This window comes from Chroicocephalus ridibundus, chromosome 2 (assembly GCF_963924245.1).
Source record: "Chroicocephalus ridibundus chromosome 2, bChrRid1.1, whole genome shotgun sequence".
In the NCBI taxonomy this organism is placed as follows: Eukaryota; Metazoa; Chordata; class Aves; order Charadriiformes; family Laridae; genus Chroicocephalus; species Chroicocephalus ridibundus.
The window spans coordinates 88,680,693-88,948,299 of record NC_086285.1 but is presented as its reverse complement, the minus strand read 5'-3'; the positions used below and the strand labels follow the sequence as shown (position 1 = coordinate 88,948,299).

Sequence of the window (267,607 nt, the reverse complement as noted above, 5' to 3'; positions counted from 1 at the left end):
CACCAAGACAGAGACACCACCTATGGGCCACCCATCACGGTTTGAAAATCTCCCTGCGATCTCCAGCACCCAAACAACTTGGGAGACGGGGAGGGAGGTGGCAATGTGACCTTTATAAATAGCTGAGTTATGCTCGGGGTTGGGGTTTTTTGGGTTGTTTTGTTGGTCTTTTTTTTTTTGTGGCTTGGATATGGAGAAGCACACACAGCCTGTGTGACTTTGAAAACTTTAACGGAAATGAAACAGGAAGCCAGATCCTCTCACAGCTTGTTGATCTATGAAGACGAGCTGAGGCTGTAGAGACTCATTTTCTGCCCCCAGCGAAAGAAGCCCGGGGAGAGAAATCCAGCTGGGAAGATCCTCTGGAGAGGAGATGCAGAGGCGGCACGACGGAAAGGCAAGTAAGATCAGAGACCACTTCACCGAGCAAGAAAAACGGAGCAGAATTAACCACTCCAAGAGAAGCGTTGGTAAGTTCGCAGAGCTGTGCTCTAAATTTTGGCATCTGACCAAGCCGGTGATCGGCTATGGGAAGCTCCTGTTCTGCAGATCACAGTGCATGGGCACGATTTTCCCCTGTGCGTTGGGACTACACCTGACCTTGGTAGTCGTAATAAATGGGGATAAAAGGGGAAATGTTTCCTGACTGTTAAGAACGGACCTAGGTTTCCTACTTTTACCGGGTTGGATGCTGTTGCCTTTGTCTCAGCAGACCCTTTTCGCGCTCTTTTCGAATTGTTCATGTTCTTCGGGCTGTGGTTATAATCCTGCTGCTCACCTGCAGATAGAGGCAAGAACACAGCACTTGCTTCTGCTGCTGACTTGTGGGTTTGAACAGAGACGGTTAAAACGTCTTCACACTTGCTCAGTGCGGCTTTCAGGATAAGCTTTTGCTGTAATTGCTGTGCAGTCTCGTCTGGGTACAAGTGGAGGGAGGCAGTCACAGTCAACGCCTGCAGCGTGGAGATGCAGAAAAACCTGGCGGCTCATGTTATGGGCAAGTTCATAATGCTCCCCTAAAGGCAGGAGATACCATAAGTATCTCTAAGTGGTGGAAGTTTGCTATCAGCACATAGCCTTGTCAGAGCATCATAAACACGTGCAAAATGCCAGGAAGTCTGGAGGAACAGCATCAACCTGAGGCTGCTTCCAGTGGGAGCTCCCCGCAGCTCTCCCCTCGTGCCCACGGAGCCGCTGCCTCATCAGAGGCAGCGAAGCAGGGGAGGCATGAGTTCTGTGGAAAAATGTTGAATGCATAATTTAAGTAAGGCCTTCTCTAGCTCCCAATGTTGTTTCCCAAGGTATTTAGGGGAAGTTCACCCTTTCTGAAGCTTTCTGAACCCTTGTAGCAGCGTGTTTCCCCTTCTGTAACAGAAACTGCCTTCCACTTAGCGGCTATTCCCCTTTTTGCAGTCAATCCCGGCTCAGACCTAGTTTGCTCTCCTTAGGATTACCCTAACCCTTCCTCTTCAGCTAACGGGAATGGCACGAGCCTGCCCCAACCAGTCCAAGACAGAGCACAGGAGGCCTCTGTGTTCCTTGGCTTGGTCTCACCAGGGCTGTCTGCACCGAGGAGGAGGGGGGCTCGCAGGGGAGGGAGGTGGGTAGAGGCTGTCCCCTTGCAGCGACTTGCAAGGAGGAGAGACAACGTTCTCCTGCCACAGCCCACAAATGGGAAAAGGTAGTGGAGAGCTCTCCATGAGTGGCTCAGGGAAGAGGTCCAGGAGGAGCTTAAGAGGAAGAAAAGGCATACGGACAGTATTGGTTAAAAAAGTACTTCAAGAGGTTTCAAGTGAGTGATCTCCGATGGATGGATGGATGGATGGATGGATGCATGGATGCATGGATGGATGGATGGATTGCCCCAGGGCTTATTCCCAGCAAGAGCAGGTGCAGAGGGGCATAGGCTGTTCTCTAGATTGCACTGAAGTGCTGAATAAATGCCCCGAGAAGAGAGCCAAGAGCAGAGAAGGGGGAAGGACTCACTGCTACGGGGCTTGACCTGCAGCATTTGTACTTCGCGTGTTTCATCTCTCTTCCCTAATGAGTCAGCAACCAGATAAACATTAATTTTCAGGCCTGTCTGCACAAAGAAACCACGTATTAAATCCCAAGATCTTAACGTAGGTTGGGGAGGGCAGAAAGAGGCAAATGTGGATTTGCCTGGAACGCTAAACCCCCAAGTGGCACCGACACTGGCCTGGTCAAGGCAAGAAGAAAGCTGGAAAGGGAAGCTGAAGGATGCGATCACCATAGCCAAGACGTGGCTCAGAAACAAATCCCAGGTACCTTGGAGCCTTTGCAGGAGGATGCCTCACGAGCTATATCCTAACGGCATCTGTCCCAGCGGTGTCTCCTGAGACGCAGCTATGGTAAATCACAGACTGCGCCTCCAAACGGAACGCACCAGCTCACTGATGCTGCAGAGGAGCAATGAGCTGGCACTTCCAACATTATTTTTTGTTTCCGAAATAGATTTTTTTGATGGAGCAGCACACAGCGCTGCACAGCTGACAGCTTTAGGCCTCTTAAGTCAACGATTTACTTTTGCTATTCTTAGCTGGTTTTTAAGCCTAGATTTTCTTTTACTTGGATAAGGGTGTTGGTGGCTTTCTGCGAGCGCACCTAAGTGAGCACTTGGCACACCGATACTTAGCAGGTTTTGTCTGTTTTGTTCCTTGCCCGGATTAACTGAGGCGGATGGAGAAACAACCTGATAGTCATGCCAGACGGTACAAATCTCTTCGCTGTTTCATGAAAAGTGTTGACTTTCTATCTCCAACCATTTTAATGTCATGCTATTTTAGAAAAAAAAAGCAACCACCAACCCACAGAGCTAAGTTTGTCCTAGCTGTGCATTGGAGCAAACTGCTTATAACGCTGTAAAAGATTTAAGTCTGCGTCACTTGTTCAGACCATTACAATTCCCTTCTGTTTTCCCTGCAAAGTCCTTAGGGAGATGGAAGAAAACTGCTCTTTAATGTGTAACCAGGAAATGAATTACACGGGTCTATGCAAATTCTCTACATACAGCTGGGACAAATTACACCTGAAAGACTGCTATAAGGGAAGGTACCTGGCAAGGGGGAATTTCTTTTTTGCATGAATGTACCTCATCTTGTTAATGAGTGAATTAATGAGGAACATTTAACAATAGGAAAAAAAATAGGAAAAACATCCAGCAACTCTGAAGTCACTAAGTTGCGTTTAGGTGTCATGGCTAGGTTTCAGACAGATGCTGATGACGTTGCTCTCTGTGAAGGGAACTGCTGATAGAAAAGTTAAAATCGTGTAGCGTGACACCAATGGCCAGATTCTCTCTAACCGCCGTCGGAGCTGCAGCCACCGCTGGCAGACGCAGCTCTCCGCTCCTTTCTCCAGCTGCCGACACCCTGAGGGATGGGTGACAGGCGTTCACCCTCCTCTTCCTCGAAACGGGGGATGCCACCACCTCGCTGCCTGCGTTACCCCTCGCTTTCGGGACGAAAGGAAGAGGCTTCGGGCCTTCTCACTGAAGAAGCCCCCCCCCACCACCACCACCACCTTCGCCCCGGTGCCGGGGCGGCCCGGCGGTGTCCCCGCCCCGGGGGACGGCGTTCGGCGGGTGGCCGGGCTTTGGTCGCCGGGGGAGGCGCAGGCGGAGAGCGGCGGAGGAGCGGGTGAGGCGCGGCGGGACGGATGGGGCGGCGCTGGGGGTCCCCGCGGTCGCGGCGAGGGTTTGGGTTTATGTGTCACTTCTTTACATCTTTATTTATTTATTTATTTATTTTATTTTCCGCTTGACTCTTTCGGGGCTGTTTATCCCCCAGCGGCAATACTCGGAAAGCTGCTTCAAAGGTCTCCGCGGCGGCGCCGCCGGCGGTGTCGTGTCCCGTCCCCGCTTCCCCCCCACAAGATGATGCCCAGGGCCGGGGGGGGTTTGGGGGCGTGTTTGTGGGGAGAGGCTGGCAGGCTGGCAGGTCTCCTGGCAGGAGCTGTGTGCGTTTGAGATGGGTTTGGGTTGGGTCTGGGGACCGGGGCGCTCTCAGAGCGCTGCGCGGCTGGTTCCGGCGCAGGAGGGGGGGTCGTCCTAGCTGTAAATCAGCAACGCCGGGCATTTTCACGGCAGGTGGGTATTTAGGGTTTTGTTATTTGATTGTTTTGGTTTTCTGGGGGGAGTGTGCTTTGTTTGGTTGGGTTTTTCTTCTTTTTTCTTTTTCTCTCTCTCTTTTTCTCTCTCTCTTTTTCTCTCTCTCTTTTTCTCTCTCTCTTTCTCTCTCTCTCTTTCTCTCTCTCTCTTTCTCTCTCTCTCTTTTTCTCTCTTTTTCTCTCTCTTTTTCTCTCTCTTTTTCTCTCTTTTTCTTTCCTTTTTTATTTTATTCAGGTTTTTTCTTTTTTCCCTTTTTTCCTTTTTCTTTTCTGTTTTTCTTTTCTCTTTTTCTTTTTCTCTTTTTCTCTTTTTTCTTTCCTTTTTCCTTCGTTTTTTCTTTTCCCCCCTTTTCCCCCCTTTTCCCCCCTTTTCCCCCCTTTTCCCCCCTTTTCCCCCCTTTTCCCCCCTTTTCCCCCCTTTTCCCCCCTTTTTTCCCTTTTCTTTTTCCCTACATGTGGAATCAGAATTTATATGTTGCAGACTGGCTTCTGTTCCCATCAGAAAGGTGAAGGTTTAGGAAAAAAGGGATCAGAAACAAGCACATGATTCAGGAAGACTTGTGAAGATGGACGTGCAGACTGGTCTGCTTGCCAGTTGCTCGTAGCTCTCAGTATTATACATCTCATAACTCACTGTCAAGTGGTCTTTTAGACAGAAGGTACCATGCCCTACCAGCTTGCTTTTCTGCTGTACGTTTTAGGATACGTTTCTGCTTTGATGGTTACCGGTCCAGCTCTCATTTTGCACTGCCTTTCATACCAACCAACTGGTTTGCTTTTTGGAGGAGCTGTACAACTTGTATTCAACTTGTACTTTCATTTTCTACAGTGGAGACGGAATCAGATTTCTGTGGTATTTAGCAAGTGAGTTTTAAGCTAGTGTGCTTAATATGTGCAAATACAGTTATTCCCACTTCCGTCCTTTGGCCCACTCCAGTTTCTGCAAGTGATGAAACAAAGAGGTAAAGTGCGTGAAACAGGAAGAAACGACCTCTTTTGGTTTTAAATCTCAGAAAACTCCTTTCTAGTCTCTGAAGTTTGCTGCTTTGAGAATTTTATTTCGTTACTGCTGGACAAATAATTTAATTAGAACTTGAAGTGGGCACCATACAGTAAGAGGAAAAGCTGCAATTTTGCATATCTATACAATATACTACCGGGGTTGTTTAAGCACCAGGTGAAGGGTGTTAGAATTGATTCTCAAGGACAAAAGCAGCATTAAAATGCTGGTCAGCATATTGAATGTAAGTGCTTTTGTGGATAAATATCTGCCTTCAGATTTGGACTGCTGAAACAGTTGTTTAATTTTCACAGTTCTGAGTTTCTTTTTGTCATTGGGATATAAGTTTTTTCATTTCATTTAACTTTTTGGACCAGGTTCCCTGACTTGATGGTGTGGATTTCCCATTCAGCATCAGGACTTTCTGTCCGCCTTGTTTCTTAGATACGGCTTCCAGGTTAAATCCTCACATCCTATCTACCAAGGATATAACAACAAATATTAGAGGGTTTTTCAGTAACGTTGGCAGTTTTTCTTGAACTTAATGTCTGAAAATGATTGTCTTTGCATGATTAGCCAGGCAAATGAGTTTGAGATTTCACAAATACCTCTGTCTTGTACCTCCTGACCCCGAGCAGCTGAACCGTGGGAGTCACGGTGCCAGACTGTGCTAGGGGAGACGAGTACGGTTATAATTTAGTTGTTTTGAAAACACGAGGGATAACCAGTGTTCAGGAGTCAAAAGGTTGTATAATTACACTGCTTTCATTACACTTGCATAACGCAAATCAGGACACTAAATTGGTGGGTGTGATGAGAATTGCATAAAGTTTATCTTAAGGAGCTTCTTCATTTCCTCTTGGTTTAGGCTGGGAATTTTTTTTTTTTTTTAAATTACCATTGGGCCACATTAGTGCTATTCTAATGACTTTTTTGTTCAGGTATTACGACTTCTAAAGGAGCTACATTACTCTTAAACTCAAATGCTACTCAGAGTTGCTGTCTGGCGTACGACCCTGAATCACTTCAGGATCAATCTTGTGCTTTGAGGGAATTTGGGAAAGCATGGTGGACACATGGCATCCTTTCTACACTCCTGGGCTGGTAAACGTGCTCTGTTGCTGAGATTCCTGGTGTGGCAAATGCTGGTTCCTCTCTGCATGGTTGCAGCACCAGGGATCAGGTATGACAATGTCGTGCCTCCCAGAAAGACAGAGAAGTAGTTATTTTTTAACAAAAATGTTGGTGTTTCATGATAGTAAACTGTCAGGACTGGTGTACTCCAGCCGCAGCAATGTAAAAATGGTCAATGATAGTGTTAAGAGGAGAGTGTGTAGCTAGGGATCTTCTATCAGGTCTGAGGTGCTAGAGAGCATTTAGATTGTGTATTACAAAATTTGGTATGATGGAAAGATTTTTGCCTTTTTTTTCCCCCATGAACAGTATAACTCATGGTTGGGCTATCTGTTGCCTGATCGTGAAAAATCGTGTCAAAGTTTCGCCCCAGCCTAAGTGAGGAAAAAAAGGAGATAAGGGTGTTACTGCCCACTTGTTGAGAAGGCTCCAGTGAAGGCAAACATGTTGTAAAATTCTCCAAAACTGCTGCAGGCTACTTCATGAATTTTTTAAGATTTTTTTTTTTTTTTACATCAGCAGCTTTTAGTTTTAGTTTCTTCACGGCTTTATTCTGTCTTTGTAGTTTCTTCCCATTTTTTCACTGCTGAGGAGCAACACCGTCCAGTTTTGGCATGCTCAGGATCCAGACCCCAGTGCTTGGGATTGCTGTGTAGCCTGTGTTGAGGTGCTGGAGGCTCCTGACAGAGACAGGAGGTGTGTCTCTAGCTCCTGTCCCCCTGCCACTGTTGGGGACAGATGCCACTTACACCACGTACCCATTCAGAGGGATGTGGCTAGCAAGGTGACTTGTGCTGCCCAAACATTCCTTACAACAAGCATTTCTCTGAGGAGAAGGCTGTGGGCTGAGCAGAAGAGTTGTTTGGTCTTGAGCTACATTGTGTTAAGGTGGAGGGCTGAAAATATGGGATGGTGTGGCTGTACGTGCTCGGTCTCTAGTGCTGTTGCTAGCTGTGCCTGTGCTCTTGGGCAAACCCTTCCCAGATTCCGTGTCCATAATAAACTGCGGAAATTTTCTAGACTTTTTGTGTTTAGCATTTATGTTGCCAGGGTGGAGTGGTCATTGTGGGTGAATGGTGCAATGGAAGTGGGAAATGTGTACCTTAGCATCACAGAATAGTTTAGGTTGGCAGCGCCCTTAAAGCTCATCTGGTTCCAACCCCCCTGCCCTGGGCAGGGACACCTCCCACTAGACCAGGCTGCTCAAAGCCCCATCCAGCCTGGCCTTGAACACCTCCAGGGATGGGGCATCCACAGCTTCCCTGGGCAACCTGTGCCAGTGCCTCACCACCCTCACAGTAAAGAATTTCTTCCTGATATCCAGTCTAAATCTACCGTCTTCGAACTAGTGCCCTGACATGGTGTGGTAGGTGTCATCAAGCCTGCCCTGGCATCTCTGTGGCGAAGAAGCATCATGGCAAGGTGCTTGGCACTGCCTGTGGGTCAGCTGCCACCAGGGAAATGCTGGCAAATTTTTAATTGCTGAGTTTGTGCAAAATCAGTCTTTCTGCAGACTTAAATACTGGTTTCAGGTCTGTCTGTGTGACAAAGAAGTGTCCTACCGGTCTCCCCCAGGTTTGCTCCAAGCACAGCTCCATGCCGTGCACCTGCCGGCCGCGCTTGGCCGTGAGCGACGTGCGGACATGTCCACTGTTCCTCAGTTCTGGTTTTGTTTCGTGTCCCTTCCTGCGCACCACTGTCAGCTGTGACATGCTTGCTGAAGGCTGAGGTCTTAAAAATAGGTGATTTCATGTCGTTGTAGATCTTGAAAAATGATACTGCTGGGTTCCAGTGTTAGAAACTGTCCAGTTCTCTGTATTTTGTTTTCTTTGTTTACAAGTGAAAATAAGTTGTGCCTCTGCCAAGTGCCAGCCCCTTGAGAAGAGCTCAATATGCACTTCATTTTACAGGGCTGCATAATTTCTATTTTATGTAGACCTTGACACCTAACTGTCCAGTTTTTAGGCAGTTTGTGCAAATGCAGAGGTGTCAGGGAACCATGGTCTCTTGGTCCCTGTGACCAATGTCCGGAGCGCTTTGCTTGAAGCTTCTCTTGGCATCCAAGTGTCTGTAACAATATCAAAAGTGCATTATCAACAATAATAATGTGGCTTTTACAAGCAAAGAACTTCTACCTGGAATATTCTGGGTTCTTGAATCACATTTTTATGAAATGTTTGTACTAGCTGTGACTTTAGTATTACACTGAGTATTAAAACTGAAATTTAAGTTATTTTGATGCAGTCAGTTTTACCTTTCAACATGCTGGTTTTGCTTCAGATTTTAGGCAAGAAGTGCCTGGTAATGGCGCTCTCAAAAAATGGCAAGGGACTCGTTTGCATGTGAGCTAATTAAGAAATGCCGGTTTGAAACTGTTGCCCTTTAAAAGATGAAGATAGAGCAGGGTTTAAAAACCCCAGCTGCTGCCATCCTAATAGCGTTAGCTCTGCAGAATAAAGCTGAAGTTTTGACTTTCATCAGGCTGGACACTGAGCGGCAGGGGGAGAGAGGGGCAAGACCAATTCCTGTCGTTTGCGTTCAGAGTGATGGCTTCGATATTTTGCTTTCTGTTGCCTTTCCTTTCTGCTTCTAATCTGTCTCGGAAAGAGGGAGAGAGAGAAGTAAAACTCCCAAGCAAACAAATAATGCAGCTGGAATAACCTCTGCGCGTACCTAGTGGGAAGGCATGGGCTGTGTGATCTGACGCGCCACCGGGAGATGTGAATTATTTGTTAATTATAAATTATATGAGATTATGAATCCATATGAAAAATGCACAGCTCTGCGTGGTGTGCTTGCAGGGTCTGGTACACCTTTGGAGGGGGCTGTGCTCTGAAGACAGAGATAAAATCTGTGTGGTTGAGGGTCCAGCAGCCAGACCTTGTACGGAGATGGGAATGCCGAGCGACATGGATGCAGCCTGATCGAAGGGGGGTGGCTTTCAGAGCGGGGTCTTTACCTGATGGCAGTTGTATGCACTGCCTGTAAGAATTAACAGCTGTGACTGACACTGCTTAGACAGTAAACAAGCTCAGATGAGGTTATTTTTGTTTGTCATGGGTTACTTGAGGCTACTGTTGTCCAGGCTATCACTTGGGATAACTGTTTATTGACAGGTAGAAACTTAAAATTCCTCAGACTGTCCTGCAGTGTGTGCCAGCCAAGTTCACTGGCATTTCTTGCTGCTCTCTCCTCTGGGCTACAGCACTTCAGCAAGGGGTGCCTCGAGGCGTCAAACCTCTGCTTAGGAATGAGCCAGCTGGTGACCACCAAGGGGCTGGGGAGTCACCCGGGGCCATCCGTGGGGTGTTTTGTCCCAGGAGCGCTGCCGGTGGAGTCAGATATGCAGCTTGTTTTCCTCTATGCTGCTTGCACGGATATCTTTCCCAGGCGGGTTTCTGTTGACATTCCTTCTTCCTCAATCCAGGTGTCTTCCCACCTCCTCATGTGCAGTTGGAGGGCTTCTCTGCTCTGTCACTTGCCATCCCTCCTCCGGTGCCGACACGGCGGCCGCTGCGGCAGGTCTTGCAGGAGTTGCAGACCCCACCAGTCCCTTTCTCTGGGGCGATGGGCAGTGGGCTCGAGGAGGTCCTGCTCCTCCATGGTGGCAGTGACCCTGGTGCCCTGCGCTGCCGGGGGGGTCGGGCGTGTGTCCAGGCAGGGTCCCGCGGCGGGGAGCCCTGGGGAGGGGACAGCCACCGCCGCAGCCTGAGGGCCCTCTGCCTGCAGAGACCTGGAGGGATGCTGCCTGGGGTACCACCCAGCCTGCTTAGCACCTAATGACTGCACATCCTTGGAGCGTTGGGCTGTAGCTGTCTAGCAAACAAGATTTTTAAAAAATAGGAGGAAAATAATTCTTATTGCTAAGTAAGACTTCATTATTTTTTTTCCCCCATAAGCAAAGCTTCGGTTATCTAGACGAATCAACAGAAAAACCCATGGTGGGTATTCACACCACTTAGCCTATCAGCTAAACTTAAGTGTAAGAAGGTGTTCAGGAGGGAGATATTTCCTTTACTCTGTCAGTTTGGATTCAGCACGGCAAAAAGAAAAAAAAAATTACAAAAGGCATTTTGAGAGTTGCGTTTGCAAATAGATAAACCAGAAACAAACATGAGTGGCTTTAGGGATGACTCAACATACAGCTCAGCAGCAGGCATAAAAAGAATCCTTAGAGTGGGCTTCCTTCAAATAATAGATTTAGTGCTTTTACGTAAGTTCTGTTTGGAGTGTACAGGCATTAAATACCAATGCTGAATGAGGACGTATTTTTTTCCACATTAAAAAAAAATAAATCATTGCAGTAGCAGAAATTTCAGAGGCTCCTTCTTTAAAAGGAGGTTATTTTATTTTTTCATTATTTTTTACTCATACTTAGGAATAAGAGCTTTAAAGAAATGTTTGGTTTTTGTGGCATGAAAAGCTTTTCATGTATTGCTCTGGACTGTAAATTCTCTGAAGTCTTCTCTCATGTTTTTTCTTACATAAATGGAAGTGTAGCTGAGCTTTATTCATCTAAAGGTCCTGGATGAAGCACCCTGTGCCTTAAAAAGGAAGCTCAATTATACAGGAGATCAAGAACTGAACTTTCCTTTTGTTCTTTTAAGCATCAAGAGAGAGGAGAATGGTATGTGCAGGCTAGGGCGTGTGTTAATATCTTGATTATATAGATGAAATCGATTTTGTAAAGGTAACTCTAATAGGGTATTTTGTAGATACTCATGCAGTAAGTAAGAACCCGTTATGCTTCCTGCTACAGAGTAGGAATACGTAAGTGTCACAACGGGATAGATACATTAACAGCAGCAATTTGGGTCCTGTTGATGATCAGTGCAAAGGAGGCTGCCAGCCTTCCTGCTCTTATTTTCCCTGAAAGACCTTTGAAGAAAGAGGACAAGGGCTGAGAGAGCACTTGGGACGCCCACGCAGGACAGCTGTATAAATAAGGCCTCAGAGCTACCAAAACTATCCATTTTCTAGGTAATTGCGTGATTCTAGTTATGGTTTGGGGCTGGGATTCTGTTTTGTTATTGTTTGGAGTAGAAGTGGAGATCTGATCAGCAGACATGGTTGAACTTTTCATAAGTCACTGATGATTACCATCTTTGCCTGTAAATGATTATCTTTTTCTTCTTATATCAAGTACAGATTCTCATCTTTAGTTGTTACGTTAGAACAGATGAATATTTTCTTAACAGGTTGGCTTTGCTTTGCTCTGTAAAGGAAGGGGTTTGTAATGAAATAATAGTTACTGAATTAAGCAGTGCTTCCCACATACCGTGATTTGTGCTTGATCTGTTCTGTTTTCTGTAGTTTTTCATTTTTTTGGCATGGCGCTGCTAATAAAACGGGAAATCAAAGACTTTGTAATCACTTGGCACTACTTAAAACGGCATGTTTCTCTCGTCTAAACTGTTACGGGGTGTAATCTCTTGTAGGTATTGAATTTTTATAATTAATAGCTCTTTGCTCTGTCTCCCTCTTGGCTCAATCAGTTGAGGTGTACATGCTCATGTGTGCATCCAGGCATCACGCTGATGAATGCTCCGTAAGGATGTTTGCTTGTTTTCCCTTAAAAGATGGAGTTAGCCAATTTTATAGCATACCTCGGTACTGATACTATGTAGTCTGGAAAAAAAGTGATGTGCCGCTGCGCAGAGAGCTCTGCAGGCACACACTGAATGCAGGAGGCAGACTTGGACCTCCATGCCAAGCCTTGCGTCTCTCAGTGGAGGGGTCTCTCTTCCTACCTCTGGGTCCAAGAGAGGAGGGAAGAAGGAGGGATACGGGCGGGCAGCAGAAGGGTTGGAAGAGGGGGATCCCAAAGGCTGCCTCCCTCTTTGAAGGAGGGGATACCTGTTTTTTGGGAACTAGGAACATAGTGTCGTGTGATGGGAGTATGAAACTTGGCCACTTTATGGTAACAAGTAAGATGTCCTGCTTTCAGTACCAAAAAGGCTGTGAAGAGGAACGTCCTGAAAAGAAGTCACGTGGTCAGCTTTTAATTTTGGAAGACACTCTGTTATCTTTCTGATGGCCTTGTTACAGGGAGGGAGGAAAAAAGTAAAAAGGTGAATGAGCCATCAGACAAGCTGGAATATTAGATTGTGCTTTGGCTCTGCGTGCAGTGCTGCCTGCTAGTTCCCAAGCTGATCCTTTACATTCTGCGTTTCATCAGTTACACATTTTTTTAAAGTGGCAACCTCCAAAAAAGTTGTGAGGGTGTCAGATGTGGAGCTAATCCTTTAGAGACTCTTCTTGGGTTACTTGTGAAAGAAGCAGATGTTGCAGATGTCTCTTACTCATCTTTTTTCTGGCCTTTTTTGTTGTTTTTTTTTTTCCTTTTTTTTCTTTTTTTTTTTCCCCCCGCTTTGTGTCTCTGCTGCTGGCTTGACTTTGTGTAGGGGTAAAAGTTTAAAGTTTGGCCCTGGCAGGAAGCTGATGATGTGGTATGAAAAGAAAACACGGTGTACCTCTTGCAATGTAAGATAAACGCTGCTATCGGCTCCTGCTTCAACTCCGTTCAAACCTCTGCTCATGCAAGTTTCTGCTTGGAGCTGTCTTAGAAGTCCCAGGGCTTTATGCTCTGGTGTGGGAGATGAGTTGGTCCTCCCTGTCCCCGCGGTGATGCTCACGGTCAGTCTTCAAAGAGACGTGAGCCCCAGCCGCCAGTCGCAGCACCGACGGGCTGTCGCTGTCTCCTGAGCAACAGGACGAATTGTGCCCGTATCTCAGGGAATGCGTTGGGTTTAAAAATCCGTGGGTTTATTTTACTCCCCCCTGCCAGTGCATTATTAATTTAATTGCTCTTTGGTTTCTGAAGAATTTTGGAGGGGGCAGGGAGGGGGTGGAAAGACCTATTTTAAGCTGCCCTCTTCTTTAATTCACGTCTCATTTGTGATGTATTTTTACCAGCGGCACTTCGTGATCCAGCTGCCACTTCTAAATGTCATTTACTTGAATAAAAAATGTAATTACATTTCTAAGTGTGACATGAGCACTGAAAGTAGTAACTGAATCACTAAGTGCTGTTTGAACAGCAACTTTCCCATGACAGGAGGCAAGGTTTATGAAGTCCAGGGAATGCTGTAATACAAGTGCAGCAAAAATACTCAAAATCACTTGTTTGCAGGCTTTCCCACCTCCCATTAGGCTTTTTATTAGGGAAATACCTACTTATAAATCTCCCGTGCTAATTAAAAATGGATAAACAATATTCAGTTATATCTCCTGTTCTCTGACACCAATTTGTGTTTTTGTTTGAAATCAGTAAGCCAGCGCTTCCCAGAGCTCCTTGAGGAATAGTTACTCATGTGCCTTAAAGGGAGGCTTGTGGGCCTCCAGTAGGTTTTTTTGCAGGACTAATACCGTCAAAAGCTTTTTCAAAAGATGGTTTGATTCAACTTAAAACCTTGTGCTGATGCAAACCTCTCATCCTTTTGGCAGTAAAAGGGGTAAAGGAAGAAATTTTGCGCTCACATGTGTTTCTGGTACTCAATAAAGCAAAGTATGGCATTTGAACAGATGGGCCAGCTCCCGCTTTTTATAGTCCCAGTTTGTTCCAAATCAAAAGAGGGACCATACAGTCATTTTAAGTAATGAAAGGAAAATTTGCTGGATCTCCCTTTTGATACTGTATATTTAAATTGCTGATAACAAATTCCATTTGAATCATCATTGGCTTTCATACGACAGCGTGACAATATAAATCCAGAATACCCATCGATCCATGAGCCGAACCACATTTATAAGCCTTCAGGTTCCATTCTAGTTAGCAGAAGGCTCGGTTATTTACAGTTTGCTGAGGTTTTTCCAACACTGATGCCTTTATCCTAAAGAAGAGAGAGAAAAAATCGTGGTGGATTGATTCTGACATGACTGTTGTCTGTTAGTAATCCTCAGTTCTTGTCCTCTAGGTAGCAATTTGCGTGCTTATTAAGATTGTGTCTGTTGGTGTCCATCAGCAGTAAGTGTGTTTGGGTGCTGGAAGTGGGAATGTCCTGGTGTTTCCACGACTATGCCATTTTCGAACCTTACAGCTGATGTTTTGCTGTCTGTTACTTGGCATCAGTAGTAAATGCTTCCTGCAGCTTCAGATTTTTCATCTTGCTTTTTCATACTCAGTGTGTGCAGGCATAACCCTTGGTCATGGTTTGGGCTGGGCTGGCCACTAAAACAAACGACAGATGCTCTCTTTTACCTCTCTCCCCTTCAGAGAGGAGAGAAAATGACAGAAAAAGATTTAGGAGTTGAAAAGAAATGAAACTACTTTAATGAAATATTAATAATAACATAGAGTAAGAGAAAGATAATAATATTAATAAAACAATGAAATATACACAAATCCAGTGTCAAGCTCCCAGGATGATGATCACATCACTGGCAGGCACTGGGAAAGTCCCAGACTGGACTCAGTGGCAGATGGGAACTGGATTCCAGATCTGGATTCAGGAACTCATGGATCAGGATCAAAGGCAGACAAACAGACAGGGTCCTCCTCGGACACTGGCCATTGAGGAAAGAAAGCTGACCCTTTGATCCCTCGGCTTTTATACTGAGCGTGATGCGGATGGGATGGAATACCCTGTTGGCCAGTTTTGGGTCACCTGTCCTGTCCACTCCTCTGCTTTTCTTTTCCTTTTCTGCTTCCGACCCTCCAACGGGGCAAATAACAAAATTATCTGACCTTGGTTGTTATAGCAATAAGTATAAGCAGGAGCCTCTCTGCGTACCATTCCCTGGTATTCACTATGAACATCAGACCTTATCTGCTAGAAGTGGATACTGTCTGAAAAATACACCATTAATTTCAGAGCATTAGAAGAGGCTTAACTGAAAAGTAAAATTACTGAAAAGAAACTTGGTTCTGTTTTACCTCACAGCAGGACACCCGCAGTGGTGCCAGGAACACAGAGGTCAGTGCAGCACACGAGTAGAAGCTGACAGAGGACCTGTCTGTTGTCTTGTATTAAAAGTGTTCACAGCAGTACGAGTTTTGTGTAAATGGCAACTAGCACCCCAAAAGCTTGTCCGATCACTTGTTTTTAAAGTTCATTAACACCTTTTCCTTTACAGCTCCTAACCTGCTTTGTGTTCATGGGAGAGACGAGGTCTGGGTCTTGCCTCTGGACATCTTGCATATGACATCCTGTAATAAAACTTCTTCAAACAACAGAATATTGGAAAAGGCCAAATACCAGCACTGCTCTGTATATATGCAACGGTGCTTGTAAAAATGTATGTGTAACTGTTTATCTTGTTGCCAAGGCGGGGATTCATATGTAACTCTATGACTTGGTAGTTGTCCACAGTGCATGGGCTTAACTTCCTTGGAAAACTTAAGCCCCTCTTAAATTTCCTGTTAAAGCCAGGAGGGGCAGAAGTTTAACTGCCATAAAACTATGCTGAATGAGTAATCCCTTTGTGGACTTTTCAGCCTTCTCTGGGGATGCCTTTATAAAAAGTTGAGTTCTCTTCAAGTTTTGTACTGAATCAATAAATAAGTTAATAACAGAGCAGCTGCTGATCATAAACTCTGGGAATTTCCTATACTCAAATTTCAGCCAGAGGATAAATTTCTCACTTAGGGAGCAGACACTGCCTTTGTCAACTGTTCAGTCTGCAGGCTTTCTCTAAGTTCTAGGGTTTCTTATCAACAAAAGACGGCTACAGCCTTCCCTAACCCTGCCTGTAATGCCAACAGAAACGTGCCTGGTTTGTCTGTGAAGAACAGTTTGAGCACCCCCCGCTTTGTGATGATCTCCTGAGCTTTCTACCAAATCCCCAGGGAGGAGCCTTCTTTGGCGTTTTAAACTGACCCTCAACTTGCCCAAATCGAGGCAGGAACATTCCTTTAGTTCCCCTGGCAGTCGTATGACGCTTAGTCAGCTAATATTGCCTTATATGGCCTGTTTGGAGACTACAACTCCCAGGAACCTCTGGTCTTTAAAACCTTGACTTCATGGCACAGTACAGGTCTCTGGATCAGCACATCCCAAAGCAAGTTCGTTTGGTTTTTTTTGTTCTTGAACAATTGCTTTGATATCAAGTCTTCCTGTGGCTCCATGGTAACTATATATCTAGCCTTCGCTGTGTGGAGGAAGGCTTGGAAATGTGAACCACGTGCACCCAAAGCCCTAGAAACTCGAAAAACTAAGTAGATAAAATACAGATATATTAAGTATACAAAAATATACTCGCCTTTTACATTTTGTGTTTTGTGTTTCATTTGGAGTGGTATCCTACTTGGATGATTTTTCTTTTTGTAAGGAAACAACGAGAAGCAAGTATTGCAAAACAGTGGTAAGATTGTTTTTCCTCTCTCTTTTTATCCCTGTTTTAGGAAGGCATGAGGTGCGGTCCTGGACAGCAGCTGCCAAGGAATCCTTGTGTCTCATGTGGCAAAAAGTGAAAGTGCAGCTAATGCTAAGCATGTCTTTCCTGGTGGCTGTTTGTTGGTATTGCAGGAGGCTATACAGCTTTTTAGCGCAGTTACTGAAACGGTAGGTTTTTATTATGCAGACTTTAATCTTCCACGCTGTTTCTTATTTCAGTAAATATTGAACTTTGGCAACTTCTCTTTGACACCTGTTTTATCATTTGGTTTTCAGGTGGAGCAACTACCTTCAGAGAAAACTCATAAGTAATCTTTTTGTTGTCATTCTGTGTTCCTTAATCCCCTCCACCACCGCTACCCTTTAAATGCAGAACAGCAGCAGGGAACTAATCTATGAATTAATTTTGATTTAGGGAATCTCAGTGTGCTGACAGAAGTTGATCTGCTTGGTTATAGTGCCAGAGAATGGAAAGGAGAGACAAAGCAGGCCAAACACATGAGGGAGGTAAGACTTAAATCTTAGTTTCTTCAAGAGGATGGGGGAGAAGTTGTTTGTGGGAAAGGAATAGCAATCCCAGTGCAAGCAGCTGCCACGGCTACCAGAACCTGCTACTCCGGCTGGCTGAAAGAAAAGCAAAAGGGACGCCATGAGCATGGGTCTAGATGAAGACTGCGGTAGAGCAGGTCAAAACGTGGATCAGATTTTAGCCATGCGTCTTCTGCAAATTCCCCCCATAGGACCGATGACCCACGTGGTGGCTTTAACGGGAAAAATCATCCCCAATGCTACAGCCCAAATAACTTGGTCTTAGGCGCTTGCCTCTCAGCCAGCCTTTGACTTAAGGCAAAGGCTCTCATTCCAGGGAGGAAAGAAACACCACACCCATTTCTCTTCCAAGCTCTGAAGCTCCCTGTGGCAGCAGCCAGTGCTTGGCACCCTCCCCAGCTGCCACCAAGGCCCCTGGCCGGCTGCATCGGCCGCAGCTGGGCGCAGGAGCTCACACCTGGCCTGTGCCAAGCTGGGGCAGACCTCAGCGGGCGAGGACCAGCCTGATGGATGGCGGCCACCCCCTGCCTTCACGCAGCCCCCGTCTGCTCCATCTCTGCATCCCAGGATGCGTGATGCTGCCGTGGTGCTCCTTGGCTGAGGCACTTCGGCATCGGCATCTCCCCCTGCGCCGGCATCTTCCCCCGCATGAGATAAGTCTAGCTACACCCGGCAACTCCTGCTGCCTCCTATCACACATAGCTAGGAGAAACAAGCTACTCGTCTCACAGTTAATGTCCTCCTCATCCTCAGCACTCTGATCGGCTGCGGAGGGGCGGCTGCAGACAGCCCTGGGATGCACAGGGAGGTGGAGGCTCTGTGCTTGTGGGCATCAGCTAATCCTTGGTGCTGCTCTTTTCCCATCTCTCTCTCTCTTTTTTTTTTTTAAGCTATGTTTTTTATTCCTTTCCATGTAAAGGTTTTTCCTGGGTTTTTTTTGTGTTGTTCTTTTATTTTATGTAATTTTTTCCCCATCTTGTATCTTTGAGCTGCTAGCTGTCACCATCTTAATTATTATACTTCTCCCTGGATTTTTATTTCTTATACTTTGCATTGTTTTAGCTGAAATAGTTTCTTGCAGCTTAGCAAGTTTTCTTCATACCTGTGAGTCAAGGTGACAGAGTTGTGCTGCACTGAACCGGGCTTTGGGTCATGGATAGCTGAACTCCTGAGCCAAGGACCTACTAAATTCATGGTTCACCAGTGCTAGCTACACTGTCTTCTGTCACCTCACCAACGTGTTTTTCAGTTGCGTATGGTGTGTGTACGTGCTTACACCCAATAAGCAGGAATGGCAGCTGCACTTCCCACAAAAGGTGTACATGAATGCACACGCAGTGGGCTGTTGGCAGCTCCAGCTTGGTGGTCGTTATTGGAGGCAGTGTGGCAGGGGACATGGTGAGAGCAGCAGTGCCCTCTGAAGCGCCCTGACCAGTGCCTGGAGTTGGAGCCGCACTGCGTTACCCTAACTTGGGCCTCCAGGAGCAACACATGTTTAATGGCTCTCTGTTTCAGCTGTAAGGTAGGCTCAAAGACTGTGGGCTGGATTTTTGCTTTTCCCATAAAACATATAGCTAAAGTAGCTATACCGCTGGTAGAGTAGTAGTATCTGTTAAAACAAGCTTAGAGTCCAGTCCAGTGAATCAGCTAACAGTGACATTATATCCTCGTATCTTCATGGTGTAGCATTTCAGACTAGCACAGGACAAATGTAGCACCAGGTCCATATTTCTGATTATCTGATGATGGTGGGGAACGCTGACCATGAGATGCTGAGTGAGATCTAAGAGGCAGAGGGAGCAGGAGATGCAGTAGTAATGAGAGACACCGACTAGCCATCTGCACTGGTAACAGCCGTGGGGTTGAAATTTAAGGTGCTGCCAATGACTGTTTGGTAGATCAGCTTTTCAGGGAGCCTTCAGAAAAGGAAGCAACCCTTGCCTTGGTCCTGAGTAGTGCACGGGATCTGCCTTAAAATGTTGCTTTCTAATGTCTATTGCTGTTCTCTGGAATAGGAAACGGCACGTATTCAACATCCATGTAAGAACAAGAAAGCAAAAAAATTATTACAATTGCATCCAACTATGGAAAGGTCAACTTTATAAAAACAAGGAAGTATGTTAAAAAGAACCTAAAAGATGGCTAAGAAACTGGAATATTTATAGTCGGTGTATTTGACATATATATTGCTTTAGTTCATGGTAGTGGAATCACAGAGCAAATGCCTACCATGGACAACTTAGGAAAGGGCAAAACAAAGCTAATTAGGCTAAATGGCAGCATAAGAGACTTAGGAGAAAAAAGAAGGTATTGTTCAAAAAACTGGAGTCATGTCCAAATGATGAACAGAGAAAGGATCCAACTTTGCCAGATGAAATGAGGGAACACAGCAATGCCAAAAGTGCCCAGAACAACACGCAACAAGGACAAAAGTGATTTCGAAGAACAAGTAACAAAAGACAGCAAAACTTTTGATAAATTTGCAAACTCATACTGGGCAACAAGCCTTTCAGAAAATCCATGAGCCTGCTAGATGATCAGAGCTGAAAAGGAGACTCGGGGGAGTATAGTGGGTGGCTGGTTATATCAGGTAGAGGTTATCACAGTAAAGAGCACATTTTAGGATGAGGTCTCGTGAGATCCTGAACCAGCTTAACGTGCTTGCTGTCCCCAAAAGCGGCAGTCCCTTGCTTGTCTTGTCTCTCCCTTTTCCTCACCTCATTCTAGCTAAACTGTCCCTCTGCCTTTTTTGTGCTGGCTCTTACGTCTTCTGTTGGATGTGGTTCACCAAGATGGTGAGCTGATGGAGACACCTGAGCTCACTGAAGCAGCAGGAAGGTTCCCCAGCAGGAAAGCTTCAGCAGGCTTATGATTGTCACAGCAAATGCAAAGTAAGGGTAGGGGAGACTGTGCGGCCAAGTGGGATGGGGTGAGAAAGCAACTGAGGTGAAAGAGGACCTGGAATTGAGACCGTCTTCCTGCCCCCTCCAGGAAGCAAACTGAGACTGATGCAGTGGCCTGTTTAACTGTAGAGTCCTCTTGCTAAGGTAATTGTCTGCCAGTTTATTCATTTGAATTGTCTCGCCAAGGGCCCAGATGAGAGCCAGAGGTAATGCAGATGAGATACAGGGAGTGTGTAGCTGGAAGAAGGGCCACCCACTTCAGCACAGAGCTGCCAGATCTGCACAGCCTCAGGCCACCATTGCACGATGGGTTCAGGTCAGTGTAAGGAGATGTTTCTGCCAAAAGGAGTTTTCTCCAGGCGCCCCTTCCTGCCCTCTTGCTGCTCCATCCCACGTGTCAGCATGAGTTGTGAAGTGGTCAGGGTTAAAGCTGTTATGGCAAAGAAGTCTTCGCTGACTGTTCTGCTTTGGTTGACCTTCTGAATGTTTACACGAGCAACAGCGCAGAGACTGGAGCGAGTTGCTGGGTTTGGAGAGAGTGCAGGATCACTCTTTAGGGGCAGTGCCAGTGTAAGGTGTTTACAAAACCTATGAAGTTAGAACATTTTTGTGTATATAAAACTTATAAATGTACTCGCCCTTTCCCCTAGCCCCATCTTATGAGTAGTTTGGAACTGGACTCCAATTCAACATGGGTTTGGTCCAAGATTTAAAATGTTTATTACTAAATTTTTTTGATCTTTTTCTAGGCATATGAAGAATTGTTTTGGAGCTATCATATCAAATATCTGCGGCAAGTCAGGAAGGACAGCTATTGTGTACTAAGAGCAGTGCTTTTTCAGATATTCAGCCAAGGCATTCCTTTTCCATCATGGATGAAGGAGAGAGATATATTAAAGGTAAAATTCAGTTCCTAAATGAACACGATTCAGGTGACTTTGCATTGCAGAAGGAAGCTTTTATCAATGTGAAAACTTATGTGTCTGATAGGGAAGTAGAGGAGAATCGTTATCAGAAGTTAAAGAGAAGTTTTTCAAACTCTTCGAACTACAACTAATTGAAAAAAATGTCCCTGATCTAAATGTATTGAAGTGAATGTGAGTCTAAATATTAAAAAAAAAATAAAAAAAAAAAAGTGGATGGATAAGGATTACCGCCACCCTGCTAGATGTCACTCCCTCAACACGAAAGGATATTCAAATCCACCTCTTCCACGTCTGTGCAAAGTCTAGCGGCTCGCTTGGGAGCTGCTGAGCCTGTTACTGGAGCGGCAGGAATCCTGCCCTGGGCTCCAGGAGCTCTGGCAGGAGGCAGCAGCGAGGAGGCAGGGAGCTGTAGCTGCTGCCTGTGGGCACACGTGTGCTAACTGGAAGGTGTCTGTAATCCTGAAAACCTCACTGAGTTTGCATATATCCAGCTTCTCCACAGGATGGGCTATATACTTTGCTGGAGCATATTTTCTTCTTTTTTTGTCTGGCCCTGTTTTAAAAGTTTCTTAAGGACTTGGCAGTCAAATGGAGCTTCCTTGTTAATGTTTGAGTTGTTCTGAAGCCCGTTTATATTTTTTGTTTGAATTGTACAACCAGAGGATACAACCACATCATAAATTAAAATGCATGTCGACAAGTTTATATAACTTTATATTCTACTTCTTGTTATGGTTATGATCTCTACTTAATTAGGTTTTGGTTTTTTCTTCCCCAGCTCCCTGAAAAGCTTTTGTATTCTCAAGGTTGCAACTGGATTCAGCAATACGGTTTTGGGCCAGAAAGATACACGGGTCCCAATGTCTTTGGTAAATTGCGCAAATGTATGGAGACACTGAAGACCAATGTGAGTATTTGTGAGATGGGTGAGGGGGAATAAAAGCACCGAGAAGTGGGCTGAGAGCGAGTTAGGGAACTGCTCTGTGTTGCATATGTCTGTGGCAGTCAGCCCCACTCCCAGGTTCAGGGAGCTGAGCTGGGCAGGCCGTCGCCTCTCCTGGGGGGGAATCCCCTCTGTGGGCTTCTACTAGGTTATATCCTCGGGGCCCCCCGAAAGTTATGGAGGCCGTTCTCCCCACAGCTGTTGGTTGCTGCGTGGTTACCTGCCCTTGCCATCAAGGCTCCTGCAGTACCTCATCATTTTGATTAAAAACAAGAACATGCTATATGAGGTCTTCCTGATTCCCTGCCCATATGGGAGGGAACAAACGAACAGTGCACCTTCTTCTCAGACTATTGTCTTTCCTTTGCTCCCCTCTCCATGAAATGTTGTATTTATCCAGTTTTACTACAATTTCTCTCTGTAACCTGAAGCACTTGATTACAGAGACCTGTTGAGCCTCACTGCCCCCTCTACTCAGCATATCCCCCCCTCTACTCAGCGTATCCAGATTGCCTACATTCCCACCCAGGAGTATAACAGTTATTTACATATTTAAAACTTGGGGAGTTTTACTAGCCCCAAAGCCTTCTGAAACAGAGCTAAAAAATCGTCCTGACAAGACCTTGCACCTTCCTTGAGCTCCTCGGGGGTTTGTGCGTGTCTGCAGTTGCGTGAGCTCTGGACTGTTCCTATTTGCTTTGCCACAAGCTGTCCCCAGCACACCACCACCTCCTCCCCATCTTCCTCCTGCTGGGCATTTGCCTTGTATCCTCTCCTTGGTCACAGTCATCAGGTGGATACTGGCATTTGCTGGACTCTCCAGGGTCTTGGCCAAGATTAGGTTGAAACCCTTCTCTGAAGGCATCCATTATCCAGTATACCTGATCTTAAACCGACTTTTTTAATTCTACAGTGCACCTTACGGCTCTGGAATGTCTTACCACAGCCACAACAGCTTATTTTACTGGTGCGCACTTATGTGTCCCTCTGTATGCAAGCCACAACTCTGTGGTTTTAAACCCTATTATCAGCGATAGTAGTTGTTAAAGAAAAACAACAAACCACAGACTTATTTAGCCCTAGAAACAAAGCAAATAAAATATTTTATTTATAAATAAATACATAAGTAAATGATACAGTAATAAAAAGAGGGAATTAAAATATCTGGTCCTCGTCCCTTGCCTGCAACCTTGCTGTGCCACGGTGACAACTGCCTGTCAGCTTGAGACGTGCCTGGTGGTTCTTTGTGCAGTTATCATTCTGGTTGCTCTTTGCATTTGCCGGTGTTGGGTTGCTCGGCTTTTATTTTTAACTCGTTGTCATTCTTGTAAGTTGATGTTAGTCCCTTAGCACAAAGCATTTAAACTGCATGTTTGTACAGAAAAAAGTTTCAAGTTGGTTAATAGTGCTTGACGCTTAGGACAGGCTTTTCACTTAGGTAGATGATGTCCTCTAGCAAAGGGACATCAGTGGTTCAGCCACTTGGTCTCATTTTTAACCTGTAAAGAAAAGCCTTCAGGAATGCATGAGGAGACTGGAGGATCTGTTTCTCGATTTAGTATTCATGGGAAGTTAGATTTTTTTTTTTTTTAATTGTAATTCACAGTTTATGGCCACGTCAACATATAAATGATACAAGCACAGAATTAACTGAAATTCATTTGAATCCCAGTCATTAAGCATCATCTCTTATGGTGGTCCCAAAAAACCTCTCAGTTCCTGATGACTCTTTTTATCCACTGTGTTCATGACTGGGTGCTTTAAGCTTTGTGATTTGGCACCCAGTCCAACGTTGTCTCCTGGATGGCCCATTTTCTGGGTGTGAGCGCTGGTTTTTGACCCCTCTAGAGCAACAGAGAGCTCAGGAGCTCCAGTTATCAGCCATGAGCAGAACGAGAAATTCCTATCCCATTTGTGTCCCATGCCTGTCATTGTGTTGTCCCTTCTTGTGCAGCCAACTTGACAACTTGCACCTCATGAGGCAGAACACACTAAAGACATAAAAATGTGTACAGTTCGTAATACCATTCTGGCTTGTCCAGTTTCATAGGTTCCTTATAATTGACACGCTTCTGAACTGGACTCAGCATCTAAAGAATTCAAGCTAGGACAACTTTAATGTAAAGGGTACTATAGAGAAAAATCACTGACTTTTGGAAGCTGTAAGCTATAAACAGGTCAGGCCATCACTTAATCTAACCTTTGCTTATGGCTTAGTGTGTATGTCTGATGCACCCACACAGATTTCCGGTAACTTTCTGAGGACCTTTGGTGGTTACGCTCTTTCAGGCTTTTTACTGACAATGACAGCTGGATCTACTGCAGCGGTAGTGGGTGGCTTTCGTATGGGGCAATTACGTTTGCTTTCTCATAGCCATTAGCATCCAGATGCTTGGAGCTGTCTGTAGCAAATAGGTTCAGCTGGATAAATGGAAATCAAAATGTGTAAGGCTTCAAATTTTATTGCGGATGCAAAAGAGCCACCTGCTTATTTGCACCACCATTTGGCCACAATAATGGTATAGTACAGACTGGCAATTGTTCCTCTTTTGGAATCTTTTGTATTAAATAGGATTCTTAATAATTTGATTAGTATTCTTCTGTGTGCTTTCCAGTGGACTGAAGTAAGTGCTACTAAAGATCAGGAAGAAAGAGGAAACATGTGTAATACCCTCTTTTCTGATGAGAGCAAGGAGCACAAACTGTATGAGGCCATAAAATTCATCATGCTCTACGAAGTTGTCGAAGCCTATGAGCAGATAAAGAACAGGGAAGAACGCATACCCAATCTTTTTAACCTTCTTCTTGCTCGTGATTCTTCGTCTGACCCTTTGAGTTTCATGATGAATCATCTGAATGCCATAGGTGACTCTATGTGCCTAGACCAGGTAACGATATAAATGAAAAATAAATCACAAAACTTATTCCATCTCTGACGCGATTAGGTGAATATATCATACGTCATCTGTGATAGCTGGCCCATTTTTTTTCTTTGGGATGTGGGGAAGTAGAGTGAGGATAGTCATTTATGTTCCAGGAAAAAACCTGTAGTAGAGTAAAATGGGGTGGACGGTTTTCTTGCTGTGCCATAAATAAATGCTGCAAGCTATCAATGAGACATAGTTTACAACAAGGATATCTTTGATGTGTAAAATAATTTTAGATGGTGCAGCTTTGACCTGTTGTTTCGCTTTTCCTATCTGTTCCACCATGCCAAACCCTCTATCATCACTCTACTTTCCCCCCTCTCTTTGGTTCCCATTAGATCTAATGTCTGTTAAGATTAGGTAATGATAACTCTATTAACTGTTCACCTTTATATGTTAAGATTTTTTTTTTTTTAGTTTTATATTTAGTGAGGAGTTAAGTACTGACATCTAAGCTCCACACTGCCACTCTGCAAACAGTTTCATTTTCAGATGAGTGAAAAATATTTTTATAATCAATTTCAGTTACCAAGTCAACTGTTAGATGTTGCAGTCACCTTCAGCAGCCGTTTGATTATAATTGGACAAGTTCTGCTCTGTCTGGCTATGCCCAAGGATATGACCTTTTTCCAAAGCATTTTTCCAGATTAAGCAATCCTTTGCAAGAAGCGTCAATGAAGATGCCAGTTCTCAAGTTTCACGTACATGGAAGTACAAGGAAATTTTTTCCCTTTTACTATTATATTTCCCTCATGTAGCAAGTGATCACAAGGTGGCAGGCTTCCCATTTTTCAAGGTGTAATAATAGCTCTTAATAATAGCTCGTCCCTTCTTGCTTCCCACTAAGCTGTGTGAGCTGGCTTTGGGAGCAATTTAAGTATTATGTCAGGTGGAAGAGAGATGTTTCCAAAGTGCCAAGCATTAACCTGAGTATCCTCTACGTGCAAAAGAGCAGTGGAAGGACTGTTGTGACTTTGAAAATGCCCTCAGACATTTAATTTTCTTACTTCACTTACAAAAGGTGCCCTTTTATTCCTTGTCTACTGTTTTGAAGCTAGGTGACTTGCCTTAACTTGGATTATCTTTGGTTTAGTTTTCTAAGTCTAGAAATAAATGTCTTACAGACTTCCTTCATCTTTAGGTTGAACTGTTTCTTCTTGCCTACTTACTTGAAGTAAAGATAAGAGTTTACAGACTGCATAAGTTTAATACTGAGGAATTTCAAGTAAACTATCCAGACGAATACCGAAGGGAATGGAATGAGATTTCTCTCCTGACCGAGGATGACCGCTACTATCACATTCCCCTTTTCAGGACGTGAAGGACCAGTGACTTTTTTCCTTTGTGTAATATAGTCAGTGACCAGTTCCAGTGAATTACGTTTCTAATTGGCAGCAGTAAGATTTTGAGAATGCTCGTTAATGATTACAAAATGATTTATGGTTTATTGTGTAAACATTTTGCTTTCCCATGCAGCTTAATTCACCATCAGTCGGCCAGAAAAAAAACCCATAAAATATATCGCTGTACTGTCTGGTAGAAAAAATAGCATATTTGAGGGTTATCAGACAAAAAAGATTGGACTGCACTGACAGAGAAGGCAAAGGTAATGCTGGGTTTTCCATTGCTAGCCTAAGGGTTTACTCTGACATCTCTGGATGGGTTAAACTCAAGTTCCTAAAGCAATTCCTGCCTTTCCCTTGCCTGTCTCTAGCTAGGGAGGATGAATCGCAGAGGAAGCAGCTCCTGGGGTCCCGCAGCTTATACTCCAGGCTATTTAACTTGCAGTGACCTGGGGCTACCTCGGATGGGAGGATGTAAACTGGGCCCTCTGCGTAACTGCCTCAAGTCCCATTTGGCTTCCCCCCATTGCTGGAACGCTTCCCTCCAGGGACAGGAAGGCTGCACTCCTTCACACACCTGAAATTAAACTGTCTGCGCTCAGCGCTGATAGCCGAAGGTGAAGAAGTGTTACACGGGGGGAGGGCGGGAAACCCCAACCCCCACACATGGATACCATGCCAGATGAACGGAAGATCTGCGTTATAACTGAGGAAAGGAGACAAGTTTTTTCAAAGCTAAAAAGGATAGTATTAATTAATAAGTAACATGCAATAGAGTTAGACTATGGGTTTTGTCAACTTGTAATCCTGTTAAGGGCTTATTTCAACATTACCTGCCAAGATGTCCTTTGCAATTCATACGAGAAAGCTGTGCACAGAATACATTCACAAACACTGCATTTTCAGAAAATACTAATTTTCTATGCGTTATTTGAATTCAGCAGTGTGTATACATGTTTTATCCTCTGAGCGTGTATTAATCTCCTTGCATAAGATTGCTATCTTTAGTTTAGACCTCAGTGTTTGAAGAAGTCTGTCCAGGACAACTAAATGACATTTACCTTATTACGTGCAACATTTTGCCTGGTTCTATTTTCTAAAAGAATCAGTTGTGTTTTGATTATTTCAAAAATTAGGCACCTTAATTTGAAGAAATATTAAAATGATACAGCAGATCTAGCAAAATATTTGTGGAAAGCTTAAAATCCCGTAGGCATATGGTTGTATTGAAGAAAGTGGGATTTATTAAAAAACAAAGCCTTTCCTTTTCTTATCCGAGAGACAGGGGGACAGGCAGGTTTAGTTTTTAATTCCTGCAGGAGAAAATACAAGTAACAAAACCATGAACAGGGCCTGCAGGAGCTACAGCAGTTGCATGAGGCAGCGAAATGGTAACGCTTGGAGTGCACAGACAGTGCCCGGTTCCTTTGTGTAAAGGAAGGCAATTTTATCCCTTACAGTCCTTTTGTTTGTATTGTATATGTATATATATTTATAAACACAAACACCTGAGTTCTGTGTTGCAACAGTTTTGTTTCCTGAAAGTTTTTCTGAGTTCAGTTTTGTTCAGTAACTTGTAGAGCTTTTAATTAAGAAGGCTTGCTACCAATAATAATTTCATCTCATCAAAACCTGCATATCAAGTACTTTATTTATTAAAATAAACTTTTTTTCACTGAATGAAATAATTTGCCTACTTGAGATTTGGTTCTGCTCTGCATGGGTAAATGTTATAATGCCTGAGAGTAGGGTATTGCTATCTATTTTGCATCAACAGTAATACTTAGAGCTATCAATACTTGTCTATTATTTTATTCTTGGTTTTGGTACAAGCAGACAAACTAAAAAAGATGTATTTTTATAGTCATCTTTTAAATGGTTTGCGTATTATTTATGACTAGGAGAATACAAAAGCATTAGAGCTGAAAGTGTTAAATTGTCAAAATGTACGTTTTTGTAATCTGGAGCTTATTAATAGTGGGGGGATCTAACGCAGACAGTGGAATTTATCTTGACAATTTGGATGTTTGCATCTGAATTTGGTCACCTTGGGGCTGTCTGCCTTGTCAGCGGAAGGCAGTGGCGTGCCGTCAGTCAGAGGAGTGGGGTCTCTACAAGCGTCTGGTTCTCCTCACTGACTGTAGTGGGAGCTGGCAGGGATGAGCATAAATCTCTCTGCTCGAGATGTCTGAAGTTAGGCAAGATTAATTGTGTGCCAAGAATCCAGAAAGAACATGTTGAAAGAGATCTGCTGGCTTATCAGCTGTCAGAGATGCTAGCCGGATTGTGGCAGGAACAGAAATGGGATGTGAAGAAAGAGGACCTTCAGGTGAGCACGATCACAAGTCTTAAGAGATAAATGCAGAGCGCATTCTACACAGGGTCTGAAGGAACACTGAGACGTGTTTGGGGCTGCACTGAGTTTTAATCAGGTTCTCTGATAATATATTTTACATATGTATAAAGTAAAAATATATGCTTTTTTACATATAAAGAAATTATGTGTATATATATATATATAAAAAAGAAAAATACAGAAAAAAGAGAATCATCCTGAATAAAGTGCATCTGGGACTAACTGGTACTACAGAAGTGATGGGTCCTGCAGCATCTTTTCCAACTGGTGGCACAGACAAGCTTGCTGTACAATTCCAGAAGTGTACAGTCATTACCAATTTTTTTTTAAATGCAGTGCTGTAGGCAGCTAATGTTTCCAGTCAGGATGTGTTTATTATTTATTGCTGCTAGTTTAGCAAGAAAAAGAAAACATGCTGAAACCTCAGCAGGGGGTTTGTATTTTTCCCCAAACTTGAATATGTAACAGAGCAGCTGAAGAAATTTGTATCTTTTCTTATAAAGGAGAAAATAGATATTGATTTTGAATGTCATCTTTTTTTAAAAAATTGTGTCTCAAAAAATGTATGAACCATGATCCATTTTTCATTTTTAACTCCAAAGAAAAATACTGGCAATCTCGATTCTTCAGCTGAAATTGCTTCTTGTATCGACTGTGGCTACTAAGTTGAAGCAAATTAAATATCGCCCAGTGTAGTTGTTGCTGGTAAGTCTACCTGCTTAGTCTCAGGGTATTGAGTTTAATATCTAGGAAATAGTTCTCAAGTGCAGTTTGTAATTTGCCTGAAGATTTAAGGAATAGGTATGATTTCAAATTAGTCTAGTTATCCAGAAAAATAAAGATATGTCCATTCCTTCAAAGCACAGAAAAGACCTACGTATGTTTTTTTGGCGGTAGTGGGATTTCCCTGTCCCGTTATGCTTCAGCAATATTACAGCAGTCCCACCCATCACCCTGTTACATTACTGCCGTTACAGCACTAATGTTTTTTTAGAGTCTTCATTTTTCTGAAAAGCTCACGATCCTGAAGAAAAGGTAAAGTTCGGAGTTTGGTGCCACAGAAGCCCTGGTCCTTCCCTTGGGGTTTCGGGGTGCTTGAAGGCCTCCCTGGGCAGGAGAGAAACTTTTATTTTGGGCCTGGTTTTTGTGAGAGGGCAGAATTCAGGTCTTTGAGGATCCCTTGAAATCATGTGGCAGAGGAGCCTGGCGTGGCAGCTGGGCAGGAGCGGAGCTGCTGCCTCACTAAGTGGTGTTTGTTCCTGTTCACAGCATCCTTCACGGTGTTAGTCCAACGCTGATCTTGGCCAGGGATGAAGGAGGCAGCCTTGCAGAGGCTTTTTTAGAGATTGGTCAGAAAATTTCCAAGGAAACCTACGCGCCCCAGAGGCAGGAGGTGATGTACCTAGACAGGAGATAAATGCAGAGAACTTATCTCCCTGGGTTTGGCTGATTTGCATCTCTCTTCATGGGCCTTCATGTCAGCTTTGTGTCAGCCAGGGCTAGTGCGTGAGGAGGATGGTTGGGGCATTGCTGGGACCTGTGGCATGGGGTTGTGCATGCTGGTCCAGTGCTGGTGGGAGGGAAAAATAGAAAACGTGAAAGAAATAGGGTGAGTCCTGGATGCTTTCAACTTCCAGCGTATCCCAGTTTTGCATAACTCAAAGGTTAATGCCTTGGGAGAGTATTTAACCAAAACATCTTCCTCTTTAGTGAAGTGTTTGGCCATAGATCAACTCTTTATTGAAATGTGGAGGCAACTAATTTGAATGCAGTTGTGCGAGGTTGTGTGCAGGAACTGCTGAAGTCTGTCGCACACAGAGCACCTACTAACTCCCTGTGTCCTGTAAGCCAGGGAGTGAGCCGTGTTCAGCTGAATGTTTTCTCCACGGTCGTAATTTTCAGATGCACTGTGATCCACTGCATCTTACAAATGTTGAAAATGATCAGTCTTTGAGTTTCAGATGACAAATTTAGCATTTAGCTATGAAAGATCTTATGTTCTTTTTAGCTATCCAGTAGATGGCTTCCAAGCATCAGAAAATGCAGATCAATAAGCTCATTTCTCCTGGCAATTCTTTGATTGTCCCGGTTGCCCAGATGATAGTGGTAGGTTGGCCCTAGCCAACAGCCAAGCACCCACACAGCTGCTCACTCATTCCGCTCCACTCCAGCGGGATGGGGGAGAAAATGGGAAGAACAGGAGCAAGAAAGCTTTTAGGCGAAGATAAAGACAGGGAAATCACTTATCATGCACTGTCATGGGCAAAACAGTCTCAACTTGGGGAATTTAACTTAGTTTGTTGCCAATTTGTTGCAAATAAATATGTAATTACTGATTTGGGTATTGGGAAACAAATAGGGAAAAAACACCCCTCCTCTTTTTCCAGGCTCAGCTTCACGCCAGACGACTCCTCCGCCACAGGTCACACTCAGTCCCTTCAGTGAGGCAACAAGCAGCCCTAGGGCGTGCAGTCAGGATGTAGTGATTTCCCTCTGCCCCTCCTTGTTTCTCACTCCTTGCCTATGCCTCAGTCTCTCCCTTCAAGGGTGTACCCGCTCCAATGCTGGCTTGGGATAAGTAAGTTCTAAAAGTCTTGGTAAGTCACATTAGTTACCAATTTTATAAAAGTTTATTCAACTTAATATAGCTTCTATCCATGCTACTGGAAAGAAAAAAAAAAGGAAAAAGTAAGTCCATGTTTTTGGTGTCTTCCTTCTTTGCTTCTTTAATGTCCTATCACATGCACATATATTTCTACAGGACATGGATTAGAATGGAGCAAAGCAGTCTGGAGGAAGGGGCTCAGAAGGTAAGGGTTTAGAATCAATCCTGCATGTGAAAAATGGTATTAGAAAGGTTTGTCTCACTCTCCTTAATAACATCTTTAGGACTATGGTAGCCCAGAGGAGCAATAGTGATTTCTTCAGTTCTTGCAGACTGTAACAGGAGATAATGAGTGTTAGATGGAATGATTCTGGACCTAACACAGGAGATACATGGGAACTCAAGCGAAGACCTAAAGGTGAAGAAAAAACAGGTTGGTAGCAGTGTGAGGAAGAAGGTATGGAAGAGACATGGCTAGGAAAAGTGAACAAGTTCATGGGGGAAAACTTAGCAAGTCCATGGACACTTCCTAACTGTGTGCAAACTGCTAGTCTATGACTGGAGATAGGAAAATTTTCCAGTGTAATATCCACAGAAGGTGTACTTGCAGCTCTTCTTGTCCTGCTGCCTAAAACATGGCACATGAAGACATCATGCCTACCATAATTTAAGCTTCTCTCAGCCACCCTTTCAAAGCAGAGGACTTCACTGCTGACAGCGTTCTCCAGAAATGTACACGTGTTTCCCGTCTTTCCTGTATGAATGACTTCATTTAAGGTCTCCTGTTTGTGGGTTATGTCCCCACATCTGGCTGGCATCTACAGTGTTTCTGTTGCTGCAGCATCAAACATGATACAGCCAAGAAACACTTCAGCCACCTTTTGTTAAAGTTTTGAATGAGACATGAGTGAAACCACATGCTCTTGTTTAACAGTCTGTGAAAAGCCCATCTAATCAGGGAGTCTGGCTGATCAAATTGGACCATGTATACTTCTTCAGGGTCACCAAAGGTATATTCAGGGAAATATCACTGAACTCCCTCACTAGCCTTCTCAGGTTAGTTTTCAGCATGGGAGCTTTTGAGTCCTCAGTGGTGGGCAACTAGACTACAATATATTACCTAAGTAAGGAGGAAAGCGGGAGTCAAACTTTAGACCCTCAGCATACTCAATGAGATGAATTTCTTCACATCTTAGAGATGCCATTGTGTTCAGTTTGAGCATAACTCCAGAAAGCTGCAGATACAAATATGTGGAACTGAGACACAGAGCTTACAGCAAAATCACCTGGAGAGAAGCAAAACTCTGCAGCGACCACCATGGGATGCTCTACCTGGTTAAAAGTAGCACAAGGTGTCCATGGATGCTGGACAAAAGATGTGAGCAGTTCATGTTGGATTTTTTTTTTTAAAGAACCCATGCAAACTGAGCAAGGTTGTGGTTGTCTTCTGGGCAGCTCCAGAAGTGGTTCTACATAGAAGTGCTCTTTGAATTACTCAAAGGCAGGGGAAAAAAAAAAAAGGTGTGACAGTTCAAACAGTAAAAATGTTACTACAGCGGTATTTGAAAAAGGGATCAAAGACATTTTTTCAGACTGTAAGAATGGCTTTTAATTAAAGGATTTAACAGCAGTGTTAGTCAGGAAAGCTGGTTCTAACGTTTGGTCCACCATGTGTAATTCATCTAGGGATACAGAATACTGCACGGAATAAATACGATACATTCAGGAATCAAATTAGAGCTGTTTGAGTTACAGCTGCTGATAGCCCAGTACTGTAGAAATGCAAGAAGGAGAGGTGAAGAAAGTAAGGGACATGATTTTAATAAAGAGAGAAGAGAACACCCCTGTGTGGAAAGCCACCAGCCTATTTATTAGTAGATATTTTATTGCCCTTTTCAAAAAAAGACATAATTGAATATCTAAAGGAATGTAATTCCAGTACAATTAAGTGCATAAAATACTGGGTTTAATGAAGAGTATTCTCAGTTCCTTTCTCTTCCACCTACATAATATCAAGTGGATCAAGAGACCTCACATAGTAAACAAAATTTGCTTCTTTTTTGATTTTGCTTAAAGGAGGATAGCTGAAATTCTACGGGAGAAGGTATGACTAAAATCTCTTCATATCCTAATCCTGAAATTCCTACCAACTCCATACACGTGGCAGCTCTGCTCTGGAAATTTGCTGGGAAGAGGGAGGGATGCTACTGGTTGTGAGGGGATGTAAAGGAAAGACAAAGTCTGTTCTACTTCATCTCTCTCTGGAAACACGGTGACTAGGAGAACAAAGAAGCCCAGCAAAGCTGGGGAGTATAGAGTGGAACCAGGCTTGGGTCATGCAAAGCAAGGCATAAGGTAAGCAGCACAAACGCCATCATATAGTGGAAAGGTAGCTGCCTAATATTGTTCAGTAAATACGAAAATACTGGATATTTGACCCTGCATGCCCAGTCTTCCGTATGGCTTTCCTCAATGAAGAGTGCTGGTGGCTGAAAGATCACCATTTTTTCCTCAGCTGACTGACGATCATCCTTTCCTGTCCTCTTAACTTGTAGTTGCAATGCCCTCTGCTGCCTGACATTTCTCAGTGAGCTGTAAGCTCAGGAAAACAGTGTGATCAAATTCCATGTACACGAGCACTTACACAAATTTACAGACTACTTATTGGCATCCTGATATCTTTAAAATCGCTCCCTTTACGCTCTACCTTCATTGTTACCTCCCAGGGCCCTTCCAAATGTCAGCACGTAGGGAGTGGCTCCATCTGTCAGCTGCGAGGCTGTGCTCTGAGCAGCACCTTTTCCAACAGGCTACGAGCACTCCGGTGTGCTGGAAAGTCCAACTAGCTGCCAGGCTGGTATTTATCTGCATAAATTGAAGATTATTCTGGTCAACTTGGGCAAAACTCAGTGGTAATCCATACATACTCATGTGGCAGAGCATCACTCTGCAACACCTGATGTCTGCAGTGGGAAAAGGGAAGAAGCAATCTGAGCTACGACTTCTCACCTTTCTGAAAACGGAGCCGTTCTGTTCTGTTACTAATCATTCCTGTTTGGCTGGAAGTGTCTGCTGTTCTTCCTCCCTGTGCTTTGTTACTGACTTAAATTGAGGTTCAGACACTTCTGAATGTCTTAGTTCAGGTTATCCCATCTGTGTATTTCTGCCTAAATAAGGCAGTGCAGCAGCTTCATCTGTGGTATGCTCTTAAACATAATGAATATTTTGTCAGCCTGGACTGTATGTTCTAATTTGCTTTCACTCTTCTCTCCTCTGACAAACTGAGCTGCTGACAGCAATCAGAGCTAGGTAGGAATATTGTGGCTTGATTACATAAATGAGTATTGGTATGCTAACTGTACCTTTGGGATCCCCAAATGTGAAATACCTATAGAAAAATACACGCATGTTAACAGAGAAGTTCACACTAACTATATTTCTGAAGCTGTTGAAAATAAAAGATAGTTGTAGGTAATTTTAGTGCCCCGAATGCACGTAATTTAGTAACATAGCAAATGATTCCTCTGAGATGCTGCCAGCAATTAGAAATTCCCAGTTTCTTGCGAAGCAGTAAAAATTTGCAGCCTTCAAGTGAAGCTACTTGTCCTCCTGCTTTTCTAAATTCAGTTAAGACTGTAGAGTCGAACTCTTTTAGTTTCAGTTTTGGGGAGGCTGAGTGGAAAGGGGAATACTGTGACTACCGTCTGGGCTCAACTTAAGAACACGAACAGGAGGAGGAAGAACTCTAAATATTTTTTTAACGTCTGTCTATGAGACACAAAATTCCAGAGACTTAATCCTACTGTTACAAACCCCCAAAGGATCTCTGTTCTAGTTCAGCATCTTATGGATCAGTTCAGCCCTCCTATGGAGAGATTATTTTTTAACTGAAGTTTTTCTGTGTGTATTGAGAAGCTTTAAGAACAGTATCACAGTAAAGAGTTTATGCTGTAGCTGAGAGTTATGGTCTACTTCTTGGTAGAAGCCAGTGTATGTTGCCAGCTGCACCCTGAGAAGAAACAGGCTTACACCATTCACGAAGCCAATTCCAGTAGCACAGTTGGCAGAGGGGTAATGAACAAGGGCTTCAGTAGCCCTGATCTTCCTCGTTGTGGAAGGCTGATACAAGGTCAAGCCAGAAATAGAAAGCTGCATCTTGTCAGGGGACAAGAACCAAAGGCAGAAGACAGGAGCTAGCATCAACAAGCATGAGCCGAAGGAGCTGGTCGGCTGGAGAGCAGCTGCAGAGCAGGCGCATATATATTCCTTGTTTCAAGCAGGTATTTGCAAGGGCAGCCACATCTGAGCAACTCCAAAGGCTTGTTCATTAGGGAGACTTATGAACATCAGCTGAGAGGGATTTGTTCCAAATGAATGGATCTAGTTCATTTGATTAATGAACTGGAAAAGATCTTGAGGCCAATCTGTTGACTCATTAGAGTAAAATGCCACTTTTTTTTCTTTTGGAAAACAGCAAAGGGGACTCACAATTTGAGCGCTGTAATAAAAGACACTTAGTTTCTTGATTTTTGATACTAAAATACAATTTTTATAGTGGAGCTTGCATACTCTGTGAGTTCTTTGGGATTTTTTATTATTTCAGTAACTCAACTGAAGGCTGCTTCTCTTGATGTCTTGACCTTAACCTCTCATTAGATCTGAAGCCAGGCTTACAGGTTTGCCATCTGTACAGCTCATGAGAGTGGTCTCTCTGCGCTTCTTGGTGGCTGCACAGATGAGCTTTTATCACATAACCTAGCAAATGTGGTGCATACAGACATGTCGGACTCTCTAGGTAGAACATTACAACTCATCGCTTGACTTCATCTTGATCACTTCTCCTGGCAACTCCTTATGGTGGTTTTACGTCTCACTGTTGGTCTTTCATCTACCTTATTACTTTCAGGTGGTCAGGCAGATTCATGATCTTCCTCACTGAAGAGGAGGTCACAGCATTTCCAAGGAGAAGCTGGTGGCCCTGCCACCAAACTGCATGCTTCTCAACTGAGACCTGTATCAACAAACCCTACTAGTAGAAATTTTTCCCTGAAAAAAATAGCCTGATGTTGCAGGCCAGAAGTTGTTACATAGCTCATAGACCAAGTACTTCCCTTCATCACGTAATCCAGCTCATGTGTTGTTTCCCAGCTGGGTTCAGGTAACTTCAGAAGTTTACTGATAGCAATTAATTCATTCACACTAACAGAGAGTCAGTTTTAGCAGCAGCAGCAGCAGCAATCATGCTGTTTTACATGAGCAAAATCATACTTTTTTTTTTTCTGCTATCTTATCAAAACAAGACCCAGTTGTTTTCTTCTTTACAGTATAATAAAAATGCATACATCTTTTGCAGATTTAACATAAGATCTGGAGCAGTAACTCGAATTGTAAACTTTCTCTGTAAGCTGAAAGAGAACTGAATATTCAAGCAATCAATAAAGGAAATACATATTTGGTACTATGGGTGGAAAAGATGAGGCAACCCGCGTGTGTGTGGTTCTTAAATTTCTGTGTCATAAAACTGCTGGAGTTTTGCATTTACTATCATTATTTGGTTTCTGCAGACCTCTATTTCCCGTCTCTATTTTTTTTTTGATGTGGAAACTGGAAAGGCAAAAAGGCATGAAACACACAAATTGCTCAGGGAGGTTTAGTTAACTAATTGAGCCACTAAGAGTGTTCTTGGTCTGGGCAACAGTCAACAGGAAGTATTGCTGGCTTGGACGTACTAATCAACGAGAATGTTGATTTATCGAGAGCACTCTAAAAAAATTAATTATATATTTTCCAATTAGGGGACATGAGGTACTTTTTGTTTAATGATGAAAAAAATGATCTACATCATACTGTAACTTCTTTTAATAAATATTTTTATCAAGTGCACAGACTACATTTACTCATTTTAATCTTCATGTATTTTCAAATGTGCAAACTAAGCTTGTTCAGAAAAACCGTGAAGCAGGATTTTCAAGGTGTCTTTGTTTTTTCTTTTTGTGAAGACTTGTTATTTTAATTGCTTAGAATGGCGCACCATGAAAAATAGTGACTTTTTTTAAATTTGCAAACAGCCATAATTTTTACCAATGATGTATAGGTTATATTGGTATGATTCACACATGCTCCATTTTCTGTTCAGGGGACTGAAAAAAACCACCCACTGCATCAAAGCCACAACCTACATATTTTTCTTAGTCATTTAAAAAAGGAACAGAGCATGCTGGAACCGCCTTTTTGCATGACAGCAGCACGCCAATTTAGAGCTGACTTAGTAAAATATAAAACTGAAAACTGCAAAAAGTGGAAAGCAGCATGTATACGTACCTGCCTTTACGTACAAGGTAGGAGATACATCTTTCTAAGAATACATCTCCAAAAACTGTAACAAATTCAGGGATGCTAGAGGAAAAAAAAACCAACAGACACAAGTAATATGTAATTATAGAAGTATATAACTGATATTGTATTGGCCATTTGTTTTTTACTGGTGGGTTTTCCCCATCTATTTTCTTCTGAATGGTATTCCCCTATAATCACAAGCAGAACTGATCACCCAAAGGTTTCTAATCGTACTCAGGAAAACCTTGGAGCAAATTTCAAGGAGTGCACGGTAACTAGCAAAGAAGATAAGAACGGCTGGCAAGCACCAAAATGCATTAAATCAGGTAAAAACAATAAAAATATTTTATCTTGGTGTTTGATGAGTTCTTTTTCTTTATCAAAATCTCAGTTGCTAGCGTCCTTCACCAGAAAGTACCAATTACAGAAATATTTGAGACCTACACCAAAGTGTTAGTGCACTTTCATTATACCTGTTTCTTTTCCCTTTAACATTAAATTATTTAGTGTTGTTGCAGGCTCTTTGACAGCTACTGCTTTCAGTTCCCAAGACACTGTTTTTTATTTGCAAGCTATAATTATTATTTAGATTTCTGCAACCTGAAAGTCAATGACTAATACACAACTCTTTTCCCACACTTGATCTTGTGAAATGTGTCATGGAATTTTTTCAATTATTTCCTGATACTATATACCAACACTAAACCCAAAATTTCTCTTTGCTAAGAAAACAGATTTCACTTATGCTTGCAATATATTGTTTACAAGAGGCAGAGAGAAACCTCAGTTTTAGAAGTACTTTACATAAACGCTGAACTGACGAATATTCTGTTACATTATATTTATCAATTTAACTACTGAATAGATCTGATTTGAAGATTCTGAACTTTTCCCAGTTGTTCTTATGGGGGGAACATTGGGCAGAGAGTGGACTTTTCCATCGAATTTATTTATTCAGCCAATGACATTTGGAATACTTTTTTTCCAGTAATGCAAACACAAAATTTTATCAGGAACATCACTACTCTGGGTATTTGGTTCTGGTCTTTTTGTCACGAAAAGAGAAAATTGACATAAGCATCTGTAAGCAGAAAAATATAAATGGATAAGACTGCACCCGTTTTTTCAAGTTCACATGGCAAGCATTACTGTAATGCAGCCTGACATATGACATCATAGCCATGTTTTCATTTAGTAACTCTTGAGAAGGGAAACATAATTTGCTGTTTAGGAACTTTCTGTTACGAGGAAATAGTTCCAAATACAGCAGGCATAGAATTTGCAAATATCATTTCACAATTCAGATTCAGTTCATGTATTTTGCACTGTCAATTTTGCAATACACCGTTTTCCTCATGATAAAGAATTAGGTCTAGGTTGCAACTTTGCCTACGTTACAAAGCTCTATGGAATTACTCCACTCTGTCATTCTCTGAAGGGTTGTGAAATGGTCAGCCAACATGCCTCTCCCGTAAAGTTGCTGCGGGAATGGCAAATGTGCGTAACTAAGAAACTAAAAAAGAAGAAATGAAACTTAAAAAAGCAGGCAAGCGTAGTGATTCTTAAATGCTACTGAGTCTAAATTATTTTAATTATAGGAACGTATGAAAAAGTTGTATCTGAAGTGGACTCACTGTTTCAACAGGAGTAAGTCTGAAACAGCCAATGTGAAACAAGAATGCATTTTGAGACAAACCTGTTGGTCAAACTTTTGTTCAAACAAACAGATTTTTCAAATGAAACGTCAGTGTCAAGACCAGTTGAGCACAGATTTATTCCACAAGAAGGGCAGTGATTCAAAAAAATTTAAGGTAATGCTTTTTTTTTCTTTTTCAAACGTTCTTGATGATGCTTCCTTGTGTCTCAAGGATAAAAGAAACGGAAAAAAGTTGTTTACAAAAACGTCAATCAGTTTTATGTGACTTAAAAGTTTCATGATGCGAATTAAATATTATTGCTATTTTAACCTTTTCCAGGCTTTACTACCTAACCTCCACCTTAAAAATGTCCTCCCTGTACTGTTTGATAAATGAAGGGGATTTTTAAAAAAACACTCATGTTTCAAATTCCTTCACTATCAGCATGTTTATAGTTACCTTCCCCCAGTCTTAGAATCACTTATATTACTCAGAGAAAGTGCATTCTTATGAGGGAAATTCCAGAAAGAAGGCACGTTTCTATTTTGAAACCCAACTTCAACGTGAACACCCTCCAGAATGTTGACTTCAGTGGCCTTTTTTCTACCACAATACCGCTTTCCTACTTTTTACTGTTCTCAGTAGTAGGTTTTTAATAGCACCGGGTATGCTTAACTCTTGAGTAACACGTAATTTTGAAAGGTTTATCATTTAATCTCTACGAAGGTTTCCTTCCTGTCTAGAGTTTAATAAAGGTACATCAGAATTTGTGGTTTTTTGTTCCTGGAAGGCCCTTCCAGCCTCTGACAAGCTCCACACGGCGGCTGTTACGTATGCGTGTATCCTCACAGCGCTGGGCCTCCTCACATGTATTTTTATACGGAGCATCTCACGACTGCAAAGCAACTCGACTTCCGCTCCCCCTCCCTCCCTGCTCCTATATTTAAAGCTCGCTGTTGTCCCCGAGCTTGGGGATTTTCACCGGTAAGCCCCGGCACGCAGTCACCAGCGGGGACGAGAGAACCAACACCTCCCTTCCGCCTCCCCAGCCACCGCCCACCCTACCCCGCCTGACTGCAGCCGGCCGGAAGGAAGGGAGGGAAGCGCACCCACGTATACACGCTGTTTCCGGCGTGATGACATCGGCGCGGAGGCTGCCGGCAGCCGGTGAGGAGGAAGCGGCTGCGGAGCCGCGCAAGGGCTGGGCGGGTACTCGCTCGCTCGCGCGCCTGTTGCTGTGGCCATGCGGGTACCGGCGCCCGTTGTAACCGGCGCCCGTTGTAACCGGCGCCCGTTGTAACCGGCGCCCGTTGTAACCGGCGCCCGTTGTAACCGGCGCCCGTTGTAACCGGCGCCCGTTGTAACCGGCGCCCGTTGTAACCGGCGCCCGTTGTAACCGGCGCCCGTTGTAACCGGCGCCCGTTGTAACCGGCGCCCGTTGTAACCGGCAACGCGGCCCCGGCGGCATGAGCGGCCAGCGGCGGGCCGGGAGGGGCGCGGCGGGAGGCGGCTCGCTGTGCGACCCCCACGGCCCCGGGCAGGGGGCAGCCGTAGCGGGGGCAACCTCCAGCGCCCGGTCGGGCGGCGCTGAGCTGTGTGGGGCCCGTGGTCCCGCGGGACAGGACGTGCCGGAAAGGTGAGGGCTCGGCCGGCCGGTGTGGGTGCGGTGGGTCGCGGTGTGGGTACGGTGGGTCGTGTGCTGTACCGAGCCTGTCTCGTCCTTCCCTGGGGAACGGGGCTGGGAGCAATGGGAACAAGGCGTGCAGGTCTTCTCCTGAGCTTGGTTCTGCAGAACAGCTCGGTATATAGCAGGGCTCGAGCGCGAAAGGACAGTGACATCTGGGGTAGAAGGGTGTGTGGCAGTCTTCTATCCGAAGATAGAAACGAGTTGTGCAGTTTTAAGGTGTATATTTAAGGTATGTAGTGGCTATTAAAACTCTAATTTCTGAAGTGATCAGCCTGTGTAACAATGGTAAGAATTGTCTAGAACACGAATGTGGCAACCGCGAAGCAACCTGTAATTTTTGGGGGGAGGGTTATGTATCAATTTAAGGTAAACATTCCTGAAAATTTGCTATATGAGCACAATCTAAACCTTTGGAGAACTTGGTAGAATGGATTGTAGACAGTCCTGTCGTAATAACTTGGAAATTGTATTGGAAGAAACAAAGATCAGAAGTTTTTGTATTGAGCAATAATCCCGGTGCAATGAGAAGTTTCATGAAGCACCAGGTGAGTCTGTGAAAATCTTCCTCTTGCAGGACTGAAACTTGTTTCCTTGGGGTTTCTGTTAATCCTCAGGTTTTTAGGTGATAATACCTGATTCTAGTGTGGGTTGTGTTTGAGGAACTGGCACGGATTAGCCTCGGTGAGAAATGAAATTGGCTTGCCAAGGAGACGAGTTTGAAAATAGCTTGGGTGCTGTGTTATCTTACCACACTATTCTGCCTCTTGTTCCTGCTTTTGAATAATTTAAGTACCCTCTGAATCCTCAGAATATAAGTATCAAAATACTGTAATTTTCTTCAAACGTGTGCTTTTTTCCTTCTGTGAGAGATGCTCTTCATACATTTCTCCATTCTTCAAAGCCAGGATAATTTTCAAGGGTGGATGACGGAACCAACCAGCCTTTCTGCAGGTGCAGAACAGACACAGAAAAAAGAAAGTGCTGCCACCGTACAGTTGATGCAGCATGAAGAGGAAGTTGGTGTTCCTTCTAATGAACTTGGTTCAGCACACGCAACTACTGACCAGAAAGAGCAATATACATCAGAAATAAGCAAAGACCACAGAAGTACCAGGAGACCTGAGGAGACAGATCAGGATGCATTTAGTGACTGTGAACTGTACCTATCCATGTCTGGTAATTGTTCAGCAGTGGAATCATCTGAGGACAAGTGAGGATTTTTTTCTTTATATATGAACAGTTTTTCTATAGAAAGGGAGGGGTACTTCCAGTTTGTGAAAGTTAATTTCTTGGCAAAATTTCATCTGCAGTAATGTCTTAGTGAAATAGGTCCAAACGTCAAATCTTAAACTTTGAAGGCTACCTTCACCCATTAGATAAATTGCTTATTTTTACAGTTTATTAGTGGCCTTCTTTCCCCATCCAAGGGAATAACTGATGCGACATTAAGCTCTTAAGAGTAGCATGCAGAGAATGGGAGACTCAGAATTGAAGGCAGCTACTCTGGTAGCTTGCTTTTAGCCTTCCAAACAGTTTGTTAGGTGCAGTGCTGAAAATCATATAAGGCTTTTCTAAATCCTAACACTTCAGCTTTGTGTGTGTTTGGTTTTTTGTAAATGTCCTGCTATAGGCTGAAGTAAAAAATTTATTTGTGTGATTCAGATTTGATAGTAGAAGTCTTTACAAGAATATTTGGTATCTGGAGGAAAAAAATAAATTGGAAGGTTTTAGAAAAAGATATTCCAAACTTCTGGAAACAAAATTAATGTACATTCAGAGCGGCTTTATGTTGTTGAAGAATACATTAATATACTAGGAGAAGAAAGTGATTTCTAATTAACCCCCTCTCTATAGGTAGCCAGTGGACTAGTTTAGAGAATGTCCAAAATCTACAATAAGTGCTGACTTAGTGAAAAGTCACTAAAAATAAGTACATGTTTTCAAGTATGCTTTTAAAATCTTACTTCATGCTTAAATTACTCTGTAATTTAAGTACAGTCTAATATGTTAATGTGAGTGGTTTAATATTAATTCTCATTTAACATTAATACACAGATTCATGTAAATATTCAAACATGTGGTACATAAGGTTCTCTGTCCTTCTGAATTTTTAAAGTAGCTGTTATTTGGCATACTAATATTAATAGCAATGAGTTTGATCTGACATAAAAAAATTAAATATTCCTCCCTTCATGATAACAAGCGGAAGACTTCAAGCATTGTTTTTGTTTTCTATGGCATCTTCAGTACTGGGAGTTCTAGTCCTGCAAATCTGTTAGTATAAAACTGTTTGTTTATATTTTGCCCATAATCCTTTCCCTTCTCTCCAGCTTAGTTTTACTTGCTGTTGGGGTTTAGGGTTTTTTGGTGGTGTGGGAGCTTTTTTGTTGTTTGTTTTTAAAATGCAAAGCCCAGGATACTCTGAGTAAAATCTGACATCCTGTTTTTTTTCCTTGGTATCTTTGATTCAGCAGGATCTGATTTACTAGTTCAGCAATGTAAGTGTTTACACACAACACTGTGCACTTTTTTATTTTGTGCATGCGTGTTTTCATGTCATTCTTTTCCGTTATTTTATTTTCACTCCATTGTTAGATATTAATGTGAAGATTAATAGGAAAAGGCTTTAGTTTCCACATTCTCGTTTCCACAGATTTCCTTAACAGTTACTATGCTAGAATGATGTTAAGATGCACTTTCAACTCTGAAATGAGAGTGCCTGTGCAGATGGATTACACCTCTTAGCTGCCTTGATTTCAAACCAACTCAGTTAAATTGCAGTACTTTGTTTACGTTGAGTGTTAATCTGTCAGGTTCTGAATCTGTGGGTTATATTTTGTCAACTCCCAGAAAGAAAATGAGGTGATATCTGTAGAAGAGTGCCACTGCTTACTCTGCACCAAACTTCTTTGAGTAACCTCACTAGTTTTCTAAATTAAGCACTTTTTCTCTTTGTGCATTATAGCCTAAATGTATTCCAGGAGGTGTCCCAAAGTAATGCTTCCCCCCTGCTCCACCACCTCCCATGAGAGCCCTTGTAGAAGCAGATTTGTTCATGCTCAGCGGGGAAAGTTGTTGTTTCATATTTTAAATACTTAGCTTATAGATGAGGTAGGCTAGAGATCACTGCTGTTGGATACCAAGTTGTTTGGGTTTTTTTCGTAGTATTTTCAAGGTGGTTAATTTTTTTGAAATTCTTCACAAACCTTAATGGACCTTAATCTCTGCTGAGAAATAGGATTATGCATGGAAATTCGGGTTTGTCCAGTGCCACACTGTAATGAGGATAAAGACTTGGGATACATATTTCTGTGACTTTTCTTCTCAGAAAGTAGTACTCTTTTTATGGAGTACTATGTTTAATATCAACTGCATCTGTTGTTTCTCTTAATTATTATGTAGCATTGTTAAAAACTGGATTTCAAGCAGCTACTTGAGAACCCAGGAAACCTAGTTTGAAAGTTAAAGGTTTGAAATTTGAGTAAAAACTAAACTGTAGTTTCATATGACTGCACAGTAGATGACAGTTTCCTGGTATTAGCTATATTTGTCTTTATACTACACATTTTCTTGCTCTCAAGGGAAATACATGCAAATGGGTTAGAAATGCTACCTTTAAGTAAGCTGGTTTGGATATAAAGAAAAAGAAATAGAGCGCCATAATTTACCAGTGTATCCTAATTACCAGCTGGCTACATTAAACCCTTTCTTGCAGTCTTCCTAACTGCTTGTCTTCTCTTAGTAGTGTAAGATGGGGCAGGGTCATTGCCTTAATTTCTTGCTGGTCTTTTGCAAGCACACTGTGGTTTGAGTTTTTTTAGTAGTAGATTAGAAGCTACTAATAGTAGTGGGCGACAAATAATACTTACAGGTTTTTTTTCTGTATGTGTATTTTCTTCAAAATATAAACTTTCAGTGTAACCTTCTTTTAGTAATAAGCCTAAACAATTTACTAGTATGTTCGGTGGTGTATAATTTTTTTTGAAGTATTTTAGCTGTGAAACTGTGTGATGTTTTTAAAGTTTATTTGCTAGGTGCAATTATATGACAAATGCCACTCATAATCATGTTTAAAGGAATGTGCAATTTATTGTCTGGTTTTTGAGCACTGTGTGGACCTGCATTCTCAACAATAATGTTCACACCCTAGCTTCGAGAGCTATTCTTGATAATTCTAGGCTATGCATGGAAACAAAATCTTTTAGGCCCTCATGTCTTTCCTCGTGGTCATAACTTGACTTCAGAATGTCTGTATATAGGCTCATATGGAGACATTTGACTCTTAAGACAGTGTATCTTGACCAAAAAAGCAATATTATTTGAGGAAGAAGCGTTTGTCTGGATTTCAGTTAGCCTGTAGGCTGCACTTTGAATCACACTTAGAATTTTGTTTTCTTTGAGTTCATAGCATTCAAACCAGCTGCAGATAGCTAGTTACTTTTCATCGTGGTATTCTGTTGCATATTCTGCTTGTAGTTAAGCACGTTGCTCAGCCCCAGTGGAGCGCAGATACAAAGCACCGGTGAGTAATGCATTCCTAGTTGCGTGCATAGGTTGTAGTATTCATATACTCAGCAAGTAGGCATTTTGGTTCTATATTTTGCAAATTTATCCTTTAAAACTTACAAATACAAAGGGACGTTAGTACTGTGTAGTCTCCATACAACCAGAAAGAGCGAATTCAGGCAGTGATTCATTACCAACGGTGGTGTCATAAATAGGGAGGGGAATCGTTGAGAGGTGTTTTAAACTTTTTTTTGATAACTCATGTTTTTATGAAAGTGTGTAAAATGGAAAGCACGTCACGTTGAATTTATAGTTGGAGAAAGACTTAAGTACTTGTGTGTAGCTGTAAATGGGGGGAAAGATAAATGACTAAGATTTGTGCTGTTACATTAAGTATGTGTTGGTTTTTATTGCAGTGAGGAGGACATGTATCGTGACGCAGAAGAAATAGAGAGAGAGAAAATACTACTTTGTGAGACAAGTTCTTCAGGTACATTCTAACTTTGTGTGGTGTTTCAAAGACGGTATTACAATTTATCACAGTAATTCATTATAGATCATCACACCAATATGTCATGATTTAACACCCTCATTTCCAAGGATTTTTGTGCACAGATGTCTCTGTATGCAATAGAAGTTATTTATCATGACTGAGTACATTGTACAGTCTAATTGACAAAAAGATAAATTTTATCTAAAACTAGTTGCTCTTAGTATGTTTTTTCCCATGTTTCTATAGTTACTTTACAAGAGGATGTGAATCCTTTGGAAAGCAGTCATATAGCCTACGAGCGTTGCGATTGAAAATTGCTGATTTATAGTCATTACAGCAGCATCTGTTACTGGGATCCCTTGATAACCATAGTGTTATGTGTTTTGGAATGAAGGCTGTTGGGATTACAAGAGAAAACTGTATTTCTTCTTTCTGCCCTTTTTTTCTGGTTTATTCAGAAAGATCTATTATCTTTCTCTTTTATAGTCTGGCTGCTGAAAGGAGAAGCTTTTGTCAAATATTTTTCTGCTTGCTATGAAAATGAAGCATACTTTATTAATTTCTAGTTTTTGCCAATTAATATTTTGCAGAAGAGAAGAACAGTGTGTTCTCTGTTTTCTTGGACTACCTTATTATTTTTGTTCAGTTGTTATTTTGAGAGACAGCTGTTCCCCTGCCCCATACTAATAATTACTTAGTAGCTACAGGTTGTGCTGCCTGTCTCATTTTGATACCAATGTTACTTTAAAGTGATACAGTGTATTTAGAAATTCAGTGCTTTTTCTATGTTGCGCTGTTTCACAGTTCTCAGTACAATGTTACATGTTCTATTTTGACAGAATATAAACTAAGTGTTGCACCCGAAATGGACATCATGGAATACTGCAGAAAAGAATGGAGAGGAAATACACCAGTAGCAAAAAGGATGAGAAAGGTACCATTTCTCTTTTTGTTGAATTTTGTTGGGCTTTTTGTTTTCCTTTGTACATTTAGTAGGTGACTTCCTATGGGAACAATCCTTAAAATGGGAAACACAATAGCAGTGTTTTACAGTGTCTGCTCTTACAAGTGGCAGGCACCTGGAAGATGGTTTTGTTTGTACTCATTCAAAATGTGCTTTTTAGCAAGGCTACTTGTTGATAGTTTAGGGTTTTAATTAATATTGTTCTTCATTACTGTTTTCAAATGAATTTTAAAATTTGTGGTAATTAAAATTACCATTAAAAATGGTAATTTTCTGGGCTGTTGAAATGGCAGAGCAGATAACCAAACTTTTTCGCAGAAGGCAAATAACTGAAGTTGATGAATTGCATGACTTTTAAGATGGAAAGCTTTAATGAATAGACTCAGTTTTTCTTAAATTTTTCCAGAATTCTTATTTTTTTGTAGGTTCTGGACTAGTTTTCTCATATTAATCTTGAGCTAGAGTGGTAGAAAACAAAGCATAAGGTTGGTTGGATTTTTTTTGTTTTTCAATGCAATTTGAAAATTCAGTGGTGTGTCTGAGTAAACCTAAAAAATACTTTCCATAAATCAAAAGATTCAAGTGTGACCTTCAGGAGATTAGTATGAGAAATACTGATGGATTGGGCATTGGCTTTTGCTAGGTTAGCCGAAGAGACATGCTGATCTTCAAAAGTTACATTTCAACGTTGATGCTTCTGCTAAAAGTGTTCATATGGGAACAGCAGGAAGGGGACAAACATGCTGAGGCATGTGTCAAGATATTTCAGTGTAAACACAAATTTTCCCTGAGGCAAAACCAAGCTACGTGTGACACGTATTGCATAAATGGAATAAATTATAGCTGAAACTTCTTGTAAGCATGATATAGAGCATGATACATTTTTTACATTTATAGTCTCGTGTGTGTATGTTTGTATGTTTGGATTTTTTTTTTGAAACTTAATTAGGTCAGCCACCCACATTTCTATGATATTTCTGCACTGTTCTCACGTAAATGCAACAACCAACCAATTATCTACTTCAATTTCTTTGGTTTCTTGTTTGTTATTCAGCACAACTAAGGAAGTTTTTGTTGGTTTTTTTTTTTTTCAAAGAATAATTTGTGACAAAGCGTTTGAACTTCCAGAATGAGTAGCGGATCAACCCCTGTTTTTTAAATAGCATTAGCATTTGGATGTTAATATTCGAATATCTTTTATGGTACCAATGCATGACCTTAACAGGTTTTATTGATGCTTTCATGATATTTGCATTTTGTGTCTTTTTTTTTCTTCTAGGGATATGAAGCAGTTGCTCAGAAGTTTGCATCTATAAGGAGAGTGCGAGGTGATAACTACTGTGCTCTCAGAGCAACTCTTTTCCAGGCACTAAGCCAAGCTACTCAGTTACCAAGCTGGCTGCAGAGTGAGGATTTTACCATGGTATGTGTCAAACTCTCATCTTCTGGCAGTAGAGGAATGTTGGTTCTAACCTATTTGATAATTTTATGATATCATTTCTCTGTTTTGCTATATATGCTCAATTCTTAATATCCTTGAATTAATAAGTGGTAGCATTCAGTTTTGTTGTACGTTTACAGTGATCCTTTCAACTTGGAACTGAGTCCAGGTCCCCTTAGTTTCCAGTTTACAATGTATAAATGTTACTATAGTGCTGGCTGTAGTGTAACTTGTCTATGTTCATCTTGCCCTCTTGGTTTCTTCTTACTGCATGTAATACAACAGTAAGAGGTCTCCCACAAGACAGCTGGTAATAACAAAAAATATAAACTTATTCTAAGCACATTTGAAAAAAAAAAAAAAAAAAAAAAAAAACAAAAAAAAAAAACATAAACCACTCCAGCTTTTCAAAATTATCATATGTGTTCTTGTGTATCATATGTGGTTTCTTTAGAAAGTAGATTTCTGTATAACTTTAGAGGCCATCTTAAAATTTCTCATTGTGGTCACTATCGTTATTAAGTAAGCATCTGCTGATATGTTTTTGTAATTACTGGTAAAAAATATTTCTATGAAATGTTTCTAACTGCAGCAGTGCATTGGAAAAAGATTTCCTTTTTATAAAAAAAAATTTCCCAGCTGATAGCCCTCTTCACATTATCAAACTATAGAAGATAGTTTCCCAGTACTCCTTTAAAGAACATGCAAACTATTTAAAATGGTGTACTGTGCAGTTTGTAATGATGTTCACTTATTTTTCTTCTACTGATTTATAGAAGAAAGCATGTCATATGGTAATTAACACTTTTTTGAAAAAGGTTTGAAAAAACTATAAAACAAACAGATTGAAATGATAAACTGTTAATGCATCAAAGCAGAAGGCACATAAGAGAAATGTGTGTTGTGACAGCTAGCAGTTGTCTGTTTTTTGTTTTTAATTTAAAACTACGCGTACATGCCCATTTCTAGTTGTTTTCTTTTTTATAAGAAAACCAGTCCCGTAGTGTTTTAATTATGTATCCTGAAAAGAAAACATAGCTTGTGTGTTCTGGACTAAGTCGTTTGCACTCCACCGAGACTTTTGGATTATCTGGTGGATGTCATCACGTCTTTAACCTTCTCTTCTGTTGGTTTGGGGACACTTTCAAACACAGTCACTGTCACCTGGTGCTGGAGGAGTTTTTTCAAATAAAAAAAACCAGCCATGTGTAACTTAGAGAGATTAATTTTTCCAGTGCTTATGTATTGGTTAGATCTGGAAATAGTTATAGACCCGTATTCTGGCTGTTATCCAGCAAGTATTATAAAGAGCCAATTGTGTTCAGTTATGGTCATCTTAGTATGACATATGTTCAGAAGAACATACGAGGGATCGTTTTAAGGTGCAAAATCTTTGGGGGGAGTGAGGGGAGTCAGTAAAATAATAACATGTGAGTTGGTGGCTTTTTCTTTCAAGATTTCTGACTTAATTTGCCTTTTCTTCTCTCAACGTACAGCTTTCTGAAAATTTGCTGAGCAAATATGACTGGATCAAGCAGTGGCAGCTAAAACAGAAACTGGGCAGGAAGATGGGAGAAATAAATGAAGAAATTAAAGAATATTTAATACTTCTAAGGAAAAAGGTTGGAAAAGTATTTGTTTATTCTTGGTCACTTGCAAATAAAAAAATTACAATGATTTTTGAGTGTGGTCAATTTAGCATAAAGATGCTTTCACTAAAGAAAGAAGTCACTTTTTTGTATGTACACTGCAAAAAAAAAATAAAGAAAAGAATTGGATCTGTGGGAGTTTTCTGGTCTTCCACTGCTTGCGTTAGCCTGATACTCGAATTAATTTGTAAGCTCTGCAGAAAGCTATTAGACAGGTTTCAATGAAGAAATTAATGTAACAAAGTAATATTTCGCCTCTGTTATTTTTTTGTATTAATTTCAAGGAATGATGTATCCTATGGATAAATGCTGTTGCTACCTTGAACAGGTCATGGAAAGAAAAAAAAAGTACAGAATAATGCTGAAGTAATTTCAAAGGAGTAATTTTTGTTCTGTGTTTATACCTTTTTATTCTAGGTTAATGTAACAGGAAAATGGTTACACTCTTTTGATGTTTGTAATATATTACCTATATTACCAATAGTATATTGCCTAGGTAATATACTGTCTTTCACCCCCTTGAAACTCTGCAACCTATTTAAAAACTCTGCGTACCCTCTTTTTTTTTTTTGAAGGCTTTTAAGCACTTTTTAAAGGCTGCATTCCAGCAGTTTCTGATCGTGTGAATGAAATACGCATTATCAGTAACTGAAATGTAAAAAATATGAAGGAAGTAGGATTTATAATATAGGAAACAGGCAGGTTGTTATTGCCTATTGCACCATGACAACATTTGTTTTGCCACCTTGGAACCATTTTGAATATTCCCTTCTTTTGCTTTGTTGAAGGACTAATTTAAGCAAAATCAGATTAACTCAACTTGATCTTGACAGGACTACAGCTGTGGAAATACTCTCAAGTGGTTTTTAAAAAGGCACAAAGCCTATAATAAGTTAAATTTTGAGTGCCTATTCTGTGCATATGACGATTCACAAGTGTCTTTTTGCAGGTCTTGCATGGTGATGGCTATTGATACATGTTGTGTGTGTTATTTTTTTTCATAGTGGAAGAACATAAGTGAAATCAAGGGTCCTATTGAGAAACAACAAGCTTGTGATAAATTGTTTAAAAATGAAGAGGAGGAGTATAGTCTCTATGAAGCACTGAAGTTTTTGATGCTTAACACTGCCATTGAATTGTACAACGATGATAAAAATGGAAGGAGAGTTCCTGTCTTCTCATGGTTACTGTTTGCACGGGATACCTCTAGCAACCCTTGCCAGTTAATGCATAATCACTTGAATCATATAGGTCACAGTGGAGGCCTTGAACAAGTAAGGAGAGATTGTTTTTACATTGTTATTTTCCTGTTTTGGAGGTTTTCGTTTAAAGTGGTTTAAGAAATACAGCTTTTGTCAGGTCTTTTATTGGGGAAAAATATAGTAGAACTGCATGGCTGTAGTAAGGGTCTGTAAAGACCTTCCTTTTAAATGTTGATTTAATGACAATTACTGCCTTGTATGTTGCAGAAATCATATACATATCACGAAAAGCCCCAAACCAAAGTGTGTAGTGGTTAATGAGCTGAGTAGTCTGAGAGATTTTAGAACTTCCATTTTAAAAAAATCCCATTGAATATGTTACAAGTGTGGTACTGCAGTTAAATTCGCTACTTGATTATAGACACTGGAAACATGGAAGTATTTGTTTTGTTTATTAGCTTAAAAATCTGACAACTAATAGATGAGACAGGTTGCTGGTGCTGTTAAATTAGCTGATTAGTGGGTGTCTGCTTAGTTTGCTGCTTAGTTTAGGAAATAAGTAATGTTGCGTATTTTTTTACTAGATTTTCTTTTATTTCAGTGCTATTTGTAAACTGTTACTTAGAACAGGATATGCTTGCCACTGTAGCAGACAAGAGAGAAGACTTGCCATTTTTTTTTTTTTCCTCTGAATTTCTTTTGATATCAACAAGTTTTGTAGAGGCTTTCCGTTTGCTTTTTATTTGGCTGGAGAGTTCAGAGTACCCTCTAAGAGAGAAGGGATCAGTGCCTGAAACCCATTCTTGACTGGTTTAGTGACTTAATGGGATGAATACTGATGTGAGAGAATGTCTTTCCTACCTGTTCATGGCAGCAGGGAGGTGGGATTCTCTGTATAAAGTAGCTTTTCTTTAGTACTATTGTTGGGTCTGAAGAGCTCCATGTTAAAGGCATAGTGTCTTAGAGGTATTCATGCAGCAAGTTAAGAATGGCTTGAATGATTGAGATGCTGAACAAGAGATGCTCATGTATATATTCTCATTTACTTTTCTTCCTGTTTTTTTCTTTGAAAAATTACATCTGATAGGTAGTAGTTTAGTACTTTTATGAGAAATATCTTGTAAAAGGTATGTTTAATTTTACACGTCATATTTCTGCTTTTTTCCAATGTAGGTGGAAATGTTTCTCCTTGCTTATGCTCTGCAGTATACCATCCAAGTGTACAGATTATATAAATACAGTACTGATGAATTCATCACGCTTTATCCCAACGACCCAGAGGAGGACTGGCCTGTGGTGACTCTCATAACTGAAGATGACAGACATTATAATATTCCAGTCAGAATGTGCCAAGAGACTATGCTGTAAACAAGCGATTTTTTTTTTTTTTTTTGGCAGACAAACCTGTGCTGCTTATTGGGGTTTCCAGTGCTGTTTTGAAACAGGGTGATGATGAAATCTGAGTTATTAAATCTACAACTTGAAATCCATGTTTTAGAAGTTTACATCTGAACTAAGGTATCAAATAGGTACTACCTTAAAAGGCAAAAATTTTGCAAGTATAGCTTTTGTTGCCCATAAAAAAAAAAAAAAGGAAACTTCTGCAGTCCTCTTTTTTTTGTTTTTGAAGGCCTTATTCTGAATAGGAATGCAAAAACTATAGATTTACTTCTTTTAAGATAGGTGAGGCTCTGTAATGAGCTGACCTTCTGCTCCCTGAAATAATGAGATAATGATGAATTGAAATTTTTGGAAAAGTAAGGTGGCAGTGTCCTGACTGATGTTTCTAATGCTGCTTAGAAGCAATTTGTACACATCTTGGGTCTCGGGAAGCAATATAATTCTTTTGCAGTTGGAATTTAATGCCTGACATGTTTTATGCTACAAAAGATGTTTTTTAAAGTTTTCTAATGCTTTGGGGTTTTTCCAACATGAATATCTCTTATTTAGAAGCCAGTTGTCTGTTACACAGAAAATAAAGAGCTCTTCCCCTTTCAACTCCTTGGGAGGATCGTGGCAAAGAGACTTCATAGTAAGGGAGTATAGAAGTTGTTTATTAGTGAGTCAGAAATTCAAGACCTACACAAAATTCCCGCGCCAATTGTGATAGCTGGTATGAGATAACCACGTGCCCACTAACTTCCATGTCTCTTCATATTAGTGTTCCTGTAATGTTAATCCTCGCTGGCAGCTGCTGTGGAGAACATCAGGATTTTAATTTGTCCAGGGAGTGCAGTAGATGGAAGTAAACTTGTGGTGCAACTTCTCCACTCTTGGGAGGGGTATCTGGGGAGGTTCTGTTTCCGCTTAGAATTATTCATTATGCTTTAAATTGAAGGAATACAGAATATATCAGATGCTGGGAGAGCTGACATACTTAAAAATTAAGGTAATAATAAAAGCTTCACCTTTAGCTTAAAGTGGAAGTGTGCCCTACAGGTGATTCTTGGAACAAGAGAGTGAATGTTGATTTAAATGAAACGCTGGTCATACACAGATCACTTAGCTTCCCTTGGAAGGCCGCCTTCTATACAAGGGATAAGATTATAAGAACTACTTTTCTTTCAGATATTCTGGAGGAAATGACATGCAAAACTTCCAATTCTGTTTTGTTCTACTTAAAATTCATTTGTTTGTTAACCTTTATTACGAAAGGTAGTTAGACAATGAGAATGTGTATTCACCATGTTCTAAAATGTTTTAGACGTATCTTAAGGAAGTCGATCATGTCCTCAGTGTTATATTTATCATGTTGTCTTTGCCTTTTAAAACAACTGGTTTGATCTGTTACTGAAAACTTCTGGGAGCTACAAGGGAATACAAATAAAGCAATTCACCTGGCAGTATATTTTTTTCTTGTTTTATGCCCTATTTTCTCCCTAGCTTTGTATTTTTGAGTTTTTAATTTTGAAATCCTTGAACAAGTTAGTTATTTCTTGAAAGCTGCGAGGTGTGGCAACGTATGTAAAACAAGTAACGATTGGCTTGCTGCTTCCACAGGGACAGCAAAAAAAATTTCCCTGAATTGCTGTTACCCAAGTAATGCTGAAAGGGAAAGAGAAATAAACTAACCTTTGCGACTCACTGAGCTATGGGAGAAAAGTTGTAGTTTTGATTTAAATAAATGAAATTATTTAAATCTTGATGACTTCTAATTGTGATATATTCTTGAGATTAAAACTTAACACCTCTTTGAAAAAGGCGTCTTTGTCATACCTTTAGAGCAGTGGCTCTGAATGTAGGACAAAAGCCTCTAAAGCAGAGGCTTTTTAAGGGCTGAGTTTGCAGCCGTTGGTTGGGTGTGTAACAATTCACATAATTGGCTTGTACAGGGCTGAGCACAAGGCACGGGTACACCTTAAGTCACGTATTGTTCCTGCAGAAGTTGAGTAACAAACAGTAGAAAAACTGAGGTTGGCTTGTATTTTCCATCCCTGTTTTGGAGATGAGTCTGTACTGTGGTGTGCAGTATATTGATTTAGCTTAAATTTTAAATATAAAATTGGCAGCTGACAATTTTTAGTTTAGACTTATGCAATGGATAAATACTGCTTTTCTGTTGGGTCCCCTCCCCATGTCAATATTGAAAGAGTCAATAAAATAAATGAAATGGAAGAGAGGGGTGGGAAAGGAAGAGGAATAGAGGTCAAATCAATTCTGCCCCCTGCCCCCATGTCTGAGTCTTACATGTGAATAAGTGTATAATATCTGCTGTACTTCAACATACTAAAGGAAGCAGATGCTTAACACGTGGCCTACTTTGTTAGGTATGGTCCAGATTTTTAATACTGTAATAGGTGAGCTCCTAGGAATTTATCAGGGATGAAGAAAGTTCACTCTGGCTGTTGTAGTTAGTGTGCTTTTTGTGCAAGTAATACTTCATCCACTTTAGGTCCCTCTTTTATCCCTGCTTTAACATTATTGTTAAGTTCAACTTCTGCCCTTTATGCTTCTTGGAGAGGGAGGCGCATGTTCCTTGTGTTCTTCAGAACTATTTTAGCATACTTTCGGGTGTTAAATGGAAACATCCTCCTTTCTGTCATAGTGTTTTGACTTGAGCTATCTGATTGCTTTTTAAAAAGTGTCTAAGTATGTATTTTTCACTAAACACAGGTGTGGTCTGCACAAAGTTTTTATTTTGCCTTTCTTCAGTCTCCTAGTAAGAAAGATGTTATGAAGTTAAGGGATGCTTATCCTCTAGCCTCCTTTTTGTTGGTGGAAGCGTACAGCAGAAGTTCTTTGTGTGAAGGAAAAAGGTTCAGGGAAGAGAAGAAACTGGGATTGTACCATGTGGGAATGGCTGGCTGTGGGTCAAGAGAGGGGCTGAGCTGCAGCGGGGAAGGTATCAAAGCTTAGGCTGGGTACGGCTCGGAGAGGCTTGTGGGAGCTCACCCCAAACCCGGCTGCCCCAGGGAGGAGCAGGTGTGTTTGCTTCAGGACTGTAACTTTATTCAGATAGACGAGTCAAAGCTCAACCCAGTCTTGGTCAAGTTTATGTTAGTGTGACAGCGACAGCCCTGTCATCAAAAAAATTAGTGAAGGAGGGTGAAGAGCAAGGTAGGAACTCGTATCTCACTGGAGTGGTGGACGTGGGTCACATATCCCATTTTAGGTGTTAAAGGAAGTGAGGAGATGGAGCTCTTGCGTTGTGTATTGAGAGCAGGGCTCGATTCCTGATCTCATATCCCTAATATTTAATAGTGCAGCCCCTGCATTTTGTTGTCTTCTGGACATAATTGCCATTTGTTGCCCCAGGCTGCTAGCTGGCAGGGCAGCACTGAGACTCTTTGAGGATGGACAAATGTACTTTATGAATGCTCCCTTTTTTGGTAAGGGTGGAAGATGACAGGCAGCGTGTTCTGGAAGCTTGCTGCTAGAGGAATAATTGTGCTACGGCATCGATTAACCTGCTTGAAGCCAGACATTCAAAGAATATTTCCATTTATAAATTTCTCAAGGAGGGGAACCTCAACCTCTGAGAAATGGGAAGGAAATGGTATTAATTCAACAGAGTTAAAAGTGAAACAGGGAAGGCTTAGCATGGTAAAGGCCTCTCCAGTCTCTTTTCCTCAGGGCTCTCATTTTCTGCGTGGGTGCTGGAGAGTTGCTCTTATTTCTGCCCGCAACTTCTATTCAAGTTGGTGGGATGCCAAAAAACCACCCCGAGATGTAATGAGCCATTGAAGGACTTGTCAGTACTGACTAAAAGTTGAGGGCCATTGGGTGAGTACTGTGGCATGCTGAGGAAGCAGCAGCACATCGAATGTCATCACCAGCTGCCTCTTCCAGGGGATTGTTTCCCCAGTTTGCCCCTTTTTGGAATTGTGGGGTTTGGGTTTTTCCCCCCAGGTCTTTGATGCGTTGTATTTCCTTTGGGCTATGGCAGCACACGGCTGCTGCAGGGACTGTAGCAGGTGGCCTCTGCACATGCTCTTCAGCATCAAGCTTTCAGTTTGACAGTCGAGACCAGTCAGCCCAGACTTTTTTCATTTTTTTTAATGGGGGGGGGGGGGGGAGATGACTTGCTTTATACAGTGTTATTATTTAGGCTGAATGTGGTAGGTACAATTACTTTTTTTTTCTCTTTTCTAGAGTCTAGATAATCCTGCAACTGTTTGTGCGCTGCTGGGATGGGACAGAATTTAGACACCTCCCTCGTCCAATCTGTTGTGCACCCACCCATCTTTTATTTAAAAAAAAAAAAAAAGAAAAAAAAAGCTGCTGTAATAATCACAAAAGTAGTATCATCCTTCTCCGACAGTCTTGCTGTGTTTCACAGAACGTTCACTGTAAATATTCACTTTATAGTCTATAGGTGACCCCTGGTACGTGCGTTTGGTATTTAGGTGGCTCTGCAGAGGAGCCCAGGGGCTGATCCTCACCGGGGGGTTGTGTGTGTGTGTGCCGGCAGGTGTCACTGCAGGCCCGGGGGAGCACGGAGGGACAACCGCTGGTGGCACTCGGAGACCTTCCTTCCCGAGTCACAGCCAGGCGCTCTCCCGACCTGTCACTTCACCTTGGTCCTCCAGCAAACGCAGCGCGCATTTACGATCCATAGATGCCCATCATGGCTAGTAAATACAGCGTCACCAAAACGCTTTTCCTTCTGCTGTGGTGATGTCAAAAGGCCATGGCTTAGCAGCATCCGCTTACCTTTATAGACTCGTGTGAAGGGACATATTTAGCTACCCGTAACAGTGCACAGGGAGATGAAGGTGTATGGAACGCTGTGAAATGAAGTGGTAAGGGACTTGACATTTTTATTTCTTTAATTTTTTTTTATCTTTTTGAATACCAAATAGTTCATCTGTTTGTATGTTGAATAAGAATCTGCTAAGTAGGGGTTGAAATTTGTAGCAAGCCCTCTCTTTGGTTTCCGAAGTAGCTGGTTTTGTTTATGCGTTGATCCAAACCTTCAGCTGGTGTATTGACACATTTGAGTCTCCGCAGCCAGGCTAACTTCTTTAAGAAGCTCTTTAAGAATTTAAGGTTTAGCTGAGACATGCTGTGTGATTCTGAGTGGTGTTTCTGGGATAGCGTACTCTCTTTACGCAAACACAAGGCTATATAAAGCGTCGAGAATAATGTTATGTTGAAAAACGGTGAGGTTGGATCCTCAAGTTGTTCAAAAGCAAATCAAATAACTTTAAAAATGTATAAATCTATTAGTTTCCAACCACATTTGCAGGTGTGCAGAGCGTATTTTAATTTTACTGCCTTTATTATATAGGGCAACAAAATAGTTCTAGCCATAGATGTATTATGAAGATGTGAAGTGCTTAGAAAAACAGAATATACATGATAAGAATCCTCTGTTACTGCCCATACTGTTGCTTCTGAATTTCTGAGATGACAAAAATGATTTCTGAGGGGAATGTATTCAGTGTAAAACACTGCATCCATAGATTAATGGATGTAACTGTAACAGGTGTAGCTTTAGAGGTGGAGCACTTGCTGGACTGCTGCTCTCTTCGTGTTTCTGAATGTTTTCTGCATTGTAAGATTTCTTTTTTTTAGCATGAAAGGTTAAGAGAAATAATAAATTATATTAAGCAAGGAAGATATACAGTGTGGGTTTATGGGCCATGAGAAAACAGCAGCTGTTTCACTCAAACTCTTTCTAGAGCCCCCTTGGAGTGGATTTTTTTTTTTTTTTTAAGTATTGTGTAACATTTTGGCCTTTGTTTTAAGCAGAAGATCTGGGTATTTTGCTCAAAGAGTGGTTCGGTAGAACTGAAAGTAACCGCTTGCGTGAGAGCCTGCTTCTTGCCACTTCTACAGCAGGTTCATCTCTTCTTGCCAAGGTTCATTTTCTGTGCCAGGGCGTCACGAACTGCGTCGAGGGAGCGCTTGCGTTTTGGAGGACTGCATTTCTTTCAGCGAGCCGGCAAGCAGGAGTTAACAGCAGCTTCTGTTCCCTCACCTGAGCTTGTCTTTGGAATTTATACTCTAGAGGGGGGCAGAAGAACCAAAAATAAAATTTCTTCTCTCGAGCTGCTTGGCTAATAGGGTTGAAAAGAAAGAGGGAAGGGTATTTTTACAACTAAAATGACAAGAAACCCCCCAGACTTCAGGGAGTTAACGGTTTATTTCCCTTGCATTAAACAGCCCTTGCAGAGCGGCAGGCCGTGCTGTCTCCTGCTGTGTGTCTCAAGACTCTTGCCTTCCATCCAGGCCCCCGAAGAAAGTCCCCAGAAAACACCCAGCTGGAGCATCACTGGCCTCCTGCACCTCCCGCAGGTATTACCACAGGGGGCTGGCACGTGCTGCTAGGTACTAGCTTTTAGACTCTAATATTAAGGTTACTTTTAGACCATCAAGTGGTTCCATGGTGCTCATTTACTGATAAGCCCTCTGTAGCGCGTTCTCCTCGCTCAGACTGGGTTTTGTCTCATCAAACCATGCTAAAAAAAAACCCAACCTCTTTTAATTAACCAAAATAACTGAGGGCTTTTTTAAAGGTAGTAGATGATTGGAAACATTATTAAAAAAAAAAAAAAAAAGTTAAGTTGGAGCAACGCTTAGGGCTGTTTAGAACAAATCTGTGATGGCTTCCACAAGCGCCTGGTTTGTAAGACACCCAGATGAAAAGTCCAGGTGTTACTACATCCCCCTGCCCATCATCCCACCCCATGGATGCTCCTTTCTGACGTGACTGCCTTCCCAGCGAGAAGATGGAAAACAGCAACAGAGGTCTACGCTCACGGAAAATTCAAAGAAAATAATGGTGTGAAATTTCCTTTGCGGAATGAAGATAAAAGCTGCAGTTGTGAAGGTGGTCCTGTGGCACCATGGGGGCTATGGTGTCACCATCCATGGGGCTTGACACCGAAACACCTGGTTCTTCAAAGAAATGCTGCACTGGACGGATGGTGTGTGAATTAACGACCTGCTTGTGACAGGCGGGCTCAGCACAGAGCGATCCGTTTTGGCTGTAGGTTTGGGAGCGCTGGCTCCATCTGCTGGGAAAATGCTCCTCTGCTCATGAGACAAGGGAAGGTGCAACATCTTTTAAGTCACCTAGAGGAAGGCGGCTCACTTCTTCACAGCTACAGAACGGCCCGTGTAGAGAGTTAATTACTGCTTGACTTCCTTCTGGGCAGCACCTTCCTCAGCAGGCACTCCTAGGCGTCGGTTTTCCTCCCTGCAGCTGTCTCTGCCCTGTGGCAGGGGACAGGGAGAGCGGTCGCTGTGGTCGCCTGACGCCTGGCTCCCAAGTGCCGTTTCAGACAAGCCCAGCCAAAAGATGACGGCGGTGCTTTTGCCCGCTTTCTGCCGTACCTCTGGTAGTTTCGGGATTCTTCGCCTCTCTGTGGTGACGAGCCCTTTTCATTCACTTCCTCGGCACAGAGCAGACCTTCCTTCAGCAGCGCTTACGCTGTAGACCTCCAGCAGAGCTGTGCTCTCCCACCCCTTCCTCCGTCCCTCCCTTCGTTATTGATTATTAGACACAAAATATTGCCCAGGGAGGTGGTGGATTCACCATCCCTGGAGGTGTTTAAAAAAAGGGTAGATGGGGCACTGAGGGACATGGTTTAGAAGCGGCTTTTGTCAGGGTAGGCTAAAGGTCGGACTCGATGATCTTAAAGGTCCCTTCCAAACTCAGCAATTCTATGATTCTATGAAAAGCAAGTGCTGTGCAGCTCCGGCTGCGAGCGGGAGGGCTTCTGCCTGTGGCCGGGGACTCTCTTGTCTGAGGTCTGTGAGTGCCCTTTGGGGAAATAAACTGGATTGTATTTCAGCATACCTCATGGAGGGAAGAACTAATTGTCCTCATTACTGATGGAGGGACAGTCAGAGGAGGGTCTGCTGATGGGAGAGGAGGAGGGAGGGGGACTTTCAAGACTGCAAGCAAAGACGGTTAATTAATAATGCATCATGCTGCATATCTTACTTTTTATCTCCTTACAATCTGACCCTTTCTTGATTAGGGAGAGAGAAATAAAGCCGATGTGGTCCCTGAAAGAGAAAGCTGGGTTTGAGAAAGTCAAACTCACAGCATGTGACCCTGTTTACACCTTTTGGCTGTGCTCAACCTGTTGAAAATGAAGCACTGTGGCAGGAATCCTCATGCCTGTGTTCAAACAGGCTCCAGCTTCCCAATCCATGGGGATGTTGGCTCGCTTGCCCTTGCCCTCCCGAGCGGGTGTGGATGACTGGCAGGCAGAAAGGCCGTATCTTTTTCTGAGCCCTATCAGAGCCCTTATTTTTCTTTTCTTTCCCATTTTTTTTTTCCTGGCTTCCTGCCAGGCCAGCGCTCCGGGCGGGGAGAGCTGGGCAAGGTCAGGCCATGGGAAGGCAGCGGCGGGTGCCGGCAGCTAACGAGTGTGCACCTGCGAGTGGCTAAGGGAGCTATTGTTTGCTCATTTAGATGCCCTAATTATATTCTAGGCCTCTCTCAGTGTTCCTGGTCTCGGGCAGGAATGTGACCAGACATGAGGGGATCCTTTCTCCAGCCATGGGGACAGCAGTTGGGGGCTGGAGAGCGGGGAAGGGGGAGTTGAACATGGCGAAAGCCGTGGCCGGTTCAGGGGTCCCCAAAGGGCCCCTGCACCATCCCGTGCCAAGGGCAAGGATAAACAGAGCTGCTGCTCCCAGCCCTGTCACAGGGATGGCAGGGAACACCCCACAGAGGTGGGGGACCACCGACCCCTGCACTGCAGGGGGGAAATGGCCACAGGTGCTGGGGGGATGAGAGGGTGGCTGGGGAGCCGCAGGGAGAGGAGACAAGACGAAGCAGGCTGAGGAGGTGTGGGGGACCCTAAGGCAGGCCAGGCTTTAGGGATACGGGACACTGGAGATAGCCGGCTGCCTAAAATTGAAAATAGAAAACAGTATGTGAGGTGGTCATTTTGCGGGCTGGAGAAGCTGGACTGGTCTCCGAGAGCATCGTCTGGATCTCTGCTGTGGGCCAGCATGAGGAGAGCTGAGGCAGCAAGACTCCTGGGGGGGGTTGGTCACAGGTATGAGCAAAGCCCTAACATTGTACCTCTCCAAGACCTTTCTAAAAACAGTGGCTGCTCAAGTGTCGCATCAGGAGAGCCATTTAAGGCTGTGGTCCCATAGCCAGCCTTCTCACTGCCTCTGGGCAGCTCAGGTTCAGTCATCTGGGAGTACCCAGGGGACGTGTTGTTCAAAATCAAACACTAAACATTTTTGGTTAAGGAATGTTTTCACAGCGTCATAAGAACAGCTTTGGTGGCTTGCCGGATGGATGGATGGATGAAGCATCTTCTCATGACATTTGAGTTTGCCCTGGCCTGATGAGAATAATGTTCTCCTTTTAAGTACTAAGTGTCTATTTAACAGGAATGATGAACATTTTAGATTCAGTGTGGAAAAAGTATTCTGACCATGGTATTTCCATATCAAGACCACTTGGAGGTTTTGTAGAAATACAGAGCTTGCCTTGCGTCATTGTACACATACCCTTGGATTTCATTAACTTCAAGTTAAGACCTTGCAGTTGGCAGCATCATGCTCATAATTCAAAAACAATTTGCTTGTTGGAATTATTTCTCTCCAGGAGGTACATTTTGCTTGTTCCAAATGAGAAGAGCACTTTAGACCATGTCAGATTATCAGAATTAATAAAACAGAAGCAATCAGAATCATGAATCGTATGCAAACTGTTAGAACTTTACTTAAAGTAATTAGAATATGAAAGCTATCAGACAACATTGGAGCACAGATTCCCCCCCCACCAAGAAAGCATAGATCATTCTTTTTAACAATGCAAAACCATACATCTCTGTTAAATACATAAACAGCACTCAATTTTAATGCAACAGATACTTTTATACTTTTGACCTTAGCAGTCGTTTAAAAATGTACAAAGTTTTTACCATCATTGGTTTCTTTAGAGTTTAAAGAAAACCCACGTTTAAAGCAGAACAAAATGGTCACCAAAAAACCAAACCGGTAGCTTTAGCACATGTACAAACTACAGAAAGCAATGTTTATTTTGAGAGAAATCAACTGGAATTCTACAAGTATGACAGAAAATGATGCATGAGGTAACATTTCATTTAAGATCTAGGATCCCTGTACTGTAGTCCCAAACGGTGCTCTGGCTTGACACCTACAGTCCTTGCAAAATTGACTTGTTTAAGTAGTCGAGGATGGCTATTAGGCACACTGCTTTGCATAAAGACAGCTTTATCCTGAAGGAAAGAATCTGAATATGATACTGAAAAATATTCTGAAAGAAATGAAAACCAAGCGATACCTCTCAGGTGAAATACGCCTTTGCCTAGTCCTCAGGTTTACCTTCAAATTACAGAAATGAACTGAAAAAATGGTGCTTTTTCTCTACAGAAAGGTGTTAGAGAATTGACCTTAATCCCAATGCAACTGCAGCAGGCCCTAAAGGGTGGCCAGCTACTGCTCTTGACTCTTTCAGTGTCGGAAACCTGCTGAGAACAGAACAAGCCGTCCTGCAGAACGCTCCATGGTCTGAGGGTCAGGTGGGGAAAAGACAAGGCCCCCAAGCATCCTTTCCCCTCTTTCCCAAGCAAGAGTCTTCAGACTTTGTGCTGCCCATTTTTTAGGATGCTGCTTCCAGACACTACTCCCCACTCCCGATTTTTAAAAGTATTTCCATGAAACTAAAAACAAGTCAATTTTAGAGAACCTAAAGGCACATTTAAAACACGCAAATATGAATTCAGTTTTTTTAGGCATTTCTGTGGTGGTGTTCCCTGTAGTATCCAAGCATCTTTCACCAGCATTAGTAAATTTTATCCTTATAGCACCTCTCTGAGATTGGAGAACCTGCTAGTCTTGTAATACTACTCTACAAACGGCGCAGTCTGACCGCACATGATGTGGTCAAAGTTGTCTTGAACCTTGTTCAGAAACTGCATCTCCTTTGAGAGACTTTCTGGGGGTTACCTCTACACAATTTGGTTCTCCTCCACAATGATTTCCTGCTGTGAAGACAAAATAGCCCTCGTCTTCTGCTCTGCCCTTTAGGTTTTGCTCAACCTTTGTAGCTTCTGTCTAGAGTCACTTTGTGGCTGGCCCTGCTCAAGTACGCAAAGATGGAGGGAGCAGGACATGTGGGTGTTCTCATGGCGAAGTTTGCTGTCTTTTGTGCTCCTAGCACTATAAAGTTTGGTACTCCCTAGTCACCAGTATCTAGTAATGCTGCCCGATAACCTTTAAAGGTCAGCAAACCTTTCACTAAACATGATAAATGGCTACAGCTCACTCTGGCCACCAGTGTGGTCCTTGCAGGGTAACGCAGTGTGGGGTGCTCGCGAAAGACACTTCAACTCATTCATTTGTGCCCAGCACTCCCTCTGGCTCCACATACACACAGTCGCTCCTCCACACCCCCTCGCTCGCGTGTGCTCCTCCAGAGCATGCCCCGAAGCTTTCTGGCTGACACAGATGAAGCAAGACTTTCTCCAAGCTTGGGACCGCTGCTGGGCTGGGCTGCCCGCGCACCACGAAACACATTCACCCGCGCCACCTCGCAGAGTCGGGTCCTCAGTCTCCAAGTTTGGATTTCTGTGGCCTGTGGCAGTAACGTGCTCCGACAGTGCCGCAGAACAAATCATACAAGCTGCACGGGGGGGCTCTGATACTCCCAACCTCGAGTCCACCAGCAACAGGCAACATCTATTTTTTTCCTCGTCTTCCGAACAGCCAGCCCCGGGGAGGATCCCTGCCGCCAGCTCACACCCAACGGTGGAGTGACAAGCCATCGAACCACATCTTGCTAAAGGAGCTCCGAGGTTCCGGCCTCAAGCCACCCTCCCTCTCAGCAGACGAGCTGGGGGGGGGTCCTCCAGCCATCCCAGTGCCTCTCACCACAAACCCTCCCCTGGCTCCTGGCTTCCAGAAACAAAAGGGGAGGCAGCAACACCGAAAGCTGAGCTAAAATAACGGAGCAGTGAGAACAACGTTCTGAAAAATCATAAACCTGACGGGAGCTAAGCCTGATTGATTGCCTTGATGACGGTGGTGGGGGTTTCTGCCCAGTATAAACACGCAGGCTGAATTTCACATCTTGTGCATTTGCGTTTTAAAAATATACAGGATATCGCAGGCAGATTTTTATTAAGCCTAAACTAAGTGAAGTGCACTTTGAAATACGTTATTTAAAGATTGATTAGATTTATTTTAAAAAGCTTGCTGATGGCAGTAAGTAAGGATGTGCCATCCACAAAAACGCATACGCACCTTCAACGTCTTTGGAGGTTTTGCCTTCACAATTTTGTGGCGCTTGAAAACTCTGCGGCTGAAATCAGTTGAGCTAAGTAAACTTATTGCTGGTAGCCTTTCAATTATTTAACTATCACTTAGGAAGAATTTTTTGTTTATCATAACAAGACACAAAACCAGAGTTACATTAGTGCTGCTTTGGAGAGCAAACTACAAAGTTGAGCAGTGGATGTTAGTTCCAGGCCCTGCTGTTTTCTGCTTGTGTACATACACTTTACTTTCCACCCAGGCAGAATCTCATTAAAAGTTAACACAATTAAAATGATTTATTTTTAAGTTCTGCACTTTTTTCCTTGCTTTTCTGTTGTGTTTTTGCTGAATTATGGATCAAGCTGTTGTTCCAATTTTAAAATTCATCCTTTCCTAAGAGGGGATTTATATGCTCTCATTTGTAGATAGGCCAAGCTGTTTTATTACAAAAATGTAAGTATTTACTTTGCATTACCTTGATTACAAAGAGCAGGTTTTTTTGTTTTGTTTTGCTTTGTTTTTTTTTTGTGCTGAATGATGAGCATGAAGAGAGACGGGAGGAAGCAGGCAGCAGATGCAATTGCTTGCTGGTTTCAGGCAGTTTTGCTTAGAGAGTTAATTGGAAAAGTGCAGCACAGTACTCAAATATTTCATCTGCAGATACAATAGCTTATTTTTGCTTTGCCCTCCTTGTGGGCTCCCAGAGGGTGGGAGGTGCTTTACAGCTGGCTCTGCAATATGAAAATTTCGTCATCAGCAAAAGAATCTCTGCAGCCCAGATTTTTGCTCTCATGAGCCCTAGTAGGCACTGTCTCTCAACTCTGAACCAAAAGCCTAAAAAAGTCAAGTCCCTTAAGATGAAGGGACCTCTTTAGGTCCCTGACTGAATCAGAGAACAATTTATGTCAGAAGGGGACCGCAGGCCATCGTCTTATCTATCTCCCACCCCGGCTCAAAGCAGGGTGACCTTAGACATTGTATCAGGCTGCTCATGCCCAGCTGAATTTTAAACTTAATTGATTGTCCCTGCTAAGGGGGCTCTCCAACTCATTAAGTTACCCATTTAGTTGTGAAATATACGAAGTCTTGTGTTTCCCAGGGCTTCAAACTATTCTGCGCCGCTCTGGGGATGCGGTGCTAACTTTGCTGGAAAAGTTTGGGTTGCGGCCTTATGGATCATTAGAAACTCACCAAGTGGCTGAGTTAAGTAGTGAACTTCAATTAATTCTTTTAATTCTCGATTTTAAATAAAGACACCCCCTCATTCCTTCTACTTCTGGACTCTCCTTTTCAGCTTAGCAAATGAAAATTGAAAAAACAGTCTGTCAAAGAAGAGTTTTGTTGTAAGCTACTGTTTAATCATGGCATTACTTGACATTCAGTCAACATGACGATTGCGGTTTCCTTCTCAAACTGCCAACAGACAAAATAAGCCTAGCAGGAGCCTTCAGAAGAAAATAAGGAAACGCCTGAAGAACATGACAGAAAATAACGATGAGATAAAACTAGTAAATTGATTTGAGCAGTGACAAGGCTTGGTAGTACTAAGGAAAACTTCCTCCTCAGGGCTGCAAAGACAAGAGCACCTAAAAATCTACCAAAATTCCCCTGTTTTACTGAAATAGAGTGGGTATCTTGATTATGAAATGCTGAGGCTGAAGCCTCACGCTCTAACTGTACAATTAATTTGCACAAGCTTGCAGCCAAAACGCCCTTCTGTGTGAGTACGCGCTCCTAGCTGGGCTTAAGGCTCGGTCTCTCTGCCCCTCTCCTATTTTGTCTTTGGCCTTTTTCTTCAGAAGGTGCCAATTACTGAGGGGTCTGGCGGTGGTGTTGCTGAGGAGCACATCTACCCACCGACAACAGAACTTGGCTCTCTGAAGCAAACCCAGGCGAGGTGTCGCAGCCGGAGCCCAGAGCCAGGGCTCCCCCGCTCCCTCCCGCAGTGCTGCTGCCGGTCGGCACCCACGCTCGGACCCGGTTTGCTGCTAAGCTGATAATTCTGCCTCGTTTCATGATGCTGTCGGGCTGCGATTGAATACAGCGTGTTGCAGGGCGTGGAAGGAATCTGGAGCTCCTCTTCCCACCGGGGCTCTGCCACGAGCCCCCACAGCCTCCCCGGGAGCTTGTGCCCCTCAAAAAATACGGTATTCTGCACTTGAATTTGAGTAAAAAAGCAAACGTGAACAAGGGAAGGGAATCCTAACGTTTTATGGTTAAGTTGGTCTTTGGGAAATGCCAATTGGATACCAAAATTTTGATAATTTTCTTTTTTATTGAGGTAATGTTACGTGACATTTCCCCAAGGCAGCCCTGCCAGTTACTCAGAAACAGCCAGCTTTGTACTGCCTCCTCTACGCACCTTCCAAAACCTGCATGCTGGTTCATTTCTGCTTGAATACTCTTCTAAAACGTTTCATGCTCCTCCCTCGGACACTTAAGAGCGGTGTCTAGCGGACGCCTTGCTCCTCACCCTCCAGCCCCTCTCTGGGGCAGCCGAAAGGGAAACAGCGGCAGCCGCCGCTCTGCTGTTTTCTGCTCCGTTTCGCTCATCTCCAGGCCCTGCTGCTGTCTTTAGGCTGGATATGCAACACCCACAAGCTTTTCAACATTTCCCCTTTCTCCCTCATCCCACCTTACTGATCTAAATCATGCTTTAGCTTACTGGTATAAGGTCTGCTCAAATGGCGTTTTATTTACTCTTTCATGTAGCTTTAAATCGCAATTTTTTAAAAATGGCTTATTACTAGTCCCACATTAGGGTCATGTTTAGGCTTAAATCCTCGTTCCAATGAACTATGCTCGTGCCAAAATAAAAATGTCCGCAAAACGCTCTCATACACATACACCTGTGCGTGGCTTTCCAACACACTAATGGCTACTCCAACCACGCCCAGGTAACACCCAGCGCCACTCGACCCTGTGCCGATCACGCCGCAACCACAAAATCTCAGCGAGAGACAGAGCCGACCCTGCCACCTTGCCATCCCCTGCACCGTCCTGCGCGTTGCCGAGGATGCCGGCGGCGGGATGCGGGCCGGGATGCGGGAGCCGCAAGGATGCCCCGTCCCCGTTGCCACCTTGCAGCCCCACGCACAGCTATGCCTGGCGACTCTGGGCACCCGGGGCCTGAAAGCATCCTTTCTCCCTTCTTTTTAAGCGCGAGGCGCCATCCCACAAAAGAAGGCGCCCTCGCCTTCAAAAGGTTTCTGTTCGCATGTCGTGGCCTGCCCTGAATCGGCTGCATTCATCAGCTCGCCCTCCGTCTCGGGCTGCTCCCTCTCTGGCTGCAGATTCGGCAAAAAGCCGAGCAAGGGCCAGATATAAATCTCTCCCCCCTCAAAGGAAATATTTAGCAGCAAAATGAGCGTAAAACAAAAGACTTCTCTGTTACTCACCCAGTCCTCTCCGCTCGGGGTGGCTCTATCTAAGAAGGGGGCAGCCCAGCGCTCCTGCCTGGCCCGGCTGTGCCGGGGGGGGGACGGGGAGCGGGGACGCCCCACGCCTGGGAACCCGCTGCTGCGCCCGAATGGCATCAAGCACTGGCTGGGAAACATGGAGCCTTTTCCACCAGGTCCACTGCTTGCTAAGCGTGAGAGGGCTGCTTAGGGCAAAAAAAACCCACCCCCAATGTTTCCTGGGAATTCTGCAAAAGGAAAACTCAAGATGTTAACGCAATTTTACGTACAATTAAAAACCGAGGAACATTAATCCACAGCTTATTGGTGTTCTGCTCTTATTTCCCACCATGTGAGCTGTTCTGAAATTTAAGATGTAGGATGCAGATCTCTTTTTATTGTAACTCTTGATGGTATAATTCAGTAATTCTCAAGGAAGTCTGGAAAGCCTCCACGTGGATTCATTGAGTTGACTGTGCTCCGGTTCTCCTAACTGGAAACCAAACAGGTTTCTCTTGGAAAATACCTCTCACAGAGACAGGCAGTGATTTCCTAAGCAATTAACACAAGAGGAGACGGCTAAGCCGTTTTACCAGAAGTCAGGAAAGTCCTTTTGGGAAGGAAGAGGTGCTGCACGGTGTGCGCGCACCAGCGTCTGCCTGACAGAGACACTGGGACCAGTAACGCTCTGACTGGGGCTCCAGCCAAGGAGGAGGGCTGCCTGCTCCCAACCCGTAGCCCACCAGGCTGGCTGCCTCGCCAGCCCAGCTCAACTTGCCACCCACGGGGAGCGGGAGCAGGGAGGTTTTGGAATGAGAGGCTGTGGGAGACATGGAGCTCCTTGAGCACGCATCTCCCGGCTCCGCACCCTGACGCGAGGGGCTGGTTTGGAACCCCTCCTTCCAGAAATGTCAGCGTGTTTTTGTTCATCCAGCAGAGCAATGTTAAGAAATGCGTTGCCCACAAGAATTGGGAAGAGACGCAATGCGTGCTGCCCTTAGGTGACTGCGCCAGTTCTTGCCCAAATCCCACCACTCCCGCCCTCATTTGGTACCTTGCCAAGTAAAGGACTATTAAGTCTTACCCACACAACTGAAAATTTATGTTTTGCAACACCCTTAGTTTAATTCTGTATGATCAATAATTCAGTTCTCATAATTATTCATCTTCTGTCTAAAGCAAAAAGTTTCCGTGTTTCACTTAATTCGCTTTCAAATTTATACTTTTTGGTGCAACTATTACCTCAAAACCTACATCAGCAATACTCAAAATTCTTAAAAAAAAAAAAAAAAGCCATTAGAATTTTAGTCGTGTATCAAAAGAAATATTACACAAAAATATTTTCTTGCTTTATCTCTACAGTTCCTGAAAAACTGTGTCTTGTGGACTTGGATATAAATGTACTGGAGAAACCAAAACTACGTGAACGGAAAAGACCTCAAATGGCCACCATCATCTGTAACAGTCTATATATGTGTTATATACATGTGACTGTTTGAGAGCCTGTATTCATGAATATGTACAGTCTACATACTGCACAAAGTTCATTTGTTTGAGGTTTGGGTTTTTTTAAACTTTTTTTTTTTAAAACTACTGTCAGAAACAAGGAGAAAAACCTTGTGGTGGCACAGAAAGCGTGTGGTTAATGGATTTAGTCTCACCCTCCCAGTGCCACTGCTCATTAGCCATGAACTCATTTTGCACATCTGGTGTCCAACACAATAATTTCTACGCTTTTTCTTATTGCATTTGTACAGGTAACAAATTGGTACAAATGTTTACAAGAAAATGTAAAGTTCATTGATACAATGCCTTTCCTGATGGCCATAACTGGTTACTAGCCAACTCTGTAGTTATTTAGAGAAATTTTTAGCTGAACTTGGAAAAATAGGAGATGTATTGTAGCTTAAAATAAATGTACATAATATACAATATATATATTTATACACGTGTATGTCTACATACACATATATTGATATAACATTTAAAGTAATGTTTAGTTTTGATCAGTTCTCTGAGTGCTGGGACTACCTGGCAAATAAATCTAGAAATGGAATCTGTCCACAATTAAATAATCATCTCCACAACTTAGAAAAATATACTTTTACTAAATAAGGTTTAAATTAACTGATCTACGGATATAGCACGGAGGAAAACCGTTTCCAGACTCCGTCACGATTAAATCTGAAAGAACCCAAGCTACGACAAACCGGTAACGAATGCTGCCCCGCAGCCAAGCGCAGAAGAGCACAGAAATACAAAGCTGCTGCTGCTGCAGCCCTCACGGGCGGCACCCAAACCCTCTCCGGTTCGGTCACCTCTTACATAGGCTGAGTTTGAATCTGATACACGTCACCCACCCGACCTCACGCTCTGTCATTTACGGCCCACCCCAGCCACGCAGCGCCTGCCGCCTTCGCGAAGCACGGCCCGCGCTGACTGATGCGAGCAGCTCCTCACCGCCACGCCACTCCTGCCTTGAGAGCTAACACACGATCACGGTCCCTAATTAGCGACTGGGAGGACCATCAGTACTTGAGCTTCACCATATGGATTTTGATCTACTGCATAGGTAAATATAGTATAGCGAAACATACATATATGTATGTGTGTGTGTGTGTGTATAAATATATTTATATATCCATACACACACACACGTGTGCGTGCGAGTATGTGTACGTCTCTATATAAAAAATTTCATGGAGCTACGTGTAGTAATGCGATATACCATGGTATCCTGCATACCTTATCTGATTTCTTTTTTTAAAATATATAGGCACCAGAAATAAGTATATAGAGCAACCTTCAAAAATTAAAGTCAAATCAGTGGACAAGAACTTTGGTAAAGCTTGTCAATATTTATTTTTTTTTAAATTCAAATACAGTCAAAGTCTATCAGTTGCCATCACCCTCTTCACAAGAGGAAAGTGCATGTTTGTTTTTTTTTCTAAAGAAAATTATAGGTAAGGTGGGGTTTAACGAGTCAAGAAAACTCTGAATTGAGTGTTAACATTTTTCAAAAGATTACTATCTTTCTGATGGAATGAAAGCTACATAGAGTTCTTGTCCCGTGTGTATTTTTTTTATCGTATGCATATATATATAGAGATATATATATGTATGTCTCTCTTTATGTACCTGTGTGTGTATATAGACATCCACACACTTTTAACATGAGAGAGGAACCTGTTTTTCTCCACTTTGCATGCGGAGACTTACACGTTCCTCCCTGTCTTGTACCCTGTGCAGTATAAGCTCTAGTGATGAGGCCAAACAAAAAGATATAGTTCACCATAGTATATTAGTTTATGTAGCAAAGTCATATTCAAGCAAGTAAAATAAAGCTCTGTATTCCAAACTTCTTTTCCTTTACATTTCTCATAAAGAAAAGGAAGGAAAAGGAAAGAGGGAAGGGAGTGGGATTATGGCAGTAGCATTGAGCCAGTGGCACGCCTGTGTGTGCGTGTGCGGGGGCGCACACACACACACACGCGCGCACACACACACAAGTGCACAGAGAGCAGGGCTTTGGTTGACAAATGCAGATTGTCCAGAGAAGGTGGATGCATAAGTAAGGAAGACTCTACAGTGATGCAATTGTATCTTTTGTGTTTGCATGGAGTGAGAAAACAAATTCAATTGGGGGAAAAAAAAAAAGAAAAAAGAAGCAAAGACCTCTTTTTAGGTCCCTCATCAGTGAGAGCATACTCAGTATGCTAGAGAATTTATCTGAAACCTTTTAAATCAAGGCCTCTTTATTACAAAAATAAAAACGAACAAACAAAAAAGTATGAGAGACGACAAGATGCTGAAGTGTCACTCCAATCGTCCCTGCAGAGAACAATTGCATCCCATTTATTATTCATTCTCTTCTCTCATTTCTACGATGTCTGTCATTTCCTCTGTGTGAGGCATGTCGGTCATTGCAGAGTCTTCACCTTCTGTAGCTGCTTCGTTCTCGTTCCGCTTCTTTTTCTAGATCGAAACAAGCATTCAGAAACCTATCAGGAAGCTGTGCATGAACACAGTCCTAAAACCTTTGGGCACTGGAAGAAGTGAGGTGCAAATAATGAGGTGGGTTTTTTTAGTATGTTATTAAGACATAGAATATTTGTGTCATATTCATGGCTCATCACTAATAAGATGCCTTAACTTAGAAGGTTTCCATAACTTTCCTGGGGCTCAGCTTTCTCCTTTCTAACATAAATGCAACAATAGAGGCATTTCTTATGCTAGGTAACATCCAAAACAGGGTTCAGCATGACTAGAGGGAAGAGAGCATCTGGAACCTTTTACATCACAGACTTTTTATTAAAAAAAGGTCAACAGAAAAGCAAAGAAAATATGAGAGAAGATAAGCTGCTCTAGGGGGAGAGAGAGAGAGGTGGCAATCCAGTTTCTCAAACGTCAAACTTCAGGAATTTTACAAGATGTGAGCGTTCTGGCTTTTCTTGGTAATGCTGATCCACTGTGATCCCCCACCCCACCAGGGCCAAGTAACATTAGAGTATTTTTGGCTAGCAGGAGCAGGAGGGCATTCAAGAGTCCTATGATTCATCCAGGATGTCCTGGATTAGTAAAGCTAAGAAGCATTCAGCCCCACTACAAAACAAGTAGAAGCATCTGTTCCTTATTATCCATTTCTCAGCAGGCTGACTAGTTTTACAGAAAACCCTTGTACAGCTGACAAAAAGTCCCCCACAGGTATTATTGATTCAGCTGAGTTGGGCATATCAGAGTTTCAACACTGCAAAGGTGTCTACACAATGTTTGATTTGCAGCTCTCAAACGCTGCTCTTTTATTACCACTGTAGATGAAAACAAGTTGGTGTATACAGCTACCGGTTGGCTCTGCCATCGTCACATTGGTTGTTGAGAGGATGCCGTCAGCTACACACTAATTCCGGTAAGGGAATAAATTATGTTGGCACAGTTATTACTACTACTACCTGCACTCATCACTGCAGAAAATTAAGTACCATGTCCCTGGCCAGAAATGCTCTATGAGCTACTACTGTAACAAACAAGCAATGAGAAAGTTTGTCCAAACAGATACATGTTGTGAAACCACAGGCCAAGAAAAGCCATTTCAGAGCCTACAGGTTTCACTCATCGGTGCTCAAGAAAAACATGACAGACTAATTGTGACTGAGATCAAGGTCAACCTTGTACATTTTGGTCTGTTGCTGTAGCCTGTGCTGTTAACACATATCAAAACTGGTTTTAGTTGGTTCCAACACAAGGCTTTTAGATATTCCATCTTCCATACCTTTTTGCTAAAAACAGAAGTGGTAGGCATCTTCACTTGGCCTTTAGTAAGAAATATAATTGTAAAAAAAGAAGCAAATGCATAGATTATATTTTCTGCTCCCATCCACAGAGTCCTTCTGCACCATGGAACGATGCACACACCACGCTGTTTCTGCTTGGAGTTGGGCCTGCTGCCCTACACAGAAACTTGAACTTGTAACTGGAAGGGCACCACACACGGGTACTGCGATGCACCCAGTCACCAAGCCAATATTTATCCTACGTTTGACTTCAGTTAGTGAAATATTCTTTGAAATCCTGCTACTACTCCGTACATGCAGGATTGTAGTGTGTGAAATGTGTACAAGCATGTCTATGAGAAATCATTGCCTGTTTAAGTACGTTACGTTTGTAAGCTCTTATCCTCTACAGCTGCAGAAGTATGTCTTGTTTTAAGCCACTTCTTCATATGGCAAAAAAATAAGCAGCTGTACTTTTTGTCCATTTCCAGCAGAGCTGGTTTTATAAAGAAATAAAAGTATACATATACATATACATGTATTACTCATCCAAGCTTATTACCTGTATATATACATATACATACATATGTATATATATACATACAGGTAATAAGCTCGGATGGGTAATTCCTATGTCTACGTAAAGAAGCTATGTTGTACTGTAGTAGCAGATCTACAGTGCAAAACAGGTGGTGGTAAGGAGATGAGATCCATGTTTTGAGTCCCACGGCCTGAATGCCTGCTAGCAGTTGGAGGGCACCTTTTGGTTTTATTTCAACCCAGAGAATTCCCCAGTTGCACACTCTCGAGACTGCATGGGGAAGCAAACCAAATTCAGTAAGTGGGGATGCTGGGGAGTTGCATTTCAAAAGTATACTCTCCATCTGAACTAAAATCTGCTTTCACCAGATCCCGCAGAGCCTAATGCTTACCTGTTTCCGATAGACGTAGCAGGCTGCTATTGCAACCATGGTGGACTCTCCTACAAAACCAGCTAGAAGGGATCCTACTCCAAGAGTGGCTCCATGAACTCTGTGGGCAGCATAAAAAGAAAGCAGTCATGGTTGTGTGAGAAAGCATGGTTCATAATTGTATTTTCACTGGCATATAGAATCAATCTGTTGTTAGAAATATTTCCTTCAAAGGCATAATGCACTGGCAAAGGGAATAGCTGGCATTGTAAAGGACTTTTCTTGTTTCTTAATGGCTCCACTGTTTAGTAAAAGAAACACATTCTGAATCAAATTATGGACTAAGAATGTAAAGTCTTGTACAGAGCGTTGTAGAATTATTTAACTTAGAAACAAGATAGTCTTCCATTAGCTTTCTTAACAGTGCATTTAATAAATTAAATAAATTACCCTTAGGGCACATTTTTGCCTCTGGCATTTGCATATTTTTTCAAAAGGGTCATCATTATCATGCTTGCCTAGAGCAAAGTCACACTTGTAAATTTGTACATGTTTCCTTTCCAGATATTGACACTATTTAGGCTTTACACTACAGTTAGTATTGGGGGAAAATGTTCTGAGATATGCAAATTCAGTTATCAAGTGACAGGAAACAGGAATGAAGAGGAAAGCAAACCCATCGGCTCTGTGGAGAGGAGAATGGTTTACCCCAAGTAAGGCAGCACAATGAGACTAGCGATGAGGACGATAATCCGCAGCACTGAGCTGGGTGCCAACACAAATGTCTTCTTTAGAGTCATCAGCCAACCGGTCAAGTGCGCTCTGACAGTCACTGTTCATAAACAGGGGAAGGGGAGGGGATGGGAAGAAAGGGAGGCAAGAGTAGTAAAAACAGCATCAGTCATTTTTCCTGCAGAGAGCACTGTTCAGAAACAACCATGGTGAAACTTGTTTCTGGTAACTTTGCATACTGAGAAACCCTACTAGAAACAAAGCAGATCTTGTGTCCAAATTGCTTTAACATACTGATTTTTTTCTTTTTTTTTGGGGGGGAAGCCAGTTATGGACAGCAATCCTGCCTAAGAGCTGTTCTTTTACAACCAATTTATTAGACGGCCCATTCTGTTTTCTTCATTAAAAAACAATCTGTCCCCTTCCCTAAAGAGAAATCATACCAAGGAAAATTTTCTGTCTATCTGCTGTGTGGCATATGGCGTAACAGCTAGGCACAAAAAAAGGTACCTACATGTACCTATTCTTATATTTGTAGTTTACCTTTATTACAAAACTGTCTTGTCATCTAAGCAGAAAACACTACATGATGTAGCATTTGATTACGGAAGTTTGAAATTTTTTGAGGGGAAACATTTTGATTATTGCTGTCAGGCTTGTCTCTCTCTTGATTAGGGCATTAACTTTTATTCCATATTGTTTATGCTCTGATGAAACCTGAAAGTGCCACTGAGTCTGGCAGCAGAAGGGGAGACTAATGGAGGTGATGTTACTGTGGAACTGGTCCTAGATGCTATTCCAAACAGTCCATTTCAGTCTTGGCACACGTGTATTGCTACTGCCATTCATGTGTGTGTTCTTGGTCAGCTAGAGTAGACTGAATTCAAACTTTTGACAATTAGAAATCTGCCTAATGACACACTGCTCGCTGCTCTTACTGCAGTATTTGTCTTGACTACTGAGGTAAATAGTCTTGGTCTACACCAGCTTCAATAAAAACCATATTACTTATGCTAAGCATGCATTTAGCCACTCTTGTATATTCAGCCATGTCAGGCTCTATGACCATGCCTCAAGGTTAGTTTGGTTTTAAGGTTATAGATTGTTATTTTCTTATTTTTTACCTGGAACTGGAAAGAAGGAGAAGATGCGCAAAGGAACAACACACAGCTCTGCAAAAGCGAAGTCTACTCCAATTATGTCAACTAATATCTTCTCTGACACGTTTGGCGTCCAAAACATCACAAAACAGAGCTAGAAAGAATAAAATTAAGAGATGTTTAAATTTTAGAAGGGAAGCACAACAAAAGATAGAACCTCCTGGTCTAGAAGATTTGTTTACTCTACTGATGGGTATTTTTGGTATTAAATGAAGGAAGAAGATGAATACAAAGTCATAAAAATAAGTTTGCTTTTCTACAGTGTTCAGGGATCTATAGCATGCAATGATTAAAGTTTTAATCATCACTAAGACAAATGTATTTTATGATTAACTTCAATCACTTTATTTAACTGTTCTTCTATATTTCTGCCTCTTTGCACAAAGACTGAGGAAAGAAAATAACAAAACTTACATGTTAAGCAATAGTCCTGACTCAACAGTTTATGAAGCAGTCGTAAATAAAAATGACACGTATGCAAATCTAACAGAATATTTGCTGGACTTGGGTTCTACCAATTCAAATATTACGGTGACTGTGTACATCCAAGAAGCATGTCAACTTCAGAAGCAATTCTTACTCTTCAGGCTCCTCACATACCAAGACTGATGAGTATAGAAAGAACTATGGTGCCTGCAAATGGTCGTACATGAAAAGTCTAATTGCTACAAAACCATTAAGACACTTGATTTTTACAGTATTTGCTCTGTTAAGACACCCATATTCCTAAACAGATTATCAAATGTTATAGTAACTAAAGATTTGAAGTACTCCAAGACTCAGAGATCTGACCTAAATCTAAGACTAGGGGTTTAAGTGTGCCGTTGATACTTTTAGCATGTAATATGGCTGATACGAAAGCAAAGGTGTTCAGCACAGTCCTGCAGACATGGTGCCCTCAGGTCACAAATCTGCCAGGTCTTGTTATTTTAAAGAATGTGCTGTTTAGTCCACACATGAATGTAAAACTTCCATAAAAAGCCCAAACCAAATGGTACAGAGGTAGTACATGCTGTTTAATTTTTGGTCAGTCCTGAGGCAGGACTTCAGTCCAGGCTGGGGGGGCTCTTAGCAGCTGGCAGGTCCAGATTCGGTTGAAGGCACTCATCGAAGAACAGTGCTGACAGCCCCTACAGGATTTTTTCTGTAAGAAGGGGTATACGTGATATCCTTTTAAGTATAACGACTTTGTTATTAAATTTGGTTTTGTGACTAAAAAAGTGATTTGATGCTGTCTTGCGGTGTATTTCTGTCACCTATACAGAGCTTAATAAGTGGAGGAAGGTAAGAGCAGAAGACAAATAAACTGAGCATGGAGGTTTTTCTGCTTTAGCCAGCACATGTCTCTCCCTGTCAAACTACTCATACAGGGTACGAGTGAAGCAGAGGGGACAATCCAGAACAGAGAAGGTTGTGTGGTAGAGAATCCAATTATTAAAAATAACTGTACAGTGACCGAGGAAATTCTTTCATTGTTGCAGACTTCATTAGGCAGATCGCAGTGACTTTTACCACAAATGACCTGCAAGGCAGCCACACAGGGCATATTTTGTCAAACCTTTCTTCAAAGTCCAATAAACAAAATAAGATGCAAAGATGTCCACTCTTCAATTATAATTTGCTGTTTTCAGGAAAGCAAAGACCTTTACGCTGCGTGTACTGCACAATGCCACTAGCATTCTACTGAGCAGTATAGCTACTGCTGCTGCAAGATTCCATACGTTTATGCCAACAGCAGCCTGCCCACTGCAAGCAAAAGGCAAATAACAGCAGTCTTTCCTTCTTCAACAGCTGCTTGAAAGAGCACTCTAACACGGTTAGACAGACAAGCGACCAAAAGCCTTGTTTTCAGTCCTGTTCTCTTTGAAGTTAAACTTTGTTTCTGGCCTTAGTAAGAACAGACTCAATCTCCAATCAGCTCCTAGGGGAGGAAGGTCAGTTTGCAAATCAGGGGTAATGGCTTACACCCAGGTGGTATGCACTCATTCCGCCTCAGCTGTTGCAAACTGCCACGGCCCCGCTCCCCTGGATCAGCAGAGAGTCAGTGCTGATAAGCGGCTTCAAAGAGCACTTCTTACATAGCAGCTGGTGGCTGCAGACAGCAGTGACTGCTAAACTCAAGAACAAGCAGTTTGAGGAGGTGAGGTGTGGCAGCAGCAGGGCCTTCTATTTCTTTCTCAGCGTGTTTCTGTCTTTTGGTTGCAATATTGATAACTAGTTTCATTTTGCAAAGAGATTTCTCTCTGTCAATTTATGAGCAGATGATATTCTCATCGCCCACAGGGGACAAAGCTGCAGGAAATGAACGCTTTGCATCGTGCAAGCCCTCTGCAATTTAATTTCTAGAGCACCTGCAACTTGGGAAGTTTCCATATTATTGCAAAGACAAGCTCAAAATGTAGTAGAAAAAAAACAGGCCCTACTTCAGGAAAACAGTAACACCTTCCTGCCTTTGCAGATTTAGTATCTTGGCTACCGATTCTATTACAGATGAGGTATACTGAAAATAGGATGAAGTCTTAGCTTTTTTGTGATGCTGAGTGGTCTGCATGATGTTTGCGATTACCTCAGTAAAGGGTACGGGCTGATCAGAAAGGAGGCTGGAGAAAATGATAACGGATTAAATTATGCAAGTAGTCCAGTGAAACAGGGAGCGTGGCACACACAGTTGGAGACGGGATCTACTCAGGAAAGACTTCAGGAAATAGATTTACCTGTAGTATGTCTCCTATCTTTCTTTTAGTTAAAAGAAACTTTGGTTTTCCCCCTCCCTCTTACGTCTTTCTGCATGTGTCTGCAAGGTTAAAAATAGAATAAATAGGCTTGGGTAGGGTTACAGTTATACCTTCATTTAATCTAATCAAGAGGTGAAGATGAAACAGCAAAAGCTTCCGTACAGGCTAGCAACACGCACGTATAATGGCACTGCAGCTTCAGGTTGCAATTGCAATGGGCTGCAATGGCTAAATACAGTAATGAACATTGCACTTGGCAACTCCGCTGAGGCTGAAGCATTTTAATGATTTGGGAGTAAGGATTTTGCTTGTGGAATTCTAGCAAGAGAGCTGATTTGATTTTTCTGTTATCTTCTGGTATGAGTGCAGCATGATATTAAAGGATAGTTTTGTTAAAGCCTTTGATCATTTAAACGGAACTTCAACTGAGCAGTGATGAGCACTTTAAAAATACAGGAAAACTGAAGATGTAAACAGGAGAGCAGAAGACTACAGAGAATCTGCAGGCCTGAATAAAGACGGTAGTATTTATTATGGTGGTGTTATCTTTGTATAAGCAACAGTAGCCTAAGCATTTCTGGAAGTGTTGTAATCATTTAAACTGAAAACCAGGTAACGTGTCTTTAACTGATCTACAGTAGTCACATTTGAAGGACTTCACTAAATATGTCAATAACTTACAGTGGCATAAGAAAATCAGTACAGCTGTACTAGATCAGACCAAAGCTCCAGCTAGATTAGTACCGTCTCCCTGCTAAAGGTCACTGGGGGGTTGCCTAAGGAAAGGGCACAAAGAGCAGGGCAAAGTGCCAAGTAAGAGATGCCTGTCCCTGGCTGCGTGGTCTGAGCTGCTGGCAGTGGCAGCTTCAGGAGTTCAGTAACTGTGGTGCACCTTCATCCCATGCAGCATTATGTTCTGCAGACAAAATATCTAAAATTAATTATTTAATTTTTTTTTTTTTTTTTTTTGCAATCCAGCTCTGCATTAAAACAGTAAAAAACCCCACCTCTCACTTGTGGCTTAGACACTCTCTGTAAGTAGGTGTGCTTACTTTCCTGTGGAACCTTGCTATTCTCAGCTAGCAAATTCAGTGCCTAGGCATATTAAAAGGTTACACATCAAAAACTTCTGCTGTCGACAGGCCTGAGCGAATGGCAGGGAAAGTACCAAACTGCCAGTGCTCACTCCAACTTCTCTTTAATCTGTTTTCTTAAGTACACTTCATGCATTTGACTTTCACAAATGGTTGTGACGAAAGACTGTTCATGAGAGTTTGTTTCAGATGCTGCGTGTGTGAGTCTGAATGCCAGTAGTTCTTGAAAGCTAACAGTCTTTTCATAGGCTCTGCATCTCCTGGAAGCTATTTCCATTTATTCTGGTTGCTGACAGGGATTACTAAACCTCAGAGACCCACTACATAATGCATTATAATACATTATGCTAACAAAGGCTATTATCGTGTGTATAGTAATCTGCAGGGTGCTAGACTGATTTGCTTTTAGGCACTTGTAGAAAGCTCCCTGTCTTTTGGGACATTCATTGATAAATATAAAGCACAAAAGAGTATTCCAGTGAGCTATGAACAACAGTACAGCATTTCTAGACTTCAGTGCAGTCTCCAGTTAGAAGAAACACTGCCTGATCACAAAGACATGGTATGGCTCTATGTTCCTCAGAAAGAAGCTATGGAATCCAAAATGGATGTTTTTAAAAATGGGTTAGACACATACCAGCCTGGAATAAGACTGGAATAACAGATTTTACCATGGGGAAGTGTACTGTTAACCTGTTAAAGGTTATTCTGTGATGAAATACACTTCATATTTTCTTCTGCAAAACAACTCTTGGCAGATGTTTCCTATCATTTGTTGAGCTTGCTATGTTTGCAGAAGTTATGGCTGTCCAAGAGAGGTGTTCTACCCTCAAAATATTGTTCTATGTATGTATTGAGGACTGCATCTTAACTAATTTAACCGATGCCTTGTTCACGACCTCTCTATGCCCATTTATGCTATGTGGTGCCCAGTGAGGGCAGAGAAAATCTACTTCACACCTTATTACACATCTCAGCTTTGAATTGCACCTCAGATCTTTGGGACAGTATCAGTTAAGTTTATCACTTCTGTTAATAAGGAAGAATATAATTCATATGATTCTGCCTTTTGAAGTGTGCAATGAACAAATCTTACGTGGTCCAACCTCCTGATTTGCCAAACATCTCCATGGCCTCCTGCTTTCTCACATAAGCAGAACTACCATAATTCTGTGTCCTTTCAGAGCTTGTGTCACACAAGATGAACTAATCTCACAAATATGTTTCTAAGTCAAAACAATATCTTGTTCTAACTTGCATCAATATGAAAAACTGAAATTGACTCCTCTGTTCAACAATCTATTTTGCAAGGTGTTGGAAAAAAAAGTATGTTGAATTTGTTAGTGATGTTCTTATGGCTATTCCAAATCCATAACTTCATTGACCTTGAAAATTTAGTTCTCTCAATGACTCCGTAGTACTGGGTCTTGTCACTCAAAAACTTACTCTAGCATCTTAATGTTGAAGGAAACTGCACTTCTCTTCTGTATTTTTATGAGGAAGAATAAAAGTAGCAACAGTTTTGAACTGTTAACTACTAGTACTGAAACTATAGAAATATAGTTATTAGTTACACCCCTTTTCAGATTACAGTTGGAGTTGTTTTCTGTGTTGACCATAGCTGCGCAACAGAATACAAATTCCTAATGCCTCCCGAAGCACTCATTCCACTGTGCAGTCTCTCGAGTAGTTGAGCAACATGGAAAATGTTCAACGGGGTTCTTATGAAGGAAGGAGATCCAACTACTCATCAATTTACACAAATAAAGGATTTCTTATTTTATTGTGGACCAAGAAATCAAGAAGTCTAGGTTTTATCATAAAGACATTATTCCCTGTTGACAGGAAACAACATGTGAGTTTAACATGAAAATAACCGACTGAAAAACTTGTTGCATTTAAGACTTGGGTTTTTTTTGTGTGTGGTGTTTTTTTGTTTGTTTGTTTTTTTTTTTTTTTTTAAGGACACTGCTATAAACCATCATAAAGTTCTTTGGAAGCTGTGGTGGAATTGCTGGGCATGGTACGACATTGGAGGCCAGCATCACTGGCTTGCAATGGAAGCTTGCTGGATATCACAGCCTGGCCTGCACCAGGATGGACCTGCAGAATCCTGTGCTACCTTTGCTGTAAACCACAAGAGACAGCGGTCTTTCCACAGCCACCCCAGTTCTGGCAGTTTTGAGGAGCTTTTGATATGCAGCCTTTGAGACAAAAAATAAAAATCTGATGAGCCTAAATGGAGGCACTGAAGGTTCCTACAGACTGATGCTCTGTTGGGATATCATGATGATGTGATCATGTGTCCTGTAATTCTGAAGTGGACAGAAAGTGGGCCCTTTTCTTCAGTGGGAAATGTACGGTTTTCAAGACCAGACTGGCCAAAGCCCCAGAGAACCTGCCCTGACCTCACAGCTGACTCTGCTCTGAGCCAGAGGCTGGACCTGATGAACTCCTGTGGCCCTTCCAACCTGAATAATATCCTGTGATCCTGTGAAGCAAAAAGCCCTGGGTCTGTGTGCAGTAAAAATGCCAGACCGCAGTTGTATTTGAAAGCAGTTTATTGTAATGCTGATGATTTGAATCACAAGGACACTCTCTTATAGCAATTATCCCTCAGGCGGACACAAGTCAGTATAGATTTCTCTGAACTTTGTGTTCTGCGAAGGGTGGTGTAAAGCTGAAAACAGCTGTCATAAAATTTGTCAAGCAGCAGGGGGAGCAAAAGCAACCTGAGCCTGCCTGCGGGAAAACTCCCTAACTTCACATCTTCTCCTGAAATAATCGGTTTCTACAGATCTAAGTCTCCCCATGCCTCCCCCAGCTTTCCTTATACTTCAGAGTGACAGAGCACGACATTCTTCAGAAACAAAGCTCGGTCCAGCAGCTGCAGAATACACTGACTCTCTGATAGCATTAACGTGATACCACATCTGCTTTCTCACCAACCGCTGCTGAAAATACTTAGATGGTATTTTTCAGGCTGGGTTGGGTCACTACCTTGTTTAAGATAGTCACTGTATCTTCCCATTGAATTATGCTGCTTTATTTTTTTGAGAAAGCAGGTTATTTTAATGAGTACAGCCTCACTTTAAAAAAGCTTGAATAAACCAACGCTGGCAGATTCCTAGGCTCTCTGTGAAAACTGTTGACTTCACAACTTTCTTCTGTCCTGAGTTTTCTGCAGCCCTTCCCGCTTCCTCTTGTGATTACAGAGTTATACCAGAAACATGCTCTAGCGACAATTTTTGACCCTTCCTCTTCTGCTTGCTCCAGCCGCTCATGCAGAATAGACCCTTTGTATGAAACCTGAACAATCACAAAGGAGACATCCGTCTCCACCTCACTGGAGCAAACAGAAATCCTTTGTTCCGGGACAAAGGCTCAGTGCGGCACCGCGGATGGGACAAGGCCCTCGTGAGGTTTTTATAAAGTCAGCCTCTGGTGCTCCAGCATCTTCCTGAGCAGGCAGGAATGCTTCCACTCGTGTCTGAAATAATTTTTACTGAAGCGGGAACTAAACTTGACCTTGAAAAGGTAAAAAGCTTCCTGAGCAATTGTCTGCCACTATGTCATGTTCCAATAGTTATTTTTGTGCCAGCAGCCTGAAGATAAAAAAAACAACTGTCTGGGAGTTCAGAGACAGGCAATGAAAACAAACTCATCCACTGGATGGGTGGTATTATTCTAAAAGCTGTCCCTGGCATCCATATATGTATGACAGCAAAGTATAAAGAATGTGGATTTAGTCTGAAAAGTTAATGCTGTTTTTTTAAAAAAATGTGAATATCCTAGCTAGGAGTTGTGAAATCTCCTTAATACAATGAGGCTATAATGAAGCCTATGATGAAATAAGGTTGGGGAGCATGGGGGAAATCTGTCGCTCTTTTTTTATTTCCTTCCTTTGTTTACTCATGACAGATAACAACACTGAACTCAAGTCACCCAGGGAATTCCAGATACTGGCACTGTTGGCAGTTGGCTTTGTGTCCTCTGAGAGGGACTGGTTTCTTGCCACAACATTTCTTCCTGTGGATTTTACTGCCTCTCAGTCCTATTATCCCATGACTCTAATAAAGCCCAGTTGTAACCTTTCATAATAAAGAAATGCAGAAATGTAAAATAAAGAAAGCCAATAAAAGGTAGGAAAACGTGAATGAACCTTGAACGCAAATCCACTGGCCTCTGCAATGGCTTTAACTATTGGCTGCTTTTTGACCTGTGACACTGAATGTCACAGGTATATATGGTGACAGCAGAACATGGCCCCTATGCATGTTTTCCTCATTCATCTTTAAACTTGGGAGAAATCACAGAATCATGGAATTGCCTAGGTTGGAAGGGACTTTTTAGATCATCTAGTCCAACCAGCAACCTAACACTGACAAAACCCACCACTAAACTATATCACTAAGCACTACGTCTACTCATCTTTTAAATACCTCCAGGGATGATGCCTCAACCACTTCCCTGGGCAGCCTGTTCCAATGTTTAATAACCCTTTCAGTGTAAAAATTTTTCCTAATATCCAGTCTAAACCTCCCTTGACGCAACTTGAGGCCATGGAAAGCTAAATAATGCTACACACTACTTTGGTTCTGAAAAAAATGCAGTTTGTGCTGTTTCTTAAAGCCAATTTCTAGCCATGCCTAGGCTCTTTTTTCTTATAAAAAGGTCTTCCTGAAAGTAAGTAAAAAATACCAGGAATGGAGGGATACACTGCAGTAGCTACTCTGAGTCTGAAGCTCTTCAGCACTACACAGGGGGAATTAGTTGTTCTCAGAAGCAGAAAAGGAGATATTCAAGGAAAATCTCCTGCTGAGGAGAGCTGTAAGCATGACCTTGGACTGGGGAGGATGAGCTTTAATCTGGATGAACTGGACAACGTACTATAAAGTACAATTGCTTTAAATTTGTCGGAAGGGGAATGAGGGTAGGCAGTATTAATCTATGATTTGATACTGTGTGATGCATTGAAAAATTTCAATTATTATTCAAACTCTGAAGTTCCATAGTCAGACTTAACTTCCTTAAAAAACAAACAAAAAGCCCCACAAAAATCATATAACCTCGGTTAGCTTTAGAAAGCAACAAAGGCTTGCCCTAGTTACTGTAGTAACACAAGCTACTTTAAGAAAGTTGGCTCTTGAATAGTATTCCATTTATAAATTCTAATGCAGTGGCTGGTAACTGATGTGCTGGAACTATAACGCTGCAAAACTCTAGCTCATGTCCCTGGCCACGTTTGTTAAAACACTAGCACTTCAAAAACTGAAAAGCATTATTGCCATCAGAAGTCATGTTACCTTTTTGATCCAGAATTCAAATTTGGTTTTCTACAGAGTAACTTAGCATGTGCAATGTTATAGTTTGAGCACATGAACACTGATAAAATCACAGATTTCATTGTTTAGATGAAAGAAACCATCATGATGAATCCTGTTTTACATGGTGTGGCTAACGTGTTTTCCTCTAGTAAGGCAGAAATGCTACAGTAGCCAAATCCTCAAGACAGAAGAGATTAATGAGGTTTATAACCGGGTGTCATATTGCATTCCCTTTTTGCAGGAAAGATGTATCTGAATGGCCAAGGAAGTTAAAGTACAGCTTCTCCTTTTCAGACCCTGATGCTATTTTTTCAACCATGAGTCACAAATTCATGACAAAACAAGGCTTTGTTAACTTCAGTCCATTTGTAACTACTTATTCAGCTGCTGGGCTCTCCCGCACTGTCACTGCACAAAGACTACATCTTTAGCTCTCTCTTTAGCATTAAATATGCCCGTATTTCACACCCCCTTTCCCAATTCCAGCTTGGCCCTGGTGGGACATCTTCTATATGTCTGCCATCAGTCATCCCTATGAGAGTTGAGACGGACGAGTGGGAAGGTTTCAGCATTGCATGCAGGTCAGGAATAAAGCACAGAGAGGAACACCTGAATTATGGATCTCAGAAATCACCACTTTCCTCTGAAAATGCTTTCTTCAGCTTGTGAAGTAACAACCAGCATTAGCAGCCTGGAATGTGTACAGCTATCAAAGCTGTAAGAGTTGTAATAACTGGGTGATTTTCTCAGGTGGCAACCCTCTCTCAACACAGGCTACTGTGGCATCAGTCACAAGGAAATACAAACAGTTCCCCTTGCTTTTTCTGGTTCCCCTTTCCAGCATCTGAATCATTTGAAACCACAGGGATGAGGTAGCAGATACTTGGATGAAGACCTTTTAAGTGACAGTGAAGGAGGAATAACACAGTAAAAGCCCTGGTAGTGTCTTGCATTGGTCAGAATTTGCAAATCACTTTGCTGTACTCTAGGTTGACCTTTACCTAGACTTACATATAAGCAAGCCTAAGTCAAATTATCCTGAACGCAAGCTAAGGATGCCTAGTAGGATAGCAGTCAGTCTTGCTGCGCAGATGCAAAGAATTCTTTAACTTCTCTCCTTTACCAGCAATTGCTTTATGTCTCATTGTTTAGCAGGACAGCACAGCTGAAAACATCAAATATGTCACTGTCTTATGTACGCAAGAAACTTTACTGTCTTACGTACTCAGGATACTTCGTCATGTGGAAAATTAACTTATAGGTAAATGCAGAAAATGATACGAAATGGCATATTTATTAATCTAGAGATTGAAAAATTGAGATCAAATGGGCCTACTGAAAACTGGATAGCCTTTGGTGACCCTCACAGGAAAAATCAGCTGCAGGATGATGGCTGGGAAATAGTAAGATTTGCTGAGTTCAACTGGAAATTAAACTAAACTATCGAGTAAAAAGTGTTTGGTAGATAGATAGCGTCAGAGTGGGAATACATCAATAAACTAATGCTGTTTCAATAATGTACTGTACTGAGTTGGTATGAATATTCTGTCTTCATTCATGTGGGCTCCAATTTTATCTGCCAGTGCCTACATTTCAGTGGCTGGTGAAGCCTTGCTGATCAACAGGACAGGAGAGTCGGCAGATGGTATCCACTTGGCAGTTCCTAGTTTGGCACAACCAAATCCAAAGCAGAGCACAAAAGCTTGGGCATCTGGAGCTGCCTTTTAAACAGATGAGGCTTCTCAGCCTGAATGAAACACAGCTGCTTCGCTGCTTCTCTTCCACAGTGACTGGCTCTAGCTCTTACAGAATTAAGAAATAAGTAGAAAGCAGCAACTACCGAGTCCTGTATTCTGTACTTTAATGCTTTTATATCAGGAATTTCCCCGTCTACGCTGGCTTCCATGTTCTTGACCATGATTTTCTTCTCAAGTCCTAGGTGCTTGATGATTGATTATAAAAGATAACCAAGCAGATGATGTCTGGAGATTGGGCAAATGATGGGATGTCTTGCAGTAAACTGTCATCAAATGGGACAGAGACTTGCCTCCTGCCTTTTTCAGGGTGAAACTGAACTATCCCATCACAGGGGCCCAGCAAAAGAAACCCTGCCACTCTGGAGCCCTCTCTGCTGTTTCAGGACTGTGATGGCATCCCTCTATTGAATCTTGCAAGATCAGTTAAAGAGCCTACGGTCCCCAGCAGCCTGTTCCACTTTTCTGCCCACGGTTGGGGGGAAATAAGAGATCAATAGGTGAACATGTTAAATGCTGCATCTTAAAATTTCTCATCATTAGAATATAAACCCCCCCACTTACAATTATATAACTACACTCTGCATATGATTACATACTTATCAGATACATATTTATAATTACATACGCTATACATTGATACGTAAGATGAACATAGCTGCCAACTGATGGTAGCTTACGCTGCTGTGCTACAAGATGTAAGCACTGGAGAGCTGACACAATGCCTGCATGCGGCTCTTCCGTAGGGGCTGATAACGTCCAGCAAACGAAAGAAATAGACAGTTGCCAATAGTAACTCCTTAAACTACAGATGCTCATCAGCAGGAGCCCTTAGAAATCAATATGTGTTTTTTCCCCTGTCAAAAGGATAGGTTCAGATATGAATCAAAATGTTACATTCTACTTACAAAAAAATTTAATATTTTATTACAGAATATAAAAAATGGCCTAACATAAAATATAGAAAGTAATATTCTAAGTATTAGAAACATTTTAAAGCTATCATTAGACTCCTCAAATATGGACAAACCTGACTGTAAAGCAAATGACATTTTGACATGTATTGACACACACTTACTCAACTGTCAGGCCCAAACTGACCATCTGTTTGCTCCTAAGCACATTAAATTTAAACTTTTATTGAGATTTAAATCTAGTATAGGTTACCTGGCATTTTTATTTGGTTACCACAACACAACTGATGATTATCAATTTGTTCAGCTTAAGTGTCTGAGCCTTCACTTTAGATTAAACTTCATGACAATGTTTGTTTTGGTTTTTTTTTTGAAAAAGAGATTTACAGTTTTTAGTAGTTTGTCTGTGGTTTGTAACAAGTAAATCTGAAATTTTTAAGCCTTGCATAAATCACACACACACACACTAGTGTAAATGTGAAAGCTTTCCCTCCACTCTACCTTTCAGTCTCCTTTTGGGATAGAAAGAAATGAAAAATCACAGGGCAAACTCGAACATCTGGATTTTGTTTCTTACGCAGTGTCTGCTAATTAAATATAAGATAGCATTCTACACAGTTAGCTTCTCCCCTTAATCAGTCTGTTTATTCATTAAAACTGCTGCTTTCCCTGTTTGTCCGTAACTACATCTCCATTTAAAAAAAAAGCAAAGCAGCACTGAAATTCCTTTTATGATAGCACTGATGCTATTATACTTAAAGCTGGAAAGAGCTTTGAGCTGTTTCTAATAGAACACACGTTAAAACTGAGGAGTACTGTGCATCTCTCCTGCTGTACATTAACTTGGTGACAGACGGATGAACGTGGCGTGGTGCGCACCGCATGTCACCCTTGGCACCTTGAGCCTGTCTTATTGGTAAGGGAAAACCTGTTGTAACACATAGAGCACTCAAGAATATGAAGACAGAACTGGCCACATGTCTTGCTGACACTTTAGTTAACAGGAACCATGCAGCTAACAGGAGCTGGTGTTTGGAAATGTATCCCTAAAGCACTGTGGTCTGTCCCAGCTGAGGCTGCTTGAAGAGGAAGCTGAACTGAATAGCATGGTTCAGTAACTGCTGCTCTAAGAACTGATTGCTCCTACGAGGAAGTACAGACTATTCTGGGTCATTTTTAGTGATGGTGAGCTAGGGAGCTTTCACAATGGTCTCTGAGAAATTGCTTTCTCTGATTAGCATCTTGTACGCTCTTCATGCAGTGATCTTGCTTCAGCCACATAGAGCTGGCCATGCTTTTAGCCTAATAGCAGCAACTTAAACGTGCGTGCTCACAGCTGTTGTTAAGTAAGACATCCCTTGCCTTCCAAGCTGACTCTGAGACATGAACAGAGGCCACCGCTCCCAGTCCCCTCAGAGAGTTAACTGTCCCACTTCCCCTAGTGCTGCTTGCAGAGCTCAGGGCATGCAATTTCACCGACTTGTGCAGGATTTGCACACAAACATGTGCGTGAGGGCATGGCTGTGACCACCACATGGCGTGGGCAGCAGCAAGTGCAGTGAAGGAGCTTGTGCCCTCCCAAAGGAGCGCTCTGGTCATCACTTTCATATAGCGGGCATTAACTGACATGAAATCAGCCTGGGAAGCCTTGCAGCTCAAAGGCAGATGGCCAAGTGTCAATCACGTGGCTGCCAGCAGCTAACATTAGCCAGGGAAAAGGATTTGAACTAACTGCAACTTCTGTGTCATCACAGAAGACTTAAGGAAGAGCTCAACTGGGAAATGGGGACAGAATAAAAAAAAAAATAAAAAGAAAGAAGGAAAGAAAGAAGGAAGGAGGGAGGGAAGGAAGGAAAGAAGGAAGGAAAGAAAGAAAGGAAAAAAGAGAAAGAAAGAGAATTTGGCAGTAGCTGTGCCCTTCAGGCTGCCTTGGAAAACCCCTGAATTCTGCACTGTGGTGTCTGAGCTCAAAGACACCGTTGCTATTCTGAGAAAAGCCCTTGCTGAAGAGCAGCCTATTTGCTGTTACTGATGCTGGGTAAGGCAGGGTTCCCTTGAGCAGCTCACTCCACGCGCAGCCTGCCCCTCCACACACAGCCCATGAGCAAGAGACAGAGCAAACCTTTGCTGCAATGGAGAAATGCAGTAATTTAGCACCCAGACAAATTATTTTGGGAGTTCTTCACTGTACTGAGGCTGACACATCCCACAACCAACAGGATGTGTGCTATAAATGCACCAGTTTTCTTTCTCTGGAGTCTGTGTCCTTGCTTAGTTTACAACCGTGCAAAGACCACAGGGCTGACTTGTAGGGTCATCTGAACAGGTCTAGCATTGAACCAAAACGTTTAGTTCTTCAACAGCGTTATTAAGCAACGACAGCAAGACTGTCATTTATTTGGAGCAGTATCTCTACTTATGTATAGAAAGAAGCATTTTTGCCTGAAATGCCTAACGGCAGTGAAGTAACAAATAATGATAAGCAGCATTATGCACACTCCTTAAGCTGAGTGTAAATTACCAAGCATGCCATATTTTCTAAAATATGAACCAGTCTCTTAATTCCCTTCTAAAATAAGAACCAGTCTAAAATCAGAACCATTCCCTTAATTCTATGCATAAAATTCCTCAACTGAGTCCTTTCCCTCTGCTATATAAATTTTACATTCAGTTACATAGCCACAAAAAAGGGCTGTTGGAAGGAGTTGCCACTTACCACCAAAACAACATCAATACGACTAATCACATCAGCTCTCTTACATATTGGAAGTCTAATGGCTTCTATTTACAGCCTTTAAATAAAACAGCTTGTCTACATATTTTTCACTAAGCAATACAACTAAGAACTATACCTTTTTTTCTACTCTGACCCAATGCTGCCACTATCAACAAGGGCGAAAAAGTACTTCTTGTGCAGGTATAACTGGTCTGTGGAAGGATGTAGGACATTTTTCTTCCAACTCTATGAAATAGCATGTCTTCATTATTGGGGAGGTTTCCCAGGGTTTCGTACTGGAAGGGTACTTTCCTGCATGGTTGATGTTCATATTAAAAATTTCACTGTTATTTTTTCCAGTGGTTAACGGATTTCCTTTATCTTTCCATCTTCTGGAATCCTTCTATAGATCATCTACTGAAGAATGGATTCACATGACACGTCTAACTATTTAATTTGTTTTGATCTCTTGGTCAGCCTGGGAGCCTGTTTCCCACTTTCCCTCTGATCCCAAAGAAGAAGATGTTACCTGTGGTGATGCTACTAGTCTGTCTGCCATTTGTTGCAATAGATCCTCTCCAGAAAAACCCCGCAACTGCTGATGGCCATGTGAGCTCAGTTACAGTGGCCATCTGATCTGGCTGCAACAGAGGCAAATTTTAAGTCAAGTTCCTTAGAACCTGTGGCACATAATAACTTGAGTCATACCAACGTCCACTGAAGCATTTGCAGGCTCAGGCCCTTGAACCAAACTGACTCTTTAAAGCTCATGTGTCTACTTTTCCGCTCTGTCTGTTGACAAGCAATCCTAAGAATCTGTCACTAGTAGGCAAAAATAGAAAGAGGACAGGAAAAGCTATGGACCTCAAAAGCGTTTCTGGAATTTCAGTGTGGACAAATCTCTCATGAAGAGCTTATGAAAGCACTGCCCTTGAAAGTACTTCTGGGGAAAAAAAGCACCCTGTAAAGTTACAAAACAAAAGTCTATTGCAGTAATTAAAAATTACTCTGCAGAGGATGGTGATGGTAATTTGAGAAGCTCATGGTCCATCAGAACTTGAGTAAGATGTTAAATGCCCAGAAGGGTTAAGAAAACAGTCAGTTCAGAGAAAGCTTTGAGACGGAAATAGTATTCTCAGAACAACTTATAAAGACGAAACCTTTTCCCTTTGTGGGTCTCTAACAATACTGACAGACTTCAAGGGAGGCTCCGGCTGTAGAGAGCATAACCTTGGCCTGGCACAGCACACAAGGGAAAACCTCAAGGTGTGTGATGGTAGATAAGATGAAAGCTGTGGAAAGTCTCCAGACAATGGCCAATTCAGTGGAGGCATATGTCTGTCTCCATCCCATGCTGTAGGAAACAGAAGTTAGAGCCAGAGCTATTGGTCTCTAAGCCACATGAAAAGAGTTCAAGCTTAAATCTAGAAATTAATAGACAGAAAAGATGACACATCGGCTCATGCAGTTCTGTCTTTGATGGCGGCCAGTTGTAGCTGTTCAGGGGAAAAGTATATGAAATAAAGAGCAGAAGAAATCTCCTAATTCAGCTATGAATGGATTGAGTCGCTTCATTTTCAACCGTGAAAATACGACAGAGTACCACATCCCACTTTCCCAGGTCGTTACAAGGGGGCGGGGATGGTTACAAATATTTCAGGCTTGTTACTGTAAAGCTTCCTTTGATGTAAATTAGCTTCCCTTCATGCACAGGCCATGTGCAACTCAGTCAGAAAGGCTCTACACTAAAAATGAAGGGGAGAGAGAAATTATGTCAGCCCTCCATTACTCAGCAGTTAATTTCTGAACGTGGGGATAGGAGAGTTACAAAGCAGCCAGCTAACGCATGGAAAGTACGCAACACTGGGGACAAAGAGAAAACCTGCCTGGAGTATGAACAGATTCAATTTTAGGAATTTAAGCATTGTATCCTAAAAGAATTGTAGCATTCCCCACTTGCTTTTCTATTGTGAGGAAGGCCTTTTTCTGTGAGAAACTCATTTTCTAGGTTCTCCTTTGGCTTTTGTCCTGCCTAGTGAGATACTGAGGAGAGAAGCTGTCATGGCCCCGAGGGCACCACCAGCCCTAACCCTCCCTGCCCAGTCCCTGGGGTTCCCCCCATGTCACCCATGCCCCAGGACCCTTTGTGAGCCCCCCAGGGTTTCCCCTCACTGTGCCCACAGCCCAGGACCCCATGTCAGACCCCCGGGGCCATCAGCCCCTGCCCCAGCGATGCTGCAGCAGGGCTGGTCTCCAGCTCCCCACACCCTGCCCTGCCCCGCCATGGGCCCCGCTGAGCCCGGCCCACCCACAGGCCCAAGTCCCCGTCCCCAGGGAGATGCCTGGTGACAGTGCTGGGGCTGCCCCGGTGCCCCCTGGCTGCTCTGCTCCTGGCTAGGGAATGGAACGGGCCTTGGCTGCCAGCCCTGCCATGACTGACCCTGGAAGTCCTGGTGCCTGGCGGTGCCCTGAGAGGACCCAGCCCAGGCCTCCTTAGGACACCGTGCGCGGATTGTATGTCTGCTAATGACTGTCACGGACAGCGGCGTGGCTGATAATGCAAGTCCACTCCAAGTGGATAGAGGGTGGCTTGACCAACTCCAAGCACTAACGTAAATCCATCCTATGTAGAAACAGAAGTTGGATTCACCCTGATCATCTGCTCCATTATTTGTTATGATCCCTACCACCTGCATGTGTTTTCTTCCACAACTGCCTGTGTGTTGCTAAAAAGACTTGTGCAGAAACAGTTTTCTTGGGGAAGACGCACTGTACGTAGGTGTGCAAGCTGGTCACTTTGAAATGCTGCAGGCTCGCAAAATTTCTCCCTGAATGCCAGCCCCTTGCAATGTTTCACAGCACAGACAAGGCTTTAGATCCTGTTGTCAGTGTCAGCACCATCTCTAAAATGGCTGGTTTTAGTTCATTTTGAGAGTGAACAAAATCAACATATATGAAAGTACCCCCAGCACGGGGGCCCAGTGCCATGCGAGGCAGCAGGGAACAGCTACTGCGGTTTTGACACGTGCTGCTTGTCCCACCATTTGCCACAGATGAAGGATGTCCAGGGACAGGCAGCCATCCCACTGCCCATGGGACAAATGCGGTTTGTCATTTTCCTGATGCGCAGGTTACTGGAAGTTATGGTCATTAAAAAAAAAAAAGAGGAAAAAAGAAAAGCAGATCTCTGATATCTCCTTGAATGTGGAGGCTGACTTGAAATGAAAAGTAGTGAGAATTAAATAAAATAACTCTAGCCCTTAAGATATCCAGCCTGAGTTAATGATAGTTGATTTTCTTAGTACGCCAGTACTGTGATCACACTCCTTCCTCCAGATAAATGCAACAGAGCTTAATAAGAAAAGACAACTCACCTTTCTTGAACTGCTAGTGCTTTTAGCATTAGGTAGAGGACATAATTTCTTGGTTGAGATGAAAGACAGAGTTAAACAAAGGTTTCTTACCGTTAAGGACAATGCCATGCAAACAAAAGTGAACTTCTTGATATGTGTCGCTGTGACGGTGCTGTTGGTGTTCACCAATTTATTGCTCGGGTTATTCTAGGGTGAGAGAAAGAGATAACAAGCATTAGCTTGGCTCCAGACTACTGAGAGGCTGACGGCACCAGAGTCATGTGTTGGACCTGACTGTCTGTGCGCCTGCAAGTCTGCCTTTGCTTATTTGCTTTTTAACCTAGAGCTTTCTGAGTACTTTGTACCATCACAGATTATTTTCCGCTTAAACTGACAGCACCTGGTCCTATGGTCACTGAGGGCTGAGTAATCTTCCTACTTTTCTAAGGAATAAGTCCTATTTAACAAATTCATCTTTGAAACAGGGTGGTAGCTCTAAGGAAATTCTACGTGATTTTTTTTAACCTTAGTTTAAAGTTTGTAGCATGTTTTCACAGGAAAAATAGGATTCCATTCCTTTTTACCACAGAGTGGTACCAAATCCAGACACCAATGCAAGCACCCTTACTGATCCAATTAGACAAGTAGGTAATACAAACAACCCTCCTGGAACGACTGGCTCCGTTAATGCAGTTTAATGAAGAGAACATAATTAGGATTATTAGATGTTCCACCTTGAACATGGGCTCTGTACTCACATGGCAGCAAAGTTTTACTTAAAACAACAACAAAAGCCCTCTTCCAAATGTCTAATATAGCAAATGAAGCTAAAGATTTAAAATTGCCCTCAGGGAACACATAAAAACAAACTAAATGGTCTGTGAAAGGAGAGGGTGGGATATCAAAAGCAGGGCACCATTTGGAGCCCTGTAGAAATAGGCTCTTGGTGATCTATTGCATTCACCCTGGGGCTGTTTGAGATACACCAGTATGTGTCCACGCTGATAAAAAACGTACCATGAGATCTAGTACAACGTTTATTCATCCTTGATGTAACTCAGGTAGAACAGCCGTGGCTGTCACATGGTCAACCTCCTAAAGGAGGCTGAAGTTACTTGTAAGACAAATAGGAACTTACGCAAACAGATGTTGGGAGTGGACAAACCCAACATGAGCTCTGTGAAGGGTACATGACTTCACACACATTCAAGTAGTTGATGGAATTTCGCTATTTAAAGCTTTTGTGGTGATCAGTGCAGGGATGGCACCTGCACAGCTCCAAACTCCTGCTTAAGTATCTCCTTGGGTGCGTGAGGATGCATGTTGGCAACCCAGACCCTAAAGCAGGAAGCTACTCCCACGCCTGCCCTTTTTGGGAACAGTTTATGAAAACTCTCTGTAAACATTTATTTCACGTGTCTATTCTTATTCCTTGTGTTTCTGAAGGAATACTTTGTTACTGTTAGTTTTTATGTATGTGAGGATAGGCCTTGCTTACATCACCCACCAGCGTTTAAACAAACTCTGCTGCGTGGCTCAACTTTCTAACAAGGCTAAAATAATAGAGAGGCAAGAAAGCATACCTAAATCCAGGCATCCAAAAGGGCTGTGAAGAAAAAGGGCTCTTGGTCATTCCTACCTCGCTGCTGCCAACTGTGCCCTTGCTGTACTCCATCCTTTGCTCTAACTCTTGACCATATACTCTTTAGTCCTATCTCTTGCACATAGTTTAGTTCTTGGATCAAAACACTATGCAGATTACGGAGCAAAAAGAGTATCCACTCCCACCGATTAATCAGATAAATAGCACCCTCTCACAGTCGGTGTTGTTGCTCTGAATCAGACGGCAACCACAGTCCATTAAGATTAATGGCAGTATCACCATATAAAACAGTAAACAGAGCACAGAAGTTGGATATGCCTGTTTTCTTTTAGCACATCAGTAGCAAGCCTTAACCAGAATGTAACTGCTAGGCCATGAGGTTGCTCTGGACACAGAGGCTCATAATAGACTTAAGCAGGACTCTGCATCTCTTTTACAAATGTCAACAGAGGTAACGATTTCCCTGTGAAGACAAGAATCTGACTTCTCCAGTAGAGGCACCGAAGAGGGGCAAACTTTCTGGATCTCAAACCCCATCAGTCAGTTAAGGCAATGCAGTGTGCTTCTGATGTCCATCAGCATTGTCAGCTTTCTGAGTAACAGACAAAAGAACATGGGAGTTCGCATGCACGCAAACTGTTTCAGCATCTGAAAATCACAGTGGAGGCTTTACAGAGTCCGGAAATTAAAAAGCACTTCTATCCAGACTCTTCTGAGAAAGCCTTAGCTTAAGGAAACAAAGCTTTTGAAAGGCACAGTGACACACAAATGACATGTGACCGAGGATAGAGCAATTCTCACAGCGATCTAAAAAAACCCACTGTGGGTTTCTGGTTTGGTATTTATTGTCTGAAAGGTATGGTGGAGGCATTTGCACACATGGTTGCTAGGATGAGCTACCCTTTATACTGCTGCTACCTCACTTAGTGCATTTTATGCCAAATTGCTCTTAAAAAATGCAACTAAAATCCTTATTATATAGTCTTTTGGCAATTAGATAAACTGTAGCTATCTGTGCCTTACCCTAGCTTTTTCTTCCTCAGATTTGTTCCACAAGAGCTCTATGAGGAGCCTTTTAACTGAAATAAACAAACAGACAAATCATGGTCTAATCCTGTCACCACTGAATTTGGCAGCACATCTTCCACCAGTTCAAGGAGACCTGAATTTCGGAGTCTTAATTGCTGTTAATTTTGCTTGGCAATAGCGCATTTGATTGTTGCTCGTAAAGATGAGGTTAGCAGCCCCTGTGTTTCCTGTCCCAAACCACTTTTATCTTGCAGTTTATTGGTTTTGCATCTGCAGTTCCTTTTATGCAGCGTGATCTCTGAGAAAGCCTGCATATTGTATTTTATCTGACAGGTCAATTTAGCTGTACACAGGCAGGATAGGAAGTTATGACGGACTAGACTTTTCTTTGTTTTGTTTTTAAATTCTCCTTGGAAATATGGTGGATCATATCAAACGGGGCTTGCTTCTGTTAAGCACGTCCCTGAGCAAGCAAACATTTTTTTCATCAGTATTTGGAACCAGAAAGTTCAGTTACTAATTGGTAAATAAAGGGAAGGACAGGATCGGCATTTGAATTAGAGTGTCACAGGACATGACTGTTCTTCGCACAGCATATGGCCTAGTGAGTAGCAGTTCTAAAACAGAGCAAAAAAAGAGTCTAAACAAAATTAATTTGGTTATATATTTACTCTGTGCTCAGTTCCAGGAGCAGTACTTGCATTCTTATGTACTTACGTGTTATGCCAACAAAAATCTTCATAGTCTCGGTCATCTAAGTCAGTACTACTAAAATAACGTGTGTTATCTGTGTTACTGTCACTCTATGAAACAACCTTTGCTAAATATTAACATGAGCAAACGAACCCAAACCCATTTGAGAAATACCACAGAATCTGGAGCAGAGACATGAGCTTGCTCACTCGCTGATGGACACTTTGTGAGAAATCACTGCATTAGCTAAGCAGCTACATCATAGTAAGTGAGGATTTTTTTTAATCCTTAAAAATACAGCACCTATCTATTCAAAAGGTAGCTTAATGCCTTGTAACACAGAGCTAAGGTTAAAATCATAAATCAGACAACAGCTTGAAGCCACCAAAACCCAATTCATTTTAACTAGGATTTTAAGAAAACCTTATCAATGGGACAAGGAACAATAGGCATCAAAAGCAAAAGTAAAGAGAAGCAAAAGCACAGACGGCCATTAACACAGCCCTGTTTAATCTTTGGATGGTTTATTACTTAAAGAATCTGTTATACTTGATTATGGAGCCATGAACTAACTTTCTTCGTGTTTGTTTGGCAGAAATTCCTCTGATATCACTGAAGCCACCCCTAAATGAAAATGTCGTAACAGAGAGAAAGAGGAGGACTATGGATGTGAAACCACATGAAAAGCATTTATTACACCCCTAACGCAGGCACTCACCTTGTCAAAAGCAGGGTATACTGCTCTGATCTCTGTCAGCCAGCCATACGGCATGTGTCCCACAGGATACGTAGCTGTCAGAATTGCCACCGCCTATGAAAAGAGACAGGGAAACGTGAACTTCAAATTTTTGAACAGAACAGTTAAACTAACATAGGGTGACATTTCCCACCAACATCACCATATTTGACCTTGACGGAGCAAGAAACCAGGCAGGCGACTGGAAGCTCTTTGTTTCAGGAAGACCACCAGAGTGTCCAACATTTGGCCCAGTGTTTAAAGCTTAGGAAATCTTTTGCACCATGAAGCTACATTACTCAGCTTTATTGTTTCACCATTACTCTGATACTTTGCGGTAACAGTTAACTTGAGCTGGTGTGTTCCCCTCAGCCAGCTGAATACCCCCCTCCCACGTTGTTCCTGAGTTATTTTACCTACAGATAACACAAGCAGCAGAATGCCTTACAGCTCACAGTAGCCTTGGATCATATTTTGTAAATTTAATTTATACACATTTAACTTGTTTAATTGGTGGGATCCCAAAACACATGCACAAAAGCTTTCCTAAATATCTAGAACCTGTATTTGGTAAGTGAAAAAGTGCCTCACCAAAGCCAACACCATAAAAGTTACCCCAGTCACCATAACTGTGCTGGCAGTCCAAACAGAAGCAGTGGGAGTTGGCCAGTGCAAGTGGACTTGCTGTCCTCATGAATGTGCTACAGCCTAGCCCTTCATAGGGACGTCCTGCCCACATTGAAAGTTGCTGATATTACTGAACAGGGGACCTATAAAACGTCTGTGTACACTGGTGCTCCAGACACTGATGTTTTCTGTGTTGTCAGCACCTCCCTTTTCAGAGGCAATTATTTCAGAAATCAGAGAAAACTGAAATGTGACCATTACTGTTCATGTAAAAAGGCTAGCAAACCAGCAGCTATGACATATATTTGCAGCCATCCTAATGGCAACAAAATGCAATAGGCTAGCTATGAAATGTGATGCACTTAAAATCAAAAGTTACCAAGAAATGCAAAACTAATCTCTGCTAACCTGCTCTGGCTCCCCTTGTACCAAGATGCTATTAATGCATAGCCTGATCCCTGATTTACACATGTAGAAGCGTTAGTGTTTCCTAAATTCTCTCTCCACAGCTGTTTATTTGCTGTCACTGGCAACTCCTGAGTGAGTGAAATACACAGTATTACATATGACAAATTAGCCGAGCTGACAGAATGTCTGTTAGGCATCAGCTGTTTGAATTTTCCTTTCCATTTAGTGACTTACAGCTTTGTTTTTCCTATAGAAAAAGCGTGAGAGATGTGCTAATGACTACGTGGATCTAGACATTCTCCCACCAAAACTGGCAGCAAAGACCTCTCACGCTTCTCAAGAGACTAGGTCAGCTCATGATGAGCAATTGGTGAAGGCTCTGCCTTATGGTCAGAAGTCTGGCTCCCATCAGCTGTAGGAGACTACTGGAGTAATCTGAAATTCCTCAGGAAAAACGGGGTGCATTTCATATTCTAACCAGGAGACAGATTTTTTTAATGTGCTTCCTTACGCCTCTGCCCTATTCTGTGTGATGCACTGACTGCTAACAGTAGGATTGTTTCACATCAGTTTGCCCGCCCACAAATGTACATGACATGAAATAGTGCAATATGGGACTACAGACGACTTTCCTGAAATCTCTGGGATCTGAATGCTTCAGAGCGTATGTACCTACATGTAGAGCATGAAAACCTGGGACACAGGAAATGTTCAGCGAAAAAATTCTACTGGCCTTGTTGATGGTGAGGTCCCACTAGGCCTGGCAGAAACACTCATGGTAAGAGTCCAAGCAGTCTTCTTTTCAAGGATAAAGAGAGCACTAAACAGAAATGTACTTAGGACAATTTTTTCTTGCCAGCATGGCTGAGAAGAAAAACACAGAGGCAACTCTATGTAAATGGCCATTTGCAGTAATGGAGAGCACTGACTTTCTTACCTCTGTGGCTGAAGAACTGCCACCAAGGTCCCGGGAGACAAAAAGGTTGACAATGGGCCTACTTATTCGCTGAGTTGCCAAAATTAATGCCAAAGGCCACCAGAAACTCAGCATCTTCCTTATTGTAGCTTCTCCCTGCATACATAGGAAAAAATAAAAAAAAACCAAAGAATTGGCTTTGGAAAAAACATACAGAACTGAACCAAAAGCACAGAAAAAGGATTTTTGCTTTTCCCACCCACTGTCACTTTGGTATATTCATTTCAAGTGTTTTCAATAGCTAGGGCTTAAAATGTTATCACCCATGTTAGCAATACTGATTCCAAAGAAGCTGTGTCATGGATCTCAATAAATAATGCATAAGGTATCTATCTGAATAATTTGTTCTGGCTACTAGACAAAGATATCTGAACACCAATATGACATTTCAGGAAAAAGAGGAATTTTGAGATCTTCTTCTCTGCGAAATAAGGTGTCCACTTAGTTCATTCTGTGCTGTCTTACAGCACTAGAAGGAGAGAGCTCAGTGCAGAGGTGCTCAGTAGACAGGACATCAATACCACTTGAAGCATTGCCTTATGCGCATCATTGCTGGAATAGTTTCTACCATGTCTTTCTACATGAATTTTTTTTTCCCCTGCAGGACAGAGAGAGGAGGCCCTTCATGCACAGTGGCTTAATACAGTATTATAACACCAAAAGGAAGCCTAAAATTACTGAATTCAAAAGTGCTCAAAGTATTAAGCAAAGTATTAAAATGTACCCCCATTTCAGGCCCACTTCTGTCAGGAATGACATCATGTATGTTCCTGTAGTATCCGAGGCATAACGTGGTACACCGGACAAGTGCTCCCATGTATAAAGACAAGATCGGGATAAGGAGAGGCTCCCTGCACTCCAAGTGACTGTGAAGCAAAATGGCTACAAAAACAACCTGTAGGGCAAACAAATTCATGATTAGTAATTTGTCTGATTCTTCAGGGCCAACATATCTTCTGTCTGACTCCAAGCTAGTCCATCTGAACCAACAACCATGCGTGACTACAGTATCTGACTTCAAGCTTGTGGCACTTAGAAACTTTAGTCAGGACCCTCCCTGCATTCGGTCATACAAATAGGAAGAACAAGAGCTAAGAGCATACAGAAGCTCTATTAAACAGTCCCTGAAGGTATGGGCAGGTGCCAGACTGGGAACCATAAACAGGAGAAGGTTAGCATGAAAGTCTGGCAAGGTCTGTCAGCAAGCATGTGGCTGAGTGTCCCCCTTCCCAGGAGAATGTGCTATTCTGATACTCACTGCGGCTGGAGACATGCTTCTAGGGTCAGCTTCTAAACCCTACTTTTTTTTGGAGGGGCGAGGGGGCAGTGGCAATCAAAAAGCTAGATGTTTGGAAGTATTCACTTCAGCATTTAGAAGCAGGAAGTCTTTTGTCATCCTAATTTTCTACTTTTTTGAGTGAAATTTCAGTATTTCATCATTTTCTCTTCAGCTAAGTGCCCCATTGATGTAACTGAAATGGAAATTTTTGGGCTAATGAACAGCTCATAATTCAGTCTCATAAGATTAAATGCACAATGCAGAAAATGCGAAGGAATTTATTAATATGATACTATTCTCTTCTGTTAAGTACAGAACTGATGGTGTGGCTGTTACATTCTAAATGTCTGTGGATGGGGGGGACAACGGGGAACGAAACTGTGTTTCGTTCTGTGAACGGCAGAATCAAGGACAACCCTGCCAGGACATGCTGGCAAGTGAGTGACAAGAAATACAAAACACATTGTTCAGGGGCAGGTTCTCTCCTTCACTGTTAGAGCTCAAGAAATACTCGAATTGTTTTGCAGTAAACAGAGGCAAAGTCAGCCACAAAAAGTGTGTATATGAAGCTACGCAAGGAGAATTAGCCACTGCCTGTGCACCTATTGCTTGTGTAAGGAGCAAATGTAGGTGTAGGGAATTACGGGGGCGTGGAGAATCACAACTTTTTGTCTACCAGATTTGCTCTTGCTCTGTGCGCTATTTTGTTGAGAGAAGATGACAGGTGTCTTATTCTTCACAACGCCTGGCACCCCACTCACCAACCACTGTGGAAAGGGCATGTGTACTGTGGCCAAAATAAGAATTTGTTTCTGTATTTAGCTGTATGTGACCTGACATGCATCTAGGGTCAGCAAACTTTGTAGGACAAAGAGCAGATCCTGAGAGTTAAGGTCATTTACAGTAATTGGTATTATCTTCAGGGATTTAGTACGGTACTGTAGAGAGGCAGACCTGCCAAACATAGAATAGCAGCTGACTGAATGGTTCAACTTGCTTTATGGTTTGCTCATATTTAGTGGGAGGAAAATGCTATGGAAAATTGAACTAAGTGCTGTTTACTTCATATTTCCTTTGATCTTTTACTGCTATTATCCTCTTTCTTACCCAGTCATTACACCATTCAGCTGGTAATGGGGCAGTACAGCAACTGTTTTACAGGTGCTGGGACTCTCCATTTCGTAATATTTTTATATCTGCTTTAAAAAGAGGGCTGTATATTGGTTCTTGGGTGCTACAACACTGCCCATCAGCAAGGTGTATGAATCTTGTTCTTTAAGCGTGTCTAGTACAAAGCAACAGGATATTTAACACCTCCCTCACAAAAGAAAATTCAAACAAGATTTGGTCTTCTCTGCATCACCCAGGGGCTGTCACCACAGATCCCTTCTGATGCAGTTCTGAGCCTTCACCTTTTGGACCAGTAACAAGAACGATGCCATACTGGCACTCAGAAGATGGCTTACACTACTGCATCGCACTGGATTAGGCAGCATGTGCAAAACTGACAGGTGAAGTGGAGAATCAAGCCTTCACTTCCCCACCTACAAGCCCCACTCATGATTTCAGTGAAACTGTGCGAAGCATGGGGCAGAATGCACACGGGGGAGAAAGGTCTCTTTCAAAGCACTCCATCAGCCTCAGGACTGGTAGAAGCCATCTGTTTCTTTGCCTCACCTCCTTTTTTCCCAGATGTACACATTTATATATAGCTTGTTTCTCAGCCATTCTGAAACAGGTGGAGTTGCTGGAAGACATGTCCCTACCCCAAATAATCCTGGTTCCCGTCTCCTGACATTGCTTTGGGATTGACTTGATCCAGTCAAGTGAGACCAGTCAAAACCACAGCTGTCAGCAAACAGCATCGACACGATGGGGAAACAACCGGAGAACAGCACACAAGATTAATTCCTCTGCTGTGTTGTTTACGGTAGAGGGAGAAGACAGTCTCTGTACAAAAGAGTCTCTGCTTAGGAAAGCATCTAGTCTGTAACACAACAGAACCAGCGACTGCTAAGAGGAGTCGTTACCTGAGCTATGACATCTGAGATGGAGGCACATCCCACTAGGAAACTGTACTTGTGTTTCAGCAGAATCCCAGCATGGGTCCATGCCTGAAAAAAGGCAAAGAAGAGTTTGGGAAGTGATTATGATATTTGTGAAAGATTTCAGCTCCCAGAATGCTGTTTTCTCATTGTTACATTGTACACAAACAACTTACAAAGCTCTTTTCCGCCAGCAGTACCTGGTGTGAACCTGGGCACGTGTTAAGCCAGTAATGCAGAGAAAGCACTGCTGCATTCAGTTCCTTATTGCCATGGCTGACATGGAGAATGGGAATAATTTAACAGACTGTATAGAAATTTCTGAGCAGATCTCATAAAAAACTGCCCCCTCTTCATAAAACAGATGCTGCACAGGATGGATTATCATAGAATCATAGAACGGTTCGGGTTAGAAGGGACCTTAAAGATCATCTAGTTCCAACCCCCCTGCCATGGGCAGGGACACCTCATACTAAATAATCTGAAGGAAAAAGTGTTTCTTCCCATTCACCAGCTGGATGCACCTCTGACGTGTAATATTCATTGGCCCACTGAGTTATACTGAGTCCTGTCTGGAAAAGAAAACTTAATGATCCAACTTCTTTTTATTGTCAGCTACTGTTTCAAGCAGACAAATGTTAGAGAAAGTGGTGGAGGCAGGTCATGAGAAGGTTATCCTTTACCAGTTTTACACAGAAGTAAAGGCATTAAAGAGATCTGCCACATTTTTATGTTGTGCAGGCCACAAGCAGTGAGCCTGGAGATCTGGGAAGCAGCAGCCCATGCCATGTGTGGCTCTCTTGCCCAAGCATTTCAGATACACTGGACTTAGCTGTGCTTGCAAAAATTGATGGTAAGAAATACCTTTTCAAGAAATTTGCTTTGAGAAAACGAGCCTGTTCCTTGTGAGCTCTGCAGGTGATCTGGGAATGCAAGGCAAATCCAACTCTTTCACTACAAATTGGAATGAGACAACACAGACAAATGGTGCAGCTCATCAGAAGATGACCAGTGCTTTCCATCCTGCGCATACTCTAACAAGGCAGCTGACATTCTTCACATTTGTCATGATCTCTGGATGTTCAAAGTCCACCCAGATGCTTTTTCCAGGTAGCAGGAGATGATGTGTCCAGGTATATCCAGAGCTACTGCTTGCAAAGGACACACCTTCCTTCTGCACACCTCCAGCTTCCCATCAGGTAACAGACTTTGCAAACTAAGGTCACAAAAAGCCCCAACCCCAAAACCCATTCATATTAAAATTCAGTTCTGATTCAGGCACTCACCATGGCATCCATAAAAGGGAAGGCAGCAAGATAAAGGAAGGCCCTCCGAGTTTTACTTCCCACTGATTCATCCACATGGTGCAGCTTATTAATAATGTAATACCCCAAATCGCTATACGCTGTAGAGACAAAAGAATAGAAATGAATAATAAAGGTTACGTATAGACTCTGGGTAAGATACTCAGAAGTACCTGAAAGACTGTGACATCTAGGAGCTCAGACACGCATCCACTTAGCAAACAGCTGCAGGGGCTTCCAGATATTACAGCCTCACCAGCTGCTGTTTATGAGTAAGGAGTTCTCTCGTGGTTCTTTTTCAAGTAACCTTTAGCAGAGGAGTGATAACAAATGGCTGGGTTGGGAGACGGGTATAGTAAGTGCCACATCTGTTTGCTAAATGAACACACTGGTACTCCAGAAAATCTACTGCTCTTTCATTAACTCAAGGCTTTTTGTCTGAAAAGCTGCTTTCACCATGCATTGAGTATTTCATGGGCTGTAGGACTTTATAAATGCTGAAACCATCTACTGGCACTGCATTCTCATGATGTTACCTGTAAATCTGCCCAAAGCTGTAAAAGGATACTATGAATTGCATACAACATCAATCACACTCATTATGCCTCTCCCTTACTCCACCTAATGACCACCTCTGCTGGGACCTGTCAGGGCACTGCGCAGTTCACTGTACAGTCTCTGGGTAGCCTCGACCAGCGTTCATTTCCTTCCTTATACAGAGCCGGTATCTCAGGAGCCACAAGCCAGAAAAGGGCACTGCTAGAAATCGTGGGCTTGCCACTTCTGATTGCCAGTATGTTATTTTGTCGTCCTGTTTCAACCCCAGACAGGAATTTTTAGTGTTGGGCAACATGCCTCTTGCCAGGTTCTCTCTTCCCAAGGTGTTGGGTTGAAGACAGCACAAATGCAGGGACTTACCACACAGAATCACAGAACCACAGAATGGCAGGGGTTGGAAGGGACCTTCAGAGATGATCTAGTCCAACCCCCCTGCCAGAGCAGGTTCACCTAGAGCAGGCTGGACAGGAACACATCCAGGTGTGTTTTGAGTATCTCCAGAGGAGACTCCACAACCTCTCTGGGCAGCCTGTTCCAGTGCTCTGGCAACCTCAAAGTAAAGAAGTTTTTCCTCATGTTGAGATGGCACTTCCTGTGTTCCAGCTTGTGTTGGTTGCCCCTTGTCCCGTCACCAGGCACTACTGAGAAGAGCCTGACCCCATCCTCTTGACACCCACCCTTTAGATATTTATAAGCATTGATAAGACGTCCCTCTAAAGAACTGCTTACATCTCTGTTAGTACCCACATTATCCAGCTGCTTTAGTAACCCCAGAGTCCTCCCCATGACCGGCAATAACGAAGAGTCAGCTATGACTGGAATCTCTGACCTATGGGGACTTAAATAATATGCACAGTTAAATAATCCAAATAGCTTTTAACCTTTTATAAACCGTGCTCTAGAACTGCTTATTATTATGTAGTTTCCTCTATATGCCTGTAAGAGCTGTTAAAAGAATGATTAGGTTGTAAAGTCAACCTCCCAACACAAGTAGCTGCAGAATTACTTGTGCCTGGGGAATCTTACTTCAGTTCTCTTCCACTTGTGGCTTTTCTAAAATAATTATTCCAAATGTGAACATCTATCTGATTTTGAATTTATAATAACTCTATTATCGTTGTACAGACCTTCATTAGAGTAGTTCAGTAAAGTCATTCTTTTCATGCATGCAGGTCACACAATTGGATTGACAAATGCTAACACTAGTTTTTCAATCTTTTTAGCCTAAAACTAACTTTTATAACTCATAAACAGTGTTTGGAAGCAACTAAAGAGGCGTTTAAGTCATCATTGTTTTCTGATGGCTTAGAGATACAGGAGTTAAATGTTTAACAGGACTGAAAGGACTTTTAAAGTCCGAACAAGGCAGAGTAAACAAGGTAGCAAAAAAGAAGGTGGTATTACAGCAAAGAAGGTGGTATTACAGCACTGGGAACAGGCACGAGCCTCATTCCAGATAACCGGCACTGCCCCAAAGATGCTAAAATGTTAAAGACTCCCTTTCCCTATGCTGTTCCCTATCTATATGTCTTTCATTTGAATTATGAGAGACTCACAACTTCTCAGTTCACCCAGTAATCCCCAAGTTTCTTAGCTATCCTCCTAAAGCACTCCCAGCCTTGTTTCCTTTTGAAAGGGATTAGGGAAAATCCTTAGAACAGGATTCCAACCTCTCCCCAGAGCAGGGAGGCTGGTTTAGTTCTTTAAGTGTCTGCGTGCTTGTTGCAGTCCAGCCATACATCCCGCACGGCCTCTTTTTGGTTTTGCACAAATATCCATACATCAGTTTTTGCTCAGTATTTTGAAAACTCTCTGTTATGCATGGATTTTTGTATGGTGAATCCTTGTGGAAAACTGCTTTTATGGCAGGGCAGTACATGGATGTTTCTGAATCGACTTATTTGAATGAAGGAGAAGAAGTTTGGAAGGCATGTGAGGCAAGCCGCCTGTGAGGGTCTGATTCATTAAGCTGTCTCTTTGGTTCCATTGAAATTGCTTAACACTTCTGCACAAAAACTTAAAAACTGCTGCAGGAAGCACAGCCGTATAACTCCCCACATGGGGACTGACGGAATCAAGAGTCCAGGTTGCTGAGAAACCCGCTCCTGTGGAGAGGCCTCCACCAGCAGTGCAGTACGGGGGAGACAGCACGCTGCAGAAGTCACCCTCAGTGCTCTCCATGTGCTTCACCATTTGGGCTTCTCCCGTTTTAAAGGAAACTCTTAAACTGTTTAGAAAGTGCATAATAAGTAACTTTTTTGGCTCTAGAATCCATTAAGATGTTTAAATTCTTTTTTTTTTTCAGTTTACTATCACAGAAAAATTACAGAATCAGAGGGTACAGAGGCTGAACTACACTTGTGAACTACACAACTACTACACTTGTAGGGACAGTTCACCACAGGGTTGTAGTTTATTGGCAGGACACTCTCAAGGGACTTACACCACCACACTCCACAGCACCACATTTTTAAGATTTGTAGGGAGATTAGTGCTGTGCTCTGTAAACTGTAAGTTTGTTTTTCCTCCTTATCCAAAAAAGCCTAACTGCATTTTTAAATGTGATTTTGATTTTGTAATTGTAATGTCTAAACTTAAAAGATAGTTTTAAAATAGTCAACTATTTTCTTCCCCATGTCAGTGAAAGCACACAATCACTTTTGCTGATGTCACTGAATGCTTCCATCCTCAGAAAGAAGGACTCAGCAAGCTGAGATTTACTGACAAATATACAGGCATGTGTCTCTGAGCTGTGAATAAAGCAATTGCTGATGCAATTAGAACTTAACCTTGGCCAACCTTACAAACTTATTATGAATCACGGCACAAAATTAATAACAGAGCTGAAGAGTATTATATGAAGCTAAAGCAGATGGCTCGTCCCATTCCTTGCATCATTTCATCCAAACCAGAGAAGTCCAACCCCAAGACAAGCTGCCTGTTTGCTCTCCTCTAATACCTCATTTATTTTGATATGTCTATGGATTAGTCTTGCTACAGCATTTAAGCAGGAATTCTTGTTTTTTTCTTTTCCAGTTGAGTTTTAAGACCCAGAAGGCTAAGCAATGACAATGAAACACTGCATACCTAATTGGATCTCCACTTCCTTACACTAATTTCTCTAACAAGGCATTTACTACCACATAAACTTCATACATTCTTGAAACAACTAAACACGCTCTTAATGATGCCAGCAGTCTCAAACAAATAGCTGTACCGTAGTCATTTTGGAGCTGTCTACTGCCCAGCATGTTATACTCACATCATAAAGAAAACAAAAAGAAACCCTTAGAGGAAGTGATACCATTTACTGCCAGACACAGAGCTACATACGTCAATATTAGCTTTACTAGAGGGGAAAAAAAATTCAAAAAAATGTTTTTGGGTTAAAGTGTGTTCTTTTTAGATGCATTCCATTTTCATACTTTGTTGCCAGTTTTAAAAATTAACTTGGAGACTTGAGAAGTAAAAGTCTCTTCTGCTGCTTGTCATAGAGATGTCTCACATGGCCAAAGCGGATGCTGGTCAGAATTTTGTTCAGCTAAGTGATTTGGGCAGACAGGAAAATGCCAATTTGCAAAAAAACCACCAAACCCCACCTCCTCCCCAAAACTGAATGGCAAATATTCATTTGAAGATGGCACAGGGTACATAGATTTCTTTATGTCTCTGATTAGCCTAAAAGTAGAAGCAAAAGCCTGTGTCCACCCTTGTAAAAGCCCAGATGATCAGAGTGTTTTAGGCTTTGTGATTTTTTTGCTTATAGTAATAAATGAATTAAAAAAAAAAAACAGCTTAGGAGCATCTTAATGCAGACTGATTAATGCAATCATCTTTTTCTGTGCTCAGCTCTACTTTCAAAATTGCATTAGTTGATTTTCCCAAATCTATCAATGACCAGTGGTCTTTGAAATCTCTTTAGGTAGGCTAAAATCTCCTAAGTCTCAAAATTAGCCTGTTTTAACTAAAAAATAATCATTGCTATCCTAAAACCCACAAATGCTTTGGTCATAGGCTTTCTTCCTTCTTCCTTTGCCCTGAATACCCTGCTGATAAGAAACTACCCCTGTTGTGGGGGAAAGGTTGGGGCAGCTGGGGAAGCGCATTACTGCTTTAGCAATGGCCATCTGAAGATGCTGAAGTAGGATGTATTTTTAATGAATAACATTTTGTCATCTTTTAGAAAGAAAAAAAACAAAAGCAAGACTGGATTATATTCTGAAATGTTTAATACAAGCCAGTAAGGTGGGCATGTCAGAACAAGACTGACTGGAAAAAATAGCACGGGTTGTCATAAACTACTCTGTAACTCCTAATCTGTAGAAAATTCCAGCAGTGTTACATTGGAAGTGGTGGGCTTACACCTATAGCTCACGTCTTATGCAGATCTTTCATGTATATGCAGAGACCACGCATGTGGGAAACTGAAAAAAGTCAGTGGAATTACTAGCAACTGCTAAAGATTTCCCCTGTGCAATCTGTGCGGGGAGTGACCCATGCCCGCTAGCCTATCAGCAAAAAACTGTCACAAAACAAATCACTTGCATGTCTTGACCATCCAGTCTGTTATAGGCTTGCCTGGTTACTAAAGTTACAACCTTTTTTTCCTGGTAATGAGAAATGATCCATCACGTAGTTTTTGATCAGGTGTAGTGGGCACCACTTAAGGAAGTCTGTTTAAGCAAAGAGGATATTTCCCCAAAGTCACTTCTGCCTTGTCATTTCCAGAACCTCAGAGAGCTGTGCAAAGTAATATTTATATGCAAAAGGAAATAAACTTTCTCAGTACACTATTTCTCAGTAAAGGAGTGAAGGGCTGAATGATGCTGTTTACTGTCAAAGAAAATGTGCATGTCTTTCATGACACTGGTTAGAGACCCACTTAGCACGGAGGGCATACCAGCAACACCATGAAATGCATTATGTTAGCATAATATTATATCAATGAATTCTCTCCTCTGTCAAGCTGGCAATTTTGTAAGATGCCAAAACCAGGTACAGACAGGCTTAGCATCTTGAATCCCTTCTCTTACAGCCCAAAATTCCCACCAAAAGCCAATCTCTGAAATAACGAGATGTTTTAGACCTGGCTACCTAGTGAACTGTCCACCTAACTGGTGGCAGTGGCTGTCCCCAAAATAGCACAAGGGAAGGAAGGCAGCATTCTATTTTCTATTTCCAGATTGCAACTGAAACAGCAAATGCAGGAATTGTGTACTGACCAAGGTTTGCAGCAGCATTGTTAAGTGGGACGAGAATATGGTTTCAAATCTCTTTGGTCAAGTCAACTCGTTTCTTGGGTCTCACTACTACCTGTACAGGGGAGTGATAGGAACTGTTGGTGAGGACTTTGCGGACGTTCATGGGAATGTGGTGGTGTGATAACTGGGGACCCAAAGCTTGCAACTGTGAGTTGGAGTGGTTTGACTCCCACAGAGGATTGCGTTGGCCCCTGTGGGGGAGCGGTAGTGGGGAGCTGGTGCTGAAGCAATGAAGCATGAGTCAAGTGGGTGAAACATTCTGTTTTGATATTTTAAATGCGTAGAGGCTGCTGTTTGTGAAGAGCTGTGCGCAGACTGCAAATAGTCTCTATCACAGTTGGAAATGTGGTGATTCATTGTGGTCACTGTGTTTCTACCACCACTTGTTTTCTTCCTTCTGACTTTCAGTACTCCTCCTTATTTCATTGGGCTTTTTGTTCCCTGTTCCTTCCTGGGCTGTGACAGTCTATGGCAGACAGTCATGTCATCTTCCTTAGCCCCATACACATGTGGAAGAAATTCAGTCCCCTGAGTGCTATTTGTTTCTGTTTTTCATCTGCCGAGCATCAGTAACCTGTATTTTTGTCTCCTGTAGATAGTCTGTGATAGGTTTGCAGCTGCTGGGGAGTAGCTGCAGGTCCTAGGAGGCTTCCTGTCTGTCACTGGACTCCTTCTCCTCCTCCTGCTAGGTAGGTTGCGCATCTGTGGGTCAGAGAAGAATAATCACGATTTGAAACATGCTCAAAGGAAACTTGGAACATAAAACTTGGCAACATCACCCAGGCAACTGGTGCTAGAATCTGACTAACTCTATTCTCTCGGGCGCTCTGCCAGTCTCTGCTGTGGCCTTTGCATATTTTCAGGCATAGACAAGTTAAAATACTAAAAAATATTTTGCAGTCTGCCACCATAAGCAGCCCAAAGATTGCATGAAGCCCTTTAATTCAGGACTTTAAAGCATGGTAAGTACAGTCTTCTTTTTTGTTTTTTTTTTCCCCAATATCTGCAAAGAGGGCATTTCAGAGGTTCTGAATCCAGCTGGGCTCTATTTCCAGGCAAAGGAAAGACACTTAGCTATCTTGGCATGTTTTTCAAATGGCTGCCTCAAACACCTCCCTTCAATAAAAGTCCCACATGGAAAATCCAGCTGTATCTTTCACCTGGAAATTTGATAGTTATACTTCAAATTTTCTTAGCATCTATCATAGCTTAAAATAAAATGTTGGATGACTAGAAAATATTTCTTTATCCAACTGACAAAGCCAAAAACTTCGACCAGCACTGGCAGGAAAACAAGTGAGCAACTAGAAGAGCTGCTCTGGGGGCTGAAGAAACATTCCAAGCAAAGAAAAATGAGAGCCAAACGTACAAATGGCCCAAAGTTTATAATCCTGACTCAATCAAGCAGCCTCAACTGTAAACATATTGAAGAAGTGAACAGTTGATACTGGTAATTAAATTAACTTGAATGCATGGATTCAGCTTATAAAATCAGAAACAGCTTATCCCTGGCACAGAGTTGCCACAGCTAGTGAGCCGTTACTGTAAGCATTTATTACGGCCACAACATACAGTAAAGGTAAGCAGCATAGGGCTGCCGTATCAGTGGTGGAGTAAGAGACATTAAGGTCAAACAAACTGGAGTGCTTGGGAGGCACATAAAGCTGGTGAATATAGCCCGCAGCCTGTTAAAGGTTAAGAGCAGGGGGCATTTGTATTTACCAGATGGCTCTTGTACCTACCTACTCGGCAGGAACTACCCACTGACCAGCAGCCCGTGCTGCTTTTGAGATACTAACAGCCTGATAATGAATGGTGTCTCACTTCCAGGACACTCCATAATTTCATGGCAATTCTGGATATTGCCATCACACTTGCGTTTCCCATCTTTCTGCGATGGAATGACCTCCTGTTGCTGGTCATCCACCTCAGTCCTACTGTCTGTCAACCAACACGTGCCTCTATAGGCTGCTGCGTTACCTCCCTCCTCCCATCCCTGAGAGCTCCCAGCTTTTAGGATTGTACCTGTCGAATACAATGCACCCTCCGCTTCTTCCTCCAGCATCTCCTATTCATCGTTGCTTGAGGTCCAGAAGCTTCAGCTTTGTGGAATGAGCCAGAAGGTGCAGGGAATCTGGTGCAGTTCTTGGAGGGGATGAAGTTAAAGTCTTCCAGGTCACATGCCTTTTTATTGTTGTGGTACTGGCTGATGCTTGGGTTGATACCACACTTCTCCAGGCTCTTAGGAACTGGCAAATCCTGTGGCTGCCTTACTTTTTATGTTCAGTTCATATCTGCTTGTGCATTTTCTTGGCTTCAGAGTTCACTCAGGGAGCTGGTCTCCATTTGGCATGAAGAGCTCTTATTCAACAGAAGTGGATGATGACTAGTACTAGTAAAGAGTAATACCTGATATTTCAATGAGGATGCTGGCACCTACTTGCTTAGAGTTTTGTACTGTGAGGTAAGTAGCAAAGGGATGAGTACAGAGGAAGTAACACTAACAATACCACTGAGTTCTGACCAACAGACCTACCAAGCACACCTTGAAGTCCTGCTAAACCCACTCAGGCAGATACTGCTAGTTGATCATCACTACCTAACTGTAAGCCTGAGCTACCAGCTTCATGCAACCTGTCAACCTTGCCAAAGTTTTGCTCACACACCTGACGGAAAGAGATCAATATCGCGTTGAGCCACCAGGCAAGCCCTGGAGGTGGAATCTGCCACTTAACAACCTGTTTAAAAAGTAATAAAAATTGTGTGGATGGGCATGATACCAGACCAAGAGATTTAATCTCTTTTGCATCTCCTGTTGCACTTTTACAACTGAAATCTTAAACTTACAGATTCATCAGTTTGAAGAACAGGCCAGGGAAGAAAATTAAAAGACATATTAATTAAACGTGAAGTGACCTTACCTATTAAGGTATGAAATATAGCAGCTACAGCGCCAGCCACAACCATGCACAAAACTGCTTTGGTCCTGTCTCGTTTGCTGTTCACAAACACCAGGCCTACATTTTTGAAGTCACTCATCGGACCCGTGAAGAACTTCATCAGGGAGTACGCCAGCCCATAGCTGGCCAGCATTTCCACAGCATCTTCCTTGACAGCAGCAATGCCCCTATTCAAAGCCTGTTGAAACACAGAAAGAGAAAATAATGTAGCACATGTGAAGTGTATAAAAAACAATGTTCTGCAGCCAATTTGTGAAGGAACAAGCAAGCTCCACTCTCATCGTTTTCATCCCAAGTTGGACCTTGTATCTCTGGGCTCAGCAGCAGTAACTTGTGACTTGTGACACCAACAACTTCATCATTTCACACGGACAGTAAGTGCAAGTAAAGTAGACTTGAAGATAAACTGTATTTTAGGTACTAAGGTAAATATCTATTTCTAAAGTATATAATGGAACTCCTGCTATACCAGAAGTCAGTTTCTTTCCTTTTTAGAGTAATTTTATGACCTGATAATAATCATGGATGATACAAGACCATTTAAATGCCACTTTGAGGCCTTAGCCCTGAACTGAACAAAGCACAGTCCCTGTAGGCCATTTGCACAGGTAAAAACTCTGACATTATTATATGCTGAAATTTCAGGAGCTCAAACTTTTTTTTCAGGGTAATGAGCTTTTCACTACATCCCATGTGGTTGTTGTGAATAGCTGATACTATCCTATGATGTTTATTTTGAAACTAGGCCAAATATGCACATGACTAAACATATCTGTTCTCCTTTCATGTATTTCACAAGGTCCTGATCCTATATTTATTTATATCTCCTTGTAGCATATTTGAAAAGAATAAAGCACATATATTTCAAGACATATTAAGGTTCAACCAACCTACTAATTCATTCTAGGTCTGTATTTAGGAAATATCTGCCAGTGAATCACTGAGAATTAGATGGATTATTTTTATAACTAAGGTGAACCATAGAAAAAATGTGTAACTGCTTCAGATTCCAGTTTGCACCAAAATGCTTCTAAAATATTGAATAAAAATGACAGAATGACAAATTTTATCTGCAGTGTGACAGCATCAATCATCTGATACACTCAGCAAACTGTTAAAACAAGATTTGATTCAAAAAGCATGAAGGATGGAATACAACTTGTTTTCACAAGTATGTAGCTCCTACGGGTTACAGCTGATGTGTGCTGACAGGGCCATGGCAATGAGGCCAACCAGGAACATCTCTCCAAGCCACCCTCCAAATCTCAGTCTATCCACTTACACAGCAGTTCTAATACCACTTCTTCTGAATGAACAAACCAGGCAGAGTATCATCAGGTAATCTTGGTGAACCACTCCTGTTTCAAATGTAAGCTTAGACTTTATGTTGCTGTCTTTTGACTTTTTGTTTTCCCTTCCAAAGAGCATCTAAGCAAGCAATTCCCATTGCCTTTAAAAGAAACCGCATCCTCATAGCAGAAATGAGCACTTTTCCTGCCGTTCTTTTCTACTCTGTGAGATGTGCTTAGTTTTTGAAACTAAAGCTGCACTGTCAACATCATAGCAAAAAACTGTAGAAAATACCAACACCTCCATCCTTGATATCTGCCAAATCTCTCTCTTGCAATGTGCTCTGACCTGAACACCCGAGGCTCCAAATGCTTTCATCTGTCTTGCTCCAGTTTGCCCCTTCCTGAAAATACCATGTGTTAGATCTGGAATACCTGCAGCTGCTATATGCAACCTTTTCTGGGGTATAGATAATTCCATCTATTGCATCGATAAGAATTAAACTTATATTTAATCTGCAGATGCCAAAACCACTAGCGTGTGCATAAAACTGTACCCAATTTGTGGAAAAGACTGTGGCCTCTGAAAGGAATAGTCAAGTTTAGCTTTCTTTTGTGATGACGCTTGTGATGATGTAATTGATATAAAGGTGTATACAGAGTTATAATATTTTCATTTAAACTTTCTAAAGACACTGAATCTCCTTGTTGCTGTTGCCAATAATAAGCAAATATGCCATATAGAGGGTTCCTTGATCACTTTTCCCCCCTCTTTTCTTCTGTCAACAGTGAAGTATTTCTGGCAGCTTCAATTTAGAGAGAAACAGCTAAGCAATTTCAGGTAGTCTGGTTTAAAAGCTTCTCGTCACAAGTGCTTCCTTCCTGGTTTGGACAACTACTGAATACCAGAGTGTATGGACAATAGTAATCCACTTCTGACAAGGTCCCTGGCATAAACATGGCTTTAAGAAATCCCATTCTGTCAAGAGGCACAGCACTATGATCCCTCTACAGAGAGACAATCTTTGCTGAGCACAGTCCTCAAGCCAGTGAAACTAGCTCCATGTGACTTTGGCCCCGGGATAACTATGTTTTCCATCTAAGTAGGACAGAGAAAGACTTGAGCACTCCTCTTTCTCTCCCTCTCTGGTTTTACAGGCTGAACTCTGATCTCTTTTGTATGAACAAATGACAACCAAGTAGATCCTTCTGAGTAATTTTCCCCAGAGACGCACTGTGTACCAGGTAAGGTAAGCTGGCAAAATCCAAAAGGGACTTTTGTAAGAGGTATGCTGCCATTAATTTATACTCCTGTGGAACGGTTGGCTGACATGATGAAATACTCTAGAGGCTAGCCCTGAAAAAGCAATCCTCCTAAATGCTTCTTTGGAAAGATCCTTAGGAAATGAACAGTCAGTAGGGTTGCGTACAGATGGTTTACCTTCTGTAGCTTTCTTACTCCTTTTTCACTTTAAGATGACAATGCTTCTTCGTCCTCAACTTCCAAACACTATATGAGAACTTGTGTAGCTTTTCTACCCCATGTAGCTTAGAATATTTTTGCTACTGAAGCTGCTGATGTTTTATTTGATATCCTTAAATCCGTAAGAAATCCCAGATACTTGATAAAGCTGCTTTGGGTGCAATATGAAAGACACGGGCACTTGATCTTTCATGGCATGCCAGCCATGCAGTTGGTAATCTTCCAGTCTAATTTCCTGTTAGATTTCCAATTAAGTCTCTCATAAAGGAAGAAACATACAAACCAGGGCAAGGTCTCCATTTTTTTATCTGACACTATTTTGTAGACCTTTTGTGTGAACAAAAATCAATAACAAAACTTCATCAGTAGCATCCGTATTCCATGTTTGTTTCACGCATAACAGAGCGTATCTCTACAAAGATTTGTGTAGCTTGTCGACAAAATCACACAGAACTAGGCAGTAATAATAATAATAATGATAATAATCACAATACTTAATATAAGAAGTTAGCTTGATCATACATATTTCAGACGTCATCTTGCTTTCAGCTGACTTATTCACACCAAACTTGAAGGGAGAACTAGGAAATCCAGGTGCTGGATAGAAGGAAGACTATTGGTGATGGCACCTTCTCCTGAGTTTTTAATGAATAGCTAACCTAATATGGCAGTAGGTGAAACTGTCACAGTAAATGACTATTCATCAAACGTCACTAAAATAAAGTCACTGACATTGCTGACCCTTCTTTTAGAGATAACAGAAAAAAGCACACAATACTTCCAGGCTGAGAATGATCTGGTATGAACAGGTTAGCTGAAGTAAGTCACATTCCTAAAGCACTTCTCAAAAAGGCAGGCACCAAGATCTAGAGCTACTTCAATGCAATGTCTTCTATAACACATTATATTATCACTAGCAAGATTAAATCTTTGCTAGAGGACCCGGTAACAACGCCTTGAGCCCTTCTTTAGGAATAATTGTGTGCTGTCTCTAATGTTCCCTAAAATCAGAGAGGACTAGCATTTTTAAATTCCCATCCAGAAGATTCAAGTCTGAGCAATACCAAGTAATACACTTAATAACATTTCCAGCCAGTAACCACATCTTTACAATTGGGTACTGCAGCTGGCTTTATCCTCTTAGAAGGAATATATGAGACCTCTATCAAATTCCTAGGACATGCATAATGGATGAATGCAACAAACTTTTGCATGCATAGGCAGTGATTTAAAAAGCAACAGTTGTAAGAAAAATGTCAAGGGTCTAGCTTGTCCTGTTTTGCATGAGGTTTCAGCACTATTCACTAATGTTGGCAGGAAAAGGTTTGGTTCCAGTCTACAGCTACACACTTCTGTTGCCAAAAATTCAAAGTCCGTCTGTTAAGCTGGTTCTATAGTGTTTGACCATTTCTCACATGATCCTCCTCTCCTAAAGACTACTGGATGACTGATGGCTTATTTTGTATTGGATTAGACATATAAAAGCATAAAAAAATCCACTGAGAAAGCCACACCTATTGTATGCATTTCCTTCTGCTTTTAAAAAAGCTTTATTACCTATGTACTGCATAGAATTTCAATAGTCTATATCTAACTAGAAGAGCAGATTTTCTACTTCATTTGAAGTTAACTATTGACTATGCAGTCAATACCTGACCAGTGCACGTGTTTCAAATAAGAGCAAGTAAAATCCAAGAAATGTAATTCCTGTCAGTCCTCAATTTTGCTTATTCTGGAAGAGCAGACTGTGACCTAATGGAAGCTGTCACGTTCCTATAGCTTGTCTGAAGCTGGGATTCTGCCTGCTATGTTTTCAAGTCTGTTCTAGCTAGTTACCTACCTAAGGGTGACACCAAAACCCCGCTCAATTTGGCAGTAACGTGGCCAACTGTATATTCAGTTCAGCAAACATTTGTAACATGTTCCCCCTCCCTCTACATCTTTCTTCCTACCTGCCCTCCCCCAAGAAAACGGAAAAGCGCCAAAGTATCCAGTAAAAGAGCAAGCTGACGTAGGGGACAGTCTTTCAGTCTTTCTCCTGTGTCAAATAATCTCTCTCCTGATGATTGCTGGCTGAGTTTTCATTTACTAAATCCTGTCACATTGAAATCTTCAGTATCATATGTACCAGCTGGCCCTGGCTGTTCTGTCTCCTCCTCTGTCACCACTGCGGGAACTGCACTGCCAGAGAGACCCCTGATGGATCCGATGTTCTGTAAGCGTGGCATCATCAGACCGCTGTGTCGGTGCTACCTGAGCGTTATCCCATCTGCACCTCTGCTTCTGGCTGGGTTTCTCATAAAAGCAGGAAACCACTGGTAGGCAATTTGAGGGAAACAGCCAGTGCTCTGACACAGGTCTGTGTAAGCTTCCATGGATATAGACATAGAAGTGGGAGGAAATGGGGTAAAAATAGCACACACACATTGATCCTGGTGCAAGAAGATCGCCCAAAGATAGTATATGAAGAGATAGCCCTGAAGGGGTAGAGGGAGTCTGACCTTGTAGCTTGAAAATGATGACTGAGGAGTGTCTGTTGTTTTGGGCCTTTTTTGTTTTGTTTGGGGTTTTGTTTTGCAATGCTTTTACCCTAATTCAGTATCTCTAATTTTGAGCCAGCATCTGTTGTAGATCATGTGTCGGATGACTGAAATGCCATCTGAGGTCAATTCCTATTAGCCCGCTATTAAAATACTTGACTTCCCTCCTGGTCCTTTACTAAAGCTGGCTGTAAGAGAAACCCCGCAGGCTTTCCCTGCCCACAGCACTGCAAGTGCTGCCATCGGTTCAACCCACTAAAATAATCCCAGTCCCCAGCAAGAGACCACAGCCCCAAACTCCGTTCTGAAGGAAAAAGAGACGCCTGTCCTGAGAGAGGGACACCTAGAGACCCCCATGGTATGTGGCCTGTCTCTGGAGAGGCCATCCTTGGAAGAGCATTAGGACTGCCCTGAAAATGAGAGCTGAAGTTCTTCTGTCTCTTGCTGATTCCTAATTCAAAATCAACTGCAAATGCAGGGCAGGTGTCATGGCTTTATCTTAAATAAAAAGTTAGTGTACAAAATTTCAATCAAATTTACTCTGTCTCCTTAAGTAAGGAGAACATGGCCTAGAAGAAAGCCCATATACCCTGTGAAACAAAAACCAAGCCATGAAGACTAGAATGCAATCAGTAACAATTTTTTTCCCCATTCACCCTCCTGAGCAGCAATGAAAAGCAAGAATGAACACTTTTGCCAGATTCCTACTCTTATCTGAAATGCCTGCTACTCTGTGACTGTGATCACGCTCCCACTTTCCCACTCACTATCCAATGTCAAGGCTGTATGAACGTGTGTCCTGGGAGAAGTTTAAATAAAGACTCTAAATCCAAAATAACATAATTTTAGAGCACTCACAGCTTTTACTTGACCTGGGATACATCAGGCAACAGCACTTTTTACAGGCACAGCCAGGAGGCGTATGAATAACTAGAGCAGCAGTGGCAACAGTGAAGTCGGTGAAAATGGGAAACCCTTCCCACTGCAAGAACTAAGGCAGAGGAGGACATGTTGGGGAGCTGGAAGAGTAGCTACGGCACACTACCCCGGTGCACCTACTGCCTGTGAGTAGATTTAGGCGCAACAACCCGCACAACAAGACAGAGAATAATACAAAAAACCACAGGGGGCTGCAGAAGATAATGGTGCAGGACCATGAGAAAGAATCCAGACTCAGTGAAGCCAAAACATGCCTCATCTAAAACTATGTTTGACAAAGTGCCAGAATATTTACGACAGGGAGCAATCTTGGAGGGGTGAATCAGTCGCTGCAGATGGTCGCCTCTCTGGGGAACGTGAAGAACACTGATCCCAAAGCCAAGAGAGCTACGAGCCATGACACTGGGAAGCCCTTCAGGATGTATTCCCCAGGTAGTATTGAATGGGAATGGCTGACACCTGCATGAAGGAGACCTAAACCACTGCCATTTCCACAGATGGCTGTTGAGAAACCTGTCCCCTGAGGTGAGACAACCACTAACTTTGGCCTTTTTTTAGGCAAGCAGTGCTTGTAGGGGCATAGGACAGAAGCAAAATCAACATGTTAGAGATATTCCCTGCCATTATGGCTGGTATCCTCTGGCTGATGCTAATGAACTGCCCAAAATATATCTAAGGTGAAACTCGAATGGGAATGCTTTGTTCTCAAAGTATTCCAGCTTCCCTTGGAGCTCATCCACAAAGGTGAGAAGTATTTGTGATTATGTTACAGAAGTATGGCTAACTCCAGGCTGAGTTTATTTATCTTCAGATCTCTTTCACGTGGAGGCCAGAGACTCATTTTCTCTCAAAAACTATTTCTGTTTCTAAGTCTATGAGCATGGACTAATAAAACTGAGACATAAATTGAGACACATAAAACTAGGAGAAGGTTGGCTCCCTGTCTCTTCAAAATGCCCCGTGGAATAGCTATCATTTCTTCACCAAATTCCATTTTGATTACTTTTAAGTGGTAGAAAGCACTGGGGAGAACACAAATGCATATCACATGTATCTACGCACAAAGAATATTTGCCTTAATCACAAGTGATACAGTATCTGCAGCAGTGCTCTTTTTATTTTTAATTTCTCACAGAAACAGGCTCTGTTCTCTTCCTCACGTTATACCCCCAAAGTAAAAAGTAAGCTGATTTACTATCAGTTGCATATTTCATAAAATCACATTTTCTCATGTTTATAAATTAAATTTCTGCAAGGACTGTTATAAGACTTGCTTGTATGCACACAGCAAATCTAATCTACACAGGTCCCTTACCTGTCAGTGTCTCACAACTCTGGCATATTGCCTTTTTATTAGCATTAACTCCATCTCCGCTGAAATACTCCTTGTGTCTCTCTCCTCCTGAAATGGAGATTGCCACTTTCTCCTTGATCACACCTTCTCACTAAGCTCCAAAGCGCACAGACAGGTTTGGGTTGGAAGGGGCCCTGGGGGCCAGCTTAAAGCACTGCCCCAAGCTGAACATCTGGGAGATGTTGTGGAGGAGACCCCACACCTTCCCTGGGCAACCACCCCGAGAGACCGTCCTCACCCTGAACCTTAACATGAAACCAGAACTGGCATCTGAAGATCCATGGCCATCTACTTTGCACACTAAAACACACTCTCCTGCCAGCGAAGGCCACGCTGCCGACATTGGTCTGAATCTCCATTTCTCACATTTCCCCCTCCTCTCCTGAAGGATCTTTTGTTTCATTGCTCTGTACCACTTCTCCTTGCTGCTCCAAAGGCCTGCTCTCTACCACTTCTCCTCGCTTTCGCCAAAGATCTTGTCCTTGACAATAAGTGACCTATATTTTCACCTCACGGCAAGAAATTACTTAGCTCCGCTTGCCTTCCAATTTTCACCCTTCCTGTTCTGCTGTTATTGGCTTTTTCATAGATATAACTTACAGCAGAACAGTACTTTTCAGTAATTTTGATATTGTATTTGTTTCTTTTGTATTTCTAAGTTCACGCATTTCATATGATGCTAGGTTCTTGCTTTCTCATTTTTTCACATATTATAAGTAGTTCTCTTAAGTGGTATTTTTTCACATAAGGTCACCTCGCATTCCCAATGACAAGGTCCTGTGTCTAGTGTAAGTCTGTTTTTCCCACTTAAAAACATCAGCCTAGGCAAAGACCCAAATTAAAAAAAAAAAAAAAATTAATCCAAGCAAATAGTTTTGCCAATTGCAAGAATAGGAGAAATTAATGGGGTGTGTCCCTGGCTATGTAGATTTTTTTAAACTATTTTCCTTAAACCTTTCATGTTAAAAAAAATCTTAATGCGTGCAGCATTTGGTGAAAACTTCTGATATGTGGCACAGCCTATCAAAAGCGCCTTTAAAACAGATCAAAACTTGGCCAAGCATCTGCAAAGTATGAGTTGCCCATATTCAGTAGAACTTGTTAAACTACTTTAACTGCACTGAAATCTTGTCTATATTTCAGCGGTGCCAAGTGTGCTCCTGGGCATTAAGCTTTGAGCCACACAACAGAGACCGTATAGGTTCAAATCCTTAAGGTACCAGGAGACAAGGAAACACTACCTGTACCATTAGCTCAAAGCAAAAGGGAAAGCATTTCTCCTTCCATGGACTGAAGTTGCAGTAACCTACTAAGACTTCTTTCTCTCAGGAATTGTGAGGTGGTTTATTCTCCTATCTTGGCTCTTGTGGAAAGGACCCTGGAGGCCTGTAAAGACCCTGGAGATCTGTAACATTTACTTTTATTGCTTCAGCTCGCTTATTTCTGAGCACTTTGTTAGTGATTAAGATCCCATGTTCTCCTACTTGGAAGACAAATAATTTGCATTTCCTCTCAATTGTCTTTCCATGTGGAATTTAAGGGATGTAATAATTATACTCAGCAAACGTGGCAAGAGCCAACAATCAAATTCAAGGCTGTCAATACTGCAGCAAAATATTTTAGTATCATTGCATGTACTATCCTACCACTTCATGGCTCCTCTAGAGATTACCCTACTGGTGCTATCGTTTAGAGTTACTAATTTTGCCACAGCCAGAACTGGTAGTCAGCTGGGAGGAGTGGGCTACTTTGTTGGAGTGTGGCCACACAAACAGGTGTTTTGGGGTTTGGTGTAATAAAGAAGTGGAAGCCTCCCAAGATGGGTGTCTCTCTTAGTTCAGTGATAGATACCCAGGCTGTTTTGACTGCAGAAGATGGCGAAGTTCAGCCTCAGTGACAATGTGCAGGATGGGACCAAACTGGTTTCAGATAATAGGGCTGTGAGGGAAGACACTCACTGTGCAAAAATAGATTTTTTTCCTTAAATCACTTTCAGACGCGATCAAAGTGAAAGTTAGCTACTCAAAAGTTGAAAATGTCAGAATTATGGGGGGCAACCTTTTGTTGTCTGCCTCTTGCTCCCTCCCTCCATCCCCCAGGGTAGTCCAAATTCAGCAGTAGCCATCATCACACCAAAGTAGCTTGCAAACTGCAGCCCCTCTGTTGTCAATGGAGCTCCCTTAGTCACTCAGAGCACCCTGCAAGTGTCATCACATATGTCTGCTAAGCAGAATATGTAAAGCAACCAAGCCTTTGCTATTTAATGAACATTACTTGTACAGGATAAAAGGCTAAAGCAAACTGAAGCAAGTGTCTGCAGGTTTTGTTCATTCAGCTTGGGTAAATGTTCCCTCTCTCTTGCTGCAGACAGGAGAGATAAGGAGCCTGCTGAGCAAACGCACAAAATTCTTGACTTGTCATATGGCTGGGCTTAGGAAGAAGAAAGGCAAATAATTGCCGTTTGGTCTTTCATCCTCCTCAGAACTGCACTATGTCAAAAAAAAAAAAAAAGAAAAAACAATCTATAAAGTAAAGTACGTGTCAAAGCTACTATGATTACAAAAATACATATAATCACCAAATAAGGCTTCTGTGCTTGACTTGAGGAGTGGGAGCTTGCCCAGCTGTCCCTGAATGTGTAGTACAGCCCTACCTTTATGTGTACTTAGTGCACTATGCAATTATCTACTGTCCATTAGCTTACTCTTAAAGCATTTACCTCCCCATGTGGCCCAGCACAGACTTGTTACTTATGTTCTAGGGCTTTGCCCAACTTCATCAGAGCAGAACGCATTTAAGGCCTGTGATTTTCATTAGCTGTTGTGTCAGGAGCAGGCAGCACGGCTGGTTAAAGTCCGTCATTAAGCAGCTGTTCCCTCCAGCATGCGGTAGGCTAGGAAAAGCACAGTTTGGGCTACACAAAGCAGAGTTTGTTAGGTGTGAGTGCCTGCGACTGCAAGTGTAGAGCTGCCAGATTAGCTCATGTCTTAACTGCTTAGAAGCGACAAATAGAAGGCACCCAGATCACCAGCCTAAATACAAACTTGGTGTTTCCGCTGCTGGAAACACCCATCATAAACAAAGTCCACAACATTTGTATCTGTTTTTCTTTCCCTACCATTCTTATTCTTTGTACTAGCTTTATTAGGATGAAATTAAAGTTATTCAGTTGAACTGGAAACAAACTGTGGATAGTGATAGATTTCCTTTCTCTAGGGCTGGTGGATTTATTGCAAAACACACTTTGAAGCACTTCCAGCTATTACAACACTTTCCAATACTCCAATACCTGCAGAAAGCAACGGTCTCACTAAACCGGTAATTCTGCCTCTAGAATTTGACCTAATGTATCTGTTTAAAATAAATGGGAAGTGGGTGGTAAAGACACGGGAGTGGAGGAAGACAGAAAGGAGAATGGGCAGGCTTTCTCCAAAGTAAATTTTTCTCTCAGAAAATCTAAACTTCTATGTGCCTGGCCTAAGTTTTGAGAGCCTTGAACTTCTCTCCTGGTTCTCTCAGTATCCAATGACATGAAGTCAACAAGTCAACTCACAATGAAATTATTGCACATGGGTTTTTCCAGGTGATGGGTGTATGGAGAACAGGTAACTAAGAAATTTCTCTTGAAACCATGCACTCTTTTTGAAACGCCCTATCTTTCACAAGGGGAAGCACAGTAATATGTCTATACAAGCAAGGCTGAAAATACCCTCTCTGACCTAGAAGAGCAGGAAGCCATGGGAGAACCTGATTACTGTTGCTTATGTGATCTTCACGGCAGCTGGGAGCCCAATTGCTGCTGTTATAGTAAATGGCTTTCCATGATAATGGAAATACAGGCTATATATACTCTGTCCTCACTGGATTCGATAACAAAGGAGAGAACTGGAACATGTATCAATGCTTCAAGCTTTTCCTCTGTACCTCTTGGGAACACATAAGTTACAGAGGGAGACAAAAAAGCATTCTTTCTGAATATACCGGGACATACAAACCCTAGAGCCAGGGGTTCACTAGAGTAACCTCTAAATTCCTGGCAATAATTAATCTTGTTATATCTTCACCAAACCCTTGGCTAATGCTTGTACTCAGAGTTCCTGAAGCAGCACCTTGGCAGCCTTCTCCTCAGGGAAGAGGAGACTTGGAAGCACTTGTGGAGTTGTAGCAAGCCTAACTAGCAAGTAAATTTTAGTTCTATGTGTCTGGTAGGGGCACATCTTAACCAGAAGTGCAGTCACTAGTGACTTTGTGAGTATTCTTGATTATGTCAAATACATGGTGTAATTTGATGCTTAATCTAATTTGAGAAGTGTCTACCCCTGGGTTCACAAAATCCAAACACAAAAAACATTATGTACTTTTAAATTCTTCCAGCTGAAGAGGTGACCAGACACACAGTGGATGGGTTGCTCCCCTAACTGAGAAACTGCAAATGGTGCCACAGTAATTCTGCTGTCTAGCAGCATCTCTACAGACACCTTCAGCAACACAGCGCTCGCCATCACGAGACACTTGATATATAAGCTCAATGCTCTCTTAGCCTTGTGCCTACGCCTAACTTAACTCCAAGCTTAAAACTATCTTTATTGACATCCTTTCTCGTTCTTGCACTCCTTATGACCTGACGCAACGATCCCTTCTTATTAAAAGGGATTATTTCAATAGCAATGAACATTGTTCTACTAACCCACTCCCTCTAATTCCTCGACTTGAATTGCATAGTTAAAACTTATTAGCTCATTTTCATTTGTTTTATACAAGACCCTGACTTGTTAAGTTCAGTGAAAATACGGAGGGATTCCCAGAAGCTTAAGCGAAACTGATGCTGAAACATCGTAGTGCAACAGGTAACTTTGCCTAGTAGCTTCTGTCTGAGTCACTGGTTTTAAATGATGTATTTCCTTACTGCTGGATTTCAAAAGTGGTAAGAAATGCAATGAAGATGGATTATCTACTGTTCTTTCACAGCAGTACTCTACGTTGTGCAGAGTTTTCACTGGGAGAACAGCCCCCTGTCACAGGCCCCCCATCCCCAGACCAGTCTTGTTCTGCTTTGAGTCACTTAACACCCTATTTCCACAAAGCCAGAGGAGATGCAATCTCTTTCCGGTCTTCTCCATACCTGTTTTGTTTTTTGTGGCTGATGGGCAGGGAAGCACGCAGGATGTAAAGCATTAATTCAGCACAGCTAAAATTTATCTCTGAGCTGCTTTAACATGAAATACAAAATTGGCTTCGGATGGGCATCCTGCCAAAATTCTCACCAAGGGGAAGAGAGTCATGTTGCGTGTCACACTGTTGCCGTTGTGGGAATCGAAAAATTGAGCTGGCTTGCTTTGATAGCGTAGTATGGCCTATCAGCTAGTCTTACTCAGTGAATTCTTCACTACATTTCCCTGTCTACAAGAACAGTAGATTGCAATTTATCCTTTGCTGAAATCTTCAATGCCAGAGGACAAAATGCAATACAAGGTACAAGGCTGAAAAAAAACAGAAGAAAAACAGACTCTCATTTGCAAAGCCCTGATGCACAGGTAATAAAAGAACCAACAGTACTGTGGACAAGTTGACGGTGTCTGTAACTAGCTGTGTTTTGCCTTAACAGAACTTGAAAACTGGCAGAGGGGGACACAAACCCAAACACGGTATTTTTCTGTGATAATCTGCCCAAACTGCCTGCATTCTGTCTGACTGTACCGACAACTCTGGTAGGGCTTAGCAATAAAGCAGGAAATAAAGGACATGTTTCAGCTCAGTTTCAGTTTCTGAAACTGGGTGTAAACAGCTTATGTTGTACTTGCAGGTCCTCAGAGAAGTGTAGCACAAGAAACTCTAATGGCTTCATCCTCGGAGCTTAACAACAGCATTTAAAACCCTTCTTGCACATATATTCTATCCTCATTCATCTGTTCATTTAGAAGGACTGTTTTTCTATGGAAAATAGTCTCCACAGTGGATACTTCCTTTTTAAAGCATCATGAGATGGACGGACAGAAAGAAGTGGATGTTCTGCTCATCATCACACTTCCACAGACTCCAGCTTCTGCGCTGGTGAAACTCTAGCCCTTAGAGGCTGCTGGGCTTTCTTTGTTCAGGCTTGCAGGACAGCTGGGCAACAGTGTTAAGTGCTCCCAAAACAGCTTCTGAAATGTGAAGATGCTAAGGCCACCAGCTTGGACCACAATGGGCATAGCATCTTGGCGGAAAAAAACCATGCTGAAGCTCTTGTAGGGGTGGTACACAATAATAGAATACAACACTGCAGATGCATGCACGAAGCCAACAGCACACAGCGGTCCTGACAAAACTCTGTTTTTTCACTTGCATGGAAGAAAAACTGAAAAAAGGATATCCACAGCCACTGTGGAACACTTCTGGGAAGAAAGCGCCAGGAAGGCACAAAGACTACTGAGTCTCCAGGTGGAGGTCAGGAATAAATTAGTCTATGCTGGTCTTGACAAATAAATTATTTTGGACATCAGGGAAATGAGGTCCTGGAACAGACCTTGTAGAATGGCAGTGTGAGCAAACACTTTGAAGCAGTCAATGCTGGCTGATGTCTTACAACAAAAACTGGAAAGTATGCTTGCAAAGAAAATGAAAATTTCTTTGAGATAATGCCTCGTGATGGTTTTAATCGCTACTCCCTCTGGTCATGTTCCCGCTGATAATCTAATATGTTTGTTCTGAGCAGGCTAGAATAAGAAACTTGTTCATACTAGTCACAGGTCTCAAAGGAAAATTTATAACTGGAGCTAAACCCAGGTTACATTTTGCTGGAATGAAAGAAATGCTCTAGCTTAGGAACTGCAGTCTAAGAGCTGCAGGAGTATTGCAGGATGGTCCTCCAAAGCACTGTCATTTGGAAGTGGTCATCCTAAAGACACAGATGTTCCAAACCAGCTTAATAGAACTGTAAAAGCACAGTTCTCTACTCCAGGTATTGAAAGACTTCAGTGATGCTGCACAGCATGTATCTTTTCTACACACTCTATTTGAAACTCTTTGTCCCAAAGAGTCAAAAACATGACTGTGATACCAGCAAAATGAAAGCAGGTGTCAGGACACCTTTCTTGAATAGTCTAACCTGAAGGTTAGATGATCCAAAAAGAGCCTTTCCCTCAGGTCACCCCAAATTTACTGCAGGCAGTGGATTTCCCGAAATTGGTTACTCTACTGTGATGACAGCGTAGGGCAGGATTCTTAACACCCAGTGAGCTCTGGAGCCCAATCCCCAGGAAAATACACCTCTGCCCCTGTCGCTACTGGGGTAACATGCATATCCCAATGTGTTTCAGCAGCAGATTCAGCTTTCTTTAGGTCATCGTGCACTTTATCAAAGAGCAATAGACGGTGTCACAGAATTGTCTCAAACTTAAGAAAAGGGCTGTATTTCCACAAACTTAAGAAGTAGAGGAAATACATATATATTATATCTATTCATGCATATTTCCTTTTCCATGAGGCGACTCCCTTACTACTTCTGTGTTCTCTTTTTGGAAGACCTGACTTTATGTTTCAGCCTCATTTTAGGGTTTGAGATTGGGGAAAATCCTTTGTTGAGGTTAAAGTGGAGGAGAACTGTTGCTGTCACTGCAAATTTAAGCTACCAGCTTGACTGATTTGTCAACTCCAGGCAAGAGTGCCAAAATCTCATTTTATATTAGGAACTGAGCTGCAATAATTCTATAACTCAATTAACAATCTTTTAAACAAATACAGTTAAACTCTGGGTGAGGAATCTAATGTCTTTTTTTAGCTGTATGACTTATTTCACTCTGAACAAAAGACAGGCTGACTCAATTACACATGCAAATACTATAAATTCTTTTTTGCAGCCAGTAACAAAGCTGCTGCTGTTGATCAAAAGGCTGTAAGGAAAATAAGGTATTTGTTTTTTTATTACAGAGCTTTCGTGATGTCTTTCCTCCAGGAGACTATCTTGATTCCTTTTAATAAAGATGCCTTTCAGGAAGCAGATGCTTGTCACAGTGGTATCTAGTGGATTAAGCCTTTTCTCCCTGAAACTGGAGGGATTTATAACCGAAGAGCCTTCAATTATAGGCATTGTAAAATTAAAAGGCAATTCTACTCTGAAGCTCTGTTGCATGCTTATCTTGAAACCCAAATAGCATAGGACAAAGAATAGTTTGAACCTCTTTCAGTCATGGTATTTATTTGACCCCCAATTTGCAGATCAGCTCCTGAGCCCTGGTTTTGGCTAGCACAGCTGCGTTCCCCGTCTGTTCTCAGACTTTCAGAGGAAGATCTACAGCACTAATGGATGTACTGTCGACGACAGTTAAAACCCTAAGTTTTCTGCTAAACCCTGGATGAACTGGATGAACTTTTTTCTCTGGATGAACTGGCACGCTCTTCGTGCTTGTGTTGTGAGAACTCGCAATACAAACACTTAGACCACATCCCAGCCCCAGCCCTGCGCCAGGCATGTCAGTGACAAAGGACCCCTCCTAACAGACCTGCTGGAGTGACAGCCTTTAATTTGAACTAGCAGCGAAGTCAAGGGTGCAGGAAGGTACACGCGAGTCTCCTGACTAACTGCAGTCAGCACTCATTTCTCGGGGATGGGATGCGATGGGGTGGTCGCTCAGCGAGGACCATCCTTGCTGCCTGCGCTGGGAAAGCACTCGGCCTTGCAGCCAGCATGGGGGCAGGTGCCAGCTGATGGGCAGAAAGGGTTTTAGAAGAGTCAATGGAGCTGCATTAAATATCAACCCATGTTGTCAGAAGCGCCACTGGGAAAGAAACGAGGGCTATAAAGTAAAAAGCAAATGGAAAAAAAGTAAAGGCCTTTGAGACAGGCCATTATATTTTTGGTTAGAATTTTGTTAACAGCCACAAGGACATCTCAAGATGAGGCTCCAACTGGTAGCATGGTAATAACTTGGAACATAAGCTTCTATTTGCAAGCTCAGGTTTCGTGAATGGAAAGTAAATGTACTTAAAATGCTATTTCATGCAAATGGTAAGACCTGATCCAGTAGCCTCTGGACTCAGTGCAATGTTTTTTCCTCAAGGAATAACTCTTCTTGAGTGTTTTTGCTTCTCCAGGTGTCTTACCAGAAGATACAGAAGGATGTATCAAGTGTTGAGACCTCCCCCTCTCATCTTGTCCAGCCTCACAAACTTAAGTAGATGAAATTATATCAGCAATGGAAAGAAGGAACGGTACAGTTCTACATTAAGTGGTGATGCTAAGATTGGCTTTGCTGAATTTAATATTGCTTTTAATATTCCAAAGGTAGTATCTTTTAAAGGGTGCTATCAACTCTCAACCCTTCCATCTGTAACCATGAGAAAAGTCACATGTCTTGTTTTGTATGATTTGGATATGTTTCTTTTACAGCTGTTAGGCGAAATGGTCCTGAAGTTTCAGTTAAATAACTGCCTTTGCTTTCTGTCCTAAACTCCTCCAACTCTGTTGGATATTTGAGGGCTGTTCACAAAGGTGCCATAATCTCACAGACAACTTTACATTTCAGAGCAATGTTTATCTGGAGCATTTCACAGTTTATATTGTGCTATGATGAAAGAATTGTATGAACGCCATTTATGTGTTTATTTCATTTTTAGAAATACTGGTTCAGATTAGGATTACCATTCTTTGGAGATTGGAAGAACTAAAGTGTCTTAACACACCCATGAACTCAGAAGGCTTTGTACTGTATTACTCTACGCCATGTGAAGCAAGCCGAGGTGCCACAGCTATGGTAGGGACTACGCAGAGGCTGGTGAGCAAGCCACCACCCCTGTGACTCTGAAAGCCCTTGCCAAGGGGCTTTCCAACTTTCTAATTCCAGGTTGTTTGCCTACAGCAAATTAATAAACTGCAAAACAAGCCTACAGCGGACTTAGACAAAATACCTTAATCATACTGGTACTAGAGGGCATTCAATAATTTGCTTTTAATCAGAAGTCTTTTTCTTCCTCCTGAAGAACCTGATGTTAACAACATCACGTTTGTTAGTTTTTTCAGTGCCAGCATTATGGCGTGTCATAAATGATTATGATTTCCCATCAGGACAAAGTAGTTTGGAAAAAACAGATTTTAAAAGAGGAAAGTGAAATCCAGGTCAGTGCAAGAATGGGTATTCCATTTTGAAGGCATGCATAGTGTCTAAGTCCTTATGCTTCATGACACTAAAAAAATTTTTGGACCCTAAGGTTTATTGAGTTCTTTGGGATGCTCAGCAACATAAATTCAGCACACTTATCAAGCTTGCCCTCTCACCAGCAAGCCTGCAATAGGAAGCAATTTGTTGCTACCAGAGAGGCGGAAAACCATACAGAAACGTACAGGCAGTCGTGGCTGCACTGGTAGATGTGGAACAGAGCAAGAGGACAGGTTTGGAAGATGGCGTGAGAAAAGTCTTATTAGGCTTACAGAGGAAAATATTCGAAGACTTCAAACCAAAAACTGCTTGCAAGGTATGGATTTGGCCAAGAGTCATTATCTTTCCCTTTTCCGCTGCGGCAGACATCTCCACCTCTGCATCTCTACCGACAGCAGTAACAACAGAGGAGACCATGAAGTCAACCGGGGGAAACAAAGCTGCACACCTATCGCAACTGCTCTTTTGACAACCTCATTTGTCTGTACACGCAGATTTTATTTTCAAGGCGGTGGTGGATTTCATGGTGGAATGCTACCAAGTCAGTGGGAAGCAGGACTGCTGGTTTCAGCTCACAAAAAATCCCAGTCTGCTGCGGCCGCCTTTGCACAGGTCTGTGGGAGTACTGCTGGCGCTGGTACGCCAGGGCGTTCTGACCACGTTACATACTTTGCCCACATCAAGTCAACAAGCAAGCTTGCATATCGCAGCAGTGAAAACAAAAAAATGGGAGGAAATATTCAAGCAGTTATTACATGAGAGAAAAAGTAATGATGAACGCTTCAGAAAACGGCCAATAAAGTAGAACACTCTCCTCCTCTTATTATTACTTGAAATGGTTCAAACTGTAATAAACACCATTCCAAAAACAAAAGAATATCTCACCACTGTGTTTTCGTCAAATACAGCGATGTCAAACACAGGCAAAGCTGTGGATTAAGGCTATACTCGGCAAGCTTAATGCAGGGTCCAGACAACAACAGCTAGACAGTCTACACCGCAAACATTTGAAAGAACCAGTGCATGAAATTGCAGGGGGTTTAATTAATTTGTCATGCTGGTGTTTGTACAATCTGATTAGGTAACAGCATCTGATATGGTATCACATAGGAGAGAGGATTCATCAGACTGAATAATTACATGGATTAGATGAGGACCTCTGAAACGCTTGCGGGGCTGGCTCAAAGAGAAATGCAATCAGCAATGCTGAAAGGAGACGCACCGGCCTCAAAGGAATTTACTGGTGAGGCTCCTGAAGATGAAGCTGATATTCTTTAGCATTTTCATTAATTTTCATTCACCACATCACAAAGACTGTGAATATGCAGATTACATACGCTACGGATGCAAATCCAGTAAGCACCACCGGCACAGATGACTTTGAGACTTGTGTAATAAAAACGGGATGAAAAAAAGTAGAAAATGCCAAGCCAAACACTGGGGACTAATAACAAGAATTTCTGCCACGAGCCAGGAACTCATCAGTTAGACTGGGTGTACTAATATGTTGCCAAATGACTGACCGGCAGTGCGATGCAGCCATGGAAAAAGGCAAATGCAATTGAAGAATGGGTCTGGTGAGGCATTTCTGGTAGAAACTGAGAAATATTTTTGCTGTTTTAAGGCCTTGTTAAGACAACAGCAGGAATAACTCTGCACCAGATCAAGGAGGCTTTCAGAGCATCCCTAGTTCAGTGGAAGGTTACTAAGCTGATCCAGGGGTACAGAGAAACCTGATCGAGTGAGAGGAAACCAGAAGAGCTTGTTTTCCGTAGCAAAGAGAAGGTTGAGAGGTTGCTCTGTTTCAACATAACCATGATGGAAAAAACAGGGAAGAGGAGCCATTTAATTCAGGAGAAAGTGCTGGCATTAGAAAAACTGGGTATAAACAAGACTGGATACATTTTGGCTGTAGTTTAGAAGGAGGCTCTCTAACTACCGAAACAGAAAACTGTTTTTCCTCCAGAGGTAACAAGGGCAAAAAGATATGGGGCATAATGACCTGGAAAACCAAAGGGGGGCCTGCATCTTATTTTTTAATTATTTCCATAGGCACTAAATGTCGCTTGGATCTCTCGTCCCATTTCACCCCTTCTTTCAGTACAACACGCAGTATGAAGGCAAGAAAACGCCCCCAAAAGCCATCTTTCAACCGAGGGGCCCTCGCCTCCTTTTGCGGAGGATGCTCCCAAAGATAACTTCAGCAGAGGGCTCTGGCTTAGGTGCTCCAGGTCCCATCCCAGAGGTGTTTTCCCCTCCTTCTCCAGCTGTTTTCTAACACAAAACAGGTGGCCTGGCCTCTGAGGCTGCATGTTTCAGTGCTGCTGAGAGCCTGGTATGTGTGTGCAACAGCTCTGTTACGTAGGGGGAGGTTGTTGTGGTTTGGGGTTTTTTTTGATAGTCCTTCTTTTTTTTTGCCGGTCACCCCACACTATGGCTACAGCTTCCTCTTTCTCTTCAACAAGTAGCAGGGCAAATTTATAGTCTTTCAAAAGGAGGCTGTAAGGGAGGAATGGGTCACAACCACATCGTCCCTACTTTCCTGTGCCCTCAACCACCCCAAGCACCTGGCTCCTCTTTCTCTGTACACTGCTTTCACGTCAAACCAGCCTGCCAGCACTATTCAATACTGTTATACTTACAGGTATCACCTCCTTTTTTCTTTAATCATGCTGGCTTCAGCTTTTATTAGCCTTTCCCCAGGTTATCTTTATCTGATCCTTTAGCATCGGCTAAACCAATATTTTATCAGCATCACTGTTTTTACTTGGCTACATGTGCAAACAGAACAGATGAATACATATTAAAAGATATAGTGGAGATAACTGTATATGCACGGCAAGCCAAGATAATGAGAAATTTGATTAAGGACTTCTTGTTGCATTTTTTAGCAATGAAATATTATGAGGACTCTGCATTTAATAAGGTGCTCTGCCTCAGAAGGATGCAGGCTCTGAATTTTATTTTAGTAAGAGTGTGACAGGATCTGTGTCCTTCTTCCCCTGCTTAAATCGCAGAAAGGATTTAAGTGGGTACAAGATAGGGACAGGCGCGAAACCTCCTACACCAGCTAGGTATAGGAGCCAGCTGCTTTGCCTCAGAATGGGTTGAGCTTGCTCAAAACCACTCAAGGCTAGGAACTAAAAAGACCCTGGTTAGTTTGGTACCTCAGTCCACTGGAAAGAAATACTTCTTTTCCTTAACATCACCTCCATCCCCCTTTTTTCTTCATGATTTGGTTTTGCTTGACTTTCTTTTGTTTGCACGTCACTTTTTGATCTTCAAGGGCTACAGAGCCTGCCCACCTTAAACCACAGTACCTTCCAATACATTTACCTGCTTTAAAGTATTACTTTTAAAAACCGTATATACTCGGACAAACTTAGCCAAAATGCTCAATCGTAAAAGTGGCTGCATTCGTTTTCTGCAGCAGCTGCAGGGGCTTCAGAAGTGAATCCCAAGAGTCCTCTCTGAATTCAGAAATCCCTTCCAACGTGAAGAATGCATCAGGAGGAAGCTTCAGGGAGGATTCTTCACTGCCTTCTACTTTCTATAGGTATTTGCATCTGGATAAACTGCAAAGAAGGAAGCTTTCCTCCTGAGGTTCGAAGATGGAGGAGAACTAAAATGGAAAATGAAATAAATCTTTCTGTTTTGACTTGTGAGTAATAACTGCTGAAGCCAACTTTTCCACACAAAATGCTCCATTGGTTTATGTGGCCAGGATGTTTTGCCACCAAAATCTAGGTGGAGTCAACTGAAATCTGTCCTGTGGGTTTTGCGGTACGTTAATATGTTTTCTAAATTTAATACACTCCAGGGCAGGAGGCTTGAATTCCTGAAGATAGCAACTCCTGTATTTTTTTCCTTTTTCTTTCTTGCCAAACAGACCTAGATGGAAAGGTTTCTTACAGTTTTCTCTTCTTCCTACCACAGGCCAGTCAATGAACCAAAGTTTATTCACTTTGCCCCTTTGGGAGTGGTGTCCATCTGCATGTCTGAGAGAGCGAATGACTGCTAAAGTGAGAATAAACATCCTGTAAATGTCTGGAGGAAGGAGAAGCAACCTTGGACATCTTTTGAGTAATTAAAAACTGAACATATCTCCTCCGTTTTTTTCAATCCTTTGAAGAAATATGATGAGTGGTGAGCAGTTCACTGGGGAATCGTGAACTTTATTCCTCTGCATTCATTGCTGAAAAACTCATCAGCAAATGAATAGTTCAAAGAATGGTACTAAAAAGTGACAACAGGAAAGGCAGAGCTATGATTTGTCTGGCAGTGTACTTCCTGATGACTAAGTACTCACAGCACACGAGTGGAAAAATCTGATACTTACACTTGAAGGCCAGAGGCCATAGTCCAAAAAAACAATCTCCTATAACAAGGAAAAGGTCATCAAGACTAGGATTTCATTTAGCCTATGAAAGTGTCTTCAGTTTTTCATGGGCACAAGGGCAGGCATGACTTGAAATGCCAGACCTGAAATTTTGATACAGCCAATCTGGCAGAGGATGAGTGAAAACCTACCATTCTACTCCCCAGAGATGTAAAGCCTAAATAGCCTTTAAAGAGATCTGAAAGAGAAGAGGGTATTCACTTCTCCTAAGTGAAGATAATACAATGATTTAAGCAGTCACATGGGTTCCACAGAAAGAAATTGCTTCCCCCTTTGGCTAGAGAAGTTCAGTGTTGCTTGATTTCTGTTCAGAGATGGCACTGTAAGGTACTAATAGCCAAGAGACAAATGATGACATTAATTAAAAAAAAAAAAATAATCCATCCACCTTTAAGTAAAAACTCCCAAACAGAACTATATTATGAATTTTAACAACACTTTCAAAGTCCTGATGTGGGAGCCAAACCAAACAGGCTGAAACTCAACAATTTAAGAAGATCTGAAATGGAAAATTAGGTGGTTTGCCTCCTTCTCTAGTGAACAGTCATACGTTTACAGACCTTTCTGTTAGAGGTTAACCTCTCAAACCTCCATCCCTTATTTGCCAAAGAAGAGTGAGGATACAAGCAATTCCCTAGAAAGCTAGTAACTTTTTTCAGGATGGTGAACAGAAAATAATGCACATACACCATGGAACTCTAAGGAACGGGAAGCCATACCACAGCCCTATTTATAAATACTGGAATGCTTTCCTCTCATCTCCTTGTTCCTCAAGGACCAGACCTGTTAGGATAGGGATCACCTCCTCTATATTTGAACACTGCTTAGCACCGCTGCACGTTTATTTTTAATGAAGACATCATGATAACTGAAAATACCGTTCCCAGTCTTTTCTGATGATGGAAAGGAGAGAAAATAAACTAAGGGCTGAAATACACTGACTGAAACTTGGATTCGTGATGATGATGATCCTATAACCAGAGATGTAGCCGAATGGTTTCAAGTGCATCTGAAATCCTTTTCAACTGCTATATTTAAAGTATTTGTAGGTTCAACCCCAATCATGACTTTTTCAGCATTTATTATTTCCCTCACCTTGAAATAGGAAGAAAAAACCCTGATTAAAAAGAACTCGGACACTATAGCTTTGAAAGGTATCTCCATGTGCTTTTTCAAAAAAGCTTATCTGTCTCTTGTCTTCTACCCTATTCTACGGTGAAGTGTAACAGACAATCTGATGCTTCCTTAAGGCAGCAATGAACGACTGAACTCATTTTATTTCTCCACTACCGCATGGTTAAAACAAAGCACAAAGAGCTGCTATGTTTAAAGTTTAGCGCACTGTGATGAAGCAGATATCAAGCCCTCCCATGTAAAGTACTTTAATTGAATTATCAGGCATTCTGTGCCCAATGAAAAAGAGAGGGTACTTGCCAATGAAACTACCCTTTTATTCACTCATCGTTGTTCTTCTGTGCAGCTCTGGTAAGAAAGCTGGAGGCAGAGAAAGGGGACAGGAGGGGTTTTTTTATTGACAAGCTCAGCTGTGCATGGAAGAAATGGTTTTGCCAAATTTTCTTTCACCTTCTCTTTCAAATGCAGTAAATTCTTTCAACCAGCATTACCTAAAAACTTCCCATATCCAAGTTAAAAGTAAAAAACCAACACATACCAGCCCTAGTGCTTTAGAACCACTGAAGCAATAGAAAAAAATCTACATCTGATATAAAAATATCTGTTGATTAGCTTAAAAAATTCAAGTTCATACCTTTCAACCCTTTTAACCTTTTGAACCCTAAAAATATCTGTTGATTAGCTTAAAAATTTAAAGTTTGTATTTTTTAACCCTTTGAAGTGCATGCTTTTGATTGTTTAATCTGGAGTGCTGTCAATTTTGAAAAGATGAACTGTTAGTAAAATAACAAAATTCAAGAATTAGCATTTTAGGAAATGCCAAATGTAATAAAATTTGATTACAGTGAATGCCCAAGCAATTTCTTCATTGTTTGCTTTGTTGTCAACAAGCCTAAGTATAACATAACCCTGTATTTATTAATTTAATCAAATTACTTCACTGTATTACTTCCCTGAAGGGCTGAACTCCAGTGCTAGAATAACTTTATACCTTCTTACTGCGCAAAGGCATTTCACTTCTGTATTTGTATTTAACGGAATTCGTTTACTTGTCTTAAGCCAAGTCCTCACTTCCAATCTGCACATCAAATGAAAAAGAGAGCATGTGCTCCGATGCTGTTATTAACTCCATCAATTGGACATAGATCTGGAAAGGTACTTTTTTTTCTTCACAGGCTGCTCGTTCGGATGGCTTCTTACGGAGGTTCTCAGCCGTCTAGTTGATATCAAAGGTATCTAACAGTGTTTAGGAAATCTGACTTAGTGTGTTTTAAGCTGACTCTTTTGATGTGTTTCTTAGCAATGTGCTCAGCTGGGATTTCCTAGTAAGAAAATAATTACTTCTTTTTTTCCTGCTTATAGCTTAGATGCTTTTTAGAGGCAGATCATTAATAACTAACTTGGCAGCATCATTACTCTCTGCTGCCGGCTCACTAGGTGATTCACCTACCTTACCAGAAGAAGATGAACCAAAGGTTATAATGATGTGATGTTAATTCCCTTCAGTGAGACAGGTAAAATGCAGAGGTTGAAGGGGAGCAGCTTTGGGAAGTGGCAGCTATCCAAACAGCTACCACTCCTGCCCTTTTCAGACTTCTTTAGAACTCCTGCCTTGGCAGAAGGCAATGCCCTGAGCGATCCCTCCAAAGCTATTGTACACACTCCACGAGGTATTGTGCAGCTCACATCGGTCTGGTGGATATAAATTTTCCTCCTGAAAGGAATAAATCTTTCACAAGTAAGGGAAAGAGGAGATATGGTTTCTAAATGAATGATTCATTGTTGGAGGGCGCCGTCTTGATTTGCTGGAGTTGCTACGATACCACGGCAGCAATGCCAGCTTGTCATAGCCCTTAGCACTCTCTGGAAGCTCAGTAAGCTGAAAAAGCATTGCTGAGAGAAATTATTTATTTTTAAACGGGACGTGTGTATTTACCACAAAACTACTTTCAATCTCCCACCTTTCTCCATAGGCTGCCTTGAAATTAGTTGTAGCCTTTTTTTCCCCTCTGTGGGTTCTGGGGGAGTGAAGGGCATAAACAGGAAGGCAGCGTACACCGAGAAAGATGGCAGGATGCCCCAAAACAGTAATTTAAAAAACTCTCCCGCTATGCCTGCCAAAACTTGGGTTTGGGCCTTTTTTTGATAAAAAAAGAAAAACATCATCAACAACTTTCTGTCGCATTGAAAGCATTTGTGGCTTTGCTGATTGATGTTTATCTAGAAAAAGTATGAAAGCATACAGCGTATATTCTTTGTGAAGAATCACAGCAGGGCTATATAAGAATAAAATCAGAATTTCTTTTGGGAATTCTTGCATTTGAAACTGTAACGGTAGTAACAGCAAATCTGTCTTTCAGCAGCATAAAAACTGCCCCTTATGCAAGCTGACACCTTAAACAGGGCTCCTGCAGCAAGCTAACAGTACAAAACAGGGAACTGGCACTAACGAAACAGCAGCGCATCCTACTAACTAACAAAAATGCCTGGCGGAGATGGGAGTGAGTTTATAGGCAGGGGGAAAGAAATTAAGTACCAGCATGCAAATTTGTGATGCAGCAAACTGCGGGGAAAATACAGAACTGAACTGCTGCTGTTGCTGAAGGAAACCTGGCTGCTTTTGCAGAAGAGCCTGTGACTGTCCCGGGAAGATGAAAGCTCTCAAAGAGGAAAGACTTATGTCACATCCTTCCCACGGGCTGCAGACTTTCAGAGAAAGTGAAACAACAAAAAATAATTTAATAAATAAATAATGCCAGCGACTCGTTTCATAAGGATCACATAATGACAAAAAGATGACAGCCTCTAGGTAAAGATTGCCTAAGCACACACCTCTCTACTGTTGTGAAACTTGATTTTCTGCAGAGAGCTGCAGCGCATGCTGCCGCCTCCTTTCTTTCGAAGTTCTCATTAGCCCTCTTAAATTCAGAAAACAGAGTACTATAAAACTGGGAAGTCCGAGAGGACTGCTATTAAAAAGTCTTCTGCTCCTATACCTTGCCCCTGCCAAGTCACAAAATACAAAGAAAGCAAGCGGGATGGAAACCAAAGTAGGAAAATTGCTTGTAGAGAAGAGACTAGATCAGGGAATGGACACCCAGCCTCTACTACCAAAAGGAACTGATTTTTAGCTTAGCTGTTTTTTAGTTATAGAAACTAAAAAGAAAGGACTGATTTCTTTCTGAAATCATGACTGAACTGGCATGAGAACCATCTCTGGGTGGTTCTTCACCAAACTGAGTACCTTCTTGCTTAGACGCTTCAGAGCATGGCTCTTTCCTGCTGAAGTCTGGTAAGTGGTGTCTGCTTTTAAAGAGATTGTGCTCCTTGACTGACAGCTCTGTCGTATCTCGCTTTCAATACATGCTGAGAAATGACCCAGATTGGTTCTGTAGGAGGATAAAGCTCCATTTTAGTAATTTTTTTCTTAACTAAAATATGTTTAGAAGTTGCCATTAAATCTCTCTTCTTCCTATCACAATTAAAAAGTCTCTCTAAGTTACACCAGTGAGCCCAGAAGGATATACATGAGCTTATTCATATAAATGACTTCTCAAAAGTAATTCACGGTGCCTGCTCCTTTCTGGGTTGTTCTGTAAGACCATCTGTGCTGATTTCCATTAAGAGATGTTCGCTATGCTGACCAATACTGGCTTATTACATAAAAATACTTCTGAAGTTAATATTATTACTATTAATATCCACATATGATTCTTGTCTTTAATTCTATGGGCCACTCCTAAGCCTTAATCTTACCATATTTTGTTCAAAAGAAGGGACTTTTCTCCCTTTATTGCTGTTTCCTACCAGACACTGATTATTCAAAAATATCTAATTAAAGTGATACAAAATGACCCAGCTAAAATGTACCACTGGCATTACACTGAACACATATAATTCAAAAGATTCATCTTAAATCTAAACATATGGAATCTGCTGGTGACTTGTCTTGTCATTTTGGAGCTTGCTTCTAAAGCTGAACAGGCAGATGTTTAATCCTTGGGCAGCAGGAAGACATTCTTTATAAGTCCTGATACTTCTCAGTCTTTTCCCCTTGGTATTGCAATTTCTGAAGAAACTGCTGAGACTTCCTTTGCTGCTTGACAGTAGCAGGAAAACAGGGAGGTTAGAAGAGCAGTAATACTTGAAAGGGACTTAAAAGGATACTTAAAAGGACTTGAAAGGAAGTGACAGCAGTGTCAGGAGGAAAGCACGCTCTCTGAATGAACACACTGCTTCCCTACGGCATCTCCAGCCTTTGATTAGGCTCAGCCCCATGGAGACTCCTGGAAGGATCCTAAGGGCTAATTAGAAAAATTACATGACATGATGAGAGTCTTCCCAGCTGGTCTTTATCCTTTGCGTTCCTTTTCAGAAAAAAAAAAAAAAGGCAGAAGGAGGGAATACTGTACGTAACAGTAACAAGAGAGATGGAGTTACATCAATTATGGTGGTTTTTCTGTCAGATGCATGTTGCAACTGCAGGGACTGAGATGTCTGAAAGGAGGCCACAGCATTAAAAAAGGGTCATTCCTAAGAAGCCATCCCTTGGAGCATGTGTGAAAGGCTATGGGAAGAAAGCGACTCCCGGACACCTTTTCTAATACAGCTGGGGGGGAAACGGCATGAATAATTCGCCTAGGAGCCTTGCTAGATTGAAGTGGAAGAAGTGAATTTCTTCCTCTGCTGCCAGTATTAGCAAACTGTACGTTGCTTTAGTCTCCCTTGTTGGTAATTCTCACTGCTCTCCTCTGACACCAGATTAACCATGAGTTTGGCAAGATGTCTGAAAAACAGAGAGCAGTGCAGTGGCACAACAACGAAAAAAAAAAAAGACAATCAGGAGCCAAAATTGATCCACCTGCACCAGCAGCTGAAATGCAATTTATAATGGAAAAAAACAACAGCACCTTCCATGCCAGCTGCTCAGAGTGTGGAGTTTCTATGTAAAGGTAGCTCCATCTAGAAATAGCTACTGCTATAATTTATAACATTATACCTAGCTTAACAGGAACATCCTTTGACAATAGCGGAGGTAAGAACTAATATTCATCGGTCCAGCATTTCTGTGCAGTCAGATTGTGGCTGCCGGCTAACTAAGCCTCGTTACTGGGGACACGACAAAGAAGGAGAGAAAATAAATTACAACAACCATGACACAGCTGGCCTGGAGGAAACAGCTGCACCTTCCAGCCAAGCATCTTAAATCACTTCTGCATACACTGCAATAGCTTAGAAGCATAACGTTATATGAAGGGCACAGAGTAAGATGCTAGTGGTGGTTGTCACAACTAAAAGCTTTAGCACGATGTGTCCCCAGGTTACTGATCCAAATCCTGAATATCACAAGGGGAACCATCATATAAACTGAAGTTGGCCCCATGTGCAAAAGAAGGGCTCTGTAAATCTCTGTATCTAAGGACTGTTCTCCACCAGAAAGTGACATCTGCTTCTCTTTCATTTAAATACTATTTTAATAGGTAAAGGACTTTGTAGCTCTTTCACGCTGAGAAAAAAAAGCAGACTCAAATAGACGCCCGCAGATAACACAGTTGTAATAAAGACATGCCCACTTCTAGGGATGCGCACGTGCAGTCGGCAGCAGGAAGAAGTAGAGACTGTATTAAAAAGAAAGATCAGCAAGTGACAATTACCTTGCTCAAGGGTGAACTGCTTAATGGGGAAAAAACATGGCCCAGCGTTTTTAAGGATGTGGTCCAAAGCGAAGAAAGTGGGTCCTATTTCTTGTCCACCCATGGATTTACAACCTTCATTATAATAGTGTCTTTGCAATGAACATTGAGAATATTAGTATGTAGAAATTACATAGTGGAAAATGCCATAGTAGTAGAGAAATAAAGAATATCCCATGCTGACCTTCACTGTCTGGATTTGGATATCTGATTTCTATATGCAAAAGCTGTGATTTTCAGAGAATGAGAGGAGGCTCTGCACCCTGGCAGAAGGAATAAGGCATGTTCATGAAGAAAGACTACAAAAAACAAAGTCTGTGCAATTCTCTGCATAATGCAAGTTAAACAAAATTGGAGTTCATAAAATTCAGATCTGAATCCTAAATTTTATTTTATTTTATTTTACAGAGTAAAAGGAAACTGATGCTAAGCAGTATGAGACCTTTTACAAAAATATGATGATCTTCCTTGTCAATATGGATGCATGTGAGCTCCCATGTCCACTGCAGTGGCAGTAACAAAGACAGACAAAACCTCCCCAGTGGACAAGTTATTCCACAAACGTCCCTCAGTGCCAGCTTCTAACAAAAGTTCGCAACTGTCAGAAGGAGTTGCTAGACTAGATGGACAACTGAGTGGCCACTAATGGACAACTAGAGGGACACTGGTTGCTCTGGTGTTAATAATATAAATTTACTCCTTATTCACACCACTTGAAATACTAATAGCCTACCTCAGAGGTATTAACTGATATTTGAGGTGTGCTTTGAGGTAAGAGTCATATGCACACAATATGCACCTAAGTTTACGGGAATTAATCTCTTTTCTGTGCTGTGAAGGTATTAAAAGAAGAAAACCTATATATGGAATGCTGGTCTGCTTAAAAACAATGGTGACAAGAAAAATGACAAGCCCAGATCATTCAGCATTTGTAGGGTTAATTTTTTGGGAAAAATGACACCAAGTCACGCTCTTACCTCTGTAAATCTTCAGCTACTTTCTGAGGTGTCCAACCAAACAGTATCTACGATATGCATATGGAAATTAATAAACTGACGTCAAACAAATTGCACTAATTGATCTGTAATTTTAATGTACACTAAAGCTGACACTCCAGACTCTGTTTTTTCTCAGTGCAATTAGGAGAGAGAGGGTTTTTTTCCAAAAACTCTCCAGAGAATGAGGCACCCAGCTGCTACAGGCTGTCAGCAACAGGCAGCTTAAATCCCTCAGCTGATGCAGGCTCAGGGTATTTACTACCCTCCCAAACTTGTCCTTATCACTGCGCTGTTGAATGCAGGCATGGTGGGTTGTTCTCCCTCAGCAGGCAGGAGCACCATGTGCCTTTTGGTCTCTCCTAAAAAGCTGGCTTCTCACCGCAGGTGTGTTTTGTCATTCAACAGCAGGAACCATCCCACCAAGTTGTCCATCATTACTTTTGCTCACCTCCCCCTTCATCTCCCAGAGTAAATCTTAAGTGATTTCCCATGGGAAGAGCAGAAGACACACAAGCTAAAAATACTGCATGGATAAGAAGTCCATAAAGTTCAGGACAAGGAACTACCTGACAGGAATAAGCTTAAAAATAACGCAGGTCCCAAGGGAAGAAGAGACATCTCACAGTCTCTGTGTCCCAAGAGCGAGGTCTTTACTGGTGGATTATGTTTTACTGTGTACCCTATCAGGACAGCGTGTGATGAGAAATCTCACAGTGAAATAAATGTCGTGTCTTGCTCAATAGCTTTTTTTGGCAAACTGCAATATCGTATATGAATAACCATTGCTCTTTTCTTTAAAATGCAGATTAAAAACCACAGCGCTGTTTGCGGAGATGCTGGAAGTCACCCATCAGCAGGCTGGTCTTGCCGGCTGCAGGGCCAAAGGCAAGGCAGCTGCCTGACATAGCCTTCACCATGTCTGCCTCCTTCTCTGCTTGACACAGCCTCCGCCGTGTCAGCCTCCTCCTCTGACAGCCCAGCCTCCACTTAAGTCAATGGAAACATTTCTTTGGCTTCCATCGATACTGGACCAGGTCCTCTATCACTGAGTGAACTTGTTTGCTTTCTTCTGGAGCAGCTCCCGCATTTGCAGAAAAAAGTGATCGCAATAAACCTAAATTCAGGCAGAAAAAAAACATAAGAAGCATGCACAGCGCTCATGCCCCGTCAGGCTGTGGGCTACGGGGAGCTGCCTCCCCTGGGACCACCGGCACGAAACTGGGAGGAGATGGTGGCCCTCTGCACTGCTCGGCCAGCATGAGAGGTGGCCAAGCACAACAACCCTGCACAGGCAGAGGGGGAAAGGAAGCGGACTGAGATAAAACACCGTAACGCAGACACCGTAATCGATTTTGGTCCAAACCAAGTCGTGTACGGGGGTAAAAGCAAGACTCGAAAAACACATTGCAGAGCTGTGCTGTAAAGAATTTGTACTAAATCAATCCTAACGCAATCCTTAAAAATAGTGACTCAAGAGGACTGAATTTGGCTCGAGAAGCCTACATAAATACATACGTATCTGAATGAAGACATGAAAAATGCACTCAAAGGCATCCCAACAAGCTCTCTTTACTTCAAATTTACTAATCTTTTCCTAAATTGAGTGGACATGTAGTTAACCTATTAGCATGGTTGCATGCTCCTACGGTACTTCATTAAATTTTTTTTTTAAAATCTTTTTGAAGTATTTTCATTAATAGAAATGTCAGAATGTTTCAGGTCCTCTGGGGGGAATTTATGACTTGTTATTATGCAGCTTTAATAATTTAAATGCCAATGTAACAATCCAGGAATGGAAACACTATGTTCCAGGAATGCTGCAGTGAATTAGTAATAGTGATCTGCTTGCAATTGCTGATTATCCCCATGAATTTTACCCAGACTAGCAGAGTGAATGTTTTTTTACCAACAAAAAGAAACTTGGGAATAGTATTAATTTAAGAAAATTCCAATCAACAGTGGCTTACCCTGTTTCCAGCAAGGTTTTGACTCTCTTTATCAATCATATAAATAATTGCACAGGTTCAGCATATGGAGCACGAGACCCTACTCCTAGAGCAGGGCCAGGGCAAGAGCCACGTCCTGCTGTACATGTAAACATGGGATCCTGTTACCAGGCGCTGCCATTGCAATGTCAACACAAATACTGTCGCTAGGGGAAGGAGAACAACCAGCAGGGCTAGAGAGGCAGTCAGCTGGACAGAAGGCAAGGTAGCAGAGCCTTATGTCCTGGGCAGTTTTTGCATACGCCAAAAAGCATTCGAATGATACACGGGACATGCTGCAAAATAACATATGTTCACTTGGATGTGTTTTTTCCTACTGACTGTCCCATCCAGTCTCATTTCTCCTTTGACAGTATGTGTTTTGAGGAAAGAATCTGTGGTTTGGAGGGGGTAATAAATACAGCATCGCTATAGATTTGAACGAGAAGATGCTGGGTTTCTTGCATAGCAGGCTGGGAGGTCAGATGCACAGTACCAGTAAGAAAGCCGGTGAAAACAGGTATGATTACAAAGGAAAATGTTAAAAGAGGCGTCCAAGATAACAGATGGTTACAATAAAATGAAACAGAAAATGAATAAACAAAAGTTGTGAAGGAGACTAACAAGGGACAGGTTATGCAGTAAAGAGTGGTGAACTGCAATACAGACTAAAGGAAAGAAAAAGATAAGAGGAATGCCAGAGCCTTAAGACTTTGCCAGGGAGTAGTCACTGTAGATGATGAAATTAATTTCACTGAAATGAAACGGATGTCTGTAGTGAATTCAAGAGATTATTCATGAACTGAAGACATTAGACAAGTCAGCTCTTGCAAATGAGCAGTTCGGAGCACTGGCAGGCCAGAAGCTTGTCAAACAGTTCATACTCAAGGGACATCAGGGAGGTGGGAGAGAGATAGGTGAAGATGCTCAAGGAAGGCGAACAGAAGCACAGATGAGTAGGAGTACCATGGGAAAGGCTGCATAGAAAAAGGAAAGATGACTTCAGTAGAACTCACTCTGGATCACACTGGACAAAATATGCATTTTGGCATCCTGGGCTCTGACACAAGGACACGCTTACTTGGGACTGGATCTGTAAATCACACTCAGTGCCTTTTGCTATTCCGCCTCTGAGCCACATTCAACCACACTCGATTGGGACTGAGTGTCTTCAAGCCTGACCATGAAACAATCTCTTGAGGCATGCACAAAGTCATGCTTTGAAGTCAGTGGAGCACTACAAGCATCTGCTTAGATGCATCATGTGCCAGGACCAGGTTGACACTGACCACGACAATATTACTTGCAGACTACTCGTAAGACGCTGCTCAAGCACATGGTGCATTTTGGCTTTTTATTTTTAAATTAATACATGGAAAATTAAATAATTTGTGAAGTTTATGGTTATTGCAGTGTGTGAAGAAAGTTGTGGACTTGATGGACTTGATTCTCCTTTTAGAAGTATGCATTATATCATTTTGACTTCATGGCTGCTGCTGAAATCAACAGTGGGTTGGTTAATAGTGGAGTAAAAGAGAGGAAATTGGGTCCATCGGTGTTTTTTAAATGACAACAAAATATAATATAAATATTAAAACTGCAGAGAATGTATATTCCTGCATTGTGAAATTATGAACCTTGCTTTCCTCTTTTCCTCCATACAAAAATTAGTAACACTGAGTTACGCCTTTCCAAGCTACTATGGAAGTTAAAAAGTAAACTGTAAAACACCCATGCCAACAATTGATGGAGCCTGTATGTTTAACTCAACTTGTGCTGTCACTCACAATCAGTTTGGCAATCATACAAGCAAAAGAGCTTTGTCTTTCCCTTGTTCTGTTATGCAACTCAACATATTTGCCTAATCCACTGTTCATTTAAATCACTGAAGAGGTACAAAACGTTTGGTAGGACTAGGAAGCCACTTTTATCCCAGCGCATACTTCCAAGTGTGCTAGTCACATAACCATTTCTACGCACATTTCCCTTAAAGTATCAATAATGAGAACTCGGTGTCCTCTAAAAAGAATAATAATGTCTGGCTCACCCCAGAACTGAAGTACATGACAACAAGGTCTACAAATTTAGCTACTATGAAGTAGGAAGTAAAAGGGTAGGATGGAAGAGAGAGCTTTCTCCTGCTGGCAAATGGAAATGCACAAGTTCTTCTGAAGTGAGAGACCAAATTGTCAAGAAATAGGTGAGGCCACAGGAAACTGTCCACGAGAAAGGCAGGAAAAAACACTCTAGAAGGAGACTTGATACTTGGCAGTAATTCATTCAATTAGACTTTCTTGGCAATATTAAGTGAATATTGTTATATTTCTACAGTTGCAAGTGTTTTTCCTCACTTGAATGGAGATGCCCAATGGTATCAAATCTGCTGGTGGCTTTGAGGCAGGAATCAAAACACCTCACAAATGAGAAAGCTTCCAGATTCTTGGAGCTGAAATTCTTACGTTTATGCAGACTAACCGAGTTTTCAGAGCCCTAAGACAATGTGTAAAATTGCATAACCTTGCCTGACAGACACTAATTCAGCTGTAGGTTGTCCAAAGAGACAAAGACAAAACAGGGTCTTATGAAAATCAGCTTAAGCCAAGATGGAACAGGAATTAAGGTAAAATGGCAGAAATACTGTAGATAACATCTCCATCTCCTGAAACAAAATTTCACAAGAGGGAGTAGAGGAGATCCTCCTTAAGTGATGTTAACGCTACATAAGTCATGCCATGCTAATAGTTTGTTAAGTGTTGAGAATGACTTCTTATTTGAACATGTAGGTTTACATATTAACAAATACTGACCTAAAATCTGATTCTGAAATACCAGCCATCACTGATAACATCAGCATACGAAAGAGAGAACAAATCAGCAAACAGACTTTCAAATTTGGATCTGTTTGCTGCCACCTCAGAGCTCCTGTGTGTCCAGTCAACTTTGGTGCATCAAAATTTTTTATTAGATGATGATACAGACTTATAAAGTTTCCAGAGTTTTATGCTCAACAGAAAACTGAGTGTAGATGTGGACCTGTATATCTTTCTTTTCCCTTGGCCTGGGGTAGCTCTAGGGTGAACCTTTTTCCCCTCTCCCCAGTAGCCCCACGACTTATTTCTTTCACACAAATTCAGTCTATTGACATATAAGAAAGTAGAACACCATAGTCCAAGTGGCCAGTCAGAGCTATTCCTACCCCCATCCAGCCCCACATGCCTGCCTTCACATACACACGCATGCACAACCATCCTCATTTGTTGAAGCACTAGACTTTCCATTTTCCATGCATTTGCTGGTTGTGGTTTGTAAGTGCAGGAGCAGATATGGTTGAGATATAGCACAGAGATTTTGCAAAAGATTCTGTTACAGTTGCACAAGAAATAAACAGAATTAGACAAACAAAAATTGCTGTTTGCATTTGCCAGCCTTGGAAATTTTTCCTTTTGATCATTATTTGCTAGGGAATTTGGGAGCCTTTAAAGTATTCAGGGACCTTCACTGGCATAGCTTTGCCTTCTGCATCTCTTCTTCTCTTGAAAATGGCTGGCAAGATAAGTTCTTCCTGATAACCAGGGGTCATCGAGGTTTAGCGACCTTCTATGGACAGCCTTGCGACATCACTGCTTGCAACTGCATCCAAATGTAGACTGTGGAGGCAATTAAGATAGCGAAAGGAGAGACCGGGCTTGCAAACAAAATGGAGCTTGCTGGACGATAAAGGTGCTTACACAGAGTTGATGATCTCCGAAACACAGCTCATAAGTTGCACTGTCCCCAAACAGCCACAAGTGAGAAATCCTTTCTCCACTCTGCAGCAGCCAGCACTCATGTTCATCATGAGGAAAGCAGAGAAAGAGCAATGGTGCCACCAGGACAACCACGTTCATCTGCCACAGTCAGCCTCAGCAATGCAAATGCCGACCTTTCTTTTTGGCGTGGTGGGGAGAGGGGGAAGGGAGGTATTTTAACCTCACGTATTACTTTGCAAGTTTTTCTTTTTGGTCTCAATGTGGCCCTCAACAGTAACAGGGGGTGCTGGATGACAGCTTCAGAGCTACCTCATTGTACCAGGTCTGGCATGCCAGATGTGTAGGTATCTCCGCAGCCTCGGATGCACAGCTCCCAGGCTCCATGGGAGGCTCCACGACCCCTGCCCACCACAGGACGGTCAGGACCAACTGCCTGCTACTGAACTGTCACATCCACAGCAGGAGACCTGCTTTCAAGCTGGCATATTTTCTCAATTTGCTTTATTTCTTCAGTTCAAAACCACCGACTTGAATTTTGGCAAAGGGCAGTTCTCACTGTTTCAGTGAAGAGCAGGAGGCTGGCGGTCACAAATCATAAAGTGAAACTGGAGGGGAAAAAGGAGGAAGCAAGACTCATCTCCTAGGGCACATTCCAAATATCTTATTTATATTCTGCCTTTTAAAGTCCACTTCTGTTTTCAGATACAGCCTCATTCTGCTAGCAGCAGCCAGAAATACAAAATGGCCTGATTTCAAAATTTCCTACAAAGCAGGAAAAAAAATCAATGCACAGATTTCATTTTATCATACATACACAACGACTGGCTGAATTTGCTTCTACCTAACAGCCTGCAGCCCAAGGATAGTATTTACAAACTAATTTGCAGTTATTTTTAGATCAGGTATTCATTGAGCAGGGAGCAAGAAACTGAGCAAAGTAGCAAGTGACTTGCACCAGAGCTCCATGCATTAGATAGGACGGGTTAAACGGCGACAGGCACTAGCAGTGAAGAAAAATCTGAAAGCAGAATTCTTAATTGTGACAAACGTTCAGCAGTGTATTATAATTATCATTTTATTTGTTTACAGCACTACTGTCTCTAACTTCTACTTCCTCAGCTGATGACCTAACAAGTTTTAGTTTTTTACTAAACTTTAACACTAATTACTAACACTAAATTTTAACACTAATGAGCTTTTTTCTAAAGGAAGGAGCTGCAGGGAACTGTGCTGTCACCAAGTCCTCTTGGTTGTAACTGCTCCCCAGCTCACAAGCGATCCAAGTCCTGGCTTGGTTAGCTGCTCACTTACGCTGAGGTTGCCAGAGATAGCTGTGGTACCTAGGTGAGAGCAAGAGTGTCCTCAGTGGTTCCTGGTGATGGCTGGGAAAGGGAAGGAAAGAAACTTAGGTGCCATTTGAGTAAGAAGCCCTGAGATCTGGCGATGGGGGGCGTGTGTGCTTTTTGTGGAAGAGAGGGAACTTCCTTGGGAGTGTGAGGTTCTCTGAGGCATGTGTTTGATTCATTTTTCATCTTAAAGGATACTGACCGCAAGGCTATGAATTACCCCAGTGCTGACATCTAAACTGAGATTACAGCAGCATCGCTGAGATCAGCGATACCCCAGTAAAGGAAGCAGTGAATAGGCGGCTGTTCAGTGTAGCAGCAGGTCAGCTCGATATCGTACAGAATTCATTACGTATGTTTCCAAAAGAAGCATGACTCAGACACATGTGATCAAGAGCATCTGCATAGAAATCAGAGGCAGATGTTTGCCAGCAGGCAAAGCGCAACCTTTAGAAACAACGAGCTCCATTGAAAAGGTGAGTCTTCAGGTTTCTGGAAGAAACAATCCTTTTTGACTACTGCTGTTAGAGCAAATAAGGAATTACAGTTGCAGTGTCATACGAACTAGGAACAACATTAGAAGAAAACAATTAGTATTTTTTTGTGGTTCTTTTTAAACAGAAGATGCCAGGCGTTCAGATACTAAGAAACTACAGCCTAGGTGATCTAGAATGATACATAGCGTTAAAATACAAAATACTGTAACTAAACTACAGCAACACATATTTAAACACAAGAACTGTCCTGTCTTCAAAGTCTAAATTCTCTGGACATAGATACAGTAAGTCAGCCAAGATATCGTAATGAAAAAATCCCTTTTGCTGCAAAAGCACACTTAATTTTTATGTTAAGCTTTGCTCTAGTATCTGTAAATCTGCATGTTTGCGACTTACGAGATACTGAAATTCCATAGTAAAAGGCTGAAATACAGACTCCCTAAATGTAGATGGATCAAGTAAATCACTTGAATTGTGGGGGGATTTTTTTTCTTTTTTTTTTTTTGGTAGCATGACTGTACATTTGTCCAGGGTTCTCACCATCTGCACGTTTTTCTCTAACCTTTTTTTCTGAAACGTAATACTGCAAATGATGCTGTTTGCTCTCCACAGCTGTTGTATAGCCTTCCTGATTTTAACTACCAGTTAGTGAATTTGGCTAGACTAATGCTGTTTTCTGTTCCTGCTATGAGGTTTATAAATGTAATTGAGATAAAACAGTATTGAAACATTGGTTCTTTATCCATCTTCCGAAAAGGAGAGGAGTGAAATGTATCGACTGTAGCTTCAGAGCAGCCTGTTTCATGTCCCTCGCTAGCCTTCCTCCTTTTAACTGTGCTAAGAATGGGTACAGTCAGCTGTTATGTTTTGTTGCTCTTCTGAGAGTAATATAAACATTTATCTGTACAGAAAAATGTGGAAAAAAGAACTCACATAGAGTATTTCTCAATTTACAGTTTCAAACAGAAAACTTGCCTGGATCACTGCCTTAAATTCCATTCTCACAGAATTAACATTATGAGGGATCAGCTTTATCCAAGCTTTATTTCCAGAAAACATCTCACACTTCTGTATAGCGAGAATCAGCTTTTTGCTTGTTCAGGTCTGAGCTTGCTGTTCCCAGCTGCCACCATCCAGCTCTGCCAGTGGGCAATAATGACCCCTCCTGAGGGAGGCATCGCAGACAACGCTCCTCAGGTATGCAGTGAAGGCAGATGCAGGCATTTCTCCATCTCTTGTGGGAGCTCTGCATCTTACTATAAGGTAATACTGATTTCTTCACAGAAGTACCCTTCAGTTACAAATAAAGACCAGGCTATCAGAGCAGTAAAAAGAAAGAACATCCTTTGCCTCACTTTGTTAGTTTCATTAAAATCTGTGAGATTGGGCTAGCGCTTTCTACTATTGGCATCCTGCAGCCTCATTAGGATTATCTGGTACTAGTTCATAAGTAGAGATGCCTTTTCACACACTCCACTCCTGCCGTCTCTTCCTCTGTCAATGATGAGTCCCAGCTACCTTCTTCATCACTGACTTCTCTGTCTATGGCAAACAAAGTCCTGGTGATACAGGTAGTACAAAACAAAGGTATTTTTGAGGCAGTAATAGTTGTGTTTCAACTAGTCTTTCATAGAAGGCGTTTCATAGTATGTCACAGAAGTGTTTCAGCTACTAGCTTCTCTATTCTTTCCCCTCTTTCTCTTCTGAAACACCGCTAAGACGCAGTAAGCACTCAGCAGTCATTTCAGCTCTATGTTATTGGAAGCAAAAGAAGCCGAATCATGCTATATGAAGAAATACATGCCCCCTGCTTTTACATCAGCACTAACTTCTGACAGAAGCTGTGGAATTGTTACAGCCACCAGCTTTGATGTTACAAGAGGAACTGCAAGGGCACAGGCGGTGTCATTCCCTGTAGGTGAAAAACCGGTGGACCTCCATCTTAAATCCACACTGGTCTGACGGGTTAACAGACTGCTGTTTGAAGCCTTGCATTTGTTCCTCTCTCCTGATCTTTTCTTTTATTGTCCAAGTAAAGGGAGATTTGCTTATTGGCATATCCCAGGCTCTTGAGTTTTCTTCTGCTTTTTACATAATAAGTTCTTTGTCCAGAAAGCAAAGAAATGTGATGACTATAGCTTTTGTTCCAAGGTCTGGGCTGAGTTTTGGGCCATTAAGACTCTTTCCAATTGTAAGATCTCGTTCCCTCAGGCTTTTTATGTAATGGGCGATAAAGGAGTTGGAAAGCAAATTTATTGCCTCTTTTTCTTAAAGGTTTTCCTTTTCATCCTTGACAATGGTAACAGGACCTTTACCACTGATGCTATTGGGTTTCTCCTGAGTGTCTTATTCTTCGATGTCATTAACAAGATAAGTTATCCCTTCCTAAATCTCCTCCTCCTGTTCGCTTTCAAGGGTCATGTTTTTGCATGGCTTCAGTGTTAATGTGCAGAAAGTTCCCACCCAGCATATGGAAACTCCACAGACCGTCTTAGATTAAGAGTGTACTTATTTGCCATGGATCTTCAGGTATCCTTTCTGTGGCTATAAGATATTGCAGACAGCCAAAAACTTCCAGTGAGCCAAAATGAACTGGAGCCACTTTTGTCATGTGATATTGCTCATCTTCCTTTTTCCCAGACTTCCATCTCTCTAGTTTCAGTTTGGAAACCCACCGTTGTGCCCAATATTCACATTCCCAGTGAGGATTATTTCTGATGACTTCACAGTTTCATAATGACATTGAGCAACATCTGACATTTCTCTGAACAGGCTGCAGCAATTTCTATTTCCAGACTGTCTTTATTCTGCTTAGTTAACAATGATACAGCAAATTTCTAATTTACTACCAACAGTGAATGAAAAAGATCAGTCTTTTAAAAAGATGGGGAAAGAAAAAAAATTCTGCTTTCTAAGGACATTGCTACCTACCTATGGCTAAGGGGAGCATAATGACGCTTTCAAGGAGGGAACATATTTAAGGAAACACCAAATCTGCACTCATTTCCCTGTGCTTTACTCTAGCAATGAAGAGCGATCATGAGACATGAAGAGGGAATAGCTATGCTGCAAAAAGTTTTCAACCTTTACGAGTTTAGGTCAACAGCTAAGGTCAACAGCTTTCATGTCTCATGAGGACACAAGCTGAATACAGCTGGATGCAGGTACTTCTGCCTGTGGGAGACAGTCTGCACAAGCGAGTGCACTACAGGAAACCCTGCTTGCTGCTGAGGCACCCAGGGATGGGGATGGCTGGCAATGACAATGGCTACTTTGCAAAAATCTTTTAAGTGCCAACAGTAATTAATCTCAATGCATTCAGGGGACAGGAATCCTCTCCTTGCGATGCACACCCAGCCCCCTTGCACCCGGGCCAGGGTCTGTGGCCAATCCCACCATACAAATGTCCCTTCACAGCAATAAAAGCATGGGATTGGAAAAAAGTCCTTGAAAAGAAGGGTGGCAGGAAGATTCACCCCTCTGCACACATGGCACTGGACAGAGTGAAACAAACCTTTGTCCTCCCCTCTCTGGCTGGCCGTTCCCCCTTGGCAGGGTTGAAGGAGTAGGGCCAGATGACGGCCACAGGTCAAAGTGGGTACGGCACACCTGGTGGTCTGGCCGTTTGCTTCCATCTGCTGTCAGCAGAGTAATTAGACCGTGCTCAATCAGCCCTCTGACACTCGCACGTACATGGCATAACTAAAGCAAATACTGAAGCCCCCAAGTCAAATAAAACTCCCTTCTCCCGCAACCTCAAGTCAGTCAGATGAAAATGCTCAATCTCTGAGATGCGGAAACCATCCTCTCATGTTCCAGCATTTGCTCTCCTTACAGGATGGATTGTTCTAGTCACATCATGAAAACATTTTAAAATCACATTTTTAATTAACTAGAGCAACACCAATATGGCTTCTCAGTCGCAGCATTTATGCAGAGGCCAACAAATTTAATTCCTGCACTTCTAAAATGCCACACTTCTGAAGGTGCTGTGCCTTATAAAACTTGTGATAGATTTTTTCTTTTAATGTCTCATTACTGTAATAATGGTTACTTTGCTTTCAGAAGGACCAAAGCAGCATAATTCAAATGGATGGAAATATACAGACTGAGACTTTCAATGTGGCAGACGGAAGTTAAGCATTTCTCTCCTGGTGCTCTCAGCGCAGTCTGGATGCTTCCCTCTCTGGCATACTTTTGGCACTCGTGTCTTTTACTAAGAATACGCTACAGCAGCAACATTTAAAAGGATTTTCAAATAACAGCACCAGCCTGCTATTTGGAATTCTGGGAGAAGACATAAGCAATGAGAAAATGAGAAGGTATTTCATGTTTTGAGATTGTCCTAAACCAGGATCAATGGCAATGACAAAGCAAACATTGACACTGGGCTTTGATTTAACATTAGCATGTAAAACAGAAAAAATGAACAGATAAGCTGTCCTGTGAACAGCGATAAATGGCCATTGCCAAACCCTTCCAAATTTTGTTTAACGTGTTATCATTGAAAGCACTTCTTTATGAACCTGAATATACATTGTCTTCTCTCATTATATTTTTCCTCATTCGATTGAGCAACCTCCGTCCCCAAGCTCATCCTTCTTCTGTCTCGTCCCCCACCCCCCGCCCATTCTGCTGGAGCAGAAAATGAACAGAGCTTCGTTTGTTCGCCGGTGCCAGCAGCAGCAGCAGCAGCAATGTCAGCCCTGCAGAAGCAGGCGCCCTGCCTCCGTGGCCCCAGCTGAAGGGACACCTCGTAATTCTGGGAACTGTGCATCCCAGAGGATGGAACACGTGCACCATGTTCCTCTGAGAGAACAGGGTTTGTGCAGGTCTCAAGTAAGCAATGATTTGAAAAAGAAAAAAGGAAGAGAGATTCAAAAGTGAGCATTTTAGAACGATGATGTATTCAGAGACATTAAAAAATTTGCTATGAGAATAGCATTCAAAATCAGGGCTTAAACAGCAACAGCAGTTCTCTTAGGTAATTACTGGACAGCATAAGCTGAAGGCAGAGCACCTGTTTTCTTGCAGCTCCACTGAGGGCCTCCCATTCCTTTTTGTGTATTTATGGACCATATATTGTATATATGAATATACAAAATAATAACTGTCTGTACCAACTTCTGCATTCTCTCTTTCTTCCCATCACACAGGGAATGGAAGCAACTTCTACAGGTGTAGGCTTCGGTCCTTTGCTGTACTCCAGGCACTCTTTTGAACAAGCTTGAACTGACCCGCCTTAAGTATGTGTGGCCAGAACTGTGTGAACTCTCACTTGAGGAATGTATTATCTCTACTGGGAGACAGGTGATCAGTTAAGTCCTCCAAGATCTCCAGTCTTCTCATCTTTATGTCATCCTCACGTATTTCATATTCTCCCTTTTCCCCCCAGAGAATGGGAGCCTTTTGTGGTAATACTTGAGGCTGCTTGCAGTGCCTACGTAGGGAGACATTCATTCGTATTCGTTAGGAGATGACCCCGCTTCAGTAAGCTTAGAGATTTGCAGCCTGGACTCTTGAGAGTGCTAGGCAAGCCAAAAGCTATCTATCTGCTACAGAAGCTGTTATTTCACTAACTTGTTTATTCAGAATACTTTCTCCTAGTTGCATGTTTTGATTCTTTCCATTATACCAGTCAGCGTGTTGCTTCTCTACTCTCCTCCCTCTTCTGCTTGATTTTCTTTTTCATTATCAACCTCTGTAGAAATGCTATCAGCAATTTCTGTAAAATGGGGAGATTTCCGAAAAGAGTCTTAAGATCAGTGTTGGCTCAGCACAAGTTTAATTTAGAACATGTGATGGGGCTGACTCACACAGTGCTATTCACGCCATCCATCCCTGATTTGGAACAAGCCTAGTAGTTTAGTTATGACCTGAAAATGTCTGAAGCCAAATTATATATAGCATTTTAAAAATATTTATAATGTTAAGAACGTTTATAAACATCTCCAGAGTGCCTCAAGTGATGCACAGGTTCACAATGGATACATTCCTGTCTGAAGACTACACTGAGCACCTACTTCACAACACCTGGACCTCTCTCCACAATGCATTCATGCTCATGTGAAATGACTGAGCTTGACTTTCTTCTCCCAGGTCTCCTCCAAGGATTGCCTTTGAAAGAATACATCAAAGAGCAGAGCCTCTAAAAGAGGCTTTGCTGAGATTAGATTCTCACAACACCCTAACATCTTTATCTCTGACCTTGCAGGTAAGAAAACATCACTGGTCAGCTACAGCAATGAGACCTCTATGTCAGGATGAACAGGCATGTGAGGAATGCCGGCAATGTTATTCTCGTCTGTGATCCAGAAATTGGCTTTAAGACTTAGTGAGAGAATAATCACCCTGACCTTCATTTGCAACATCTTTAGAAAAACCACACCGATGAGGACAGCAGGCATGTACCATGTGCCATGAGCCACCAGCACGCAGGGAGAAAAATTTCACTGCTTCTCCTACACACCATCGTGCTGAGGTGGAATTCAAAACAAGCCACTGGCGTGAGGACAAGAGGGAGCCACAGGTCACCAGCAGTGGCAGAGCAGTCACAGCCACCTCTTTGTGACATGCCTGCTTCTACAGAAAAAGAACCTGAACCAGACTGACCTGGAGCCGGCCCTGACACAGCGGGATGTGAAAGGAGGAGCACAGACAGCTGGGCGGCACGTTCCCTGGTACCCCAACTGCATGTCTGGAGGAAGAAGAAGAGGCGAGCACGGACCCTTTGCTAGATAAAGTCTTGCAGTTTTACAAAACTCACATTCTTCACTTGAAGCCTGGCTGCCTCATATGAGATAAATACCTGTGCATGAGCTTAACTCGGGCCTAAATTTAAAGCCCACAAACATCAAAAAGATTCCGAGTTAAGCATTTCTCTTGCTGAACCGGGCCTCTCATTTACAGGGTAGGAATCTGCGGGGGCAGGCGGTGGGAACCTTGCTGTCATGATTATGGTGGGCTGCTTGCCTGCAAACAGCATTGGGACATATTCTGGAGGCAGCCCTTGGACAGGCACAAGAAAGGAAGAGTAGAGAGGACAGAAGGGAAGCAGATATTTGAAGATAACAGACTACTCTGGAGAAAAAAAAAAAAGGCAGCAAAGGGGTGTCAGGGTGACCGGGAGGAGGCTCAGGACCTGTCCAGGACACTGACCACAGCAGTGCAGGGCAGGCCCCAACCCAGGGCTGAATCCAAAATATCCTTGGTTTCAAATAAATATGCACAAGCAAAGAGCCAGAAAAAAGATGGTAAAAGATGAGATTGATGACGCTCGATCCCTTTGGGTTCAGCTTGGCAGGCTGCAGGCACCAGGCTGTTGGTTGTGGTGCTGCATCAGTGCGCTGCCATGCAAGGATGCAGTGGAAGGGGGGAAAAAAGGATTGAATTGTATGCGGTTCCCTACTTTTATGGCCTGTTTTCTCTCTTTCTCAATGGGATGTTTTCTTTTTTTCACAAAGGAATCACTAAACAAAGGGATATACACAGATGATTTGAGGTTATAGAATCTTATCTGGCCAAAACAGAAGGAAGAAAAGTGTAGAGGTATTTGATGCTAAATGTCATGAGACTATAGAGGCACGATTCTTTATGGGGAGCAAATGAGAGATGCGCGTGCTTGTAGTTGCCTTTGAAACCAACTCCCAGAAGTCGCAATAATAACCTCTTACAAAACAGCTACTAATCCTTTTTTGTAACCGTTCCAAGCCGGCTGTGCATCCCTCACCCCTACGCTGTGTCAACAGCAAAGTGAAACAGTGCTTAGGGTCCCTAATGCTATAAGCGTGTTAAGAGTTAAAAAAAAGAATTCAAATATCCTTTGTTCTCCTGTCTGTGGACATAACCACTTCCCTGTCCAGCCAATTTGCTTATTTCTTGCCATAGCAGTCCATACTCAGAGTTCTCAAGAGATAAGGCAAACTCATCTAGAAATCACTGTATTCATATCTAATGGTTTCAGGTGCCGCTACTATTCTTATCTGCTCTTGAAAAAAGGTCAAGGATATTAGTGAGTCATGTTTTTTCCTCCATTTATTTCTACAGTTCAGCGCAGGTTATTCTTTATCGCCAGCTGGATGAGTATTGCTTTAACATTCTTCTCTGTGCTGGTCATAGAGAACCTGATTGCCTTCTTGTTAAGCTAAATTTACACTGGCATGCCTCCTTTGTCTACTTTAGACTTCGAGCGGGATGAGGGAGGAAAAAATATCTAGTTCATTATTCAGCAAGATACCAGCGATGAAATTACGGCCTGCAGCCGCTTCGTCTGTAAGCATCTCAGCCTTTCTAATGCAGTGGAAAGCTTTCATGACCCGAGACAGGCGTTTGCTGGACATTGGGACTTCTGGGATGTGCTGGTACTTCCAAGTTGTCAAAGGTACAAAGTTGTCAGGCTTTTTCTTTGCTGGCAGCTTCCCCCTTGATCTGAACCTCTCTTACTACTCATTTCCCCTTTCAAATCAGTGGATGCACACAGAATACAGCAGGCTCTACATCTACAGATTACTGCAAGTGCAACTAAGCCGTTGGAGCTCAAGTCACAAATATGCAACTTAACATGAGGTTTCCTTGACGAAGTCCCGAGGCAATGATTGTGCCTTTGCTAGCTATTTTCTCCTTAGTGATGCAACCACCCACAATGCGGTAGGAGCTTGCAGCTGACAAAAAAAAAGGCATGCCGTGATTTGGAAAAGCTAGCCCACAACTATACTGGCCTTTTCCAGAGAGCGATTCAAAGCTCAACAACAGGTCAAGCCTAGAATAAGAAAATGTCAAGCAGACTAGCTGCTGTGATTTCTCATAAATTTATTAAAGAGAGAAAGGTTGGCCTCTGCACAGTATTCGCAGAAAAAAGCACGCTACTTATACATTAGATCCAGAAGGCATTGCTGACAAAAGCTCTTCCCAAGTCTATTACAATGCTGGAGCATGTCCTAACCAGTAGACCGTTGACTGCATCTCAGAAAGCTCATATAAGAACAAGACGGTGAATGCTGAAAGGTCGTCATGCTTTCATGCTTTGAAATAAAACACTCTGCAGCAAAATGACTGCCCACAAGTATATTAAGAACAGTGGTGCAGTGATCAGGAGTGCTCTCAAGGTCACATTTTGAAAAGGTGAAACCCATGTACAAAACCATTGATTCAAAAATAAAATGACATTTGCACATGCGACCACCATAATAGCATGTGGCCACACCAGAGGCAGCTCAAACTATAAGGGACACATCAGGTGCATATGCAATTACCTAGGTAATTCCAAGCACAGCTCTTGTCTTTATTTCCTTAACCATTTTGCCTTGCGTATAAGCCAGGAAGGAATCAAGACAGTACTTTAGCACCACTCAGTGTGTAATTCCCCCATAAAGGCAGTCTCCTGGTCACAACACGCTATGTATATGCGTATGGGTGCACCTCCTGTATTAGAGAAGTACTTGAAAAATGTATTTACCTGTAGCAAACAGAAAGCTTTTTGTGGACAAATACCTTCAGTGTCTTTAAGGATCTGAAAAATGTTTTATGGTTTGGACTTCCTTTCTCTTTTGAAGCAAATGCTTAGGATTGCGAAATCATTACACCCCAACATAAACACAGGGGAAGCTGACAGTGCTGTCATACTAAATTTGGTGTCCCACATTACCACTTGTTTTGTACTACTGAAGAGCAGAGAAAAATGTCTCCGTGACTGTACGAAACCAAGGACAACTGGGGTTATTTTGACGGGCTTCAAAAAACTATGAGCAAGAGAGGGCAAAAATTAAAATTTAATGAAGAACGATCATCCAAATACTTAGATCATAAGATTTATTCCCCACCACGACAGGCCATGCAAATACAGAAAAACAGCTACCAAGTATATATACAAAGTACATCACTTGGTGTGTCAACTTTTGCTCGGCAGAGTTGGTGGCCAGTTTGAACTCATCCGCTCAGCTGGCCTGTTGGGCTCAGTGGGTTGCAAATAATCCTAGCATTTAAAGTCATCTCCAGAATGCCATGGTAGGGGAGGAAGTGGGATGGACTGATGGACTAAGTTACCAAAGCTAATAACAGGATGAAGTCAAAATGGATGGGCTCCCTGGTGGCAATTAGGGTGAAAAGCTGCACTGCAGGCTCCAGCCTGGTGACAAAGCCATGCAGATGTCTGCGCAACTAAACCGCTCCAGCACCCACGGGACAACCAAGCAAAGCAAAGGACCTGCAGAACCGAACTGGAAAGACAGTAAGGGTGCAGGGCTGGGTGTGCATTTCATGGCATCGCAGGACCTGAAACGTCCCCTCCGTTCGCTGAGTCCCATCTCAAGGCAGCTATGCCTTTAAGCCCTTTAAAAAACTCAGCAAGCCTCCAGTTTAAAAGCAGATTCAAGATCTCCCTTACTTCCATGCTGAGGATATCTCAACTCTCCACTTCTCCCATACTGGAAAGGTCCCTGTATTTTGATAAGCTTCATTTTGTTTGGATTTTTCTTCCTCAGTTCTTCTGGGGAGACCCGAGTGCTGCATATTGCTCACCCAGGCAGCAATGGGCATGCTGCTTCTGTTACACGCTTCTAAAATGAACAAGGCACGGGTTTCACAGTCAATACGTTTATTAATGAGGTAACTTTGGTTTCTCTCCCTAGCAAGTGCTCTCTGTATGCTGAACCCGGGAGGCATCGTGTGAAAAACAGAAGGCTGTAAGACAACTCTATCATGGTCACTAATCATTAATACTGGAGATTCTGCACCTCTGAGCTGCAGTTTTTGTATATTTTACCTTAGTATGTATAATTTTACAGGAAGAGGCCTTACTAACAGCCCATAACTACATTACCCTTCTAGACTGCACTGAGTGTCTTTGAGGAGTATGTGGCTCTCAAGCTGCTTGTCTCCCTCACCAGAAGATGTGGCCTTCACGTTTGACCCACCACATACAGCCCTTTACAGTGATCACAACGCTCTTTGCTTTCAGCGACTCACTGAATTTGAGCCCACGTAAAACTCCACCACCACCTAAACCATCTAAAGCACAGCACTCTTCATGTCACATTTTAGAAGGAAGTAACACTTGAGAGGCAGCGACTCCTGCTTTTTCCTTGGAAAATCATCTGGAAACCTTTTCAGTCTAAATTGTGTTTAACCACCCCAATCTCTCTCATTGCTCCTGGCCACATTCTCCTCCATGGCAGTGACCCACCTAACCCCATTTCCTCTCCTTCATGACCACACTGCAGTTCATACAACTGCAGACAGTTATCAAATTTCCGTTTTTGTCCAAATTAGAAATGCTTCATTTCTATAATCTTTCCTCTTACGTAACTGACATTTTTTTTCACCTCTCACCAGAACCGACAATGTGAAGTGTCTTCCTTGCCCTGTAATGCTGCGAACTATTCATTTTCTTTTCAAATGGGCTAAACGCTTTTTAACTGGCAAGATGCTGACAGAGGAAACGGTAATGATGGACTTGTGCAGGAGTCTGTCTTTCATCTGCAGGACAGCAGATTTGAGATGAAAGGCTGCCCGGTTGTTGGAGCACGCTGGTATGCTGGGGCAAGGAAAGTCTTCTCAATGAGGAGGGAGCTGCCGGAGGTGGATCAGAGTTATCTCACCTTTACTGGCCATGGCTGCAGGAACAGCTGTCGCTCGTGGACAGAGAGGTTATAAAAATAAGATAGCGGTCACCAATACACAGCAGAATTAAAGAGGGGTAACACCGTGCTAGTAGGAAGTGAAAAGGAAAAAGAGTCTAACAAAATCTAAATATAAACACTGCATTTTCAGGGAAGTAAATGTCAAATACTGACATTTAAAAAAAAAAAGCACAAGAACAGCGGGTGCAGTGCGGCTGCACCCCTTATACTCCCTATACACGTCAACCATCCGCTCAATGAAGGAAAAACATCAGTCCCAGCTGGCACGTGTCAATGTTTTCTTCGGCCAGAGGAGGTCAAAGCCGTGCAGACACACAGATCCAAGGCCAGCACACGAAAGCTCAGTTATGGCCTGCATCTGATTTCATTCACTAATTTAAGTACGAAACACAGGTAAGAAGCCAAGAGCGCAGACCGTCTCCTTGCCAAAAGCCTTTCAAATCTATTTGTCAGCAAACATACTAGCATGTGCTTTGGTGCGGTGAGCTTTCAGCCCCACAGAACTCTGTACCCTAGGGAATATTTACAAAGAGTCAGAGGCAGGTAACTAAAAAAAAATGTAAACACAAATATGCTCTCCAGCTTGTACGGATGTCAGTTTTCTCTGCATCTCCACTGGAAAATTTTCTGGGCTCTGAAAATTAAAAAAGGTTGGAAACAATTGCCTTAGCAATCCAACAGCAATGCAAAAAAACTATGTGAAGCAAATCACTTGAAAATAAGTTGCATCTTGCAGTTTATTCGCTTCCCACGCTAAAAGCTGAACTCTCGCTGAACCACTACATCAGTAAAGCAAACTGGGCATGCTAGGCAACAGTGACCACCCTTTCTCCAGCAGTAACACTCCTGCCAAATCAGAAACAGGGACTTTTTGCATCATCTTGGGGAAAATAATTAAATTGGCACTTGAGATTTCATGCCATTGTAGCATTTAATTTTTAACAAACTGCTCTTAGCTCCCCAGTATTTTTCCTTTGTCCTTTTCTAGAATGCTCTTGAAAAGGGTATGGAAATCAATTGTGTTTTTGCAAGTAACAATGCTGTGCTTCAGCCCTCTTTGGAACCAAATGCGTGGTGACACCTGGAATTATTCTTAATTAATGTTTCACGAAGGCACTTTTATTCTGCACTACATCAGAAAGGAACTAATCAAGAAAAACTGCATATGCAAACAAACTTTAAAGCAGGGTAGCAAAGTTCTGTGGAAAATCTGAAAGAGAAGTGATACCATAGAGGAGACAAGACAGAGAACTGCAGAGCTTTGCTGTTTCAGACACTGAAGTTCATGGGTCATTTAGGTCTCTTGTTCTTATGGCAGTTCTTTTTTAATTCTCCGGCTAACAGTTACCTGAAAAGGCAGCAGCAGTGTTTAAAACCATAGCTACAGCAATATCACGTCAGTAGAAAATCAAGCAAGCAGAAGGAAGCGTAATCTGTGGATCTAATTGCATATTAATACTCCTGTTTCCCTCTCCCCAAAATCCACAGGTTTCCAAGTACAAATAGGATGACGTGCCAATAGCTAGTTAGAGTAGCTTGTTAAAATCTAAGGTAACTTCAAATTTTCCAGAATTTTTTTAAGAAACACATGTTCTGATATGCCATTTAAACTGGAATTGAGCTCAGCAGTAATATGTATGTTATTTAAAAGCATCACAGATTTCTGAAAGTAGCTACAAAGCAAAATCTGTTTGGAATTGCTCAGTTTTATGCACGGAGGTTTCTGCATGAGCTGGCAGATATATTTAAATTTTCTATTTATACGGCAACTTACATCCATGTTTTACAAACATGAAGGAATAAACTTTGTAACTGCCTTAAGGAACACAGCGCTATTTCAGAACTGCCAAAACTCACACAAAGAGAGAGATAAATGTCTTGTCTACGATCAAGATAGGAAGTCAATTAATGGCTACAATCTGCACTTTTAGAGCTAGAGCCTTGCATATATGCCTTCTTTGTATATAAAAAGTCACTTATCTTCAAAGAGTCATAAGATTGGTCATGTCACATAAGCCTTTGTATAAAACCAAGTTCTCCATGCAGCAGTAAAATGAGCGAAGATTAAAAAGAAATCAGTTCAGACCAAATCAAATGTGATGCAAAATGGGCTTTCTTGCTTTTGTGAAAATGCAACCAAAAGAAATGAACAAGAAAACCCCTGAAACAGATCAGATGGTCAGCTCAACTCAAACCCAAAAGTTTTACTTTGGGGTTTCTTCTCCTTAATGCAGGATATGGTGGTTCAAACCCCTTTCAAAATTTCAATTTTGAACCCATGTTTTAAAATTAGGCTTGGGGTATTTTCTACTTCAGACATGCTGAATGGGTATCATCAAGTACAAAACCTGACAGCTCTTAACAGCCAAGCTCAAGAAAGTCCACAGAAGTCCTTACAGCCAAGCTGACACAGCCACGGGGGGGTGGGAGGCAATGGGAGCGGGAAGCAGGGAACTGGGGGGGGGTTGTGAAGAAGAAGAGAGTAGGATGAAAAAAGAGAAGGTACTGACAAATGAAGCATAGCACAGATCTTAGCTCTATATTATATGTTTTACACTATGGCAACATGGAGCACTGCAGGGAATGGACTCTTCATTCGTAGGTTCAATCTCATAATTTCTAGAATCATCTGAAATCTTCAGTGGTGACAGCCCCACTGCTCTTCATAACCTGTTTATTTTGTACCCTTTGTGCTATAAAATGCAAATATATATTGGTTTAGTTGCTGGGAGTATGTGTCTTTGTTACCTTTAAGAGCATTAGCGCGTTGCTGAGATTTGGCTTTTATCTGCAAATGTTTTATGAGATCTTTGACTTCTTCCAAATCTCAGTGTGAATTGCTTGCTGTGAAACTCCAGCAAATGCTCTGCCTGACTGGCGAATGCAATGCCTGGTATCTAATGCCCACTGCAACTAACGTAGACATATAAGCCTAATTAATCACTCGTGTAGTCTCAAGAATTGTCCATGTGGTCTAAAGGGCACTTAGCACTGGCTTGAAAACCCCCGGTGCTTGGCACACAACTGTTTAGGAGCTAAGAGTACAGGGCTCAGGCTGGCGTGTAAAAGGAGGTAAAGCTGTGCTGCTTACAAGAAAATCTCCGGAGTCAGTACTGGGGTACAAATTCTGAAAATTACTGCTTCAGGTGTGTGCGGTTTGGGTTTTAACCCTTCACGTAGGGTCTCACGTGGATTTCTCACTCTGAACAGGGAATTTCACAGATGTATTTCACTGATCTGTCCCAGCCGCTTCCCTGACTATTTGGCTTGTGAATCCTGCAGGAGAAATGAACTCCTTTAAAATATTACTTAAAACTTAGAAAAACTTAAATAATTCTGTTGATAGCATACTCTGTAGATGTTTGCTTCTTCAACACAATTCCATCTAAATTTAATTTAAAATGCTGTTCACATTAATTTAAACAATACAAGTAGGGCACTTCCATCAACGTACCATACTAATAACGGGGTTGTACTAATACCATACAGTCATGGTCTACACCAATTGTAAGCCCTTTCTTATTTATACGGTACTAAAGTCCTACACGATTTAAATGAGTCCCTGACCTCTCACAACAGCAATAACAGGTGTACTTTGCTCTCATACAGCACCTTTCATCTGGGAGCGCTTCCGACATGTGAATTTTCATTGCATCCCTGTGACACACAGGTAGGCGTCTAGGCATACTTCAAAGGCAGGGGAACTGTGCCACGGAAAGGTTACGCAACTTGGCCCAAATCCCCAGGGAACAGCTGGGAATGTGAACTCTCCCAGTGCTTGTTCTGGATTTCCAGACAATAACACTTACCCCCAAAATGAGCTTCATAATGCATTAGTCAAAATGTTTAACCCCCTACTAAGTTTGCAAATGGCATGGGCAGACGATAAGCTCACTAATTCTTTTTGATACGTTATTCATGACTTGTTCTCCTTTGCTGGCAACACTTTTTCTTAAGAAAAAAAAACACAAAACATTCAAATACAAGGCAGAACAGGGGTTTGTTTTTCAAGCCATTATTGCAAAATAATTTAGAATCCAAGACGTTTAGCGCTTCCTTTACGGCTCTCCTGTCCGATTCCAACTGCTACAAGGCACGTGAGGGATGGCCATTTCTCTGCAGGACCAGAGCACCCCAGTGACCCCAGGAGAAAGCGGCACCAGGATGCTGCTTGCCCAGTTTTACTTTGCAAGGACCCAAGAGCTGCTGAACAACATTATGCCTGCATACCTAGCAGTTACGCCAGCAAATAAAACTGCCCAACCAACAGCTAGTGACAGCAATTGAAACTAATGATTCAGGGGCTGGCTATATGATAGCTAGAAAGGAAAAAAACCAAAACAAACACCTCCTACTGCTCCCGCTTATAATTAAGGGACTACCGCAGACAGGTCCTGAGTTCAAAATGTTGCTCTCCGCCTGGCCGTTGCCACCCTGTGATCAGCAGGGAGAGCTACCAGCCACATTTGCAAATTGTATTGAACGCTGCCTAGGGCCAGTTCAGCACTTCTGAGAAAGTCCACGAACTAACGCACACCTCCGTTTTCCCGCCATTATAATAATGCTCATGCAAATGTACCCACAGATTACCAATCAGGCCACCACAATATATGTGAGCAGCTCTGAAACAGCATTAAAAGGAGAACTGATGTGGGTGGTGATGGGTTTTTGAGCACACGGGGTAACGGTGGTATTATTTGCTGGGTGAATTGTTTGAGGTTGTGTTGCACTCTGGCACATGGAAGCAGTTTATTTATTTATTTCCAACAACATTTTTCACGAGAGCTGGGATTTTTAATGCAAATTCTGCTCTCCAACAGCTGAGCTCTAAATAAAACCCTAGTTATTGTGAATCTCGGGATAAGATGTTGAGAGTCGAATGCTCTCACCAGCAGAATGAAAGAGAGCATCTCTCTTCTGGTGGTAGGTGTTAAGCGCCTGGGATGAAAATGCACTGTTGGGTATATTTGTGTGTATACCTAGAGAAAAATAAACAAATATATGCATGCACACCCATGCACTCACACACATATACATATATATCTGTGAGAAGAAGGAACATTGAGTCAAAACATTTGGGACTATTTTCCCAAAGGCCTTACTCCAAGAAGAAAATTTCATTAAAGCTACATAGTACAGTAAATAAATTGCACGGGAAATAGGTTGCAGAAGGAATTAATGGAAATAGGTTAGAAATGGTTTATTTCTCTAACCTTCTGGTAATTTACCTGATCATGCAGAAGGACTACATTTTTTAGTGGGGGGAAAAAATTATCAGTCAGGTATTTGTCCAAGAAGATTTTATGAGGTGAACAGATGAGGTTAGCTGACTAGGTTGGAACAACTCTAAAATAGCCTCATCCTCTGTAATATACCCTTGTCCTACAGTGTTATAGGATTAGGGTCCAAGAGTCAACAGGAGGCTCTTCACTGGCTACAGCCATCCTGGAAGTGACTGCAGGAGCTCAGCTTGTTAGTTCTTATGAGCATTGCTCCAGTGTTTTTTACTTCCTACAAACTGAACAGACTTGCCACAGCAAGCATCTCATATGGGGCAATGGTGACAGTCATAAACTATATTCTGCAAATATTCTCTAGTCTTACTGCAAATTTCCCTTAAAGTAGCAAGGAATCTAGAGACAGACACATACCAAGGATCTGGCAATTTCCTAGTGACATTTGCTATTGAATAAAACTATTCAACACCCAGAAAAGTCCCTCAAGATGAAAAAAAAAGCTGAGATGCTCTTTGTTTCTCACTTTTCAGTCTCAGGCACCTAAAAGTATTAGGTTTTGTTAAAAGGGCTCTGCCTTGAAGGCTCTGCTTCCAAATACTCTCCCCACTTGAGAGAGCGATGTATGAATACCACACATTAAAAGGGCTTATGACTCACAGCATTTCTTAAACACCTCGTCTTCCCTGGTCAGGGAAGGTCCACTGTCTCCCTGATTTTTTTAGTCATCTCTTATTCCTGACTTATAGTTCTCCTGTCTCTTTTACAGTATTGTGGGTAACATTACTTCATGCAAATTTTACTTCCCTTATCATTCTTAGAAATCTTTATCTACAGCATACATTCACAGAAGGAGGTATGGCAGCCTTTTCAGAGCTATCTGTCAGCACACCCATTCTTTTACGCTGATTCCATTCAGCCCTGTTATTAAAATTATTACAGTTTTGGAGAGCAGAAATGTGACTGGCTCAGCAAATCAGTATATTTTCAGCAATATAAGTCCAACAATAATGCCCTACAAGTGTAAAAAATAACTTCATGGATTACATACAGGAAAATAAAATCCCTGCCCTTTTGTCTGCAAGAGGATCTCTTCAGATCTGGAGTAACTTTGTCCCTGCCTCGGTTTCCTGATTTCTGTGTAGGTAAGTCTCCCACTAGGCTGGTACAGAAAGCATCTTTCTAGTTCCCACTCCTGAATTGGGGTTTTCTGCAGGAGTCTCCCTGCTCCCCTTTCAATTAATCACCTCCCCCAGGCTGCCATCTGAAGACAGGGGCTAACTCCAGCCCTCCTGGAGGGCCAATCCTGGGCCAATCCTATGACTTGGCTATCAAATAAAACACATTTTCTGAGCTATTTTGTCCCTAACGCTTTCAAAGTTGGTTAGATAAGTGTTTACATGTATCATCCACATGTTAACATCCCTCCTGTGTCACTGGTACCCGGCCAGACAGAAGGCCCCTCACTAATAAAATTGTGATCTCTTGCTTGCTAATTTTTGAAACCCTGGTCCAGAGCACACTGAAGCCAAGGGGATGTTTTTTATGGGCTGACACGGATTTTGAATCACGCTGACCTTGTACGAAGCAAACTGTACACACACACCTGTCATACTCAGTTTGCTGAGTGAACTGCTTTCAATTTAAATTTTGCTGTATGTTATCAACATGACACAGTTATTAGCATTTAAATCACCTTTCCCCTTGTCATTTCTGTCTTTGGTTACCCCCCTTCCCCAAGTACGATTTACAGAAAACTGACTTAGTAGGAAAGTATGTGGTTGTTAGACAAGGATGGAATCACATTTTGTAGTATCACCCCTTATTTAAATTTAAAGGACTAGGGAGCAAAATGCGATTAACACAGCCATGACAAACGTATGATTAATGTTAGCTATTTTTTCCCCACTGTAATATTTTTCTTTTCACTTTCTCCTTTACAAACAGGTGAATGTACCCACTAATTTTCTGGTACCTTTGCTCAAGGAGCATGGGAGCAAGTGCCTATTCTGCCTAGAAAACAAGAGCTTCTCATCAAAACTGAGTGACTTAGGACAAGGGTAAAAGCTATTTTGAGATGCAGTACTTAACCGTGGCTGCCCATCTTAACACTTGTGAATAGGTATAAATGTATACTGTCCAAATAAAAATCTCGGAATGGTTTGGGTTGGAAGGGACCTTAAAGATCATCTAGTTCCAGCCCCCCAGCCATGGGCAGGGACACCTCCCACTAGACCAGGCTGCTCAAAGCCCCATCCAGCCTGGCATTGAACACGTCCAGGGATGGGGCACCCACAACTTCTCCGGGCAACCTACTCCAGTGCCTCACCCACCATCATAATGAAGAATTTCTTCCTGATATCTCACCTAAATCTCCCCTCTTTCAGTTTAAAGGTATTACCCCTCTGCACTTGCAAAAAGTCCCTCCCCATCTTTCCTGTAGGCCTTCTTTAGGTACTGAAAGACCTGCTAGAAGGTCTCCCCTCAGCCTACTCTTCCCCAGCCTGAACAAACCCCAACTCCCTCAGCCTGTCCTCACACCAGAGGTGCTCCAGCCCTCCCCATCACCTTCCCGGCCTTTCCTCTGGACCCGCTCCCACGAGGCAATGTAAATACAATGCAAAACGTAATGACAGGCCCTATAGGGTGCAGGGATGCAGCGGTGGAGCCCGGAGGCGGGGGGGGGGGAGCGGCCGCGGTGACCCCCCTCCCGCCTCCGGGCTCCCCCGCCGCGCTGCACTGCGCTAGGGGCTGCTGCACCTGAGCCGCCCCCTGTCAGCGTTGGATATGGGGAGGAGGGGGGAGAAATAAAACCACCAAACCCGACCCCCGGCGAAAGCATGATGTAATTTCACATTATATAATCCTAATATGTATATATATATAAAAGGGAAAAGGGCGAAAAAAAAATAAAATAAGGGGGGGGGGGGGCCGGCGCGGCCTCTCCTTTCCCCGCTGAGGCGCCGAGCTCCGGAGGGTCTCCGCGCCTCTCCACCCCCTCCCACCCCCCCATCGCTTTCCTCCCCGCCGCTTTTTACCTGCTCCCCGAAGTCGATGGCGATGTTGGTGATGCCGAGAGGGACGAGGAAGCGGATGAGGGGCCAGTAGTTGGTGAGGGCTGGAAATTTCACCATAGTCCCAGCTGCGCGCTGACCCCCAGCGCATCTGCCGCGGGAGGACGGCGGCGGAGGGCGGCGGGGAAGGTTGGGTTGCGGGGCGGGGGGGGGAAGGGAAGGATGAAAGGGCAGAGGAGGAGGGTGCGTGCGTGTCCCTCTGCGTGTGTGCGAGCGGGGAGGACGGAGGGAGGGCGTGGGGGGGATAAGGGCGAGAAGCAGAAGAGCCCCCTAAAAAATAAAGCAGCCGGAGGATGGGGCGGAGGGGGGGGAGCCGGTCCCTCCCTGGCCCGGCGCGGCTCGGCCCTGGCTGGGTGCTGTCTGGGCGGCGGGGCGCGCAGTGCTGCCGCCTCAGCAGGAGACCCGAGAGATCAAGTCCATCCCCGCCGCCCTCCTCCCACACAACAATGATCCGCCGCTGCCGCCGCCGCCGCCGCCGCTGCCGGAAAAAAAAAGAGGAGGGACACCGCCGCCAGCCACTCGTGCGGGCAGCGCTGCCATCCTCGGGGCGCGGGGGACAGGGGAAGGGCCGGGCCGGGGCCTCCCCCTCCACTACCCCCCCTCTCTCCGCCGCCCCGCCTGACGCTCGCCGGCCGCGGCGCCGCGCAGGAAAACACCGCCCTCCTCCTCCTCCTCCTCCTCCTCCGCCGCCGCCGCCGCCGCCGCGGGTCCGGCGCAGGCCGCGGTGCGGGTCGGGCCGCCGCTGCCGCTGGAGGTGGCCTGTGCGGGCCGGCGAAGCGCAGTACGGGGCCGGCGGCGGTGCGGTGCGGCGGGGCCCGGCCGCTGGGCGCCGCTCCCCGGCGCGGGCTGCCGGAGCACGTGGGTTTGACACACGCTCGGCGGCAGACGGACCGGCGGCGGCGGCGGCGGGGGAGAGAGCGGCACCGAGCGGCTCCTCCCGACGGCCGAGCGGCCGCCCTGCGCCCCCCGCCCGCCGAGGCGACGGCGGGGCCGAGGGGAAGCGGCCGGGCCGGGCGCGGCACCTGTCCGTCCGACCGGGTCCCGGTGGGTCCCGTGGGGTTCCCCCCTCGTCTGCGCGACCCTCGCTCCCCTCAGGCAGGCGGGGGCAGGGGAAGGCTTTTCCCGGCGGTGGGCTTCGGGCCCCGTGGAGCGGCAGGGAGGGTGGGGGGTCCTTAACGGGGCGTTAGCCGAGGTGTTCTTGTGAGGAGCGGCTGAGGGAGCTGGGGCTGTGTCAGCCTGGAGAAAAGGAGGCTGAGGGGAGGCTTATCGCTCCCTACAACTGCCTGAAAGGAGGGTGTAGAGAGGTGGGGGTCCGTCTCTTCTCCCAAGTAACAGGTGACAGAACAAGAGGAAACGGCCTCAAGTTGCGCCAGGGGAGGCTTAGGATGGGTATTTGGAAAAATTTCCTCACAGCAAGTGTTATCAAGCATTGGAACAGGCTGCCCAGGGAAGTGGTGGAATCACCATCCCTGCAGGTATTTAAAAGACAGGTAGACGTGGTGCTGAGCACCATGGTTTAGTGATGGTTTTGTCAGTGTTAGGTTGACAGTTGGACTCAGTGATCTGAAAGGTCCCTTCCAACCTATGCAATTCTATGATTCTATGTCTGACACATCTGGTCAAACACCCAAAATAAATAAATGGTGAAGGTTTGCCAGCGCAGCCGCTTCATTTTTCAAAGCCTCTGCCCGAGTCCTGGACAAGGGAATGTGTTTGTGGCTCTGAGCTGGCTTGCAGGGGGGTCCTCACTGGCCGGGAGCACAGGTTGCTTTCTGACCCACAGCCTTGACAGATGGAGAGGCTCTGTGTCAGGGTTGTGAGGGAAGCAGAGACAGAAAACGCTTTCTGAACCTGTTGTAGAAGTTTCTCAACATTTTCAAACTCACAGCAGGGGGGTGGCGGGTTTTGCTGTAATTGAGTTTCTCTGGGGCATTTAGGTTTGGGGTGTCACCCTCACCTTGCCACCTTCAAGGAGGGTTGGCAAATATTTTGGGAAGGTGGAAGCCCTGTGAGGAATCAGATGTCTGTATCTCATCCTCGGAGGAGCAGTGGCCAGCAGAGGGGTGGTGGCCAGCCTTCCTCACTGAAAGTCTCCTGCACTAAAATGTTGCTGTAAACAAGAGCCATTCCACATGTTTTGGAGAGTCAACAGGAGGTGAACTCTGAAAATCCTTGACAGGCAGATGACGGACAGGCTGTGCGGTGGGGTTGGAGTGGGAGAGCCCCTGATTCCCAGGGTGACTTGGCAAAGTCGGCCTCAGCTGTCACTGGAGGTTTCCTACCTACAGACGGAGTTTGTCTCACCTAGCAGCCCTTATGCTGGTGGACATGCAGAAGCAAACTCAAGCTGTTATGAGCCATACAAGAGTGGCAATGTGCCTTTGTCCTGTAGATCACTTAAAATGCCAGGGGCATGGTGCCCTGGGGATGACAGAGCAGAGCAGTGCAAAGCAGGAGAGGACAATAAACTGAGAAGAGGGGAGCAGGAGTTGTTTGTGATTGGCTAAGTGTGTCTTTGAATTAACAGCACTAAATCTTCATCATCCTGAGGAAGAACCTCTTCTTCTTCCCTTGGTGAACCGTATGGCCCTGAAGAGGAAATCCTCAAGAGGAAATCCAGAGCTCAGAACCCTAACCTAACTCATGGCTGCATCTGTGCAAATGCTGTCTGGTTACCTGTCAGGCTGGAGTTGGAAAGCACAAAATACCTTGTTTTCCAAAGAAACTAAACGGAAAGCTCAGGTCTAGGTATGCATCTAATCATCTCCAGAAGGACCAGTGGCTTGTCCATTGGACAGCTTCAAACCATGTCCATGATGCGGAACGTTCAATCTCCAACCAACCAGATTAAAGTTGGACAAAAGTAGCAACCTTCATGTAGATGCAGGGATCTTGGCACCAGCTGCCTTGTTTTAGTTGTTCACTTGCGTTGAGCTGCATTGCCTGCCACTTAGACATAGCCTGTCTGTATGCTTATGTGTAAGTCGTAGAAAATCTGCATAGTCAGTCCCTTCCTTTGAAGCAAGTCTCATGGCTTTTGAAGACAAGGCTGGGTATATTTTAAAGCCTTAATTTGATGTTAAATTCTGTCTTCCTGAGACTGTATTTTGTTTTAGGTAGCTGATTTGCTGGTAACTAATTTCTTCCTGACAGGACTAGATTTTGTTGGGAGTGAGGTCTTTCCTTCTTGTCATAGGTCTGAGAACAACTTATAGCTGGAAATATGGAAGAACGTTGTTTACAACTATGCATCTTTACATATTTTCTCAGTAACGTGTCCCTATTTTATTTCAGTTTAGAGGAATTATTTGTTTAGGGCAAAGAAACATTTAGTGCTGTTCTTGAGTCAGAGAAAAGTAAAAGGGAAGCCCCAAAGCCACTTGTAAATATATGATTTTAACTTGCCATTTGAAATTTTCAGGTGAGCTGGTGTTTGAGGACTACCTCCTCTCATTCCTGGCAAAAACAAGCCACCACGAAATTAAAGCTTCCTGAATCAAAACATTTGAACAGTGAGCATGTGGTTCACAGTACTAATTGTAAAGCATACATAGTGATTAATTACTTTGTCACAAAGTTATGTTCAGTCCTGGAAATACTGAGACACCCTAGTAGTTCAATGAAGTATAAGAGAAGCATATCCATTTGGAGGTTTGTTACGTATTCATAAGGTAGTTGATACTTTTTAACTCCAGTAGATTATGAATGAGGCGCCTTACATCTGTAATTAATTTCCATCTGATCAGTTGCTTGAGAGCTCTGATTAACTTTTTATCTTCCTGCTGCCCAAAGCAATAGTACAAGGTTGTTTTTACTTAAGAGCGGTTTACATTTTACCTCCTAACATGTACTGGAATGTCCTAGGCAAATGTTAACCTAAGCAATGCTCTCTTGAGTCCCGTATATTGAAATCACTAAGCTTATCTAATAAACTGTTAGGCTATGTTTTGTCTGTCTGCTTCCCATTCACATCTTTTGTTTATGGGATGAATGTTCTTGTGTGCTTCTCTTTCAGCCCAGGTCATATTTGCTCCTCGAATTCATTACAGAAACAAAATTGTGTTTGGAACCAAGGAGCAAGGATGGTTTCTCACATCTTGAAGTCAGTAGTTTGCTCAGCTGATGAGCTGAGGAAATGGGTCATTTTAGCTGTCTTGGACAAAAAGCGGTGATTAGTAATCATTTCCTTTCTAGCATATTTTCTGTTACACTACATTTCTTACTCATATACCAAACACTGTCTGTTTGTTTAATGGAATAAAAAAGACACAGAGAGGACATCAGGAAATAATTAATCTCTGTGCTCTTGATAGAAAAATGATCTGGTCCAGGAGTATCTCGAATGGAGGCATCTCACTGGAGAGGTCCATAGGAATCAAGTACAGTGCTGTAATGTGTTATAGTATAAACAATGAAATGTATCACAGAATCACAGAATGGTAGGGGTTGGAAGGGACCTTCAGAGATGATCTAGTCCAACCCCCCTGCCAGAGCAGGTTCATCAAGAGCAGGCTGGACAAGAATGTATTCAGGTGTGTTTTAAATGTCTCCAGAGAAGGAGACTCCACAACCTCTCTGGGCAGCCTGACCCAGTGCTCTGCCACCCTCAAAGTAAAGAAGTTTTTCCTCATGTTCAGATGGAATTTCCTGTGTTCCAGTTTGTGTCAGTTGTCCCTTGTCCTGTCACTGGGCACCACTGAAGAGCGTCTGGCCCCATCCTCTTGACACCCACCTTTTTTTATAAGCGTTGATAAGATCCCTTCTCTGTCTTCTCCAGGCTGAACAGACCCAGGTCTCTCAGCCTTTCCTCATAAGAGAGATGCTCCAGTCCCCTGATCATCTTCGTAGCCCTCCCCTAGATTGTCTCCAGAAGTTCCTTGTCTTTCTTGAACTGGGCACAGTACTCCAGTATCAGAAAACTCCTTTGTGCCTAGTAGCAAAATGTGTCTGTAATTGCTACTTAAGCAACAGGGTCAAAGTCTGAAGGTGTCCCCAGTAGCAGATCGTGTTGGGGCAGGTCACATTAGCTTTACTTACACAGAAATCCAACATGCAGATCAGCGCATGAGCTTTAACATGTGTTAGAGACCCAGTCCTTTCCTGAACTGAAAGCAGGCCCCTCACCACAGCTACAAGACGGGAATCTTGAGAGGACCCTGCTATGCTGTTACCTTGCTTCAGAAAGATGCCTCTATTTCCTTGTTGAGGTTGCTGCTAATGAAAATGAGTCTTGGGTTTGTTTGTTTGTTTTTTTTTAAAAATCACTGTTCTTGGTCTTTTCATCCCCAGTTGGCTATTTAGCTGTCACCCCTGCTTTTTGTAGCTACTGGCTCTCTTCCAAACCTTATGTTCTATCTAGGAATTTATTTTTTTTGCTTATAGTCTAGCAATTGGGAAGCACTCACTGTATAAGGAATTCAAACAGTGTATAACACAATTTGTGAGCTAGTCACTCCAGGACAGGTGAACTGGGTTTCCCAGTCTACAGGATGGTCAATGATTCTGGTCTCTGCATGGCCTTGGGCTGTGAGAGGGACAATGACGACTGTCTTTTCTTGTCTGCTGTCTGACACAGTGGAAGGGCATCTCCACAGCCATATTCTGCTTCTATCTTGAGTTATTCCTGCAGCTGCAAAGGCCGCCTCTTGCAGGCACAACTTTTAAGTTGAAACTGAGTTTGAGCTCTTTATACAAGAATAATTAAAACAATAAGATTGTCATTTGAAAATGTTGTCAGACTATGACTGAATGTTATTGCAGGAATGCTCAGAATGTGGGTCTTGTGCAGTTAGTGGAAAAATACGCGTTCATATTTAGTATTGAAGAATACAAAGCAAAAATAATCTACCCACTCACTTTTTTAGGGGACTGGCGAGACACAAAGCTCAGCTGTAAGGAATCTTCATGGCCCAGCTGAAGGTCCTCTCCTTTCCCTGGAACCCCAGTTCTGCAGAAAGCCTGTTCCATAGGCCTAGGAAAAAAGTACGCTCAGCCTTTTCTTTTCCTGCAGGGCAAAGGAGAGCCATACACACGTTTTCTCTTCCTAGCCGTAAACTAAGCCTGTGTCACTGCTGAGTTGTGCAGAAAGCCGCCGTCTCAAAGGCTTGGTGGAACTCTCCTTAGGATCCAGGGGCACTGTGTTCTTGCGTGCCTGGCCATGACTTCAAGGCTATTGCACTCTGTAACTGGGGAAGCTACAGAAATGCTGCAGGAAAAGTCTGTATGTTTATATAACGTTTTATTCCGTGAATGGATAGAGCTGAATTGGAAATATCAGAGAACAGCCAAAGGAATCGGGGTTGTCAGTCAGACAAGCATACGACTAATCCAATTCCAATTTAGCTCCAGCTCTGTGTGAAGAATAAAAATGGTCTTTACAATCATCCTGTGTCCCTTCCCTAAGGCTGGTCTGCTCTGGCCGCAGCTGGCTTGTCAGGTTAGATGATAAAGACGGTGCCCCTGCAGGAAGCCCATGTCTTTCTTTTTTTGGCTGGCACAAGTGCACTGGCAGCTTCAGGCAAAACTGTTTCACAGCTGATGAAGCGGAAGAAGCTTCCTATTAACGCTTAATAGACCAAGGTATAAAGAATGTTGGATTTCAGTGGCACAAGGAGACCTGGGTCAGTCAGAAGTGCCTGACTCATTTTCCAGGCGAGAATCAAAGTGTTGTCTCTGGTCACCTGCAGCAGGGGACCAGTCCAGGACATATCTTCTGCCACAGGCCACCCAGAAGCATTGTTGGGTATAGACTGACCATAACAGTGTCTGCTCCACCACTCACTCAAGCTCATAGCCAGGGGTAATCCCAGCTGCATGCACAGTCTGTCCTGGAATTAATTAATAGCCTGATCTGTCTTTTGGGCTTGTGTTCTGGGGTCCAAAACTGTATCTTCTTCTTCTTCTGAGGCAACGTGGGGCATGTGGCTGCAGCAGCTCGGAAAGGAGGGAGTTGGTGGGAGCAGCTGGTCTCAGGCTGCTGGCGGGGAGACGCAGCAATGCCCAAATGCAGCTCCACGCACTGAAGTGATGCTGTGCCATTTCTTAGCGGATTAATCCCAACAGCTCCTCAAGCGTTGGAGTTGCGTAAATGTGAATACGGCATTGCAGGAGGCTAACTGGACCAGCCTCTGCCCAAATTAAAGATTTCTCTCTTTCAAGTGCTTGTAGCGTGGCATCTGCCATCCTGGGGGACCTGAGTGCTTATGAACCTTGTGTGCTACAGAGGGGGTTGCATTGTCCTCACATCAGGCCTGAGGCTCTGGCATTGTTTCATGATCAGAGGGAGGGAAGCTTTCTCGTCATCAAAGCAAACATATACAAATATTGCATTTCCTCAGCATGGGAGAAATCAAGTCTTTAAACACAGGGGGTTTTTTTTTGTATTATGTGTAGTGCTTTACATCATTTCTAAATTTAATTTTTTAATGATTATAACATTCAAATGTCTTGAAAGAAATGCAAGTAATAATTTAAAATATTTTCCAAAAATTATTTCTAGTTAATAAATTTAAATGCATTTATGTTCTCAATAAGCTTAGATTTGCCTGGAATTCAGAATTCATGTAATGTACATTTGGCATCTTTGCTCCAAGCATTAGGACATATTAGGACTTTCTGCAACCTGTTTGCTTCTTACTAAAAAGTATTACTTACAAGTAATATCACTTGCTGTGCTATATATAAAATATAATAAGCACACAACCGTACCAATAATGTCAAGTTACAAAGGTCAATCTTTATGGCTTTGTGTATCATTGAAACAGCAATCAATACTAGACTTCAGCTGCCTGCAGAGATAATTGGTGTAGTTGAACATCATTTAACTAAAACTTGTAGGAGGTGCTGCTGAATTTGTGTTCCAAACTCTCATATTCTATGTCCTTTTATGATGTTGAGCTCAGTAATTAGATTAATTGCTGAGAATATGTTTAAATGTTTCCGAAATATGCTTTTATGAGCTTGCAATATTTCATCCTCTCCAGTTTTCTTTAGAAGGGAGTCAGTCTGTCCTAAGTATCTGTCTTGCCAAATACGGCTTCTGTGTTATTGCAGCAATGATAAAAATAGCCTCTGTACAGCACCTATAGTAGATAATGAGAAATCAAATGTATTTGTGAAAAGACAGTAATATGCAAGGGCATAAGCATTATTTATTAGTGCTTGTATGACTGAAAGTGCTACAGTATATGCATGCTTAAAACCACTATTCCCAGAGTACTCTAGAATTTAAAAGTAGTAGTAAGTTTTATCTTTAAAATGTACAGTACTGCTTTTTGGCATCTTAAGACATTGCTGCTGTCTGGCCATCTAACTATAATATTTGATAAAATTCACTTATTTTAGAGGAATAAGATTTGCTCCTAACTTCTTTTTACCCACTGGGAGCTTTTAAGAAGTATTTGCTTTTCGGAATGAGCATTCTGTACTTTTATGATAAGGATGTTATTCAAGAGTATAGAGGACACAAGGAAATGTTAAGATGCCAGGGCAGCCAATTTATGAAACTATACAGAAACACTTTTCAACACTTTCCTTGCCCTTGCTGCCTGGCAGACCCAAAGTGCCTTAGAACTCTGAGTTGCCCTCTTGATCTATGCTGCAATATCAGAATTACCAAGGGCAAGAAACGCCCCTATTTTACGTATGGGCAAACCAGAGGGAAATGAATGGCTTGTGCAGGTTACGCCGGGGAACATGTATCCCAGACCTGCAAGTGATCCTTTTGCGTCTTCTGATTTATTCAAGTTTTTCTGCTGAACCTAAATGAAAAATAAAGAAAAAAAAGAAAAAAATTGGCCCACAGACAGGGAACCTAATCTGCCTCGTTAGCTTATAAGTATTTAGAGAACAATCAGAACTTTAAAGCCAAATATGGTCTGTTATTTGTGTGTGGATAATGTCCTTATCCAAGGCCTCAGACATTTATTGTTCTTTTATAGATAAAGTTGTATCATTGTCTTTTCTTACAAAGAACTAAGAGAAGAAAAAAAGAGCCATCTTCATCTGAAAGTTGAAAATATTTCCTCCAAGGCCTGGATGTTTTAGATTCTTAAAAAAAAAAAGCAACCTATGTAATTGATAGAAGAATGTAAGCTGCTCTCATAACCTAATTAGTATCGTCCATGACTTTTCAAAATGCTTACCCCTGCAAAATGGATTGTCCCTTGATCATTTCTCTCTGTCCCTGCAAGATGTTCATCTCTTCTAATAAGGGGTGGATAGATACTGGATAATTGAAGGAAGTCTGTTCAATTTTCATTCCCTGGTTAGAGAGACAAAGTCAATGTTGGCCTATCCAAACAAAGGCAGTTGGTGGATTGACGAAAAATAAATGGTAAAAATCTAAAAGCTATTCAACTCCAATAAAAAAAATCCTCTTTTTATACAATTTCTAACATTCAAAAAGACAGGATGGTCAGGTCCTCTGAAAAAGGAAGCAGTGATGGAAAGATGAAAGAGAATTCAATTTGCATGGCCCTTTAATATTGGAATTGCTGATAAATTTCAGCAGAAGATCTCTTAGTGATAAAATTCATTTTTTTTGATCAAATGCATTCCCACATATAAAGATGAGTTTGAGGTTTAAAAAAATCTCAAGTACTTTCTTGCACTTACATTCAAATCCGGCACCTGTAAGCCTGTTAAAGGAGTATAGAAATCTTTTATTTCACAAAGGTTGCTGAATAACATAACTATTGGCATTTTTCTTTCTCCCAGAATTTTTGCTGTCATTTTTTTCCTCTAGTTTCAAAGCAATATTACAAAGGGATAGAAGATACTAGCACAGTACTGGCTATCATTTGCATGTGGACATGAAATATCTTAGGTGAGATTCTCTCAAAATCCCCCCACTTTCCCTTCTGGAGATTTCATTAGCAGGATTCACATTCTTTTCACCTGTAGAACTACGTGTTTTGAGTTGGGTTATCAAGCTTTTCAATTGTTTGCTTAATTTTCGGCTGCAGTGAAATCAATTTGCTAATCCCCTCAGACTCCAGATTTATAGTTATGGTCTAAGCCAGATGTATTTGTATGTGGATATAGTCAAAGAATTGCTTCTTGCATGCGGGTGGGATGAGACTCTATTAGCTGAACCACAATGTGCTAAGGTAAGCCTGAAAAAAGAGCACTGTAGCATAGATTTTTCTGCCTATAGGAATTCAGATTAACATGTTTTTGTCTTAAATTGCAAGAAAGATGTGTCATATCCAATGGAATAAAACAGAATAGATCTACTCAGTTACTACTGAAAGTAAAAATTGTGTGTTGAATGGACTCCGTACTAAAACTGTCTAACAAGCGTGTTGTCTCAGTTGGTGATGAACCACAAGGAATTTGGTGTGGACAAGCTCCAGACTCACCAATGTATTCAGCAGCTGATCACCGAATTTTCCTTTCCTTTCTAGAAAAGAGCCTTCCAGCAATAAATAAATACTTTGAGAAGAACTGCATTACACCTGGGGCAGTCTTGAACAAAGACTGGTTTGATGTATAAAATCCTGTAGCGGTAATCAGTCTCCCTCACATCCAAACCACATCACAGTCACTGTTTAAAGTACTACAATATGCCGTAAACTCTGTGAATCAGGGCTCCTCCAACTAGAATTAACAAGATTGAGCTGCCAAGGCCTAGGCTAGAAGAGGGTGGTTCAAGCTGCCCCAGTCCTGCAGGTATGAGGGAGGAAGAAAGAGGGAGAGACCTGTTGTCCTGTTTTGATCATGCACTGCTCTTTCTGACGTCTCAGCATCTCTTAGCAGACTGGACAGGGCTTTTGCCTGTGAAAGTGAAGCACGGACTTTTCTCCGTCTTCCATCCAGCAGCCATGCTATGGATTGGTGGGAAAAGCGGGCAGAAGAAGGTAATAGAGACACCACATGTGTCGGAGTGGGCTCGGTGTATTTTGGAAAACCCTTGTTATGGAAGGGGGCTGGGGCTGGCCCTCTCTTGCAGCTTGGCACCTGGATCAGGCTGGTCAGATGCATCCCACCCTGTGACACCAGGGACCTGCAGAGAGAGCAAGCACTCTGCTCTGGTTGCAGGGGGACTGGGATCTGCTGGAAGTGGTGTGCGGGGAGCAAGCAGGGACTCAAAGCGAGCGTCACACTTGGAGCAGGACTTGTCAGGTCAGTGGCAATGGCAGCAGAGGGCTAACCTCATCTTCTGCCTGTGCGGGTGGAGCTCGGTGGTGAAGGCAGCCCGTGCTGTGCTTCTTTGCTTCAGCTTTAGGAGGTATTGGTCTAACGGGCAGTGAACTTATGGCATGACACCAGGATAAATCTTTGATTTTCCCCAAAGGCTCTGTCCTTTACTGGATGTTACAGAGTTGCTTCTCAGTGTCTGGGAGCAGAACCTGAGTAGGTGATGAAGCCTAAGGCATGAAGCTTTGAAAGGCTGATAGGGCAGAGGAGCAGCAGCATCTTGCAGGGATGCAGGGGAAGTCAGTCATTTGTGGACATCTGTCCAAGAACATGTGAAAGCGTGTGCAGTGAGTCAGGCTTGCTTTGGTGGTGGCTAATGGCTTGGGACTTTGCTGTTTAAGACCGACCCTGCTAAGAAGAATAGATGTAAATTTTCTGAAGGAAGGTGTGGTGTTTGTTGTAGTCAGCAGTTTAAAATGGTAGAGTTTTGTTGGTCGAGGGAAGTTTTCCTTGTTTATTAAAGGACAGGAAAAGACTCCATGTAAAATGTTACCTGTTTTGAAATACAGATTCTGTGAGGATATCTGCCCTCAATCTCTTGATGAAGGAGCTGTACGGCACTGCAGTGGTGGCTGTAAGGAGTAGCCATGAGTGTCTGCAGCTAGCAAGGATGGCTGTTGATCAGCACAGGTAGCAGATGTCCCAGGCACCGCCGTTTAGTGCCTGAATCGGCCTGAACGGACCCTTCTCTTCCCAGACAGAGTAAATGGTGGAATCCTCAAACCCAAACATCTATCAAAGGCAACAGATTTACCTCCCCTTCACCTGACATCTGCTGAGTCTGATCTCCCTCAGGGTGGTCCCACCAGAAAGGGGAATGCCTTTCCAGCTACTAGAACAGAGTCCAGCTACTCTGAACAGAGGCAGACTAGGTCAGGACTTTTGCCAATGCACTCTGAAGGATGTCCATCTCATCTGCTGTTTTCAGGTTTTCCCAAGTTTGTGTTTTCTCAATAAAATTTGGTTTTCTTGCAAGCAGGAAGCGATTAATCATTTTTGAATGCCCAGACATTTGGTTTATCAGATGCTGTTATGATCCCCAAATGCTTAACTGCTGATCTTTGGACTACTCGGAAGATTTTCTGAGATTTTTTTTATCCTCTGGCAAAAATTACTTGAAGATGGTCAGATGGCTTAAAGAGTGCCAGGCAAGGACAAATGGATGGACTGGCAAATGGCAGAGTGACAGGCTGCCTCATGTGCTTAGGAAACACTTGTTCATGCTAAATATGACCTGTAACAACTGTGCCTTTGTTTTATTGGTCCATAAAATGGAAAAAAGAGATAAAGTGTCTATTTTTTTTCATTTTTATCAGATATTTTATGTCTACTTATTAACCTACGCAAAAGCCACTGGAAAATTTAGGTTGGGTTTTTATAAAGGTGTAATGGATGCCTATGACCTATTAATGCAGATAAAAGGCATGTCTCTAAGACCTATTAGTGCAGATAAAAGCCATTTAGGAAAAAAAACCCATGAGCATTGTTTGGCTGACATGAAGCCCTGGGAATACAAAGTTAGAATTAGTGCTATTTGTCTAAAGATTAATCTCCCTGTTGAGTTTAAGCGTTCTTTGATTCACAGCATGCCAGCTGCCCAAACGCTTGCTTTTAGCTCAGAGTTTTGGTGGTGGAAGATGTTATAAATACCATGAGGTAATTTACCAGCCCTGTCATGGGAGCTTCCGGCTCTGGGTAAAGCTGGTGGGGTTTCAAACATCCTTTGGGCAAAGCGACAAGGTTCTGCTAAATACAGCGTTGAAACAGTGTGAATAAAGCACAGCCTTTAATGTTGTAGAGTGCTGTGCTTATATATGTTGACAAATTTCATTGAATCTTAATTATTTATATAGCTCCAGAATGTGAAGTGCTTCGCTTTTGCAAAAATAATTGCTTTTGTAGTGTGAGAGCGATCACATCGTTGTGCTGATAGTAAGTCTCTGTGACAAATTAAGACCTGTCACCAACAAGTCAGCAATTGCTGCTTGGTTCCACTGGGGGGTATCTCAGTTTTTGTACTCACCTTTTAAGTTTTAGCATAGATAAAACACTCTTTATGTTATATTATGCATTTTTTGTAATGCATGCAACATTTTAATTATTCACTTTATAGTTACCATGCTACAGTCACATCTGTGTGCGTGAATTAGCATGAGTGGAGGAGAGAAATGCAATGCTGTGAGATTCCTCTTGTCACTGTGTTAGTGTCCTGCTGCTGGTGGGTTCTGTGGCATCAGTGGGAAGCAGGACGAGCAGAACGGGTGTTTCTGCTGGTGCTACTTTGCATAGATTTGCTAGGCTTTGAGCATTTCTCCTGGGCATGGAAATAAGGACTAAATTGGGCAAAGGGGTGTTCTGCGCTATGAAACATCAGTTCCTTGCTATGTTTGATAACTCTAATATGACAGAAAAATCCCTCTGGTATCTTTGTGCTGAGATTTTAGGTTGATGAGAAGCAGTAATGTGCAATGTTAAATTTGGGGCTGATCACTTGCTTATAGTGGTCAGATGTCCAGAATCTGCTTTCGGATTCTGGCTGATGATACGGTTCAGTGCAGACTAGTTTAGCTATTGTGAGGAAAATCCATAATTATGAAGCTTTGGTATTTGTGTGTGTATAGGCAATTCTCAGAAGGACTTGCTGCTTGAATGCGCAACTTGCCTTTTGAGGACTGATCAAATATTAAACTTTTAAAATGATTGATCCCAAACCATTTATGTACAGAACACATTATCACTGAGGTCATTTGAGATACAGGTCTACAAGTGCTCTGAAGAGATGGAGTTAAGTCATATTTTCTGAGTTTTTGCTTCTTACAGCTCCTCTTACCACCCTAACCATTCTTCAGAAACAGATCTTTATTTTGTCATTCTATCAAGCAGTATTTTTGTAAAAAGCTAACATGTATTTCAGATTTTCTTTTCAAGAGCAAATCAGTTGAAGCTGTTAACCAGTTCTCCATTAACTGACTGTAAACTCTTGGTTTTGTATTGAGCACAGAAGTATTTACTAACATATGCCAAACCACTCCATCTGATGGGATTCCCACTTTTTCCAGATGGGGACACAGAACTGGTTAGGTTGTTCAGGGATGCCAGATTTCATGAAAAGGTCTTTATTAATTCTCCATGTCATATTCTCCAGGTCATATCACAATTCATTGAACAAATCTTCATACTTCTTCCTAACATTTCATTATCCCTCATGCACATCTGGACATCTCTGGAATGCAGGAGTAAACAAAAAAGCCCAGAATATTTTAATTTTATTATTACATATGTATTTAACTGAATTCCTTCTGGTCTTTAAGCAATAGCACAGGTTAACTGTGGTTTCTGCTCAACTGTTAAATGATAAAATACAGATGAAGATGTTTACATGTTTTCCCCTGAGGGATGCTTTTACTTCGTTAACATTAAGGTTTGATTCTGCTGTGATCAGCAGTTACCTTGATTGTGTCAGCATTTTTACAGCATAACCAGGTACAAAGTATTTTAAAATTAACTTCTCTTTTCATTATTAAATTTGTCTCACGTCTAGGACAAACCTCATTTGTTGAAGGATAAATACCTTTCTAAGTTTGCTACTGTAGCATCTGGGAAATTCTGTGATAGCTGTTCTCCCACTTCACTTGGTAGCAATCTTCCAATTTTGGTTGCAAACCCAGCTATGACTGCAGGCTAAACCTCTTGTGGCTGTCTGGACCAAAGATGGTAATCTTTCCAGGATATGGGTAAACGCAAGAGGTGTGGTCCTTCTAGTCCATGACATTGTTCATTCAACCAGGAAAACACCATGGGCTGTTCAAACTGCCATGAGGACATTTGACCTGGAACTGTCCTTCAAGTGCTGAAGCTGTTCCAAATTTTTCTTCTATCTAGTTCTTGCTGGCAAAGTGTCAGAAAGCACTGCATTTTTCGGCCACTTTTGCGGTAAAGCAGGCAATACTTTTTGTTTAAAGGAAGTGGAGTCCAGTGGACAGGACGCAGAGGTACTCCCCAAAGGTGGGGTCCCCTCTAGTTTCTGAAAATGGAGGTCCTTCTTTGCGGTTACAGAATTGGCTCCCAAAACTCATGAGTTAGTGGAAACTTGGTCTGACTGAGGTCTGGAACCGTTTTGTACTGTACAAAGAGGGTCCATTGGTTTGGTCACCTACCATTTCTCAGGGCAAGCATGTCATGCTTCCAGAGCAAACAGGTACGGGATTTGGGGGAGAACATTCAATACCTATCTCAGGTTTAATGCAGATATGTGCAATGCAACCTCGGATACACAGCAAAGGGACTGAAGCAGCTAAATTCAGGGTAGATGGGGGAGTGCAACTGCGTACTTCTTTGCCAATTTTATTTCAGCCTGAGGCCATCCTGCACACAGGGAGCTTCAGCCGGTCAGACATAGTGTTCCTCTGCCGGCTGCAGTTTGTGCAGCAGCGTTTTAGATTTCTTATCTGACTTGTGAGAACAGGCCACCTGCGCCCTTTTTCAGCACCTGGTTCTAGTTCGGCAGATCCCTCGTTGCAAGTTGGCATCCACCAAGAGTAATTTATTTATTTCACAGAGTTAGCGAAAATACTAGTTTTTCTGGGTGCAGTGTGAAATGTAATGCATTCATGAGCGATGGACAGCCTGCGGCTGTGCTGGCCCTCAGCTCAGGGAGCCAAACCTCCAGGAGGGGCCCCAGCACGGGACTCTCCCCTTGACGCCGCTTTATCAAAGGTAAATAATCTGAGATTTGCTCGTTACTGAACATGCTTTGTGAATATCAATTAACCGAACAGAGATTTAAATGTGGTGCTCATTTTTAATCTTTTGCAGATTGCTATTAATCCATCCTGTTTACACTTCTGCACTCTAAGTAGGAACAGCTCTTATTAATCAATACACCAATTTGCTGTTTTATCTAGGAAGGAAGCAAGGATTTCCTGCCTGCCTGCTTTATGCATCGGGATACCACCGCTGGGATCCCACGAGCCTGCGTCGGAAGGAGCCTGGGAGCTAGAGGAGCCTTGCAGTTAAGCAGATTAACAGTGATTTGCTTTCTTCAGTCTGGCAGCAGGTGTCTGTAACTGACTCTGTGCTTCGCAAGATGATACTTCATCGAATAAATGCACTGCCAAAGTTAATTAGTTACATTTTATTTTGCAATCCACCTCCATGATGACATCCCGACAGTAGTGAAAAGCACTCAAAAAAAAGATCATTTGTGCTCTAGCTGGTGGATTTTATGATCACGTGAAAACGACCTTTCGGAAAAGGAATATGAAGGCCTTATGTTTGATTTTGCTTTATTGGTTGGTGCTGACAATATAAATGGTATTTAAAGCTTTTGGAGATTTTGACCAAGCTGGCAAGTTTCAGGAGTCTTTCAGCTGTATTCACTTAATAATGTCTCCTGCTCTTGTAGTGCAGCCATGAATGCATGGAAACCTCTGAACTGTGATCGAACTGTGGTCATCAAAAGAGTGACCATCGATTCTTGTATCACTTGTGATGGTACAGAGGAAAACTGTTCTTCAGAACAATCAGCAAAGAGTGCCAGAGTGCTTATCTCTTATTCTGTGAAATTATATAAAAAAATAGGGCTGAAGCAATGTCAGTGAAAGAAGTTAAAGTGCTCATCCGTCTGCCTGATACCATTTCTAAAAAAAACCAACACACTGACCATTTATTTCATAGCTGCCAAACTGCTTGGCAAGGGCTTCGAGAGAAACACCTGCATATTCACAACACTTTGGGCCATCTTTCTAGAGATGGGGACCCGTGTCAGCTCAAGGAATGAGATAGATAGGTAATGTCTGTAGGAAAATTCTCACTGATGAAGCAGGGTGATTTTTCCCTTTCTGGCCCAGATACTAACTAAAGGCAGCGTTTACTGAAATGCTCAACAACAATGCAAGAGACGGCAAATACATGGCAGTAATTATAAAACCAGTTGTAGCATTACAGGGATTACACTGTATGTTGCTCATCTCTCAGCAAAATAGAAAAAAAAGTAGAAATGCCTTCTTTTTAGATGGAGGATGTAGTACAAATCTACTGGGACAGGATAATTGATTAATTTTCTTTAGAAGTCTGAAAAGTAGTTTATACTAATAATCATCATCAGCTGAATTGTCGAAGAATTGTGGTGTGCTTATATCTGCAGCTGAAATCAGATATGCTGTTTTACAGTTGTGAAATCTGGATTTTATGTATGCTGCCAACAAAGGCTCTTGGATACTGCAAGCCCAAGAGGTTATTCCTTGACAAAATAGCGTCACATTGATGCAGGTAACGTCAAATGATAGCAGATTTTAGGGTGTCTTGTATGTTTTAGCTTCTTTCCTTTATTCCAGTGGTAGGAAACACCTAGGTGAATAAATGCCTTACTGTTAGTAAGGATTCACTGAAAGTTGGGTCCTTAGCTCTCTCAGGATCCTTCAAATATTCTGGTCAGAAAATTTCAGCATTATTGAGATGTTATTTTGAAACATCACTGTTCCAGGAGGCATCTGTGCCAAAATATCTCATATATTACTGGCAAAAGCAATTGGGAAGAGAATCTAGCCAGTGTCTGGCTGTGCCGTCAACGTGGTAGATCAGCTTCTGTTCTTCTAACTGAGAGGCCCGTCTTCAGATGACAGTTGTTCTACCCTTCTCCTCAGATAGTGGAAGGAGATGCACAGTTCCAAGATTTGACTGAGACAGGCTGAATCACCTTTTTGAGGTTCATGCTTCACCCTGATGATTATCTAGCTAGCCGTGTTAATCATCAAGGATGCAGTCACACCTTTCTGTTTGTAGTGGGGCATTACAGCTACAAAACATCTGGACTTTCTTTTCATTCCTATTCTTAATCAGCAAGTTCCTACTCTACCATGGGAGGAAAACTGGTTGGGGAGAGGGTAGGGACGGCACTGCACACCTGCCAATTCCATAAGGAAAATAAACTGGTCTCTATGGTGAACGTCAGCAGCTTGTTGCTGCTTCTGGGAACTATCCTCAGTCAAGTGGGCAGCTTCCCACCACTTTGTTTTTTAATGGGGTGGCCACATCCTCCCCATTTACCCCCCAACGCCTTCGTCCCTTGTGAAACTGCTGTGGCAGTGTAACCCACAATTACCAGAAGCAAAGACCCATCATTACATTTCCATCAGACTGTGCAAATACTAATTTTAAAACACAGGAAGTCGTTGTGTTGTCGCCTAACTACATTCTTTAGGAAGGAAACAGACAGGCAGGGGTTAAAATCTAGGTGACTGATGCTACCATCTTGACAAGCTTGGCTTCTGTACCAATAAATTTCAAAGTGCAATATGACTGTATCCTCCTGCCTCTCCCGTGACAATGAGGTAACTGTGATGAAGATCAACATTCAGTAAGAAATAATGGGGGTCTTCCAAAAGAAGCTGCAAATTTTGATTTGTAATTTCAGTATTAAAAAAAAAGAATTTATAGGTCCTAGCACATCAGTTTCTTTGGTTATGATTGCTACCTACACATGCCATTAATGTTCAGAACTAAAATACTGAGTCAACAGCTTGCAGTTAAAGTGAATGCCTTCTCAGTGAAGTTGAGCGTTTATTTCTCCACTAATTTTATTTATTTTTTTTTTACAAAAATCTTCTTTTACAGGTCTGTCAGTCATCCACATATGGCTGTAATTAGCTGTTTATTTAGTCAGAAGTGATGGGTGGCTTCAACCAAGTTCCAAGAAGCTTTAAACTTGTAACTAGAGACAGAATCTGGATTGATATGTGGCTATTACACGATGCATAAAATTGTAGAAATCTTATGGCGGATTAAACATGCAAGCACTAAACATGCATGGTTCACTTTCTGTCCCACAGTGGCTCGAAAGAGGAATTCCCAAAGACACCGACCTTCAAGTATTGGAGTATTTAGCTGAAAAAGCAAAGCATGTATTTTAATAGGTTATTTTCTAACAGAGGCAGTGATTTTTTTTCTTGTTGGTGTATTCAATAGGTGTTTTGTTTTTTTTTTTTAATTAAAAGTAGTTAGGAATGCTGTTCATCCTATCAAGTCTGTGAGATACTCAGCTACTTAGTGCCTCTGGATGCATGCTCCATAACTTACAATAGTAATGAAAAGATAATTGTATAATGTGACTAACCAGGGGACCAGGTGGAACAGAGTAGTCTTTCCTGAGCTTGGCATCTCTAAAGGTGTTGGGTTTTTTCCTTCTTAATTATAATCATGGGTCTAAACTTATTGCCTAAGCATATATGTTCTCTGAAAATCAGTGAAAGAGATTTTTTTGTGTTTTTTCAGTGATGAATTTTCTCCAAGACTAACATCCAGCAAGGAAAGCAATTCAGACCAGAACAATAGAGTGGCTGGAGCAGTTTGTAGAGCTCTGTGATCAGTAGGTAGAATATTATTTTCCTTTGGGGTGTAGGCGTGAAGAGGGTAAATTATTTTGTTTTTCCATTGTGATAAACTTTCGGGAAGACCTGGGCTGCTGGAGCTTCTTTTTTCAGAGTCACTTTTTGGGATTTACAGTAAATTTAGCAATCAGGAAGTGCAGTCACCCTTCCTGACTTATGATGAAGTGCAAATATCAGCTCTTTATTCTCCTGAAGGCCGTATGACTTGAGAATTGCTATGAATGTTGGCTTCTCACACCAAGAAGAATAAACAGAGTGTTTTCAACTGGAAGGCCAGTAGGTTCACAAGATGCTTAAGCTCAATACAGAGTAAAAACTGTTGCAGTCATGTCCTTTTGCACAACTGTATTCCTCACATGCTCTCTTAATACTTTGAACACAAATAGATTTTATCAGCTGTGAGTAGCATGATGATATTTATTTTTCTCTTATCAGTCTAGACATTATAATGATTAGTGCTTTCAGTTATGTTCTGGTTAATTTTTTAGGTTCAAAGTTGCTAACTTGAAGAAAATGGAGGAAGCCTGATATGACGATTTGGTATCTGTGCAGGATATGAGAGAGTCATTGTCAACCCTGGTATACCAGTATGAAATGGCCATCAAGAATTCCTCATATATGACAGTACTTCAGTGGTTCCTCATGTTTGGAGTAAGAAATATGGGCAGTGTATCTGATAAGATCTGCTAGATAAATGGTGAGTTCTTTATGGTTAATAGTGTACAATCTACTTAAGCTTAGAACCTGTGACCTCTACTTAAGCTCAAAACCTGTGGCAACCAAACCTCTTCTAGGAGAATCAAATATACAGCTCTCCTTGCTGCCTCTTGCAGGAGGCAGCAAAGTTCAGTGGTAACTCGATCACTGTGTAAATGTCTGGCATTTCCCTCTATTCAAGGAAAATTGTATGGTACACATTTACTCTCCAGGCAATCCATCAAGAGGCCTGTGTAAGCCAAGGAGTGTATGTTCATGTCAAATATTTCACTCATAATTCTTCTTTTTTCATCCTGAAGCTTGTTTAAGAGTAGCACAAAGTGGATATGTGTGGGTGTGGAAGGCTTTCCTAGCTGAGACCCACATGTCTGGAATTCTCTCTCCATAGTCATCAACTGGCCGAGTAAATATCCTGTGTGGGATCCTTCACAGAAAAACTCACAATCTCTTCCTTTTCTCTTTATCATGGTTTCCCTATAATTGTTGTGTGGTTTTGACATAAGGGAAAGAGGGGATAGTGTTTTGTGTTCAGAGTGTCTCCCAGGTGCCACTCTGAGGTCCCCGAACATAATTATTTTTGTCTTATGCAGTTCAATTATTTATTAATGAGATTCTAGCCAGTTGTTACTAAGGAAAGAGGAGTTTTCCAAGAAAGGTTGCTGTTAAGTATTTGAAGGAAACTACAACAGTCACAACCTTCACTAAGTTTTGAATGGCCATCTCAGTAACTCTCTTGCATTCTGGTCCCCGGAGGGCATCTGGAGAATGTCAGTTGGCCACGTGATGTCCTCCACTTCTGCTGACATAAACCTGGAGTACAGTTGCTGAAGTCACTGCATGTTTGTGCAGTCTGTGCTGTTTAGATTCTGTTTCTAAACCCTGTCTTCTGTATATATTTGCTTTGAAAATGAATACAATGAGAAGAAAACCTTATTCTTCTAATGTTTTAGAATCTGTTGTGTGAATGATATTAAGAATTGGGGGTCAACTACTGACGTGGGGCTGGCTAGGTTGCTTTTCCTCTTGTGATTAAGTGGCAAGGTGAGTTTGTATTGCCAGAAGCATAGCTGCAACACAGGGAACGGACTGAGGCAGACTAAAAGTTTTGTTTTCCAGACAGGCCAGACTTATTTTTGGTTGTTTTGGCTTGGTCATGTTTCAGAAACCTCATTCCATAAGGGTTTTTCCTGTCCTCAAGACCTCAGTTGTTTTAACAGTAACAATAACAAATTATAAATGTCTCCGTCTGTAAGAGAACTAACTTGATCAAATTGAAAGGCTCACGTTACCCAAGACATAGGGAACAGTGTGCTTGAGTGCTCTGCAAACATTGTCCAGAAACACAGCTCTGGGCCCTGCGGAGATTTCTGGACAGCACAGTGCCTGTGGGTACAGGATTTCACAAAATAGCCATCTTTGCAAGTAATGTGGAAGTAGGATTGATTTTAGCCTGGTTTCTAGGCTGCTTCTTGGTTTCCTTGCAGGTGGATAGGTAGCTTAAATCCAAACCTAGCATTTTACCCAGCATGGCAGAAATGCTGAAGGGTAGACTGTACCACCATTTATAGTTTGCTTCCACAGCTGGTCCACAATTAATTCTGTAGTTCTGTAGTTTCTTTCTTGCGTATTGTTATCTGGCTAGTCCCTATCAGAACCTGAGTTAAGTGGTATAAGGTGACTTAACCCCTCAACAGCCGATTTTCTCTTCTTTACATTAGCCTGCAGTGAAACCGTATTTGCTTATGGGGCAGGAAGAGGAGATGTTACAGACCCCGAACTGCTGACTTGAGTGAGGCATGTGATTAATATATCCTAATGAACAGAACCTTTCCAGGGGCTTAAAAACAGTGGCTTAAAAACTGTCAATCTGATATTCCTTTCTAATGAAAAAAATGGAAATTCTTTGATTTTGCCTATGTTCGTTGTAGAAATGACAGATACAGCAAAGTAGTTGGTAGGGAAGGAAGAGAGACGAGGTATATTTCATATTAGAAAAATAATTTTTAAAATGCAGCAAAAGCTACATAATTCTGGAGCTCTGTTTTTATTATATTTTGCTGTCTGATGAATAAGAAAGAAAATGTGTTATTGTATTGAAAATATAAAGTAAATACAGTAATGTCACTAGAGTCTACAAGGAGCATGTTATCCTGTTAGATTTATTCCTCTGAACACAACCAAACAGCTCACGCTGAGTAAGACTGGGGTTTCCGTTCAAACAGCAGTGGTAAGACTGTGGGACTGGAATCTCCTGCATGAAAGGAAAATTTTAAGACTAATACACATAAAGTCTGTGGAAACATAATACACTGGGCTCTTTGTGCTTTAGAAACATGCAATGATTTTTTTTTTTTTTTACTTTGAGAATTTTGTTGTGTTGCATTTGCAACTGTGCTGAAGAATTTATATTAACTCCATTTAAAAGTGTACCAAAATATTGTGTAGGGAAAGTTGTTCACTCTCTGGGAAAAGTTTTTGCTTGTGATCCACCTGGATGAGGTGTGCATTTGGCTTTTAACCTGATGGTCAGGCTGTGGTAGCAACCTGAGAGTCCTCAAAGCTGGAGACATCTGTCAAAAGGAAGCTGATTCCTGACTTGAAGGGGAGACTGAGATGATTGAATCACAGAATGGTTTGGGTTGGAAGGGACCTTAAAGATCATCTAGTTCCAAGCCCCCAGCCATGGGCTGGGACACCTCCCACTAGACCAGGCTGCTCAAAGCCCCATCCAGCCTGGCCTTGAACACTTCCAGGGATGAGGCATCCACAGCTTCCCTGGGCAACCTGTTCCAGTGCCTCACCACCCTCACAGTAAAGAATTTCTTCCTAATATTCAATCCAAATCTCCTCTCTCAGTTTAAAACCGTTACCCCTCATCCTATTGCTACACTCCCTAATAAAAAGTCCCGAATAAAGAATCTGGAGCTTCACTTCATAAACTTCCTCTCTGTTATCTTTTCTGGGCCAGACTTTCATCCCTTGGGAAGGTATTCACCCAGAGCATGTTTGCAGTGACTGAACTCTTTCTGTGACGTACCCTGGCCATAGCCATGGCTCTATGGTTAGTCTTATGGCATGCCAGTTCTGAAAAGAAGAAATGACAGGGTCCTGGTCCTTCAAGAGTCCCCATCTGGGGCAAGCACTGACTGGGAAAGTTAAAGCAGCCTAACACACATTTAAAACTGTTTGACAATGCAGTGCTTCATATTTAATCAAATTGAGCCCCATGGATTAAAGGAGGAATTTATCAGTAGGAGAAGCCTCATAGTCTTGAGTCTGTCTGATGACGAAATGAAAACATCCAGCATAATCTATTATTTGTAACTCTTGGTTCCTCTGACCCCTCTGTTTTTTTTCTGTGAAAGTATATGGCAGCTAAACTGTTTGAAGCATTACAGTAAGTGAAGTCATTGGGGTAGGAATAGAGGTGTGGGGACTGTTCAGACAGCCTTTTTCCATTCCTGTCTACAGTTCTAGTTTGGTTTCTTGATTGTGTGCATCGATGCAGTCTTTAATTAGATTACCACATCCTATTTTTCGTTATGAGGCAAGATTGAGGATCAGCCCTCCCAAGGCTGCTATGATCCCAAAGTGGTTAAATACTGTTGTGTCTGAGGCAGCAATGAAAACTGCATATATTTATCCTGACAGAATCACATGTTTTGTTCATATACATCAATACACAATGTCCACAGCAAAATACTTTTCACACAGAAAAATGCCAGCAAGTCAACAAAAAAAAGTATAAAAATCCCTCATTGAGGCAAGGAGTTCTTCAATAGCCAGACAAAGTATGGGATATGACCCTGTAAGGTACCTGACTGTATTGACAGATTCTGCAATCTCCTGTCCTCAGGCGCCCGTGGGGCCTGAGTGAGGAGCTGGCACAGTGGGGTGAAGGGAGAAAGCCATGTCTCCCAGTGGCCTTTAGCTGATGGGAGGGTCTTGGGCGTACAGGGAGATGTTGAAGTGCATCTGGGCAATTCAGGGCTCACGGGAAGCTGTTGTGTAGCACCCTGAGGTTCTCTTCTTCCCATTCCCTTCATAATGCTAGACCCCATTTACAGCAGACTGTGCTACACCTGCTGGTGGGGTCTTTGTGAACATTTCTGTTCTGTACTTTGAACAGTGTCTGTTCCACAAACATTAATTCTCATAGATACTTGTATGCGCTGCGCAAGGGGCATTGCCCTAACTTCCAAGGTGATAATCACAGAGAAATTAAAGTCAAAGATCTTTGTTAACTTGAAGTAAGCTCTTTGGAGTTTACTTGGTCTGAGATGCCTAAAACTTGAATGTTAAAAAGCCCATATATACGATGAATATATATGATATGTTCAAAGCATGGCTCCCCCTCTACAACTTCATTTGTAGCTCTATATGCTAAGCATTTTTAAGCCAAACTGAAGGGTCTCCTGTGAGTGCCTGGAATTAACACTTTTGACATTTCTATCTATCTTGGATGAATGTCCTGCATCCCATGGGGGCTGTGTCAGAGATGGGCACATCATTTCATTTTCCAGCACCGGTATTCAGTCGCCTGAAGCAAGAAGACTCAACCTCAGCGTGATTTTCCCTGCAACAGCGTCTTCTGACTGCTCGTCATTCTTATTTCCAGGGAACAAGTAGAATCACTAGATATGTCTGTGAAAGGCTCATTGTATGTAGTACAGATAAAGCCTTTGGGGAGATAGGAGTTATACAGTTAAGTGGTCTGCTCTGAATGCATAGATTGTGACTAGTACAAAGGCTTGTATTTTGTCTGGATTACACAGTGATTGTGAAAGGTGCATTTCTTTTACCCTTGTGACTGTCCCAGCAGACCTCTAATCTTGCTGGAAAGCACCAAGTAGGATTTTCAACAAGGAATAGTTTCCTTTTTCTTGTTAAATCAGGAAGAAAGACTCTTCCCACTTCTTAGAAATGGTAGAATTGATTCTGATTCAATCATCTAAACTGCAAAAGTATGCAGGTTGAGGAATAAACCAATATGGAAGATGTAGCTTGAGTCTTTTGGCAACTGAGGAAAGAGGGGAGATGTTGTCCAACTTACTAGCTACATGGCATGGCTGTTTGCCTTACAGTACCAGACAAAACTTGTCTCTGTTTAGAACATAGAAGATGGTGGAGTCCAGCCAAGAACATCAAAGGATATTTCTCAGACTGCAGCAGAAGCAGTACAAAAAAACAGAATTAAGTGATAGCAAAACAGAAGGAGTCTGAAAACTTACAGGGATCAAAATAGAGTCTGAACAAGTGCTCTGGGTTTATAGTAGGGATAAGGTGGATTAAGAATTTTGTCCTAAAGATGTGCTTCTTGCACATGTTTAATGACTTCAAGTTCCTTTGGCAGTATGGTGAACAAAACATCAGTGTTTTGATGTTGAGAGACATATGGTCCTTTGTTTTCAGATATTTTTTGTGCAAGAAGTCTAATTCTAAGTTTACTTTAGGTCTAGAAGGTGATTTGACACTGATCAGTAGTGGTATTTTTTTCTTCTACTGCTGGTTCTTTCCCAAATCAAACATTTCTTACTTGACAGATTACACAAGAAACAGAAGATGACTCTCTCCTTCATCGGTAAACAGAAGCCTTGTTTCTTTCACTCAACGTGCTCTTCGCTACCCCTGTTTTTCTTGCAGTATTTAAGTAATTGGTAATTATGTTGCCCCTGTCCCCCTTACGTCCCAAGATTCTTTCTGCTGTGGTCAGGTCTTTCCTGCCTCCTTTTGGCAAACAGGACTGTGACTTCATCATATTGTGTAATAAAGTTTAAATTAGTCCCAGAAAAGATTGTACAAAAAAATATTTTTTATTTCTGTAATAAGCTTCATAACCTGAGGGTAAAAAGAAATAGAGGTCATTGATCTAAAAAGGACTATATTTGCAAAACCATCTACATAACTGCTTTAAAAAAATGAAGTATCTTTACCTTAAAATTAATAGTTTGGTATGTAGACTGGCTGCATATAGCATTTTTTTTGCAAATTAATGTTCATTTTCTTGCAGTGTAGTTCAAAATATGTTGCGAACAGATCTATGTTTGCGTACTTCATCTGGGTAGTTTTTGGTTGGTTGGTTGGTTGGTTTTTTCCCAACAAAGGAAGGCCTTTGTTTTAAAGTTGTAGTGAACAATAAAATGCATTTGTCCAACTCTCATGCAAGTGTTGGAAAGCACTTTCTTAAGTTGTCTAACAAGGCCCACTATAAACTCCCTGAACAGATAGGCATTACAATCTGCTCTTAGGAAAGGGTAAACGAATTCAAGAAGTTTGAGTTATTTTCATGTGATTGCACCGCAAGTCAGTCTGCTTCTTGAATGTAACCTGAAATGTTATATATTAAAATATATAAATATAAAACATTTGTTTTATTTTCAGGAATCCATTATAGCTCTAAATTTACACATAAATTTTCCTTATTTAGGGTTAAACTAGTTTTCAGATTTATGTCCCTTACATAAAACTCCCATACTGACATTTTGTACAAGTCAAGGTCTTTGACAGTTGTACTAGTCAGGCTTTTGTGACTGGTGGTCTGACATATTATGAAAATCTTATTTCTGGTTATAACAAATGATCCTTGAAGTGGTGTAGGAGTAACTCTTCCTTCAGTGTTTTGGAAGAAATTGCTCACTAATTCTCCTTTAAAGTGAGAAAACTATTATTTGCATATGAGTTTATTTATTTCCATTCTCATGATGCTGTCCTCTTCACTCATGAGACATCTGTCCCTAATTTTTTGTGCACTTTTACAACAGCAGAAGTGAAAAGCAGCTACTACCATAGCTTCATTTAAAAACAGCTGCATGCTTATTACTTTTGTTCAGCTTTTCCAAATTAAGTTAAATTTTGGGTAATTCTCATCTGTTGACTTTCTTTTCCAGTGGAGTGGTTAGTAAAAGATTTCTTTTAATCCTTATGCAGGGCAGAAAGATCTAATCCCAGGACTGTGTCAGCCAATGATGTGCTAGGCAACCTATAGCAATTTACCTTTATTTCACCGTAGGAAGTGGTCTTTGACTAAACCAGGGTTTGGGCATTGAACTCAACATAAACAAGTGTGACTTGCAGTGTCGCAAACTTCTGAAGTCGATTTTACTTTGTATTTCAGATGGTTGCTGTTTTAAAAAAATTAAGCCAAACATGTCTAATATGCACAATGATTAGACAAGTGATGGATCAGGGGAATGCTAAACTTGACAATGTTCTCTCTAGGCATGGGAAGGAAACAGAAGAAGCAATGGGAACGTGCAGTCAAAGGCCTCTCAGTCCCTGTCTTTTTCTCTCACAAAGGAGAATATTCTGTCAGGAAACAAACTTTTGATTGCCTTTCTAAGTGCAAGCTCTGCACCTACTGATCATCCCAGCTTGTGCCCGCGGACTCTGTCAAGATCAGGGCTGCTGCCTAAGGGATGGGGAGCTGGAAGCCAATGGTGATCCTTGGACTAGAAGAACAGATGCCTCACTGTCCAGGGCCTGTCCTCCAGTACCCACATCAGCCAAGCAGGACAGGTCTGGAGATGGTGAGCAGGTCCTACCAAGAGTTCAGCTCTTGAGACATTATCATGGCCATGAGGCAGATTGAAGGTCAAGCCAGGAAATCAATCCGTAGGTCAGGGTTAGGATTAAGTCCAATGATCACCCAGCAGATCCACAGCAATAAAGCTAGGCTGAGGTCAAGCCAGAAAGCCGGTCTATGGGTGAGAGCCTAGACTAAGGGGCTTCCATGGCCAGATATGGCCATGGAGAGCAGCGCTCCTCTACCATAACTTAGGCAAAGAGTAAAGGCCCAGGGCTGAGCTTGAATAGAGCTCCTGGGCCCAAGGGGGTGGGAGCAGCCTCAAGTAAGGCTGGTCACAGCTATTTAAGGTGCATTAGTGCACTCAGGGCCCTGACAGACTGGGGATATTCTGTAATGTGCTTCCTTTGTTACCCTGGGTGCCACCAGCATATGAAAATAGCATAGATAAGACATTCTTCTTCTTTTAATATACTGAATTCCTAAAAAAGCTCCTCTTCTCCAAAGCCAAGTAACTGCTTCGTTTTCGAGATCTTTGGCGTGCATTTTCATTAAAGTCTCCTTTCACCATGCTGCTTAAACATCACAAGTAGAAAAAACAGATATAGATAAGGTGTTTCACTATGAGTTGAAGATGACTTATGAAAGCCAAGTTCTACAGTCTGCAGAGCCCCAGCAGAGCAAAGACTGTACTTTTTATTTAGTTTGGATGATGCTTGTTTCTTCAGAACCTCTTAAAATTCGTGAGGGAGGTGTGTGTGCAGAGGAAAATATAGAATTGCTCCCATCTTACAGTGGGCTGGTGGGAGGAAGGGGAGGAAGAATCTCGACTCCTATATGTGAAGATACCCTGGCAAGATGGAAGGAAATAGTGGTTTCTACTATAAAGCTGAGACATTAATTGTGTCCTTGAGCTACTGATGAAATGTGTCACAGAGGTAATGGGAGAAACTCCTGTTTCTCTTGATAAGGAGCTTCAACTTGAGTTGTGAGCAGCTGAAGTGGAAAAACCTGGGCTTAGTGGTGGATAAATGCTCTCCACGAGTCAGGTCAACACCTTCTGTAAACAGGTTCACATTTCAGTAGATGTGGGCCAATCAGCTCTATGGATTTTTTTGTACTTGAAATTGAAGCTTTATATGAAACCCCATGTGACCTTTTCTTATCTTTTGCTGGCTGGCCTGCTTATCTTCGTGTGGTAATAGCTGTACAATGAATTTAAAATAGCGTTGGTGTTTGGCTGGTACACACCTCCTTCAATTTACACTCTACCTTCAGGATGCTGTACAGTCATGAACCCGATAGAAACCTGTGAGTAAGCACTTGGTGGAGAACTAGTGCAAAAAAGCCGTGTGTAGTTGGAAAAAGGGGGTTACAAGAGGTGCTGAGCAGCTCCTGGGGAAGAGAAACAAATCTTAACTTGTCAGGGTTTAGGTTTCCGATTCAATGAGGTACTTCAGTGCATATCTTAAATGGTAGTTTATGTCCTTCCGGTTAATGGAGAACCTACACAAATGACTGAATTTGTTAACTGAAAGTTAAAATGGTCTCTTTTCCATGCTGCTAAGTGTTAAAATACATTTTTTTTTATCTGTGAAGTTTTGCTGGTTTATTACTTTTAGTGAGTTTTGACACCACAGTTGGATGAGTACCTGACTTGGCAATGAGTTGCAAAGCACATTGTGTTTTCTTTCCAACTGCTCAGTTTTTTCTCCCTTATATTGTGAAATTCTCAAAAGCCTAATTGTCAAAAGCAGGGATTCACGCTGGGAACGTGGACTGCCAATCATGAAACTCTCTTTAAAGTGTTATAAGATTGCCTTTTATCCTCTGAACAGAAATTCACTCTGTTCCTTCCTTAACTGGGCTTTCCAAGGCCCCTGATATTTGCTGTGCACATAACAGCTATCTTCTGTCACCTTGGGTACCTTAAAAATGATGCCAGCTGTCTCATTACAGTGTTCTACAGGGAGGTGGAAAGTTGCTGCCCAGAAATAGAGCTGTAATGAGCCTGGTATCTTGCACTATCACCAATGACTAACTGTTTGAAACTCCTTCCCTGGAAAAAACTGTCCTGTTGACATCAAAAGACCTGCGCTACAAGGATAATACTCATGGTGATTTCTGTCCTCCTGACTTGACTCTAGTAGTTTCCAGAACTCCCTCAACTTAATGGAAAAGCAATGGAAAAAACATGCAGCGTAAAACAATTCATGTACAGGGCAACCTTGCTGATCCTGTGCATCCCATGCAATGCGATGAAGTGTGCCATGGCATTGGCAGCACATAGTTTAATGGTAGCTTGTGTCTGTGTGTTTTACTGGCTTTTATCTTGGGGTGGTCTGACTGGGTGCTCCTTCTCCAGAACTGAGCTCCGCTCCCGGTGATGTCCTTTTGCTCATGCCACCTTCTTTCTCCATTTTGTGTTTCAATCTATACCATGTTCCTTTGTTCCTGTTGGCTCTGGGCACATGTCCCTGCACGTCAGGTGGGCTTAGCAGAAAGATGAAGAAACTTCTTGTGTGTTGTTGGGAGCAAACAGTTTAAGAGTGTGACGTTTCGGTTTGGTGAATAGTTTCTGCAAAGGAAAGAAGCACTTAATGTTCTCAGATCTATTCTGCTGAAAAGCAATGATAGCTTTTGTTTGAAGTGCCATGATAAAACTCTTGAAACTAGAGAAGTTATTTCATTCTGAAAAACACATACATAGGATGAGAAGTCAAAAAAAATTGGTAATCTTTACATTGGCCTACTTTTAATCTCTAGTTCTTGTTTAAAAATGCTGCCTAAAATCATGCTGTTTGACATTCTGAAAGCATAGTCATATTTTCTGTCTCCCATTTTATTATGTATTGCAGAGTTTTCTACTTCATTGCAAATAGCATAATTGTAGTAGGAAATGGCAGAGGTGCTCTCTTTAAATGGACTTTGGTTTTTCTTCCTTATTCAACATGCAGAGCTGAGTGAATCCCTTTGCTGCATTTGAAGCTTCGTGAACAGCTTTGCATATTTAAAAAGTTATTTGTAGGTAAATGCTGTTTTCTGCTCAATAAACTCTTTCTCCCCTCCTCCTATTATTTTAAATTTAATTTAAAATAAGTAAAGCTGCCTATGTTCCAGTCACAGTACTGGACTGTGAAGTGGGTGCATGTAGAATTATTCTAGCAAGAAGCCACAGAACACACAAATATAGTTTGTTCTACACATGTTCAATGCATGTTTGTGTTTGAATGAACGACTAGAAATGTCTTAGTTAAAGTCTTCATTCTGACTCTGTATTGATGGTTTGGAAATATTAGTTAACAGCTGCTTTCTATTCCAGAGCTAAATAACTCCCTTTGGGATTTTCTGTTTGTAAAAACTCTTCCCATGTTAGGAAGCAATCCATTTTATAGCTCTCTAGCTGTCTCATTGTAGTGTTCTACCGCATGACTGCAACCTTTTAAATTGTTATTCGCTAAAGCTGAATGGGCGTCATGAAATACAGTAAATCCCAGACGTACCCATTGCTGACTCCTTTGTGTTGAAGCATTCTCCTAGCAATTGAACTGCCGGTTTTACATGTAAGAATGAAAACTCTGAAAACCCTGTCTTTGAGGCATGTGATTGATAGGCACGATAGAGTTGGTGCATAACCCCTATGCATGTGCCAATGCATGGTCTTATATGAGCTTGTCAGCAAGTAAAGAATTTCAGTTTGGGATTATTTTTTTTCAACTGTGGTGTTAAGAGAATAATTGACATTTGGAATTGACAACACTGTTTTCTGTCATGTGGCTTCTGTGTAAATATATATAACAACATTTTTAAGAAGGTACATCTCTGTGCATTATGAAAGGAAGTAACCTGTAAATCGTGTTTTTTAAAGAATTTCTTTTCCTTGAAAAACTAAAGGATGACTTACTTCTTAGGGTGGCATTTATTCTAGGTGAGAAAGTGATGATCCCTTCAATTGCCATCACTGTGAAGATATTGGTATCTGCAGAAACAGTACGTAGCACATTCACAAATTATATTTATCAACAGTACAGCCTAAAGAAAAGCCAATTTAATTGCAATAGATGTCTAGTTCGGAATGACAAACTACAGAAGTTTGGCTCAAAATGATAGATATCTTCTTGCAGAATAAACCTCTCTGATTCATTTTCGATATTTCATGTTTTTATCTTCGGGCATAGAGAAACAGGTTTTTGCTGTGCCAAACTTTATCACACTGAACAAGACATGAGTTTCTATGGTAGCTGACTCACAGATGATGATGTATTGGGCTGCGATTTCAAGTGTGGTAACCTGACTTTTTCCTGCACTTGGCACTTGAATCCAGCTGATCATGCCTTAAATGAGAGCACCGAATTTTTCACTTACTACTATCTGCTTGATAGCGTTAATGGTTCATTCTGCCTTCTTATCAACCTCTTTACACTAAAAAAGGTAACTTCAGTTTTGGGGTTGCTTTAACCACATAGGCTGATACTACAGGTTAAGCTGAAAAGTAGTAGCAGCCGTTTTGACAAGAAAACCAAACCTTTGATGAATTGATTTCAATAGCAGTGTAGGAACCATGAAACTGCGTTCTGCAGTCTCAGCACGGGGTGAGGAGCACTTAATTGCTTGAGTAGCTGCTTTGTAATCTGCAGCTGTTCAAATCTGTGTAACCTTTAGCTCCCAAGTACTTAACTGTGTGTCTGTCAGCTCAGCGCAAGCACCAGTGACCAGCACAGAAGCCTGTAATTCAGCTCTGATTTGAGATTTCTCTAATTGAGCTTTCCTGGGGAAAATTGATATGACTTGAATCCCCCTCTATCTGTTAACTTGGTGCCTCTGTCCTGACAGAGTTGATGGATTGCAGGATTGTGCTCTGGTTAGGTGAGTGGCAATTGAGCTGACAAAGCAGTGGTTTATCCCCGCTGACAAGGAGGCTTATTAGTCAAAATCATAATGAGCTCCACTGAAGGAAGAGGATGGCAGTAAATCACAATTTCTTGTGCTGAACTTTTCTGTCTAGAAGTCACCTGAATACTCAGTCCACATGTAAAAGAAAATACGTTCTTTGTTTGTCTTAAAGTCGCATTTCAGATCACCTTCACTGTCAGGGTGCTTTTCAGCAGCACTAAAGGGATAATGGTGTTGATCACCTTTGCCTTTTTTCCAGGGGATTGCAAACTAATTGCATAAAAACTTTTATATTTTTGTGGAAGTAGTGTATGCCAGGGCCCTATTTTTTGTTTATGATAGTGATATGTATTCTGTCAGTTTGGAGTCATGTGGGAGGCTGGTGTAGCAATTAACACTTGAAAGATGAAAAAGGAAAATAACAGTATTTGTGACTAAAACCAGAAGGCTCTGGGTTTACCTTCTTTAGCATGCATGCCACTTCTCTATACTTATTTCTAGCCTAAAAATGAATGTCAGGGGCTAATGAAATCCCTGCAAGTAGGCTTTACTAACATCTGAACCTGTATGGACCCTTCATTTGCCTAGGAAGACCAGCCAAGGCCCTAGCTATGACTTTAGAAATACAAACATGAGTTTTATAGTGCAAGTGTTCTTCTTTCCCTGCCATGCTAGCCGCAACAACTGAGATGAGGAGAACCCCTAGGCAAAATGAGTGTTGGACTTTTTCAGGGAGCGCTCCCTCTACGCAAAAAAAAATTGGAAAGGATCAAAATGTTCAAAACATTAGGTTGAGCCTGTATGATTTTCAGAGCTTTTTTTGGTAGCTGGAATTAAACAGAAATATTCAATACAATTTGCTAAGTCTGGATTCCATTTTGGGAGATTGTAGAAAAAATGAGGAGTCAAATGTAAATCCCATTAGAGTTCCTGGAATTAAGTATGCAGGACAGGTAGGAACCACCCCACTCTCCCCAAGATTTCTAATTAGAGCACACAGTTATAGAAACAGTGCTGGCTCTTCACTAAGACCCTCAAGTTGTGCCCTTGGTCAAGGCAGCAGAGTAACTTTGCCAGCTCACAGGGTGTGGGCCGGTGCCATTCAGAGCGGATTTTCCCACCTGCCTAGCAGGTTTGAGGATGCGTGCTGAGGAATGAGGTTGCTGGTGTTTTAGGCTTAATGACTTACATGCAAGTAAGGAGTTGTACTTAGAAATATGACCCAGCGACTCCTTGCTTTTCACTTCTTCAAGAGCTAGGCATGAATCTAATATTCCTTGGACTAAGGGGGGAAAAAAACACCTTGAAAAACCTAATAAAAATAGCTCTGTGAATGCTACTTCTGAAGAGAGAAGGAGAGAAAACAGACAGATGCACTTTGTTGACCCTTCATTCTCTTCCCCCACGCTCTCCTCCCACAACAGCTTAGATCATTAAGCTCCTGTATAATTAAAACTTAGTCCAAGTCACACTAATTCTGTTTACTGGCCACAGTGAAGGATATAAATACCTAATCACTTCCTTACACAGAGGCTGCTTCCTGCTGGTGGTTTGCAGTTGCAAAGGACTTGGTCCCTCAGCGAGCTGCCTGTGGAGCTGCTCGCCATGTGAGAGGGAGCCTTTCTCCAAAGCGGTCCCCTGCCACGGTGCATTTATTTCCACAGATTCTTCCTCCTGTTTTTTCAAAGGGAATGATGTCACTTTCTATAAACAAACAGCATAGAAAGGCTATTGTCCATGCACATAGTAACTGGAATTAAATTTACAGAATGAAATTAAAAGGGGAAGAAGAGACTGTCTTTTAAGGTTTTCCCAAGGGACTGCTGTTCTAATGGGCCGCTGAAGGCACAGCACTGAAAGGCTTCACAGACAAATAGGTCCTGAGCATAGATCCACTGAAGTCATAGCAATGGTTAATTGATGACAACATAATTAATACAAAGTGTTCTCTCCTCAACACGGAATGCCAAATGTCCATTGGTAATCTCCAGAGCACACAGAAGTTAAACAAAGTGTTGCCTGCAGTAAGATTTCATGGGTGTGCTACCTCCATCCAACACCCTTGTCATAAGTAGCAGGCTTGAAAGAAGAGCTGCTCTTGAGCTCTAGTAGGATTGACATGTCTCTGACTCTTTGGGGAGGAGGACAGGTACTAACAGCTGTACAACATCCTTCAAGACTGCCTGTGGAGGAACTCTCAAAATTTAGTGGGTGGTGTCGTTTCCTTAAGACACTGAGCACCCAGAGGTGTTATTCTTGCCTGCCCTGGGACAACTCCAAGACATTAGTCCATGAGCTGCTGCTTCCCCTGTGCAGGAGGAAAGGGCAGAATCACAACCAACCAAGTGAAACTAAGTAGTTGCACTGTAGTCACAGTCGTTCGTCTTCACTGCCAGTTTCAGGAATACGCACTATTTTACTGAGTGTTTGAAGTAAATTATTTCTGTCTTTTCTCTCTCCTTATTTATGAAAGCTGAGTGCTGCTACAATCAAGTAAGACTGGACTGTATTTTGCTGATGTTTTACCTATGCAACTGGGTAAAGTGCCTGGGGGTGAAAGATACTAGTTACATGAACAGGACCTTTAAAGCTCTTTAATGAAAATTTCCAAGTGGCAGTGACTAATCTAGTGTCCAAGCCATACTCAGAGTGACACAAAATACATCAGACCTGTCAAGGTGTACAGAGGCTTGCTGTGCTTTGGTGTTTGAAGTGAGTCTGCTTTCATTTGGAGTGGTTTTAATACTTCTTGAAGCTATGTGGGGATGAAGGCTTATAGTTGTACGCTTAGTCTTAGGCATTTGATATATACTGATGCTCCAACTGAATCTTTTGTAGAAGCATAGGTTTCTTCTAGTTTCAGTTACATGGGATATTAATGACAAAAGTAACTTTAAAGTAGTAGCCATATTAATAATTGCAATTACTAATTGAAATTTATAAAAAACTCTCTGGGATACAAGCTAGAGACAGCTCTATTTGAACAAAACCTGCGTGAAGTAGAAGCAATTTAACAGATGTGCATTTAAAACACATGTCTGTTTTGGCTTTACTCATCCTCTGCAACAGATTGATACTGACCTAAAAGTCCCTCTGCTTTTAATTTCTGGCTAATGTTGTTTTGGTGGAGAATTAATGATTGAAATACTTTTATTTGAATCTGGACCACTTAGTAAGCATTAGAATTGATTTGTCTTGTTCTCCAGTCTTCTGTGCCATTGCATATCTCCCTACATTTCTACAGTCTGTTCATCACCTTCCACAAGGCCACTTAACATCTGTCATGTTTTTTCCTCCCACCTTGTTGAGGCGGAAATTCATTGGATTGCCCCGTGGGTGGTTTTTTTTTTTCCATTTATTTTTAATTATTACATGCAGTTTTCTAGAATAGACAAAGCAAAGAAGGGATGAGGTATGTTTCAGATATTTAACAGACTGAATGTGGGACTTTTTGTCTCCTACACACACAGCACTTCTTCCTCCCTGGCCCCCTCCTTCCTCTCCCCAGGAGATACCCACAAAATCAGAAAGAGTGACCTATTCCAGCTGTCAGCCAGAAGTTGCAGATGGTCTTTTAAAATAAGGCTGCTGAGCTGTGATGTGACTACTATTTTACCTACCTCAGCTTTGGTTTCAACCAGCCTCCCCTCATCTTGTAACTGGTCTTCTCCAAATACTGAATCATTGGGTGTAGTAGTAATGCTCTGTCAACAAAGAGCTGTGTGTCATCTGAGTATTGCTAGTAACTATGTGCTATCTGGCCAATTGATCTAAGTGTTTAGCATTGGAAAATCTATGTTCTCAGGGCGCAGTGGATGTAACATAGAGATACAGGTCATCATCATAAGAAAGAGTTTAAGCCCTTCTAGTACTGTTACTATAGGATCCTGTCTGATGGGAAAACAGCTTCTGCTTAGTGGAGTAAGATGACACAGAGTGGACCAGAAAGCAGAAAAATGTGCTTCGTTCTCTATCCACCAAGGAAAGAAGTTACCACTAAAAAAGACTCTAAGAAAGATGGTGAGGCTTCCACACAGATTGCATTTTATGTCTTCAATGTAAACAAGGCTTGCTTGTATATTAAATAAATATTAGCTTTTCAGAAACTTTATGTAAAAAAAACACACTTTTGAAGCCAAATACTTGATTCAGCCTTAGGCATGGTGCCACAACAGTTATCTCCATAATTAACCATTGCACAACAACTGTCTGTGTAATGACAGTAATTAGCCTTCTCAGTTTTTTCCCCTCTCATTTCATAACTTTCAGGTTCTACATTTAGTTGTCTTAATGTGTTATTTAGTGGAAATTGGAGACAAAGTGGTTCTATATGAATAAGAAGACTTTTGAAGCTGCAAAGAATGGCAAAGGAAGAGTGAGAAGTTATTTTCCGAGTGTTTTGTAAAAATTTGCACTTTCATTATATTAAAGACATCATGGACAACCTCTAAAAAGAGGGGAAAATGCTGTTTCTGAGTCCTTAACGCCTTAACAGGTTCAGTATAAAATTCAGAAACTCAGAGAGAGAGATTTCCAGAGATGATGTGGTGTTTTTGTGGGCTTAAAATGAACATAAAATTCCTCTCCTTTTCTTTAGCATCTGTGGTAATTTAGAGTACCCTGCATGTGTAATACTGCTTGGAAATGGGGACATGCTTCTAGAGCTAGTTTTAAAAAAGCTGGGTTTTTTTTAATTATTTTTCTTAGCAAAATAATAAATTTCTTCTGAAGATGAAAAGGTCACCTCAAGTCAAATGTGTTGCCTGGAATCTTAGCATGCAAACTGCATTTATTTGTGTGGTTTACTTGTTGCTTGTGTATAAATCTGGGATTTATATGCTGCAACAGATATACAGAGGTCACTGTAAGTTATAAATTTGCAAACTGCACAGGTGCTTCGGCCATGCTACTTACCCAGTTCTTGTGAGTGCCACTATTCTTGTGAGTGCCGCTATTCTTGTGAGTGCCACGAGCATGATTATGATATGATGCAAAGCCCATGAAAGTCATTGCAATGTTCTTTACTCCACCTTCCTTGCCAAGTCTGGAAGATTTACTTTGCAGGTCAACCTATAGCTCTTGGCTAACTTCCAAACTCAGTATTATCTAATCTACAAATTGCTGATGTTCCAACAGTTCAAGTCAAACAAAAAAAACCAACTTAAATGAGCAAGGGAAAAATTTTGCCCAATTGAATGAATAATTGAAGATGGAGTTTGGTCCGGAGAGAGAGAGGTATTTGAATCTGGGGAATAAAGAGCAGCAGAAGAAATGTCAGCTGCATAAATAATCGATACATTCTCAGCAGCAGTCCTTTTGTTGCTGACACTGAGGGAAATAAGGAAGCAGTGCTTTTCCCCTCACTCCTCATGTGGACTGCAGTGATTTGTCCTTTAGGCAACTGCCTGCATAACTGTGACATGAGAGATGGAATCTCTGAAGGTGACTGCATCGGGAGAGGCAGTGCTTGGCTTATCTGTCTTTTGATTTGGAGGACAAGTGATGTGCACTAGTTCTGTTGCAGAGAGGAGAGTGCATGTTTTCACCGTATTTCTTTAGGCAAGTTCATCTTTGACCTGCATATTGGAAGTAACGTGTACTGTGGAATCAAATTCTAAGCGTTGTCTCCACTGCTGTCACTTGGGAAGACAGAGAGGATTCATCTTGTGAGGTCAGCAGTCACCACTATACAGCAGTTACTACTGGCAGTATTTCTGTTGCAGGATCTTCCCTAGGTTGACCAAAATAATGATGCTGAGAAATTTCTTCAGTTCAATATATCTGAGACTGACACTGCAACTAGGCTCAAAGAAGCAGGGGTTTCTGTGCTGCCACTTAAATCATGCAGTTACACAGGCAAAAGGTATTGCCTTCAGTTCTGATTGTGGGTTATTCCTTATGTCTGACAAAGAGAGTAATTTTGACTCCCTTATGTCTCACCTCTGAAAGAAGAGGAATGAAGAAGAGTTAATTTTTTTCCCATGTTCCATGGTGTTTCCTAATAGTGTTCACACGCATTAAGGTAGCATTTTGTTTTGTTTCCTTAGACAAGCAAATTTGCTGTTCGACCCCTCCAGGACTCAATGTTAATTGATTCAACTGTATAGCCATCTCTAGTGTGTGCCACATGGCAATAAAGTCACCTAAGTTACCTATGGCTACAGTTGTTTCGATTCAGGTAGGTAACACCATTTTCTCCCATTTCCTGCATACAAGGAACAGTTTTATTTTTTCAGCAAATTCTTCTACATGAAACTCTGCTGGACCCTTGTTTTTGTAATGGTGCAGAGAAATAAGATCAAACCTAACAGTATTCTGGAAAAAACAGGGAAGTAAAAAACACAGCACACTGGCTAATAAGTGATGCAATGACAATGTGATTGTTGACTTTCACATCTGATTATATACCATTTTTACAAACATCTTTTGATATGGACCATGCTAAAGCGTTAATGTTGTGCTGAACTTCAACTGCACTTTTGCTGGAGTCAAAAGTAGACTCAGACTATGCATGAAGATACCTTTGATACTATACGATACTGTGCTTTTCAGAAAATACATGGCAAGACAGCATCATTGTCATAACATTTGTTGTTATTTAACTGCAACAGGTAAGGTAGAGGAAACGTCATTCCCTCTGGTGTATATCTGGAGATGTTAATATACATCTGTCTTACACCTGGAGAAGAAGTGTCTATGAGACTATTGCCATCAAGTTGCTTAACAAAACCTTTTCGAAGCAATCAGTGAGTGAAAATTAGAACTTTTGTCATTGGGGTAGCACTATCTAGCAGTCAAAACCTGCCTGCAGATTTGAGGCTTACTACATAACAGTGAAGTCTAAGCATGTTGGACTGAAACATAAGAGCTGAGTGTTTCCTGTGAGGATTAGATAGCTTAAATGAGTTCATTAACTCACAATGAATGTCTACCATACGTAATTTCTCCCTGCGATGGAAAGACAACATTCTCGAGATTTCACAGCATGTGTTTCAGGTGCTTTCCAGGGTGGCTCTGTCCCAGCAGGACTCCCCTGTGTAGGATGTTAGCTTTGCATTTGCATGTACATTCACTAGGATCTTAAATTAGTAATCTTCTTTTATTACTGGTTGTAAATACACATTCAAAACCCCAGATTTCTTGGCTCTATGGCCTTCTAAGACAGACAGGACCAGGACTTACCAACTATGCAGTGATCTGATATCCATAAACCAGCAAGCTTACAAGCTCACCTTGTTGAAGTTATTGTATTAACAATCACTGTTTGTATGGCTCTATTCATACCTCTGTAATATATACAAGAGGGGGTGTTTTGATCGGAAAAAAATTAGTCAGCATCTAAAGTGCTGTCTAATTTTTATTGAAAGAAAGGGGAATGAAACCCTTGACTCAAAGGCTTTTTGTTGCTGTATTTATGTAGGAACACTCAACTTCCAGCATGAGCAGAGGCATTTCTTATCCTTCGATGTACTTAAAACTTAGAAGTGGTCAGACCAGAACTGTTTAATTAGGCTTTTTGTATATGTCTAGGGTCAAGCATACCTGACGGTGAGTAGTTTGACACCCAGGCTATTGACCAGTACCAGTATTACATAAAAGCCACCCTTTTAATTGTTTTGGTGCTGACGCCGTGGCATTCATGGTGTAATAACCAAAGCAGGCTGTAAAGAGTTGCAGAGGAACCTCATGGTACTGAACAGCAGCTGAAATTCCTTGTAGACAGGTATGAAGTGATGCTTAAGGTGCAGGTGGAGGGAACGAGTCCTATCTTGCACACACAGCATGTCTGTCCACGTATTTCTGAGGGACAACGTACAGATGTTGTTATAGTCACCTGTATTATTGTCAGCCTATACCCAGCAGCTTAGGTATATTCTGTAGTAGCTGTGATTTTAAATGTCAGACTATCGGTTGCCTGAATAGTGGGTATTTAGCTTCAAAGCTCAGCGCACTGCGGTAAACACTCTTCCGCAGAGACTGGAGCAGTACATGTAGTCCATAGCCCACAGGCTCCACAACACAGGGGCAAACTAATCTTTTTAGCTTGGCATTAAGATAAAAACCAGCACACATAAAATATGCCTCAGTATTCATCAGATGGTCAAGGAATTTGTCAGATTATTTTCGTTTCCAGAGAAACCTGTTATATCTGTAAAGGAGATCTTCCACAAATGCACTCCGTGAAGATTTTCACATCCTCAGCAGGGAATGAGACACTAGATGCTCCAGTACTGTCACAGAGAGGGGGAGTGTACTTATGTAGCATGTGGGATGTGTGGGATCAAATTAAATAAATTAAATTTCTGTTGAAGTTAATCTGGGTCTCACAGCTAAGTACCATAAATATGTAGCTAGTATTTTATTCTTTTTCCTCTTAAAAAATGCTTAACTCATTTTTCATTGCAATTTTGAGTAAGCAGAAAAACCCGGTGTCATAAAAACAAATGTTATTTTTGACAAGCTCTAAGTATGAAAAAGACTTTTTCTTTCTTTAACTATAAAATTAACAAAAAATAAACAAACCCAATTCCAGCACAGGTAAAACAAAGTCATGAGCCACTTTTCTTTAAGTTTAGATTGCTTCTTGGATTGTCATTTTCAAACCCAGTAACCAACATCACGCCCTCCTGTGATCAAGTGAATGAAATAATCAGTGTAGAGGTTGCATTTTTGTGCTGTTGAGCTGTTACAGACAGTGCCAAAGCTTTGAAGGGCAAGCTTTTCATTGGTCTCAGTAAAAGGCACCATAGAGCAAAGAGAAGGTTAAGAAATCAGGGAGCTAATATGGCCAGGGTGGTGGCACCATCCTTCAAGGAGAGAAAGTATATGGTGGGAATTGCCTTCCAGTCAAGCTGGCAGAGGTTTCTCTCCCCTCCTCTCTTCCCCATTTCTTAGGCAGTTTAAGTACACACTCATTGCTACCATTTTTCTACTTTTATTTCCTTCATTTTCACACTCCACATAGAGCATTGGAACCACCATAACCCACCAAATCCCTCATTTTTAGTAAGATAGTTGATTTCAAGTTCTCTCACCGCATCTCCATACCTTTGTTTTCTGCATAACACAGTAGCATGGCAGTCTTTTCTAACCTGGAAGAGACTTCTTTACTATCCCTCCCATCCTCCCCAGCAGTCAGGAAAGGAAAGATTAAGCTTTTAAATGTTTTTCCTTTACCCTTCTACCACATAGCTGCAGCTTTTTATAGCCCCAGCCATCATGTCACCTGGGCATTTTCTTGCACTGTCTTTAGGCTGGCTCAGGGATCATTAACCCTTTTGTACAGTAAATCTGCCCCACCACTTTCTGTATACAGTGCCAGACTCTGTAAAAGTACCATCCAGTTTCTGGTGTACTATAAACCAGAGTCCTTTTTGCCATCTGGGGAAAACAATATCTTTCAGCAGAACATCACAGCTAACTTTCTGGTTCCTCCTAAGTCTCTGCGTTACAGGGTTTCTCACTGGGGAGGAGAAGGAAAATGCTTTCCTCGGGATCCTTTTTTGCAGCTGGTTGCTGAGGCTGGTAGATCCAAGCATCTGCAGTCCTGAAATAGCCGTGTGGTAGCAAGTGCTGTGGCCGCTGCCTTTCCAGCTGGTCTGTACAAAATAGCCGTAGTGATTCTCTTCTCATGGCTAATGTGGCATAATACTTAGAAGCTATGATTTCTGTCTTCCGCTGGCATATCCTAAACTTCCAGATTTTGAGCTGCCTGAAGGAGGTTTTTCTTTGGAAAGATAAGTATAGGCTAGTCAACTTCTTGTAGCTGAAGAAAAAATAGTGCTAAATATATATTTGATAGACAAAAAGGAGAACCAGTAATTTGGTTTAGTATCTTGATTAAAGGGAACTACTAAGTACACTTAGACTGCTGAAATTGGGGTGAGGCTTCTGTGGCCTTCCTGGTAAAGCACCGAAACTTGGCATAAAGGTGTTAGTTCTCAGGAACAGACAGGTTGCTAACGAGCACTGCAAGCAGAGTAGATGCTTGTCCAGTCTTTATGTCATCCAGTGAAAACCAAGGGTTTTGAAACGTATCCAGCCAGGGTCATATTTAATTACAAATGTATCTTTTTCCTACAGAAATGTCTATATAAGTTTAATGTTATCTGCCTGGCCTCTTCCTTTGAAATAAGAACACGTGAAGATGGAGAAGAAATGACAACTAACTTTTTCCCAGAAACTCAAAAGGAGCTTTGAAAATGGTACTTATATCAGATGCCTTTATGTGCTTTTAACTGTGAAAGAGGCCTCGGGCTGCAGCATTACAGTTCCCTTATTCATTAGACTTGTTTTGCCTCATACAAACAGTTCTTATTGGGGCCCTGGGGGCACCAATAGGCCCTAATGGCCTTAACCAGCCTCACCTGGGGCCACCATCTGCCCATGGTCCAGGAGCTCCTTTTCAGTTCAGCCTGGGGCCCTCAGTCCTGCCTGAGCTGCTCTACAGGGGCCTGTTACACTCCTGCCTGGCTGTGGATGCTGTTGTTCCTGACCTGTGGACTGATGTCCTGGTCTAACCTTGCCACGTCCCCAGGGAGGTGCCTGAAACCTAGAGCTAGGGCTGACCCACAGACCGTCCTGCTCCCTGCCTGGGACTGTGGGGTGGCCCTGGGTCATCCGTAGTGCCCTGGTCCCGAGGCAGCGGCCAGCCCTCGCTGTGCTCCAGAATCCTACTTTGTGGGTAAGCAACAAAAATGTTTGTTTGAGCCTGTTAGCACTCTAATAGCAGGGATGTTTGCTGGTAGGAAATCACAACCCGCTTCCTCTTGTGTGGGTGAAGTTATTGCTTCATTTGCATTTATGTGTGTGTGGTGAATAATGAGCAGTAAAACTAAAAAAAAAAACCGCTGGGTGGAATTCACGTTAATTACGTAGTTCAGATTCACTGTGTTTGCTTACGTATGTGTATATGAGGATACAAAATCTTGAGAGAAGGTTATCAAGCTCCAACAGGTGATCATAGCTATTTGGGGCTTAGGCTTCTTTAGATTGTTGGTTCGATAGTTGCTCTGTAAAGATCGCACAAAATCCAGGATGCAGGTGGCAGAAAACACTGAACTGAGGGCTATACCTGCCTTTCCCTTGAGTTTCAGCATGGGAGGTCTGTCTGGGGGTTAAAGCACGTGTAGCCCCATGGGTCCTGGAGTCTAGGGCCTTCTTTGGAAGGCAGGCCCTGAAAACCAAAGGCATTTGAGAAGTATTGACGTTTATTTTCTCTCATATTCCAGAAATAGTCCCAGCAGACCAGAATCTAATCTTGCATTGCCGTTGCTTGCTAAAGGTATGTCTGTGCATGGGATCCTTCATTTTGAAGGAGAGCCTACTGTTGCACTGTAGTCTAGTCTCCATCTAGAAGACAGTCTTCAACTTTACAGCCTCTGCTCTCAAGACTGCATCATAAACTGAATAATAATAATAATACTGCTACTAACAACAATAATAATAGTCTGAAAGACCACGTGTCACTTCACAACTGAAGGTAGAGTTTGGGGCTGGATGCTAGCAGGATCACTTCAAAATGTGAGCTGGTACCCTGAGACAGCAGCTCTGTGTTCATAAACCTATGGTTCAAATCTCTGTGTGTAAATCCGCAGCGCTCGCATTGAGAATTGTTCCCTTACAGCAGCAGAGGTGAGTGTCTATGGTGGGTTGCGAGCTAGCTTAGGCTTGCTTGGTCTTTTTCATTGACTTTTCTCTTTGTAGCACTTTGCCTTGGCATAAGTCCACTGTAGGTAAATATAGGGTTAATTCTCTTACTGCATACTTTAAATATTTCAGCTTTCTTGTTCAGCTGAAGTGGCCTAGCACTTCAGTGCTGCAGAGTTTGCTGTAAGAAGGGGATGATGGAGGCATGTCCGCTTGCTGGAGGCGCTTGTGGGATGTGGTGGGGAGCCGGGCAGGGGCAGAAACTCAGCCCAGCCTCCTCCGTCCTCTCCCGCCTGACCTCAGCCGTTGTTGACACTTATTGAACCAGCACATGAGTGTCACTGAGGTCCGGGTTGTGTAAGAGCTGGGCGCTTCAGCAGCTTGTCCTGTAATTGAGTCCGTGCCTGTAGGTAATAGGCCCAGGGAGGTGGGAGTAGGCACCAAGGACAGCCAGGCTGGTGTAACCTTGGCCTGAGGGTGCCGGTGGCTTGGCCTCGCTGCGTGCCTTCGGAGGGGATGGCTACCCAGAAGTGTCCTATCTAAGTCTAAACACTCAAGATCAGCTGGAACAGTGGGAAGAAAGAGTTATTGTTTGTAATGACACCCGTTTAGGGGGGGGGAAAAAGCTTAAATTCTCATTTTCTTGCATTTGTGCTTATTATTTATTATTATTTCTTTTCTAATATTGTACTGATCCTCCTATGAAACTTAACTGGTTTATCTTTAGTCCCAGCCTTCTCCTTACCTTCTTTAAACCCCCTGCATTTGGGCCTTATCCCTTGGCCAATTTGTTGAAAAACAGTTGACTCAATTTGGTTTTACTTCAGCAATTGTTATTTTATTTTGTATGCATGATACTGGTATTTCTGTCAGCTGTTATCTCTGGCAGTCACTGGAGTAGCTTAAAGCTAAAAAGTCTGATAGGCTGGTATAGTAGTTAATATTATTGTAATTTTAGTTGTTTATCTACTTTTTCAATCTTGCTGTATATATTGGAACATAATCAGGAGAATCTTGTTTGTTTTGTTGTTGGGTTTTTTTCTAATTTTTAATCATTTATCACTGATGTGACTTAAGAAACAATGTACTCATCTCTACTACTTTCCAGCAGTACTTACATGGTCTAAAATAATCAATTGCAGTACAACACACTGCTGAATGGGCTGCTTCCCTGGATTTGTTTTTTGTCGTCTTAAATACTGTTTTCCAATTTTTTTTCTTCTCTGAGTAATTGACTTCCAGAAAAAAAGGTCCACTTTTACTTTTCTCTTCCTGTTGCCATCTCTTTTTTTTTTTTTTTTTTTTATTTTTAATGAACCTACATAAAGCACTAATTGAGTAAAAAACATTTTGGTTCACAAACAGCCAGAGTGACCAGTGCTACTCATTTCTTGTTTTTTTCCAGAATTTTATTTGGCAAGCAGGATGGGTGTCTGTGGGAGGAAAGAAACTGAATTAAATTTGGGGAAATACAGGATGAAGCTTGAAAGGGTGTGTCCTCAAAGATGTGTGCACATGTGTCACACTTGCAAATTGGGTAATTGCATATTTAGTTTCCTCTCTGTATACGTGTGTGGGAGCAAATGTACGGTTTGCCTGCCATAAGGGAGATACACGCACCAAAGGCATCATCATTTTCAGACTGTTTTGACCCCAGTGCACTGGAAGAACTTACACTATGGTGTAAGCCACTATGGTGACTCAGATATTCAGTCCCGGTTTTATGTCTGTCTAGCAAATCCTGGTAATAATTGTGATGTTAAATGCATTTTGGGGTATACTAGCATTCATTCAGCAAGAATACACTGGAGTCCCTTGAAGGCCTGTTGTCCTCAGGCCCCAGGAGGGCTTGGCTAACAGCAGCCTGACTGCACTGTGAGTTCTAACTGCCAGTACATCTTTGGTACATCCTTGTCTGTGTCCTCCTTGTGGAAAAATACCCCTACGGCTACATGTTTTTTTTTGGTTGATACTGCCACTTGGATAGCTTGGTATAAAGCTGGAAGCGTAGGATCTGAATGGAGGAAGAAACAGAGGGCACTCACAGGTCACCATTCATGACAGTGAGGAAAGACATAGAATGATGATGAGGTTTTCTTGTAAACAGTTTGTATTGGTAGCTAACAAAAAGAATAAATTTAATGCTGGCTTTCACGTTTCTATTCTGTATCCCCAGCCTCCCACCTGGTGATGCTCATCTTCCATTTGGAGTCCTTCTGGTTTTAACTATGAAAAATAAGCTATTTCTGATATGCCAATAAATATGCTTGCTCGCTAGTCCTAAAAAACAACTCCCTGAAATTACGATTGTGGTGACAGCACATGATGAATGATAGAGTTAGTGGTGAAAAGTTTTGCTGTCATAACCAACCTTTTAAAATGTAAAATTTCAAAATAAGCACCACACCTCATTTGCAGTTTGCATTTTAGATACTTAAAAACACAAAATACAAGTTAAAGCTTATTTCTGCCATGAAAATGGATGATTTGGCTATTCAGTGGGATAACATTGGGGTTTTTTGTTTGTTTGCTGTGTGTATTTGTTGTGCTTGGAAGGCGTTGTGAGACTGAAGTTAGCATCTTATTTCTCTTTGTCTGACAGGCTTTGAAATTAACTTAGGAGCCAGTATCTTTGAGCCCTAATGAAGGGTTATTCTTGTCAGAAATGCAGATATAGCTAAATGTGTGTTAACCTCCTCTTGCTTTTTATTGCAGAGTTGAATTAGGATGGGCTACCCACAGAAGTTACTTGGCCACATGGGCATGCATTATCTTTCGTCTTTCCTATCTGAAATGAAAGTTTAGAAATGAGCATTTTTATTCTAAGATACAAGCATCCTTTCCTGTTAGTCATGGAATTAACTTAATTAAGCTATAAGCTAACGCCCTGTTACTTCTCTGAGGGATGTGAAATCTTTGAACTCAAACTAGAGAACATTCAAAACTGCAGTTGTGAAATGACCCCCTCCTGGAGGGGGTTCCAAACTTCTGGAGAGGTTTTGGCAAGCCAATAGTCTGACAGTAATGCCCTCAAAATGTCATTATTATATTTTATATAAACTTTTTAAGGATTGGTGTGGGATACTAGAACGGTGTTCAAATAATGTAACTGTCACTAGTGCAGGTACCTCTGTTGTTGCCTGCTACGTGCTCGCTAGGTTTGCTATGGGTCCTAGAGGGTTTTGGCTTTGGACTGGGTCTCTGTTCAGACTCGGCGTACCTGTCTAGGACTCTGCAACTCAAGGCCTTAGGCCTTGCTCCTCAAAATTTAAACACGCACTGGGAAAGCTCCAGTCTTACAAACTGATGATTTATTTCCCATAGGAAGTGATAGACTGCAAGAGGGGGCTGTTTGTTTGTTGTTTGGGTTTGTTTTTTTTTTAAAAAAAATAACTATAGTTTAAACTGCTCAAGAAAGAGGTAAGAAGTAACTGTGCCCGGAGCCTGCCTCAGTTTTTCCACTATTATACTGGGATGTGTTCAATTCGGAGCTCTGCCCCTTCAACCAGAACAAGGATCCTTCTCCAGAAATGCATGTGCTTCCTGGTAAGGTTACCTGTTGGAACCAGGCAAAACTGAAGGAAGGTGACTGCAAGAATATCTGCTAGTCCTTCCTTGCTCCTCTTTGATTGTGCCTTGCACTTTTCTTCCACTTCTGTGAAAATGATGCTACTTTGGTAGCAGCCACAGTGGCTAAATTCAACTAGTCTGGTTCCTTTAGGCCTTAAAGTCATCCTATCAGCATGATTTGATTTTCCTTTTAATCAAAAGCTGCCTGTGCCTTTGTCCTGGTGTTGCTGAGGCACAATGATACCCTTGTGATAGATTACAAAGTGAAAATTACCTCAAATAATCAGTCTGCATTAGCTGTATGCAGTGCTCAAATTATCCCTGTGCAGGTGTGTGTGTGGTGCTCCACAGTGATGCACTGCTTTTCGACTTCTGGGTGGGTTCAGAGGAAATGAATCTTTCTGGGCTCAAAAATTGATGTTCTGGCTGGGTAATTGTGCATTTCAGCTGAAAGGGAGAACAGAGGTAAGAAGATGAAGCAGGCAGGCCTCCACACTGAAGCTGTCGTTCCGGGAGTGAAACCTAAGGGACAGATCTGGGGCAGTGCAGCAAGTCCCAGGTACGCCCGCAGTTGAACTACTTGCTATGACAACTTCAAGTCCTTGAGGATTTGCCCGTTTCAAATGTGGGAGACCTAAACCTCATCCAGTCAGGTCCTGTGGATTTTGAGAAGGATAGATCCTGTGGCTGGTGGGAAATTCATCTGTTCAGTCATGTGTGATGCTTCTTGAAGTGTATCATGCCATGTCTTTTCCTGGCTTGTTCCCAGGAGCTAAAATCTGCTCTTCCAGTGGCTCAAAACTAGCGTAGCCAGTGCTCCAGATGGGGTGTTAGTGGTCTCTATTGCAAGTCCTCAGGCTTAGATAAAGTACTTCTGAGGCAATCTCCATTTTAAGGTGAGGCCGCTTCTTTACCTGTGTTCTCCTTATGTTCATTATAACATGACAGTAACAAATAGTAACTGTGAGTGAGTCTGCTTGTAATTCTAGTCATGTATATAAATGACTGGAATATGTGTGTATGTTTATATATATGCATATATAAGTGTTTTGAAGGGTAGGCGTGTAACTTTTCTTGTGCATTGAAGGCATGAGTTCTGTGTCAAATGTAGCTCCTTACTATTGTCCTAAGAGGTTTTATTATGGATGGTACTGGTGGTGTGAGATGGCAAAGTGAAGAGAGGAGCCTGTCACTTGTCTACGTGGGCTTAGCTCTGAGAAGCTTGAATCAGAGCTGAGATGACGTTTCATCAGCCAAGTAAGGTTTTTCCTCCCATCTTCCCCCTTCCTTCCTCCCCCTTGTCTGTGTCGGTCTGAGGTGCAGCGATCTCTCTGCTGATCGGTGCCTCCCGTGGTGCACTGGCCTCCTGCTTTTTCTTTTTTTCCTCCAAGTCCAAACGCGGTCTTGCCTTGGCATATGACTCGGACAGGTCTATACCATGGCTTTAGTCTTTTAAATGCCTTAAGAAGAAGTGGATTCCTTCAGGTAAGCAACCTGTTTTGCACTCCATTTGGATGCTTCCCACAGGTTTAGATCATGGTGTTCAAATTTTTCATCCTGTATAGCATTCCTTCCTGACAGCATAGGCCTGCAGCTGCTTTCTGTCTCTCCTAGGAAGAGCAGGGCTGCCTCTGAATGCCCCATAGCTTAATTTTCCTAGATTTGATCTGTATGGGCTTCAAATCTATGTTTGATTGGGGAACTGTTAACAGGAGAATGGAGATGCAAAGGAACTCAGTAAAACTCTAATATTTAACATGTAAAATATACGGACTGAGACCAGCCACTGTTTTCCTGCAGTTCCGGAGAATCAGCTGGGCTGGGGCAGTTTCACAGTATCCTTTTTTTCTTTTTTATTTTCTTTGAGTCTTAGAGCTGTATCTAGGAGATCTAGCTCTAGCTAGCATTGGCAGTGTCTATAGTGGAACCAAATCTCTTCGCTACAAAAACAATATGCCACTTTCTCTCTTCTGTGTAAAGGTGGGGTTTGTTTTTTGTTTGGTTTGTTTTTTTTGTTGTTTTTTTTTTTTTTTGTCCTAACAGAATTTTCCATTCTATTGCTCTTCTTTAAGCCTTTCAGTAGTTACGGAAAGTTTACCTTAATCTCTGTTTCTTGAGCCTGATGAAAGGTAGGAGGAAATCTGGCTAGTGGATGAAAGAGCCAGGAGAATAAATATTTCTTACCAGAGAAGGCAACTGGTGAGGTTTAACTGTCTACTGTCTGCAGTTTGTAAGGGCAGAGTTTGTCTTGGGCAGCGAGGGACTCTACGTTCAGGCCAAAAGGTTTCTTGAAAGAGAAACCATTAAATGCAAATGACTGACTGGTATGCATTAGGTAGCTATACTGCACACATTCTCGCTATATGGCCCTGAGTGGAAAAGTAAAACATGGCAATCAAATATCTTAATTTTGCTGTTGTATTTCTGAGAAGCTAGGAAGTATTTTAATTTGGCAGGACCCGGATACAAGTACAGTAGTATCTGTCTGGGAAAATGCTATACCAATTGCATCACTTGGAGAGGAGGTGACAATAGCAAAGCGTGAGCAGAGCTGCCACTGTTAAGTTTCATCTGCGTCATGGGAAGGAAGAAAACTGTGTTTGAGGTTCCTTAATTGCTTATGAATTTGGTACTTGACATGATCACTATGTGCTGCCTAGTAAGAATCTATCAGCAGGGAAAATTTTCCTCCTTCTCTTAAATATGAAAATGCTTCCCAGTCAGAATTCACCTCTTCCTTAGGATAGCTGCCGTGTTGTTTTGCACTACTGTGATTATTGGGAAGGAACTGAGGAGTTTTATTAGTTTCCTGGCGTGCAGGTTGGAAATTCTTTTTCTGCTCTGATGTTGAAGCAAAATGAATGTAGTGTGCAAAGGCTTGTCTGAAAACTTAATAAGACTTTGTTCTGCTTTTGGTCAAACAGTTTTGAGGGCTGTCTTCGCTCCCTTGGCACGGGTGCAGGAAGAAATATGGCCCTGTACAGAATTTTAACCCCTCCTGGGAAGCCCAGGCACCGTGCCCTGTGAGTGGCAGAAACTGCTATTGGTTAAGCAAGCAGTAGTTGGTCACTTGGCTGAGAATAAAGTCAATGCTTTCAGTCAGCCTTCTTGATAAGACTGTTGATAGTGGCCATCCAGGTGGGTTAGGCTCTCTGGGAAGTGTGTGTGTGTGTATGGTTCTCTAGTAACTTACCTTAGCTGATTGGTTTGCCTGAGATACAGCGTATCAAAACCAAAACTTTTTCAGGTATGGTGTTGTTTCTGCTTCTTCCTCTCCTATGTGACAAAATGCAGGGCTGTATTTATTTTCAATGCTTTGTGGTTGATACTAAAGCCTTCGAGGTAAACTATATTGTTAGTTGCTAATTTGAAGTGTGTCACTTCAAAAGTTTCAAATATCAAAGGATTTTTTTAACAGATGCTGTAACTTATGTTGTAGTTGTCTTCCAGCAAGCTTCATAGGGCACATGAGCTACAGTGAGTGTTGGTACAGAGAAGAGCATCTAGTCCAGCATAGCTGTTGAAAAGGCTGGGATTTATCTAACAGTCAGTGACTTCAGAATTGAAGCACTTCTCAGAGGTGGCGTCATGGCTAGTTATTTTTAAAGAGTGGATGGTTACAAGAACACCTAGAAGATAGAGGGAATTGTAGATAGATTCTGTATGTTGCGGGGGGCTGGGTCCAGTAGCCCAACAGAGGAGAGGCTGCTGCAGCTCCATGCCCTTGGTTCCAGCCACTGGTGGGGCTGAGTGTAGTCCCTATGTGTGCATGCACACACCACCCCGCAGGTACACAACACACACATACCCGACTGACCACGCAGATCAACAGAGGCAGGCCCACAAATGGCACCAGTGGCCTCATCCTGTTCTCCTCTCTGGCTGAACAAGATGAAGGTCTCTTAGTGTGAAGCATTAATACTTAATTATATGTGTGTGCCTCTCTCAATATATATCTACACACCATTAATTATATATTATAAATAATTAATGATATGTTATATCATTGATACTTATTATTTACTAGTAATTACAGGATTACTGCCAATAATTACCATTAATTATTAGTAATTATAATTACATATATAACTATGTATGCACACACCTATGTACAATGTGGATTTCTCCAGCAGCTGGGTTTAGGCATGCAAGGTACCATGTAGCTGGACCCCAGCCTCCCCAGTTTCTGTCACATGGACATATAAGCCCACAGCCCCTCTCCTGCTGCTGGTCCAGACCATGGTATGCACACAGCTTTCCAGGACCCCCTGGGTTCCTCTGGCCAAGACCCCATGGTCTTGCCATTAGAGAGAGACTGGCAGATGAGGGGCAGGGGGTGTCTCTGATTAAGCCCCAGTCCCTACAGCCTCATAAGCAGCTGTCTGGGACCCCACTGATCCTTCCATAGCTAGCTCCTCCAGTGGTCTTATTCTTGGAGACAGACAGCCCATTAGCTACTAGGGTGCTTCACCTACTCACCAGCAAGCCCTACTTGATATTTGCTAGTGATCCCACACTCACTTGCAGGCCCACACTTGCACCAGTTGCTGGTAGCTGGAGCCCTGAACACATGCACAAGCACATCCAGAATAGAGAGTCACCTGCTCAGGAAAACAGAGTTTAATGAGAAGACAAGACAGACTGTGCTGACCAGGTGCATGACAGGGCCAGAAAACGCATCCTGACAAGCCACCTGCTGATATGTGATGAAATGTGAGGCATTTTGATTCTCTTATCCCTCCATTTTTCCATGCTTGTTCTCCTTCTCCCCCTAAAAAAGTCCATAGTAAGTCCTGTGCAATCCCAAAATTCTCTTCCCTTTCATCCCATAATGCCCAATACCCCTAGGCAGTGACTCCCTCCTTCCAGTCCAACAGATGCTCTCGAGAGGTTCTCCTGTTGACCGCTGGACTGTGGGGCTGAGGGTCTCCTGGGACAGCCTGGGAAGGGACGTGGGCAAAGTGGGACCTTCTTCTGGAAGGGACCTTCCTTTCAGTCCCGAATTTGGGTTCCTGCCTGCCTTTGGCCCCCGTGCTCCTCTGAACTTGTGGAGATGGGTCTTTGATGGGCTCATGGCTCCTGGGATGAGCCTGGGTGTAGCTGGGGCAGGGTATTATTTGGGCCCCCCCCCTGCTGTTGTCTCTCTGTGCTCCCCTGTGTGTGAGCAGATGAGCTTTATCACAAAACCTAAGGCTGGGTGCAGAACATGCAGAACTCCTGGTCCACTGGGTCAGGACAACAACGTCCTTGCATGTTGGCTTCTGTCATGAGGCTTCTCCCCCGGTCAGATTAATTAACTTTTGCACTCAAAATCCACAAGGATGAGAGGGTTTAGAGAAGCTGGAGGAATAAAATGGAACTACAAAACCCCTCTTCCAGGCCTCTGTCCCAAGCCTGAGAGGAGGAGAAGGAAAAAAAGGATGGGGAAAAAAAAAAGGGGGGGGGGGGTGGAGTTGGGGTGAGGGACGTGGGTGGTGTGTGTGGGAGGGTGGACATGGGAGACTGTCTCAATTATATTATCTTTTTTGTAAATATTACCATAGCCTGTACACAAGAGATACAACATAAAGCGCCACAATGAGGCCTGATCTGCAATGCCAGGAGACCTATGCAAGGACCAAGCCTGTCCACATCCCAGAGCCCTTGTGCTATCTAGCTGCTCCTGCACACGGCTGACAGTCCATGCCTCCCTCTCTGCTCTTTGTGTAGGGACTGAATCACAGCAAGAATGAGGCTGTCATTGCTATTGTATAGGTGTGTCACACCAAAATACAGAATTTTAGCTTCTCTCCTGAGTGGTGTTCTGGGCTAGTATCAAAGCTGGCTGTATCATGGAGCATACTTTATGTGAGGATTATTAATATCCTCATTAACATTTCATCCATTTCAATAACACTTAGTAGGAAATGCATATTACACAAATATTCCATTAAAAACACTTAATCAATTTGTAAGGCAAAACAATAAGATTTTTGAGACAAACCAAATTTAAAATTTTGCTCATGTTATGTGCACTCTTTGCTGATAAGATCCCAGCATGGTTCCCCACCCTCCCTGGGACACTTGCCTCATCCCTTCGCTGAATAAGAGATGCTCATTAACTGAAGAGGCACTAATATTTTGTATTTTATTGAAATGGTCCATTTTCACAGCAGAGTCTAGACTAAGTTAATTTTTTCATGGCTTTTTAGAGGGTTAGCAGATTGTCAGGTGTTTCTCAGATAATTTCTTTTTGTAGAACTTCTGAGTTAAATAAAGTGGATGGAAAATGGAGGTGGGCAGTGAGGCTGAGAAGATAGGCAAAACAGGTGCTAATGACTGTTTTTTTTCCTGGTAGAAAACTAATCTCAAGTAGACCCTTTTTGGGGTTGATTTTTTTTTTTTTATTTAACTGGTGTTGTGTATTTTGTGGTTTCTTTTGTTGGGTTTTTGAGGAGTGGGTGGCTAGAAATTTTTTTTTTGTTTAGTTGTTGTTTTGGTTTTTTGGTGGTCAGGTTTTTTTTTTCTGAAGAGCACATGAAGTGTGCTTTAAACATATCCATGTTTAAGAAGGATCTGTCAGCCCTCATCACAACAGTAGGCACTCAGCTTTTTAATGACACCGACCCCAGTAACACCAGGCACTTGAGAAAATCTGATGTATTCAATTAGCAATTGCCTTTGAAAAGCTTGACTTGTTACTTGGCCGTTTAACCAGGAACTCAAGTAGCAGAAGGTTTAGTTTTCTCTCACAGAACTGAACTGCTTTGACCAACAGACTGCCTTTTCATCACTGTCCTCATCTTACTTCACCAGAAAATGAAGGGGACCTGTAGAAAACAGCTGCTTTCAGTTACATAGGTCTGATTCATCTCAAGGGCAAGTCTCTCTGTGCTTTGACTAAGACAAAAGTATTCTGGATTAGAAGGGGGAAGATACAGGGATGCTATAGGGTAATGAAAAATGATGGTTTTCCTTCATCCCTCTCTTTGCTTACTGTGTTTTCTGATTTAAGAAAACGGGTCTTTGGAAACTGTCTTTTTGAAATTATTTTTGTAAAATTTATGGACAAATTTCCTGAAGCCTTACAGGGAAAGTAAATTCTGTAATATAGTAGTGCTTCGATATCCACATGGGGCCACTTCCTAAATTGTGATATCTACCAAAAAAAAATATCACTGCTGCTTGAATTAATGAAGTGATTGACACAGTAATAGAAGTCTTCTGTGATCAGGGTAAGACATGATAGGTCACTCTATCAGCACGTATCTGGTGGCAAGATGTGGGCATGTTGTCTTCCCATTGTAAGGGAGTCCTAAGACTCAATCGGAAGAGTATCAGTCTGGTTTGATGCAAGAAGCTGTGTTTTATTTTAAAGTTGGTAGTAGCTGCTGCAGCTTTCTTTTCCAAAAGTCATTATATCTGTACTTGTCTCAAGGAGTAGAGGCTCCAATTCCGCTCAGGCTGAAAGCCTGCCACTTCGGGCCTGTGCTCACCCCTTTGTTCTTTGTTAAAATCTGGAACTTGTTTCATGAGGACTGTTTGTACTGAACGTGGGCTTAGTTCGTTCAACTTCAAACTTTCTTTCTTCATCCATAACCATAGTTCTTAATCCATTTAAATGATACTACCACACTTACATATGATTGTAAACCCTGAAAGCTGGTCCTATGCGCTTTCTGTCTCATCTGGGGACTGTTATGCTTCTTAAGACCTGAGAGATCCTGTTAAACTTAAATTATCAAACACCCAAGGAATAGTCTTCCCAGCAGAATGGCTTTATCTTGTTCAATTGGTATGAAAGTTTTCAAGTGGCAAAACTATTCCCCCTACTAATCTGGAACAAATTGAGCAAACAGTAAAAGGGAAGGCTTGCATGCAATTTGTCTAATTATTTCTCTTTTTTCATGCAAATTGATAGGTGAGTGACATTCTCAAGTGTCACACTTCTTTTTCCACCCTTTTTGGAAAACGATATCTTCATAAATAAGCGGAAGACTATTACATTTGTTCTGTGTAGGATTATTATTGGGAAGGAGTGAAAATAGTTCATGGGAAGATCATATTGGGTCTCAGGGTGAATTTGTCTATCAAAAATTGTAAATTCATAATATTATTCACTAGTGTTAGCAGAATCCTGCAAATAAATTGGCCCAACTCCTCTCTTTCTCTCTCTCAGCTGTTAAAATTTTAGAATGCACCTCGTCAAGACTTAAGCCTCTTTTCCATTAAAACAACTATTTCCAGTTTTGGATAGGTACTTTACTATGGCAAAGTCGATAAACAAATACACCACATGGGAAAGATAAAATTTACATCATCAAAAGATGTGGATGATCCTTTAATGGGAAGGAGTAATGGCCGGGGCGGGGAAGGGCAAATGGGAAGGAAAGCTGTTGGTACTCACGTAGACTGGCTTACGTGGTAGAATATGCATCTCCTTTACACAAGTTTTGAACTAGAGCTTGAAACCAAGGAAGGATAATATTGCTGTCAAAAGTAAGAAGGGCCTAAGTGTTAAACATATCTAAAAGGCTCCCTTAAGCTTATTAAAGGGCATCTGTTGCCCTCTACTGTTTCACCCTGCACATCTACTTCCACTTGCGAGTGCCTCCTCAGAAGTACTGTGTGGGAAATGTGTCCTGATGTGGCTGTAGCTGGAGCATTCAGCAGCATCAAGTGTATAAGGGACTGAGAAAGTAACTTGTTGCATTACTGTTAATGTGTTATTGTAGATGCGATTGTGTAAACAGAAACTGAGCATAAAGACAAATACAAGGTGTGCTGGGCTTGCTGTAAGAAATTGCCCAAACACTGTAATGGGCTTAAATAAATATGTAGCAGCCAGGTGAGTGCAAGCTCTTAAATATAATCCTTCTTGCAGCAACAGATGAGTGTGTACTGAAACGCACAGCAAAACTGTGTGGGAAAGTTTACTAAATATATGCCTGATTTAATTTGGCTGCTAGCTGGCATCAAAAGCCAAGGTAAACCAGCCAGCTCTTTTGATTTCACTGAAACTTTTACTGTGACTGGAAAGTTGTTGGCGTTACAAAGCCTTTCGTTCTGCAGAACAGGTTCAGTTCAAGACACTTGAACCAAAATTTTTCAGTATGCAGTTGAGTGATTTCCTCTGCAGTTTTCTTGGCTTCTGTGTTCTCCCTTCAAAGGGAGGACACAGTGTGCAAACAGATCTACAAAAACTTCTTACAGGGCGGATATACTGAACTCTGAAATGTCCTTTATGAACAGAAATCAGATCATAAATCAGTGGATGATAAGGCTAGGTCCAGGTCACAGCTGAGAATCAAAAAGGTGTGAAATTTTTTAGGGTGACAGCAAATATCCCAACTTAGCATGTATATATGGTGGGCTTTTTCCCCACTAAGTCACTTATTCCTTAGGCGTGTTTGTGTGTAATAGGCTTTTTTTTTGTGAACCACCTCTTAAGATGCTGTGCTGCACTCACAAGATGTTTTGTTCAGCCAAGAAGCTCTATGTCCTGTTTCTTGTCCACCCCATCTAGGCACGTGTAGCCAGGATAGTTACAAGGGGACCTGTGGTGTGCGCTGCTGACCAAGCTGCATTTATTTGCTGATACATGTTTTGACTCTTAATGCCCTGTTACCTGGATGCAGCTGAAATGTTGTATGTTATGCTGTCAGAAAAAGACTTCCTTTTTTTGTCTTGTGATTGAGGGCAGTGGGTGGGGATCATTAAGGCATGTCCAAAGTCACAGTTTAACACAAACTGGAGCTTTAAAAGCTGATAAGGGCATCAAAATCAAATACTTGCTAGGTTCTGGTCAAATTTCACCTAGAAAAGAAAGTTGGTCTCTTGCACTTCACTTGTCTCATCTGCTTTTAAATTATGATAGTGGGATATATATATATATATATATATATATATAATTCCTCCTGAGCTATTCTTTCTGTTGAAGAAGAGAGTTTAAAAAAAAAAAAATAAAAATAGAGAGGGTCTTAAACTGTAGTGCCAAGTCCTACCCATGGGCTAGAGTTACTATTCATAGTGTTCGAAAGAAGTCTTTTGATTTCTCTAAGCGGATGTTAAATTGGCCTCAAAGCCTTTAAGATGACAAAGAATCTTGTGCCTTAGAGATAATGCGTTCATCAAAAAGATGTGATGGGAACCTGTGACGGTCAGTCTGGGCGGTCCCTGAGCTATGGCTGTTTCAGTGGCTGTGCTGATGAGGAAGCAGCATCACTCATAGCGATGATACTCAGCAGTGACGTCAAGGACACTTAACAGTAGGTCCTGAGGGGACCACAGGTCTTGGGCAGCTGGGCAGATTTTTACCTAGTGTGCAGTGGCCTTTTTGAAATAATGGAGAGAATGGTAAGTGTGGGGATGGGCTGCCTTTCCTGACCATGAAGGTTACGCTGTGTCTGAGAGACTGCTCAGTGGAGCTTTACCAGTGCTGCTGTAGCCTGTGAGCTTGTTTACATGCAGCCTATATCAGATTCAAAGCGCAGGAGTCTTATGTGCTACCAGGTCTGGCGTTCAGGATGCAAGGTTGGCTTATAATTTAAGGGCCATATGCACATAAACTTTTTGATAAACTGAAAATTGGGGATTAGGTAAACTGGGAGACTTTTGGATCCCAATGTGGGCAAAACTTCAAATTCAGAAGCTGCAATGGACCTTTCCTCAGACATAATGGCTGTTCCTTCCTGGACACTTCATGCTGCATTGGAAGACCTTTACTTTTTAGCTCTTTCGATAATCCATCTTCATGGATGAAGTACTTACTTGAGTAACTGAACCTGGACTGCATCCAGTGCTACGCATAGGCTAAACACCACCAGATTAATTTCTTTCTGCAGTGGGCAGTCAAGCCGCTAATACAGAAAAGTTTGTATGAAAAGCTAGGGAAGATATTAGCAGCAGAAACAGGCAATTATTCTTTATTTTTAGTGTATTTTTTTGCGAGAAAAACCCCTTGAGGGAAGTGAATTTGTATCCTATAAGGCAGTCTCTTCTCACCTGTTGAGAGAGGTGTAGACCCTACATCCTTAACTCCAAACTGTAAAATAGTCCTGAAATTACATTAGTTGTTCACTGACTACAGGAGACAAATGTTCAGAGTGTGTGGAAAATGGACACCTAATAAAATAATAAAATACGAGGAACTAAGTCCTCAAATTCTGATGTTTCAGTTTTCTTGGGGGGTGGGGGCTTTTTTTTAATGAGTACAAAGATGAATATGGTACTTGTAGACTTGGAAAATACCTGCTTTCACTGATGCAGTGCAATATACTGTGTAGTTGCTGCCATAGCAGAGTCTATCGGGAAACTGATACGGACCTCTATGATTTTGTTGGTGTCATCTATTTATGAGCAGTTGTAGCAATGAAAGGAACACAATCAAGCTTTTGGTTTCATGAAGGACTTTTAAAAGGCGCTGGAATTTATTTTCTCCATGTTAACCCATTTATACTGGTCTGTGATGCTGGAGAGGCTATGAGATTTATTTTATTGCTTTTTTCCCCAAGATCAACAGAGTTTTGTCATAATTGAATTCTGGCTCTTTTAGCTTGCTAATACAGGCAGTGATGCCAAATTTATTGCAGGCAGCAGAAGCCTGAGGGTGTGTGTGAGTTCCCAACTTATTGTGAACTCAGTGCTGCACAGTTGTGGCCATATTGCCCATGTTGGCTATACCTTGAAGATGCATTATGATCCCATGGCAGTTTGGTGTTGCAGAAATAGTCTTGGTGCCATTTGGCAATGAGAGGGCTTGTCTTTGGTGTAACACCCTGATACAGGTATCTCAAACTATCCTGTGGTTTTAGAGTGAACAGGGAACCTGTACGTGCTCTATGTTGCAGTACATGATCATAAGAAGCACATACATGAAAAATGTGGCTTCATAGCACTGGCTGTGCATAGTTAGTGATAGCTGTAGTCATAAAGTTTTCTAGATTTTTTTAAAAAAGAACCCTTTTTCTTCTGACTGTTTCACTATTAACATGAAATACTACCTGTAAATAGCATAAAGCTTTTGGTTCGGAACTGCCTTTTTTTTTTTTAAATGGAAGTGGACTGTGGAAGTGAAGTGAACCATTCTGCTTCACATTAAGGTTTGCAGTGTGTACAGTACTTGCCATCTTATAGTGATTTGTGCATTTGATTTACAGAAATTACTCACTCTGAATGTCTTATTTCTGTGCTTTTAGTCATAAGAGAGAGGCCATCATGGCTTTATTGTCTCTTAGAGTGGCAAAGTGAAAAGTTCCCCTCCTCTAAGGAAGCTTCTTAGTTAAAAAAATGGTTATCCCATAGAATAATGTATTAATAAGCAATTATACTTGCTCTTTCATCACAATGTTTAGGGTAGCTAAAGTATTCTGGACTTGTTGGCCTAATAGTTCACAAGAGTAACGAAATCTGACTGTTAATGGAATGGCCTTGGTGACAGCTTGAACGCTCCTTTTTGGTTTTTAATGTCTGGTAAGGAAAGTGTCTTTTCTTTGACAAAGCAAGTATTATAGCTAGTATTTTGGTGCAAATAATTAAAAAAGACAAAAAGAAACCCAAAGAGTAGGATCAAAAGACTCCAAGTGGCAAGGGAGTGTTTACACAGTGCAACATTGCCAAAATACTCATTTTGAAAGAGAATTGCTAGCTGCCTGCCTATGTGGACACCAATGAAACTCCCAACTGATCCTCTTGAAACAGTGAAAGAGAAAGGGTAGTGATGGGTGCGTGTGATAAAATTGAGGCAGTGGCAGAGCCTACCTCCACGTATTCCTTAGGTAGCAATCTGCGAAAGGAGAACAGCTTCAAGATGAGAGATTCTGTCACATTGACTTCAATGCTCTTTTAAACTTCAAATTATTGTTATAAAAACTCTTCTGCTAAGGATTTGGCTTATCTTGAAAAATCTCATTGTTCTGGAGTTGTAGATATGTTTTGGCACAGATGGTCTCTCTTTCTGCATAAACAACAGGCAAGTACTTCATACAGGATTATTTAGAAATGTCTGTTCATACCTAATCTAGTACTGTAGCAGTCTTTCATATGCAATTACGTTAAACAAAATGTTACGTTTGACTTGCAGCTCAAATTTCAAGGCAGACTAGCTTTTCTCTGTCTTAGAATGACAGTGTATTTTAATAAATCTTTAATGTGTTATCCCAACACTACTTAGGGCACCAGTTAATACATTAAAGAAAGAAAGAAAAAGAATTATAAATTCTACTTGAACCTTACTGGGATGGAATTTTCTTCGAGACGAAAAAGGACTAAAAAGTGAAAGCTGACCCAAGCTTTTTCCAAGGCCTGAATTTCTTGAGTTTTTTTGTCCTGCCCTGCCATCTGTAGAACTAACAAGTCAACCAACAAGAAACCTCCTTCGAGTGCAACAGAAAACTTCAGGCCAGGAAAATATAAGTAGATTCTTGCTTAACAAATAGAAATACCAAATACTTGGTCCACGAAATGTGTATTTGCAGTAACTGTTTCATCACAGTTCAGTAGGGCTGCTCTCACCAGCAAGGGTCATTCATGAGCAAACGCTGAGAGAGACTACTTATGCTTTTACTTGTCCAAGAAGGACATGTGGTTCAGTTCTAATACTAGCATTTCTGAAATCATCTTCTTGAAGACAAAAGGCTCCAAAATGCTTCTGGCTTATAGTCAAACGTAAAAGGTAGCTCACTCAGTTGCAAGAGTAAGGATTGCAAACTGCGTGTGTGGACGCCGGCATATGTTTCAGGTTAATGAAAAATGTCTGACATCTGCCTGTTAAATCAAGATGCTTTTTTTGGGGGAGGAAGGGATGTTTTCAAAGCAGTTCATCTTCTCAAGAGGAACACTGTGATACTGCTGATTGCATGCTACCCTTTCTCTTTTAGGTGGCATTTTATTCTTGGCCCAGACACAGTGACTGAGCAAAATACTGCAGAGAAAAGAAATAAACCACGTAGTAATGATTACAAAGAAATGTCTATTTGCTATGTTTCTCTGCCTTGTATGCCCCTCACATTTGGCAGTATGGGGACTTACATAGGTATGAACCCTTGCATGGGCTGCATTTGAATTATTGTTCCTTTTCTCAAAGGCAGTATCTTTTCCAACAGATGTTTGCACAGTTATTTTAGACTTTTTGGAGACATCCTGGCTGCTTGCCTGTTCACAGAGGAGCTATAGCTGTCTGTTCCCTAAGTGCACATAGAACAAGTTTTGCTTGGGTGGGAAGACAGTGCTGATAACAGTAACAGTTTATATTCAGGCACTCATGTTAAAATCCAACAGTTATTTTTAGAATATATTTTACAGAAAAAGGCTGTCTAGATATAAACTGTACAAACTAAGCTTTTTTTTTTTTTACTAACAGTTTTGTTGTTGTTGGAGACTTTTCTTTCAGAAATGGTTGGGCTGCAGAGCCTTGGGAGAATGATGTGATTAGATGTGTAGAACTTCTAAAAATAATTCTTTTGTGTGCGTATTTTGGGGTTTTTCTGTTTGTTTGTTTTTTTTTTAAATAGGCACTTACCTGCCACCTGAAACTTCTGTGGTTGCATTTCCTTCTATGGTGGTGTAGTGTCTCAAGATATGCCAAAAAGGTTGTTGGTTGAAACACGAAAATCACAAGATCATTGTGTCAGCTGACATATTGATTTACCTTAATGTATTCTGTAATTTTACCTTTAGTTGCATTGGAGCCACTTGTAAAATCTATAGGATTGATTTAGTGACAGAGTATTGGAAATTGCAATGCTACTTAATGTAGTAATATGGTTGCTCAGTAATGCACTGTATTGAAATAATGAGGCCTTTATTTTAGATAATGTATTTATGCTAGTCTCAATATAATGTGAACTGAAAATTAGTTACATGAATAAATCATAGATGATGGCAAATAAATACAAGTGAAGTAAATCCTTTGTTCTGATCTCATTATTTCAGTTTTTGCTTTGGAATGGATGGATATAATTGCTTTAGATTAGGGCATTTTTGCAAAAACATGAATTGATAGTTTTGTTTTGGGCATTTTAACAAATGTGAAGCAAATAAAAGCAGTGTGTGGTTTTAAGAGGCAATCATCAGTTCTTCAAGACAGCATGTCTATAGTGTCCTTCCTATAGAAAGTCATTACAATGTTCTACAGCTACATAAATTTGTCCTGTGCTTTTTTTTTTTTAAAGAAAAAAAGTCTGAAATGCACTTCGGTAGGTACATTCAGAGTACTGAGCTGTCGCGAGCATAAGCAATGTTTATAGAAATGTGTAAGTTTTCTCGATAGACAGCTGTGCAAGTAGACAGGAGCTGTGTGAAAGCACTTGGAAGGGAGTAGGAACAAAGCACGGGACAGAGGAGTTACAGGTAGGAGGTAAAGCTGGTGTTTCCACGTAAGCAAGGCACAATGTCTGGCTCTTGTCAAGGTTCATCTTGTAGCTCACACAAATAAGAGCTATAATGATTGTGAATAAGGTAAAATGCCTTATTTCTTCCCCAGACTTTTAACAGCAGCCTGATGCATGGTTTCAGTGGAATAATTTTACATTTTCTCTGGAACACATTATAGTCTGGATATAAATTCAGTACTGGACGAGTTACCTTTTAGGGGAAAATGGTGTCAAGTGGGACAGGTTTGGAATTGATGAATGACATCACTCTGAGCAATTAGACTAGCTGCACAGCTGTGCTGATGTCATGCAGCTGACTGCCTTTAAATTTATGTCTTTGCTATTAAAGTGAGTGTAATGCTAACAACAGAGACCACAGGAGGTGGGTAAAGGTTTTTCAGATAAAATGATGAGAGAAGACATAGATGTTTATTGCAGCACTAGTGCCTTGTGCTTTCCAAGGAACACAACAATAATTTCCCTCCCTTCCATCTGATGCTGTCTCCAGTGGTATGTTAAGTAGCACAAGTGGCCTGTCGCTATTTTGGTAGTAAGAATTATGAACATATGCCCTGTTTCACCATTTTAAAAGCACTGAAGTACCTAGGGTCCAGTTCCTGGCAACTGGCTGAGTTGCTTTGTTATGCAGAGGCTGACACAGGGCAAGTAATGTAATGAAAGGGTTTAGCTGGAGTGCTCGCTATATTGCCTGATTTGTGAAATTAGACATCTTACATTAGGGAGAAAGAGAGAAAAAAAGGCTGGACTGCCATGCACACAGCTGTGGGCTGGAGCAGTTGTTGAACTGAGGCTGAAGTGACATGAGTGAGACCCACAAGGACTGTGGCTCACATGAACACGTACTTCACCACAGCAAGTACTGTTTTCAACAGGTTATGAATTCAGGAAGGGCCATGCTGTAGGATATTACTTGGAATATAATCTATTGCAGAAACGTGGGGTTTTTTTCATGTACTAGGTGTCACCTGAATGCTAATAAAACTGCTGTCTGCATTCTTCATATTTGGTGTTTCCTGCAGCAACCTTGCCCAGGTGGCTGAATTCTGCTTCTTGGCTCTTCAGTGAACATACTGATGTAGGAACCCCGTGAGAGCAAGGGAGAACTTATTTGTTCAGTTTTCGAGAGAAGTATGTGTCTAGAGGGTCACTCTACAGCTGGTCCTTTTAATGTAAGGCTTTCCTTTCGTTTTTTCTTTTTAAGGGCTAATTAGCCAACTTTTGGACTGGTGCTTTTGCACAGTGCTGCAGCTCTTCTAGTGACAGATCTAGAGAAATGACTGAATACAGAAATATCAGTGTTGTTGGTAATTTTGTCCCCAAACTGAATCTTCTTGTATGCTAAACAAGCTCCTTGTCCTGCCTTTCATCTCCAAAAGAAATAAACAGTTTGTCAATAACTTTAACCATGTCTGAAACATATTTTTTAGAGGGCAGAGGAATCCCTCTCTTTGCTACAAGAGAGAACATGGTTTGGGCTCAGCACGGAGTAGGACAGTCCTGTGAGTTGTGTAGCTTTCATAAATAACTGTTACCCATGTTGTCTCAAGTACAGAAATTGCAGAAGGTGCTCTGGGGAAAGCCAGTTGCGTACAGCCCTGCTCACAGGGGAAATGCTGACAATTTTGGTAGGAGGGCGGGTGAAACTGATTTCCGTAGGAAAACCTGAAGAAGCAAAAAGGCTCTAACGCTTTCCCCCTGTACATCTTATTGGCCACAGTCTAATGTAGGCTCCCTTAAGGAGTTAAAGCTGTCATAAGCCCAGTGCTGTTAGGGGACTCTGTACGACATTTTGATTTACGTTGCAATTGTTTTGAGACTTCCAGGACCGTGATCCAGTGACCATGTTTGTTGGTAGAGCTTTTTGACTTGATGTGGTGTTTGCTCCTACCTTCCGTGAGCTTCTGAGGTTTGGAAGCCCTGAAGGTTGGTGATGTCCTCAGATGGTTAGAGTAGTCCCAGAGGACTCCTGTGGAGCAGAGCTGCCCCATGCAGAGGAGGAAGCCTTCCCTTGGCACCTGAAAGAAAGGGGGAGGTGACTTTTGGGAGGCATTTTCTTTAATTTGTTTGAGAACCATGTAAGCTGTGGCAACTTACAGTGATGTTTGGAAGGGGTGGTGCTGGCTGCCTCTTCTTGTCATGCCTAATATAAGGTAATGCTGCAGCTGGTGGTGGTGGTGGTGGAGGAAAACCTGGAGAGAACTGAACAGCTGGCCAGGCTATCTTTTCTGTGCTGGTGGGTTTTCCAGAATCTCATGTGCCCTGATGCCGTTTTAAAGAGTTTAGATCTCGTAGGATGCTGCTGTGTAAAGTAGTAGTCCGGGGAACAGTTGACTGGTGGACTGCCAGACCTGTGCGCTCACCCCGGCTAGTAGGAGAAGCTACGACAAAGGTTAAAAAAATTAACCAAAATACTAATATTATAAATGCAGGTTTGGGAACATGTGTCAGTGGTGCTGGGGAATCTGGCTGATTTGAGAGAGCAGCCTGCTGCCGGTGTGGACTCCTGTATGGATTTCATAACCTTGCTTCGAGATGCGAGGCATCAGTTCACAGTTAAGATACGGAGGTAGGCTGGAAAGAGGCTGAAGCAAGATATAACTTGCTACCTTTAAATGCAATTGTAGCGGCAGGGTTTAACTCGTATGCAGTGGTAGTAGTCGCCTTGCAGAGACAGATGCTGTGAACAATTACTTGGCAGCAGTGAAGCATCTTCCATGATGCTGAGCAATATCCAACTCAGCCCTTGGCGTTCCAGAGCTGAAGTGAAACTACTACTTTTTGTGATGAATGTGGCAACAGATAGCTAGGCAAAAAAACCAACACAAATGAAACTTGAAGTTACTGGTAATGAGAAGCACGTTCCCAGTGTGTTAGTAGCTTGTGGGTCACAAACTCTTCCTCTCTGGAGAAACTCTATGGATTGGAACCTCCTAAGAACAACATCTCTGTTTCCAGGGAGGGAGCAACTGCTTGTGAAGAGTTGTAGGTTGTCTCTGGTCTATGTGTATAAACTTCTATCAGACTATGGACAACGTCTGTGCTTGGTCTTGCAGCGTATACTTGGTTGGTTGTCATTTCAAACTGTGCTTTTGTTGATTTTTTTTCAGTGCATTCAAACAATTTTGTGGCTTTGTTTTTGTTTTTTTGGTCTCAAACCTGACTTGAGATTAGAAACTGGTGTACACCAGTGTATTCATCACAAACTGTGTAATGATAGTTACCTCAAACATTTGGTAGCCAGTAAAATCTGAATTTAGTCATGATGTGACAGTAAAGAGTTAAAAAGTTTGGGTTCTTGGTGCCCCGCCCCCCCCCCTTTCCATTCTGTAGTACACTTTGTTGTCCTGAGAAATTTTGCAATACTTTGGATGGGTAACGTAAGTGGCAGTTCATGCTGCCTTTTATATGTTCCTGCCTCATGAATGGGCACTGGGTTTGACTTCAGTGTGCAGCCAGGAGAATCCAGCCTAACTGCATGTTTGTGCATCTGAATGCATAGCTCAAAGGAAAAAGGGCATTAATGCAATATTGATATTGTGATACCAATTGTCGAAAGCCTCAGCGGCATGTTATGCTGAAAGGATTTCCTTACATTCATTCACAAGAGGTCACTGAGGCTTATCCTGTTACCTGAAGTCCAGATGATTCCCAGGAACTTATTTTCTGTGGGAAGCTTCAACTGTTTCTATCACGTAGGTAGGTTGTCAAGTATTTCTATCCTCTTGGCTATTTGCCGTGGTCAAATGCGATGCATCATCAGTTTTCTGTGCTTAGAATACTTTCTACTGGTACGGTTACTAGTCTGTTTTTCTGGCTTTGCTCTTCAAAGGCACCGCCCTAGCACTCTGCCCGTGGCTTTGTCCATATAATTGTTAGAAAATACCTGATAACAGTTAGGAAAGCACTTGAAGCACAATCTGATATTTTTTATGTTACCACACAGCCCTGGAAGAGGCTCGTTAATCACTTTATAAATTGTCTCTTGAAATTATCTAAAGGTTAAAAAAAAAAAAATGCTTGCTGAATATTGTTCTCTGGACCACTTGTTGTGGCCTTGATTGACTTCTTTCTGTACTTTTTAACGAGGGAAGGAAAAAGAGGAGTTCATTGGTGTGTCAAGTGAAGCAGTAGAAGTCATTCTCCTCTTCTTTTTCTCTGGTTTATAGTCCATAGGAGAGTTTAGAAAATGGAATTCTGACCCTGTCTCCAATCCTATTGTCACCTTATAACTTTTTACTGGTCACTTGGCATTTCTCCCTCAATTTCCCTTTAGTGTTTGTCATAATCCCCCTCTGCCTTTCCATTGTGATTTGCAAGAGTACAGAAAGGAGCTGGCTAGCTGGAAGTTGACTTTCACAAATAATGATTTTCTAAACAGGCAAGATTGCATTTTTATTTTTTCATTTTGTGAATACAAACCCTGTATAATTCCAGAGGAAGAGAGAGAAGATATTTACCCATCCATGTCTTATAAGAAATGAAACATTTTCAACGGATAATGTACAAGGAAAAATTAAGCTCAAAAATTTTGTTTGCCGGAGTGTTTGTTTTGGAGTTTAGGTTTTCCACAGGTCCTATATAAAATTCTAGATACATCAGTTTGTTCTAGGGACTCACTTGGGCTTTCTGAGAACCAGCTTGACAGTGTTCCCAATCTGCCTTGTACAAAACGGATTTTGTCCATCTTGTAGACTGTGGGGGAACCATATAACTAAGTCTACGATTGACTTTCAGACTTTAATATTGCTGCTCCTAATGAAAGCTGCAAAAGGAATGTGTATGTCCTTGGTCCTTTGTACAACCTTTTGTATTTACAAACTCTGTGACATAATGAGTTAGATATTCTTGCTATTTTGGTATGGTGTTGAGGTGGTAAATTATTTTGCCTTTGTTGAAAATAAAAAGACAAGATCATAAGGGAAATACTTCTAAAGAAAGTGCCCAAGCTTTGGAAACCTCCCAAACGTGGCAGGTGGTACTAAAACAAAACCTAAGGAAACCTGTAGCATTAGATAAACTGCTAATGATAAAATTCTGATGTCAAGCTAAGCAGCAGTAAGGATATGACAGTGGAGTAAGTGATGGGAGTGATTAGTTAGACAACAGTATCTTTTTTCTGTGATTGACATGCATGTTGTCTATTAAAACTGGCAACATGGATGTTATGAAGGTACACTGTCTAAGAATATCTCTTGGCTAAGGTTTGCCAGAATGGGGCAAGTAGAATCATACAATCATTTATTTCTATAAAATGAAGGATGAAAGCTCATGATCTTGGCCTACATGGAGACCCCACGTCTGAAACTTTCCATATATCTAGATATTTCATCTGCTGGGCACAAAGTAGGTGCTTGGAAAAGAGAAGTGCACAAGCTGTTCTTGTGTATGGTTAGTTGTTGAAATTGATTTGAGCTAGCTGACTATCCGAATGGTTAATCTTAGGAAGGTAGAGTTAAAAGGCTAATTGCAGCCAAATTGATGTCCTTCTGGTTTATATGATAAACTGATGACTTTTGGACACACATATTCCCTGTAGGTCTAAGAATTTAAAGATGTGATGAAAATTTATTCCATATATGCATAAATATGTATGTTTGCAATATCAAGAGGAATTTTTGCCTAGAAATTTCTGTGCCTCAAGAAGACAAAATTATCTTCTATTTTGGAATAAGAGAAGCTTCTGGCGTTAATATATATGTAAATATAAAACTCTCTTGAGAAAGATTGTTTATTTTATAGGTAGTATTGTGCAAAATAGGAAATAAGGGCTTGAATCCGAGTTTTAGTTGTCAGCTGTTTACTGAAAAGAATGGTTCCTGGAAGAGGCATTCTTACTATACTTATAGCCTTATTTTGTCTGCCTAGAGCATGTGAAAATATTTTAAAACAAAGCTTCCTGTAAGTTAGTTGCTGTCTTAGACATTAATGTCCCCAATAACTTCACAGAATCAGGAAACAGTTGAGGTTGGAGATCATCTAGTCCACCCCCCTGGCTCAAGGCAGGTCAATAAGATCAGGCTGATGGGGACATTGTCCAACTGGGTTTTAAACATCACCAAGAATGGAGGTTCTACAATCTCTCTGGGCAACCTGCTCCAGCATCACTGGAAACAAGTACTTGGTTGGTTTGTTTGTTTTTTGTTTAAGTGGGTTTTCTGGTATTCCATTTCATGCTCATTGTCTTCTCCACTCACTGCATACCACTGAGGAGTCCAGCTTATGATAGACATCCAGCTGTGCTGATATCACAGAAAAGGAGCAAGAGCTTTGCCTGTAATTCTATCTGGAGGATGCTTATTTATGTGGATGTGCTTGGAGTGGGCCCCCTTCAACCCTGTTTTGTTGTTTACAAGGTCTCTACTGCTTATATCACCCCACAAACTTTGTTTGTCAATGTGATTGACAACTTCCTCGCCTGAGTGTTGGTCATTGTCTTCCCCCCCACTCCAGTCATTCCTAATTTAAAGCTCTCCTCACCAAATGGGCCAACCCATGACAAAGCATGGTAAAGAAGCATTTGCCCCACTTATATGGATCCAATCTCTTCCCAGAAATCCTGAAGCCTCAAAAAGGGTCCTGTGGTCATAAAAACTAAACCCTTGTTACCAACACCCCTGTGAAACCACTTGTTGAGCTGGAGGGTCCGCCACTCCTCATGCCCTTTTCCCTCACTGGTGGGATCAAGAACATCACCACCTGGATCCTGTGGGCACTTGACCGTCACTGTCAGGGCCATGTAGTCAGGCTTGAAACTCACCTGGTCACCCCAGCAGTATCCTTTGTGCCTACATGAAAAAGCAGCAAGACATAGAAGCCTGAGGGCTTGACAAGGCTTGGCAGTCTTTCTGCAACATCCCAAATTAGCGTAAGCCTTCCTAGATGGTGATTGAGGTTGGCAGATGGGGGCCTCTGTCTCTCATAGCAGGGAATCTCCCATTACTATCACTTGCTGCTTTCTTCTGGTGCTCCTGCATGTCCCTGGTTTTACCTGGCTTGGGTGCTTTCTTGAACAGAGCTCCTAGACCCTTGTTGGCTAAAAGGGCACCGAATCTGTTCTGCAGATCTAGAGGTGGAGCAGGAACCTTCCTCCTGGTGCCATAAGTCATAAGGTTCCAGCCTTCACCATTCTGGAATTTTCTACTTCCCACCCTGACAGGCACAGACTGCCTGACCCTTCTTGGAGGAAGTTGATGGTTTGGGTATTTGAAGCTGTAGTGTAGGAAAAGATCTAGTCGATCTCTTGATAGCTTACTGATGGTGGTGTTTCTTAAGAAAAAAGCTTCCTTCCCTGTCTCAAAAGACACTGGATCATAGTGATGGATCATGCTGAACAGAACTCATTCAAAAATCAAGAAAACAGAAATCTAGGCAATACAGTAAGTGTATGGTTACTTTCTATGTAGGGTTATGGATAGTCAGAAAACTATCATTATCCAGCAGAAACCTGCCTCAAAACTCGGCTACTTCAGTTTGGATTTGGAGGTATTTGCATAAGTGTATACACCTACCAGCTCAGAAGTAACTGACTCTAGAGATGGCAATTCTTTACGTCGTGAATGCGTGAATAAAAATCTGTTCTGTTTTAGTGTGCTGCATAACCACTTAACTACTGCACTCCATACCTCTTGTGTGCTAACACCCTGTCTTTAGCCAGTGATTTCAGCTTTATAGCTACTGAATGTTAAGGGCAATTGTTTGTTAATTTGATGGCAATATATCAGTATGTAACAGGTTTTTGCTGCTTGTCAAACTACCTGCATAAAGGAAGCCCAAACAGCAGTCAACGTTGCATAGATCAAGGTCTGATGTCCCCTGTCTGATTGGAAAGGTAAACCTTAGCAGAAAAGCATGCGATATTAGTATACTAGATCACAGATTTTCTGTTATGCTGTGGTTTTGTGGGTGGGTGTTGTTGTTTTTAATTTTTAAAAAAATTTTTAGACACTTTCTGTCTCTACCTTTGCAGTCTGTGGAATATAGCATGGTAAAGGAGCTCCATTGATCTGTTGCAGTTGTCTGGTATTGTGCAATATGTACTGAGTTTTGTTCAGACCACAGAAGTTTAAAACTGCTTCTATGTCTAGAGCAAGAAATTACTTCTTTTTTATCAGTATTGGGGCTGGAAGGAGCATGTGCTCATCACTGTGAGCTTAGTGTAACTATGGGGGTCTTTGAGTGGAATCATACAATTGCCTAGGTTGGAAAGGGCTTTTCAGATTACCTAGTCCGACCATTAACTGAACACTGACAAAAACAATCATTAAACTGTATGTCTAGCGCTATGTCTACCCATCTTTTCAATACCTCCAGGGATGGTGCCTCAACCACTTCCCTGGGCAGCCTGTTCCAATGCTTAATAACCCTTTCAGTGAAGAAATTTTTCCTAATATCCAATCTAAACCTCCCCTGGCATGTTTCCTCTTGTCCTGTCACCTGTTACTTGGGAGAAGAGACCAAACCCCACCTCTCTGCAGCCTCCTTTCAGGTAGTTGTAGAAACTGATGAGGTCTCCCCTCAGCCTCCTTTTCTCCAGGCTGAACAACCCCAGTTCCCTCAGCTGCTCCTCATAAGACTGGTTCTCCAGACCCCTCACCAGCTTTGTTGCCCTTCTCTGGACCCACTCCAGCACCTGAATGTCTCATTTTGTGGTGAGGGGCCCAAAACTGGACACAGTACTCGAGGTGGGGCCTCACCAGTGCTGAGTACACAGTACTCGAGGTGAGGCCTCACCAGTGCTGAGTACGGGGGGATGATCAGTTCCCTAGTCCTACTCACCGCACTGTTCCTGATACAGGCCAGCATAGTGTCCTAGACCTGAGAGGTAGTTACAGTATTCCTTTATTAGCATAGTTCTCCTGTGTTAGGATAATTCAGCGTGGAAAGGATATTAGGAGCTCATCCTGTCTAACCTTCTGCTCTATGAGGAATGAAGCAGGAAATCAAATCTGCAAATAGAGGTGTATGGAAGTTCAAAAGGAATTATAAGAAATTTGGACAAAATATAGGAGTATTCAGACAAAACTTTCACTCCTTGCTTAAACATGAACTGTGATTACTTGCTGTGTACGTGTGCTCTGTACACTTGGTTTATATGGGAAAGGAAGTGGTTTATCTGTGTACTATCCAACGCAGCTTGATTACAGGGGGGGTTATGGTGAGGGGGGTAGAAAAAGAGCATTTTAACTCCACAGAAGCTTCTGTAAGAACTTAGAACTTACGCCAGAGGTTGCCTTCTCTCCTTTTTATTGGGAGCTGGAGTGTCGTCTTTTTTTTTTTTATAAACTGGAAAACACTCTGGGTTTTGATTGCTGAAAACAATTTATCCAAAATATTTTTGTGGAAAGAGTGGGATAAGGGAAGACTTAAGAAACATTCTTTCAGGCAAATCTATTTGCTAAAAAAACCATGAGAAAGTCTTATTTCCTGACCTACCTTAAGTAGTTATATACAAAGAAGATAACTCTAACAGATCATTCTCATTAGCATGCGCTGCTGCCTGACACTTGCAACTTCTCTGGTGCGTTAGATTTCCTCCTAAATCATAGCTACTTTAGTTTCTTGAACATCGTGTTTCTTGTTATGTCTTTTTAAGCTGCAATGCCCTATACATACGCCATCTAGACAGAAATCTGCACCCTGAAAGCAGTTACTGTGGGGAGCTGTGTGTTCTCTTGGGATACTTTGTGGCGAAATGACAGAACGTGCAACCACGGCAGTAGGTGAAACCAAACCATGCCAAATATTTCCTTTAGGAAAGTATATTTTAAAGCTCTTCTAACACATAATTAGGCCATCTCAGCAAGCCATGCGCTTTCCTGATGCAGTTATGAGAAGGCTGTTTAGTTAAATTGCTAGTGGTAGTCTAGACATCCTACTGGAATCTCCTGAGTTGGAATTTAATTAAATGGAGGGAATTTCAGTGGTTCTAGCCAGAAGTATTTGACTTGAGTGTTGTCTTGTTGAAGATGTGGTTTGGAGAAGAACTTACAGTTCCTACAGTGATAGAAGATATCTAGTTTTGAAGTTAGATACTGAATAGAGGAGAAGAATCAGAGTTATAAAGAGTACAACTTTTATTACCACTTCCAGGGATGACTGTGTTCCTGAAAAGAAGCTAGGGCTGTACTAATATGGCTGAGTAATAAATGAGAACTTCTGATAAATGTTTACAATTCCCTGTTGCCATCCAAAATTACCCTGTTTCTCCTGCCTTAGCAGCATCCACAGCTGTTTAATTTTTAACCCTTAAATTTTTTTTTAGGGCATAACCCATACTGTTTGATAGAAACAACCTTTTCAAATCTTATGGTGCATTTCAGAATGAATTATCTCCTGTGAGCTGTTATTCTCCATCTGCTTACATCGCTGGGACCTCTTAGCAATTAAGTTAGTATTCCCATCATCTACTCTGTTTATTTCACCACTATTGGTTTGGCATGCAGGAGTTAAAAGTTAGGTCTTGGAAGCAGGAGTACTGCAGGAGTTCTTACTCTGCTGGTGCAGTATCAAGCACAGAGGACCCTAATTCTACTTGGGCACTCAAAATTCTATCTTTCAAGAGGAATTACTGAGGTTGTTTTTTTTTTAAGGGGGCGTCCCCTTCATTAAATGGGAAATTAACGATGTTTCTTGATTTGTGTCTTAAACATGGAAATGTAGTCTGCTGCTTTTTTGGAGACTGGAAGTGAAATTAAATACTATGTTAAGTATTAGCAGATGCTACAGGGGTGGACAGAATAGTGAAGGAACCTCTTTTGTGGGCATATGGAGAAATTTAAAACTCTAAATAGAGTTTTGTGTACACGCCATCCTCTTGGCAAAATGGCTGGTTTTGCTGATTAAGTTCTTACCATCTTTCTGGAACATTAAACCAGAAATAGACTGCCTTATAGGAGGAAAAAAATTCTCAATGTCTGTCATCCTTTTGAGAAGAAGGATGAAAACAACTCTGGATATATGAATGACATCTTTATATTTGGTTGTGATGGGTTGACCCCGGCTGGATGCCAGGTGCCCACCAAGCCACTCTATCACTCCCATCCTCAGGTGGACAGGGGAGAGAAAATATAACAAAAGACTCATGGGTTGAGATAGGAGAGGGAGATCACTCACCAATTACCATCATGGGCAAAACAGACTTGGGAAATTAGTTTAATTTATTACCAATCAAATCAGAGTAGGATAATGAGAAATAAAACCAAATCTTAAAAACACCTTCCCCCCCACCCCTCCCTTCTTCCCAGGGTCAACTTCACCCCCAATTTCTCTACCTCCTCCCCCTGAGCAGCGCAGGGGGACGGGGAATGGGCGTTGTGGTCAGTTCATCACACACTGTCTCTGCCGCTCCTTCCTCCTCAGGGGGAGGACTCCTCACACTCTTCCCCTGATCCAGTGTGGGGTTCCTCCCATGGGAGACAGTTCCCCACAAGCTTCTCCAGTATGGGCCCTTCCCATGGGCTGCAGTTCTTCATTAACTGCTCCAGTGTGTGTCCTTTCCACAGGTACAGTCCTTCAGGAGCACACTGCTCTGGTGTGGATCCCCCATGGGGTCAAAAGTCATGGCAGCAAACCTGCTCTAGTGTGGGCTCCTCTCTCCATGGCTCCACAGGTCCTGCCAGGAACCTGGTTCAGCGCACGCTTCCCACAGCGCAGACCACCGCAGGGTCACAGCCTCCCTCAGGTGTCAGTCTGCTCTGGTGTGGGGCCCTCCATGGGCTGCAGGTAGATATCTGTTCCACCGTGGACCTCCATGGGCTGCAGGGGGACAGCCTTCCTCACCATGGGCTTCACCACGGACTGTAGGGCATCTCTGCTCAGGCACCTGGAGCACCTCCTCCCTCTCCTCCTTCACTGACCTTGGGGTCTGCAGAGTTATTGCTCTCACATTTTCTCACTCCTCTCTCCGGCTGCTGCTGATGTTGCACAATTTTCCCCTTCCCTCTCCCCCTCCCCATCTTAAATACTTTATCACAGAGGTGCTACCACTGTTGCTGATTGGCTCAGCTTAGGGCTGCTGGTGATGGTGGTTTAACCTGTGGGAGATTAATTGCAAGATGAGGGAGGAGATGAGTGGGCCATATGCCATCAGGGAGGACAAACAGGAGACTGACAGGGTCTTCACAGAGTGTTTGCAGAGGTGAGAGCCCAAGCCACACAATACAAAGAAGGCAGCACAAGTAGACACTGCGCTTGAAGGAGTGGTGGGTGGAGACTCCCAAGAAGGGGGAGGCTGGAAGCTTCTGGCTTCATCAGCAGGAGAAAAGTTCTTTCTTCTCTTACAAACTTACAAAATCGGTACTCTGCCCTAATAGCCAACACGGGAGAATCAGGTCCATTAAGGAAGGCGTCAGACCCAGCTGGGCCTGATCAGAGCATTAGTACCAAGAGGAAGTGATGGGCATTAGTGGTTGGAGATCCATTTTTACATGAGATAGAAATACCCAACTGCCAGTCAGATATGCTCTCGCAGGAGGTTTATAGCTTTCTGGCGCCCAGATCCAGGGTGTTTTAGAGGACTGCTAAAATTCATCTGGCCTTCAGATTGTTACTCTTCACTGATTGCCCAAAGGGCACCAATGATGCCAGCAAGTGAGACCTAGAACACATCAAGAGGGACTACGGAGTTCTAGAGGTAAAGGTGAAGGATGCGAGATTTCAGGTTGTATTGTCCTCAGTCCCACTGGAGAAGGGGAAAGAGTCAGGTAGGAATAGATGCCTCTTGCGAATTAAGTAAATGGTGGTGTGGCTGGCGTTGCAGAAGGTGCTTTGACTTTTGTGACTGCATGTCCATTCTCAAGGACAGATAGGATCTGTCTGACAAAGTGGGATAAAACTGCCTTTGTCTACAGTCTTGACAAGCTGGTGAAAAGAGCTTTAAAGCAGATATGGAGTGATAACAGCTTGCACTTAAGAGAAGGAACAGAGATTAGGGGTGGCAAGTACATGGAGCAAGGTGATAGGAGACTGCCCTCAGGAAAGGTAAAAATGGTCACAAGGGGCCAACCCCAAGCACTTGCATGAGCGCAAGCAAACTGGGAAGCCAACAGGAGGTGCAGGAGCTCTGTAGGTGGATGCAGGACTGGGACATCACTGGTGTAACTGAGACACTGTGGAACAGGTTGCATGGTGGCGTACAGGCTCTTCAGTAAGGATGGTTGGGAAGAAACGAGTGGCAGTCACTTTAAATGAAGGAGTGCTCCAAAAAAACACAGCACCCCCTCCCTAGTTGGACGTAATTATGAGATCCTGCTATGAAAGAAGACATAGCAGTTTTGGGATGGTTAAAAGTAGAACTATTAAGCTGGATCAACTGTGAAAGCAAAATAAGGGACATACTTATATCAAACTGACATCGGGTACTGGCCCTTCAGAATGAAAACCAGACAAGTTTTTGTCCTTTGCTAATAACTGCACACTTTAACTGCCAAATGTAATAATGGCAATAAGACTCTTAGACCATTGCAATAACACAGTTGCTTATGAAAACACAGAACCTGATGTGCCTCAGGTGCCACATTCGGGTTCTTAACTCTGTTGTGTTTTCCATCTACATCTTGCTCACGTCGCTCTATAGAGCTGGCTGGCTGCAATGCTGGGAGGAGGATCCAGGTTGGGAGTGAAGCACCGTTGACAGCATCACCTCTTGTGGGTTATCTAAAACAGAGACATTCTGATTTCACGCTTTGGTTATGTCTCTTTGAAGCAGAAAGGCATTAGCCCAGCAGAGCCCTCTTGCCAATGCCATGTAGGAATTCAAATGGGACCAGAAGTCTCTTGATTACTTCCCCTCTTTTCATTCCTACAGAGTTAGTGTAGGTGAATCTGCTTTGTGAGTTGGTGCTGGTAAAATACAGCTGGCTCTTAATGAATAGAGGTCATAGTGCCAAAAAGCCATCCTGCTTCACATTAGGGTTTTTTCCCCCACCCTTTCTGGAAAAAGGAGGAAATTTCCAAGCAAAGGGGATATTTGCAGAACGTTTTGTAGTTTATGCTATACCTTCCTTTCTGGGATATTAAAACAAATGTGTCTAGCAGGTGCAGACATTAAATCAAAAGGTAAAAATGTAAAGAAAAGCTCTAGTAACTAGTAAATATACATTTCAGTTTACTTAACACTTGCTCAAATCTCTGACAGCTGGAATCAGAACGCCTTATTAGGACAAGAGGTAATTTTCATGTCTGTCTTGGAGCTGAGGTTTGGTGCAGAAATGGGACCTACCGTTCAGTCTTACTTCAATCTCACTTGCTTGTAGAGGACCACAGTTTACTACTACAAGTAGGAAAAGGAAAACACTAGACATTCTTCTGGGAAAAACTAGTAATAGAGGATTCTGATACAGGGTGTTGAAGACTTTTCCAAGTAATTTTTAAAAAAACCCATTTTGTTATAGTCCTACCACCAAAGTTGACATGGAAAGATCTCTAAATAAGTTAATTTATTTGCATGATCAGCTAGATTGGAAAATTGTTAAGTTTTATAAACAGTAAAAACATGAGAAAAGCATCAGCTTCTACTGTGCTATTTAGTTGCAAGCTTTTCTGCTTTTATAGATTACTTTGTATGTTGTTCTTGCCTTTGGAGTACTTGGTATTCACAGAAAATTAATCTTCAATAAAAAAAGCATTAGTATTATATGCCATAAATCAGCTTCTATAGCTACTGTGGCTGAGAGTTTTGAAGATCCCTTTGCTTCCTGACTTGCTGATGTACGCTTCCACCTTGTTTATGCCTATTTAACTTTGGAACTGCACTCAATTTTCATATCCTATTAACAAAACCTGTTGTAGAAATAAAAGACATTCTGAATCACTTTCTAAATGGAAGGAATTAATGAGAATTTTATTAGTGAATGAGGGTTTGAAGTCTAGTTCATTAGTAAGAAATTGCCCTGCTAATTAAGTCTATTTTTTTAAGTCTCTAAATCAGTAGTTTTTCTCTGGTCCCTAATATTGCTTCTTCTCTTCAGGAGTAAGAACTGAAGTCTCCTGAAATCTGAAAGGTGCAAGGATGATTTTCTTTGCAAAGTTGCCCTTGAATCAAAACTGTTGTCTTAATGCTTGTGTTACTATGTTGAAAGAGCTATTAGCGCAGGGACTTCTTTATTCCACAAAGCAAATGGTCAAGGATATTTAGGCAAGACTTACAACTGATGTTTAGAAAACAAACAAACTACTTTTGACTTTTTTTTTTTTAATTCATAACTTCCATAGAAATAATCTTTAAGAGTGGAAGACTTGCAAGAAGACTTTTAAAATAGCTTTCTCTTTTCTGAAACATTTTAGTGTGAAAGCAAAGCCAAGAAGTTCAGTTTCTCTGTAAGTCACAGACCTTCGAAGTCTAATTTCTTGAGGCATGACTATGATTCCAAGTATATCCTAAGAAAGTTCTCCCACAAAAGACATGACAAAAGACTGCTAAGAAATAATGCTGAAGTTTTAATAGTCTAATAGTGAAGTAAAAACATTGTTAAAATGAAGACTGTTTCCTTACAGAAATGATAGTGATTTAAAAACTGAAGACCACAATTGTTGCCATATGACTGCCATCCATAATTTTTCTTAAACAGAACTTTAGCAAGCTATAAACAAGTCTTCACCATTGATTGTACACGTACTTGTCAACTCTGTAACTTACATCATATATTACATATTTATGTAACTTCCATTATCACCACAACTGGAGTTTACCTTCTATTTTAGAGGGCGTGAGTATTGGTGGTAAAAATGTATAGTTGATTTTTATACATGTAATTGTAAGCATATGTATTGCTATATGTGAATGTAGTTGATAATCCAGACCACTCAGTAATGTGATCTACAATTCAGTCTGTTTTCATGAATGCTTGTTTACAGGTGGACTTGTAGGAAACCTGCTTACTCAGACACTGAGGGCTTTAGGAATCCAAATATCCACCGTTTAATTTTGTCTCTTTGTAATTATGACAATCTAATAAAACCAACAGATTATTCCTGGGAGTGGTGAAGAATAAAGGCAGGGAAGTGGACTTATTTTTGTCCTGCGGATTGTGAAATTAGGCTGTTAAAGTGCCTCCTCTGAGAAGGGTGACCAGTGTGTCCAATTATCATCCCAGGAAGGAACGCATGAAGGAAATTCAGGATGCTGCTCTTAAGGACCCAGACTTAAATAGTAAGCAATTAAGATGGATAACAGCAATGATTAAGATGGATTCAGATTTCATAGCCTTCCTGGTCTTCTGTCTGGGGTGATGCGAGAAAGAAACCTCATGAATGCAGAATTAAGATGCCTTTCAAGTATCTTCTACTGTGTTCAATAAAACTGAAATTTTTGATATCCAGGAATAACCTAAGGTGTATCTACTGAAGTCTGCCTCAGTGTCTCCCTGAAATAAAATACTCCTTTGGGGTTTGGTTTGGGGTTTTTGGTTGGGTTTTTTTGTGTGTGGTTTTTTTGGGGTTTTTTTTGTCCTCACTGAAATGCTACATTTGAAATTTCAGTGGTGGAAAGCCGCCAAATTTTGTATTGCCTCTCGACTACCACAAGATGGCAATATTATTGCTGTGCTTAATGAGACATGAGTTGATTTTTAGCAAGCCATCAGCCTCGTATTAAAGGGAAAGGCTAATGGAGAGGACTTCCTTCTTGGTAAAGGCTGGTATGTCTTAGGCTCACATATGTTATTAGATCAACTAAACTTTAAATTACCTAGAAATTGTACTTGATTGCAAATCAGTTTAAACATACAGTGTCAGGTGATACCAGTCTGAGTTTGGTATAGAAATAACATTGTGCATTTATAATAGCATAGTATGAAACCTGCCCAATAAATGAAAAACCAAACTACTCTGTTTGTCCAGTTCAGTCCGTATTTCACAAATGTGACTAGACTTCAATTCTGAATTAAATATCCCTTTCTTCTGTCCTAAGTCTAAGCGTTTGTATGGTTATCTGGGTTGGCACTCAATGCTGGGGTGTGACTTCTAAGATTTCAATGACTGCAGGGCACAAGAGTTGTAACCTGTGAACTGCTCATGATTTTTTTTTTAATAGTACAATTTTTGACTGCATGTTGCAGAATTAACTGTGATGTCATCTTGCCAAAGTCTAATGCAGAAGTTCCAAGAGTGAATAAAGGAAATAAAATATTACTGGCTATGCAGTTATCTTTGGACAGTCTCCAGGCTGAAGACATTTTTTCATTGTAAACTACTAGAGGTCTCAGTGTGAGACCATTTCTTTGGACCCACCGCAGGGACCCCATGAGTGCCAAACCCAGAGGGGGAGGAGAATTATTGTCAAATACTCAAGGAAACCCAGCAAGTGTGGTCTCATCACCACATAAATCCCCACTTAAGCCAGTTTTGCTGCATGGCTTCTTTGTCAGGGCCTCTCTTTAAAGCTCCAGTGTCAAAAATTTGAAGTCAGAACAAAAATGTGTGAAAGATTGCCTTGGGCAAGTGGATTTTCAAGTCCTAGTGCAAGTGCAGTACGTTCTTGCTCAAATGGATGAATACTTTGTAATTAACTCTGTTATTTTCTCATTTAAGAATAGCTGTGGTTTTTTCCAGGTTATTCAAAGTGTCATGTATCAGCATGCATGTTGTTCATCAGTAGGTACTGACACTAGGAGGTCTCAGATGAAAGAACGTCAGTGTTGCATATAAAAGTAGAAAGGGGACCAAACTCTTTTGTTTGTGTGTGTTACGAGGATCAGAAGAACCTCTGAAACTGCCTGTATCTGCAATGTAAATGCAGCATTCCTCCCCAGCAACTGACGCTTAAAGAAGAGGACTGGGTGTCTGGCATTGGTGCTTACTGTCATGACCCTGAGAGCACCAAGAGGTGCGCCCTCTGCCCGTGGGTCCAGGAGATCCATTTTTCAACTTAGGCTCAAGCCTCTCTTCTCTGAACTATGTTGTAGGTGTACCTACAACAAGCCTGTCCTCAAGCTTCTCTCCAGCCTTGTCTCCAGGATGGATTTCAGATCTACATTGTAGCTTTGTCTCAGGTCCTGTCTCTTGCTACTCCTGACTAGACTACCTGGATAGATCCTGAACGTGGTTCATCACCTCAACACATCTGGGACTTGCAGTGGACCCTGGCTCTGCTCCACCAGCTCGGGTGCTGCAGGATTGTGCCATAACTGATGGAGATGCTGCCCTGCCTGTGCTGAGGTCGCTCCCTGCTTGCTTGCCTCATGGAACAGCCCCGCTCTTGCTGCTTCTGGGCAGCTGTCTTCTGCTGTCTTCATCTTTGTGTCACTGCATTTGTAATGTACTCTGCTTGATGAAAACTTGTTTTCACTGGTCTAACAAATAATATCTCTAAAATTGTTACTTTAGACAGAAAACCATAAGGGAAGGGGAAGCAAATTTTCTACTTGCATGCTATTTTGCTGATAATAGCAGCATCTAGGTCTGGCCCTTGCTGTTTCTTTGCTTAGCCATTGCAGAAGAAACAATGTTTGATACCCCAATGAGTGTGGAGTTTCTAAACTGGCAAATGGAAATTAATTAATAGTTCTCAGTTGTGAATCTGTCTTGCCTTCTAAATGTTGGCAAGATGAAATTTTGATAAGGAAGGACACTTCTTAGGCCTGGCCATGTTATATGCTTCAAAAAGAGCTTCTTCCACAGAATTTCATCTGGGTAGAAGGCAAAATAAATGTTTACAGGCTTATTCTATTGTCTGCATGCATGCATCTCGATCGCTTCAAAGTCTCCTGCAGCTTTGCTGATTAATGACTCCAGTTCCACACACTATCTCATTAATGTAGATTCTACTTCTGATGTCCCATCTTAGGTTGATTAAATGCTTTTGCCATGATGCAAGTTCCTTAGTTGCTTTGTTGCCTTTCTAGTGTCTCAGATGGCAAAGAAATGAGTAACCAGGATGTCATCAGGGCAAAGACATAGCTTAACCTGTAAACAACATGTTGGAGACTCTATCAAGTGTGACACTTGTCTGTTTCATTTTGCTGTTGGCAATGAAAAGAAATCCTTTTGTGCTCCTTCTCTTAACTATCAACTTGAAAAGAAGCAAGTTTGTGCATTGGTTTTTTTGTTGTTTTTTGTTTTTTTTTTTCCCTTCTCAGTTTCAGACTGGCTTTAGGTATCTTTATCTCTTCTCTTAATGTGCCACCTATGACCATTCCAAAGAATTAATTTCATGTGCAAGATTGGCGGAGAAGTTCAACCATGTTTGTAGTCTTTCTGGCACCTTCCCAGCGCATTTCCCAGAGTCACTCTCTAGAAGGTATAGAAAAATGGTTGCATGCATTCTTTTAAATAAAATAGCATTTGAATTGATTTTTTTTTTCTATTCATAGTATTTTTCTATTTAGTATATTCCGCCCTTAGCAAGTGTAGTTTTCTCAGTATACTGACTTTGAGGTGTTCTGTGTGTATTGTGCATAGAGCTAAATATGATCATCTTTCAGTCAATGAGGGCATTACTAGTGAATCTTGGGATGAAAGGACGGTATGTAGGAAAAAGTGTGCTTGGTGTGCATAATTTAGACGAGTACAATTCTCTCAATCATTCTTCCTCTCTTTAAGTCTTTCCAATTTCTCCTTGAAAATAAGAAGAGAAAAGCTGTTATGACAGCAGTGGCTAACTTAAAACTCATTTGCAATCCAGTTTGAGTAATGCCATTTGTAGATTCTGCTCTTCTGTTGCTTTTCAGCTATGCTTTCTCCAGTGCAGAAGCAAGAGAAAGAGGGAAAATGGGTGCACCATGCTGGGATTCTTACCGAGTATCTGATGGCCTCTTCATTGGGAAGAAAGAATTTTGCTTGCCTAAAGATTGAGGCAAGTATGTTGCAGCAAAGGGAATCTGGTATGGTGTCTCCAAAGATATCTGCCAAGTCCCATTGTAGAAAAGCTGGGGAAAGAAAGTATGCAGGGAGAGAGGCACCGTTATCGGCTCTGGGCGAAATCTTTTCTAACTGATCTAAAACCAAAGAAACCAGCAGTGGTGAAAGCAGTAGAGTTGCAAATACAGCAGAAACGCTCAATGGTGGCTTCTGATTTTCTATTTGGGAAGGGGAGAATAGAGGGATATTCTGTGGTAACTGGCAACCTCCTATTTTTCTCTTGAAATGGAAAAAATGAGACGCTTAGTAGGCTGGTGCAGACAGCTTGTTGGTGTGAGCTGGAAATGGAGCGTTTTGCCCTAATGTTTTTTTTTCTAAAAAGCCAAACACCTTAGTGTGATAGAAACTGCTGTGAACATAACTCTCTGCTTAGACACCTCCTTGTTGGTTTTGTGACAGCGATGCTGTAGCCTTCTGGGCTTACAGCCACCTTTACATAATCCTGTCCAGGGCCATAGAAGTCTCTCGGCGCCTCTCAGTTGTCTGGTCCTTGCTTTTTAGTTGCACCCCAGGCCCCTTTGTTGGTGAAGTCCCACCTTCTGCTTCTCTTCTCCCCATTACCCTCACCCTTAGCAGTCTGGAAACTTCCCTCATCCAGGCTTGCTTAGGTGCACCATAAAATTTTCATATGCAATTCCTGGATTTAGAAAACAGTCTTTCAACCTCCTGAATCTTCCTAAGTAGAGAACCCCTGGTAATTACCAGCCTGTAACTAGTTATGTTTATAGTGGTGAAGCGGCTGGCGGTGACCTTTAACAAGCGTTTGCTAGAACAGTAGCATCTACTATGAGTTAAAAGACACCAATAGAAAAGAGACTGTCAGGAGTATGGCGATAAATCTTGGTACTCGGATAAAACATATTCATTTTAAAGCAGTGAATTTCTCTGATTTCTTGGTTTGGTGTAACAATTCCTTTTTTCCTAAAGGAATTTAAATGACAGAAAATCAGCCGCATTTAAATCCACTTAGAGGTTTACTTCTCACTTGCCTCAGTGTAACTGCAACTTATGGTTGTCCTTTGACTTGTGATAACATTGAAGTTAAGAATTTTTCTTTTATACTGCAGTTCCTGACCACTGTATACCTCTTAGAGAGGAGTACCAGCACTGTAGCAATTGCAGTCAACTGCTATCCCTTCAGCAAGGGTCTTGTTTGGGGGTTTTGTTGGGGTTTTTTTTTGGGTGGTGAGTTGGTTTTTGGTTGGGTTTTTTTGTTTGTTTGTTTGGGGTTTTTTTAAGAGATGAGGGAATGAGTCTGATCCTGATAATCACCAGCCAGTGAATGCTGAGGATCTGATAAAAGCCCCTTAATGTTTAAGAGGGGAACAGAGAGCGGGGTGTTGCACGACGTTCTGGCTGGCACGTGTACAATGCCTGGTGGGATGCTGCATCCCGCTGTGCTGTGGAGTCAGTCTAAACAGACATCGCGATTCAGTGGAAGTCCTGACGAGCTTCAGTTGCTTTTAGGCTCCCAAAAGGCGCTAAGGGTGACTTACCAGCTAAAAAATAAATACGTGTATTCAATAAATTGCTTTTCATAGTATAAAAAGATACAGTAGGATGCAGCAACTGGAAACTAAAGCCATATTACCGCAGACTGAAAAGACTTTATTTAATATTGGAAAAAATTAACCTTTGGAAAAAGTGATGAAAGGGCAGTGGTGACTTACGTACCGACAGACCTGTCCATTCAAGACAGGATGCCTGTCTGAAAGACAGGATTTTTCTGGTTTTTCTAGAGTAAGCCTTATGTCCCATACTTAGACATTTTATTGGACCAGCCTTTTCTGGTCTTAATGTATGCACACTAACGTCTCAAGAAAAGTGTCTGCTGAGTACATCAGCTTCAGTTCTGCTTTTGATTCTGTTAATATTGCTCATGGCCCCTAAACATAGTGCTGATGGAGAAAATTGGACTGCTGTTTCCAAAATTTACAGTACTGGTGGAATTTGGAAATGACATTTGACATGCCAAAAGTGAAATTTGGAAAGGTGTGGGTTTTTTTCTGTAACATAGTTTCTATATTTATTGGCTTCAAACACAACTGGAGGCAAATTACCAAAGCCAACGCTTCCTTGTCATGTTTTTGAAGAGGAAAAAGATGACAGTCATAGGGGCTGGGGTCAGGATATCATGTGTTTTTTAAAGACCTCTAATGAGTAAAATGGTAAAAATGGTCTAAAGAGAAAAAGCCTGGATGGTGAAAGAAGTTTTCTAGCAATGCCAGTGACTTAAAACAAACTGCCTCTGGAAAAAATATTCTACGAGGGGTTAGCATTGGGTTTTTGCAGCTGACAGGATGGTTTCTTTGTCTCCGTTGGAGATCTCACCTTCTTTTCCATTTCCCTCCCACTCTTCCAACTCACACACACCTTTTCTTAGTTTTACTGGCATTTATCCAGTAGCCAGTTTGTATAATACTGCACACAAGCACTTCTTGCAGAAGGTAGCTGAAGGTACGGGTGGTGTCATGTGCATTATTGAAGTCTCTGCTTTCATCCTTTATTCCAACAGATATCCCTGTCATGGTAATGATGAGTGGGAATAGCTGAGAAGTTATATAAAAAAAAATGGGTATTTATTATGTAGAAGTGATGATAATTGTCTTCTCTGGCCTCCATTATTTCTTAAAAAGCATACAGTAAAAATACAGTCATCATACAGTCATCTTGAAACCACTGGGTTTTGATACTTTTGGCTGAAAATTTAGAACTGGTTTAACCTTCAAAAATGTTAAAACTTGAAAGGAGAACTGATGGAAACCAGTATTAACCTTCCAGTTTGGATAGCGTACATTTGTAATACTAGTGAATTTTTCAATGATCACTCTTAAACTAAATGGAGTCCCTGCATTATCTGTGGCTAAGTGCTTTTCTTTCTTCTGAAACATAATTTTAGACTGAACTGAATTGAAGTTGGCGTCATTCCCTGTACTCCCCATGATATCAAAGTGTACCATATATTTTAACTTTTTAGTAGCTTCTGCCAATGAAAACAAAAGTTATAATTAATAGTCTCAGCAGTTTTGCTGCCAAGGGTTCCTGGCCACAGTTCTTAGTTTGTTTTATGCTGCAGATGCATACCTCTGAACCTTGTTAACAATTTTTTTTTCCTTGCCAATGATTAAAGATGACTGCTGTCCGAGGAGCTAGCCCTTCTTTAAAAATAAGAGAAAATAAAGCACAGATGTTAAAGAGTTAATTTGCACATGAGAAAACATTTTTGAGACAAACTCTTTAAAGGAGCTGAGATTCTTGTTAAGGCTAAAGCACCACCTCGCATATCAATCAATTAATGGTTCTAAAATAACTTTGACTGTAGAGTTATAATGCAGACGGGGTGTGTTATGGTACTGAAAAATGACTACACAATAAGTGTATGGGTTAGCAGGTTGAGGTCTTATCTCTTTGCTCTCGGGAGCATCATGTAATTAATTGCCCTAATAATCTCAGCCCTGTTAGACTGGTAAAATATCTTCCATGGTGATATGATACTTTTTAATTATTCAAGTATATAGATGTATTTCTAAATATACGATCTGACTTCTGACTGTAGAGGTAGCTTGGTAAGTGCAGCTCTAATACTGGACCTTTATTCTTGACAAACAAATAGGTCCAGTCTCTTAAAAAGGGATTTTTTTCTTGGTTTGTTTTTTTTTTTTTATTCTCTATTTATGGAGCTAGACGACACAGTTTGGTTTTATATTATTAACAACTGAAACTGGCTGATGAACTTATTTCTGCTGAATTTGATGGTAGACAAGTGTTTTCCTACCACTTTGAAATGTTTAATTTTTTTCCCTGCTTTGCCTTCATGGTAGTCTTGCTACAGTAATATAAGCTGGATATCGGTGTGGCAAGACTCTAACGTCTTGTTTAGCTCTTTGCTTTTCTTCCAAAGTAGTTTCGTTCGGCTTATATCATTTTTTGTGACTGAGTCTCCTATGGAAGGCTCTGTGTGGGTGGTTCAAATACTGGATCTGATCAGATGCTGTTTACCTAGGGCATCTGACTAACGAACACACGTCTGAGTGGGATTAATACCATAAAAAGTGTCTTGGATAGACATAAATCTAATGAATGGATGCAAGCTGTCATCTTATTTTGTAGTGCTTAGTGGCTGCGGTGAGTGAAATTTCTGATTTGTTATGTCTCTTCCAGCATTATCATCTCTATACTTTCTCTACTTTTTCAAAACTACAATGATTTTAAGAGAGCTAATTAAATGTCCTAGTGCTATTGCAGCATTCTCTGAGGACTTAGCATCATAGAATCGTTTTGGTTGGAAGAGACCTTCCATCGAGTCCAGCTGTTAAACTACCACTACCAAGTTGCCACTAAGCCATGTCCCTCAGCACTGTTCCAGCAGGCATTGCCTAAACGTGTCTGAAATTTAGCTTTGTCTCCTTTTTAAATGTGATTCTCCTCCTTCCTGTGTTTCTTTGTTCACCTGGTAATATGCTACTTTTATAGTATCTAAATGTTCCTCGTACGCATTTTGTATTTATTATATTCCTCTCTACTGTGTCAGCTTTTCCAATAGGAGACTCTGAAATGCTCATGTAATTCAGGAATCTCACTTTGCTTTGGTCTTTTAATAAATTCTACCATATTTCCAGCTCTTAGGAGGGTGATGTTTCCTATTTTTAGAAACCTTTCTGTATTTGATGAGTCTTAGAGCTGTCATCTTAGCTATTTCTGAAAACCTTGTGCTTTAAGGGAATAAATCTTCATAGAAATAAACTTCCCAGATTAGAGTTTGTTAGATGCTTTAAATTGAACTTCTGCTGTCAGGACAAGTGTTTTATCTTATTTGAGTTTTCAGAAGTAACTTTTACAATATCAAGGGTGCTGTTTTGAGTGCTTGGAAAGGTAGCCTGAGGGTCAATGGCTTGTTCTTGTCGCTGCCGTGACGCTGAAGTAGAGGAGCAGAGGAAAGGTTGTCTCTTGTTTAGCAACCAAATAGGGTGTGCATTAATAAAAAATTCCTCATTTGCTGACTTGCAATACCAAGTGGACCACCCATCCTGCTGTAACAATTCCAGCAACAAGTAATTCCACCTGTTCTGAGAAGTAAAGAAATGACCTGTGGAAAAGCTGGCCAGCTGCAAGGAAAATATTATTGATCTTGGTCTATTATGATTTGTAAAGCATGAGGATATTGGTTGCTTGCAACTTTGGCCACGTTTTCTCCGTGTTTGCTCACTCCACTGGACTTCCGTCAGTAGATACCCAAGCACTAATGGGACAGAGGGACCAAAGCTCTGTCAGTGCAATGGCTGACATCATATCTTAGCATAATTGTGCTGGCATAGGTGCAATAGCAATAAAACTTGTAGCATAAGACAATGTTGGTAGCCTGCGTTGAAACCCATGCTTCAGTGTGTTCAAAATTGGCGCCTGAGCTTTCCAGGTGGAAGGCAAATCTCTATAGGCTGCAGTGTATTTCCAAATGTTCCTAATATTCACCACTAGGGTGGTGAATAGAGCTTCGTGCAGGTCCACTTTGTTATTACTGTCTTTAAGAATATATATATTGAAAATAGGAATTAAAGTCAACATTGCTGCAAATGGAGTTGTGTTAGTGCTACAACATAAGTGTAAGTTGTGGGAGGACAGTAAGACCGGGGTTACCACCTGGGGTTAAATTAGGCTTAAAAATATAACTACAGAAGAAATCTAGATAGAATAATGGAGAGGTTCCTGCTCTTAATTATCCTCTAACAGGTCCTACCTGTAGGGGTCTTGAATTGCTGCAGGAGGCAGATATCAGCAGAGGACAGCCTACCCTGATCAAGGCTTTCATGAAGCAGCTATGGAAGATTCTTCAGGACTTGCCAAGCAGCAGAACAGAGCTTCCTCTAGTCTGTGTCAAGAACCAATGAACAGGAAAATACTTATTTTCCATATCCTAGTTCGCGTAATAAAAAGCAGGCTTTTGACATCTTGAAAGCTTTTCGTTGCTGGAATATTATTTTGATCAAATAATCACTTAGAAAAATCTTAAACATATTTTTTCCTTCCCCTGTTTAGATAATAGAAAAAAAAGTAGCGCGAGAGAGCAAACAACTTGCATCGTAAAACACTGAAACCACTTGGAGCTATAAGCTCTCTGTGTTCCCACAACTTCTTGCTATAATTCTTCAGTTTAGTGGTTTACCTACAAACATGCATCCAGCAGGACTGTGCAGCTCTGTGGGCGGGGGAGCTGGCAACCAGAATATTCTGTGTAGAGAAATCTCTCTTTGTGTTTGTGTGGAAGAACTGATGGGACATGTTATACTGGGGAAAGTAAAAACTGGGAAATTAAAACCTGACTGCCTTTAGACAGAAATATAATCTACTCACTCTCTACAAAAGTTCACTGGATTTCATAAGCAGACAGTAGTCTGTCTTCCAACAAGAGCTGAGTAGACCTAAACTGTGTTCCTGAAAGCTTCAGTCTATAGCAGATACTATGCCAGAAGAGTTTAAAAGCAGGCAATCACTTTCTCACCCATGGGTTAGCACCCACATGGCAAACATATTATTTTTGTGTTACAAAGTTTATAATAAAATTATAGGTTTGGCTTCTCTGTGTTATGGTTGAATTTAAAATAAATCGAGTCCAAAATAGATTCAATAAATATTTATTGAGGTAGGAAGGCAAAAGCAGCGCTGGGCGGCCAGGGAGTCGCAGCTCCACCAAAGGCTCGCAAATTCAAGCAAGCTGAGCAGCTCTTTTTATCTTCACGGAGGTCGGTTTCGACATCTTCGGTACACCCCTCTGTAGCTTCTTGCTTGAGGTAGTTTAGATAAAATGTCAGTCACAGAATCAGCTCAAAATAATACATTCCGATAACATTGTGGTTAAGCTTTTTGTCAAACAGGAGTTCCCATGTTGGTGTAGCAAGATAACATTGTGGACATGTCTCTTCTGGTTACACAGGGAGTTCTCAAGACTGCCACAATGGGTTCGTTCCTCTTGCTTAACTTGTTTGATCAGCAAATCACCTTTAGTTACTTATTACAATCCCCCCCTTCTTTTATTTATAAGTGATTTGCTGATCAAACCTAGACAATACCTCACAAGCTGCATCTAATTCAGGATTTTCGTTCAGTATAATTTTCATTCCAGTTCTGATTGCTTCATCACCATTAGCTGCACTTTTTCTAACCTGCTTTCAACAAAGGTTACAAATTTATTAATGACACAGGGTCCAAAAGTCAGAGCCAATAGCAACATCATGAGGGGTCCCACCAAAGTAGAAATTAAGGTAGTCAGCCATGGTGACTGATTAAACCAAGATTCATACCAGGAGGATTGGGCCCTACTGCTTGTGGCATTTTAACTTCCCGTTTTTGAATGAATATTAGTCCTCCTCTATCAGTTCCAGATTCCCAATATCGCATTCCCCAGGTTCGTCCAAATAACCATCCGTGGTCATTAGGCTGCAGGATTTCTAGTATAACATGCTTACAGTTGCCAAGGTGGGGGCCCTCTATGTGTCCATCCCAGCTAGGAGCTGGCGGGTTGCATCCTCTGGGTCCCCATGTTATAGTTAAAAATCTGTCTTTAGTGGCTATGTCCCAGTTTGAAGCTATGGTTTCACATCCCCAATATGCACAGTAATAGTGATCAGGGAAATTGCAATAGCTTTTCCCTGGATTCGAACTGGGGCAGAGATAAAAAGGTTTTATTGCTCTTTCTCATTGGCCAGGTGGGTCTAGTTCATAAAAGACTAAATCTTCCAATTTAACTTGGAATTCGGGGGGTCCGGCTGTCACATTATACCGAACTTCCATTGAATCTTCCCATCGACCTAAGGTCCAATTGAAGGGTTGATGTTCATTTTCTAAAGTCATAGTAATCAATACCATTAATAGGATACCAGCTTTCATTTCCCCACTGTTTAGTACCTCTCTGCCTTCCTCATCTACTCCTTTGCAGAGAGCAACGGGATATCAAGATCTTCTCAGCAGCAGCAGATAGTCTTCAGGGGAATTTTGCTGTTATCCTGTCAATAATTTCCAAGGTCTAAAGAGTTAGTTATCTCTCAAATATATTTCCACCTATGTGGTTGTTGTGCCCGTTTCCAGGCGAATCTTATAGCACACTGTCTTAAAACTCTATACCAGTCTGTTTCATATACTTCCCAAAGTTCAGGTACTGACAGTTCCCATCCACAAAATAATTTACGAATTTCCACTGGATCCTCTGGTCCCCTGGCACGTATCAAATCATTGCGACATTTCATACAGTAGGGTTGTCTCTTAAATGAAACACAGGACCAATCTCTATTACAATTTAGACATCGGCAAACAACCCAAATAAATGTCCGGAAGTAGCGTGTTTTAAGCAGGGTATTCCCCAGAGATCTCCTATTCTGGGTGATTCGGGTATCTCCGTCTCTGTTTCGCAACAAAATGGAAAAACCTGGGGAGTTCCTGTTAGTTTGTATAATCCACCCCGCCCTGTTTGGTCCGGTATCCTTTCTTCACTCTAAGGTGCAAAATATACCTTTCGTAGAGTATTTCCTGGTGGTATTTGGAACCATCGATATAAACTATCTCTTACTTCCCTTCTGGAGTGGTTCATTTACCGGTCTCGCTTTTCCTTATCTTTATTCGAAGATGTCCTGGTTCCGACGTCACAGTCCACTTCTCTGGGAAGGTAGGTCCCTTAATTCTACTAGCGTGAGTCCATCCTTTTTCTGCTGTCCGTACAGCCGTATCTGTGGTAAGTAAAACAACAAAGGGTCCTTCCCAACGGGGTGTTAGGGAGGTTTCTTTCCAGGTTTTGATTAGTACCTGGTCTCCGGGCTGGATTCGGTGTATGGAAATGTCCAAGGGAGGTCTTTGTACTACCAAGCCCTTCTTTCTTAGTTCCTGTCTTCTTTTTGTAAGTTCTAAAATATATCCTGTTAAAAGTTTATCCTTGACTTTTGGGTGTTCCACTAATAACCCAAAGTCATAAGGCATTCCATACAACATTTCAAAGGGGGATATACCAGTATCTGTTCTTGGCTGAGTTCTAATGTAAAGCAAAGCCAATGGTAAACATTTAACCCAATTCATTTTTGTTTCCACCATAAGTTTGGTTAGGTGTTTCTTTATCTCCCCATTCATTCTTTCTACTTTCCCAGAACTCCGTGGGTGCCAGGGAGTATGGTATTCCCATTTTGTACCGAACAATTCATTTGTCTCTTTAATTACTTTGGATGTGAAATGTGGACCTCGGTCTGAGTCAATTACCACAATAGTCCCATATCTTGGAATAATTTCTTCCAAGAGAATCTTAATAACTGTCTTTGCAGTAGCTCTTACCACTGGAAAGGCTTGTACAAAGTGCATAAGGTGATCAGCCAAGACCAATAAATACTGATATCTCCCCACCTTTGGCAATTCGGTAAAATCCACCTGTATTTTCTCAAAGGGTCTTTTAGCTAATTCACGACCTCCTTGAACCTTTTCCCTAAGTTGTCGTTTATTCACTTTGTAACAGGTTAAACATCCCTATAAAATCCTTTTAGCTAGACCGTATATTCCGACACAGGCATAGTTTGTCTCAAACTGATCCACTAAAGCTTGAATTCCCCAATGAGTTTTATGGTGTAATTTATTCAGTATTCCCCGAGCTAATCCTTTTGGAAGAATTTCCCTGCCGTCTGGTAGCAGCCATTTATCACCATCTCTTTTTGCTCCAATTTGTTTTAGCTTATCCAATTCTTGGAGAGTGAAAGTTTTATCTAATTTTAGCCTTTCAGGTTCCTCTCTCAAGGCCTGAACCATTAATAATGCAGCCCGTTTTGCCTCCGCGTCGGCTAGATTGTTTCCTCTTACAGTATGGGTTAGTCCCTTCTGATGTCCTTTTACATGGACTATGGCTATCTTTAGTGGACCTCTTAATGCCTTTAAAACTTCTAAGATTAGCTTTTCATGGACTAATCCTTTTCCCTGGGTGTTAATTAAGCCTCTCTCTTCCCAAATTTTTCCAAAAGTATGTACCACCCCAAAGGTATACTTTGAATCTGTATAAATAGTTCCAACTTTATTTTCTAAGAGCTTTAATGCCCTTAGCATAGCATATAACTCACACGCTTGTGCGGACCAGGCTTTACTTAATGGTCCTGATTCTTTTATCTTAAAAGTATACCCATCCACAATAGCATATCCTGATTTCCATTGTCCTTCAACCACTTGTGAGGAGCCGTCCACAAATAATTTTTCTCCTTCATCTAATTCATCGTCTTCTAAGTCCTCCCTTATTTTAGTCTGCAAATTTATTAGATGGTGGCAGTCATGTGTCAAATCTTCTTTAGGTTCTCCGTATAAAAATTGGGCAGGATTCTGAATAGAAGTGGTTTCCATTTCTAGTCGAGGGGAGTTAATTAAAATTCCCTCATATTTTAGCAATCGACCATCTGTAAGCCACTTATCAGCCCGTTGTTGCAATACTCCTCGAATGTTATGGGGGGTGTATACTTTTAGTTCATCTCCTAAGGTGACTTTTCCAACTTCTTCTACTACTAATGCAGTGGCCACTATTGCTTGCAAGCAGGTAGGCCACCCGCGGCTTACAGGATCCAGTATTTTAGAATAATATCCTACAGGCTTTCTCTGCCCTGCCCATCCTTGGGTCAGAACCCCATAAGCTGACCCGTTATCTACGTTGATAAAGAGTTGAAAGGGTTTACGGATATCAGGTAAACTGAGGACAGGTGCTTCTACCAGATCTCTTTTTATATTTTCCCAATGATTCTCATCTTCAGGGGACCATTTTACCAACCGTTTTTAGTTAATTTTTCGTACAAGAATTTTACTTTACTGCTGTAATTTTCTATCCACTGTCGACAATACCCTAATAATCCCAATAACTGTCTTATCTGTCTTTTATTAGTGGGCGCTGTTAGAGACAAAATTCCTTTTACTCTTTCGGGATCTAATTTCTTGTGTCCCTTTATGAGCCAATGCCCCAAATATTTTACCTCTTCTTCAGTAAACTGTAATTTGGACTTAGAAAACTTTAATCCCTTGAGGCCTAGAAAGTTCAATAATTTGATGCTCTCATTTCTGACTCCTTCTTGAGTTTTTCCAGCGATCAATAAATCATCCACGTATTGTATTAGAATTAGTCCCTGACTTAATTCATAAGATTCCAGTAACTGTTCCAGAGCTTGTCCAAACAAGTTCGGAGACTCTGTAAATCCCTGGGGCAAAACGGTCCACCGTAATTGTTGTTTTCTATGGGTCTTGGGGTTCTCCCACTCGAAAGCAAAATAGTCCCTACATTTTCCTTCTAAGGGACAAGCCCAAAAAGCATCTTTTAAATCTATAACACTATACCATTTATAATCTGGACTTAACCGATTAAGTATAGTGTGTGGGTTAGCCACCACAGGGAACCGGGTAATGGTTCGTTCATTTACAGCTCTCAGATCTTATACTAAATGATAGGACCCATCCGGCTTCTTTACGGGCAATATGGGAGTATTGTGGGGAGACATACAGGGTTCCAAAAGCCCTTGGGCCAAAAGTCTCTCAATTACTGGCTGCAACCCTTCTCTCCCCTCTCTAGAGATGGGATACTGTTTTATCCTAATTGGCTGGTCTGGGTCTTTTATGGAGACCGTGATCGGTTTGATATTTAATTTTCCCACCGACCCTGGGCTATACCAAGTTTCTGGATTAATCTTGGCTTCATCTTCCGCAGTTAATAAGCATAATCTTACTTTTAACTTCTCTTGCTCTACTTCCAAATTGATTCCTAATTCCACCATCAGGTCTCGTCCCAAGAGGTTATACTCAGCTTCTGGGACCAATAAAAATGTTCCCACTCCATATTTATTTGGGGCTTCTATTGTTACATTCCTTATCAGGGGCACCTTAAAAGGTTCACCCTTTGCACCAATTACTTGGAGTTTATCCTTTGATTCAACACATCCAGATGGTAACTTTTGGACTGTTGATCTTTCGGCACCCGAGTCCACAAGGAACTCAAACACTTCATGCTGAGGACCCAATTTCAATTTTATCAAGGGCTCAGTAACCTTAGGGGTCCCCAGCAAATAGAGCCCCTGACCCCCCTAATATTCCTTAAAAATCTCCTCATCCTGCATTCTTTTCTGACAATTTCTCTGTAGATGTCCCTTCTTGCGACAATAAAAACTTTCTATGTCCTGCGAACTAAATCATCTTCTTCTCGGTTCTACTGGGCCCTTCCAGGGACTTTCTCCTCTCCTGCCCTGATTTTGTCCTTCCCTTACAGCTGCCATCAGGATTCTGGCTTGTTTCTTCTGATTTTCTTCTTCCCTTCTCACATACACCTTCTGAGCTTCTCGTAATAATTCATCTAACCCCCTTTCCTGCCAGTCTTCTATTTTCTCTAACTTTTTCCTTATATCTGTCCAAGATTTAGCTACAAATTGAGTTTTCAGCAGGGCTTGACCCACTTGGCTATCGGGGTCTAACCCAGAATGTAGCTGTAAACTTTTTCTCAATCTTTCCAGCCATTCGGTGGGGGTTTCATCTTTCTTTTGTTGTTCATTAAAGGCCTTATTAATATTTTGCCCTCTGGGTACAGAATCTCTAATCCCCTGAATTATCACATCCCGGAGATCAATCATGTTATTTCTATGTGCAGGGTCTTGATTGTCCCAATTGGGCCGCTGTAAGGGCCATTTTACATCTCCAGTGGGACCATGCTGATGCCTCTGGTCCCAATGCCTCGTGCCTGCTGTTCTGATCATTCCTCGTTCTTTGTTTGCAAACGAGATCTTTAAAATAGACTCCATCTCATCCCAAGTAGAAATGTTAGGCCTGAGGAACTGATCAAAACGTTCTGCTACCCATAATGGGTCCTCTAACAAGTGTCCCATTTCTTTCTTAAATTCCCTCACATCCCCGGAGCTGAGGGGTACAGATACAAATCCAACTCCGGGTTGTGGTCCCCCCATAGCAGTCTCCCTTAAGGGATACAATAAATTTTCCTCCCTCCTTTCTCTAGTTTGACTTCTAGTTATTCTTCGATTAGAAGGAGGAGCCTCTTCCCCAGGTTCTGTGGGGGCTGTTGGAGGGAGATCTTGCTCAGGACCTTGCAGAGGGGGGACATAGGGTGGGGGAGACGCTGGAGGTTCGTCTACATCCCACCTTTTCTTTCTATCATTTTTCTTCTCTTTTAATGGAAACAAATTAGTGGCCTGAGCCATGCCCAGGATCCATAAAAAGGCATATTCACTCTCCTCCTTATTAAATGGTCGTTTGTTGTTAACATATATGTTTAATTGTTGGCATATCCAATCCTCTAAGGATCCATGAATTGCCCAATATAAATCTTTTCTTATCTGTTTTCTTCCCCATACCTCCATACAATAATA

General features: G+C 42.0%; 3 protein-coding genes and 1 long non-coding RNA gene across 13 annotated transcripts; 3 read left to right on the top strand and 1 right to left on the bottom strand.

Annotated features, from left to right (window-relative positions):
• The first annotated feature begins 293 nt into the window (after positions 1-293).
• OTULINL (OTU deubiquitinase with linear linkage specificity like) lies at positions 294-28,658 on the top strand. Of its 7 annotated transcripts, none has more exons than XM_063326141.1 (9): positions 450-470; positions 15,338-15,499; positions 16,605-16,764; positions 16,873-16,904; positions 17,012-17,103; positions 20,798-20,947; positions 21,753-21,881; positions 24,533-24,805; positions 25,986-28,657. In XM_063326141.1, the coding sequence occupies exons 3-9, from the start codon at positions 16,658-16,660 to the stop codon at positions 26,163-26,165; spliced, it is 963 nt and encodes a 320-aa protein (XP_063182211.1). In that variant the 5' UTR covers positions 450-470; positions 15,338-15,499; positions 16,605-16,657; the 3' UTR covers positions 26,166-28,657. The 7 variants fall into 7 exon arrangements, with proteins under 7 accessions (XP_063182206.1, XP_063182211.1, XP_063182208.1 ...); XM_063326139.1 differs by lacking the exon at positions 450-470 and adding an exon at positions 3,611-3,659; XM_063326140.1 differs by lacking the exon at positions 450-470 and adding an exon at positions 3,994-4,108.
• An 11,593-nt stretch (positions 28,659-40,251) lies between these two features.
• Positions 40,252-54,226, top strand: OTULIN (OTU deubiquitinase with linear linkage specificity). Of its 4 annotated transcripts, none has more exons than XM_063326135.1 (8): positions 40,252-40,288; positions 41,714-42,018; positions 45,731-45,804; positions 46,647-46,741; positions 48,051-48,194; positions 49,709-49,834; positions 50,866-51,135; positions 52,237-54,225. In XM_063326135.1, the coding sequence occupies exons 2-8, from the start codon at positions 41,732-41,734 to the stop codon at positions 52,429-52,431; spliced, it is 1,191 nt and encodes a 396-aa protein (XP_063182205.1). In that variant the 5' UTR covers positions 40,252-40,288; positions 41,714-41,731; the 3' UTR covers positions 52,432-54,225. The 4 variants fall into 4 exon arrangements, with proteins under 4 accessions (XP_063182205.1, XP_063182204.1, XP_063182202.1 ...); XM_063326134.1 differs by having other exon boundaries at positions 40,256-40,288; positions 41,710-42,018; XM_063326132.1 differs by lacking the exon at positions 40,252-40,288 and adding an exon at positions 40,295-40,757 and having other exon boundaries at positions 41,710-42,018; positions 52,237-54,226.
• A 7,955-nt stretch (positions 54,227-62,181) lies between these two features.
• Positions 62,182-171,888, bottom strand: ANKH (ANKH inorganic pyrophosphate transport regulator). Its single transcript, XM_063326131.1, has 12 exons — positions 171,055-171,888; positions 113,569-113,785; positions 104,811-104,929; positions 103,510-103,593; positions 100,925-101,095; positions 100,162-100,296; positions 98,172-98,264; positions 94,240-94,335; positions 76,200-76,329; positions 75,052-75,175; positions 74,365-74,464; positions 62,182-72,137 (listed from the first exon to the last, which is right to left on the bottom strand). The coding sequence occupies exons 1-12, from the start codon at positions 171,148-171,150 to the stop codon at positions 72,021-72,023; spliced, it is 1,482 nt and encodes a 493-aa protein (XP_063182201.1). The 5' UTR covers positions 171,151-171,888; the 3' UTR covers positions 62,182-72,020.
• Positions 171,057-192,197, top strand: LOC134511725 (uncharacterized). Its single transcript, XR_010069963.1, has 4 exons — positions 171,057-171,127; positions 187,194-187,300; positions 190,561-190,654; positions 191,165-192,197. It is a non-coding gene; the product is annotated as an uncharacterized LOC134511725 (long non-coding RNA).
• Positions 192,198-267,607: the final 75,410 nt, after the last annotated feature.

Bases quoted from the DNA above. Each gene is read 5' to 3' on its own strand.
- OTULINL (XM_063326136.1), top strand. From the start codon at position 374: ATGCAGAGGCGGCACGACGGAAAGGCAAGTAAGATCAGAGACCACTTC. The intron at 471-16,604 runs GTAAGTTCGCAG...TCCCTGTTTTAG, and splicing joins CCACTCCAAGAGAAGCGTTG to GAAGGCATGAGGTGCGGTCC. The intron at 17,104-20,797 runs GTAAGACTTAAA...ATCTTTTTCTAG, and splicing joins AGGCCAAACACATGAGGGAG to GCATATGAAGAATTGTTTTG.
- OTULIN (XM_063326132.1), top strand. From the start codon at position 40,588: ATGAGCGGCCAGCGGCGGGCCGGGAGGGGCGCGGCGGGAGGCGGCTCG. The intron at 42,019-45,730 runs GTGAGGATTTTT...TTTTTATTGCAG, and splicing joins GTGGAATCATCTGAGGACAA to TGAGGAGGACATGTATCGTG. The intron at 45,805-46,646 runs GTACATTCTAAC...CTATTTTGACAG, and splicing joins TTGTGAGACAAGTTCTTCAG to AATATAAACTAAGTGTTGCA.
- ANKH (XM_063326131.1), bottom strand. From the start codon at position 171,150: ATGGTGAAATTTCCAGCCCTCACCAACTACTGGCCCCTCATCCGCTTC. The intron at 101,096-103,509 runs GTAACGACTCCT...TTTGCCCTACAG, and splicing joins TCTCAGATGTCATAGCTCAG to GTTGTTTTTGTAGCCATTTT. The intron at 94,336-98,171 runs GTGAGTGCCTGC...CTCTCACCCTAG, and splicing joins TATACCCTGCTTTTGACAAG to AATAACCCGAGCAATAAATT.